The 288,358-nt window shown below is 46.0% G+C and overlaps 2 protein-coding genes and 3 non-coding genes across 12 annotated transcripts; 3 read left to right on the top strand and 2 right to left on the bottom strand.

Annotated features, from left to right (window-relative positions):
- Positions 1 to 65,173: 65,173 nt before the first annotated feature.
- LOC119943118 lies at positions 65,174 to 65,311 on the bottom strand. Its single transcript, XR_005455597.1, has one exon. It is a non-coding gene; the product is annotated as a small nucleolar RNA SNORA7 (small nucleolar RNA).
- A 21,946-nt stretch (positions 65,312 to 87,257) lies between these two features.
- On the top strand, positions 87,258 to 153,459 carry GGT5 (gamma-glutamyltransferase 5). Its single transcript, XM_038763563.1, is given in 13 exon segments — positions 87,258 to 87,595; positions 130,503 to 130,593; positions 130,595 to 130,634; positions 130,871 to 130,969; positions 135,033 to 135,228; positions 135,615 to 135,772; positions 141,778 to 141,924; positions 143,318 to 143,454; positions 147,069 to 147,256; positions 149,504 to 149,607; positions 150,611 to 150,723; positions 152,213 to 152,323; positions 152,975 to 153,459. Coding segments are annotated over 13 exon segments (1,704 nt in total). The 5' UTR covers positions 87,258 to 87,422; the 3' UTR covers positions 153,122 to 153,459.
- A 7,237-nt stretch (positions 153,460 to 160,696) lies between these two features.
- GGT1 (gamma-glutamyltransferase 1) lies at positions 160,697 to 282,432 on the bottom strand. 8 transcript variants are annotated; one of them, XM_038763208.1, is made up of 13 exons: positions 282,349 to 282,432; positions 195,033 to 195,191; positions 191,372 to 191,502; positions 191,073 to 191,159; positions 188,546 to 188,738; positions 181,940 to 182,097; positions 176,198 to 176,347; positions 172,381 to 172,517; positions 170,067 to 170,254; positions 164,561 to 164,688; positions 162,930 to 163,042; positions 161,818 to 161,931; positions 160,697 to 161,587 (listed from the first exon to the last, which is right to left on the bottom strand). In XM_038763208.1, exons 2-13 carry the CDS (start codon positions 195,185 to 195,187, stop codon positions 161,441 to 161,443), a joined length of 1,701 nt encoding a protein of 566 aa, XP_038619136.1. In that variant the 5' UTR covers positions 195,188 to 195,191; positions 282,349 to 282,432; the 3' UTR covers positions 160,697 to 161,440. The 8 variants fall into 8 exon arrangements, with proteins under 8 accessions (XP_038619136.1, XP_038619135.1, XP_038619137.1 ...); XM_038763207.1 differs by lacking the exon at positions 282,349 to 282,432 and adding an exon at positions 254,091 to 254,194; XM_038763209.1 differs by lacking the exon at positions 282,349 to 282,432 and adding an exon at positions 240,013 to 240,051.
- Positions 203,077 to 203,204, top strand: LOC119943151. Its single transcript, XR_005455627.1, has one exon. It is a non-coding gene; the product is annotated as a U6atac minor spliceosomal RNA (small nuclear RNA).
- LOC119943176 lies at positions 212,961 to 213,098 on the top strand. Its single transcript, XR_005455646.1, has one exon. It is a non-coding gene; the product is annotated as a small nucleolar RNA SNORA7 (small nucleolar RNA).
- Positions 282,433 to 288,358: the final 5,926 nt, after the last annotated feature.

Raw genomic sequence — 288,358 nt, 5'->3', positions numbered from 1 at the left:
AGGAGGGTCCAAATCATGTTGGATCCAATCCCTGCCCCATATGGGGCTTACAGTCTCAATCCCCATTTTACAGATGAAGTAACTGAGGGTCAGAGAAGGGCAGTGACTTGCCTAAGGTCACACAGGGGGTATGTGGGGGAGCCAAGATCAGAATCCAGGTCTTTCTGACTCTGAGGCCCATGCTTTTTCCACTAGGCCATGCTGCTTCTCATCGCTCTCCGTTACCCTCAAGATCCCGGACAGAGTTCTCCTGGATTGGCTACTAAAGAATCTCATTGATGGAATATTCCCAGGGAATCATACTAAGCTTCACATCTCATGGGGATGGGGTCTAAGACATAGGAAAAACGGGTGGATTTTGAAAGATTTTAAGCTCTTAGCACGGTACCCTGCTCACAGTAAGCACGCAATAAATACCGCTTTTTAAATGGCATTTGTTAAGTGCTTACTATGTGCCACGCCAAGCGCTGGGGGAGGTACAGAACGCAATCCATGTCCCACATCATCATCATCAATCGTATTTATTGAGCGCTTACTGAGTGCAGAACACTGTACTAAGCGCTTGGGAAGTACAAATTGGCATCGTATATATTGGCAACCCACATGGGGTTCACAGTCTTCATTTCCATTTTCCAGATGAGGTAACTGAGCTACAGAGAAGTTAAAGGACTTGCCCAAGGTCACACAGCGGACAATAATAATGATGGCATTTATTAAGCGCTTACTATGTGCAAAGCACTGTTCTAAGCGCTGGGGAGGTTACAAGGTGATCACGTTGTCCCACGGGGGGCTCACAGTCTTTATCCTTATTTTCCAGATGAGGTCACTGAGGCCCAGAGATGTGAAGTGACTTGCCCAAAGTCACACAGCTGACACCTGCTGGAGCCGGGATTTGAACCCATGACCTCTGACTCCAGAGCCGGGGTTCGTGGCGGAGCCAGTTGATTGAGTGATTGGCTGAGAGCAGATGGAAGACCTCCTTTAGAGAGACCGATGGGAAAGGGGAGAAAGTGGAGGTGAGGTGGCGGAGCAGTGTCATGGACGTGGAGGGACTCAGGACAGTCCCATCTTGGTGGGGAAGTAGTTGGGGAGGTTACTGGGGTTACAGAGTGGAGGCAACCTCCGATGTTTGGGATAGTTGATAGGGGTGGCCGGCGTGGGAGTCAATGAAGGAGATAACCTTCTGCTAGAGGAAAGGGCAGAGCCGAAGCAGGCGACGGTGAATTTGAAGTGGGAGAAGTCAGTCTGGTGCCTCAGTTTCTCCGGTACAGGAGCAGAGGAAGCAGACTGTGGAGAAGACCTGAGGATGCGGGTTGGTGGGGATGGACTGAGACTGAGCCCCCTCCTTCCTCTCCCCCTCCCCATCCCCCCGACCCTACCTCCTTCCCTTCCCCACAGCACCTGTATATATGTTTGTACAGATTTATTACTCTCTTTACTTTACCTGTACATATTTACTCTTCTATTTATTTTATTTTGTTAATATATTTTGTTTTGTTGTCTGTCTCCCCCTCTTCTAGACTGTGAGCCTGCTGTTGGGTAGGGACCGTCTCTATATGTTGCCAACCTGCGCTTAGTACAGTGCTCTGCACACAGTAAGCGCTCAATAAATACGATTGAATGAATGAATGAATGAATGAGGGAGCCACAGAGGGACAGGGTGCTTAGTGAATTTCGTTTCTAGAAAACGTCAAGGCACGGGGTTGGCCATCAGGAGAAGGGAAGGGCGGTACGGAGTCCAGACAGGGCATAGAGTAAGCAGCGAGGCTAGACTAAGCGTCTTGGCCTAGCTAGTGGAAGGAGCTCAGGCTTGGGAGTCAGAGGACCTGCGTTCTAATCTCCGCTCCACCACTTATCTGCTGTGTGACCTCGAGCAAGTCACCTAACTTCTCTGTGCCTCAGTTACTTCTCTAGACTGTAAGTTCATTGAGGGCAGGGAATGCGTCTGTTTATTGTTGTACTCTATTCTCCCAAGCGCTTAGTTCAGTGCTCTGCACACAGTAAGCGCTCAATGAATACGATCGAACTAATGAATGAATCATCTGTAAAATAGGGAGTAAGACTATGAGTCCTGTGTGGGACGGGGATTGTGTCCAATTTGATTATCTAGACTGTGAGCCCGCTGTTGGGTAGGGACCGTCTCTATACGTTGCCAGGTTGTACTTCCCAAGCGCTCAGTCCAGTGCTCTGCACACAGTAAGCGCTCAATAAATACGATTGAACGAATGAATGAATCATCTGTAAAATAAGGATTAAGACTATGAGTCCTGTGTGGGACGGCAGTTGTGTTCAATCTGATTGTCTAGACTGTGAGCCCGCTGTTGGGTAGGGACCGTCTCTATATGTTGCCAGCTTGTACTTCCCAAGCACTTAGTCCAGTGCTCTGAACACAGTAAGCGCTCAATAAATATGATTGAATGAATGAATGAATACCTTATGTCTACCTCAGCACTTAGTACAGTACCTGGCATTGAGTAAGCGCTTAGCAAATACCATAAAAAAAAAAGGTTGGCTTGGGATAAGAGGACAAGGTCCAGCAATTGGAGGTCGCGGCAGGGCACAGGAGGGTTGGAGAGTGTCCAAGATGGAGGGAAACTGATAAGAGTTGTAGCAGATCAGCAGTTGACTAGTATGTGGAAGTGGGTGGAATAGCAGGATTATTATTATTAATAATAATAATGATGGCATTTATTAAGCACTTACTATGTGCAAATCACTGTTCTAAGCGCCAGGGCGGGGGTGGGATACCAGGTGATCAGGTTGTTCCACGTGGGGCTCACAGTCTTCATCCCCATTTTACAGATGAGGTAACCGAGGCTCAGAGAAGTTAAGTGACTTGCCCAAGGTCACACGGCAGACACGTGGCGGAGCCAGGATTAGAACCCATGACCTCTGACTCCCAAGCCGGTGCTCTTTCCACTGAGCCAATATTGAAATCCCCAAGCATCAGTGTAGGTGGTAAAGTTGAGAGTACAGGGAAGAGAAAGACATCAAAGACATCAAAACATCAAAAACATATGTATATATGTTTGTACGTATTTATTACTCTATTTTATTTGTACATATTTCTTCTATTTATTTTATTTTGTTAATATGTTTTGTTTTGTTCTCTGTCTCCCCCTTCTAGACTGTGAGCCCAATGTTGGGTAGGGACCGTCTCTATATGTTGCCAACTTGGACTTCCCAAGCGCTTAGTACAGTGCTCTACACACAGTAAGCGCTCAATAAATACGATTGAATGAATGAATTGAATGAATATGGGACGGTTCAGTTTTCAGACGCTCCATACCCTGTCCGGTGTGGACTCCGCACCGGATGACTTCACGTCAGGTATTGTGGTTTTCCGTGCACTGCCTCCCTCCCACAGCCCTTTTTTATGATATTAGTTAAGTGCTTACTATGATCCAGGAACTGTTCTAAGCGCTGGGGTCGATATAAGGTAATCAGGGTGGACACAGTCCGTGTCCCACGTGGGGCTCACAGTCATAATCCCCATTTTACAGAGGAGGTTACTGAGGCCCAGAGAAGTGAAACGACTTGCTCAAGGTCACACAGCAGACAAGTGGCGGAGCCGGGACTAGAACCCAGGTCCTTCTGAATCCCAGGCCTGTGTTTTATCCGCTAAGTCATGGGGCTCCCGCTGGAAAGTGTCACCTGTGGTCACGAGGACCTGGAAAGAAGTGAAAAGTTCTGGAATAAGTAAAAAGGAGCTGGGCTGTCCCCAGGTCCAATCAGTCAATCAATCGTATGTATTGAGCGCTTACTGTGTGCAGAGCACTGTACTAAGCGCTTGGGAAGTACAAGTTGGCAACATATAGAGACAGTCCCTACCCAACAGTGGGCTCACAGTCTAAAAGATGTCCAGGTCCAGAAGAACTCGTGCACCGACGACATCATCATGCTACCCTGGATCCTCGGCCTTACCCTTGGAATGACACTTGTGTCTGCTCAGTGTTGCCGCTGTTGCTGAGAGCAGCCAGAGACAACCCTGCTTGTCAAGGGTTTGTGAATCATATAAGGCAATCAAGCAATCGCATTTATTGAGCACTTACTATGTGCAGAGCACTGTACTAAACTCTTGGGAAAGTACGGAGAAGCAGCGTGGCTCAGTGGAAAGAGCCCAGGCTTGGGAGTCAGAGGTCATGGGTTCTAATCCCGGCTCTGCCACTTCTCGGCTGTGTGACTTTGGGCAAGCCACTTCACTTCTCTGAGCCTCAGTTACCTCATCTGTAAAATGGGGATGAAGACTGTGAGCCCCACGTAGGACAACCTGATCACCTTGTAGTTACCCCAGCGCTTAGAACAGTGCTTGGCAATCAATCAATCGTATTTATTGAGCGCATACTGTGTGCAGAGCACTGTACTAAGCGCTTGGGAAGTACAAGTTCACAACATATAGAGACAGTCCCTACCAAACAGTGGGCTCACAGTCTAAAAGGGGAGACAGAGAATAAAACCGAACATACTAACAAAATAAAATAAATAGAATAGATATGTACAAGTAAAATAGAGTAATAAATATGTACAAACATATATACATATATACAGGTGCTGTGGGGAAGGGAAGGAGGTAAGATGAGGGGGATGGAGAGGGGGATGAGGGGGAGAGGAAGCAAGGGGCTCAGTCTGCGAAGGCCTCCTGGAGGAGGTGAGCTCTCAGTAGGGCCTTGAAGGGAGGAAGAGAGCTAGCTTGGCAGATGTTGGAAGGGAGGGCATTCCAGCCCAGGGGGATGATGTGGGCCGGGGGTCGATGGCGGGACAGGCGAGAACGAGGCCCAGTGAGGAGGTTAGTGGCAGAGGAGTGGAGGGTGCGGGCTGGGCTGGAGAAGGAGAGAAGGGAGGTGAGGTTGGAGGGGGTGAGGTGATGGACAGCCTTGAAGCCCAGGGTGAGGAGTTTCTGCCTGATGCGCAGATTGATTGGTAGCCACTGGAGATTTTTGAGGAGGGGAGTAACATGCCTAGAGCATTTCTGGACAAAGATGATCCGGGCAGCGGCATGAAGTATGGATTGAAGTGGGGAAAGACACGAGGATGGGAGATCAGAGAGAAGGCTGATGCAGTAGTCCAGACGCGATAGGATGAGAGCTTGAACGAACCCAACAGTGGGCTCACAGTCTAGAAGGGGGAGACAGAGAACAAAACAAAACATATTAACAGAATAAATGGTATTTGTTAAGTGCTTACTACGTGTCAGCCACCGCACTAAGCCCTGGATTAGTTACAAGCTAGTCAGAGTAGACACATTCCCTGTTCCACATTGGGCTCATAGTTTTAATTCGTTCACTTGGCACATAGTAAGCGCTTAACAAATACCACTATTATTATTATTATTATCATTACAAAAGAGTTGGTAGACATGTCCCCTGCCCACAAGTCTAGCAAGAGCTAGAAGATAATTTTAGAAGGAATGAAGTAACATAAAAAAGGCTCTGTTTGACTCAGTACGAAGGGAAGTTTTTGACGTTTTACTTCAGGATATGGAGTATCAAGGAAAGGCTAGCCAGATTGCTACACAGGTCCCTGGGGGGGCCCATCCACAAGATGAACAAATATTGGGTAATTGATTGGGCTGGTGCCTGATTTTCAATTTTCTTCTTTCTGGGAATCTCACTTTCTTTTTTCACAGGCTCCTCGGTCTTCTCATTCCTGGATTGTAACTGAAGCATCAGGCAAGAGACGATGACAGGAATCCCTGCTGTCAGGGGCTGAGTAAGCATGGAAAAAGGAAGAGCCAGAGCCACAGCAGGAGGAGGCAGAGCAGCAGAGACATCTCCAATTTTCTGAGAGATTCATTCATTCATTCATTCATTCATTCATTCATTCATTCAATCGTATTTATTGAGCGCTTACGGTGTGCAGAGCCCTGGACTAAGCACTTGGGAAGTACAAGTTGGCAACATATAGAGACGGTCCCTACCCAACAGCGGGCTCACAGTTTAGAAGGGGGAGACAGACAACAAAACAAAACATATTAACAAAATTAAATTAATAGAATACATATGTACAAATAAGAGTAATAAATACATACAAACATATAAATATATCTATATGTATATGTGTGCAGAGTGGGCAGAGGGCTTGCTGTGTGCAGGGCATTGCATTAAGTGCTTGGGAGAGTTGGTACACGTCCTCGGCCCACAATGAGCTTACGGTCTAGAGGGGGAGATAGACATTAACATTAATAATTGATGGTATAGAATATATACAGTCAAGGGGGGTTATATATCATCACACACGACGAAAGAAATTCATTCATTCATTCAATCGTATTTATTGAGCGCTTACTGTGTGCAGAGTACTGTAGTAAGCGCTTGGGAAGTACAAGTTGGCAACAGATAGAGACGGTCCTTACCCAACAGCGGGCTCACAGTCTAGAAGGGGGAGACAGAGAACAAAACAAAACATATTAGCAGAATAAATGGTATTTGTTAAGTGCTTACTATGTGCCAGCCACCGTACTAACCCCTGGATTAGTTACAAGCTAGTCAGAGTAGACACATTCCCTGTTCCATATAGGGCTCATAGTTTTAATCCCCATTTTACAGATGACATAACATGACACCCCGCTCCTCAAAAAACTCCAGTGGTTGCTCATCCACTTGTGCATCCTAGAAACTCCTTACCATTTACCAACTCCTCACAGTTACCTATTCCCGCTCCGATCCTCGGGAATTTCAATCTCCATGTGGACATATTCCTGATACTCCTGGCATCCATTTCTTTAATTCAATCGTATTTATTGAATGCTTACTGTGTGCAGAGCACTGTACTAAGCGCTTGGGAAGTACGAGTTGGCAACATATAGAGACGGTCCCTACCCAACAGTGGGCTCACAGTCTAGAAGGGGGAGACAGACAACAAAACAAAACATATGAACAAAATAAAATAAATAGAATAAATATGTACAATCAATCAATCACATTTATTGAGCACTTACTGTGTGCAGAGCACTGTACTAAGCACTTGGGAAGTACAAGTTGGCAACATATAGAGACAGTCCCTACCCAACAGTGGGCTCACAGTCTAAAATGGGGAGACAGAGAACAAAACCAAACATACTAACAAAATAAGATAAACAGAATAGATATGTACAAGTAAAAGTAAACTCTTCAACTCCTCAACTCCACGAACCTTCATTCAATCATTCGTTCATTCAATTGTATTTATCGAGTGCTTACTGTGTGCAGAGCATTGTACCAAGTGCTTGGGAGAGCTCAGTACAACAATAAACAAACACATTCTCTGCCCACAACAAGCTTACAGTCTAGAAAGGGGAGACAGACTTCAACACAAATAATTACAGAAATGAACAGAAATACTCTGGGGCTGGGAAGGGGGAAGAACAAAGGGAGCAAGTCAGGGGGATGCAGAAGGGAATGGGAGAAGGGGAAAGTGGGGGCCTAGTCTGGGAAGCCCTCTTGGAGGAGATGTGCCTTCAATAAGACTTTGAAAATGAGGAGAGTAATTGTCGGATTTAAGGAGGGAACGAATTCCAGGCCAGAGGCAGGAGGTGGATCAGGGTTGGCGGTGAAACAGGTGAGACAGGTGAAACTGAGGCACAGTGAGAAGGTCAGCACTAGAGAAGTGAAGTGAGTGGGCTGGGTTGTAGAAGGAGAGCAGTGAGGTGAAGTAGGAGGGGGCAAGATGGTGGAGTGTTTTAAAGTCAATGGTGAGAAGTTTTTCCCTGATGCAGAGGTGGATGAGCAACCACTGGAGTTTTCTGAGGAGCAGGGTGACGCGTTCTGATTGTTTTTGTAGAAAAATGACTTGGGCAGCGAGTGAACTATGGACCGGAGTGGGGAGGGACAGGGAGCTGGGAGGTCAGCAAGAAGGCTGATGCAGTCATCTAGACAGGATAGGATGATTGCATTATGTGGTAGCAATTTGGATGGAGAGGAAAGGGCAGTTTTTAATAATAATAATGATGATGGCATTTATTAAGCACTTACTATGTGCAAAGCACTGTTCTAAGTGCTGGGGAGATTACAAGGTGATCAGGTTGTCCCACGGGGGGCTCACAGTCTTCTTAATCCCCATTTTTACAGATGAGGGAACTGAGGCCCAGAGAAGTTAAGTGCCTTGCCCAAAGTCACACAGCTGACAAGTGGCGGAGCTGGGATTTGAACCCATGACCTCTGACTCCAAAGCCCCTGCTCTTTCCACTGAGCCACGCTGCTTCTCTAATAGCAATGTTATGTTTTATAGCAATGTTTATAGCAGTTCTCTAATAGCAGTGTTTTTAGCAATGTTATGAAGGTGGTACTGACAGAATTTAGTGATGGATTGAATATGTGGCTTGAATGACAGAGAAGAGTCAAAGATAATAGCAAAATTATGGGCTTGTGAGACAGGAAGCTTGGTGGTGTCATCTACAGTGATGGGAAAATCAGGGGGAGGACCGAATTTGGATGGGAAGATAAGGAGTTCAGGACTCCTGCTCCACCCCACCTCACCCCCTCACCAAATTGGACACATCCTCTAACTCACTGAACAACTCCGAAGCTCCTCCTTCTTTACTTAGAGAAGCAGCGTGGCTCAGTGGAAAGAGCACAGACTTTGGAGTCAGAGGTCATGGGTTCAAATCCCGGCTCTGCCACTGTCAGCTTTGTGACTTTAGGCAAGTCACTTCACTTCTCTTGCCTCAGTTACCTCATCTGTAAAACAGGGATTAAGACTGTGAGCCTCATATGGGACAACCTGATCACCTTGTAACCACCCCAGGGCTTAGAACAGTGCTTTGCACATGGTAAGCTCTTAATAAATGCCATCATTATTATTATTATTTATTAAGTGCTTATTATGTGCCAAAGGGCTTGGGTAGATTCAAGGAAGTCAGGTTGGATACAAGTCTCTGTCCCATATGGGGATCACAGTCTAATTGAGAAGATGAACAGGTAATGAATCCTCAATTTGCAGACAAGGAAAGGGGGCTCCAGAAAAGTGAGGTGACTTTTCCCAAAGTCAAGCAGTAGACAAGTGGATTAGAACCCAGTGCTTCTGATTCCCAAGCCTGTGCTCTTTCAACTAGGCCACACTGCTCCCCTACCTTCGCTTTCACACCCTGCCCCCTCAAAACTGTTCTCTCCCCCACAGAGACCTCTGATTTCTAACCCCCCTCCACTTAACTGTATATATGTTTGTATATATTTATTACTCTATTTATTTATTTATTTTATTTGTACATATTTATTCTATTTATTTTATTTTGTTAATATGTTTTGTTTTGTTGTCTGTCTCCCCCTTTTAGACTGTGAGCCCACTGTTGGGTAGGGACTGTCTCTATATGTTGCCAATTTGCACTTCCCAAGCGCTTAGTACAGTGCTCTGCACACAGTAAGCGCTCAATAAATACGATTGAATGAATGAATGAAATGGGAGCAGCATGGCTCGGTGGAAAGAACACCAGCTTGGGAGTCACACGTCGTGGGTTCTAATCCTGACTCCGCCACTTGTCAGCTGTGTAACTTTGGGCAAGTCACTTAACTTCTCTGCGCCTCAGTTCCCTCATCTGTAAAATTCATTCATTCATTCATTCAATCGTATTTATTCACTCAATCCTATTTATTGAGCGCTTACTGTGTGTAGAGCACTGTACTAAGCGCTTGGGAAGTACAAGTTGGCAACACATAGAGACGGTCCCTACCCAACAGCGGGCTCACAGTCTAGAAGGGGGAGACAGACAACAAAACATATTAACAAAATAAAATAAATAGAATAAATATGTACAAATAAAATAAATAGAGTAATAAATTCATTCATTCATTCAATCATATTTATTGAGCGCTTATTGTGCACAGAGCACTGTACCAAGCGCTTGGGAAGTACAAGTTGGCTACACATAGAGACGGTCCCTACCCAACAGCAGGCTCACAGTCTAGAAGGGGGAGACAGACAACAAAACATATTAACAAAATAAAATAAATAGAATAAATATGTACAAATAAAATAAATAGAGTAATAAATTCATTCAATCATTCATTCAATTGTATTTATTGAGCGCTTACTGTGTGCAGAGCACTGTACTAAGCGCTTGGGAAGTACAAGTTGGCAACATATAAGGATTTATAAGCTCCTATCTACCCCACAGTTTAGAACAGTGCTTGACACATAGTAAGCCCTTATATATACTACTACTACTTCTAATAATAATAATACAACAACAGAATTGGAAGACATAATCCCTGCCCTCAAAGAGTTTACAATCCCTTGGGTGAGGCAGACTCTAAAACCAGTAACAAGTAGGAGGAAGCAACAGAGCATAAAGCTGTCCACCACGTGCAATAGGGAGGGAGGGAAAGACAGTGAGTATAGTGGAAAGAGCCCGGGCTTGGGAGTCGGAGGTCATGGGTTCTAATCCCGGCTCTGCCACTTGTCAGCTGTGTGACTTTGGGCAAGTCACTTCACTTCTCTGGGCCTCAGTTACCTCATCTGGAAAATGGGGATTGAGACTGTGAGCCCCAAGGGGGACAACGTGATTACCTTCTATCTACCCCAGTACTTAGAACAGTGCTTGGCACATAGTAAGCACTCAACAAGTACCATCATTATTATTATTATAACATTGCTCAGTGGAAACAGCCCGGGCTTGGGAGTCAGAGGTCATGGGTTCTAATCCCAGCTCCGCCACTTGTCGGTTGTGTGACTTTGGGCAAGTCACTTGTCTTCTCTGTGCCTCAGCCACCTTATCTATAAAATGGGGATTAATAATAATAATAATAATAATGGCATTTGTTAAGCGCTTACTATGTGCAAAGCACTGTTCTAAGCGCTGGGGGGATACAATGTGATCAAATTGTCCCACGTGGGGCTCACAGTCTTAATCCCCATTTTTACAGATGAGGTAACTGAGGCTCAGAGAAGTTAAGTGACTTGCCCAAGGTCACACAGCAGACTTGTGGTGGAGCTGGGATTCAAACCCATGACCTCTGACTTCAAAGCCCGTGGTCTTTCCACTGAGCCATGCTGCTTCTCTGCTTACAGATTAAGACTGTAAACCCTGTGTGGGGCAACCTGATTACCTTGTAACCCCCCCCCCAGCGCTTAGAACAGTGCTTGGCACATAGTAAGTGCTCAACAAATGCCATCGTCATCATTATTATTATTATTATTACTAAGTGCTTGGGTGACGTGGAAGGACTGAACTGGCATGAAGGGAGAAATAGGGTGAGAAGTTAAAAGATGATTAAAATGGGGATTAAGACTGTGAGTTCCACGTAGGGCAACCTGATTACCTTGTATCTACCCCGCACTTAGAACAGTGCTTGGCACATAGTAAGAGCTTAACAAAAAAGTGATGATTATTATTATTAACCCAGGCCATTATGTCACTCTTGGACTCCCTGCTAAACCTCCCATCTCTCAGTCCACATGTCCATGCCCTCAAACCACCCCCTCCTAGGAACTCAGCTCCTTTGCTCCCCTTGCTTCCCCTTGCTCTTATCCCAGTAACCCCCAGCCCTGGATCACCGCCTAAGGGATGGTTCCTCTGCTCATGACATGGAACACCCTTGGTGGAAATCCAGGCACCAAACTAACTTTGGCCGCTTTAAAAATTCATCCTTAGAGAAGCAGGATGGCTTAGTTGAGAGTGCCCAAGTTTGGGAGTCAGAAGGACCTGGATTTTAATCCCGGCTCCTCCACATGTCTGCTGTGTCACTTCACTTCTCTGGGCCTCAGTTCCCTCATCTGTAAAATGGGGGTTATGACTGCGAGCCCCCCGTGGGACAACCTGATCACCTTGTAACCTCCCCAGCGCTTAGAACAGTGCTTTGCACATAGTAAGCACTTAATACATGCCATTATTATTATTATTATTATTATTATTATTATTATTATTATTCTCTGGGCCTCAGTTCCCTCATCTGTAAAATGGGGGTAAAGACTGTGAGCCCCCTGTGGGACAACCTGATCACCTTGTAACCTCCCCAGAGCTTAGAACAGTGCTTTGCACATAGTAAGTGCTTAATAAATGCCATCATTATTATTATTATTATTACTTAACTTCTCTGTGCCTCATCAGTGAAGACTGTGAGCCCCACGTGGGACAACCTGATGACCTCATATCTACCCCGGTGCTTAGAACAGTGCTTGGCACATAGTAAGCGCTGAATACCACCATATTGAGAAGCAGCATGGCTCAGTGGAAAGAGCCCGGACTTGGGAATCAGAGGTCGTGGGTTCTAATCCCGGCTCTGCCGCCTGTCAGCTGTGTGACTTCGGGCAAGTCACTTAATTTCTCTGTGTTCCCTCATCTGTAAAATGGGGATTAAGACTGTGAGCCCACCGGGGGACAACCTGATCACCTTGAATCCTCCCCAGCGCTTAGAACAGTGCTTTGCACATAGTAAGTGCTTAACAAATGCCATTATTATTATTATTATTATTATTATTATCACAGTGGATCATACCACCAACTATTTGTGCTTAACAAATCGTTACCTCATCTGTAAAATGGGGATTAAGAGTGCGAGCTCCATGTGGGTCAGAGACTGTGTTCAATCCTATCAACTTTATCTGCTCCAGAGCTTAGAACAGTGCTTGGCATATAGTAAGCACGTAACAAGTACCATAATTATTATTATAGCTCTGCCTTCTTTTCCACACAGCAGTGTTTCTTCTTCTATTTAATGTTAGGCATTACCTTCTCCCCACTTCTCCCCTCCTTCAAATCCCTCCTAAAATTCCATCTCCTTTAAATGGCCTTTCCAGACTAAGCCCTTTATTTTCTTTTTCTTCCCTCCTCTGTGTCAACTATGCTTTTGGCTGTGTGCTCCTTTAGCACTCTGATACTCACCCCAGCTCCTCAGCACTTGTGTAAATATTTTTAAACCCTACTATTTCCCCTATCCTTCATCTATTTTACTGTCCATTTCCCCCTGTAAATTGCAAACTTTTTGGGATCAGGGATCACGTCTATCAACTCTGTTGTATTATACTTTTCTGAGCACTTAGTACAGTGCGCTGCACAGAGTAAGTGCTCAATAAATGCCAGGCTTGATAGGCCTCTTTGCCGGCCCTTCCTCTGCTTCCCACTCTTTGCGGATGTCCCTCAGGGCTCGGTTCTGGGTCCCCTTCTAGTTGTAATCAATCAATCGTATTTATTGAGCGCTACCTGTGTGCAGAGCACTGTACTAAGCGCTTGGGAAGTACAAGTTGGCAACATAGAGAAGCAGCGTGGCTCAGTGGAAAGAGCACGGGCTTTGGAGTCAGAGGTCACGGGTTCAAATCCCGACTCCGCCAATTGTCAGCTGTGTGACTTTGGGCAAGTCACTTAACTTCTCTGCGCCTCAGTTACCTCATCTGTAAAATGGGGATTAAGACTGTGAGCCCCACGTGGGACAACCTGATCACCTTGTAACCTTCCCAGCGTTAGAACAGTGCTTTGCACATAGTAAGCGCTTAATAAATGCTATTATTATTATTATTATTATTATATAGAGACAGTCCCTACCCAACAGTGGGCTTTCAATCTAAACTGACGTCCTTGGAGAGCTCCTTGGCTTCCACAGCTTCTTCTACGTGGATGCCTCCCAAATCTACCTCACCAGCAATTTCATATTTCCTCTTGTTTCCTGGACGTCTCTACCTAGATTTCTCAGCAGCTCCTCAAGTTCAATAGGCTCCAACTAACCCCTCATCCTCCCTCCCAAATCCTCTCCTATTCCTCTATTTCCCATCACTGGGAAATATTTGTTTTGAGGAGAGACTCCCTTGCTGCTGGCTCTGTGACCCCTTGAGCTCTCCTAGCAGTGTGAGGATTACAGGGGATAGCTAGATACGTATCTAATCTTGCTCGGTTGTATCAGTAGTACTGTATCCACCCACCTCCGCTGCAGGCAGAGTCCAAATATGTCAAACTGTAGATCTTGAAAGAGAGGGAAATTCCCGGAAATCATTGGAACTCATCCTACCTTGGTCTTCTGTGTCTGTAAACCAATAGTGGCTGTTTCTAAGGAACAAAGAAAATTCATTCAATCGTATTTGAGTGCTTACTGTGTGCAGAGCAGTGAACTAAGCACTTGGGAGGGTACAAGAAGCATGGCTTAGTGGCAAGAGTGCAAACTTGGGAGTCAGAGGTCATGGGTTCAATTCCCGGCTCTGCCGCTTGTCAGCTGTGTGACTTTGGGCAAGTCACTTAACTTCTCTGTGCCTCAGTTACCTCTTCCTCCCTTCAAAGCCCTACTGAGAGCTCACCTCCTCCAGGAGGCCTTCCCAGACTGAGCCCCCTCCTTCCTCTCCCCCCAACCCTCCGCCTTACCTCTTTCCCCTCCCCACAGCACCTGTATATATGTTTGTACAGATTTATTATTCTATTTTATTTGTACATATTTACTATTTTATTTATTTTATTTTGTTAATATGTTTTGTTTTGTTGTCTGTCTCTCCCTTCTAGACTGTGAGCCCGCTGTTGGGTAGGGACCGTCTCTATATGTTGCCAACTTGTAGTTCCCAAGCGCTTAGTACAGTGTTCTGTACACAGTAAGTGCTCAATAAATACAATTGAATGAATGAATGAATGAATAAAATGGGAATTAAGATTGTGAGCCCCACGTGGGGCAACCTGATCACCTTGTATCCTCCCCAGTGCTTAGAACAGTGTTTTGCACATAGTAAGCACTTAACAAATGGCATTATTATTATTATTATCACAGTGGATCATACCACCAACTGCCCCTATGGTCCAGACATGTGGAAGTCCTTGCTGAAGGTAAAGGACTGATCCCAGGGCAGGACACTGGACTCTGGTGCAGTGGTGCTGCTGACCGGGGCAGGCGGGGTGGCCCCGAGGACATTGTCCTGGGGCAAACTTGGCTTAACTGGGCTTTGCTCAGCTCTGCCTGAGAAGTAGAGGTGCTACGGGGGTCCCTGGTGAGCCAGCAGAAACTTGGGGGAGGGTTGAATGACCTGCAATATATGACCTGTTATATTGTACCCACCCAAGTGCTCAGTACAGCGCTGTGCACACAGTAAGTGCTCAGTAAATGCAAATGACTGACTGCAGTGTCCCATTCTGTAGGGGCAGGATCTGCTACATTCCTATGTCCTTGTGTGGTTGGCATTGTGGATTTTTGTTTTTTTTATGGTATTTGTTAAGCTCTTACTAGGGTTCAAACACATAGTAAATGCTGGGGTAGGTCGGAGAAGCAGAGTGGCTCAACGGAAAGAGCGCGGGCTTTGGAATCAGAGGTCATGGGTTCAAATCCCGGCTCTGCCACCTGTCAGCTGTGTGACTTTAGGCAAGTCACTTAACTTCTCTGTGCCTCAGTTACCTCATCTGTAAAATGGGGGCTAAAACTGTGAGCCCCCCCCCGAGACAACCTGATCACCTTGTACCCCTCCCGCCAGCGCTTAGAACAGTGCTTTGCGCATAGTAAGTGCTTAACAAATACCATCATTATTATTATTACAAGATAATCAGGTTGGACACAATCCCTGTCGCCCAAGGGGATCCTGTGATTGAAGTGGGAGGGAGAACAGGTACCGACTTCTCGTTTTACAGATGAGACAACTGAGAGAAGTGGTGACTTGTCCAAGATCACACAGCGGACAAGTGGCAGACATGGGATTAGAACCCGTGTCCTTTAACTCTCAGGCCTGCGCTCTTTCCACCTGGCCACACTGCTTCTCTCGGCATGGCCAGGATCCTCTCCATCAGAGGAGTGCAGAGACATTCAGGTGACTTGGTCAGCTGCCCCACCAGTGACCTGAGGTGAGGGGTCACCTCTTGCCTCAGGATCCTCCCTGAGCTAACTGATCCCCAGAGTGTGTAAGGGTGTGTGTGTTAGTGTGTTGGGGGGGGGGGTGTGTGGCTTCTAGACTTGGCCCCCCAGGGAGACCTCAGGAGTCTGAGAAGTGGACCCTAAGACAGGACCTAGATGGGGACTCTCCCCTCTCACCCTGGCGGAGCTGCCCCTCACCCACACAGTCGGCAGGAGAAGTGGAAGATCTGTTGTGTGATCTTGGGCAAGTCACTTCACTTCTCTGGGCCTCATCTGTAAAATGGGGATTGAGAATGCAGGCCCCAGGTGGGTCAGGGATTGTGTCCAACCCGATTTGCTTGTATCCCCCCCAGCGCTTAGTACAATGTCTGGCACATAATAAGCACTTAACAAATGCCGTAATTATTATTATTATCTGAAAGGGAGAGACCTTAAAAGGAGGACTTTGGCAGATTTCTCATCGGAGCAATCTAGAACCTCGGAGTCACAGCCTGAGGAGTCATTGGTTATTCCATGGAACGGGAGCAGAGGCATCTGGACACCAGGAGTAGCCTAATGTAGACCAGTGGTGGGGATGTGGCCATTTTTAAGGTCACTTTGGGAACAGACACTAAGCTCATGTCCAGTGTCTAGAGCCCCCGAGCCCCCCACCAAGCCCCTTTGGGGGATCCACTATGGGATCCCCCAGGGACTGAGACCACAGCGTCAGCCCAGCCAATCTAACGCTGGCTTGGAGCTGGGCGGCTGACGGGACTGAAGGCACAGCACCCAATCAATCAATCATTCAATCGTATTTATTGAGCGCTTACTGTGCGATTGGGGGGGGAGAGGTGAGGAGACCCACACAGGAGCCTACCAGCAGGAACACTGACCCCCCCAGAGCCAGGAGATCTTTCTCCTACCCAAACTGCTGTAGGGGGCAAGTGAGCCAGGTTTGGTTTCCCAGGGCCTGGCAGACCAGGAAGAGGGCAGAATTGGACAGAGACCCCTCAGAGAAGTCAACCCAAGTCCACTGGGGCCGATGAGAAGGACCCAGTGAAGGGTTACCGAGGTGCCAGGGCCCAGCCTACTGGATTAACCCCTCATTTCTCCCTACTCCTTCTCCCTTTCGCGTCCCCCTAACGAGAAATACGCACGGATTTGTATGCCTTATTCACCCTAACCTCAGCTCCACAACACTTTGATTTCTAGACTGTGAGCCCGTTGTTGGGTAGGGACCATCTCTGTATGTTGCCAACTTGCACTTCCCAAGCGCTTAGTACAGTGCTCTGCACACAGTAAGCGCTCAAGAAATACAATTGAATGAATGAATGAATGTACATTTCCATAATTTATCTTAATGTCTGCCTTCCCCTCTAGACTATAATCATGTTGTGGGCAGGGAACATGTCTGCCAACTCTGTTTTACTATACTCTCCCAATTGCTTAGTACAGTGCTTTGCATACGGTAAGCACTCAATAAATGCCACTGAGGATGATTGATTGATTGATTATCCTGAGCCTGCATCAGGAGAAAAGACTTTTGGGCGACTAGAGAGGGGAAGCAGAGATCTCAGTTCAGGCCCGATGGACCAGTGGGAAGAAAGAAGCAGCATGGTGTAGTGGATAGAGCATGAGCGTGGGGGTCAGAAGGTTGTGGGTTCTAATCCTTACTCCACCACTTGTCTGCTGTGTGACCTTGGGCAAGTAACTTCACTTTTCCATGTCTCAGTTACCTCATCTGTAAAATGGGGATTGAGACTGTGAGCCCCATGTGGGACAGGGACTGTATCCAACTTGATTTGCTTGAATCTACCCCAGTGCTTAGTACAGTGCCTGGCACACAGTAAGTGCTTAACAAATACCACAATTATTATTAGTAGTATTAAGAAAACTCCAAGGGTCCTTTAGGGGTGGGAAGAGCATCCTGTCAGAGCAGGGGCTGTCCACAGCTGCAGTCAGTCAGTCGATCATATTTACTGAGCGCTTACAGTGCAGAGCACTGTACTAAATGCTTGAGAGAGTTCAATATAACAACAAACACATTCCCTGCCCACCCGGATATTCAGAGCTAAGGGCCGGAGGGTCTATCCCCAAAGGTATTAGCCACATGCTAGAGGCCAGAGAGTTACCAGTCCTGTTGAGGGGCAGGAGAAGGCCCTGTCCTGGATAATGCCGCTAATAATAACTGTAGTATGTGTCAAGTGTTTCCTATGTGCCACCCACTGTACTAGATGCTGAAGTAGATAGAAGATCATCAGGTCCCACATGTGGCTCACATTCTAAGTAGAAGGGAGCACGGCCTAGTGGAGAGAATATGGGGAAAGTGCGGCTCAGTGGAAAGAGCACGGGCTTTGGAGTCAGGGGTCATGGGCTCAAATCCAGACTCTGCCAATTGTCAGCTGTGTGACTTCGGGCAAGTCACTTAACTTCTCTGTGCCTCAGTTACCTCATCTGTAAAATGGGGATTAAGACTGTGAGCCCCCCATGGGACAACCTGATCACCTTGTAACCTTCCCAACGCTTAGAACAGTGCTTTGCACATGGTAAGTGCTTAATAAATGCCATCATCATCATCATGGGGAAAGGAGTCAGAAGGACCTGGGCTCTTATCCCTGCTCTGCCAATTGCTTGCTGGATAACCTTGGGCTAGTCGCTTAATGTCCCCATACCTCAGTTTCCTCCATTGTATCATAGGAATACCTATTCTCCTACCTGGACTGTGAGCCCCTTGCAGGACACAGACTGTGAGCCCCTTGCAGGACACAGACTGTGAGCCCCTTGCAGGACACAGACTGTGTCCAACCTAATTAACTTGTACCTACCACAGTGCTTAGATCAGTGTTTGACAAGTGGTAAACACTCAACAAATACCATTTAAGACAAAAAAAAGAGGGAGTATTGAATCCACATTTTGCAGATGAGGAAACTGAGGCAGAGAGAAGTGAAGTGACTTGCCTAAAGTCACAGAGCAGTATACAGCAGAGCCGGGCTTAGAACCAGATCCTCTGACTGGATCTGAGAGGAGGGAAACCAGCTGGGAATCAGCAGGGAAGGGTTAAGAGGGGAGCAACTAGCCCCCTCATCTTTGAAGTCAAGCTACAGGGTGGATAGAGTTGGAGCTTTTAAGTGGGTGGTTCTCCCGCCTCATCTAGAACCAATTATCCTGCAACCATTGGTAGGGGGTTTCTAGACAGAGACCGTTACACAGAAACACTAACCTCCTCACTGTGCCTCATCCTCGCCTGTCCTGCCGTTGACTCCCGGCCCACGTCCTTCCCCTGGTCTGGAATGCCTTCCCTCCACACATCTGCCAAGCTAGCTCTCTTCCTCCCTTCAAAACCCTCCTGAGAGCTCATCTCCTCCAGGAGGCCTTCCCAAACTGAGTCCCTTTTTCCTCTCCTCCTCCCCATCCCCCCCAACCCTACCTTCTTCCCCTCCCCACAGCACTTGTATATATTTGTACAGATTTATTACTCTATTTATTTTACGTGTACATATTTACTATTCTATTTCTTTTGTTAATGATGTGCAAATAGCTATAATTTTATTTGTTCGGATGATTTTGACACCCGTCTACATGTTTTGTTTTGTTGTCTGTCTCCCCCTTCTAGACTGTGAGCCCGTTGTTGGGTAGGGACCGTCTCTATGTTGCCGAGTTGTACTTCCCAAGTGCTTAGTACAGTGCTCTGCACACAGTAAGCTCTCAATAAATACGATTGAATGAATGAATAAATGAATGAACCTGAAGAGTTGGCTTAAAATAACATGGAAAAGGGAAAAACTGTTTGGTTCAGTTTCAGTTGAAACTCTAGCATACTGTCTGGTATTAATTATAGAAAAGGCCAAGGGGGTGAGAAAGGGGCCTAACCTCAGCTCTACAGTCCACAGAATCAGGGTCAGGATAGGAACACATGGTTTTCTGGAATTACTCTTCTGATCGTTAAACCATCTGTCACCCTTTCCCAGCCTCAAAGACTCTGGCTTCTTGGCCTAAAGGTCGAAGGACAGAGCTTCTTATTAGGACATGAAGAACAAATAATTTATGCTAGCAACTGAAAGGGGAGAACAGAAGCAGCATGGCCTAGTGGAAAGAACACAGGTCTGGGAGACAGAGGACCGGGGTTCAAACCCCGGCTCTGCCAGAAGCTCTGCCAGTTGCTAGCTGTGCGATCTTGGGCAAGTCACTTAATTCTCTGTACCCCAGTTTCCTCCACTGTAAAACGGGAATTCATTACCTCTTCTCTCTCCCATTTAAGTCTCTTAGCCTCATTCAGGACAGGGATTGTGTCTGACCTAATTGACTTGCATCTACCCCAACACTTAGAATAGTGCTTGGCACATAGTAAGCACTTAACTAGTACCCTCCTTATCAAACAGAACAGAAAATCCTGCAATGCACAGCATGGCCTGGGTCAACACCACATCCTGAAGCCAAAGAGTGTTGCAAAGCCTATAAATTCCTCTGGTTCTCTGATTCCGGTCCCTAACCTTCTCCCCAGTCTATCTTCCTGTGTTTCTTGTGGAGATGAAAGTCTTCTGTCGGCGAGATCCATCTGCTGTGGGCCAGAGTAACCGAGAAGATCGGTGCGTAACTAGCACTCTTTTCCCTGCTGTGGGCCTGACTGCGAAGGGGGTGTTTCTAGGCGTTATTGCAAGTAAGATCAGAATTCCCCAGACATGGTCCTGTCCACCACAGCCAGTCTTCAGTTCAGGCATTTTCCCCATCCAGGAGGGCAGTGTGTTTCTCAATATAGCCACTCAGAGGTTACAGGGCACTACCGTTGCTTTGTCTGCGATCAGACGGCTGACATCCTGGCCTGCCTTCTTGCATGGGACTCCTGTTTACAGTAGGAAAGGGGTTACCTCACTGCTGGTAAGCACTTAACAAATACCATTTTTTTAAAAAAAGAGGGAGCACTGGAACTGAATCCACATTTTGCAGAGGAGAGAGCACAGAGAAGTGAAGTGACTTGTCCAAGATCACAAGGCCTGTGTCCAATCTGATTAACTTGCATCTACTCCAGCACTTAGAGCCATGCTTGGCACATAGCAAGAGCTTAATAAGTACCTTTATTATTATTATTATTATCATTATCATCATCATTACAGCAAACCTTCAAAAACTATGATTGGGAAGCAGCGTGGCGTAGTGGCTAGAGCACGGGCCTGGAAATCAAAAGGACCTAGGTTCAAAGGACCTCCGTTATGAGTCTGCTGTGTGACCTTGGGCAAGTCACTTTACTTCTCTGTGCCTGTTACCTCATCTGTAAAATGGGGATGAAGACTGTGAGCCCAATGTGTAACACGGACTGTGTCCAACCCAATTACCTTGTATCTACCCCAGTGCTTAGTACAGTGCCTGGTACATAGTAAACACTTAATAAATATTACTATTATTACTATATGATTGATTGATTAATTGATGCCTGGATCCCATCAGGCATGCCCTGCTGTTAGCCTCCTGCCCAGGATACTCAGGAAATCCACCCCTTCTCCCCGCACCTCAACTAGCTGCCCACTTACGACTTCTTGCCTGTTGTCCCCCAACGTTAATTTTAAAAAACCAAATGAGAGAAAAATGAAAAGCTTCATCAGGGATCTGGTAGAATTTCCCCTGGGTTTTAGATCATTCTTGAGCTGACCCTCTGCAAAGGGAGGCCACTTTCCCCCTGCCCGAGAAGCCCCCCTGTGCTATGCCAAAGCTTTCTGCCTCCCACAGGCGCCAGGCATTGCCCCCAATCCAAACCGGTGGTGTTTGCTGTCACCCCGAGATCTCCAGTCTCTTATGGTCAAGTCCAGAAGGACCATTCCACAGCTAGAGCACCCCAAGAGATCTCAGATAAAGCATCACCCTGCAGATTGGAGTGGCACCCCCCCAGGAAGCCAGGGGGTGAATCAGGGATCCCCCCACATGCAGACTCAGGGCTGATAGAGGTACTCCAATGGGAGTTGTGAAACAAAGTCTCTCTCTTGTGGTGTGATCCCTCCACAGGGAAACAAAAGAGACACACAGAATTATACTACCACTAAGGATAGATAATAAAGGTTGCACAAGTACCAGGGCAAAAGGAAACAAGAATCAACTCTAGTCACAAATTGTAACTCTTCCCCTGGTCCTGGGCTAGTCCATCTCCTAGAATGCAAGTTTACAACTCCAAGAGACACTGCTCTGTTTCTGGAACTTTGCCTTCTCCACAAGACAGGCTTTACTCTTTGGCTCCCAGCCCTGAGCCCAAGGGCCCTTCATTTCTTGTTCTTGGGAGTTTGACATCCTCTCCCACTCCTAGATTTTTCCCTCATTAGGCCAGGCCTTGAAGCCAGGACATGCAACGAGCACTTCCCTCATCCATTGGCCAATCGAGGCAGTGTGCTGTCCTGGTGGGAGGAGAAAAAAAAAAGTCGTGATGATCCTGGCCTTGTTCAGATGCCTCAAAGCCACAGGCGCCGGTCACAGGGCTGTAAGACCTCCCGTGGGATGAGTGTTGAAACTAGAGCCCAGATTTTGAGGGCCTCAGAGGAGAAATATACAGAATGTGGCTGCTGCTAGAAAGACCTATTTGACCCATCAGGGGAACAGGGTGGTTCAAGGAGAAGGCCACGGTCCCACAACTCCTCTAGATCTGTGCTGAGGAGGCAACTGTGTAGGTGAAAAGCAGAAGGCTGCACAATTGCATGATCCTCCTCCTGTTACCTCTGACACAATTTTCTCCCAACAATAATTGTGGTATTTGTTAAGTGCTTACTATGTGCCAAGCACTGAATTAAGTGCCTGGGTAGGTACAAGATGGTCCCACAGGAGGCTCACAGTCTAATTAGGAAGGAGAACAGATATCGAAATCCCTGCTTTGCACTTATTCACTCATTCGTTCAATAGCATTTATTGAATGCTTACTGTGTGCCGAGCACTGTACTAAGGACTTGGGAGAGTACAACACTAAACAGGCACATTCGCTTCCCACAACGAGCTTACAGTCTAGACGTGGGAAGTCAAACATCAATACAAATAAATAAATGACAGATCTGTACATAAGTGCTATCAGGCTGGGAGCAGGGAAGAAAAAAGGAAGTAACTCAGGGTGATGAAAAAGGGACTGGGAGAAGAGGAAAAGAGGGGTTTAGTCTGGGAAGGTCTCTTGGAGGATACGTGCCTTCAATATGGCTTTGAAGGATGGGGGAAAGTAATTATCTGTTGGATTTGAGGAGGAAGGGTATTCCAGGACAGAGGCAGGACGTGGGTTAGGGGTGGGTGGCGAAATAGGCGGGATGGAGGCAGAGTGAGAAGATTAGCAGAAGAGGAGCAAAGTGTGTGGGCTGGGTTTTAGAAAGAGAGAGAGGTGAGATAAGAGGGGGCAAGGTGGTGGAGTGCTTTAAAGTCAATTGCGAGGAGTTTTTGTTTGATGTGGAAGTGGATGGGCAACCACTGGAGTTTTTTGAGGAGCGGGGTGTCATGTCCTGAACGTTTTTGTAAAAAATGATCCGGGCAGCTTAGTGAAGCCTGATCTTGAGTGGGGAGAGACAGGAGGCTGGGAGGTCAGCAAGGAGACTGATGTAGTAATCCAGGCAGGATAGGATGAGTGATTGTATTAATGTAGTAGTGGTCTGGATGGAAAGGAAAGGGCAGATTTTAGCGATGTTGTGAAGGTAGGATCAACAGTATAATAATAATTATGGTATTTGTTAAGTGCTTACTATGTGCCAAACACTCTTCTAAGTGCTGGATAGATACAAGTAGATACAAGGTTGTCCCACACGGGGTTTATAGTCTTAATCTCCATTTTACAGTTGAGGCAACTGAGGCACAGAGAAGTGAAGTGACTTGCCCAAGCTCACACAGCAGACAAGTGGAAGAACCAGAATGAGAACGCTTGTCCTCTGACTCCCAAGTCTGTGTTCTTTCCACGATAGGATTTAGTGATGGATTGGATATGTGGGTTCATTCATTCAATCGTATTTATTGAATGAGAATATGAGAATGAGAATGAGGGTTGAATGAGAGAGAGGAATTAAGGATAACACCAAGGTCATGGGTTTATGAGGCAGACAGGATGGTGGTGTTGTTTACAGTGAAGCACTTAGTACAGTGCTCTGCACGCAGTACGTGCTCAATAAATACGATTGAATGAATGATGGGAAAGTCAGGGGAACTGAGGCACAGAGAAGTGAAGTGACTTGCACAACGGGTGAGTGGCAGAGCCGAGATTAGAACCCAGGTCCTCTGACTCCCAAGCCTGTGTTCTTTCCACGAGGCCATGTTGCTTCCTTACTGCCTCATGATGATGATGATGATGGCATTTATTAAGTGCTTACTATGTGCAAAGCACTGTTCTAAGCGCTGGGGAGTTTACGAGGTGATCAGGTTGTCCCAAGGGGGGCTCACAGGCTTAATCCCCATTTGACAGATGAGGTAACTGAGGCCCAGAGAAGTGAAGTGACTTGCCCAAAGTCGCACAGCTGACAAGTGGCGGAGCCGGGATTTGAACCCATGACCTCTGACTCCAAAGCCCGGGCTCTTTCCACTGAGCCACACTGCTTCATCTGCATGGATGAGGCTCTAGGGAGGGAAAATAAGGTGGGAGAGGAGAGCTTAGTTGGGGAAGGCTTCCTGGAGGAGATATTTTAGGAGGTATTTTAATATGGGGAGAGTGGTGGCTATGTAGGGTGCTTTCTGCAGAATTCTGTGGAAAGGAGCTAGAGAGGGAGAGAAAGGATCCAGAGTCTCAGACAATAAAGGGCTCTCCATTCTAGGTGGGGAAATTTCCAAGTGAATGGTTCTAAATCTATTGGTGAAATCATTTCAGGAAAACTGCAGGATTCTGTGGGTTGGGACCTTTCTTATGGTATTTGTTCATTCATTCATTCATTCAATCATATTTATTGAGCGCTTACTGTGTGCAGAGCACTAAAGCGCTTGGGAAGTACAAGTTGGCAACATATAGGGACAGTCCCTACCCAACAACGGGCTCACAGTCTAGAAGGGGGAGACAGACAACAAACAAAACATGTGGACAGGTGTCAAGTCATCAGAATAAATAGAAGTAAAGCTAGATGCACATCATTAACAAAAGAAATATAATAGTAAATATGTACAAGTAAAATAATTAGAGTAATAAATCTGTACAAACATATATACGTGCCAGGCAATGTACTAAGGGCTGGGGTTGATATCAGCTAATCATCAGATGAGACAGAGTCCCTGTCTCACATAGGGCTCACAGTCTTAATTCCCATTTTACGGATGAAGTAACTAAGGCACAGAGATGTTAAGTGACTTGCCCAAGGTCACATAGCCAGTAAATGGCAGAGCTGGGACTGGAACTCAGGTCCTCTCACTCCCAGGCCCATGCTCTATCCGCTATGCCATGCTGCTTCCGCAACCCCTTGCTCAAAAATTAAAGTTTGGAGCAGGCCTGGCCGACATCAGGAGAGGTGGTGATGTTTCGGGGTAGGTTCTGATAAAATGGTGTGAGAAGCAATTGGGAATTAGTATCTTAGGAAGCCCCTCTCAGGGTCATAGTTTCCAGTACTCTACAAGTCTCGACTATGGGAGCGAGAATCAAGCAGAGGCGTACCCATTCCATTCTTGGCTTGGGCCGTGGCTAGCAAGTGGAAGGCAATCTGCTACAAGTCAAAACTCACCCGTGCTGGGCAGCAGCGACATGGGAGACCATAAAAGGCAGAGACTCAAGTTTACTGCTTGGAAGGAGGCAATGGTAAACTACCTCTGTATTTTTACCAAGTGTATACGGATACACTACCGCGACGATTGCAGATGGAGGTGGGGCGTTCTGGGAGAGATGCATCCACGGCATCGCTATGGGTCAGAGATTACTCGACAGCATAAGACAAGCAATTTTAGAAGAGGAAGCTCCTTATTTCCTACCAACTCTGTTATATTTTACTCTCCAACCGCTTAGAACTAAGCTCTGCACATGGTAAGGGCTCAATATAGATGATCGAATGATAAGGGTCTAGGCTGTTTCCAGCACAACACTGAAGATGACACTTCAGGTCTCTTAAAGAAGGCAGTGTTTCTTTCAAATTAGCTCTCATCAGCCTCCACCACAGGTGCCTTCCATGTCTTACCAGCTCTGCACTCTCCCACGCACTTAGTAAGTGCTCTGTACACAGCATGTGCTCAATAACTAGGATTGATTCAGAGTGAGGGATTTTTGCTAAATGAATTGAGACCTAGAAGGAGTTGATTGACAACAGCTCTGCACTCTCCCAAGCACTTAGTAAGTGCTCTGTACACGGCATGTGCTCAATAACTAGGATTGATTGATTTAGAGTGAGGGATTTTTGCTAAATGAATTGAGACCTAGAAGGAGTTGATTGACAACGATTTCGATAGTTATTTTTCTCTCCCATTTAGAAATCATGCTAAAACAAGGTAAACTGTTTCTATTGCGCAGTGTGCAGATAGCTAGAGACCTGCAATATTTATATACCTAAGGAGTGATTCCAAAATGGGTGTCCCTCAGCTCTTTGCTATTTCTGCTGAAGAGAGAACAGAGTGAATGGGTTTAAACAGAAGCAAGAATCAATCATTCAGGTAGAAAACAGGCCTGGGAATCAGAAAGTCATGGATTCTAATGCCGGCTCTGCCCCTTGTCTGCTGTGTGGCCTTAGGCAAGTCACTTCACTTGCCTGTGCCTCAGTTACCTCATCTGTAAAATGGGGATTGAGACTGTGAGCGTCATGTGGGACAGAGACTGCATCCAGCCCAATTTGCTTGGCTTCACCCCAGCACTTAGTACAGTGCCTAGCACACGGTAAGCATTCAACAAATACCATTATTTATTAACTTGTATTTATTTTGGTTAGATTTAGGGATGGCAATGTGCCCTGATGGAAAGGACATGGGACTTAGGAGACCTGGGTGACCTGTAGGGTGACCTTGGGTAAGTTACTTAACCTTCCTGGGCCTTATTTTCCTTATCTGCAAAATGGGGATTAAATACCGATTATCAACTCTCAGACTACGAGGCTCAGGGACCGTGTCTGAACTGATTACCTTGCGTCAACTCAACTGCTTAATAAGTATCATTGCTATTAATGTTATTATTACTGTTTAGGGGAAAGCTTCTTGTCTGGGAGGGGAATTAGACAAAGGAATGGTAATTGAGAGAGAGGCACTGTGGAATTTCCATCTTTGGTAGTGTTTAAAAATAGCTTTGAAAATTCTCTAGAATTGGGTAAAATGGATCAGCTGTGATCAAAAAGTCCTGGGGGGTGGACTTCTGGTCTCGGAATTGAGGGGATGACTGGAACAAATCTGCTAGAGGATAATAATAATAATAATAATGATAATAATAATGGTATTTGTTAAGCACTTACTATGTGCAAAGCACTGTTCTAAGCGCCGAGCACTGTTCTTAGCGCTGAGAAGCCTGTTCACCAGAGGGAAGTATGATCTCCACCAGTCAGAACTGTCACCCCCCAACCCCGCAACCTCATTCAGGCCTTTTTCTGCTGCAGTACACGGGCCAGGGAACCCCTCTCCACCCTCCCTCATTCTGCTCCACCTGCCTGTGTCTCTGCCATGCATCTTCATCCACTAGGTCGCCCAAAAAAGCACTGGTCAGCCAAAACCTAGAAGCACCACGGCCTTGTCGATAGAGCCAGGACCTGGGCGTCAGGAGGGCCTGGGTTCTAATTCCGGTTCTGCCACTTGCCTGCTCCTGTGTGACCTCGGGCAAGTCACTTCACTGCTCTCTGATTTAGTTACCTCATCTGTAAAATGGGGACTAAGGCTGAGACCCCCATGTGGGACACGGATTGTGTCCTATATGGTTAGCTTGTATCTACCTCCAATGCTTAGAACAGTGCCTGGCACATAATAAACACCAAGAAATACCATTAAAAATATACAAACAAAAAACCTATTCTTCCCCTGATTTTTCCTTCACCATAACCCATTTTCCCCTCCCTCCTTTCTGCATCATCTATACCCTTGGAATGGTATTCATTCATTCATTCAATCATATTCATTGAGCGCTTACTGTGTGCAGGGCGCTGTACTAAGCGCATGGGAAGTACAAGTTCGCAACATATATAATAATGATGATGGTATTTGTTAAGCGCTTACTACTGTTCTAAGCTCTGGGGGGATACAAGGTGATCAGGTTGTCCCACGTGGGGCTCACAGTGTTAATCCCCATTTTACAGATGAGGGAACAGGCCCAGAAAAGTGAAGCGACTTTGCCCAAAGTCACACAGCTGACAATTGGCGGAGTCGGGATTCAAACCCATGACCTCTGACTCCAAAGCCTGTGCTCTTTCCACTGAGCCACGCTACTTCTCTGGTACTTAGAACAGTGTTTGGCATATAGTAAGTGCTTAACAGATACCATTATTATAATTACCCTTTGGGCATTTGGGATTCACCACACACACCCCTAGCCCCATAGCACTTATAATAATGATGGCATTTGTTAAGCGCTTACTATATGCCAAGCACTGTTCTAAGCACTGGAGCACTGTTTATGTGCATATCTGTAAATTATTTATTTATATTAATGCCGGCCTCCCCTCTAAACTGTAAGTTTATTGTGGGCAGGGAACGTGTTCACCACCTCTGTTATATTTTACTTTCCAAGAGCTTAGTACAATGTTCTGTAAAATGTAAGAGCTTAATAAATACCATTGGTTATCAGTAGATAACACCACCACTATCCTTGCCTCACCCTCCCCTAACCCTGGCATTATCCTCGACTCATCTCCAACATTTAACCTGCACATTTAATCTGTCACAAAATCCCATTGATTCTACATCTGCAACTTCTCTAGAATCCACCATTTCCTCTCCATCCTAACGGCTGTCAGGTTGATCCAAGGACCAATTTCCTACCTTGACTAATAATAATAATAATGATAGCATTTATTAAGGGCTTACTATGTGCAAAGCACTGTTCTAAGTACTGGGGAGGTTACATGGTGATCAGGTTGTCCCACGGGGGGCTCACAGTCTTAATCCAAATTTTACAGATGAGGGAACTGAGGCACAGAGAAGTGAAGTGACTTGCCCAAAGTCACACAGCTGGCAATTGGCAGAGCTGGGATTTGATCCCATGACCTCTGACTCCAAAGCCCGGGCTGTTTCCACTGAGCCACTGCTTCTCTAGCCGTGGCTAGACTATTGTATAGCCACTAGCCACTAGTATATTGTCTAGACCATTGTATCTGCCTCCTCTGGCTTCCTGTCTCCCCACTCCAGCCCATCCTTCAGTCTCCTGCCCAGATCATTTTTTCAAAACGCTGTTCAGTCCACATCTCCCCACTCGTCAAAAACCTCCAATGATTATCCATTAAACTCTTTATCAAACAGAAACTCCTTGCCTTGGGGTGCTCTCTTACTACAGTCCAGCCCACACACTCTGCTTCTCTTATGCCTTGATCTCATTTGTTTCACTGTTTAATCCTTGTCCACAATCTCCCTCTGGCCTGGAATTCTCTCCCTTTTCAAATCAGGCAGAGTACAGATCTCCCCATCCTTCAAGCCCTACTAAAATCACAACTCTTCCAAGTGGCCTTCCCAAGCTAACCTCTCATTCATCTCCTCTATTCACCCTCTCCTCTGCATTGTCCATGCACTTGGGTGTGTATCCCTTAAGCCATTTCTCTTATCTGTAATTAATTTTAATGTCTGTACCCCCCTCTAGAATATAAGCTTCTTGTGGGTAGGGATCAGCGGCGTGACCTAGTGGATAGACCATGGCACCGAGAGTCAGAAGGTCATGGGTTCTAATTCCAGCTCTGCCACTTGTCTGCTGCGTGACCTTGGGCAAGTCACTTCACTTTTCTATGCCTCAGTTCCCTCATCTGTAAAATAGGGTTTAAGACTGTGAGCCCCATGTGGGACAGGGACTGTGTCCAATCCAATTTGGTTGTATCTACCCCAACACTTAGAACAGTGCCTGGCACATAGAGAAGCAGCGTGGCTCAGTGGAAAGAGCCCGGGCTTGGGAGTCAGAGGTCATGTGTTCTAATCCCAGCTCCGCCACTTGTCAGCTGTGTGACTTTGGGCAAGTCATTTAACTTCTCTGTGCCTCAGTTCCCTCATCTGTAAAATGGGGATTAAGACTGTGAGCCCCACATGGGACAACCTTGATTACCTTGTATCCCCCCCAGTGCTTAGAACAGTGCTTGGCACATAGTAAGCACTTAACAAATACCAACATTATTATTATTATTATTAACAATAATGATGGCATTTGTTAAGCGCTTACTATGTGCAGAGCACAGTTCTAAACTCTGGGTGCTTAACAAATAACATATATATTATTATTATTCTCTAAGCCTCAGTTACCTCATCTGTCAATAGGGATAGAGACTGTAAGCTCCATGTTAGGACATGGACTGTGTCCAACCTGATTTGCTTGTAACCACCCCTGTGTTTAGTACAGTAGAAAGAGCACGGGCTTTGGGGTCAGAGGTCAGGGGTTCATATCCCGGCTCTGCCAATTGTCAGCTGTGTGACTTTGGGCAAGTCACTTCACTTCTCTGGGCCTCAGTTCCCTTATCTGTAAAATGGGGATTAAGACTGTGAGCCCCATGTGGGGCAACCTGATCACCTTGTATCCCCCCAGCGCTTAGAACAGTGCTTTGCATATAGTAAGTGCTTAACAAATACCATCATTATTATTATTATTATTACAGTGCCTGGAACATAGTAAGTGCTTAACAAATACCACAATTATTATTCTAATTCTTACCAACATTATAGTATTGTACTCTCCCAAGTGCTTAGAACAGTGTTTTGCACACAGTAAGCACTCAAATATCATTAGTTGACAGATACAAAGCTGTCCTTAGTATAAGAGGACATCTCTGAAGGACTCACAGTTCCAGCCATCTCCATCTCCATCCATCTTATTTCCAACATTTACCCTGCACATTTAATCTGTCACAAAATCCCATTGATTCTATATCTTCAACATCTCTAGAATCCACCCTTTCCTCTCCATCCTAATTGCTGTCAGGTTGATCCAAGGACTTATTTCCTACCTTGACTATTTTATCTGCCTCCTACTATTTATTTTCTTCACTTCATCCATCTTAGCACCAATCCACAGAGGCAGACTACATTCCCAGACTTCATTATCTGTCACCTTGTCTTGCCTTGTGATTCAATCGTATTTATTTATTGCGCGCTTACTGTGTGCAGAGAAGCACTGTGGCATATTGAGATATTGAGAAGCACGGTGGCATAATGGTTAGAGCACAGACCTGGGGGTTGGATGGTCATGGGTTCTAATCCCGGCTCTGCCACTTGTCTGCTGTGTGACCTTGGGAAGGTCACTTCACTTCTTTGGGTCTCAGTTCCCTCATCTGTAAAATAATAATAATAATGATAGCATTTATTAAGCGCTTACTATGTGCAAAGCACTGTTCTATGTGCTGGGGAGGTTACAAGGTGATCAGGTTGTCCCATGTGGGGCTCACAGTCTTAATCCCCATTTTACGGATGAGGGAACTGAGGCCCAGAGAAGTGAAATGACGCCCCAAGTCACGCAGCTGAGCCGGGATTTGAACCCATGACCTCTGACTCCAAAGCCCATGCTCTTTCCACTGAGCCATGCTGCTTCTCTATGGGGAAGATGGGGATTAAGACTGTGAGCCCCATGTGAGACAGGGACCGTGTCCAACCTGATTAGTTTGCATCTACCCCAGCGCTTAGAACAGTACTTCTAAGAGAAGTAAAAGAAGCAGCGTGGGTCAGTGGAAAGAGCACGGGCTTTGGAGTCAGTGGTCATGGGTTCAAATCCCGGCTCCACCAATTGTCAGCTGTGTGACCTTGGGCAAGTCACTTAACTTTTCTGGGCCTCAGTTACTTCATCTGTAAAATGGGGGTTGACTGTGAGCCCCCTGTGGGACTACCTGATCACTTTGTATCCACCCAGAGCTTAGAACAGTGCTTTGCACATAGTAAGCGCTTAATAAATGCCATTATTATTATTATTATTACTTGACACATAGTAAGCATTAACAAATACCATCATTATTATCATTCTTATTATTGAGTATGGCCAGTAGATGAGGCTGATGGAACAAACTGCCTGTGGCTGATGTTGGTTTTACAGACTGTGAGCCCGTTGTTGAGTAGGAACCATCTCTACATGTTGCCAACTTGTACTTCCCAAGCACTTAGTACAGTGCTCTGCACACAGTAAGCGCTCAATAAATACGATTGAATGAATGAATGAATAGCCATGGGGAAGGTTGGACCTCACTACAGCTCTTCAGACCTGCAGTTTGGTCTGGAAACTGATATTCCTATACCACCACACTCTGACAGTTTCTCCAAATATAGTCTGGCCTTCTCGATACAGTTTTCTACTTCCTTGACTATCACAGCACTGTCTAGGTAACACTTTAACTCTGAGTTGTCAAGATCCACTTTTGGTTTTGCTTAAGGCTTCCCTAGTGTAGGTGGATGTATTACCTCTGTTTTCTTTCAACCCGTCAATCCAGAATGCTTTTCTGATTCGGTGAAATGGTTTCCGATAATATGCATATATTCTGGGGTGTGGAGCTTTAGGGCACAGTCACCTGCATCCACTAATTCTGTAATGCTGTAATGATTGTTTCTAGGACTCTGGATGATCAATCAGTGATATTGATTGCTTGCTATGTGCAGAGCACTGTATTAAGCACTTGGGAGAGTACAATAGAACAGAGGGGTAGGCTGCTTCCCTGCATGAAGTCTGATAATTTTTGAAGAATTTTCCAGATGAGAGGGAGTGTAATCTAACACCAGCATTCAAGTCTCTTCCTTCCCCCCCTTTAGACCATAACCCTGCTGTGGGCAGGGAATATGTCTGTTACATTGTCCTCACCCAAGCACTTAGTACAGTGCTCTGCATAGAGTCAGTGCTCAGTAAATACAATTGATTGATTGATTGATTGATACATTGGTTAAGTTGAACAGGACTGTGAGCTCATTGTGGATAGAGAATGTGTCTGTTTGTTGTTATATTGTCCTCTCCCTAATGTTTAGCACAGTGCTTAGCAGAGAATATAGTGCTCGGTAAATATAATTAAATGAATGAATGAATGACTGGACTCACTTTGCATCTCAGTGAAGCAGCGTGGCTCAGTGGAAGTCAGAGGTCATGGGTTCAAATCCCAGCTCCGTCGCTTGTTAGCTGTGTGACTTTGGGCAAGTCACTTAACTTCTCTGAACCTCAGTTCCCTCATCTGTAAAATGAGGATTAAAATTGTGAGCCCCAGGTGGGACAACCTGATCACCTTGTATCCTCCTCAGTGCTTAGAACTGTGCTTTTTTTGCACATAGTAAGTGCTTAACAAATACCATTATTATTATTATTATTATCTCAGCTTTACCCCATCATCATCAGGGAACAGATTAGACAATACACCCTTCACTCTGACCTTGACCACTGGGCCAACGTGAAATAGTCTCAGAGGTCAAAATTAGTCACCAAATAAACATATCAACATGAATACTATGGTTAGGTGTAGATGAGTTGTGTAGTACTCTCCCAAGTGCTTAGTTCAATGCATCTGGACACTGTTAGGTTCTTAATGAATGCTATTGATTGATTCTTTTCCATGGTACACTGGCCATCTAAATAGACAACCCTTACTTTCTAAATAGACAACCCTTACCTCCCACCAGGTTTTTCTGGCTCTCTAGCTCTTCTTGACTTCACTACACTACACTTCGTACACTACACGTCCTGGGCTAAGTGCTGAGTTCATTCCTTTAGGCTATTCTAGTCCAAACTCCTCTAACAATGAGGATTTCATGAAACTCAGCTACAGCCAAAGGCTCTCCAAGATGAGGAGTGGAGATGAGGCCTCTGGAAAGAAGGCAGCTGTTTCCTTTCAGGCGGAATCAATCTCTGAAGCTGAAGAGCAACAGCTGAAATGGACCCCTCTTAAAATGAGTTACAATGGAAAGAAAAGCTATTTATGGTTTCAGGAGACAGTAAAGAGACCTCTTTTCCTTTCCTTCATCACCATACTCGGAATATGGAGAAACTAGTGGGGGAAAAGTTGGTTCAGGGGCTAGTAGTCTCCATGTGTGATGGGAAAAATGCACGTTTTAGTCATCCCTCAGATGGGCCATTACTCTCCCCAATGATCCCAACCTCCTGAGCTACTGCATCAATCTCCTTACTGAGCTCCCTGCCTCCAGCCTCTTCCTCCTCCAATTCATTCATTCAATCGTGTTTACAATAATGATAATAATAATAATGATGGCATTTATTAAGCGCTTATATGTGCAAAGCACTGTTCTAAGCGCTGGGGAGGTTACAAGGTGATCAGGTTGTCCCACGGGGGGCTCACAGTCTTTATCCCTATTTTTATAGTTGAGGGAATTGAGGCCTAGAGAAGTTAAGTGACTTGCCCAAAGTCACACAGCTGACAATTGGCAGAGCCAGGATTTGAACCCATGACTTCTGGCTCCAAAGCCCAAGCTCTTTCCAGTGAGCTATGCTGCTTCTCTGTTTATTGAGCACTTACTGTGAACAGGACACTGTACTAAGTGCTTAAAAAGTACAATTCAGCAATAAAGAGAGACAATCCCTGCTCACAACAGGCTTACAATCAATCAATCAATCAATCGTATTTATTGAGCGCTTACTATGTGCAGAGCACTGTACTAAGCGCTTGGGAAGTACAAATTGGCATCACATAGAGACAGTCCCTACCCAACAGTGGGCTCACAGTCTTACACTCTAGAAGGGGTGAGATAGACATCAAAACAAGTAAACAGGCATCAATAGCATCCATATAAATAAATAGAATTATAGATGTATAGACATCAAAACAAGTAAACAAGCATTAATATAAATGCCTGAATTAATAGAATTATAGATATGTACATACATACACAAGTGCTGTGAGGCAGAGAGTGGGGAAGAGCAAAGGGCGTGAGTTGGGGCGATGTTGGGGGGAGAGGGAGCTGAGGAAAAGGGGACTTAGTCTGGTAAGGCCTTCTGGAAGAGGTGAGCCTTCACTAGGGCTTTGAAGAGGGAAAGTGTGATTGTTTGGCAGATTTGAGGAGGGAGGACATTCCAGGCCAGAGGTTGGACGGGGCCAGGGGTTGACGATGGCGGGACAGGCAAGAACGAGGCACATTGAGAAGGTTAGTACCAGAGGAGGGGAGTGTGCAGATTGGCCATCATTATTATTATTGGGATGTAGAAGAAGAGAAAGGAGGTGAGGTAGGAGGGGGCAAGGTGATGGAGAGCTTTGAAGCCAATAGTGAGGAGTTTTTGCTTGACATGGAGGTTGATAGGCAACTACTGGAGATTTTTGAGGAGAGTGGTGACATGCCCAGCTAACGTTTCTGTAGAAAGATAATCCGAGCAGCAGAGTGAAGTATAGACTGAAGTAGGGAGAGACAGGAGTTGGGAGGTTAGAAAGGATGCTGATGCAGTAATCCAGTTGGATTAGGATGAGTGATTGTACTAATGTGGTAGCGGTTTGGATAAAGGGCAGATCTTGGCCGTGTTGTGAAGGTGAGACTGGCAGGATTTGGTGATGGACTGGATATGTGGGGTGAATGAGAGAGCGGAGTTGAGGATGACACCAAGGTTGCGGGCTTGTGAGACGGGAAGGATGGTAGTGCCATCCACAGTGATGGGAAAGTCAAGGAGAGGGCAGGGTTTGGGAGGAAAGATAAGAAGCTCTGTCTTGGTCATGTTGAGTTTTAAGTGGCAGGAGGACATCCGAGTAGAGATGTCCTGAAGACAGGAGGAGATGTGAGCCTGGAGGGAGGGAGAGAGAACAGGGGAGGAGATATAAATTGGGATAATAATAATAATAATAATAATGATAGCATTCATTAAGTGCTTACTATGTGCAAAGCACTGTTCTAAGTGCTGGAGGGGGTTACAAGGTGATCAGGTTGTCCCATGGGGGGCTCACAGTCTTAATCCCCATTTTACATATAAGGGAACTGAGGCCCAGAGAAGTGAAGTGACTTGCCCCAAGTCACACAGCTGACAAGTGGCGGAGCTGGGATTTGAACCCATGACCTCTGACTCCAAAGGCTGGGCTCTTTCCACTGAGCCACGCTGCCACATAGAGATGATATTTGAAGCTGTGGGAGAGAATGAATTCACCAGAAGAGTGAGTGTAGATTCACTCTGTTGCCTGGGGCCAATTGTCTTAAAAAAACACCAAGCGCTTAGTACAGTGCTCTGCACATAGTAAGCGCTCAATAAATACGATTGATGATGATGATGATGATCCACTCTTCAAAAGACTCCAGTAGTCAGTCAATCAATCGTATTTAGTTACCCATCCACCTGAGCATAAAGTAGAAATTTCTGACCATACCTTTAAGGCACTCAATCAGCTCTCTCCCTCTTCTTCCACTCCAATCCAGCTCATGCACTTCAATAAAGTAAATGCTCAATAAATATCAGAGATCGATTGGTGCTAACGCTGTTTCTTGGGACTATCAGTCACAGGTATTCATTGAATGCTTACTGTGTGCAGCACACTGTAGAGTGTGTAGACATGCTCCTTGCCTCCAAGAAGCTTACAATCTAGCAGGGGAAACAGTTGCTAAAATAGATTATAAGCAATGAAGTTTAAGGATATGTATGTAAGTATGTATGAGAAGCAGCGTGGCTCAGTGGAAAAGAGCCTGGGCTTTGGAGTCAGAGGTCATGGGTTCAAATCCCAGCTCCGCCGCTTGTCAACTATGTGACTTTGGGCAAGTCCTTTAGCTTCTCTGTGCCTCAGTTCCCTCATCTGTAACATGGGGGTGAAGACTGTGAGCCCTACGTGGGACAACCTGATCACCTTGTATCCCCCCCAGAGCTTAGAACAGTGCTTTGCACATAGTAAGCGCTTAATAAATGTCATTATTATTATTAAGTGCTACTGGGGGGGAAGGGAGAGGGGGTGGGAACCCAAAAGTCTAAGTTATGCATAAATGCAGACAATAATAATAATAATAATAGCATTTATTAAGTGCTTACTGTGTGCAAAGCACTGTTCTAAGCTCTGGGGAGGTTACAAGGTGATCTGGTTGTCCCACGGGGGGCTCACAGTCTTAATTCCCATTTTACAGATGAGGTAACTGAGGCCCATGATGGCATCGGGGGTGAGGGAATGAGTTAATCAGGGACTGTCTCCTGGAAGAGATTGATTTTAGTAGGGCTTTGAAGGTGGATAGGAAGGAGGAGGATGAGAAGAGGAGGAAGAGGGATGGAAGCAGAATCCAACTGCTTCACCACCATTGAGGTTACTGTCATGTCCTCTTCCTGACACTGCCACAAAAGTGAGACTTTTAAGATTCCTCCTAGCCACTTTTCGGGTGGAGGGATGAGGCCCCCAAAGTGTGCGTCTGTCTCTCCTAATGAGGGACAGAAGGACACTTTATCTGAAGATGTTGTTGCTCAGTGGAAAGAGCACGGGCTTTGGAGTCAGAGGTTATGGGTTCAAATCCCAGCTCTGCCAATTGTCAGCTGTGTGACCTTGGGCAAGTCACTTAACTTCTCTGTGCCTAAGTCCCCTCATCTGGAAAATGGGGATTAAGACTGTGAGCGCCCCGTGGGACAACCTGATCATCTTGTAACCTCCCCACCACTTAGAACAGTGCTTTGCACATAGTAAGTGATTACTACACGCCATAATTATTATTATTCTGTATCAGGCCTGGGATTTGACCTTGGGAAAGTGGCTGCCCCATCCCGGCTCCTGCCACTAGTCCATCTGGCCTTTCTGATAGTGACTACATAATCATCTCAACCACCAATCCAGTCAATACTGAATCAGTTCCTTTAGCCACTCATACTCAGGCTTGCTTTGTCAATCAATCAATATGCGGAGCACTGAACTAAGCACTTGGCCCATTTCCTATCCCAATGCCAATCCATCTGGGAGATAGCCAGACAATAGGAGTCATCTCCGTGCCCCACCAACTCCACCCCCAATGAGGCAAGAATATTCTGGGGAATGGGGGTGGAGTGGAGAGGAAGGCAGGAGGCCAGGGGAACTTACTTATCTTGGCAGCTGGAGTCTAGACCATCAAACTACTTTGCATTCTTCCTTCTTTACCTCATAGGCCTAAAAGTACAGGGTTTTTAGTGTTTGGGAAAAGAATGCCTGAGTTCTAGGGAGTTATCAGAATGGTGTCACAATAGTCAAACCGGATTGATTACACACTTGCATTTGGGCACTATCCCATGGACAATGAAGTGATCTCTCTCCTTTTTTTTCTCTCTCTTTCTTTCATTCATTCATTTGTTCTTTCATTCTTTCTTCCTTTCTCTCTTTTTCTCTCTCTGCTCTGTCTCTCTGACTCTCTCAGCCTCTCTCTTTCTGCCTGTCTCTCTCTTTCTCTCTTCTCTTTGGCTCTTTCTCTTTCTCTCTCCACCTCTCTGTCTTTGCCTCTCACTCTTTCTCTCTCTCTCTGCATCTCTCTTTCTCTCTCTGCCTCTCTCTTTCTCTCTGCCTCGCTCTCCATCTCTCTCTCTCTGCCTTGTTTCTGTGCCTGCTAGAAATCGGGCCTGAGAGTCAGAACGTCATGGGTTCTACCCTGCCACTTTTCTGCTGTGGGACCCTGGGCAAGTCACTTCACTTCTCTGTGCCTCAGTTACCTCATCGGTAAAATGGGGATTGAGACTGTGAGCCTCACGTGGGATAGGGACAATGTCCAACCCAATTTGCTTGTATTCACCCCAATGCTTAGTATAGTGCCTGTCACATAGTAAGTGCTTAACAAATACCATAATTATTATTTGTTATTCTTTGGTCCATACCCTTAGCCTCCAGAATGGATCAATGAATGAATGAGCTAATAAACAAACTTTCCCACTAAAGCCAAGAGTGGGGAGGGGCCCTGGTAAAATAATAAAAATGGTATTTGTTAAACTCTTACTATTCCATACCAAGCCCTGCGGTGGATACAAGCAAATCAAGTTGTACACAGTCCCTGTTCCATTTGGGGCTCACAGTCTCAATCCCCATTTCACAGATGAGGTAACTGCGCCACAGAGAATCAATCAATCAATCAATCGTATTTATTGAGGTCACACTGCAGACAACTGGCAGCCGGAATTAGAACCCATGACCTGATGCGGCTTCCTTTCTCCACATCCAGCAGGGATAAGCACAACCGAACGCCCAGAGAAAAGGGAAAAGGGAGAGGTGGGCATCAGGCAAGAGCCAACTTGAGAACAATGTGTCTCTACAAACAGGACAAGGATTATTAGCATGAGTTAAGTAAGGTTGAGAACAAGAAAATAGTGGAAATGCCCTGGCTCTCGCCACCCTCTCAGACCACGCAGCCCAGCTCCTGGAACTGGCCCAGGGGCCTGTCCTCAGCTGCCAGGCCCAGAAATCCAAGTGTGGAATAATCATCTTGCAGAAAAAGGCAAGTCCAGCCCTGCCTAGGGACTTCCCCTGCATCCTGGCCCGGTCCTGGGACTTTTTGAGTTCACTGGGATCTGGTGCTGCCTTCCGAGACATGTTTTCCCAAAAACCTGCATGAAGGGAGTTTTGCTATTTTGTCTATCCTTAAACCCTCCAAGCTAAGTGCTCTGCCTGCCTGGAAAAGTGTATTTTCTCCAAGACAAGTCATTTTGGTTTCTCTAGTCCAGAACTTGTAGGTGATGAAATGAAATGAACAGCAATGAGTCTCCTCCAGCCCAGATAGACACCGCCCCCTTAGAGCTTGTGGGGAGGCAGGGTGGGGGTGGGATGAGGTTCGGGAATGTCCCGATGACTTCATTAACAGAGAGGGCTGAAGTTGGGCTGAGTAGTCGCTGTTCCCCTCTGTCCGGTGAACAAGAAAAGCCATGTAGGCTAGTGGATAGAGCATGGGCCTGGGCATTAAAAGGACCTGGGTTCTAATCCTGGTTCTGCTACTAGTGGGCCTTGTGAGCCCGGGGATGTCACTTAACCTCTCTGTGCTTCAGTTGTTGTCTTATGTTGTCGAGTCGCGTCTGACCCGTAGCGACGCCATAGACACATCTCTCCCAGAAGGTGCTTCAGTTCCCTCATCTCTAAAATGGGGATTGAGACTGTGAGCCCTATGCGGGGCTGGGACTATGGCTAACCTGAGTGGCTTGTATCTGCCCCAGTGCTTAGAATAGTGCCTGGCATGTAGTAAGCACTTAACAAATACCTTAAAAAAAAGTGTAGCATGTTCAACAGGCCATGGGTGAGGGTTCCAAGAGCCTCTTGGATGATCCAAATCTTCGTGGTCTGGAGGCTGACCTTCAGTCTCATAACTCAGCTCAAAGCTCCACTGACCTCTTAAATGCTGGGAGGGATCAACCAGGGGATTTTTGATCCAAAGAGAGGCGCAAGGAGGGAAAGAATCATGTCCATCAAGTTCACTGTACTCTCCCAAGTGCTCAATATATAGCATGGATCAATCAATTGAAGAGAGGCTTTTGACTGCTCAGGGATTCAGTTCCCTCAGCAGATGGCTCCCAGGAGGCAGGGTTCCATTTTTCTTGGCTTAGGATAGATCTGGGCTGAATTCCCAGAACAGTTGCCGGCAGAGCTCCAAGTCTGAACAGCTCGGGGTCTGGGTTTGTTTAGGAGAGAGGAACAAAGCCTGGGGGACGAAGGCCCCATTTTAATGAATTGCTGGGTGGCCTCCAGAACTGTGCTCTTGGGCTGGGGTGAATGGGGGGGCCAGCCATGTCCCCAGGACCGGGCCCCAGCATGGCCAACATGAACACTGCTAAGGAAGGGCCCTGAGGGATTATGTCAGGCACTCAGGAGGCCTGGGATCTCATTTCCTAACAACACCACACACCGACACCTGGAAAATGTTGGCCTTTTATTTTCTGTGGCATTTGTTAAATACTTACTACGTAGCAAGCACTGTTCAAAGTGCTGTGGTAGATATTCATTTATCAGGTTGGACGCAGGCCCTGTCCCACATGGGGCTCACGGTCTTTGTCCATGTTTTCCCACTTCCTCTCTATCCACTTCTCTTTCTCTCCTTGTTTCCCAGACACCTATCCATCCATCTGCACAAAGCTCAGATGGATAGATCAAGGAGTTTGTTTGGCAGTGAAGGAGATAAAATTCCCCTGGCCGAGAGTCTGCCATAATCCCCACGCTGACATCATGGTGCAGGACGATTCCAAGCCATGGGCCATAATGATTCTCTCTGGTCTCTCCTGACCAAGCTTAAAAGCAGCATGGCTTACTGGAAAGAACATGCATTGGCCTGAGAGTCAGAGGACATGGGTTCTAGGCCCGTTTTCTGTTGTGTGACCTTGGGCAAGTCACTTTACTTATCTCTGCCTCGGTTTCCTCATCTGTAAAACAGGGATTAAACCATGCTCCCTTCTCCTTAAACTGTGAGCCCCATGTTGGACACGGACTGTGTCCAACCTGATTAATTTGTACCTACCACAATCAATCAATCAATCAATCAGTTGTATTTATTGAGTGCTTACTGTGTGCAGAGCACTGTACTAAGCGCTTGGGAAGTACAAGTTGGCAACATATAGAGACGGTTCCTACCCAACGGTGGGCTCACAGTCTAGAAGAGGGAGACAGAGAACAAAACATATTAACAAAATAAAATAAATAGAATAGATATGTACAAGTAAAATAAATAAATAAATAGAGTAATAAATATGTACAGACACATATACATATATACAGGTGCTGTGGGGAAGGGAAGAAGGTAAGGCGGGGGGATGAAGAGGGGGAGGAGGGGGAGAGGAAGGAGGGACATGCTTGGCACATAGTAAGAGCTTAAAAAATTATTAATATCATTATTACGATTGTTATTATTATTATCATTGTTACCTGCTGTGTGACCTTGGGTAAGTCACTTAATTTCTCTGTGCCTCCTTTACCTCACCTGTAAATTAGCGATTCAATTCCTGTTCTTCCTCTCCCTTGGGCTGTGAGCCCCTTGTGGGACAGGGACTGTGTCCAATCTGCTATAGTATAACCACCCCAGGGCTTAGTATAGTGTTTGGCACATAATAAACACTTACATTCCACAATTATTATTATTTAAAGGGACAGTGCTCAGGGCATGCAAGTGGCCATTCTCATCAGGGGCCTGGGAACTGGGATCATTACCATGAACACGGGTAGAGGTGAGAAGAAAAGACCACAAGAACAAAGATGCGCAGCCTCTGCTTTGTCTCACCTTTGCAGAAAAACCTCGGCTGTTTTCTATTCATCTGCTCCAGACCCTTCAGACACACGATGCACAGTTTTATCTGAAATAACCTGAAATTTGAGACAAAAATATTCTAGACAGTTCACCGTCCAGATCATCTTCTGGGGAAGACCCAACCTCTGCCCTCCCCCTCTTCCTCATACGCTGGTCAGAGCGGAGAGTTTATTGTTTAGGGATTTGTCACTACCATCACCAGGGCCAAACGTATACGGAAGCAACTTTAAGGTTAAGGCTATGATCTTGACTTGGAGGGCCTGATGGGGAAAGAGAACCAGAGTAGGGTGGTAGGAAAGCAAGGAAAGCAGAAGAGGGAGAATTTGGAGACGAACCAGAGATCATAGGCTCCTATCCAGAGAAAACTGGCGAGGTTGTTGCATGTTGTTGGTAGGAGCCCAGAGTCCTGCATGTCAGTGACTTGATTTAAAAGAACACTCAGCCTTCTTGGGACTCTCTGTCCTTTTTTTTAAAGTGTTTTCTATGTCTCAAGCACCATTCAAAACACTGGAGTAGATACAGTAATAATAATAATAATAATGATATTTGTTTAGCCCTTACTATTTGCTAAGCACTGTTCTAAGCTCTAGAGGAGATAAAAGGTAGTCAGGTTGTTCCACACTGGGCTCACGGTCTTAATCCTCATTTTACAGATGAGGTAACTGAGACAGAGAGAAGTTAAGTGGCTTGCCCAAGGCCACACAGCAGACAAGTGGCAATGTCAGGATTAGAACCCAAGTCCTCTGATTCTCAAGCCCATGCTCTCGCCTCTAAGCCACGCTACAAGTTAATCAGGTCGGACACAGTCCCTGTCCCACGTGGAGCTCACAGTCTAAGGAAGAGGGAAAATGGGTATTGAATCCCGAGTTGAGGAACCTGAGGCACAGAGAAGTTAAGTGAGTTGCCCAAATTCACACAGCAAGCAGGTGGCGGAACCAGGGTTAGAACCCAGGCCCGTGCTTTGTTCACTAGATCAGGCTGCTTCCCTTTAGGCCAAAATTCTGCCCCCTGGCACACACTTCCCAGACTAAAGGGAGAGGTCCCATGGAGGAGGAGGAGAGTGGAGGATGCAGCCTGGATGAGAAAGACTTGCTAACTTTGAAAGGATCAGGTGAGAGGAGCGGTAGGGGGGAATATTGTACTCTTCCAAGTGCTCAGTACAGTGCTCTGCACACAGCAAGCGCTCAATAAATAAGGTTGATGGATGGAAGACAGGGAAACAGCCGGGGTTTCTGGGAGGTGAGAACTGTCCCTCTAGACTGTCAGCTCTTTGTGAGCAGGGAACATGTCTACCCAAATCTGTTCTATTGTGCTCTCCCAAGTGCTCAGTACAGTGCTCTGCACTCAGAAAGCTGGCTCAGTGGAAAGAGCACGGGCTTTGGAGTCAGAGGTCATGGGTTCAAATCCCGGCTCCGCCACCTGTCAGCTGTGTGACTTTGGGCAAGTCACTTAACTTCTCTGTGCCTCAGTTCCCTCATCTGGAAAATGGGGATTAAGACTGTGAGCCCCCCGTGGGACAACCTGATCACTTTGTAACCTCCCCAGCGCTTAGAACAGTGCTTTGCACATAGTAAGTGCTTAATCAATCAATCGTATTTATTGAGCGCTTACTGTGTGCAGAGCACTGTACTAAGCGCTTGGGAAGTACAAGTCAGCAACACATAGAGACAGTCCCTACCCCTTAATAAATGCCATTATTATTATTATTGACCCCTAGGCTAGAGTGAATGCATGTGAATTTATTTACGGATTTATTACTCTATTTATTTTACTTGTACATATTTACTATTCTGTTTATTTTCTTAATGATGTGCAGCTAGCTTTATTTCTATTCATTCTGATGACTTGACACCTGTCCACATGTTTGGTTTTGTTGTCTGTCTCCCCCTTCTAGACTGTGAGCCCACTGTTGGGTAGGGACCGTCTCTATACGTTGCCAACTTGTACTTCCCAAGCGCTTAGTACAGTGCTCTGCACACAGTAGGCGCTCAGTAAATACGATGGAATGAATGAATGAATGAATGCATGTGAATATGTGGTGTTCACGTGGATTTGTGCATGTGTGTGCTTGGTATGCGCTCAATAAATACGATTGAATGAATGAATGAATGCATGTGAATACGTGGTGTTCGCATGGATTTGTGCGTGTGTGTGCTTGGTATGCGCTTTCCATGTAGTGCTTCCTAGGGCTTACACAATGAAGAAACAGAGGCAGCCAAGCTCGATTGGATCGGAATCCCAGCCCTGGGCCAGGGAACTCAGAGGAAAAGTCGGTGAGGAAGAGACTTTCCAAAGAGATTCTCTCTCACCATTTGCCCTCTCTTTTCCCATTACATAGGATTGAAGAAAAGACTCTCAGATGCCAGCTGCAGATTAGACCCAGGGAAAAGAGAGAAGTGTTGCCTGCTTAAATGAGGAGGTGTTTCAGGAGGAGGGAATTGTGCAAGAGACTGGCAACATGAATATCATTCAGAAAGCACCAGGCCAGGAGGGGAATTTCCAAGTAATAAACACAAGCAAAATCAAATAAGCACCTTGTCCATACAAGCATCGCGTGAGGGTGGGCAAACTGTTCCTGAAACCGTTCGGTTCCTTCCAGCAATTTTCATTTTCTGGCTTACATGAAGGGGACACAGAGTCTCCGTTCAGGAACGTATTTTCTACCCATCCTTGGCTGATGTGAAAGGTTCAATCAGTGATCCAAAGCAGCTCTGAAGATGTAAGCTCCCATTTTTTTCTTTGTTTTACCTCTTCCCATTCTTTCAGTTTTCCCCTGCAGGGCTTGGTTGAACCTGGTGGGTGAGCTTCCCTCTATAATGTGAACTCTACTATTTACTACTATTTATTATTGTTTTCACCCTAATATTTACTACTATTTTTACTCTACTACTTCCCCTATCCCTGTCTCTTTTAATGTCTGCCTACCACTGTTGACTGTTAGCGCCTTTTCTTTCATTTTTTTGAAATATAATATTTGTTAGGCCCTCATTGTGTGCCAGGCACCGTACTAAGTCCTGGGATAGATACAATCAGGCTGGACACAGTTCATGTCATACACAGGGCTCTCAGTCTTAATCCCCATTTTGCAGATGAGATAACTGAGGCACAAAGAAGTTAAATGACTTGCCCAGGGTCACGCAGCAGACAAGTGGTACACCTGGGATTAGAACCCAGGTCCTTATGACTTATGACAGTCTTTTAGACTGTGAGCCCACTGTTGGGTAGGGACTGTCTCTATATGTTGCCAATTTGTACTTCCCAAGCGCTTAGTACAGTGCTCTGCACATAGTAAGTGCTCAATAAATACGATTGATGATGATGATGACTGTCTCTATATGTTGCCAACTTGTACTTCCCAAGCGCTTAGTACAGTGCTCTGCACACAGTAAGTGCTCAATAAATACGATTGATTGATTGATTGATTGATTGATTGATTATGACTCCAACGTCCAGGCTCTCTCCACTAGGCCATGCTTCATCTAGGAAGGCAGGGATCATATCTATCAACTTTGTTGTATTGTACTTTCCAAAGCACTTAATTTAGTGCTCTGCACACAGTAAGTGCTCAACACTTACTAGAGAAGCAGCGTGGCTCAGTGGAAAGAGCACGGGCTTTGGAGTCAGACGTCATGGGTTCAAATCCTGGCTCCACCAATTGTCAGCTGTGTGAGTTTGGGCAAGTCACTTGACTTCTCTGTGCCTCAGTCCCCTCATCTGTAAAATGGGGATTAAGACTGTGAGCCCCATGTGGGACAACCTGATCACCATGTATCCCCCCAGCGCTTAGAACAGTGCTTTGCACATAGTAAGTGCTTAACAAATGCCATCGTTATTATATTATTATTATTAACAAGTACCACTGACTGATTGATGAACTCCTTGTGGACAGAGGTCAAGTCTACCAACTCTACTGTATTGTACTTTCCAAGAGCGTGGGGTTCACATCAGCACCCCACCCCCCTCACATTTTACAGGTGGGGAAACTAAGGCCCAGAGAGGGTCAAATGATTTGCCCAAAGTCACACAGCAGGCCAGTGTCAGAGTTGGCTCTAGACTTGGCTCTCCTGGCTCCCACTCCCATGCTCTGTGCACTAGTCCATGCCCTCATCTTCCCCCTGAAATGCAAACAATGCAAGGGAGTATCAATCACACAATGATCTCCGCCCCAGCCCCCTACCCCACCACTTATCACACTCACCAAAATGATCCCTTCCACTGATAGCATCCTCTTTAAATGTCCCTGAGGCAAACCTCAAAGTATAATTTGGAATGGATGGCTCACAAAGATAGCTGCCCTGAGGCTTGAGGGTAGCATCTACCAGTTCCCCCCCAAATCCCCTCAACACTTCCTGGGTCTTCTTCCACTCTCTGTGTCCCAGATTTCCTGCTGCTGTCTATCCTTAAGGCCTTAGCAATACGCACTTAGCAAGTGTTCCTCATAATTCTAACTGCACCAACGATACTTTAAAAGAGCATAAAATGAAATTTAGTTACAAGCCTAGTCATTCCTTCCCCCGACTTTGTCTCCTCTAGATTATTTTCCTGAAGTTGGATCCGGGTAAGGAAAGTAAAGATCCCAATTCCAGCAGAACATCCACACTTTTAAGGGTTTGGACTTGTAAAAAAAAAATGGCTTAGGTGGGACCCCTTAAGAACCTCCCTTTGGTGGGCAGGATTCATCTCTAGGCTGTGGGATGATAGTGGAGACAGCATCCGGGAGAATAATAATAATAATAATAATGATGATGGCATTTGTTAAGTGCTTACTATGTGCAAATCACTGTTCTAAGCACTGGGGGGATACAAGGTGATTAAGTTGTCCCACGTGGGGCTCACAGTCTTAATCCCCATTTTACAGATGAGGTAACTGAGACTCAGAGAAGTGAAGTGACTTGCCCAAGGTCACACAGCAGACATGTGGCGGATCCGGGATTCGAACCCATGACCTCTGACTCCAAAGCCCGGGCTCTTTCCACTGAGCCAAGCTGCTTTTTAATTATAAGAATTACAAGAATAATTATAATAATAACAATTATTTGTTAAGCACTTACTATGTCCAGGCACAATTATGGTATTTGTTAAGCACTTCCTACGTCCAGGCATTGTACTAAGTGCTGAGGTGGATACAAGCAAATCGATTTGGACACAGTCCCTATCCCTTGTGGGGCTCATAGTCTCAATCTCCATTTTACAAATGAGGTAAATGAGGCACAGAGAAGTGAAGTGACTTGCCGATGGTCACACAGCAGACAAGTGGAAGAGCGGGGATGACATTATCACTCTCAGGCCACTTTCATTCGGCCCTGCCTTGGCGTCCACAGAGGAGCCTACCATGGGGCACGCTGGGCACCTCTGGATGATCGATTTTCAGCCAGGCCAGATGTGCCGATTGGCAGCCCAGAGGCCTGGGCTTGGTGGAGTTGGGCTGCTGTGCTGGGGGACTGGCTCCTGATCCCAGTCTCTCAAAACCCCGGCCTGTCTTGGGCGGGATAATGGGGGCCAAGTGAGGGGGATGAGAGTGGGAATGTGAGCGGGGGCTTGGGTGGGTGGGTGGGTGGGTGCTGAAGAAGCGCTGGGGCTGGATGACTGAGATCAGCAGTGAGAGGGAGAGTGGGGAGTGCAGCTGGGGCCATAGAGGAGCAGAGAAGGCCAGAGGCCAGAGAATAATAATAATAATAATGATGGCATTTGTTAAGTGCTTACTATGTGCAAAGCACTGTTCTAAGTGCAGCATGACTCAGTGGAAAAGAGTCAGAGGTCATGGGTTCAAATCCCAGCTCTGCCAATTGTCAGCTGTGTGACTTTGGGCAAGTCACCTCACTTCTCTGGGCCTCACTTACCTCATCTGGAAAATGGAGATTAAGACTGTAAGCCTCCCATGGGACAACCTGATTCATTCATTCATTCATTCATTCATTCATTCATTCATTCATTCATTCATTCAATCGTATTTTTTGAGCGCTTACTGTGTGCAGAGCACTGTACGAAGCGCTTGGGAAGTACAAGTTGGCAACATGGAGAGACGGTCCCTACCCAACAGTGGGCTAACAGTCTAGAAGGGGGAGACAGAGAACAAAACCAAACATATTAACAAAATAAAATAAATAGAATATGTACAAGAAAAATAAATAGAGTAATAAATCTGTACAAAAAATATGCATATATACAGGTGCTGTGGGGAAGGGAAGGAGGTAAGGCGCGGGGGACGGAGATGGGGAGGAGGGGGAGAGGAAGAAGGGGGCTCAGTCTGGGAAGGCCTCCTGGAGGAGGTGGGCTTGTAACCACACCGGTGCTTAGAACAGTGCTTTTCACATAGTAAGCGCTTAATAAATACCATCATTATTATTATTATTACTGTAGAGGAGGAACTCATGGCATCTAAAACATGGGCCCGGGAGTCAGAAAGTCATGGGTTCTAATCCCCTCTCTGCCACTTGTCTGCTGTGTGACCTTGGGAAACTCACTTCATTTCTCTGAGCCTCAGTTACCTCATCTGTAAAATGGGGATTGAGACTGTAAGCCCTAAGTGGTAAAAGGACTGTAACCAACCCAATTTGCTCGTATCCACCCCAGCGCTTAATACAGTGCCTAGAATACAGTAAGCACTTAACAGATACCACAGTTATTACTAGAGAAGCAGCGTGGCTCAGTGGAAAAAGCCAGGGCTTTGGAGTCAGAGCTCATGGGTTCAAATCCTGGCTCTGCCAACTGTCAGCTGTGTGACTTTGGGCAGGTCACTAAACTTCTCTGTGCCTCAGTTACCTCATCTGTAAAATGGGGATTAAAACTGTGAGCCCCCCGTGGGACAACCTGATCACCTTGTAACAGTGCTTTGCAAATAGTAAGCACTTAACAAATACCATCATTATTATCATTATTATTATTACTCAATGCCGTACCCTGTGCCTACCTCTTCATGTCCTCCTCTTGGGTTCTCCCCTTTCCCCCAGCTTGCTCTTTTCCTCTTCTCCCTTTTTCTTTTCCCTGTTCCCCTCCCCTTCTTCCCTTCTCCCCTTTCTCTTTTCCTCTTTCTCCCCCCACCTTCCTCTTTCCTTCCAGCTTTCCCTCTTTCTCCACCTCCTCTACCCCTTTTCCTTTTGTGACCTACTGGGAAGAACACTGGCCTTGGTACCAATCCCAGCTCAGTTGTGGGCCAATCACTTAACTTCTCAGTGTTCAGTAAATACCACTGGCTGATTGTGCCTCAGTTTCCTCATCTATAAAGTGGGAATTAAATAACTGTTCAATCAATTAATTGTATGAATTGAGCACTTACTGTGTTCAGAGCACTGCACTAAGCACTTAGTATAATATAACAAAGGTGGTAGGCATGTTTCCTGCCCCCCAGTGAGTATACAGTCTAGAAAGACATTCACATAAATAAATTAAATTATGGATATGTACATAAGTGTTATGGGACTGAGGGAAGAGTGAACAAAGAGTACAAATCCTAGTGCAAGGGTGACACAGAAGGGAGTGGGAAAGGAGGAAATGAGAGCTTAGTCAGGGAAGACCTCTTGGAGGAGATGAGCTTTTAGTAAAGTTTTGAAGTTGGGAAGAGTAAATGTCTGTTGGCTATGAAAAAGGAAGGCACAACAGGCCAGAAGCAGGAGGTGGCTGAGGGGTTGGCGTGAGATATACAAGATCAAGGTACAATGAGTTCTCCCTCCTTCTTAGACTGTGAGCCCAATGAAGGACAGAAACCGTGCCTGACCTGATTATCTTTAATCTACCCCAGTGCCTGGCACATATAGTAAGCAGAATAATAATAATAACAATAATGATAATAATAATATTGTTGTTATTATTATCATTATTTCTTCCTCTCCTCCTCTTTGAGCCCCATCTTATTTTGAGTCCCAAATCCCTGGTCACCTGTTCCAGGGAGGCAGTTAGGAATGTAACTGCCACCTTTGAACCCCTTGAACCTTCACTTTGATCCCAGGAGCTCCTGCTACCACCACCTGGGAAAACAAACTCACCCAGGGAGGTGCAAACCATCAATTTGTGCTTTGTGTGGAGAAACCCCACTCCTGGTGCAACCTAGCCGGGTTCAGTTTGGTGTTGGACCAAATCATCCCCCCAGAAGCCAGGTTCCTGGGGACCCCTGAGCCAATCCAGCAGGAGGGTCTAATCCCAGGGACCACCATGAGATCCCTCCATTAGGAAGGACATCTGCCTGAGATGATTTAGGTGCAGTCCTGTCATACAGCAGGGGAATAGATGTAATGAACCTCCCTGTCTGGTCATTCTGGAACAAGACATTTGGCAACCTCTTTAAACACAGCCACCCCAATAGGAACAGCCCAGTCCCTCTGGCTCAGGGTTTTTACCTCAAAAGGCCCAGTGAGATCTTCACCGCAGGCAAGTCTCTCAACTGGCCCAGGAGGGTATTAACAGAGTTATGGAGCGTCTTTCTGCGTAGGAGCCAGAGCCAGCTCAACACCCTCTTCCTGTTTAACCAAGTAACAATGCCTTTCCTTCAGATGCCTTACCTTAGAAGCTTCCCAGCAGTCAAATCAGGAGGTGGGAGTTATGAATGTGTGTGGCCCTCTATTTCTGGATCTCCAGGGTATTCTTGTGTCTTCCTGGGGTTGAATGAATCTTAGAATAGCTTCTCTGGGTCACAGCCCCTCCTGTCCCTCTCCCGTCCCCCTCCACACCCCTCTCCTGCCCTCAAGATCCATCTGTACCTCATTTCCTGCTTCCCCTCCCCCAGCAACCTCATGCTCTCCACTCCAACCTAGGGTTGACACAGTTTCTGTCCCCCATGAGGTTCATAGTCTATGTAGGAGAAAGAACTTGTATTCAATCTCCACTGTATAGATGAGGAAACAGAGGCCCAGAGAAATTGCTCAAGTTCACACAGCAGGCAAGTGGCAGAGCTGAGATTGGTAGTTTCCAAGTGCTTAGTACAATGTTCTACACACAGTAAGCACTCAGTAAATATGATTTAATGGATGAACTCAGGTCAACAGATCCCTGAGCCATGCTCTTTCCACAAGGCCACTTCTTGTTTCTTTCGCTTGTCTTTACGAATTCATGATCTGATTTCCCCAATCGATTCCAAGTCCCTGGAGGGCAAAGACCAAACCTCCTCCCTGGGGGCAGCTTTGCAATTCAGCTGATTTACACCCCAAATCTCACCCAATCAAAGATATTTATTGAGAATTTACTGCAGGCAGAGCACTGTGCTAAGGGCTTGGGAGAATACAATGCTATAGAGTTGGTAAATACAATCCCTGCCCACAAAGAGTTTACAGTCCAGTGGGGGAGACAGATGTTAAAATAAATTCTGGAGAGGGGAAATAGTAAAGTTTAAGGATATATACATAAGTGCTGAGCGTCTGGACTGAGCCGTCTGGACTACTGTATCAGCCTCCTCTCTGATTTCCCATCCTCTTGTCTCTCCCCACTTCAATCCATACTTCACGGCGCTGCCCGGATTGTCTTTGTCCAGAAACGCTCTGGGCATGTTACTCCCTTCCTCAAAAATCTCCAGTGGCTACCTATCAACCTACACATCAGGCAGAAACTCCTCACCCTGGGCTTCAAGGCTGTCCATCACCTCGCCCCCTCCTACCTCACCTCCCTTCTCTCCTTCTCCAGCCCAGCCTGCACCCTCCACTCCTCTGCCGCTAATCTCCTCACCATGACTCGTTCTCGCCTGTCTGGCCGTCGACCCCCGGCCCACGTCATCCCCCCGGCCTGGAATGCCCTCCCTCCCCACATCCACCAAGTTAGCTCTCTTCCTCCCTTCAAGGCCCTGCTGAGAGCTCACCTCCTCCAGGAGGCCTTCCCAGACTGAGCCCCCCTTTCCTCTCCCCCTCCTCCCCCTCTCCGTCCCCCCCGCCTTACCTCCTTCCCTTCCCCACAGCTCCTGTATATATGTATATATGTTTGTACGTATTCATTACTCTATTTATTTTACTTGTACATATCTATTCTATTTATTTTATTTTGTTAATATGTTTTGTTTTGTTCTCTGTCTCGCCCTTCTAAACTGTGAGCCCACTGTTGGATAGGGACCGTCTCTATGTGTTGCCAACTTGTACTTCCCAAGCACTTAGTACAGTGGTCTGCACACAGTTAGTGCTCAATAAATACGATTGATTGATTGATTGAGCGGCTGGGGTGAGTCAAAGTTCTTAAGGGGTCTATGGCCAAGAGTAGTCAATACAGAGGGGAGGGTGGATGGGGAAATAAGGGCTTAGTCATGAAAGGCCTCTTGGAGGGGGCATTCCCCTCTTGCCTTTCCTCACCCACGATCTTCTCTCTGCCTGAGCAAACATTTATTTTGAAGAAAGTTTGCTAAAACGTTCATAGTCCTTTAGCAAAGAGTAAGAGAAGTAAATGCTTCAGTCTTGGGCCTGATTTCACAATAGGCTGGAGATTTCACCATGGCTTGTGCTCAGCTATGATTGGTTTTGTTGCTCTGGCCGGGTGTTGAGGGGCTACTGAGAACAACAGCAATGTGGTTACTGAGTCCAGTCAAGGTTTAGTCTGCGACGGTGACCCCAGAAAATGCTTGGAGGGCCAGTGTGGAAATTTCCTCCCTTGAAAAAGTAGTAACAACACCATTTGTTAAGAGCTTATGATGGGTAAAACCCAGACTTAAGTTCTTGGAAGAATGCTTGGTCATTGCCTCACGTAATGGCAGGCCCAAAGAGGAGACATGGGGGACCCCCAAGGAAGCCACGTGGCCCAGTGGAAAAAGCACAGAACTGACGATCAAGGTATCCGGTTTCTATTCCTCCTGTGTGCAAGTTACTTAACTTCACTGGACCTCAATTTCCTCAATTGTAAAATGGGAATTAAATTCCCGCTCAGGCGCTGTGTCCGAGCTGATTATCTTGTATCTACCTCGGTGCTTGGAACTTAATAAATACCATCACTATCATGCTTTTGAGGGGCAAAATGTAAAGGTGGGAAAGATAGCAGGGAGAACTAATCGGCTAAAATTTAAAAAAAAAATCCCCAAAGAAATAAAAGTCAAGACCATAGTTTGATATTGCTCAGAAGGAAGAGTCCTTGCTTCCTCAGGTTCTTTGCTGCTCTAGGAGGGGCCAACTTTTTCCCACCTGCCACAACCTTCCCAAATATAGAGAAGAAAGGGCCCAGCTGTCCTGCTCTCCCGTTGGGGGTAGTGCGCCCATATTCCCACATTCTGACATTCCCACAGTGGGAAGATGAGCTCCACCCAGGCCTTTGGGTGATCCTGATGGTCCTCGGAACCCACTGGTCTCATGACTCTGCTTCTGCACACGTTCCACTCCAAGTGATCAGAAATCCATCATCCCTGACTGCCCGTTAGAAATACATTACTGATCACTTGTCACAGAATTTATCCAAACCCCTCTTGAGCTGACATATCTTTTGGCCTGCACAGCCTCCTGTAGAGATAAATTCCATATGCGTATCACTTCATTCATTCATTCATTCATTCAATTGGATTTATTGAGTGCTTACTGTATGCAGACCACTGTACTAAGCACTTGGGAAGTACATGTTGGCAACATATAGAGACGGTCCCTACCCAACAACGGGCTCACAGTCTAGAAGGGGGAGACAGACAACAAAACAAAACATGTAGACAGGTGTCAAAATCATCAGAACTTGCTGGATGAAGAACTTCTTTTTGTTTGTAGGGAGGGAGAGAGACCCTTTTCTCTTTTCAATCTGCATCCACTCCCTTGGGGAGCCCATCCACTTGCTCACTGAAGATGACTCCCAAATTGACCTCTCTAGCCTTGATCTCTCTCCTGCTCGTCCTGCTTTCAGGACATCTCTATCTGGACATCCCACTGGCACTTCAAAGCACAATGTGTCCAAAACTAAATGAATCTTGTTCCCTCCCAAATCCTCTCCTCCCCTTGTCACTGTTCACAACACCACCACAATCCTTCCTGCTTCGCAAGCCGGCAACCTTGGCGCAAGCCGGCAACCTTGGCACTAGCCTCGACTCAGCTCTATCCTTCAACCAGCATATGCAATCGGTCAATAAATCTAGTCGATTCTATCTTCACAGCATCTACAGAATTTGCTTCCGCTCTCCATCCAAATTGACACCAGGCTGATCGAAGCACTTGCCATAGAGTGTCTCGATCCTCTCTTGACCTCCCTGGTGGTTAGGATTCGGTGCTTTCACAACCGCGGCCCGGGTTCGATTCCCACTCAGGGAAGAGTTGTTTTAGCTGGTTCTGGTATACACCTTTCTCGGACATCATTGATTTCAAGCAGTCACCCTTCACTTCAGTGCTTAGAACAGTGCTTAACACATGTCAACTTTATTAGTATATCCTCCCTTCAAAGCCCTACTGAGAGCTCACCTCCTCCAGGAGGCCTTCCCAGACTGAGCCCCCCCCCCTTTTCCTCTCCTCCTCCTCCTCCCCTCCCCATCACCCCCCCTCCCTCCCTCTGCCCTACCCCCTTACCATCCCCACAGCACTTGTGTATATTTGTACATATTTATTACTCTATTTTATTAATGATGTGTATGTAGCTATAATTCTATTTATTCTGATCATCATCAATCGTATTTATTGAGCGCTTACTGTGTGCAGAGCACTGTACTAAGCACTTGGGAAGTACAAATTGGCAACATATAGAGACAGTCCCTACCCAACAGTGGGCTCACAGTCTAAAAGGGGGAGACGAAACCAAACATACTAACAAAATAAAATAGATTATTCTGATGGTACTGACGCCTGTCTACTTGTTTTGTTTTGTTGTCTGTCTCCCCTTCTAGACTGTGATCCCGTTGTTGGGTAGGGACCGTCTCTATATGTTGCTGATTTGTACTTCCCAAGTGCTTAATACAGTGCTCTGCACACAGTAAGAGCTCAATAAATATGACTGACTGATTGAATGAATGAATACTGCATATCTGCCTCTCACTCTAGACTGTAAGCTCTATGGGGGGAGGGAATGTGTCCTTTAATTGTTATATTGTACTCTTCCAAGTGCTTAGTAAAGTGCTCTACACACAGTAAGTGCTTAGTAAATATGATTGACTGACTGGCTGACTTTCTCCCTGACCTCCTTGCCTCCTTGCCTCTTCTCTCTCCAGTCCATACTTCACTCTCCTGCCTGATTCATTTTCTAAAATACGGTTCTGCACATGTCTCCCTACTCCTCAAAATCCTCCAGGGTTGCCCATCCATCTTTGCGTCAAGCAAAAACTCTGCACCAGCAACTTTAAAGACTTTTAATCAGCTCCCCACATCCTTCTTGTCCTCCCTCCTCTCCCACTCGAACTCAAGCTCAAACACTTTGCTCCCCTAAAGCCCATCCACTCTTTGTGCCTCATTCTCATCTCTCTTATTGTTGACCTCTTGCTCTAGCCATCCCTCCTCCCTGGAATTCCCTCCCCCTTCACATTTGTCAGAAACTATTACTCCTTCAATATCCTTTTAAAATCCCATCTCCTCCAGGAGGCCTTCTCTGATTAGTCTCTCTTCTCCCTACCTTATTTCCCTGACTTCTGCCATTTCAACATTTCCCACTGACCTGGAAGTAGTTACCCCCTAACTACTTAGGTATTCATCCCGGCTACGCCACTTGTCTGCCGTGTGACCTTGGGCAAGTCACTTCACTTCTCTGGGTCTCAGTAACCTCATCTGTCAATGGGGATTGAGACTTTGAGCCCCACATGGGACAGGGATTGTGTCCAACTTGATTTGCTTGTACCCACCCCAGTGCTTAGTACAGTGCTTGGCACATAGTAAGTGCTTAATAAATACCACAATTATATTAGCTGCCCCCTCCCTTCTGATAGCACTTATGTACGTATTTTTAAACTCAGTGGCTTCCTTCCCCTATAATTTATTTTACTGTCTGTCTTCCCCACTAAATTGGAAGTCTTTGAGGGCAGAGATTATTACTCTATTTATTTTACTTGTACATATTTATTCTTTCTATTTTATTTGGTTTATATGTTTTGTTTTGTTGTCCGTCTCCCCCTTCTAGACCATGAGCCTGCTGTTGGGTAGGGACCGTCTCTATATGTTGCTAACTTGTACTTCCCAAGCGCTTAGTACAGTGCTCTGCACACAGTAAGTGCTCAATAAATACAATTGAATGAATGAATGAATTTATTTTACTTGTACACATTTATTCTATTTATTTTATTTGGTTTATATGTTTTGTTCTGTTGTCTGTCTCCCCCTTCTAGACCGTGAGCCCGCTGTTGGGTAGGGACTGTCCCTATCTGTTGCCAACTTGTACTTCCCAAGCACTTAGTACACTGCTTTGCACACAGTAAGTGCTCAATAAATATGATTGAATTAATTAATTACTAACTCTCTTGTACTCTCAATCAATCAATCAATGAACAACATTTATTGAGTGCTTACTATGTGCAGAACACTGTTCTAAGCACTTGGGAGAGTACAACTCAAGAGGATAAGCAGACACGTTCCCTGCCCATTATGAATATACTGTCTAGAGGTGAGCTCCCAAGTACTTAGTAGAGTGCTCTGCACAGCATAAGTGCTCGGTAAATCCCTTTGATTGATTGATGCAAGGGAACAAGGCAGCATGAGTTGGCTCAGGATTTCAAATGCCCAGAAAGAGTTGGCCCCACTATCATTGTTATTACTATTATGATCAATTATCATTGGTATTTATCGAGTGCTTACTATGTACACTGTACTAAGTGCTTGGGAGAGTGCATTACAACAAAGTTGGTAGACACATTCCCCGCCCACGACGAGCTTACGGTCTACCAGCGTTAGGTGAGAGATAACAAATCAACCAATTATATTTATTGAGTACTTACTGTGTGCAGAGTGCTATAGTAAGAGCTGAGGAGAATACTGTCCCACTGTTGGGTAGGGACCGTCTCTATATGTTGCCAACTTGTACTTCCCAAGCACTTAGTACAGTGCTCTGCACACAGTAAGTGCTCAATAAATATGATTGAATGAATGAATGAATGATAATACAATATTATAGACATGCTCTCTGCATCCAAGGAGCTTACAGTCTAGAGGACAGAAATGATAGAAAGGGAAAAGAATCATCCCCATGCTTTCAGCCCCTGCCACCTTCCATCCAATCCATGGCTAACCCGTTTCTCACTGGGACTGACTGGGGCCATCTTTACCTTTGGGGGATGGAGATAAATTCACAGCTAAACTCATCACAAGACTCACAGCTTCCTGGTTGGGGCCTTCCTTGACAGACTTGCTGTCTTACTCTGAACTGAAGTAGCATTTAGTGGAAACTCTCTCTGCCTGGCTAGCCATTACTCTCTGTCCACATAATACAATAATAATAATAATTATGGTATTTATCAAACACTGTTCTAAGCGCTGGGGTGGATACAAGCAAATCAATTTGGATACAGTCCCTTGTCCCATGTGGGACTCACAGTTTCAATCCCCATTTTACAGATGAGGTAACTGAGGCACAGAAAAGCAAAGTGACTTGCCTAAGGTCACACAGCAGACAAGTGGTGGAGCTGGGATTGGAACCCGTGATCTTCTGATTCCCAGGCCCGAGTTCTCTCCACTACACCATGCTGCTTCTGCTGCCTATGTCCCAAGGGCGAACAGCGTGGCTCAATGGAAAGAGTCTACGGTTTGGAGTCAGAGGTCAGGGGTTCAAATCCCGGCTCTGCCACTTATCAGCTGTGTGACTTTGGGCAAGTCACTTAATTTCTCTGTGCCTCAGTTACCTCCTCTGTAAAATGGGGATTAAGACTGTGAGCCCCCTGTGGGACAACCTGATCACCTTGTATCCTCTCCAGCGCTTAGAACAGTGCGTTGCACATAGTAAGCACTTAATAAATGCCATTATTATTATTACCAGATAGCAGTAGCATAATCCCTCCTCCTCGCTTAAGGGTGATGGCAGCCACTGTCACAATGGCCAGATGTCCCCAAGTGGGCTGGAAGGACAGGTTTCAGAGGCTTTCTTTTCCCTGCCACCCAAAAGGGCAGCGACAGGATTCTCGCCTCACCTTCCTCATCCTTTTCTTCTGAGCTGCAACAGGAGCCAGCACCGCTGCTGCCACCACTGTTATTACCATGGATGAACTGGCCCTTCCAAGTTTTTGATAGTGTGGACAGTTCTTGTTACCAAGGGGCCCTTCCCCCTGGGCCCAGTAGACCCAGCAGATCTGCCAAGGCGGCAAGGATGGAGAAGGATGGTGGGGGCAGTAGAGGTGGCAGGAGATAAGTCCCTATTCCTCTCTTTTCCCCCTTTTCCTCTTCTTCCTCCTTCTCTTTCTCTTTCCTCCCTTATTCCTCCTTTTCTCTCACTTCCCGCTTTCCCCTCTCGCTTCTTCCTCTTCTCTCTCTCTTTCACCCTTTCTCCTTATTCCTTCTTCTGCTGCCACCACTGTTATTACCATGGATGAACTGGCCCTTCCAAGTTTTTGATAGTGTGGACAGTTCTTGTTACCAAGGGGCCCTTCCCCCTGGGCCCAGTAGCCCCAGCAGATCTGCCAAGGCGGCAAGGATGGAGAAGGATGGTGGGGGCAGTAGAGGTGGCAGGAGATAAGTCCCTATTCCTCTCTTTTCCCCATTTTCCTCTTCTTCCTCCTTCTCTTTCTCTTTCCTCCCTTATTCCTCCTTTTCTCTCACTTCCCGCTTTCCCCTCTCGCTTCTTCCTCTTCTCTCTCTCTTTCACCCTTTCTCCTTATTCCTTCTTCTGCTGCCACCACTGTTATTACCATGGATGAACTGGCCCTTCCAAGTTTTTGATAGTGTGGACAGTTCTTGTTACCAAGGGGCCCTTCCCCCTGGGCCCAGTAGCCCCAGCAGATCTGCCAAGATGGCAAGGATGGAGAAGGATGGCGGGGGCAGTAGAGGTGGCAGGAGATAAGTCCCTATTCCTCTCTTTCCCCCCTTTTCCTCTTCTTCCTCCTTCTCTTTCTCTTTCCTCCCTTACTCCTCCTTTTTCTCTCACTTCCCGCTTTCCCCTCTCTCTTCTTCCCCTTCTCTCTCCCTTTCACCCTTTCTCCTTATTCCTTCTTCTCCCTCCTTTTCCCCTTTCCCCTCTATCTTTCCCCTTCTTCTCTCTTTCCTTCTCTCACTGTCTTTTCATTCCCACCACCCTTCCTAGTCCTATTCCCTGGAGGCCCCATCCCCATCCTGGCTAAGGCAAGAGGAGGGGTTCATCTTCCCCTTAAGCAGCCTGATCTAGGTTCCCTGCCATTGGAGGTAGAGAATTGAATCTGCTCCAGAAGTCCTCAAGGCCTGCCTTTGACCAGAGAAATTTCAGAACAACAAAATCCTTCATCCCTCCATGAGCTGCAAATCATCAGCTCATTTTTGTGCTTCTTGGCTGTCAGCTGACATTATCTGGGAAGAAAACAGCCTTCCTGGTTGAGCAATACTCTCCAGGGGACAGAAGGGAGAAAAAGCATGTGTGAAAGCTAGACTCGAGAGAATGACCCGAACATCAATCATCATCATCATCATCCACATGTTTGTTGAGTGCTCCCAGCATACCTAACACCATGCTTGCCATGGCCAATGTCTTAACAATAATCATAGTAATAATAACTGTGGCATTCTTTAAGCACTTACTACATGCCAGGCACTGTAATAAGCTCTGGGGTAGATACAACGTAATGGGGCTGGACACAGTCCCTATCCCACATAAGGCTCCAAGTCTTAACCCCCATTTTACAGAAGAGGTAACTGAGGCCCAGAGAAGTGAAGTCATCATCATCATCAATCGTATTTATTGAGCGCTTACTGTGTGCAGAGCACTGTACTAAGCACTTGGGAAGTACAAGTTGGCAACATATAGAGACAGTCCCTACCCAACAGTGGGCTCACAGTACAAAAGGGGGAGACAGAGAACAAAACCAAACATACTAACAAAATCAAATAAATAGAATAGATATGTACAAGTAAAATAAAGAAATAAATAAATAGAGTAACAAATATGTACAAACATATATACATATATATAGGTGTTGTGGGGAAGGGAAGGAGGTAAGATGGGGGGATGGAGAGGGGGACGAGGGGGAAGTGACTTGTCCGAAGTCACACAGCAGACAAGTGGCAGAGCCGGGATTAGAACCCAAGTCCTTCTGACTCTGTCTTCTAGGCTGTCTTTTCTACCCCACTCATTCTTCTCCCTCTTTAGCCCTTCTGTAGAAGTAGGAGCCAGTGTGGGGTGCAGGGGCCAACTTTCTATTTAGGGGGCAGGGTGGGAGGGGGGGCTGAGAGTTTAGGAGGACTGGAATGGATCAGGCTTCCAAGAGCAAACAGGCCAGAAAGCCACCATTTTGGCTCTTTTAATAATAATAATAATAATAATAATAATAATGGCATTTATAAAGTGCTTACTATAGGCAAAGCACTGTTCTAAGCACTGGGGTAGTTACAAGGTGATTATTAGGTTGTCCCACGGGGGGCTCACAGCCTTAATCCCCATTTTACAGATGAGGTAACTGAGGCACAGAGAAGCTAAGTGACTTGCCCAAAGTCACACAGCTGACAATTGGCAGAGACGGGATTTGAACCCATGACCTCTGACTCCAAAGCCCGTGCTCTTTCCACTGAGCCACGCTGCTTCTCTTTTCTGTTCTGAATGGAAACTCAGCGACTGTACAGTGCTCTGCACACAGTAAGCGCTCAGTAAATACGATTGATTGATTGATTGATTGATTGAATGACTGAGAGTGGTGGTACTCACCTCTGTGAAGTGAGCCCCGAAGGCAGGGCATATAGGCAGAGGACCGGGCACCCAAAGTGCTAGTTCAGAGCTGGAAGGAAGGCAGCAAAGCCAGGAGCAGAGATCAGTAGGTTGCGATCAATCATGGCCCTGGGGCATTTCATTCAATCGTGTTTGTTGAGCGCTTACTCTGTGCAGAGCACTGTACTAAGCGCTTGGGAAGAACAAGTCGGCAACATAAAGAGACGGCCCTACCCAACAACGGGCTCACAGTCTAGAAGGGGGGAGACAGACAACAAAACAAAGCATGTAGACAGGTGTCAAATCATCAGAACAAATAGAATTAAAGCTATATGCACATCATTAACAAAATAAATAGAATAGTAAATATGTACAAGTAAAATAGAGTGATAAATCTGTACAAATATATACAACTGCTGTGGGGAGGCGAAGGAGGTAGGGAAGAAATGGGGATGGGGAGGAGGAGAGGAAAAAGGGGGCTCAGTCTGGGAAGGCCTCCTGGAGGAGGTGAGCTCTCAGTAGGGCTTTGAAGGGAGGAAGAGAGCTAGCTTGGCAGATTGTGTGGAGGGAGGGCATTCCAGGCCGGGGGAAGGACGTGGGCTGGGGGTCAACGGCGGGACAGGTGAGAACGAGGTACAATGAAGAGGGGGACCCCAGCGTGGCTCAGTGGAAAGAGCACGGGCTTTGGAGTCAGAGGTCATGGGTTCAAATTCCGGCTCCTCCAATTATCAGTTGTGTGTTATCACTTAACTTCTCTGGACCTCAGTTACCTCATCTGTAAAATGGGGATTAAGACTGTGAGCCCCCTATGGGACAACCTGATCACCTCCCCAGTGCTTAGAACAGTGCTTGGCACATAGTAAGCGCTTAATAAATGCCATTATTATTATTATTATTATGATTATTATTATTATTACCACACACCCATATCTCTTTACAGGAGAAGGCCTGGAAGCCTGGGAGACCATTCCTCCAGAACCAAAGTGAGGATTTCCAACTAGAGAGGTCCTTGCTGCTCCAAACGTTGAATTAACACTGTAGGGGAATTGATGATAATCCCAGGGGAAGAAGGATCAGGGGGAAACTACTTCTCCCCTCAGACTCACAAGGCTGGTGCGAAGAAAGCAAGCCCACTAAAGCCAAATCCAGGTAAAAATGGAGCTCCTGGACCATCCACGGGTCGAGCACTGAGGTTCCAGGGCCAGGCCCTGTCTCTCTAACAAAAATAGGAGGCCTCTCTTGCCCTCTCCCAAGCTACAATGTCACGGGCACTGAGGCCTCTGCTTGCAGACTCTAAAATGGGACTGGGGGAGCTACAATCCTTTCAGGGGGTCATGAGGGAGAGATGAAGGAGGCCAGGGACAAACCTTTATGCCTCAGGAATTGCAGCAACCACTGCTCAAGCTGTGAGCAGTCAGCCTTGTCACCACAGAGAAGCAGATTTATTACTCTATATTTTACTTGTACATATTTACTATTCTATTTATTTTGTTAATGATGTGCATCTAGTTTTATTCTATTTATTCTGATGACTTGACACCTGTCCACATGTTTTGTTGTCTGTCTCCCCCTTCTAGACTGTGAGCCCGTTGTTGGGTAGGGACCGTCTTTATATGTTGCCGACTTGTACTTCCCAAGTGCTTAGTACAGTGCTCTGCACACAGTAAGCACTCAATAAATACGATTGAATGAATGAATGAATGAATGGATAGAGCACAGGCCTGAGAGGCAGAAGGTCATGGGTTCTAATCCCGGCTCCCCGACTTGTCTACTGTGTGACCTTGGGCAAGTCACTTCACTTCTCTGGGCCTCACTTACCTCATCTATAAAATGGGGATTGAGATTGTGAGCCCCCATGGGACAGGGACTGTGTCCAACCCTATTTGCTTGTGTCCACCCTGGCGCTTAGTACAGTGCCTGGCACATAACGTTTAACAAATGCCACAGTTATTATTATTATTACCATCTTCACCCTCTCCAGTGGCACAGAGACTGAATTAATTAAGGAACTTGTTAGGTGCTTATTCTGTGCCAAGCACTGTACTAAGCACTGGGGTAGATCCCAAATAGTCTGGTAGAACACAGTCAATGAATGTCCCACATGGTAAGTAGGATGGAGTAGGACTTAATGCCCATTTTATCGATGGGGAAACTCAGGCACAGAGAGGTTAAGCAACTTGCCTAAGTTTTCACAACAGACAAGTGGCAGAGGTGGGATTAGAACCCAGGATCTCCGACTCCAAGGCCCAGGCCGTGCTGCTTCTCTCTCTCAGAGCAAATCACAGCCCGATTACTCCAGGCTCTGGGGAGGAGAAGGAGGGAGAATGTCGGATATCGTGGGATGGGGCGGAGGGGCTACTAAGAGCTGAGAAAATTGGAGCTCAACTGTGCTAAGGTTTACGGATGACAGATACTCAAAAGGAAAACAAAAGGAGGCATTGGGCATGAGGTGGGTGGGAGGTTGAAGGGTAAGAAGCCTCTGCCCCTTTAAGAGGGCACTGTTAAAATGAGGAAGAACTTAGCTAGCAGCAGTGTGTTTTGAGCGTCACTCACTGCACACAGATCACTTTAACAGGTGCTTGAGGAATGTAAAATGAAATAAAAGCCTGGATTCTTGCCCTTTAAAAGCTTATATTCTTTTACATACCTGATTTCTTCACTTGCTTCTCCCCAGTTTGTTCTCTGGACTTGCTCCTCACCGCGTGTTCACCCTCTTACTCAGCTCTCTCTCTCTTTCTCTCTGGAATCCCCTGCCTCTGATCCCTTGCTCTCCTCCTTCCCTCTGCCTGAAACTTCCTCCCACTTTAAATCTGCCAGTCTCCAGCCATCTTCAAAGCCCCCCGAAAGCCCTCCTCCTCCCAGAGACATTCCCTGGTTAATTTCCACCTCCCAGATTGTGTCAACCCTCTGGTCATCCTAAGCACTTCTGCAGAGTCAATATACCCACGAACTATTCCAGAACTTTCACCCTCTCCTCAATTCCCCAGTGACCCCACCTCCCTCCTCTTGCCTTAGATGACCTTCCCTCTTCCTTTCTACATTCAGGAGGCACTTCTGATCATCGGTTTTAATCCATCAGTGGTATTTATCGAGCACATTTTGTGCAAAGCACTGTACTAAGTGCTTGGGAAAGTACAAAGAGCATGGGCTTGAGAGTCAGAAGTCGTGGGTTCTGGTCCCGCCTCCGCCACTTGTCAGCTGTGTAACTTTGGGCAACTCACCTAACTTCTCTGTGCCTCAGTTACCTCACCTGTAAAATGGGGATTAGAAAGATTGTGAGCCCCATTTGGGACAACCTGATAACCTTGTATCTCCCCCAGTGCTTAGAACAGTACTTGGCACATAGTAAGTGCTTAACAAATAACATCATTTATTTATTTTACAACCCAACGGAGTTGGTAGTCATGTTTCCTACCCATGATGAGCTTACGGTCTAGAAGAGGAGCTTACAGTCCCAAAAGCTTAGTGGGATGCTCTGCACTCAGTAGAGGCTCGATAAATGCAACTGACTGAATAATCATTCATTCTTTCAATCGTATTTATTGAGCGCTTACTGTGTGCACAGCACTGTACTAAGCGCTCGGGAAGTACAAGTTGGCAACATATAGAGACGGTCCCTACCCAACAGCGGGCTCACAGTCTAGAAGGGGGAGACAGACAACAAAACAAAACATATTAACAAAATAAAATAAATATAATAAATATGTACAAGTAAAATAAATAGAGTAGTAAATATACACAAACATATATACATATATACAGGTGCTGTGGGGAGGGGAAGGAGGTAAGCTGGGGGGGATGGAGAGGAAAGAGTGGGCTCAATCTGGGAAGGCCTCCTGGAGGAGGTGAGCTCTCAGTAGGGCTTTGAAGGGAATAACCATTTCTTAAAGAACTTCAATATGGAGAAATTGTGTAATAGCAATAATCCTGTCTCTGCCACTTGCCCACTGTGTGACCTTAAGCAAGTCACTTAACTTCTCTGTGCCTTAGTTTTTCCTTCTGTAAAATGGGGATTCAAGATCTGTTCTTCCTCCCACTTAAACTGTGAGCACCATGTGGGACAGGGACCAAGTCCAAAGTGATTATCTTGCATCTACCCCAATGCTTTGTGCAATCCGTGGCACACATTAAGCACTTAACTTAGTATTTGTGGTTTGATCCAAGGCATATGCTGCTTGGAACAAGCCATTCCATTCAGACACGTATGAAGCGGAAAGATCATTCCCTAATTCTGCAAAAGTATTCGGGGCCGGCTTCAAATGGTAAGCAAAAGAGCACTGTAAGCAAGAGAGCCCAAGGAACTCTATTAGAGGAAGCCATGGTCATTGTCTTGTCTTATGCTATTGAGTCGCCACCAACCGATAGCGAAGCCACGGACACATCTCTCCCAGAATGCCCCACCTCCATCTGCAATTATTCTGGTAGTGTATCCATGGAGTTTTCTTGGTTAAAAATTGCCTACTTCGGTGCAGTAAGCTCAAGTCTCTGCCCTCGACTCTCTCCCATGCTGGTGCTGCCTTTTAGACTGTGAGCCCACTGCTGGGTAGGGACTGTCTCTATATGTTACCAACTTGTACTTCCCAAGCGCTTAGTACAGTGCTCCGCACACAGTAAGCGCTCAATAAATACGATTGATGATGATGATGCCCAGCACAGGGGAGTTTTCACCTGTAGCAGATTGCCTTCCACTCGCTAACCCCTGGCCAAGCTAAGACTGGAATGGGTATGCCTCTCCTTGACTCTCCCTCCCGTAGTCGAGTCTGGTAGAGTGCTGGAAACTCTCCAGATGCAACGCTGAGAGGGGGGTTAGGGTGGCAGCATCATGAAAATGCTTCTGCCTCTGTTTTCATTGCACAGACATAAGTTGTAAATGGTAGGAGCAACTTACAAAAGACTGGCTTTCACGGCTTGAATCTGCTAAGGGTAACACTGCAAATCTTTGGCTAGATAAAGTCTTCTTCCCTTGGATCATCCACTTAATTTTACCAATTCCCTTTAAGGTTTAGGCAAGTGTGTCAACTGAATCTCATGGAGATACCTGGTGCCTCTGTAGATGCCAAGCTGATCAATCAATCAATCACATTTATTGAGCGGTTACTGTGTGCAGAGCACTGTACTAAGCGCTTGGGAAGTACAAGTTGGCAACATATAGAGACAGTCCCTACCCAACAGTGGGCTCACAGTCTAGAAGGGGCAGAGAACAAAACCAAACATACTAACAAAATAAAATAGAATAGATATGTACAAGATAAATAAATAGAGTAATAAATATGTACAAACATATATACATATATACAGGTGCTGTGGGGAAGGGAAGGAGGTAAGATGGGGGGATGGAGAAGGGGACGAGGTGTGGATGTTAGTTTTACTCTCCTAATAATAACAATGACCACGGTAATAATGGCGGAATCTTTTAAGCGTTCACTATGTGCCAAGCACTGGGACAACCACAAGATAACCAGGTCAGACACTGTCTGCCCCAGAAAGAGGTCCCAGTCCAAGGAAGACGGAGAACGGGTATTGAACCCCTGTTTTCAGAAGGGGAAAGAGAAACTGAGGGAAGTGAAATGATTTGCCCAAGGCCACATGGTGCTATGGCGAATGGTAATACAGTGATGCTGTCTGAGACAATAATAACAGTAACTGTCTTATTTGTTAAAAGTCTAGCATGTGCCAAGCACTGTACTAAGTGCTGGGGTTTATACAACAATAATAATAATTATGGTATTTGTTAAGTGCTTACTATGTGCCAGGCACTTTACTAAGCGCTGGGGTGGATACAAGCAAATTGGGTATAAACCAATCAGACACAGTCCCTGTCCCACATGAGGTTCACAGTTTTAGAGGGAGGGAGAGCGGGTATTTTATTCCCATTTTTCAGATGAGGTCACTAAGGTGCAGAGAAGCTAAATGACTTACCCAAACTCATAGAGCAGGCAATGATAGAACCAGGATTAGAACACAAGTCCTCTGAGTCTGCCGCCCAGCTTTTCTGAGCCTTCCCTTTTCTGTATCCTTAGAGCATTTCCTCTTCCCCTCTTGGCAGTGATTGCTTATGAGAAACCAAAGGATAAAAAGGAAATTTACTCTTCAGCACCTGCTGTCTAGAAACCCCATTTCTCAGAAACCTAAGGCCTAAATCTCCCAGAATTATCCAGGAACGAGAGTCAAACAGTAAGTCAAGTGGAACCTTTAAATTCAGGAGAGAGACCCCTCTTTGGTGTTCTTTTTGCGAGCTGGAATAGCCTTGCTGACTGCTGAGTACAAATACTTAGGTACTTTATTGGTAAATGTAAGAAGGTTTGCTTGTATATTTTTAAGAGTTTGTGTGCCTAATGAAGCTTGACTATCTAGAGATGTTTGTATTTTAGATGTTTAGCTCTTCCCATCTTTGCCTGTGTATTCAACTGTTTGGGAAATGTCTGTAGACATCATTAATTTTTTTCGGGTTTCTCCCCCAATAACCCTGACTGACCAGAAGTCCGTAAATACAGCGTGGAGTGTACTGCAGTCCTGTAGCTTGGAATCACGATACAAGGCATCCTGAAGGACTCAGAGTCCAACAGCCAAGCAGATGAGCAGTGAACAAAGTTTCAGTGTTGTTTTCCTGCCTTTGTTCCAGGTCTCCGTCATTTTTGATCCTGCCTTGCTTCTTGCTGTTGAAACTGGCCTGCAAGTGCTGCTGATGGAGTAGCAGTAGTCAAGGGGCTAAAAAGGTCATGGGTTCTAATCCCGGCTCCACCACTTGTTTGATGTGTGACCTTGGGCAAGCCACTTCACTTCTCTGGGCCTCAGTTACCTCACCTGTAGAATGGGGATTGAGACTGTATGCGCCAGGTGGGACAGGGATTGCGTCCAACCTGATTTGCTTGTATCCATCCACCTCAGTGCTTAGTAGTGTCTGGCACATAGTAAGCATTTAGCGAACACCACTATTATTATTGTTATTATTATTATTCTTGCTGCCAGTGCAGGTTTTAAAATGAAGAGAAATTTTTCTTTAATGGACTAATTATCTTGTATCTAACCCAGTGCTTACCCTAGTGCGTGGCTCACAGAAAGCACTTAATAAATGTTTCTGAAGCCATCCATGAAAAAAAAAAATGAAACAGTTACATTAAAATCTTCAAGTTAACATTAAAGTTGCATTAAATTAGAGAAACAGTATCGCCTAGTGGATACAGCACGGGCCTGGAAGTGAGAAACACCTGTGTTCTAATCCCTGCTCTGCCACTTCTCTGTTGTGTGACCTTCGGCAAGTCACTTTCCTTTTCTGAACTTCAGTAGTTCCTTCATCTGCAAAATAGGGATTAAGACTGAGCCCCATGTAGGAGAGGGACTGCGACCAACCCGATTTGCTTGTATTCACCCCAGTGCTTAATACAGTGCTTAATACTATGTGCCTGGCACATAGTAAACATTTGACAAATGCCATAATTACAATTATTATCGCTTTAAAAGCAAACAGTGTTTCCTTATTTCTTCTGCATATTTTCGTCACTCCCTGTGGGCCCATCCATCATTTCATAATCACCCTCACGTTTGCCTCCAAAAGTTCTTCATTCCAGCTCTCCCATAAAACACTAATCCCCTGAGTGAGTTTTAACTAAAATGTCCAGTTCTTAGCTATAAAAACACTATACATTCTTTCCTTACATGCCAAAACCCTGACTTCTAGGGCAGATCCAACAACTCCATAGCCCAAGTCCTCTAGGAGCCTTTGGCCGCTTCAGATAGCACTACGGCTTCTCTAAAACCTGATGCCTCGTTGCCATCACATTCTAGTCTCTCAGAGAATATGCTGGCCTTCATGATTTGATTTTCAACTTTCTTGTCTATTGTGGCATCCTTGGCCATCCTACAGGCTTGGATATTGGAATCCTGAGGCAGCATTTGGCTAGATATTGCCAGTAAAAATTTTGGTTTGTATCAAAGACTTCCTTGGAAAAGGCTGGCACCTTGCTTCAGTTTTCTTCTCATTTATCAAACCATGGTGGTTATAGTAGTAGTAGTAGTAGCAGTAGTAGTAGTAGTAGTATTCATTAAGTGCTTATTCTGAGCAGAACACTGTGCTAAATGCCAACTCTGTGCCAGGCTGACTCTGTAAAGTGGTCCACCACAATATGTCTTTGACAATGTGTGCTTCTAGGTCATCCATATGTAACATATTTTGTATACATTCATTCAATCGTATTTATTAAGCGCTTATTGTGTGCAGAGCATGTATATTCAATTGTTCTTCCAAATTTTTTAATGGTATTTGTTAAGCAGTTACTATGTGCTAGGTACTGTTCTAGCTGCTGGGGTAGATACGTGGTAATCAGGTTGGTCACAGTCCCTGTCCCACTTGGGGCTCATTGTTTTAACCCCCATTTTCCAGATGAGGTAACTGAAACACAGAGAAGTTAAGTGACTTGCCCAAGGTCATCCAGCAGACAGTGATAGAATTGGGATTAGAACCCAGATCCTTCTTTTCACTTATTCATTCAATCGTATTTATTGAGCGCTTACTGTGTGCAGAGCACTGTACTAAGCACTTGGGAAATACAAGTTGGCAACATATAGAGATGGTCCCTACCCAACAGCGGGCTCACAGTCTAGATGGGGGAGACAGACGACAAAACAAAACATATTAACAAAATAAAATAAATTGAATAAATATGTATAAATAAAATAAATAAATAAATAGAGTAATAAATACTTACAAACATATATACATATATACAGGTGCTGTGGGGAGGGGAAGGAGGTAAGGCAGGGGGGATAGGGAGGGGGAGAAGGGGGAGAGGAAGGAGGGGGCTCAGTCTGGGACTCCCAGACTCAGGCTCTATCCACTAGGCCATGCCACTTTATTTATTTTTACTACTCTATTTGTAAATATTTTTATTTCTCTCTTCCCCCATTAGAGCATTAAATTACTTGTGGTCAGGGAATGTTACATTTTTTTTGTTTCGTTCTTCCCAAGTACTTAAATAAAGCATGTTGCACCTAGAGGGTGCCCAATAAATGTATAATTTGCTGGTGCTACTATTACTACTACTATTATTAGTACCACCACCACCATCAGAGGATAGGAAGCATATTCTAATGCCACTCTTCAAATTCCTTATTACATTCTTCACAATAATAATAATAATAATAATAACAATTGTGGCATTTGTTAAGCACTTAGTGTGTGCCAGGCACTGTGCTAAGTACTGGGGTAGATACAAGCAAATTGAGTTGGATGCAGTCCCTGTCCCAAGTGGGGCTCACAATCTCAATCTCCATTATACCAGAGAAGCAGTGTGGCTCAGTGGAAAGAGCCCAGGCTTTGGAGTCGGAGGTCATGGGTTCAAATCCCGGCACTGCCAATTGTCAGCTGTGTGACTTTGGGCAAGTCACTTAACTTCTCTGGGTCTCAGTTACCTCATCTGTATAATGGGGATTAAGACTGTGAGCCCCCTGTGGGACAACCTTACCTTATCATCTTGTAACTTTTCCAGCGCTTAGAACAGTGCTTTGCAAATAGTAAGCACTTAATAAATGCCATTAGTATTATTATTATTATACAGATTTGGTAACTGAGGCCCAGAGAAGTAAAGTGACTTGCCCAACATCACATAGAATAAATTGAACAGGTCTGGACCTCCATCCATCATCATTTTACCCCACTGAAGATGGGGGTGGGGAGGGCAAATAATAATAATAATAATGATGATGGCATTTGTTAAGTGCTTACTATGTGTCAAGCACTGTTCTAAGCACTGGGGTAGATACAAGGTAATCAGGCTGTCCCACGTGGGGCTCACAGTCTTAATCCCCACTTCACAAATGAGGTAATTGAGGCACAGAGAAGTTAAGTGACTTGTCCAAAGTCACACAGCTGATAGGTGGCAGAGCTGGGACTAGAACCCATGACCTCTGACTCCGAAGCCTGTGCTCTTTCCACTAAGCCACGCTGCTTCTCAATATGGATAAGATGGGGTCCACCCATCTGTGGTACAAAGAGTTCTGCTGTCATGGAGCAGTTTCAGAATCCTGATGAATTTCTTGAGATAGTTGCATTTACTAGGCCAGACCAGAGTTCAGATCTGAGGGGAAGCAGTTTGGCTTAACAGAAAGCGGAGTCAAAGGACCTTGGTTCTTATTCTACCTCCACCATGTATCTGCTGTATGACTTAGGCAAGTAACTTAACTTCTCTGTGCCTCACTCAGTTCCCTCATTTGCGAAATGGGGATTCAATACCTGTTCTACCTCTTATACCTCTTACTTAGATTGTGAGCCCCATGTGTAACTTAATTGTCTTGTATTTACCCCAATGCTTAGTACAGTACCTGGTACATACTAATTGCTTAACAAATACCACTATTATTGTTATTATTATCTACTGAGGGAATGCAGTCAGTGACTGTAAGCTCGTTGTGCACAGGGAATATGTCTGTTATCATTATATTGTACTCTCCCAAGCATACAGTGCTCTGCACACAGTAAGCCCTCAACAAATATGAATGACTGATTGACAGAAAATAATAATAATAATAATGATGGCATTTGTTAAGCGCTTACTACGTGCAAAGCACTGTTCTAAGAGCTGGGGAGGATATAAGGTGATCAGGTTGTCCCACTGGGGGCTCACAGTCTTAATCCTCATTTTACAGATGAGAACTGAGGCACAGAGAAGTGAAGTGACTTGCCCAAAGTCACACAGCTGACAACTGGAGGAGCCAGGATTCGAACCCATGACCTCTGATTCCCAAGCCTATGCTCTTTCCACTGAGTCATGCTGCTTCTTGGTATCGCTTCCTGAATTTCTGTCATTCTTGTTGTTCTGCAAAGATCATGACTACTGAGCCATCCCATGGTATAAAGCTACATTGTGATTCTGGAAATGTGTGGCCAATAATTTTCATTAAATCTGGTCCAGGATACCTGGCTAAGGTCTTTTCATCAGTGGAGAACAGTGAGACCCCCTCACTACATTGGACTCAATCTGATTGTTTATTAGATTGTAAGCTCTTTGAGGAAAGGGATCGTGTCTACTTTACCGCATCCTACCAAGCGCAGAATCAGTACTTAATAAATACTGGATTAATGAATTGTTCACTTTCCTTCTTGGAGATGGTGCTGATAATGGAATCTTCAAACTCCTGTGGCATCTCCTCAGGGTCAACTTTTGCTGAGGAAAAGTTGGTTAAGTGTTTAAGCAAGGTCTCCCCTCCATATTTGTAGATCTCAGCAAGCTTGTTATTAATTTCCAATATTTTGCCAGGTTTCATGGCTCTGATTGCCATGGTGACTTCTTCAATAATAATTATGTTATCTCCATCAGCGTGGCCTAGTGGAAAGAACACAGGTCTGGAATTCAGAGGACTTGAGTACTAATCCCAGCTCCACCACAGACCTGTTATGTGACCTTAGGCAAGTCACTTAACTTCTCTGTGCCTCAGTCACCTCATCTGAAAAATGGGGATTCAATACCTGTTCTCCTTCCTACTTAGATTGTAAGCCCTATGTGGGACAGGGACTGTGTCTGACCCTATTATCTTGTATCTTCCCCAGCTTGTAGAACGGTTCTTGACACATAGTAAGTGCTTAACAAATGCAATTATTATTATTAAGCACTTATTACACGTTAGGTACTAGTTTAGATTCAAAGCCATGAGATCAGTTATAGTTCCCTTATCACGTGGCGCTTGCAATCTATCTTATTCCCATTTTAAAGATGAGAAAACTGAGGCCCAGAGAGGTTAAGTGACTGACCCACAGTCAAGCTGTCAGCAAGTGGTGAACCTTGGTCCCCTGACTCCATGTCCCCTTTTCTTTCCCCTGGCCCATATAATGGCCAGAGCTCGTGCCATATCTTCTCATTAGTGATTTCCTAAACTTTGCAGGATTTAACTTCTCTGGGCTTCAGTTACTTCTTCTGTAAAATGGGGATTAAATCCTCCTTCCTCCAACTTAGACTGTGAGCCCCATGGGGGACAGGGACTGTGTCCAGCCGATAAATTTGCACCTACCCCAGAGCTTAGAGTAAGTGCTGGACAAATACTAAACACCCAACAAATACCATTAAAAAAAAGAACAAGGTAATTTCAGGAGATCATTGAAATAGTATTGCCACCACTTTAGGATTCTCTCTTGTTCTTTACAAGACTGTGGAAGGGTCTTAAGAGTGAGTTAGGCCCTTTGGATTCTTTAGAAATATGTAGAATCTCTGATTGGGCAGTCTGCCTAGTCTTGCAGCTCTTACACTCTGGCATCCAACCACTTGTCTCTTATGACCCTCAACTTGATTTGAAGGTCGCAACATCAGTTTCTGGAAAGTTTTCTTTCAGAATCATGAGGTGCTACAAGATCAATCAATCGTATTTATTGAGCGCTTACTGTGTGCAGGGCACTGTACTAAGCGCTTGGGAAGTACAAGTTGGCAACATATAGAGACAGTCCCTACCCAACAGTGGGCTCACAGTCTAAAAGGGGGAGACAGAGAACAAAACCAAACATACTAACAAAATAAAATAAATAGAACAGATATGTACAAGTAAAATAAATAAATAGAGTAATAAATATGTACAGACATATATACATATGTACAGGTGCTGTGGGGAAGGGAAGGAGGTAAGATGGGGGGATGGAGGGGGGACGAGGGGGAGAGGAAGGAAGGGGCTCAGTCTGGGAAGGCCTCCTGGAGGAGGTGATCTCTCAGTAGGGCCTTGAAGGGAGGAAGAGAGCTAGCTTGGCAGATGGGCAGAGGGAGGGCATTCCAGGCCAGGGGGAGGACGTGGGCCGGGGGTCGATGGTGGGACAGGCGAGAATGAGGCCCGGTGAGGAGATTAGCGGCAGAGGAGTGGAGGGTGTGGGCTGGGCTGGAGAAGGAGAGAAGGGAGGTGAGGTAGGAGGGGGCGAGGTGATGGACAGCCTTGAAGCCCAGGGTGAGGAGTTTCTGCCTGATGCGCAGATTGATTGGTAGCCACTGGAGATTTTTGAGGAGGGGAATAACATGCCCAGAGCGTTTCTGGACAAAGACAATCCGGGCAGCGGCATGAAGTATGGATTGAAGTGGGGAGAGACACGAGGACGGGAGATCAGAGATAAGGCTGATACAGTAGTCCAGACGGGATAGGATGAGAGCTTGAATGAGCAGGGTAGCGGTACGGATGGAGAGGAAAGGGCGGATCTTGGCAATGTTGCAGAACTGAGACCGGCAGGTTTTGGCGACAGCTTGGATGTGAGGGGTGAATGAGAGAGCGGAGTCGAGGATGACACCAAGGTTGTGGGTTTGTGAGATGGGAAGGATGGTAGTGCCATCAACAGAGATGGGAAAGTCAGAGAGAGGGCAGGGTTTGGGAGGGAAGACAAGGAGTTCAGTCTTGGACATGTTGAGTTTTAGGTGGCGGGCAGACATCCAGATGGAGATGTCCTGAAGGCAGGAGGAGATGCGAGCCTGGAGGGAGGGGGAGAGAGCAGGGGCAGAGATGTAGATCTGGGTGTCATCAGCGTAGAGATGATAGTTGAAGTCGTGGGAGCGAATGAGGTCACCAAGGGAGTGAGTGTAGATCGAGAACAGAAGGGGACCAAGCACTGAACCTTGGGGAACCCCCACAGTAAGGGGATGGGAGGGGGAGGAGGAGCCTGCAAAAGAGACTGAGAATGAACGACCGGAGAGATAAGAGGAGAACCAGGAGAGGACGGACTCTGTGAAGCCAAGGTCGGATAGCGTGTTGAGGAGAAGGGGGTGGTCCACAGTGTCAAAGGCAGCTGAGAGGTTGAGGAGGATTAGGATAGAGTATGAGCCGTTGGATTTGGCAAGCAGGAGGTCATTGGTGACCTTTGAGAGGGCAGTTTCCGTGGAATGTAGGGGACGGAAGCCAGACTGGAGGGGGTCGAGGAGAGAGTTGGTGTTGAGGAATTCGAGGCAGTTCATACCATACAGTACACTTATTTTGCTGCAAATAGTGTTTTTTTAATCTCTGAGTCATTTTCATCAAGGAACAAATAAGCCACAAATGTATAAAATATACAAACATACTAGCTGAAAATTCCCAACAGCATTTGGATTCTAAGAGATCATAACACCAAATGATTTCATTTCTGGGAATGGATCTGCTGATATTTGTATATCATCAAATACTCTTCCTCTTCCTAAACACAAAACAACCCAATCACTGCCTTCCTTTATGTATTTTCTGATTAACAGATTTCATCGAGCTGCAATTCTCAGCCTTTGAAAATCTGGGGATGCAGCAGACAATTAGCTTAGAGTGACTCATTTGTCATTGATTTCGGGGTCTCGTTAAATGCTATTACTTTTCATCTTGGTTATGGCTTTAGTACAACCACCTTTAAGTCTTCTTCTCCTGCTTCAGGGAAACCCACCCTCTTGGGTTCAAGTTTCTGATAGAACAGGATGGACGACCCACGGCTCTTGAGCATCCCTGGCCCTTCTTGATACCACATGACATCACAGTGGTGTCTTTTTATGGGGTTCATCATACCTTCAGATTTGGCCCCACAATGGTGACACCAGTGGCTTTGCCCTCTCAACTTCATGGGCTGAAAGTAGCTGGTCCCACCCGACCCTTCTCTGGCAGAATGGGATTGAAGCCGCTCCACTCCCAGCCTATTGCTGGCAGGACATAGCCCCACCCAGCCCAGGGCATCTGGGATTTCCATTACCCTCATCACAAGGAGGCTCTGGAGTTTGCTTAATCGATCATTTTGATGTAACTGTGCCTCTCAACAGCTCTAGATTTTGCTACTCACTGGGCAGGTAGGATTTTATAGCTTTCTTTTCGATGGGGGTCGGGGGGGATGGCAATACAATTTAAAGCTGGAATTTAAAAAAAGATAAATGTTTTAAGATACTGAATTTTATAAGAGAAACTATTTATTACCAAGAAAATCTTAATTTTGTTCCAAAAATTGGTTTAAGTAATCCTGCTGACTTTGGATAAAATCAGTAAGTTTTGAAAGATTCTGTCTGCCATCTTGATTAAAAATGGCATCCAATTGTATCCAAAGAAGGACAAAAACCTGCTCCTTATCTCAGGAAATGTCATACCCTTCTCAGATCACATTTCCTTCAAGAGGCCCTTTCCTGATGAACCTCTCATCTCTCTCACTCCTACCTTACCTCACTGATCTACTATTACTAGCCAGTCCACACCATTCAGTCCTCTAATGCCGTTTTATTCTCTGTACTTCAATCTATCCCATGGCCAACACATCTTGCTCACGTCTTCCCTCGGGCCTGAAATTCCCTTCCCCTTCATATACAACAGTGTATCACTCTCCCCATCTTCAAAACCTTTCTAAAATCACTTTTCTTCCACAAGGCTTTCCATAACTTAACCCTTCATTTCCCCTATCAACTCTCCCCTCTGAGTCACTTATGTTCTTGACTGTGTACACCTTAAATTCTTTGATATTCACCACAGCCTTATGGCACTTATGCATCTATCCTCATACTCTACTATTTCTTCTGACTGTAATTTATGTTCACTCATTCAATCCTATTTATTGAGCGCTTGCTTTGTGTAGAGCACTGTACTAAATGCTTGGGAAGTACAATTCAGCAACAGAGACACTGTCTGTCTCCCCCTTGTAGACTGTAAGCTCATTGTAGGCAGGGATCTTGTCTAACAACTCTGTACACAGAGCAAGCTCAGTAAATTCCATTGATTAATTGATTAATCATCTTCCCACTCTTCTCAGCTACTGCCTCTTCAACACTTTGACGTCACCTAAACACTTGACTACTTTTCCCACTGTAGATCTTTTTCACGCACCTTTAGATTGTAGACTGTCAGTTTGTTATGGGCAGAGAATGTGTCTGTTAATTTTGTTGTATTGCACTCTCCCAGGAGCTTAGCACATTGCTCTGCACATAGTAAGCGCTCAATAAATACCACTGATCGAATGATATTTTTTATAAGCTGTTGCTTCCTCCGACCTGTAGTTTATTTTAATGTTTTCCTCCCTCTTTAGACTGTAAGCTCTTTGTGGGCAGGAAGAGTGTCTAGCAACTCTAGTGTAGTATACTTTCCCAAATGTTTAGTACAGTGCTCTGCATACAGTAAGTGCTCAATAAATGCTACTGATTGATTGATTGATTTAGTGGCTATCTACACCAGTTAACTGTAGGCTCCGGGAGAACAAGACTTATGTCCTCAAGTAGTAGTAGTAATAATAATAATAATAATAATAATAGTCATGGTATTTGTTAAGCACTTATTATGTGCAAAGCACTGTTACGACCTTAGGTGGAAACAAGGTAATCAGGTTTGGGTATGGTCCCTATCTCACATGAAATCCCCATTTCACTAGATGAGGTAACTGAGGCACAGAGAAGTGAAATGACTTGCCTAAGGGCAGTCACACAGTAGACAAGTGGGGACCCAGGATTCGGACCCAGGTCCTCTGATTCCCAGATCCATGCTCTATCCACTCGGCCAAGCTACTGCTTCGGGAATCAGAGAGTCAGAAGGTCATGGGTTCTAATCCTGACTCTACCATTTTTCTGCTGTGTGACCTTGGGCAAGTCACTTCACTTCTTTGGGCCTCAGTTAACTCATATGTGAAATAAGGGATAAGGCTGTGAGTCCTATGTGGGACAGGGACTGTATCCAACCTGATTAACTTGTATCTACCCCAGCGCTTAGTACAGTGCTTGGCACATAGAAGCGCTTAACAAATACTATAAATGTCTGTCTCCCCTTCTATTCATTCATTCATTTATTCAATCATATTTATTGAGTACTTACTGTGTGCAGAGCACTGTACTAAGCATTTGGGAGAGCACAATGCAACAATAAACAGACACATTCCCTGCCCACAATGAGCTTACAATGTAAAGGAGAAGCAGCGTGACTCAGTGGAAAGAGCCCGGGCTTTGGAGTCAGAGGTCACAGGTTCAAATCCCGACTCCGCCCATTGTCAGCTGTGTGATTTTGGGCAAGTTACTTCACTTCCCTGGGCCTCGGTTCCCTCATCTGTAAAATGGGGATGAAGACTGTGAGCCCCCGTTAGACAACCTAATCACCATGTAACCTTCCCAGAGCTTAGAACAGTGCTTTGCACATAGTAAGCACTTAATAAATGCCGTCATTATTATTAATAAAGGAGGGGAGATAGACATTAATATAAGTAAATAAATTACAGATATATGCATAAGTGCTGTGGGGCTGGGAGGGAGGAAGAAAAAAGGGAGCAAGTCAGGGTGGTGCAGAAGGGAGTGGGAGAAGAGGAAAAGGGGGGACTTAGGGAATGGCTCCTGGAGGAGATGTGACTTAAAAAAGGCCTAGAACTTGGGGAGAGTAATTGTCTGTCAGATTTGAAGAGGAAGAGTGTTCCTGGCCAGGAGCAGGATGTGGAAGAGGGGTCAGTGATCAGATTGGCAAGATCGAGGCACAGTGAGGTTAACATTAGAGAAGCGAAGTGTGTGGACTGGGTTCATTCATTCATTCATTCAATCATATTTATTGAGCTCTTACTGTGTGCAGAGCACTGTACTAAGCGCTTGGGAAGTACAGGAGAGCAGTGAGGTGAGGTACGAGAGGGCAAGGTGATCGAATAGAGAAGCAGTGTGGCTCAGTGGAAACAGCCCTGGCTTGAGAGTCAGAGGTCATGAGTTCTAATCCCCACTCTGCCACTTATCTGTTGTGTGACTGGGCAAGTCACTTAACTTCTCTGTGCCTCAGTTACCTGGTCTGTAAAATAGGGATTAAAACCGTGAGCCCCATGTGGGACAGCCTGATTACCCTGAATCTACTCCAGCGCTTAGAACAGTGCTTGTCACAAAGCAAGAACTTAACAAATATTAATATTATTATTATTATTACTTTAAAAGCCAATGGTGAGGAGTTTTTTGTTTGATGTGGAGGTGGTTGAGCAACCACTGGAGTTTTGGGAGGAGTGGGGTGACATGTCCTGAATGCTTTTGTAGAAAAGTGATCCGGGCAGCAGAGTGATGTTTGGGCTGGAGTAGGGGGAAACAGGAGGCTGTGAGGTCAGCCAGGTGGCTGATGCAATAAATCCAGGTGGGATAGGATGAGTGATTGTGTTAATGTGATAGCAGTTTGGTTGGAGTGGAAAGGGCAGATTTTAGTGATCAATCAATCAATCAATCATATTTATTGAGCGCTTACTGTGTGCAGAGCACTGTACTTAGAGCCTGGGAAGTACAAGTTGGCAACATATAGAGACAGTCCCTACCCAACAGTGGGCTCACAGTCTAGTGATGTTGTGAAGGTGGGACCAGCAGGATTTAGTGATGGATTGAATAGGTGGGTTGAATGAGAGAGAGGAGTGGAGGATAATGCCAAAGTTATGGGCTTGTGTGATGGCACCATAACTGTGAGACAGGAAGAATGATGGTGCCATCTACAGTGATGGGGATGTCACGGGAAATGCAGGGTTTGGGTGGGAAGATAAGGAGTTCTGTTTTGAACATGTTAATCTTGAGGTAATGGGAGGATATCCAAGTAGAGATACCTTGAAGGTAAGAGGAAATGTGAGACTGCAGAGAGGGAGAGAGACTAAAAACTAGACTGTAAGCTCCTTGAACTGTATTCCCCCTAGCTCTTAGTAGAGTGCTCTGCTCACAGTATGTGCTCAGTAAATAGCACTGATTGATTTGATTGATTGATTTTTGCTGCCGTTTGACTGGTTTGGAGAGAACTCTTGCAGGAGGCCTAAGAGGGAGAAGTCTGCTTAAACCCACCCTGTTGGGGAAGCCCAAACATATAGGAGAGATCCATTAGGGCTTGCTTTTAAATTTAGCCCTGTGTCAGAGAAGCAGGGTGACCTAGTGGAAAGAACAGACCCAGGAGTCAGGAGGCCTGAGTTAATTAATGTTCATATTTGTTAAGTGCTTACTTTGTGCAAAGCACTGTTCTAAGTGCTGGGGAGGTTACAAGGCCATCAGGTTGTCCCACAGGGGGCTCAAGGTCTTAATCCCCATTTTACAGATGAGGGAACTGAGGCCCAGAGAAATTAAGTGACTTGCCCAAAGTCACACAGCTGACAAGTGGCAGAGCCGGGCTTCGAACCCATGACCTCTTACTCCAAAGCCCATGCTCTTTCCACTGAGCCACACTGCTTCTCATAATAATATAATAATAATGGCATTTGTTAAGGGCTTACTATGTGCCAAGCACTGTTCTAAGCGCTAGGGGGATACAAGGTGATCAGGTTGTCCCACGTGGGGCTCACAGTCTTAATCCCCATTTTACAGATCAGGGAACTGAGGCACAGAGAAGTTAAGTGACTTGCCCAAAGTCACACAGCTGACAATTGGCAGAGCTGGGATTTCAACCCCTGACCTCTGACTCCAAAGCCCGTGCTCTTTCCACTGAGCTACGCTGCTTTTCTTGACCTCAGCCCCTCAATAGCAGATTCTAAACTGAATTTCCATGTAACATTTACAGTCTTTGCCAAACATTTGATTTCAACTCATTCATTTCACAAAGATGTACTCAAAATATATAAATGTTGAAATGTCAAAACCATCTTTAGGTTTCAGTTTAGATGGAAAGTTTGAGTTCGTCGATCAGTCAGTCAATCGTATTTATTGAGTGGTTACTGTGTGCAGAGCACTTTACTAAGCGCTGGGGAGAGTACAATATAACAAGGTAATAGATATATTCCCTGTACACAACGAGCTTACAGTCTAGGGGGGGAAACAGACATTAATATAAATAAATAAAATTACAGTTATGTACACAAGTGCCTTGGGGCTGAGAGGGGAGAATGGATGAAAAGAGCAAGTCAGGGCAGCGCAGAAGGGTGTGGGAGAAGAAGAAAGACAGCTTAGTCAGGGAAGGCGTCTTGGAGGAGAAGTGCCTTTAATAAGGCTTTGAAGGTGGAGAGAGTAATTGTCTGTCGAATATGAAGAGAGAGGGCTATACCAGGCCAGAGGCAATATGTGTGTGAGAGGTTGGCAGTGAGATAGACCAGCCTGAGGTACAGTGAGAAGGTTGGCATTAGAGGAACGAATTTGTGAAGTTTTCATTATGCTATTCTTTCTTTTTAGTTAACCTGGTCTAGAATACCATTTAAAGCTTCAGCATTGTTGGGCTGCTAAAGGGTTAAAGAGAAACACCCCGGTCTAATGGAAAGTGCAAGGGCCTAGGAGTTAGGGGAACTGGTTTTAATCCTTGTTTTAAAACACTGGCTCTGCCACTTGCCTACAATGTGACCATAGGCAAGTCATTTAACTTCTTTATGTCTCTGTTTCTTCCTCTATAAAATGAAGATAAGATACCTGCTTTCCCTCCCCCTTAGACTGTAAGCCCTTTGTGGTACAGGGATTCTGTCAGGCCTGACTGTATGGTGTCTGCCCCAGTGCTTAGTACAGAGAAGCACATAAGTGGCAGTGGCAGGATTAGAACCCAGGTCCTTCTTACTTTCAAGCCCACGCTCTGTCCATTAGAGCACACTGCTACTTGTCTGCTGTGTGACCTTGGGCAAATCACTTAATTTTTCTATGCTTCAGTTACCTATCTGAAAAATGAGGATTAAAAGATTGTGAGCCCCATGTGAGACATGGACTGTGTCCAACCTGATTAGCTTGTAGCTACCCCAGAGCTCAGGGCCTGGCACATAGAATGTGCGTAACAAATACCATAAAAATAAAACAAAGAAAAACAAACAACCCAAAAAAAAAAACTGTTTCACACTGGCTTTCCTAGTGTCTAATGTCTCCTCATGGACTGCTCATTGGCCCTTGGCTAGGAACCACTCTTGTCTAAAGTTGTCCAAACAGCTTGTGAAATTTTAGGAAGCAATAAAAAAAAAATCCCTGTGTTTGAAGCAGGTCAACAAAATCTAAGAAAGCAATTGAAAAATAGACCTATGGGCTGTGAAGGCTGAGAAGGCAAAATATTCTGTTGCGGGCACTGAGGAAGAGTAAGGAAAGCAAGCAAGACTAAGGAAAGAGTAAGAAAACCAAATCTGTGCCATTCCCCTAAAGAAATTTCCCATCTTTTAACGCCATCCAATTTTCTCAAGTCATCATGCCTCGCTTAGCTTCAATACCCAAACTATCTTCCCCTGCTGACCAAATGGCACTCTCAACACCACTCTCTACTGAACTCAACTCACTTGCTCCCCTATCCCTTTGTTGATCTTGTACCACTAACCCACAGCCCTGGATCACCTCCAAAGTCTCCTTCCTTTGCTCTCAGGCATAAGCCTCAGAGCGCTGCTGGCAGAAATCTAGATAATAATAATAATGGCATTTATTAAGCGCTTACTATCATGCAGACCTCATCCACTTCAAGTTTATCCTCACGTGCTTTAACTCTGTCCTCTCCTCTGCCCAGCAAAATTATTTCTCCATCCATATTGACACCCAAACCCATTGTCCTCTCCAGTTGTTCCAGATGTTTAACTCCCTCCTCAAATCCCCTATGCCACCAAATCCCCAATCCCTTGCCCAGTGACCAGGCCACCTACTTTATTGAGAAAATTGAAACCATCAGACATGAGCTTTCTAAAATCTCCCCTGCCCTTCCCCCAATCTTGCCCCACTCCTACACTTTCTTCAACTCTCCCATCTTTCCCAGCAGTATCTCAAGAGTAGATTTCCTGACTTTTAAAATCCACCCCCTCACATTCATTCATTCATTCATTCAGTCGTATTTATTGAGTGCTTACTGTGTGCAAAGCACTGTACTAGGCGCTTGGGAAGTACAAGTTGGCAACATATGGAGATGGCCCCTACCCAACAGCGGGCTCACAGTCTAGAAGGGGGAGACAGATAACAAAACAAAACATATTAACAAAATAAAATAAATAGAATAAATATGTACAAATAGAGTAATAAATACATAAACATATATACGTGCACATCTGACCTGATCCCTCCAAACCATCATAAAACATTTGCACCCTCCCTGCTTCCCTCCCTACCTGCCACCATCAACTGTTCTCTCTCCCATAGCTTCTTCCAGACTGCTTTCAAACATGCCCATGTCTCCTCATCCTAAAAATAACCCTTGCTTGACTTCACAGCTCCCTCCAGTTATCGTCCCATCTCCCTCCTACATTCCTCTTCAAACTCCTTGAGTGAGTTGTCTACACCAGCTGTCTTAAGTTACTCTCCTTCGATTCTTTTCTTGACCTCCTTCAATCTGGCTTCTGTCCCCTTCACTTCACAGAAACCGCCCTCTCAAATGTCGCCAGTGATCTCCTACTTACCAGATCCAATGGCCTCTACTCCATCCTAATCTTCCTCGACCTCTCAGCTGCTTTCGACACTGTGGACCATCCCTTCTCCTGGAAACATTAACCGATTTTGGCCTCACTGACACTGTCCCCTCCTGGTTCTCCTCCTCTCCCTCTACTAAATCTCAGTCTCTCTTTTGTGGGCTTCTCCTCTGCCTCTCATATGGGTCCCCTTCTAATCTCTACCTACACCCACTCCCTTGGAGAACTCATTCACTCACATGGCTTCAACTACCACCACTGTGTAGATGATTCACAAATCTAAATCTCTAGCCCTGATCTCTCTCCCTCCCTACAGTCACACATTTTCTCCTGCCTTCAAGGACATCTCTACTTGGATGTCCTCCCATCACCTCAAATGTAGCATGCCTAAAACAGAACTCCTTACTTTCCCACCCAAATCCTGTCCTGACTTTTCCATCATGTAGACGGCACCACCATCCTTCCTGTCTCACAAGCCCGTAACTTTGATGTAATCCTTGACTCCTCTCTCTCATTCAACCCACATATGCAATCTCTCACTCTATCCTATTGCTTCAACCTTCACAACATCACTAAAATCCACCCTTTCCTCTCTATCTAAACTGCTACCACGTTAATCCGAGCATTTATCCTATCCTGCCTTGATTACGGCATCAGTATCCTTGTTGACCTTCCAGCCACCTGTCTCTCCCCACTCCAGTCCATACTTTACTCCAGTATGATTTGGCTCGATATCCCACGTGCCTGGCTAGAAAATGCAATCCCCTCGAGGGACAGAGATTGGGTCTAATTCCCACTTGTGTATTCTTTCCCATCTTGGCACATAATAAGCATTTAATAAGTACTATTACTACACTCTTCAGCGTAATTGCTACCAAAGAAAGCGGCGGCTCGGGTTTCACAGCATTCAAGTTTATAAATGGCTATGGGAAAATACCTGTCCTTTGGCAGTAAGTGGATTTAAGTGCTTACTTTGTGCAGAGTACTGTACTAAGTGTACTAACTGGCCAGGTTAGAGAGATGCTGGACTTTTCTTCTTTCTCTCTCCCAACTCCTCCCCGCCCCACACTGTGTTATTCTCCCCATTTTCCTTACTTTTAGCTTCCACTCCCCCAGGGGCCTTCATTTCTTCTTTTGGCCTATTTGACTCTTTCCTTTTCTATTGACCTGCCCTTCTATTTCTGGGGGAGTCTTTCTGTACTCCCTCTCTCTGTCCCACTGGTAGTCTACTTGGGCCTCTCTACATTTCCCTTTCTAATTCTTCCATTTAATGTTCTTCTCTGTCTTGCCCTGTTGTGAAACTTAGTTCCTTTGTTATTCTCTCTGTTGTTTTCTTTTGATGGCCTCTATGCCTTTTCAGTCAGTGTATCTTCTCAATCAATGGCGTTTATTGAGTGCTTGCTATTTGCAGGTCATTCTACTAAGTGCTTGGGAGAGTACAGTATAACAGAGCTAGCAGACATGTTCCCTGACCACAACAAGCTGAAAGTCTAGTCTTCCTCTTTCCCTCTCCCTCCCTCCTCTCTCCATCTTTCTTATTCTGCCTCCCTCTGTCTCTGTTCCTCTCTCTGTCTCTGTTCCTCTGTCTCTGTCTCTGTCATCATCCTCCACCTCCCTATTTTTTCTGTTTCTACCATTCCTCCAGCAACTCCTCTTTCTTTCTCCTAAGAGGAGCAGTGTGGCTCAGTGGAAAGAGCATGGGCTTGGGAACCAGACATCATGGGTTCTAATCCCCGCTCCGCCATTTGTCAGCTGTATGACTTTGGGCAAGTCACTTAGTTTATCTGGGCCTCAGTTACCTCATCTGTAAAATGGGGATTAAGACTGTGAGCCCCACGTGGGACAACCTGATCACCTTGTATCCCCCATAGTGCTTAGAACAGTGCTTTGCACATAGAAAGCACTTAACAAATGCTATTATTATTATTATTATTATTATTATTGTTATTCTGGAGTCCCCAAAAGGTGTGGTGGGAAAGTGACTTGCCCAAGGGAAGCAGTATGGCCTAATGGATAGAATGCGGGCCTGGGACTCAGAAGGATCTGGGTTCTAATCCCGTTTCCCCCATTTGTCTGCTCTGTGATCGTGGGCAAGTCAATTCACTTCTCTGTGCCTCAGTTACCTCATCTGTAAAATGGGGAGTAAGACTATGAGCCCCATGTGGGACCGGGACTGAGTCCAACCTGATTAGTTTGTGTCTACCCCAGGGCTTAGAACAATGCTTGACACATAGTAAACACTTAACAAGCACCATCATTATTATTACAGCAAGCATTTGTCAGAGCTAGGATTAGAACCCAGGTCCTCTGACTCCCAGCCCATGCTCTTTCCATTAGGGCATGCTGCTTCTCTAATGTCAATGGCTTGCTATTTCTTTTCCGTGATTCCAGGGCTGCTACAAACCAGCCCAGTCTGGGCATTTCTCCTCCAGGGTTTAAACCAGAACTGATGAACCTCTGCAATCCAGTAGAAGAAGAAATTGTTTTTGCCCCTTGCTCCACTTCCTCCCCACTTTGCCCCCGACCCCCGGGATTATCTAGGCTCCTCTAAGTCCTCAAAACAGAGAATTGTGTGGGCCCAGTTGAAAGAGCACAGGCCTCAGAGTCAAAGGACCTGGGTTCTAATCCCAGCTATGCCATTTACCTGCTGTGCGACCTCAGGCAAGCCACTTAATTTATCTCTGCCTCCTTTCCCTTATCAGCAACATAGGGATTCAATACCTATTCTCCTTCCTACCTCGACTGTGAGCCCCATTTGGGACTTGATTATTTCGTTTCTACCTGGCACTTAGTAAAGTGCTTGGAGCATTGTAAATACTCCACAAATACCACAATAATAATAATAAGAAATGTACTTGGGTTCATGCCTGGATTCTAGCCAGTAGGGAAGGCGTTATCATGGCTTATTGGAAAGGGCCCGGGCTTGGGAGTCAGTGGTCGTGGGTTCTAATCCCGGCTCCGCCACATGTCTGCTGTGTGACTTTGGGCAAGCCACTTAACTTCTCTGTGCCTCAGTTACCTCATCTGTAAAAGGGGATTAAGACTGTGAGCCCCACGTGGGACAACTTGATTACCTTGAGTCTACCCCAGTGCTTAGAACAGTGCTTGGCACATAATGAGCACTTAACAAATACCATAATAATAATAAGTTCTTGTCCCACTGCCTTCTGGGTCACCCTGACTTGCTCCCTTTCTTCATTCCCCCTCCCAGCGCCACAGTACTTATGTACATAAATGTCATTTATTTAATAATAATAATATAATAATAATGATGACATTTGTTAAGCACTTACTATGTGGAAAGCACTGTTCTAAGTGCTGGGGAGGATACAAGGTGATCAGGTTGTCCCACGTGGGGCTCACAGTCTTTATCCCTATTTTACAGATGAGGTAACTGAGGCACAGAGAAGCTAAGTGACTTGCCAAGGTCACACAGCTGACAATTGGAAGAGCCGGGATTTGAACCCATGATCTCTGACTCCCAAGCCTGTGCTCTTTCCACTGAGCCATGCTGCTTCTCATTTATTTATTGATTGATTGATTGATTCATTTATTTACCTCATTTATTTATATTATTACCTGTCTCCCCCTCTAGACCGTAAACCTGTCGTGGGCAGGGACTGCATCTGTTTATTATTCCATTGTACTCTCCCAAGCTCTTAGTACATAGTAAGCACTCAAAGCATAATGATAATAATAATAATAATAATAACAGTATTTGTTAACCGCTACGTGCCAAGCCATGTGGGGCTCACAGTCTTAATCCCCTTTTACAGATGAGGTAACTGAGGCACAGAGAAGTTAAGTGGCTTGTCCAAAGTCACACAGCAGTGCTAAGTGTTAGAGTAGATACAAGGTTATCAGGTTGTCCCACGTGGGGTTCACAGTCTTCATCCCCATTTTACAGATGAGGTGACTGAGGCACAGAGAAGTCAAGTAAATTGCCCAAAGTCACACGGCTGACAAGTGGCGGTGGAGCCGGATTGTTGTCTGTCTCCCCCTTCTAGACTGTGAGCCCGCTGTTGGGTAGGGACCGTCTCTGTATGTTGCCGACTTGGACTTCCCAAGCGCTTAGTACAGTGCTCTGCACACAGTAAGCGCTCAATAATAATAATATGATTGAATGAACCCACGACCTACGACTCCCAAGCCCGGGCTCTTTCCACTAAGCCATGTTGTTGCGATCGAGCTTCTAGACTGTGAGCCTGCTGTTGGGTAGGGACTGTCTCTATATGTTGCCAACTTGTACTTCCCAAGCACTTAGTACAGTGCTGTGCACACAGTAAGCGCTCAATAAATGTGATTGAATGAATGAATGAGTGAATGAACGAGTTGAGAAGCAAGCCGGCAGCTTGGAATCCTTGAGGCCTCCCTCCAGCTGAGATCCTTAGACTCCAGAAGCCGGTCCCAGGGCTTCCCCAGCCTCCAGAGGGGGTGTTTGTATTTCAAAACAGGGATGTGGGCGTGGGATCCGCTGCTTCCCACTAGTGAAGGAGGGAGGAGCGAACACATCCTCAGCTAGCTGCGCAGGGACAGCTGTCACAACTGCAGCAGCCGCAGCACACCGGTTACTGGAGAAATTCTCCCAAGCCCCAGGTCCAGGCCCTGGGAGAAAGAGGGAGCCGGCAACTCTGGAAAAACTCCTCAACTGACAACAGGTCTCCCGCTCCCTGTCTGGCATCTACCAGCCAGATTCCCCTGGGTCCCACTTCCCAGGTTTCCCATGGCGTATGGAAAGCTCTGCGGTTACTTGCTCCTGACCCTGGGAATTCTGGCTGCCATCATCGCCCCCACCATCATCCTGACTTCCAAATGGTCCCAGGCCAACTGCCGGGAGCGGGGCTACCTGCACGGAGCCGTGGCCGCTGACTCCAAGACCTGCTCCGAAATTGGCAGGTAAGTGGACGTGGGATTTGGGGGCAGTTTCATCATCATCATCATCATCAATCGTATTGATTGAGCGCTTACTATGTGCAGAGCACTGTACTAAGCGCTTGGGAAGTACAAATTGGCAACATATAGAGACAGGGCCTACCCAACAGTGGATTCACAGTCTAGAAGGGCGAGACAGAGAACAAAACCAAACATACTAACAAAATAAAATAAATAGAATAGATATGTACAAGTAAAATAAATAAATAGAGTAATAAATATGTACAAACATATATACAATTTCCAATCAAGAAAGCACCTTGGAAGAAGTAGGGACCCTGCTCCACACACCCCTCCTCTCCCTGATCTCTCCATGCGTGACTCAGTGGATAGAGCATGGGTTTGGGGGGCAGAAGGACCTGGGTTCTAATCCCGGCTCTCCCACATGTTTGCTGTGTGACCTTGGGTGAGACATTTCACTTCTCTGGGCCTCAGTTATCTCGTCTGGAAAATAGGGATTAAGAGTGTGAGCCCCATGAGGGACAGGGACTGATTATCTTGTATCTACCCCAGCGTTTACAGCAGTGCTCGGCACATAGTAAGTGCTTAACAAGTCTCCCTCTTCTAGACTGTGAGCCCGTTGTTGGGTAGGGACCGTCTCTATATGTTGCCGACTTGTACTTCCCAAGTGCTTAGTACAGTGCTCTGCACACAGGAAGCGTTCAATAAATATGATAGAATGAATGAATAAGCACCATAATTATTATGATTATTATTGTTTCCTCATGTGACTTAAGCTTCACTTGGGGCACTGGGATTTGGAATTTCTTATCCAGCCTCAGCCACTGACCGCCTGGGTGTCCCTGGGAAATTCATTTCCGTTTTCTGTGCCTCAGGTTCCCCTTTTGTATATAGGGATAATAGTTCCCCCCCTACACACGCACTTCCCTCCTCTAGATATAAAGGATAAACCAACAAACGAGGAAGTGCCTTGAGTTCTGAAGTGCAGCTATGGAAACTTAAGGTGATAACTGAATACCAGCAGACCTAATAGTAACAACAATCATAAGGACTTAAATTAAATAATAATTATTATTTTATTTTTAAGTGCTATGTGCCAAGCACTGTGCTGAGCCCTGGGAGAGATGCAATGCAATCAGATCCAACATGATCCCTGTCCCACACAGGGCTCACAGGGAGGGAGAACTGGCATTTAATTCTCCATTTTACAGACAAGGAAATGGAGGCACGGAGAAGTTAAGTGATTTCACAGAGGTCACACAGCCAGGATTAGAACCCAGGTCTACTGGGTTCCTAGCCTGTGTTCATTCTATCGGGTCTCACCTAGGTGGGCTTTTTCCCCAGGGGGGAGAGGAATTCCCAGCCCAGGGGCTCCCCCAAATTTGGCCCTTTTCCTTCCCGCTCTAACATCCCATTCCATCTCACCCTTGCGTGCAGCCCTTAAGCAGCAGGGAATCTCCTGGCCACCAACTAGCCAATCTAAGTCTTTCGAGGTAGCCACCCTGGGGAGACACATACTCTCTCATGGGCAAATAGAAAACGAAACGGATGGCCAAGAAATTGGCAACGTAGCGTGTGACTGGGCATATGCACGAGTTAACTAATGACAGGAGAGGAGACACTGCTCTGAGAAGAGGGGATGGTCCCGGGAAAGCTGCTAACCCTTCCATCCCATATGGCAGCAGGACATTCATTCAATCGTATTTATTGAGCACTTACTGTGTGCAGAGCACTGTACTAAGTGCTTGGGAAGTACAAGTTGGCAACATATAGAGACGGTCCCTACCCAACAGTGGGCTCACAGTCTAGAAGAACCCAGGACATATGGGGAGATGGGCAGAGCACGGCTAGATTGGGTCTCCAGCAAGATCCTAAGCTCTTCCTGGATCCCATCAAGATCCATTATTCCAGGAGATCCAAGATCCAGACTGTGTAATGATATTGCCCTTCTTTCTCTCAAAGCCCAACCTCTGCCCTCTGTCAACAGCCATCTGGTCTGGAGCTTAGCAGGAAAGTGACAGTAAGCAGAGGAACAGAGAGGCAAAGAAGGGGACAGTGTGGCAGATTCAGTTTTTTTATGGTATTTCTTAAGCACTTACTAAGTGCCAAGCACTGTTCTAAGTGCTGGGATAGATACAAAGTAATCAGATTGCACAGAGTCCATGTCCTACATAGGGTTCATGAACCTAATCCTCATTTTATAGATGAGGTAACTGAGGTACAGAGAAGTGAAGTGACTTTCCCAAGGTCACACAGCAGACAAGTGGGGGAGCTGGGATTAGAACCCATGACCTTCTGACTCCCAAGCTTGTGCTCTCTCCACTAGCCACGTTGCTTCTCAGCATGGAGTTGAGACAGAGACAATCAATCAGTCAATCCATTAGTGAAACTTACTGAGCACTTATTTTGTGCAGAGCACTGTATTAAGCAAAGGGGAGAGTACACTTAAATTAGTAGGCTAGATTTCTGCCCTCAAGGAGCTTGCCACCCAGAGGGGAAGACAGACACTAAAATAAATTGTAGGGAGGGAGAAGGAACAGAATTTGAAGATATGTACATAGGTGCTTCAGGGTGTAGGGCTAGGAGGGTGGGGATGAATTCATTCATTCATTCAATCATATTTATTGAGCACTTACTGTGTGCAGAGCACTGTACTAAGCGCTTAGGAAGTACAAGTTGGCAACATGTAGAGACAGTCTAGCCTGGGTGATGCAGAAGGGCTGGAGAGACAGTTGTGGGGAGGGGAACTTAGGTGGAAAGATGGAGATTAACCAGGAAAGCTTCCTGGAGGAGATGTGGTTTTAGAAGGGTTTTGAAAACGGGAGAGTTCTTGGTCTGCTGGATATGAAGAGTTCCAGGTAGGAGAGAGGATGTGAGCAAGAAGTCAACGAGAGGAGAGAGCAGAGGCAAGGAGGGGCAGTACAAAAGAGGATAGAACAGGGCAAGAGAGAGAGTGAGAGATGAGGAGAACAAGCATGGCCTAGTGGGAGTCAGAGGACCTGGGTTGTAATCCCTGTTGTGCTTATTGTTTGCTGTGTGACCTTGGGCAAGTTTAAGTGCAGGAATAGTTTTGTAGGGGTATCACTAATACAAGGCACTTGAAAACCATTTGTTTTAAACAACTTTAATAATAATGATGGTATTTGCTAAGCACTATGTGCCAAGCACTGTTCTAAGCATTCATTCATTCAACTGTATTTATTGAGTGCTTACTGTGTGCAGAGCACTGTATTAAGCACTTGGGAAGTGCAAGTTGGCAACATATAGAGACGGTCCCTACCCAACAATGGGCTCACAGTCTAGAAGGGGGAGACAGACAACAAAACAAAACATGTGGACAGGTGTCCAGTCGTCAGAACACTGGACTCTAAATGCAGAAGCATACTTATACCCTGATCAGTGCAGGGAGATGCCCGGTCAACAGACCACAAGGACCACAGGGAGCACAATAATTGCTCTCCTCCACTTCAAAGCCTTATTGAAGGCCCATCTCCTCCAAAAACCCTTCTTTGATAAAGCCCTCCTCTTCTCTTCTCCCACTCCCATCTGTGTTGCCCTGACTTGCTCCCTTCATGCGTCCTCCCTCCCATCTCCGCAGCATATATGTATATATCTGTAGTTGATTTATTTATATTAATGTCTGTTTCCATCTCTAGACTGTGAGCTCGCTGTGGGCAGGGGATGTGTCCATTTGTTATTATGCTGTACTCTCCCAAGCTTTTAGTACAGTGCTTTGCACACCGAAAGCGCTCAATAAATACGATTGAATGAAAGAATGAATGAGCACCACAGACCGATTTCAGTATCACTAGTGGCGGCGTTTCAAAAGTATAACACCCAAGCCTCCCGAATTAATACAGTAAAGAGATCTATCCAACATGATGTTATGACATTGATATGAGGAGTCAGCATAGCAACTCTTTTATCATCTAAAGCCAAGCTCACAGGATCTCAAGGGCACTCCTCTCTGGCGGCTCTCCCTTCTTCCTGCCGCCTCCTCCATCATCCTTATCACCACGGGGTCATCTCACACCTGGTGCTGAGATGCGCAGGGCCTCTTCTCTGGGGTCCAGAGGTATTCGGTCCCCAACAAACAATCTAGCCTCCTCTAATTAACTCTTCCGCAACCGGCGCCTGTAGCAAGTCACTTAACTTCTCTGTGCTTCAGTTTCCTCTAAATCCTGCCCTCTCCTACTTCACCTGTGAGTCCCACATGCTCAAGGATTGGGTCTGACCTGATAAACTTGCATCTACTGCAGCACTTAAAACAGTACTTGACACATTAGTAATCACTTGACAATAATAATAGTAATGATTAGTGGGATAGGCCAAAGGAGAGGGAGGCATGGGAGAGAGGGAGAGAATGGGAAAGGATGAGGAATAAAGAGACCACCAGAGAGAGGAAATAGGAGAGAGGAGAAAAGGTCAGTAAAACATGGGGAGAGAGAGTTCCCAAGAGAGCAAGAGGAGACCCAAGAAGGAGACACAAGGAGGAGAAGTAGAAAACAAGGAAAATGAGAGAAGACAGGAACAAAGCAGTTGGATGGAGAAGTAGTGGGACAGGAAGAGAGAAATATCGAGCAAAGAGAAATTGAAGGGGAAATGAGGTAGAAGAATTGGGAGCAAAGAGATGAAGGTTAGTGAGGGAGATAGAAAAGCAAAGAAGAATCACTGGTAGATTCTGGTCTGGTAGAGGAATAGAAGTACTAATTGTGGAAGACAGGCTAGCTCTCTTCCTCACTTCAAAGCCCTACTGAGAGCTCACCTCCTCCAGGAGGCTTTCCCAGACTGAGCTCCCTTTTTCCTCTCCTCCTCCCCATCACACCCCCACCTCCTTCCCCTCCCCACAGCACCTGTTTATGTTTGTACAGATTTATTACTCTAATTATTTTACTTGTACATATTTACTATTCTATTTAATTTGTTAATGATGTGTATCTACCTTTATTTCTATTTATTCTGATGACTTGACACCTGTCCACATGTTTTGTTTTGTTGTCTGTCTCCCCCTTCTAGACTGTGAGCCCGTTGTTGGGTAGGGACCGTCTCTATATGTTGCCATCTTGTATTTCCCAAGCGCTTAGTACAGTGCTCTGCACACAGTAAGTGCCCAATAAATATGATTGAATGAATGAATGAATGAATGAATAACAGTGAGGGCCAGAGAAGGGGTACCAAGATAATAATAATAATAATAATAATAATAATAATAATGGTATTTGTTAAGCCTTTACTATGTGCCAAGCACTGTTCTAAGCACCAGGGTAATGATAATAATAATAATAATAATAATGGAATTTATTAAGCACGAGTTCTAAGCACCAGGGTAATAATAATAATAATAATAATAATAATAATAATAATAATGGCATGTATTAAGCACTTACTATGTGCAAAGCACTATTCTAAGTGCTGGGGAGGTTACCAGATGATCAGGGCTCACAGTCTTTACCCCCATTTTACAGATGAGGGAACTGAGGCCCAGAGAAGTGAAGTGACTTGCCCAAAGTCACACAGCTAAGTGGCAGAGGCAGGATTTGAACCCATGACCTCTGACTCCAAAGCCCGTGCTCTTTCCACTGAGCCATGCTGCTTCTCAGGGTAGATATAAGGTAATCAGGTTTTCTCACATGGGGCTCATAGCCTTAATCCCCATTTAACAGATGAGGGAACTGAGGCCCAGAGAAGTTAAGTGACTTGCCCAAGGTCACACAGCAGACAAGTGGCAGAGCTGGGATTTGAACCCATGACCTCTGGCTCCCAAGCCCGAGCTCTTTCCACTAAGCCTCGCTGCTTACAGCACGGCCTAGTGGTTAGAGCACTGTGCTAGGAGTCAGAAGGACCTGGGCTCTAATTTTGACTCTACCACTTATCAATCAGTGATATTTATTGAGCGCTTATTATATGAGAGCACATTGCTAAGGGCTTGGGAGAGTACAATACAACAGAATTAGCAAACTCATTCCCTGCTCATTATGACCTTAAACTCTAGAGGACAAACTTACAGTCTACACTTGGCTGTGTGACTTTGGGCAAGTCACTTAACTTCTCTGTGCCTCAGTTATCTCATCTGTCAAGTGGGAATTAAGACTGTGATCCCCATGTGGAACATGGACTGTGTCCAACCTGATCATCACGTATCTGTCTCAGTGCTTAGTACAGTACTTGGCACATAGTAAGCACTTAACAAATGCCATAAAAAATATAAGGATGGTGAGAAAGGGAAATGGATCAGAGAGAGTGAAGGAAGAGAAACTCATCACTGTGATGAGTGAAAACAGATAGTTCATTCATTCATTCATTCAATCGTATTTATTGAGCACTTACTGTGTGCAGAGCACTGTACTAACTGCTTTGGAAGTACAAGTTGGCAACATAGTATAGTATGTTTAGTAGTATGTTAGTATGTTTGGTTTTGTTCTCTGTCTCCCCCTTTTAGACTGTGAGCCCACTGTTGGGTAGGGACTGTCTCTATATGTTGCCAACTTGTACTTCCCAAGTGCTTAGTACAGTGCTCTGCACACAGTAAGCGCTCAATAAATATGATTGATGATTGATTGATTGATTGATATAGAGATGGTCCCTACCCAACAGCGGGCTCACAGTCTAGAAGAGGGAGACAGACAACAAAACAAAGCATATTAATAAAATAAAATAAACAGAATAAATATGTACAAGTAAAATAAATAAATAGAGTAATAAATATTTACAAACATATATATATATATATACAGGTGCTGTGGGGAGGGGAAGGAGGTAAGATGGGGTATTCATTCATTCATTCAATCATATTTATTGAGCGCTTACTGTGTGCAGAGCACTGCACTAAGCGCTTTGGAAGTACAAGTTGGCAACATACAAGTTCTTACTGCCCTAGGTAACTTTCTGGCCGAGCTACGTAGGAGCCAAAGGAAATGTTTTGGGAGGGTCAGAGGTGAGACAGACAGGGCTAAAAGTGCTATTTTCATCAGTCAGCCCTGCTCAATGGGAGGGAGGAACATGGTGCAAGTAGAAAAGACCGATAGTAGGAGCGAAGTATTTTCTGACCTGAAATGGCGCTGAGCTTAATGGGGTGGAAAGAGCTGGGAAAGCGTTCTCAGGATAGATAATAATAATAATAATAATAATGGCATTTATTAAGCACTTACTATGTGCAAAGCACTGTTCTAAGCGCAGGGGAGGTTACAAGGCAATCAGGTTGTCCCTTGGGGGACTCACAGTCTTAATCCCCATTTTACAGATGAGGTAACTGAGGCCCAGAGAAGTTAAGTGACTTGCCCAAAGTCACACAGCTGACAATTGGCTGAGCCGGGATTTGAACCCAAGACCTCTGACTCCAAAGCCCGGGCTCTTTTCCACTGAGCCACGCTGCTTCTCAATAGGTGAGAAGTCCATTAAACTACAGATGTGAGAATAATATTTGTTAAGCGCTTAATCTGCACTGTTCTAAGCGCTGGGGCAGATACAAGCTAATCAGGTTGGACACAGTCCCCGTCCCAGTTTTAATCCTCATTTTACAGATGAGGTAACCGAGGCCCAGAGAAGTGAAAAGACATGCCACAAGTCACACAGAAGATACATGGCAGAGACGGGATTAGAATCCAAGTCCTTCTCACTCCCAGGCCTGTGCACTACAGTGTGGCTCAGTGGAAAGAGCCCCGGCTTTGGAGTCAGAGGTCATCGGTTCAAATCTCGGCTCCACCAAATGTCAGCTGTGTGACTTTGGGCAAGTTCCTTCACTTCTCTGTGCCTCAGTTCCCTCATCTGTAAAAGGGGGATTAAAACTGTGAGCCCCACGTGGGACAACCTGATCACCTTGTAAACTCCCCAGCTCTTAGAACAGTGCTTTGCACATCGTAAGCACTTAATAAATGCCTTCATTATTATTATTATCCATTAGGCCATGCTGTTTCTCCGCTTCTCCAATCCTCTAATTGTTGCCTATTCCTCTCTGAGTCAACTCTGACCAATGGCTTTAAGACACTCAATCCTCTCTCACTATCTCTCAATCAATCAATTGGTGATATTTATTGAGCACTTACTGTGTTCAGAGCACTGAATTAAGCACTCGGGAGAATACATCAGAGTTGCTAGACACGTTTCCGGCCCATCAGGAGCTTACAGAAGTAGTGTGGTGTAGTGAATAGAGCATGGGCCCAGGAGTCAGAAGGTCACAGGTTCTAATTCTGCTCCACCACGTGTCTGCTGTGTGACCTTGGGCAAGTCACTTAAATTCTCTGGGCCTCAGTTACCTCATCTGTAAAATGGGGATGAAGACTGTGAACCCCACGTGGGACAACCTGATCACCTTGTATCCCTCATAGCGCTTAGAACAGTGCTTTGCACATAGAAAGCACCTAACAAATACCACAATTATTATTATTATTATTATGACAGCCTAGAAGGGGAGACAGACGTTCAAATAAATTATAGATACGTACATAAGTTGCTGTGGAGCTGAGGGTCAGATGAGTATAAAGTGCTTGAAGAGTACAGAGAGCTTAGTCGGGGAAGTCTCTTGAGGAAGATGTGAATTTAATAAGGTTTTGAAGGTGGAGAGAGTGGTGTGCTGTTGTGTGTTAAGGGGAAGGGAGGCCAAGCCAGAGGAAGGAAGTGGGCAAGGAGTAGAAAGCAAAATAGACAAGATTGAGGTACAGCGAGTAAGTTGGCATAGGAAGGGCAAAGCGTATGGTCTGGGTTGTTGAAGAAAATCAATGAGAAAAGATAGGAGGTGATGAGCGGGCTGAATGCTTCAAACCTTGTGGTAAGGAGTTTCTATTTGATGTAGAGATGGATAGGCAACCATAGGAGATTTTTGAGGAGTGCGGAGAGGTGAACTCAGCATTCTTTTTAGAAAAATGATCCAGGCAGCAGAATGAAGGACTGGAAGACTGTGAGCCCACTGTTGGGTAGGGACCGTCTCTATATGTTGCCAACTTGTACTTCCCAAGCACTTAGTACAGTGCTCTGCACACAGTAAGCACTCAATAAATATGATTGAATGAATAAATGGGGAGAGCTGAGGAGGGGCAGAAGTCAGGTTGATGCAGTAGTCCAGGAGGAAAGCTTGGATAGCAGCAGTTTGGGGACAGGATAGGGTGAATTTTAGCCATGTCATGAAGGTAGAATCGACGGGGTTTGGTGCCAGATTGAATATGTAGGTTGAATGAGAGAGATTAGTCAAGATAATTCCAAGATTATGGGTATTATCACTATAATGTCATTATAATGGCAGGGTTTGGATGGGAAGTTGAGGGGTTCCATTTCAGATACGTTAAACTTGAGGTGTTGGTGGGACATCCAAGTAGAAATATCTTGAAGGCAGGGGAGAATGTGAGACTGCAGAGAAGGAGAAAGGTCAGCCGGCTCATACGATTTGATTTGTTCCTCTCAAGTCAACCTAGTCTCTCAGTCAATCATATTTATTTAGTTCTAAGCACTTGGGAGAGTACAATATGACAGAGTTATGAGTCAGGAGGTCTGAACAAGGTACAATCTCTGTACCTGGTTCTCATCTCTCCCGCTTACGACCTCTTCCTCCCACCCTCCCTTCTCCTGGAAGTCTTTTTCTCTTCACATCCGGCAGGACTCTGCCCTTTCCAATTTCAAGGCCTTTCTGAAATCACATCTCCACAAGGATGCTTTCCCTGATTAATTTATCTCTTATCTCCTCACCCTATTTTCCACTTCAGTTCTTCCATGTCTCCTAAGCAATGGGGTACTCAGGCACCCAGTAACACTTAGGTACATATCTTTATACTCCGCTATTTCCTCCTACCTGTTCATTATCTGCTTCATTATCTGTTGCCCCACTAAATTGTCAGTTCCCTGGGGGTAGGATTCATATCTATTAACTGTGTTGCACTCTCTCAAGAATTTAGAACAGCACTCTGCACAGAGTAAGTGCTCAATAAATACTATTTATTAAGAAAAGCTGTTACAAGTCCTTGGGGCAGTGCACTGCACCCAGTGGTCATTGAATAAATACTCTTGACTGATTGATTAATTGATTGAATTGAGGTTATTTAGCCAGAGCATTATAAGAGTGAAGAGAGTCATAATAAACAATTCAAGAAATTGGATGATTTGTTTGGATAGAGAATGTTCTCTAGATCCACTGAGTACAGTTCATTTTTTCTAAATGTATTTGTTAGGCACTTACTATGCCAGAAACTATTCTGAGCACTGGGGTAGTTACAAATTAATCAGTTTGGACACAGCCACTGTCCCACATGAGGCTTGCAGTCTTAATCCTCACTGTGCAGATGAGGAAACTGAGGCCCAGAGAAGTTAAGTGACTTGCCCAAGATCACACAGCAGACAAGTGGTGGAGCCAGGATTCACGGGGGTAGATACCTACTAATCAGGTTGGATACAGACCTTGTTCCACATGCGGCTCGCAGTCTTCATCCCTATTTTATAGATGAGGAAACTGAGGCCCAGCGAAGTGAAGTCTCTTGCCCAAGGTCACACAGCAGACAAGTGGTGGAGGCGGAATTAGAACACAGGTCCTTCTGACTCCCAGAGCCGTGCTCTATCCAGTAGGGCATATGCAACTACCTATTTTTCTCTTTCATTTCAACAGTCAGTCAGTGGTATTTATTTATTTATCTTCCTCCCTTCAAGGCCCTACTGAGAGCTCACCTCCTCCAGGAGGCCTTCCCAGACTGAGCCCCTTCCTTCCTCTCCCCCTTGTCCCCCTGTCCATCTCCCCCATCTTACCTCCTTCCCTTCCCCACAGCATCTGTATATATGTATATATGTCTGTACATATTTATTACTCTATTTATTTATTTACTTATTTTACTTGTACATCTCTATTCTATTTATTTTATTTTGTTAGACTGTTTGGTTTTGTTCTCTGTCTCCCCCTTTTAGACTGTGAGCCCACTGTTGGGTAGGGACCGTCTCTATATGTTGCCAACTTGTACTTCCCAAGTGCTTAGTACAGTGCTCTGCACACAGTAAGCGCTCAATAAATACGATTGATTGATTGATTGATTGAGCCCTTACTTGCAAAGCTTGTACTTAACCCTTAGGAATGAACAATACAACAGAATTTATAGATATTTTTCCTTCCCACCCAAGCTTACAGTCTAGACCATTAGTATTTATGAAGCACCTACTCTGCGCAATGCACTGTACTATACAGTTAGAAAAAGTACTAAGTTTAGGAACTTAGATTATAAAGCAGAACTTTCTACTAGAGGCAGCTATTACACATGGGAAGAGGGAGTTTTGGAATCTCCTCCTCTGAAGATCAGGGGGACTGTCCATTTGTGAGGACTGTTCTGAATGAACTTCCCTGGAAGCAGGTGGTGGGATGAGCTAGCCAGAAGATCTTTCCAGCCTCCAGAATCCATAAAAAGCCAGATCTTAAATAGCTCCCCTGCTACCTCAAGTCCTAGAACAGCAGTATTGGAATGACCAACTTTTTACTGCCAAATCATTAGCCCCTCGTCCTCACTGGGCGTGAGAGAGGAAACAGCACATGTTGCAAAATCTGTTTGTGTACTCGTTCACTCCCATGAGCGTCCTTTTCTTCAGCATTAATCCGGGAAACCCTGTTGCCTGGCTTTTGAGACCCCGCACCGTCCCAGAGGAATCTCCTCAGTTTTAATGTGCGCCCGGTGAGGATTGGAGCGAGGGGGTGAATGGAGGTTCACGTGCCCGGGACTTGGCACTGAAGAAAGACATGTGGCTTCATGTCCTGTGTGGATTGTGAAACCCAGTCTGTCCCAGAGAACCAAAAAGGACTTAGTTTACGTATTTATTTATATTAATGTCTGTCTCCCCCTCTAGACTGCAAACTTGTTGTGGGCAGGGTATGTGTCTATTATTGTTACACTGTACTCTCCCAAGTGCTCAGTACAGGGCTCTGCACACAGTAAGCCCTCAATACATATGATTGAATGAATGAATAAATGAGTGAACGAATGAAGCTCCCCTTTCTGGAATCTTTTAGACTGTGAGCCCAATGTTGGGTAGGGACTGTCTCTATATGTTGCCAATTTGTACTTCCCGAGCGCTTAGTACAGTGCTCTGCACATAGTAAGCGCTCAATAAATATGATTGATTGATTGATTGATAATAATAATAATAATGGCGTTTATTAAATGCTTACTATGTGCAAAGCACTGTTCTAAGCCCTGGGGAGGTTACAAGGTGATCAGGTTGTCCCAAGGGGGCTCACAGTCTTAATCCCCATTTTACAGATGAGGTAACTGAGGCACAGAGAACTTAGGTGATTTGCCCAAAGTCACACAGCTGACAAGTGGCGGAGCCGGGATTTGAACCCATGACCTCTGACTCCAAAGCCCGTGCTCTTTCCATTGAGCCATGCTGCTTCTCTGATGTGATGTGACCAGACACCCCACATTAGGTGGGATTGTCCAATATTTGCAGAGATAATAATAATAATAATAATAATAATAAGTAGTAGTGTGGTATTTCTTAAGAGTTTACTATGTGACAGGCACTGTACTAAATGCTGGGGTGGATACAAGCAAATCGGTTGGACACAGTCCCGTCCCACATGGGGCTCACAGTCTTAATCCCCATTTTACAGATGAGGTAACTGAGGCCCAGAGAAGTTAAGTGATTTGCCCAAGGTCATGCAGGAGCTAGGTGGCAGAGCTGGGATTAGACACTAGGTCCTCCTGACTCCCAAGCCCGAGCTCTATAATAGTAATAATAATAATGATGGCATTTATTAAGCGCTTACTATGTGCAGAGCACTGTTCTAAGCGTGGGGGAGGTTACAAGGTGATCAGGTTGTCCCTCGGGGGGCTCACAGTCTTAATCCTCATTTGACAGATGAGGTAACTGAGGCCCAGAGAAGTGAAGTGACTTGCCCCAAGTCACACAGCTGACAATTGGCAGAGCCGGGATTTGAACCCATGACCTCTGACTCCAAAGCCCGTGCTCTTTTCCACTGAGCCACGCTGCTTCTCTAGGGCTCACAGTCTAGAAGGGGGAGGCAGACAACAAAACATAGGAACAAAATAGAGCCAGCGGGGACTGAGAGATTCCCCCCTTTCCTAGCTAGCTCTCTTCCTCCCTTCAAAGCCCTACTGAGAGCTCACCTCCTCCAGGAGGCCTTCCAGACTGAGCCCCTTCCTTCCTCTCCCCCTCGTCGCCCTCTCCATCCCCCCCATCTTACCTCCTTCCCTTCCCCACAGCACCTGTATATATGTGTATATGTTTGTACTTATTTATTACTCTATTTATTTTACTTGTATATATCTATTCTATTTATTTTATTTTGTTAGTATGTTTGGTTTTGTTCTCTGTCTCCCCCTTTTAGACTGTGAGCCCACTGTTGGGTAGGGACTGTCTCTATATGTTGCCAACCTGTACTTCCCAAGCGCTTAGTACGGTGCTCTGCACACAGTAAGCGCTCAATAAATACGATTGATTGATTGATTGATCCACTAGACCTCGCTGCTTCTCCATTTTACACCCTGAGGGCCTCTACCAGAATCGGCCTGGCGGGAGGGGACAAATCCGCTGTGGGGATGGCGGCCTGGCGGCTTGGCAGCCGGGAGTAAAGGAGCAGGAGGAGTGAGGGAGAAGCTAATGACTTTCCTTCTCCTCCTCCTCCTCTTCTTGGCTGTTCCCTTCTCCTTCACAGCTGAACTGGCCCATCTCTGGCCATTCCTGGAAGTTTCTGGCCCAGCATCACTAGAGTCTCAGTGAGAATGACCGAGGAGCTGCCGGTTCAGCTAGGGTGAATGGTGCTTGGGTGGTCTTAGCTGGCCAGGGAAAGAGCATGGCCTAGTGAAATTAGCGGTCAATAAATACGATTGATGATGATGATGATGATGAGCATGGGCCTGGAAATCAGAGGACCTCGATTCTACTTCCTCCTCTGCCAATTGCTTGCTATTCATTCATTCATTCAATCGTATTTATTGAGCGCTTACTGTGTGCAGAGCACTGTACTAAGCACTTGGGAAGTACAAGTTGGCAACATATAGAGACCGTCCCTACCCAACAGTGGGCTCACAGTCTAGAAGTCTGTGACCTTGGGCAAGACACATCTCTATGCCTCAGTGTTCTCAACTGCAGAATGGGGACTAAATACCTATTCTCCCTCCTACTTAGACTGTGAGGCCCATGTTGGACAGGGACTGTGTCTGAGCTAATCAACTTGTAATAATAATAATAATGATGGCATTTGTTAAGCGCTTACTATGTGCAAAGCACTCTTCTAAGCGCTGGGGGGGATACAAGGTGATCAAGTTGTCCCGCGTGGGGCTCACAGTCTTAATCCCCATTTTACAGATGACGTAACTGAGGCTCAGAGAAGTTAAGTGACTTGCCCAAGGTCACACAGCAGACATGTGGCGGAGCCTGGATTCGAACCCATGACCTCTGACTCCAAAGCCCGTGCTCTTTCCACTGAGCTACCCCAGTGCTTAGAACAGTGTTTGACACATAGTTAAGCATTTAACAAATATGAAAAAAGGGCAGCAATGGAAGACCAGTCTGTGAGTTGCCCCTCTGTCGCACCCAATCCTCTGATCCCTCTCTTCTCTTTCTCTCCCCCATTAACTTCTCCCGCTCTCAATCAATAGTATTTATTGATTATCTGCTGTGCACAGAACTCTGGAACGAGAGCTTAGGAGGGTACAGTGAATGAGGAAGCGAGATAGTTTCTGTCCTCAAGTAGTTTAGAGCCTAATGAAGAATTTGCAATCTCTGAGATAGCCGTGGGGTCTAGAGGAAAGAGCATGGCCCAGGAATCAGGAGACCTGGATTCTAATCCCAGCTCTGCCACTTGCCTGCTGTGTGACCTTGGGCAAGTCACTTAACTTCTCTGTGCTTCAGTTCCTTCATCTGTAAAATGGGGATTAAATAAATACCTGTTGTTCCTCCCTTTTAGCCTGTGAGCCCCTTGCTCAACAGGGACTATATAATAATAATAATAATAATAATGGTATTTGTTAAGCACTTACTATGTGCCAAGCACTGTTGTAAGTTCTGGGGGAGATACAAGGTAATCAGGTTGTCCCACGTGGGGCTCACTGTCTCGATCCCCATTTTACAGATGAGGGAACCGAGGCACAGAGAACTTAAATGACTTGCCCAAGGTCACACTGCAGAAAAGTGGTGGAGCCGGGATTAGAACCCATGACCTCTGACTCCCAAGCCCGTGAGCAGTGTGGCTCAGTGGAAAGAGCACGGGCTTGGGAGTCAGAGGTCATGGGTTCAAATCCTGGCTCCGCCAACTGTCAGCTGTGTGACTTTGGGCAAGTCACTTAACTTCTCTGTGCCTCAGTTACCTCATCTGTAAAATGGGAATTAATATTGTGAGCCCCATGTGGAACAACCTGATCACCTTGTAACCTCCCCAGCGCTTAGAACAGTGCTTTGCACATAGTAAGTGCTTAATAAATGTCATTATTATTATTATTATTGCCACTAGGCCAGGCTGCTTCTCTTAATTCATTCAATCGTATTTATTGAGCACTTACTGTGTGTAGAACACTGTATTAAGCGCTTGGAAAGTACAAGTCGGCAACATGTAGAGACGGGCCCTACCCAACAACGGGCTCACTGTCTAGAAGGGGGAAACAGACAACAATACAAAACATGTAGACAGGTGAAATCAAAATCGTCAGAACAAATAGAATTATAGCTATAATGTACATCATTAACAAAATGAATAGTCCACTAGTGAGCCAGTAGAATGAAGGACCTTTCCAAAGAGGCTAACACAATGAAAGATTAATTTGGGGCATTGAGAGAATTAGATTTAAAATGTAAAGTCTCAGTAATGCGAGGAAAATATTGCTTTTGGCTGAAAATGTCAAGCCACAGATATTCAGGACTCTTACTGAAGAATTGAACAAAATGAATTACAACAAATTTGCTTCTATTACAGTAGGACCCCTGCATTGCATAGAATGTAGTTAAAAAACAAACAAAAACCTTCTAGCAGCATCCTCAAAGTTAATCTCCAACTGAGACTTCAAACTTCAAGTTCAGAGTTCATTCATGGTAGTGTGTGTGTGTCTGTATAATATACACACACATATATATCAATCACCGAATCACTTTCTGGATTACTATCCTGAGCAAATAAAGTACAGCAAGAGGTTACCTGAAACCGTTTCAATTCTGTCCAATTCACCCGTATTTTAAAGGGCAAATACATGGGTATGTACTTCCCAAGCACTTAGTACAGTGCTCTGCACACAGTAAGCGCTCATAAATATGATTGAATGAATGAATAAAGTTATTATAATGCCAGCCACAGAGGTGATTAGTAGGTGTTTACAATATCTCCGTTCTATGAAATCCCAGGGAGTTGAACTGCATGCTTTCAAAACTGGGGAGAATAAGTCTCTTACGAATACAGCTGTGATCCAGTGAGATTACACGGATGACAAATTGCATATTGTACGGACAGATATATGAACCATTAGGGTCATAATGATGATTAGCTCGGCAGGATCAAAGTTTGTAGAGTGCAGTGGCTACAGTTGATTAAATCCCATCTCCATACGCTTCTAATACAGGCTGGGAAGAATCCAGTTGTATTCCATCGATTTTTGAAAAGGAAGCCTTGCCCACCCGACTCCAGTGCTTAACAAACACCACAACTATTATTCTTTCCCTCTCTCTCCATGTTAATTTTCTCACTTTCCTTCTCTCTCACTCTCTCTCCCTTTCCACTTTACTCTGTCTCCCCTTTTTTTAGGCCCTGCCCTCTTTCCATCTTAGGGGACCAAACATCAGCTCACCTCATCGTTGGCCTTGGAAGATAAGGTTGCCATTCTCCTTGGTCTCAGTCCTCAGATGTGGGGAATCAACTCAGCTGTCACAGTCAAACAAATTACTCTTTGGCCTGTTCAATCAAGGGGAAGAGCATGGGCGTCTCTGCTGAGGGAGGCACAGAGGTTGGCTCTCCAAACAGGGAAGGAGCTAGGCAGTGCTGCTCACTAGCTCAACCTCTTCCTTTCAATCAATCAGTCGTATTTATTGAGCACTTACTGTGTGCAGAGCACTGTACTAAACACTTGGAACAGTACGATGTTACAGAGTTGGTAGACACATTCCCTCCTCTCCCTCCTCTAGCTCTTTTCACCGCCCAAGGTGCTCTGGCCCACTAAAAATAATAAGAAGAAGGAGCATGGCTCAATGGAAAGAGGCTTTGGAGTCAGAGGTCATGGGTTCAAATCCCTGCTCCACCAATTGTCAGCTGTGTGGCCTTGGGTGAGTCACTTAACTTCTCTGGGCCGCAGTTACCTCATCTGTAAAATGGGGATGAAGACTGTGAGCCCCACGTGGGACAACCTGATCACCTTGTATCCCTCTCCAGTGCTTAGAACAGTGCTTTGCACATAGTAAGCGCTTAACAAATGCCATTATTATTATTATTATTATTATTATTATAAGAAGAAAAATAGTATTTGTTAAGCGCTTACTATGTGCCAGGCACCGTACTAAGTGCTGCAGTGGATACAAGCAAATCAGGTTGAACACAGTCCCTGTCCCACCCGGGGCCCAGAGTTTCAATCCCCATTTTACAGATTCATTCATTCATTCAATTGTATTTATTGAGCACTTTCTGTGTGCAGAGCACTGTACTAAGTGCTTGGGAAGTACAAGCTGGCAACATATAGAGGCGGTCCCTACCCAACAGTGGGCTTACAATCTAGAAGGGAGAGACAGAGAACAAAACAAAACGTATTAACAAAATAAAATAAATAGAATAAACATGTACAAATAAAATAGAGTAATAAATATGTACAAACGTATATACATATATACAGGTGCTGTGGGGAGGGGAAGGAGGTAAGGCGGGGGGATGGGGAGGGGGAGGAGGGGGAGAGGAAGGAGGGAGCTCAGTGTGGGAAGGCCTCCTGGAGGAGGGGAGCTCTCAGTAGGGCCTTGAAGGGAGGAAGAGAGCTAGCTTGGCGGATGTGCGGAGGGAGGGCATTCCAGGCCAGGGGGAGGACGTGGGCCGGAGGTCGACGGCGGGACAGGCGAGAACGAAGCATGGTGAGGAGATTAGTGGCAGAGGAGTGGAGGGTGCGGGCTGGGCTGGAGAAGGAGAGAAGGGAGCTGCGGTAGGAGGGGGCGAGATGATGGACAGCCTTGAAGCCCAGGGTGAGGAGTTTTTACAGATGAGGTAACTGAGGCACAGAAAAATGAAGTGACTTGCCCAAGGTCCCACAGCAGGCAAGTGGAGGATCCAGGATTAGAACCCATGACCTTCAGACTCCCACGTCCATGCTCTATCCACTATGCCGTGCTGCTTCTCAATAATAAGAATTATTTTAATAATAATTGTGGCATTTGTTAAGCACTTACTATGTGCCAGCCACTGTGCTAAGCATTGGGGTGGATACAGTCCCTGCCCCAAATGGGGTTCCCAGTCTCTTCCATTATTACCATCATCTTTCCATTCCCCAGCTGGGCCTTCCTTTCCTGGGTGAAACAAAGGAAAACTTTCTCTGAACCATCCCTTCTCACTCAAGGGCAGATCCTGCCTCCTCCTAGGGACCCAGGAGTCCTCAGTGTGGGGAAAGACACACGCGGTAATACACCTTCAGGCTGCTGCTACTGCTGCCATCATCGCTCTGCAACTGACATTAAATGGTCTCTTAGAAATAGCATCAACAATAATCATTGGGGTTTGTGTGCCAAGCATTGTACTAAACGTTGGGATAGTATTTTGATTCATTCATTCATTCATTCATTCAATCGTATTTATTGAGTGCTTACTGTGTGCAGAGCACTGTACTAATCAGTCAATCAATCGTATTTATTGAGTGCTTACTGTGTGCAGAGCACTGTACTAATCAATCAATCAGTTGTATTTATTGAGCGCTTACTGTGTGCAGAGCACTGTACTAAGACCTTGGGAAGTCCAAGTTGGCAACATATAGAGACGGTCCCTACCCAACAGTGGGCTCACAGTCTAGAAAGGGGAGACAGAGAACGAAACAAAACATATTAACAAAATAAAATAAATAGAATAAATATGCACAAATCAAATAGAGTAATAAATTCATGCAAACATATCAATCAATCAATCAATCGTATTTATTGAGCGCTTACTGTGTGCAGAGCACTGTATTAAGTGCTTGGGAAGTCCAAGTTGGCAACATAGAGAGACGGTCCCTACCCAACAGTGAGCTCACAGTCTAGAAAGGGGAGACAGAGAACAAAACAAAACATATTAACAAAATAAAATAAATGGAATAAATATGCACAAATAAAATAGAGTAACAATTCATGCAAACATATCAATCAGTCGTATTTATTGAGCGCTTACTGTGTACAGAGCACTGTACTAAGCGCTTGGGAAGTACAAGTTGGCAACATATACAGACGGTCCCTACCCAACAGTGGGTTCACAGTCTAGAAAGAGGAGACAGAGAACAAAACAAAACATATTAACAAAATAAAATAAATAGAATAAATATGCACAAATAAAATAAATAAATAAATAGAGTAATAAATTCATACAAACATATACACATATACAGGTGCTGTGGGGAGGGGAAGGAGGTAAGGCGGTGGGGGGGGATGCAGGGAAGGGGGAGGGGATCAGACATGGTTCCTCCCTCAGGGAGTCAGAGGACCTGGGCTCTCATTCTGGCTCTACCACTTGTCTGCTATATAACCTTGGGCAAGTCACTTAACTTCTCGGTGCCTCAGTTTCCTCATCTGTAAGTGGAGACTCAATATCTGTTAAGCCTTCCCATTAGACTGTGCGTTCCATATAGGAGAGGGACTATGTCCAACTGGATTGTCTTGTCTCTACTCCAGTACTTAGTACAGTACACGGGACATAGTAAGCGCTTAACAAATACCACAAGGATTATTGTTATCATTATTATTATTATTATTGGCTCACGGTGTTACGGAGAGGGAGAACAGGTATTGAATTCCCATTTTCCAGATGAGGAGACTGAGGCCCAGAGAAGCTAAGTTACTCACCCAAGATTATACTGCAGGTAAATGGTGGAGTCAGGATTAGAACCCAGGTCCCCAAACCCCACACCAGTGCTCCTTCCACTAGGTCACACTGCTTCAAGAACAGGAACCCCATCTTTTTTTTTTGTTTGTTTCCCAAGTGCTCTGTAATAACAATAATAATAATAATAATAATTGTAAGTGCTTACTATATACAAAGCACTGTTCTAAGCCCTGGGGGATACAAGGTGATGAGGTTGTCCCACGTGGGGCTCACAGTCTTAGTTCCCAATTTACAGATGAGGTAACTGAGGCACTGAGAAGATAAGTGGCTTGCCCAAGGTCACACAGCTGACAAGTGGTGGAGCCAGGATTCGAACGCATGGCCTCTGATTCCCAAGCCCGGGCTCTTTCCATTGAGCCATGCTGTGGGTCTGTGCCCAGGAGTTTCTCAGTTCATGCTGTTGCTATTGATTAACTAGATCCAATGGAATTCAGATGGGATTTTCCATCACTGGAACTTTTCTGTCCAGATCCAAGGTTTGGAGGCTGGAAGAGGGTTTTGGCCGGTTTACTCTTCCCAGTGCTTAGTACAGTGCTCCGCATACAAAAAGCGCCCAATAAATACCATTTATTGATTGATAGACGGCAACCAAGTCTTTTGCTCCCCTGCTGACAAGGTCCTCCTGCCCCCTGCAAATCCACCCCCACCTCCGACCCTTCCATACCACCCTGAAGCTCAGACCAAAGAAATCTGTCTTCCAACTGGAGAAAAGTGGTCATCTTTTGTCATTGTAAAAGAAGAAAAGTGGTTTCTTTTTTCTTTCCTTGTCTTGTTTTGGTTTCCCAGAAATCCTTCTGGACATCTGTTCAGTGCACAATACTTTGACCGAAAGGGGTTTGTTGCCTTGAAAAGAAATATTTTAGCATTGTCGTCAGAAGGATCCTGGACTCTCCAGATTACTGCTCTCAGGAGAATCTCCGTCCTCACCTCTGGCCTCTTCTCCTTTCCTCATTTTCCTCTCTGCCCAGAGCCTGAGTCTCACAGCCAGAAAACGTTCTGGAAGACCATCCTCTTAGGCGGCCATGAGCAGAATAAAAGGGCTGGGCATGTTCCTAGGCAGTTGTGTGTCTGTGTGCATGTGAGAGAGAGAGGGTATGTTTGTGAAAGTTTGTGTGCATGTGATTGCGGGAGCACATGTGAGTGAATGAAGCAATGTGGCCTGAGGGAAAGAGCCTGAGCTTGCAAGTCAGCAGACCTGGGTTCATTCATTCGTTCATTCATTCATTCATTCATTCATTCATTCATTCAATCATATTTATTTATTGATATATTGATTGAATTGATTGAATATATACAGGTGCTGTATATATGTATATATGTTTGTACATACTTATTACTCTATTTATTTATTTATTTTACTTGTACATATCTATTCTATTTATTTTATTTCTATTTATTTTATTTTGTTAGTCTGTTTGGTTTTGTTCTCTGTCTCCCCCTTTTAGACTGTGAGCCCACTGTTGGGTAGGGACTGTCTCTATATGTTGCCAACTTGTACTTCCCAAGCGCTTAGTACAGTGCTCTGCACACAGTAAGTGCTCAATAAATATGATTGATTGATTGATATGTTTGCATGAATTTATTACTCTATTTTATTTGTGCATATTTATTCTATTTATTTTATTTTGTTAATATGTTTTGTTTTGTTCTCTGTCTCCCCTTTCTAGACTGTGAGCCCACTGTTGGGTAGGGACCGTCTCTATATGTTACCAACTTATACTTCCCAAGCGCTTAGTGTGCTTCTGACCCCATTCCCTCTCATCTTATGAAATCTCTCGCTCCATCCCTTCTCCCCTCCTTAACTTCCATCTTCAACCGCTCACTCTCCACTGGTTCCTTCCCCTCTGCCTTCAAACATGCCCATGTCTCTCCCATCCTAAAAAAACCCTCTCTTGACCCCACCTCACCTTCTAGTTATCGTCCCATATCCCTCCTACCATTCCTTTCCAAACTCCTTGAACAAGTTGTCTACACGCGCTGCCTAGAATTCCTCAACAACAACTCTCTCCTCGACCCCCTACAGTCTGGCTTCCGTCCCCTTCATTCCACGGAAACTGCGCTCTCAAAGGTCACCAATGACCTCCTGCTTGCCAAATCCAACGGCTCATACTCTGTCCTAATCCTCCTCGACCTCTCAGCTGCCTTCGACACTGTGGACCACCCCCTTCTCCTCAACACGCTATCCGACCTTGGCTTCACAGACTCCGTCCTCTCCTGGTTCTCCTCTTATCTCTCCGGTCGTTCTTTCTCAGTCTCTTTTGCAGGTTCCTCCTCCCCCTCCCATCCCCTTACTGTGGGGGTTCCCCAAGGTTCGGTGCTTGGTCCCCTTCTGTTCTCGATCTACACGCACTCCCTTGGTGACCTCATTCGCTCCCACGGCTTCAACTATCATCTCTACGCTGATGACACCCAGATCTCCATCTCTGCCCCTGCTCTCTCCCCCTCCCTCCAGGCTCGCATCTCCTCCTGCCTTCAGGACATCTCCATCTGGATGTCCGCCCGCCACCTAAAGCTCAACATGTCAAAGACTGAGCTCCTTGTCTTCCCTCCCAAACCTTGTCCTCTCCCTGACTTTCCCATCTCTGTTGACGGCACTACCATCCTTCCCGTCTCACAAGCCCGCAACCTTGGTGTCATCCTCGACTCCGCTCTCTCATTTACCCCTCACATCCAAGCCGTCACCATAACCTGCCGGTCTCAGCTCCGCAACATTGCCAAGATCCGCCCTTTCCTCTCCATCCAAACCGCTACCCTGCTCATTCAAGCTCTCATCCTATCTCGTCTGGACTACTGCACTAGCCTTCTCTCTGATCTCCCATCCTCGTGTCTCTCTCCACTTCAATCCATACTTCATGCTGCTGCCCGGATTATCTTTGTCCAGAAACGCTCTGGACATATTACTCCCCTCCTCAAAAACCTCCAATGGCTACCGATCAATCTGCGCATCAAGCAGAAACTCCTCACCCTGGGCTTCAAGGCTGTCCATCCCCTCACCCCCTCCTACCTCACCTCCCTTCTCTCCTTCTACTGCCCAGCCCGCACCCTCCGCTCCTCCATCACTAATCTCCTCACTGTACCTCGCTCTCGCCTGTCCCGCCATCGACCCCCGGCCCACGTCATCCCCCGGGCCTGGAATGCCCTCCCTCTGCCCATCCGCCAAGCTAGCTCTCTTCCTCCCTTCAAGGCCCTGCTGAGAGCTCACCTCCTCCAGGAGGCCTTCCCAGACTGAGCCCCTTCTTTCCTCTCCCCCTCGTCCCCCTCTCCATCCCCCCGTCTTACCTCCTTCCCTTCCCCACAGCACCTGTATATATGTATATATGGTTGTACATATTTATTACTCTATTTATTTATTTATTTATTTATTTTACTTGTACATTTCTATCCTACTTATTTTATTTTGTTGGTATGTTTGGTTCTGTTCTCTGTCTCCCCCTTTTAGACTGTGAGCCCACTGTTGGGTAGGGACTGTCTCTATGTGATGCCAATTTGTACTTCCCAAGCGCTTAGTACAGTGCTCTGCACATAGTAAGCGCTCAATAAATACGATTGATTGATTGATTGATTGATTAGTACAGGGCTCTGCACACAGTAAGCGCTCAATAAATACGATTGATTGATTGATTGATATGTTTGCATGAATTTATTACTCTATTTTATTTGTGCATATTTATTCTATTTATTTTATTTTGTTAATATGTTTTGTTTTGTTCTCTGTCTCCCCTTTCTAGACTGTGAGCCCACTGTTAGGTAGGGACCGTCTCTCTATGTTGCCAACTTGGACTTCCCAAGCGCTTAGTACAGTGCTCTGCACACAGTAAGCGCTCAGTAAATACGATTGATTTATTGATTATGTTTGCATGAATTTATTACTCTATTTTATTTGTGCATATTTAATCTATTTATTTTATTTTGTTAATATGTTTTGTTCTGTTCTCTGTCTCCCCCTTCTAGACTGTGAGCCCACTGTTGGGTAGGGACCGTCTCTCTATGTTGCCAACTTGGACTTCCCAAGCGCTTAGTACAGTGCTCTGCACACAGTAAGCGCTCAATAAATACAATTGATTGATTGAGTGCTTACTGGGTTCAGAGCACTGTATTAAGTGCTTGGGAACGTACAGTACAACAATAAGCACTTAGTACAGTGCAAGCCCTTGTTCAGCGCTTAGAACAGTGCTGTGCACATAGTAAGCGCTTAACAAATGCCATTCTTCTTCTTCTTCTTCAGTACTCTGCACACAGCAAGTGCTCAATAAATACGATTGAATGAATGAATGAATGAATGAATGAGTTCCTCCTGTAACAGTGTCCTCCAGTTGTTGATGGACATGCCATTAGTGGCATAGCAAAGGATTCCCAGATGTTTCTTTCCCTTCCAGCATTCTTGCAACAAACCTGTGCTTAGTAACCATTACAACCATTACACCTAAAAGGAGCATCCAAATTATGAAAAGACGCCTCAATTCCAAGCTCTTGGCAAATGAAGATATCCTCAGGGGCCTCTGTGACCTCGCAGTAATTTCAGTGGAGGAAAGAAATCCACCAACAAGTACACATGAGAATAATGACTGGCTTCTTCTCCAAGACACTGTCTATCAGGCTACCTTCAAAACCACAAGAGTGGTGAGATATGATCAGCCAGACTAATGTGATGAAAATGACCCTGATATTTGAAAATGACTTAGGGTGAAAGAAGTAGGTTCATTAAAGAATGCAGATCATTCCCCCAGTGGACATTCAATGACTGCTCTAAGTAGTGCTTTGCACATAGTAAGCACTTGGAAAGAGCCCAGGCATTGGAGTCAGAAGTTATGGGTTCAAATCCCGGCTCTGCCACTTGTCAGCTGTGTGACTTTGGGCAAGTCACTTAGCTTCTCTGGGCCTCAGTTACCTCATCTGTAAAATGGGGATTAAGACTGTAAGCCCCCCATGGGACAACCTGATCACCTTGTAACCTCCCCAGTGCTTAGAACATTGCCTTGCACATAGTAAGCGCTTAATAAATGCCATTAAAGAAGAAAGAAAGAAAGAAGTGCTTAACAAAGCCATTATAATTATTATTATGACTAGATCTCAGAAATGGAGGGAATACTTCATAGAAGTCAATAAACATTTCAGGGATCTTCACATCAAAGATGAGGCTCTAGGAAACAGAGAATTAGCCAAACAACTAGGGGAAGAAGTTTGCCTAGTGGTTAGAGCACTGGCCTGCGAGTCAGAAGGACCCAGGTTCTAATCCCAGCACCGCCTCTTATCTGTTGCATGGGCAAGTCACTTCTCTTCTGTTTGCTTCAGTTACCTCATCTGTAAAATGGGGATAAAGACTTTGAGCCCTATTTGGGACCGGGGCTGTCTCCAACCTGATTAGCTTGTAATAATAGTAATACTAATAATTGTGGTATTTGCTAAGTGCTTGCTATGTGTCAGGCACTGTGCTGGGGTGGACACAAGCTAATTCATTCATTCATTCAATTGTATTTATTGAGCGCTTACTGTGTGCAGAGCCCTGTACTAAGCACAAGTCAGAAACATATAGAGATGGTCCCTACCCAGTCTAGAAGGGGGAGACAGACAGCAGAACAAAACATGTAGACAGGTAATCAGATTGGTCACAGTCCCTGTCCCACATGGGGCTCACAATCTTAATCCCCATTTTACAGATGAAGTAACTGAGGCACAGAGAAGTGAAGTGACTTCCCCAAGGTCACACAGCAGACACGTGGTGGAGCCAGGATTAGAACCCAGATCCTGCTGCCTTCCAAGTCTGTCCTCTATCCATTAAGACATAACTTCTGTATCTATCCCAGCGCTTAGAACAGTGCTTGACACAAAGTAAGCATTTAACATCATCATCATCATGTCGTATTTATTGAGTGCTTACTATGTGCAGAGCACTTTACTAAGCGCTTGGGAAGTACAAACTGGCAACATATAGAGACAGTCCCTACCCAACAGAGGGCTCACAGTCTAAAAGGGGGAGACAGAGAACAAAACCAAACATACTAACAAAATAAAATAAATAGAATAGATATGTACAAGTAAAATAAATAAATAAATAGAGTAATAAATATGTACAAACATATATACAGGTGCTGTGGGGAAGGGAAGGAGGTAAGATGAGGGGGATGGAGAGGGGACTCATCGTCATCATCAACCTGATCAAATGGCTTTGGCTTGGAGCTTAGCTCCATCTTTAGAGGAAGTCCCTGTCTCAGCCAAAAGCCATGAAAAACAGCAAAGCACCTGGTAGTGATGGCATTTCCCCCACTTTCAAAGACAGGATAGACTGCTTACCCTCCTGCCTGGGTTCTTCCTCCATATACTGAACTTGGAGGAAATGGCACAGGACTTCAAAGACACCACCAGCATCATCATTATTAGGAAGAGGAGAAAGAGCTATCTGCGGATACAGCTGGGGTACCTCATTGTTCTCCATTCGCTGGCAAGATCCTAGCCGCAGTCCTTCTGGACAAGCGACTGTAGGATGTGGTGTGTGCCACGCTTTTTCACAATTACAACACATCTTCAACTCATTCATTCATTCAATCATATTTATTGAGTGCTTACTGTGTGCAGAGCACTGTACTAAGTGCTTGGGAAGTACAAGTTGGCAACATATAGAGACAGTCCCTACCCAACAGTGGGCTCACAGTCTAGAAGGGAGAGACAGAGAACAAAACAAAACATATTAACAAAATAAAATAGAATAGTAAATATGTACAAGTAAAATAGAGTAATAAATCTGTACAAACATATATACAGGTGCTGTGGGGAGGGGAAGGAGGTAAGGTGGGGGGGGATGGGGAGGGGGAGGAGGGAGAGAGGAAGGAGGGGGCTCTGTCTGGGAAGACATCCTGGAGGAGGTGAGCTCTCAGTAGGGCTTTGAAGGGAGGAAGAGAGCCAGCTTGGCTCTCAAAACGCAACCCAACTGTCACGAACCTGTGAGGCGGAGGCAAAATATGCAAGGAGAAATCTCAGGACACTATGCTGCATTCTTAGAAAAATCAATCAATGCTAATTTGTTGAGCGCTTCCTTGACTAAGCCCTCATTCATTCATTCATTCAATCATATTTATTGAGCACTTACTGTGTGCAGAACACTGTACTAAGCATCTGGGAGAGTACAGTAGAACAATAAACAGACACATTACCTGCCCACAGTGAGCTTATAGTCTGGAGGGGTAGACAGATATTAATATAAATTAAAAAATTACACATATGTACATAAGTGTTGTTAGGCTGGGAGTGGGGATGAATAAAAGGAACAAGTCAGGGCAGAGGAAACAAGTCAGGGCAATGCAGAAGGGAGTGGGAAAAGATGAAAGGAAAGCTTAGTCAGGGAAGGTCTCTTGGAGGCCTTCAATAAGTTTGAATTAGGGGAGAGTAATTTCCCCTATTTTCCCTCATTTCCCCTACTTTCTCACTTTTCTGCAACATCCACGCACTTGGATTTGTACTCTTTATTTGCCCCACCCCCAACCCCACAGCACTTATGTATATAATCTTAAATTATATATTATAAATTACTTGTTTATTCATATTAATGTCTGTCTTCCCCTCTATACTGTAAGCTTGTTATGGGCAGGGAACATATCTGCTTATTCTGCTGTATTGTACTCACCCAAGTGCTTGGTACATTGCTCTGCATATAGTAAGCACTCAGTAAATTCATTCATTCATTCAATCATATTTATTGAGCACTTACTGTGTGCAGAGCATTGTACTAAGCGCTTGGGAAGTACAAGATGGCAACATATAGAGACGGTCCCTACCCAACAACAGGCTCACAGTCTAGAAGGGGGAAACAGACAACAAAACAAAACATGTAACCTGGTGTCAAAATCGTCAGAACAAGATTGATTGAATTGATTGATTGATATCCACAATTTATTTTAATGTCAGTCTCCATCTCTAGCCTGTAAGCAAGCCTCTTGTGGGCAGAGAACTTAATAACAATTATAATAATTATGGTACCTGTTAAGCATTTACTATGTCCAAGCACTGTTCTAAGTTCTACTAGTTAATCAGGTTGGACACAGTCCCTGTCCCACATGGGGCTCGCACTCTTAATCCCCATTTTACAGATGAGGGAACTGAGGCCCAGAAAAGTGAAGTGACTTGCCCCAAGTCAGATAACAGCCATGTGACAGAGCCAGGATTAGAACCCAAATACTTCTCAGGCCCGTGCTCTATCCACTAAGCCACACTGCTTCTCCCAAGTGCTTAGCATAAGAGCTTTTCAAACAGTAAGCGTGCAATAAATACTATTGACTGGTTGTGTGCAGGGCACTATCCTAAGCGCTTTAGAGAGGACAATACAATAAAGTTGGTAGACACGATCCCTGCCCTCAGAAAAACTCTTTGACGCTATCACTTATCAGCTGTGTGACTTTGGGCAAGTCACTTCTCTGTGCCTCAGCTCATCTGTAAAATGGGGATTAAAACCATGAGCCCCCCGTGGGACAACCTGATCACCTTGTAACCTCCCCAGCGCTTTGAACGGTGCTTTGCACATAGTAAGCGCTTAACGGATACCATCATTATTATCAAGCTTACTCTCAAACTAAAGGTCAGTAAAGCTTTGGTGCTTATTCGACTGCCACGGAAGGCTTGACTGCGGTTTCCTCAGCGTTGCCTGAGAGCTGAACCTAGAATCAAATTGCCAAAGCAAGTGACCAACAGTGAGGAGCTGAAATGCAGTTCATTCACCAAGATGGAGGGGTGGATCTTCTCAGCTCAGCTTCACGGGGCAGGATGTGTGAGTTGAAGGGATAAGAGCAGGAGTCCTGAGCAACTACTGCCTGGTGAACTGGAATCATCATCATCATCATCATCATCAATCGTATTTATTGAGCGCTTACTATATGCAGAGCACTGTACTAAGCGCTTGGGAAGTACAAATTGGCAACATATAGAGACAGTCCCTACCCAACAGTGGGCTCACAGTCTAAAAGGGGGAGACAGAGAACAAAACCAAACATACTAACAAAATAAAATAAATAGGATAGATATGTACAAGTAAAATAAATAAATGAATAAATAGAGTAATAAATATGTACAAACATATATACATATATACAGGTGCTGTGGGGAAGGGAAGGAGGTAAGATGGGACATTTGCAAGCTGAAAGGGTAGAAGAAATGTGTTAATAATAATGGTGGCATTTACTATGTGCAAAGCAGTGTTCTAAGCACTGGGGAGGTCCCACGGGAGGCTCACAGTCTTCATTCCCATTTTACAGATGAGGTCACTGAGGCACAGAGAAGTTAAGTGACTTGCCCAAAGTCACACAGCTGACAACTGGAGGAGCCAGGATTTTAACCCATGACCTCTGACTCCAAAGCCCAGCTCTTTTCCACTGAGGCATGCTGTTTCTTAATGATGTTGCTTGTTAACGACGTGGGAAAGCTCAGTCTCTGACCAGATGGACTAGCCACAGATGCAAGCGGAAAGCAGATCCACTTTGACGGACAGCTTCTGGAAGATCGGGATTCCAAGAGTCAGATCAGTTACCTCATCTATAAAATGGGGATAAAGACTGCGAGCCCCATGTGGGACATAGACTGTGTCCAACCTGATTAGCTTGTCTCTACCCCCAGTGCTTACTGCAGTACCTGGCACATAGTAAGCGCTTAACAAATGCCATAAAAAAGAACACACACACCTCTCTCTGTGTGTCTCTCCGTCTCTCTCTTTCTTTTCTGGTGGAGGACAGTTAGGTGGGAGCCAATAAAAAGGAAGAAAAAAATAATCAACATAAGAATAAGACCGGTGGTGTATCTAACCAAAGACCCTGTTTCTCTCCTTTTTTAAAGGGTATCTGTTAAGTGCTTACTCTGTTCCAGGCACTGTACTAAACGCTGAGGTAGATACAAGACAATCAGGTTGGACACAGTCCATGTCCCACAATGGACTCACAGCTTTAATCTCCATTTTACAGATGAGGTAAGCGAGGCGCAGGGAGGCTAAGTGACTTGCCCGAGGTAACACAGAAGACACAAGGCAGAGCTGAGATTAGAACTCAGGTCCTCTGACTCCTGTGTTCTTTCCACGGGGCAACACCGCTTCTCACCCAATAGCAATGAAGGAAAAGTGGTGTGATGATGCTAGCCCTTTCGGTTACCTGTTCTCATGGTTGTGGATGCCTCATAGCTCCCCTCCAATCTATCTTAGTTGCACAGTCCACGGCTCTACATCTCCCTTCTATATTCCCTCACATTTTCTCCGACACCTCAAATGTATCTTTTAATTACCCATTATGGATTGCTCACCCGAAAATTTAGCCAAATCCTTCTCGAAGTTAATGGTATTATTTTTTTGTCTGCATAACTCCCCAGTCCATATCCTCACAACCCAGGTTGTGAAACCGTGTTTTCCTTTATCTTGTTTTAACCCTTTAACCAGCAGCCCCTCATCCTGGTGTAGAATTTGGTGAACAAACCATCCCCTATTTCATCCATATTTCATCCCACATTTCAGGATTTTCTAAACTTCGTCCCTGTCTCCTATCAGCCTTCATCTTTCCAGGTGTTAGAGGCTATTATTTTGTGTCATCATCATCATCATCATCATTATCATGAGAAGAAGTGTGGCTTAGTGGAAAGAGCACAGACTTGGGAATCAAAGGTCATGGGTTCTAATCCTGGCTCCACCACTTGTCAGCTGTGTGACCTTGGGCAAGTCACTTAATTTCTCATCTGTCAAATAGGGATCAATCAATCAATCAATCAATCATATTTATTGAGCGCTTACTGTGTGCAGAGCACTGTACTAAGGACTTGGGAAGTGCAAGCTGGCAACATATAGAGACAGTCCCTACCCAACAGTTGGCTCACAGTTTAGAAAGGGGAGACAGAGAACAAAACCAAACATACTAACAAAATAAAATAAATAGAATAGATAGGTACAAGTAAAATAAATAAACAAATAAATGGAGTAATAAATATGTACAGACATATATACATATATACAGGTGCTGTGGGGAAGGGAAGGAGGTAAGAGCCGGGGCTTGGGAATCAGAGGTCGTGGGTTCTAATCTGAGCTCCGCCACTTATCAGCTGTGTGACTTTGGGTAGGTGCTCAATAAATACGATTGAATGAATGAATAAAGTCACTTCACTTAATGATGATAGCATTTATTAAGCGCTTACTATGTGCAAAGCACTGTTCTAAGTGCTGGCGAGGTTACAAGGTGATCAGGTTGTCCCACATGGGGCTCACAGTCTTCACCCCCATTTTACAGATGAGGTAACTGAGGCACAGAGAAGTGAAGTGACTTGCCCAAAGTCACACGGCTGACAAATGGCGGAGCCGGGATTTGAACCCATGACCTCTGACTCCAAGCCCCAGGTGGGACAAGGACTGTCTCCAACCCAATTTGCTTGTATCCACCCCAGTGCTTAGAACAGTTAAATACCACAGTTATTATTATTAGACAAGTTCTCACACAGCAGCTGTGTGCCTCCTTAATTATTTTGGTTACTTTTCTCCTGAGGTTCTCTGGCTATGTTACCTTCTGCTTAAACTGCAGTGACCAGAACTCCACACAGCATGGCTAGTGAGACCAAACCATGGTTTATAGAATGGCAAAATTATCTATATGTTTCCTTCTCTCTACCTCTCTGATTTTACCTAGCCTTTCATCTGCCTTTTTGAGCATTTCTTCCCCAAGGGTGGATGGTTTTAGGACTCAGTTGCCAGTGGCTCTAAGATCTTTCCTGAGTTGAGACAATACCTCAGAATCTATCATCCTGAAGTTGTAGTCTGGATCATTTTTCCAGTCTACAGGGAAGGCTCACATTAAAGCATATCTGTTAGTTTTCTAGTCTCCTACTCAGTTCTATGACACCTTGGTATGGCTTATTCTTATCATCTTGGCATTTCACCATCCAGAATAGTTTGGTTTCACCTTTCCATTTACAGCTGATCCTAGTTCCAGATCACTCAGAAAATTTTAAAATAATGTAGTCCTCGCTGTTTATTCCTTTCCTTGTGTTCCATCTCTTTGTCAGTTTTCCAACCCCTGTCAGAGAATTCCTGCCAATCCCATAATTTTTTTTAAATCTTGGTGAGAAACCTGCCAAGGATCTTTTGAACATTTCAACATCATTTTTCTCATGAGTGTATTGACCCTTTCAATATTGGGTCTGCTGCTACAGATTAGTGAGGCACAATTTCTCATTATGGGACCACATAAACAACCCCCAGAGGCTGTGCTTCCTGGGCTGTACGCTCGTCATAATGATATAATAATAATTATAATATTTGTTAAGTGCTTCCTATGTGCCAGGCACTGTACTAAGTGCTGGGGTGGGTACAAGCAAATCAGGTTGGATACAGTCCCTGTCCCACGTGGGGTTCACAGTCTCAATCCCCATTTTCCAGATGAGGTAACAGAGGCACAGAGAAGTGAAGTGACTTGCCCAAGGGCACATAGCAGACATATGGTTGAGCCAGGATTAGAACCCATGACCTTCTGACTCTCAGGCCCATTCTCTATCCACTATGCCATGCTGCTTCTCCTAGGGAATGTGTCTACCAACTCTGTTGTATTCTCCCAAGCACTTAGTACAGTGCTCTGCACACAGTAAATGCTCAATAAAGACCACTGTGAATCCATCACAGGAATCGGGGTGAGGTTTGGGCAGGTGAACGTATCCACCCCTGAAACAACTCCGTTGTCTTATACTCACCAAAGCACTTAGTACAGTGCTCTACACACAGTAAGTGCTCAATAAATTCCATCAATTGATTGATGGATTCCAGGGATTCTTGGGCAGATGATGAGCAAGGTCAATGTTTATGGAGATGGCGTTGCATCGTTCTCTCCCAAGCGCTTAGTACAGTGCTCTGCACACATTAAGTGCTCAAGAAATACCATTGACATTCATTTCTAGTCATCCCCTGATCCAAAACTTGATTATGGATTCCACCAATTTGTTCTGACAAGTCTATTGTCTTCGGAGGAGAGGAATATAAACCTCGCCTTGTAAAATTTGTATGAGTCTGGGCCATCTGCGTAGGTAAATGCAAATCTGCTTGGAGTCTCTCTGTTTATATTCCCAAATGTGGTCTTGGAGGAAACATTGCCAGGTGGAAGCTCAAGTGTTTGGCCCAAACAGGCCAACACACATTGAATTCCACGAGCCACCTCAGGGCCTGTCATTATTGTGGCTACTGTAGTGAGCAGAAGTGGGAAGGAAGGAACAATAGCAATAATAATAATAATAATTGTAGTATTTTATATGTTGCCGATTTGTACTTCCCAAGCGCTTAGTACAGTGCTCTGCACACAGTAAGCACTCAATAAATAGGATTGAATGAATGAATGCTTATTCCTTGTAACCTCCCCAGAGCTTAGAACAGTGCATTGCACATAGTAAGCGCTTAATAAGTGCCATCATTATTATTATAATTATTACTATGTGCCAGGAACTAAGCGCTGGGGTGGATACAAGCAAATTGGGTTGAACACAGTCCCTGTCCTTCGTGGGGCTCACAGTCTCAATCCCCATTTTATAGATGAGGTAACTGAGGCACAGAGAAGTGAAGAGACTTACCCAAGTTCCCGCAGCAGACAAGTGGCAGAGCCGGGATTAGAATCCATGAGCTTCTGACACCCAGGCTCATGTTCTATCCAGTTCGCCATGCTGCTTCTCGAAGTAAAGTTCAGCTTTGAGTAAGTACAGTAGTTTCAGCCACTGGCTGTAGTTCCTAGTACTGTTTTTTCTCCCAGAAAAGGCTGTCTGCTCATAATAATAACAACAATAACAATGGTATTTATTAAGCTCTTACTATGTGCCAAGCACTGGGGTAGATACAGGATAACTAGATCAGGCCCAGTTCCTACCTCCTGGCTTTCAGTCTAAGTGGAAGGGAAAAAAAGCATGTTTACACAGCCCCATTTTACAGGTGAGGAAACCGAGGTCCAGAGACGTTAAGCGACTTGCCCAAGGTCACACAGCAGGCAAGTGTCAGAGCCAGGATTAGAATCCAGGCCTCCTGACTCCCAGTGCTGTGTGTGCTTTCTGTTAGGCCACACTGTTTCCCAGAAGCTGAATTCTGCCTCTGATTAAGGCAGTAGACAATCAATCAATAGACTAATTCTTTGTAATGGTGGACAGTTAGCGAGAACCGGCAGTAGTGATAGCTGTTTAGCTGTTTCTTCACTCTTCTACAGTTTCTGTTTGACTCCATGTCAAGTGTCTCTATGTTTGTGAGACTCCATTGATTTGGAGAGGGCGGGTGGGGAAAAGGTGTGTATGTACGTGTGTGCACGCGTGTGTGTGTATCATCATCATCATCATCATCATCAATTGTATTTATTGAGCGCTTACTATGTGCAGAGCACTGTACTAAGCGCTTGGGAAGTACAAATTGGCAACATATAGAGACAGTCCCTACCCAACAGCGGGCTCACAGTCTAAAAGGGGGAGACTCTGCGGTCTCACATTTCCTCCTGCCCTCCAAGACATCTCCACGTGGCATCCTCCCGTCACTTCAAGCTTGACGTGTCTAAATCGGAACTTCTAATCTTCCCACCCAAACCCTGTCCTCCCGCTCACTTTCCCATCACTATAGATGGCACCGCCACCCTTCCTGTCTCACAAGCCCCTAACCTTGGTCTTATCCTTGACTCCTCTCTCATTCAACCCACGTTTTCAATCCATCACTAAATCCCGTCTGTTCCAACTTCACAACATCGCAAAAATCTGCCCTTTCCTCTCCATCCAAACTGCTGCCACAATACAATCACTTATCCGATTCCTCTTCGATTACCGTTATCAGCATCCTGGCTGACGTCCAAGTCTCCTCCCTCTCCCCATTGCAGTCCATACTTCACTCCGCTGCTTGAATCATTTTTCTAGAGAAATGCTCAGGACATGTTTCCCCACTCCTCAAAAAACTCTAGTGGCTGTCCAACCACTTTTACATCAAACAAAAACTACTCACCACCTCAAAGCACTCCTTTGCCCCCTCCTACCTCATCTCACTACTCTCCGGCTACAACCCAGCCTGCACACTTGTCTCCTCTAACGCTAACCTTCTCACTCTACCTCCGTCTTTTCACTGACCTCTCTCCTGTCTTTGGCCTGGAACGCTCTCCCTCCTCAAATCCGACAGACAGTCACTCTCCCCCACTTCAAAGCTTTATTGGAAACACATCTCCTCCATGAGGCTTTCCCTGACTTAGACCCTCCTTTTCCCTTCTCCCACTCCCTTCTGCATCGCCCTGTCTTGCTCTCTTTGTTCATCCCCCCTCCCAGTCCCTCAGCACTTATGTACATATCTGTAGTGTATTTATTTCTATTAATGTCTATCTCCCGCTCCAGACTGTTAGTTTGTGGAGGCAGGGAATGATTCTGTTTATTGTTGTGTACTCTCCCAAGTGCTTAGTTCAGTGTGAGCCCACTGTTGGGTAGGGACTGTCTCTATATGTTGCCAACTTGTACTTCCCAAGTGCTTAGTACAGTGCTCTGCACACAGTAAGCGCTCAATAAATATGATTGATGATGTACTGCACACAGTAAGGACTCAGTAAATATGATTGAATGAATAAATGAATATCTGTCATTGTATGAAAGTGTGCGTGTATATGTATATGTGAATGAGTCTGTTGTATCTAAGTAAATATCTGTCTCCTCTCTCTCCCAACAACCAGATATTTCCTGCTACTCTTTAACTTCAATAAACATGGATCAATTAAGAGAGAAAAAATTATGTGTTAACAAGTGGGCTAAAGTAGCCATCTTACCTTCCCCAGACTGACACCCCCGACTATTTATTTATTTGCATTAATGTCTGTCTCTCCCTCTAGACTGTAAGCTTGTTACCGGCAGGCAACGTGTCCTTTACATTTTACTCTCCCAAGCTTTTAGTACAGTGCTTGGCACACAGTAGATTCTCAACAAATATGATTGACTGACTTCCTGTCCCCTCTGTGACAGTCTCCCCACCCATTTCCCAGGAGTGTTCCTGGGTAACAAACAAAAAGAGGTCAGCTTGGGCTATAGCTGAGTTGGCCAAAGCAGCCCACAGACCAGCTGGAGTTGATGTTGGGTGTGCAGGGCGCCCAGCTGTCTCAACTAAAGATATGGGAAACTGACTGTCAGAAAACAGACCGTGGACTCAAGCTCCTTTGACTTTTTTGTGCTCTTTATTTGGCTTCGAGCATTTGAGCTGTCGGCTGAAAAGCTTCCTCATCTCGGTCTAGCGTGCCCCGGCCCGCTGACAAAGTCAGATTGTTCCCCACTTTCCGACTCCAGACTCTGCAGCTGGGTCGGGGGGTGGGACTCCTCTTTCTGTGGTGGGAGGGGGATCTCCCAGCTCTGGGGACTGGAAGAAGGGCAGGAAAAAGGATCTGCTATGTTGAGCTTCATAAATCCTTCCCAGTCACCAATTATCATCTTGTTATCACAGGGCCTTGACTCTCAGGTCCTAGGATTGAGTTATGATTTCCCCGCGTCCACGCAATTAGATTCCAAGTTCACTTCAGAACTTCTTCATGGGACTGTGCCAGGGGAAGAGGGAAGGATCATTAAGTTTCCAGTTACAACCAAGCCCCTCCTTCCAGCTCTCAACAGCCCCTACTCAGTGGTCGGGCTGCAGGGGGTAGGGGAAAAGCTTGGGCGGGATTTCTCAAGAAGCGGTTGGGAGGATGACACTTTTCCCATACAAACACGGTTAATAGCTCACTTACTAAACACATAGTAAATTCCAGGAAAGTCACAGTTCACTCACGCATTTCTGCCAGAGTTTAACATTTCCCTGAGGGAAGATGGTCTGCTTCCTCCAGTGAAGACTCGGCTGTCGGTTGTCGAATTGGTCATCTGGATGCCGTGCGATGAGCAGTCTGGAAGGCTGTCCGATCGGCTATTTGATCGGCTGACCAAATTGGCTGTCCGATAGGCTGTTTGAGGGGCTGTCCAATTGGCTAAGCTGGTTTGGGGCAGAGAATGGGAATAATTGTAATATTTGTTAGTCACTTACTATGTGCCAGACACTGTATAAACGCTGGAAACGGTACAAGCAGATCAGGTTCTCCCTTCAAGGCCCTGCTGAGAGGCCCTGCTGAGAGCTCACCTCCTCCAGGAGGCCTTCCCAGACTGAGCCCCTTCCTTCCTTTCCCCCTCGTCCCCCTCTCCATCCCCCCATCTTACCTCCTTCCCTTTCCCACAGCACCTGTATATATGTATATATGTTTGTACATATTTATTACTCTATTTATTTATTTATTTTACTTGTACATATCTATCCTATTTATTTTATTTTGTTAGTATGTTTGGTTTTGTTCTCTGTCTCCCCCTTTTAGACTGTGAGCCCACTGTTGGGTAGGGACTGTCTCTATATGTTGCCAATTTGTACTTCCCAAGCGCTTAGTACAGTGCTCTGCACATAGTAAGCGCTCAATAAATACGATTAATGATGATCAGGTTGGACACTGTCCCTGCCCCATGTGGGACTCACAGTCTCAATCCCCTTTTTACAGATGAGGAAACTGAGGTACAGAGAAGGGAAGGGACAGAGAAGGGAAGACCACACAGCAGGCAAGCGGCAGATCCAGGATTAGAACCCATGAGCATCTGATTCCCAGGCGCTTGCTCTATCCACTACAACATGCTGCTTCCCAATGTGACTACCAATTCTGTTAAATTGTACTCACCCAAGAGCTGAGTATAGTGTTCTGCACACAGTAAGCACTCAAATATAATTGATTGATTGAATAGGTATCCAGATGACAGTACAAATGACTGTCTGGGTGATCATTTGGCTGTCTGATTGCCTCTCTGGATGGACAGTGGGTGATGGAGAATGGCTACTGGTCACACAATGAATGTGCCAGCGCTTTCATTCCAGCAGCGTGGGAAGCAGCGTGGCTCAGTGGAAAGAGCACGGGCTTTGTAGTCAGAGGTCATGGGTTCAAATCCCAGCTCTGCCAATTGTCAGCTGTGTGACTTTGGGCAAGTCACTTAACTTCTCTGGGCCTCAGTTCCCTCATCTGTAAAATGGGGATTAAGACTGTGCACCCCGACCCCCGTGGGACAACCTGATCACCTTGTAACCTCCCCAGCACTTAGAACAGTGCTTTACACATAGTAAGCGCTTAATAAGTGCCATTATTATTATTATTATTAGAGGTCAATTCCTCATAGGGCAACAGGGACACTAAAAATCTCCCTGAGCCCTGCTCTCCTTGTGGGCAGGAAATAAGTCTGTTTATTGTTATAGTGTACTCTCCCAAGCACTTAGTACAGTGCTCTGCACACAGTAAGCATTCAATAAATATGATTGAATGAATGAAAGAATGAATCAGTCTCTGGCCATGTTCCCCGTGGTTGGAGGATTGGCTGTCTCCCACTTTCAAGGCCTGGATCAGTCAGTCAGTCAATCCCATTTATTGAGCACTTAATGTGTGCAGAACACTGTCCTAAGTGCTAGGGCGAGTACATTATAACAGTATAACTGACACATTTTCCGCCTACAGCAAGCTTACAGGTGAGAAGTGGGGGAGACGGAATTAATATAAATAAATAAATTACAGATATGTACGTAAGTGTTGAGTGGCTGGGGTGAGGGAGGGGGGATGAATAAAGGGAGAGATCCGGGGTGACGCAGAAGGGAATGGGAGAAGAGAAAAGGAGGACTTAGTCAGGGTCCCTGAGAAGCGACGTTCCTACTGGGTTGGAGAGAGAGGAGGGCTCAAGGGAGGAATTCCTGGGCTTGAGCAGCTCCTTAGTGCTATGTGGTCAACAAGAATGCACTTCCTAACAGCTCTTCCAGAAAGAACAGCTCCGGCCCTCAGATCCTGAGGGAATGTGCCCAGCAACCCACCCTGCAGATAGGGTTGGAAGGTGCCGTGAGCGGGAGGGTTGAAAGTGCTGCTCAAAGCCTAGTGGACTTTGGTCTCGGCTGGCCACTCTTTGGGATTGGCAGGTTCTAATCCCAGCTTCTCCACATAGGACTCGGAGCCCTAAGTGGGAGAGGGACTGTGTCTAACCCGATTATCTTGTATCTACCCTAGCGCTTAGAACAGTGCCTGGCACATAGTAAGCACTTAACAAACACCGCAATTATTATTAATTATTATTATTACAGTCCTAGGAATAAGGACAAGAGCGGCTGGGCCCTAAAATGTAGTTCTCCTGGAGCTCCAGTAACCGTGGCCAAAGTTAGTCTTCCCTGCCCCCTTTGCAAGGCTGTATCGAGTGGAGGGTGATGAGCCAGGCCTTGAGATGTCAGAACCTGCAGGCCAAGGGAAGCAGCAGCTGGAAGGGCCAGAGCTGCAGGAAAGGGAAGTGAACCAGGAAGTGAGGGGCGACCTGTAGAAGTGAATTTCCTTCCCTTAGAGAAAACAATATTGGAGCACTATTTTTCAGGCTAGAGGAGCTGGGATCAGCAGCCTTGAGTCAGGGCTTTTCAGGCCCAGCGGAGGGGTGGCACAACCGAACTAGGCTTTATGTCCTTTTTTTTAAATGTTTTTTGTTAAGTGCTTACCACGTGTCGGGCCCTGCACTAAGTGCTGGAGTAGATACAAGATAATCAGGTTAAACAGAGCTTATGTCCCCCATGGAGTTCACAGTCTTAATCCCCATTTTACAGATGAGGTAACTGGGGCAAAGAGAAGTTAAGTGATTTGTCCCAGGTCACACAGCAGACAACTGGCAGAACCAGGTTTTGAACCCACGTCTTTCTGACACCCACACCCGTGCTTCATCTTCCAGGCCATGCTGCCAGCCCAGCCCAGCACCCAACAAAGTGGGAGGAAATGATGGCAAGTTTAAGACTTTGGGGGGCCCTGGCCAGTAACTCTTAGTACCCTTTTCACCCATTCTTTTCCCCTACTTCTGGGGCTATTTCTAGATCAGACCCTTAACCCCAGCAGCACAGCCTAGGGGAAAGTCAAAAGATCTTGGTTCTAGTGCTGGCTCTCCCACTTGCCTGCTGTATGTGTCCTTGGTCAAGTCACTCAACTTCTCTGTGCCTCAGTTTCCTCATCCACAGAATGGGAATTCAATGCCTGTTCTCCCTCCTACTTAGACTCCAAGTCCCACATGGGACAAGGACTCTGTTCAACCTGATTGGCTTGTATCTACCCCAGCGCTTAGAACAGTGCCTGAAATGTAGTAAACATTTAACAAATATCTGCAGGAAAGGAAGAGATGGGTTGGGAAGGAAAGGAGGCTCTTTTCAGTGAGCCACAAGGGGCCCCCTGATAACATTATCCCCTGGGCACGTGGCCAAAGCAGCCTTGAGTGAGACCACATAGCAATCCCAGCATCCCGTAGCAACAACTCTAATAATAACAGTAATAATAATAGTACTAATAATAATAGTACTAATAATAATACCAGACTGTGAACCCATTGTTGGGTAGGGACCGTCTCTGTATGTTGCAAACTTGTACTTCTCAAGTGCTTAGTACAGTGCTCTGCACACAGTAAGAGCTCAATAAATATGATTGAATGAATAATACTAGTACTAAGCTCTGGGGTGAATCCAAGCAAATTGAGTTGGATACAGTCCCTGTCCCACATGGGGCTCATAGTTTTAATCCCCACTTTCCAGATTGAGGCATATAGAAGTGAAGCGACTTGCCCAAGATCACACAGCAGTCAAGTGGGAGAACCAGGATTAGAACCCATGACCTTCTGTCTCCTAGGCCTGTGCTCTACCCACTATGCCATGCTACTTCTAAGTTAATAGCACCAGTGCCCAGGCAGGCCCTGGCACAGAGGGATGAAGGCTTTGCCATGCAGACCTATTTCATTCATTCATTCATTCAATCGTATTTATTCATTCATTCACTCAATCGTATTTATTTAGCGCTTACTGTGTGCAGAGCACTGTAGTAAGCACTTGGGAAGTACAAGTTGGCAACATATAGAGATGGTCCCTACCCAACAGCAGGCTCACAGTCTAGAAAGGGGAGACAGACAACAAAACAAAACGTATTAACAAAATAAAATAAATAGAATAAATATGTACAAGTAAATAAAGTAATAAATATGTACAAACATATATATATATATATATATATATATATATATATACACACAGGTGCTGTGGGGAGGGGAAGGAGGTAAGGCGGGGGGGATGGGGAGAGGGAGGAGGGGGAGAGGAAGGAGGGGGCTCAGTGTGGGAAGGCCTCCTGGAGGAGGTGAGCTCTTAGTAGGGCTTTGAAGGGAGGAAGAGAGCTAGCTTGGTGGATGTGCGGAGGGAGGGCATTCCAGGCCAGGGGGAGGACATGGGCCGGGTGTCATTGGCGGGACAGGCGAGAACGAGGCACAGTGAGGAGGTTAGCGGTAGAGGAGCGGAGGGTGCAGGCTGGGCTGGAGAAGGAGAGAAGGGAGGTGAGGTAGGAGGGGGCAAGGTGATGGACAGCCTTGAAGCCGAGGGTGAGGAGTTTTTGCCTGATGCGTAGGTTGATTGGTAGCCACTGGAGATTTTTGAGGAGGGGAGTAACATGCCCAGAACGTTTCTGCACAAAGACGATCCGGGCAGCGGCGTGAAGTACAGATTGAAGTGGGGAGAGACAGGAGGATGGGAGATCAGAGAGGAGGCTGATGCAGTAATCCAGTCGGGATAGGATGAGAGATTGAATGAGCAGGGTAGTGGTTTGGATGGAGAGGAAAGGGCGGATCTTGGCGATGTTGTGGAGGTGAAACCGGCAGGTTTTGGTGATGGATTGGATGTGGGGGGTGAATGAGAGAGCGGAGTCGAGGATGACACTATTTGTCATACAGACCTCAATCTACCTGGCCCACAGAATCCATGCTCAGCCCCTCTTATTTAGACTGTGAATCCTGTCTCTCTTGATTGTCTTGTATCTACCCCAGTGCTTAGAACAGTACCTGGCACATAGTAAGCACTTAATAAATACCATAAAACAAACAAACATATCCTGGGGGTTTTCAGCCCAGTACAGTTTGGCCTGAGCACATGTAGGGCTCTAACTGTGGTACTTGTTAAGCTCTTACTATGTGCCAAGCACTCTTCTAAGCACTGGGGTGAATACAAGTCATTCAGGTTGGACACAGTCCCTGTTCCACATGGGGCTCACAGTCTTAATCCTCATTTTACAGATGAGGTAACTGAGGCCCAGATAAGTTAAGAGACTTACCCAGGGTCACACAGCAGACATGTGACAAAGCCGGGATTAGAACCCAAGTCCTTCTGACTCCCAAGCCCGTGCTCTATCCACTAAGCCACACTGCTCCTCTAATGAGCACAGCTCCCTGGAGGGCACAGTACCAGCTCCTGGATAATAATAATAATAATAATAGTGATGGCATTTGTTAAGCACTTCATTCATTCAATCGTATTTATTGAGCGCTTACTGTGTGCAGAGCACTGTACTAAGCGCTTGGGAAGCACAAGTTAGCAACATATAGAGACAGTCCCTACCCAACAGCAGGCTCACAGTCTAGAAGATAATGATGGTATTTATTAAGCACTTACTATGTGCAAAGCACTGTTCTAAGCACTGGGGGGAAATAAGGTGATCAGGTTGTCCCACAGGGGGCTCACAGTCTTAATTCCCATTTTACAGATGAGGTAACTGAGGCTCAGAGAAGTTAAGTGACTTGCCCAAAGTTGCACAGCAGACATGTGGCAGAGCGGGATTAGAACCCATGACCGTGCTCTTTCCACTGTGCCACGCTGAGGGTTGGCAGAGGATGCAGCACGGGTCTGCAAACTGTAATTGTGACAATACTGGCATCACTGCTGCTGCAGCCCCCCGACGCCCCTGGCTCACTGGGACAGAGAACATTGGGAATGTCGCTCCAGAGAGGTCAGGGCCGGTCCTGAGGGGATCGCTTGGAGGAGAAGTGGAGGAGCCTCCCGCCTCACCCAATCCAGCTGCTGTCCCGGCTAGGGCTGCACCTTCAGGTTGTTTGTTCTGTCTTTCTCAGGGATATTCTGAAGAAACAGGGCTCCGCCGTTGATGCTGCCATTGCTGCCCTGATCTGCACATCAGTGATCAACCCCCAGAGCATGGGCCTGGGGGGGAGGCGTCATTTTCACCATCTACAACGCAACCACAGGTAGGTTCGCAGCTGCCTTTGCTGTCCCAGCTCCATCCCCGGCCCCTTCCTGTCTACACGTTTGCTGTCTGGGGGCAAAGAGACCACCGTTGTAGAGAGCCATGGTTCTTTCTTTTGGTCTCTGAAATCGAATCCCACTCCAGGCTGGGAGTTTTCACCCCGTCCCCTAGGGCTAGCAGAGAAGATGGTGATGGTCAGGGGGCGAGATGGGGGGGTTTCCTTCTCTCTTTTTTCAGAAAAGATTGAGGTGATCAATGCCAGGGAGACCCTTCCCAAAGCCGTAGAGGAAAGTCTGTTGAGACACTGCAGTTCCAGCTATTCATCGTGGGGACAAGGTAAGCACATATCTGGACCCAGAAACCCTACTGGCTGGGAGTGGGAGGCAGAAAGCGAGGGAGTGGATACAGGGAGAGAGGAAGGGAATGAGGTTTGAGGTCTCCCAACCAAATCCCCCAGCTCTCTGCTTCTGTGTGATGCTGAAGTTCCCTCTAGACTGTAAACTCGTTGTGGGCACGAAATGTGTCTATTGTTATACAATACTCTCCCAAGTGCTTAGTATAGTGCTTTGCACACACTAAGTGCTCCATAAATATGATTGAATGAATGGATTCCCCCAGAGGATTTCCTGTCAGCCCTCAATAATAATAATAATGGCATACATTAAGTGCTTACTATGTGGAAAGCACTGTTCTAAGTGCTGGGGAGGTTACAGGGTGATCAGGTTGTCCCACGGCAGGCTCACGGTCTTAATCCCCATTTGACAGATGAGGTAACTGAGGCACAGAGAAGTTAAACGACTTGCCCAAAGTCACACGGCTGACAATTGGCAGAGCAGGGATTCAAACCCATGACCTCTGACTCCAAAGCCCGTGCTGTTTCCACTGAGCCACGCTGCTTCTCAATTCTCTGTTTCATCCCTGGCCAGGGCTCCCTGAGGCCTCTGGGGTTCTCACTACCTGGAAAGGTGGCTCGGTGGGAAAACCTAAGAACTTAGTCTGATTGACTGAATCCCTGAGTAAGCAGCATGGTCTAGTGGATGGAGATAGTGGAGAGTGGGTAGAGTACGGGCCTGGGAATCAGAAGGACCTGGGTTCTGAGCCCTGCTCCGCTACTTGTCTACTGTGTGACCTTGAGCAAGTCACTTCACTTCTCTAGGCCTCAGGTACCTCATTTACAAAATGGGGATTAAGACTGTGAGCCCCTTGTGGGACAGGGACTGTGTCCAACCTGATTAGCTTGTGTCTACCCCAGCGCTTAGCACAGTGCCTGCAACACATAGTAAGCACTTTACAAATACCATAAAAAAGTTACCAGTAGAACGGGCTGAAGCCAGGCTGGAGCAAAGGGGAGAAAGGGGGAAAGGGAGAGAGGAAGGGGAACAAAGAAAGAGAAGGGGGAGGAAGGAGAAAAGGAAGAAAGGTAGGGATGGGGAGAGGGTTCACCCCTTCTTCTACCAACTGCCCATTGGTCACCTCATTTGATCTCTGCCATCACCTGGTTCCAACACTCTGGCTTGAGTCAGGCCACCCCAATCATCCCTCTCCTATAACCACCTGGTCCGGTGGTATCTGCCCAGAGACCCCTCGGGGTAACCGGCAATCAAAACCGGAGGCAATGATGGTCACTCAGTCATGCCAAAATTGCCCTGCTGACCGTGAATCAGAGTGGCCAGTGTGCCTGGAAATGCACTGATTGATTGTCGCATCTGTTAAGTGCTTACTATATGCCAAGCACTGGGAAGCAGCATGGCTCCGTGGAAAGAGCACGGGCTCTGGAGTCAGAGGTCATGGGTTTGAATCCCGGCTCTGCCAATTGTCAGCTGTGTGACTTTGGGCAAATCACTTAACTTCTCTGTGCCTCAGTTACCTCATCTGTCAAATGGGGATTAAGAGTGTGAGCCCCCCTTGGGACAACCCGATCACCTTGTAACCTCTCCAGCACTTAGAACAGTGCTTTGCACATAGTAAGCGCTTTAAAATGTCATTATTATTATTATTATTACTAAATGCTGGGGTTGATACAGTATAATCAGGGCAGAAACTGTCCCTGTCCCACATGGGGCTCCCAGTCTAAGAGGGAGGGAAAATAAGTATTGAATATTCATTCATTCATTCAATCGTATTTATTGAATGCTTACTGTGTGCAGAGCACTGTACTAAACGCTTGGGAAGTACAAGTTGGCAACATATAGAGACAGTCCCTATCCAACAATGAGCTCACAGTCTAGAAGGGGGAGACGGGCAACAAAACAAAACATGTGGATAGGTGTCAAGTCGTCAGAACAAATAGAATTAAAGCTAAATGCACGTCATTAACAAAATAAATAGAAAAGTAAATATGTACAAGTAAAATAAATAGAGTAATAAATCTGTACAAACATATATACAGGTGCTGTGGGGAGGGGAAGGAGGTAGGGTGGTGGGGTGAGGAGGAGGAGAGGAAAGAGGGGGCTCAGTCTGGGAAGGCCTCTTGGAGGAGGTGAGCTCTCAGTAGGGCTTTGAAAGGAGGAAGAGAGCCAGCTTGGCGGAGGGAGGGCATTCCAGGCCAGGAGGAGGACATGGGCCAGGGGTCCACAGATGAGGAAACCGAGGCACAGAGAAGTTATGACTTTCCCAAGTCCCAGTTAATCAAACCATCAATATTGGACATTTATTGCATACAGGGAGACTACAATATAACAGAGTTGGTAGACATGTTCCCTGCCCAAGGCGAGCTTACAGTCTAGATGATGAGCTAACAATCTAGGGGAAAAGTCACCACCTCCAAAGCCCTCCTAAAATCATGTCTCCTCCAAGAAGCCTTCCCTAAGCTCTCATTTCCCCTATTCACCCTCCCTTCTATGCTGCCTATGCCCTCAGATCTGAACCTCTTAAGCACTCGATATTCACCTCTCCCTCAACCCCACAGCACTTATGTACAGATCCCTATAATCTCCCATTCCCTGTATCGGTAATTTATTTTAATGCCTGTCTTCCCCACTGGACGGTATGCTCCTTGTGGTTAGAGATTGTGTCTACCAACTCTGTAGCACTGTATCCTCCCCAAACACTTGGTGCAATCCTCTGCCCAAAGTAAGTGTTCAGATAATACCGTTGGTTGATTGATGATCGATTGATTTGATTCATTGTGCACTTACTGTGCGCAGAGTACTGTAGTAGGTGCTTGGGAGAGTATATGACAATATAATAGACACCTTCCCTATTCACAATGAGCTTACAGTCTAGAGAAGCCCCTAATTCCTCCGTTAGCTCCTGCCTGAGTAGTGATGGGTGAGAAGCACACACCAGGCAGAGATAGGTCTTCAAATGGATGGCCTAGTGAATAGAGCACAGGCTGGGGACTCAGAGGGATGTGGGTTTTAATCCTGGCTCTGCCACTTGTCTGCCGTTTGACCTTGGGCAAAACACTACACTTCTCTGCGTCTCAGTGACCTCATCTGCAAAATGGAGATTAAGACTATAAGCCCCATGTGGGACATGGATTGTGTCCAACCTAGTTGGTGTGTATCTACCTCGGCTCTTAGTTCAGTGCTTGGCACATTGTAAGCGCTTAAGAGAAGCAGCATGGCCTAGTGGAAAGAGCCTGGGCTTTGGAATCGGACATCATGGGTTCTAATCCTGGCTCCGTCACTTAACAGCTGTGTGACTTTGGGTAAGTCACTTCACGTCTCTGTGCCTCAGTTACCTCATCTGTGAAATGTGGATTAAGATTGTGAGCCCCACCTGGGACAACCTGATTACCTTGAATCTCCCCCAGTGCTTAGAACAGTGCTTGGCATATAGTAAGCGCTTAACAAATACCATCATTATGAGTATTAAGAAATAACATTAAAAAATAAAAAAAATTGGAATACAACATGGCCCCGAAACATTGCCTGTTCCTAGCCATTATCACTGATGGTTAGAGGCTCCAGGTTCATTCATTCATTCATTCAATCGTACGTATTGAGCACTTACCATGGGCAGAGCACTGTACTAAGCGCTTGGGTGAGCACAACATAACAATGAACAGACACATTTCCTGCTCACAATGAGCTTAAAGTCTAAAGGGGGAGGTGTTTTAGAGCTCCTAGGGCAGGCCCTACTCAGACCTCTCAGGTGGCAGTCGAGGTGGCATCTAATGGGGAACAAATCCCTCGATTCCAGGTCCAAGGCCTCAGTCAGTCAGTCAGTTGCATTTGTTGAGCACTTACTGTGTGCAGAGCACTGTACTAAATGCTTGGTGAAGTACAATGTAACAATAAACAGACACAGTTCCTCCCCACGATGGGCTTACAGTCCAGAGGGATGAGCTTACAGTCTACTGGGGGCGGCAGGGGGTGGGGGGATATCCTGGGGACTCCGGGCTCCCCGCCGTCTCTGGCTGCCGGAGGGAGACTGACGGCTGCTGTCTGGGCAGGGAGCAGGTGGATCGGGGTGCCTGGAGAGCTGCGGGGGTACCAGGAAGCCCACCGGCGCTACGGCCGGCTGCCCTGGAGTGACCTGTTCCAACCGACGATCCAGCTCCTCCGCGGGGGCCTCCGGATGCCCAGAGTCCTGTCACAGTTCCTCAACCATTCTGGCCTGCAAAAATTGGTCTATCAATCTTCCCTGCGGTAAGGGTACACTCCAAGCCCCCCCACACCCCCGCCTGACGGTCAACATCCTGGGATGGAGGGCCTTACCCACATGGCCTTGGGGTCATGAGCCTCCGGTCAACCTGCCCATGCTCTCCCACCTTCATCCTGCTGCCCTGGCTGCCTCCCCTCCACCTAACCCCACCTCAGCCCAGGTCCTCGGCCTTCCCCCGCCACCTGGCTCCGACTGCCACCCCCCGAGGTGGACACAGACGAGGGGGCGGGAAGAGGGCTGGTGATACTTCCCCGATTGAATGCCAAGGGTCCCAAGGGCAGCAGCTGCAGCATCTGCCCGAGGGTGGGCCAATCTGGCGGTCCCCTCCCCACAGGGCTGGGGCATATCCAGGGACTTTCTGTTGTCACAGGCAGCTGTTCTTCCAAGGCAACCGAGTTTTGAAGGAGGGCGATGTTCTCGAGTGGCCCACAATGATTGAAACCTTGGAGACGGTGGCCCGGTTGGGAGCGGACGCAATGTACAAAGGAGAGCTGGCCAACAATCTGTTGGAAGATATCAGGAAAGAAGGTCAGGCTTGAGCGTCCTGAAGTGGGCAGGTGGCTGGCTGGGTGGGCAGCTCATTCACACGGGCCTCTCCTTCATTGTGGGAGAAGAGGAAGAGGTGGGATGGCCTGGGTCCAGACCTTTCGGAGTGACGGAGGTGGAGGCCCCTTGGGTGGAAGACAGATATGGGCCTTCTTCCTCAGAGCCTTTCCCTCTCCCTGGAGTTTTCATGATTCAAACTATTCATTCATTCAATCCTATTCATTGGGCACCTACTATGTGCAAAGCACGGTGCAAAGTGCTCGAGAGCATATAATACTAAAGTAAACGGACACATTCCCTGCCCACAATTAGCCTACTTATCTCATATATAAGCTTATACCGATGTAGCCCCATTAATAATGATCGCAAGCATCCAAATAATAGCAATAATGCAACCCATCATCAGCCCCATAATCAGTGGTAGTTATTGAGCGCTTACTGGTGCAGAGCGCTATACTGAGTGCTTGGGAAGCAGAGTGGCCTAGTGGGTAGAACAGACTAGACCTCATCACCACTCTTTCCGGATGGGAACGCCACATCTTCCCTTCCAAACCCGAACTTTCCCACCCCAGTTGGTAACACCCCATCCTTTCTATCTCTGAACCCCACAACATTGACATTACTCCTTCCACTTTTTCAACCCCATAGACGGTCTGTCACTAACTCCCTTGGATTTTTCCTCCATGGCATCTCCAGGATCATTCATTCATTCATTCATTCATTCATTCAATTGCATTTTTTGAGCACTTATTGTGTGCCCTGTACTAAGATCTTGGGAGAGAACAATACAACAAAAAACAGACAAATTCTCTGCCCATAACAATCTTACAGTCTAGAAGATCCGCCCCTTCTTCTCCATCCAAAATAGTCACCATGCTGGTCCAGGCACTTATCATATCCCAACTTGACTACTTGCATCAGCCTCCTCACTGATCTCCCCAACTTCAGTCCACACGCTGTCTGTATTATTATCCTTAAATGCTGCTGTTCTGCACACAACAATCAATTAATTCAATTGTATTTATTGAGCACTTACTGTGTGCAAAGCATTGTACTAAGTCCTTGGGAGAGTACAATCCAACAACAAGCAGACACATAATCAATCTACTGTATTTATTGAGCACTTGTGTGCAGAGCACTGCTTGGGAGAGTACAACAGTTGGTAGACACGTTCCCACCCTTCTCCCCACTTCTCAAAAACGTTTAGTGATAGCCCATGCCTCTCTTTATCAAACAGCACGACTGTTGGCTTTAAAGCACTCAATCAACTCCCTTTTCCCTATACATTTCCACACTCCTCCCTCTACACCCAGCTCACACTCCTCATTCCTTCGAAGCTAACCTACTCAGCATGTCTCACTCTCATCTCTCGCACTTCAGACACTGGTATCACACTCTCCCTCCTGCTTGGAACTCCATCCCATTTCACATCTGGCAGACGGCAGCTCTCTGCAATTTCAAAGTCCTTCTGAAATCTCATCTCCTTCAGGAGGTCTTCCCCATGTCATTTTCCACTCCCCGACTTTATTCTAAATTATTATCAATTAATAATGGTATTTGTTAAGCACTTACTATGTGCCAAGCACTGTTCTAAGTGCTGGGGGGATACAAGGTAATCAGATTGTCCCACGTGGGACTCACAGTCTTAATCTCCATTTTACAGTGCCCCATCCCCCTGCCTTACCTCCTTCCCCTCCCCACAGGACCCGTATATATATATATGTTTGTACGTATTTATTACTCTATTTATTTATTTATTTTATTTTATTTGTACATGTTTATTCTATTTATTTTATTTTGTTAGTATGTTTTGTTTTGTTCTCTGTCTCCCCATTTTAGACTGTGAACCCACTATTGGGTAGGGACTGTCCCTATATGTTGCCAACTTGTACTTCCCAAGCACTTAGTACAGTGCTCTGCACACAGTAAACGCTCAATAAATACGATTGAATGAATGAAAAGGTTACTGACGCACAGAGAAGTTAAGTGACTTGCCCAAAGTCACACAGCTGACAAGTGGCGGAGTCGGCATTAGAACCCATTACCTCCGACTCCGAAGCCCATGCTCTTTCCACTGAGCCACGCTGCTTCTATTGTCCCAACTACCACCCAGTACTCTGCACCCACCATCATCAATCATATTTATTGATCATTTTCTGTGTGCAGAGTACTGTACTAAGCGCTTGACTATGAATTTATGCACTCGGTGAAGCTTTCGAGACACACAAGACACAAGGGTTGGACTCCCCATCATCTTGCCCTCTCTGCTCTCTTCACCTTCCATTCCCCAGTTCACTGCCTTCATTTCTCCTGAACCGAGGTTCTAACCATTCCTCAACTTTTCAGCCTCCATCCTCTTGCTCAGCCTGTTTCCCAGACTTGGGACACCCTCCTTCTCCGCATCAGGCAGTCAGTCAGTCAATTGTATTTATTGAGCGCTTACCGCGGGCAGAGCACAGTACTTAGCACTTGGGAGAGTACAGTATAACAATGAAGAGAAACATTCCCTGCCCACAGAGAGCTTACAGTTTAGAGGTGGGGGAGACAGACATTAATATAAAGAAATAAATTACAGACATAAACATTAGTGCTGTGGGGCTGGGAAGGGGGATGAATAAAGGGAGCAAGTCAGGGTGATGCAGAACGAGTTCATTCATTCATTCAATCGTATTTATTGAGCGCTTACTGTGTGCAGAGCACTGTACTAAGCGCTTGGGAAGTCCAAGTTGGCAACATATAGAGATGGTCCCTACCCAACAACAGGCTCATAGTCTAGAGGGAGTTGAAGAAAAGGAAAAGAGGCCTTAGGGAAGGCTTCTTGGAGGAGATAATAATAATAATAATAATAATAATAATAATAATGGCATTTGTTAAGCGCTTACTATGTGCAAAGCACTGTTCTAAGCTCTGGGGGGATACAATGTGATCAAGTTGTCCCACCTGGGGCTCACAGTCTTCATCCCCATTTTTACAGATGAGGTAGCTGAGGCTCAGAGAAGTTAAGTGACTTGCCCAAGGTCACACAGCAGACTTGTGGTGGAGCCGGGATTTAAACCCATGACCCCTGACTCCAAAGCCCGTGCTCTTTCCACTGAGCCACGCTGTGCCTTCAGTAAAGCTTTGAAGTTGAGAAGAGTAATTTTCTGTCAGATATGAGGAGGCATGGCATTCCAGGCCACAGACAGGATGTGGGCGAGAGGTCAACCGCAAGATAGGTGAGGTTGAGGTACAGTGAGAAGGTTACAACTAGAGCGGGTGAGTGGGTTGTAGTAGGAGAGTTGTGAGGTGAGGTAGGAGGGGGCAAGGTGATTGAGTGATTTAAAGCCAATGGTGAGAGGTTTCTGTTTGATCCAGAGGTGAATGGGCAACCATGGTCCTGGTAGTTAGAAGGACCTGGATTCTAAATTCTGCTCTGCCACTTGTCTGTCCCCAGTTTTAGAACCCTCCTAAAATCCCCCCCGCCCCTCCAATAAGCTTTGTCTGATTCATTTTCCAATACCCTGAACCACATCACCAGCGTGACTCAGTGGAAAGAGCCCGGGCTTTGGAGTCAGAGGACATGTGTTCAAATCCCAGCTCTGCCAGTTATCAGCTGTGTGACACTTCACTTCTCTGGGCCTCAGTTACCTCACTGGTAAAATGGGGATTAAGGCTGTGAGCCCCTTGTGGGACAACCTGATTGCCATGTAATCTCCCCAGAGCTTAGAACAGTGCTTTGCACTTAATAAGCACTTAATAAATGCCATTATTATTATTATCATCCCTTCAGCCCACTTTAGGATTTATGAACATATTTTCATCCTCAGCATGCAACTTGACTCTAGTGTATTCAATTTAGTTTGACCACTCCAGTTGTTAATATTTTTATGTTTGTATCCTCTTTCAGAGTGTGAGTTCTTTATTCTGTTTTTCCCTAGTACAGTCCACTGCATCAATTTCGTGCTAAATAAATGCTACTGTGGCTATTTACTGAGTACCTATTGTATGCTCAGCACTGTCTGGTGCACTTTTCCGGGGCTTTGGGACAACTGCTTAGTAGAGTGCTCTGCACACAGTAAGCACTCAATAAATATGATCGAATGAATGAATACAGTACAGCAGCATGATGATGATGGCATTTGTTGAGCACTTACTATGTGCAAAGCACTGTTCTAAGTGCTGGGGAGGTAACAAGGTGATCAGGTTGTCCCATAGGGGGCTCACAGTCTTCATACCCATTTTACAGATGAGGTAACTGAGGCACAGAGAAGTTAAGTGACTTGTTCAAAGTCACACAGCTGACAATTGGCAGAGGCAGGATTTGAACCCATGACCTCTGACTCCAAAGCCCGGGCTCTTTCCACTGAGCCACGCTGCCTGGTGGATACAGCATGGTTCCAGGATTCAGAAGGACTTGGTGCCAGGGACTACACTGCTGTGTGACCTTGGGCAAGTCACTTAACTTCTCTCGGCCTCAGTTACCTCAACCATAAAATGGAGATTAAGACTTTGAGCCCCATATGGGACATGGAATGTGTTCAACTTGATTACTTTGTATCCACCCCAGCTCTTAGAACAGTGCCTGGGACATAGTAAGCACTTGCAAATACTGTAAAAAAAATAAAGCTAAAAGGCACAGCCTCTGACCTCAAGGGGCTTGCAGTCTTACAGTGGTTCTCCTGTGCCTCTCTCTGTAGATTTCAAAAGAGGAGCTCAGAATCTGGAATTCCTCGTTTCCCCTCCTAAGGCCCCTCCTTATTTTCTAATTTTCTCTTAACCGTTGGCCAAGCCACCATCTTCCATGCCCACAAACTCCAGGTTTGGTACTGTCTTTGACTCCCCTCTGTCATTTACCTCTCACATTTCTGCCACTTCTAAATCCCGCTAGCTCTTCATCGGTATTTCATGAATTCAGCCTTTTCTCCCTGCCCTTAGAACCAGCGTCCCGGGCCAAGACAAACCACTCACCTCTGGATTACAGTCATGGCCTCCCTACTAGGCTCCCTGCCTCCAGCCTCTCCCCTCTTCCGTCTTCTTTAACACACAACTGCACATGTCATTTTCTGCAGAGCCACATCACTCCCCTTTCCTTCTCTCCAAAAGCATAAAAGTCCTGACCATTGGCTTCAAGACTCTCCAGCATTAGACTTCAACTCCCTCTTTCCTCTCTGCCATCTTCTCCTGCTGGCTCTGGATGCGTGATCTTCTTGCCTCCCAAATTAGCTGCTTAAACCCAGCCCTCCCCCCAGGCCCCAACATCTGGATCCTCCAGGCTATGTCCCATTCATTCCTCACACTTTCACCCCACTAAGAACTCCCTCCCCACTCACTTTTTCCCATCTAGTTCCCTCCCCATTTTCAAAGCCCTTCTCAAAGGCCGCCTCCTCCAGGACGCCCTTCCTGACTAATGCTCTGACTTTCCTCTTCAGGCCACTCCCACGGTCAACTCATCTCTCTTGTGCACTTCTCTCTTTAGGTTCGTGTTTTTCATACTTCTTGTTCTTCTTTGTGTTCACTAGCAGCATGGCATAATGGGTAGAGCATGGGCCTGGGACTCAGAGGGTCAGGGGTTTCAATCCTGGCTCCACCACTTGTCTGCTGTGTGCCCTTGGGCAAGTCATTTTACTTCTCTGTGCCTCAGTTACCTCATCAGTAAAATGGAGATTGAGACCGTGAGCCCCACACAGGACAGGGACTGTGTCCAACCCGATATGCTTGTATCCACCTGCGTGCTTAGTATAGTCCCTGGCACATAGTAAGTGTTTAGCAAATACCGCAGTTATTATTATTACTTTCCTAATCTTTTAACAATCAAGGGAACTTTTGGGAGTTCCTGAAGGACAGAGATCGAACCTCCTGCTTTTCTCCATGTTCCCCAATCCCCAAAGACAGTGCTCGGCATACAGAGGGATACTTGATAAGTCTGATTGATAGTGATGGTGGTGGAGTCTGACTGGGCCATTCCTGGAATGGATTGCTAAGAGTTCCCATGTCCCTTTCTCCTCCAGGGAGCATACTGCGTGCAGAGGACTTGTCTGAATTCCAACCAGAAGTGGTGGCCCCACTGGACTTTGACCTGGGAGACTACACCTTATACACCCCACCTCCGCCAGCCGGAGGGGCCATTCTCAGCTATATCCTCAATGTCCTGAAAGGTAAATGAAGGCAGGGAAAGTTGCAGGTTGCCCTGGGATGGGAACTGGAGTGAGCACGGTTTCCCTCTGGGGGACAAATGGTTCCTCAGAGTCATCCTGAGGGGGAGTCTCATCCTAGGATGAGGCAGCCCTGGGATGGGAACTGGAGTGAGCGTCGTTTCCCTCTGGGGGACAAATGGTTCCTCAGAGTCATCCCGAGGGTGAGTCTCATCCTAGGATGAGGCAGTGAGCCTCATCTGGGACCCCAGGTTGGCACGCGATAAGCCACTGACAGGGTCTTGGCAAGCATCAACCTCCCTACCACCTGGCCGTATCCCAGAAATCCAGCTAAAGGAAAAACAATCAGGCTGCCAACGTGTACTTCCCAAGCGCTTGGTACAGTGCTCTGCACGCAGTAAGCATTCAATAAATACGATTGAATGAATGAATGAATGGTTAGTTTCTTTTCCCTGCCCCATAGCACCTGTATATATGTATATATGTTTGTACATATTTATTACTCTATTTATTTATTTATTTTACTTGTGCATATCTATTCTAATTATTTTATTTTGTTAGTATGTTTGGTTTTGTTCTCTGTCTCCCCCTTTTAGACTGTGAGCCCACTGTTGGGTAGGGACTGTCTCTATATGTTGCCAACTTGTACTTCCCAAGCTCTTAGTACAGTGCTCTGCACACAGTAAGTGCTCAATAAATACGATTGATTGATTGATTGATTGATAGGGAAGCCTTAGAGCCTTGCCTTGGGAACTCTTGAATGCACGCCTTTCCATTGAGTAGAATTAGTGGTGGTGTTATTATCATTGTTACTTGGAAGAATTTGAGTGGGTAGAATGGAAGGTTGATTACTGAGCATGAAACTGCTGAAAAGAGCCAGCTTCATGGCTTCCTGTGGGTCCCTGCTATCAGGATCTGGCCCAGTCAGTGCACCACTGTGGGACATTGTATCCTTGCTCAGAGTAAGTGCTTAATGAATCAATCAATCATATTTATTGAGCACTTGTGTGCAGAGTACTACTAGTCACTTGGGAGAGTAAAATGTAAAAGGGTTGGTAGAATACTAACCAAAATACCAGTACCAAATACCACAGTCATTGTTGGGTGCAGGAGGGCGAGAAGGAACATGCTTAGCTCTAACTCTCCCACCTTGTGAGGCTGTAGGGAATTTCCTCTTTTACTGGGGCTCCCAAGATGCTTCCTAACTCTGAAGGGGGCAGCCAGGGAGACCTGGATTCTAAACCCTTCGGAGAGAATCACCTCCTCTCCTTCCCAAATGCCCCCCAACATGCAATCCCTTCAGGGTCTGGAGAAGGGGAAGGCCCCCCTCCACACTGTGTAGGGCAGGGGCTGGTTTTTCCCTCTGCCGATCCCATCGTCTCCTTCCCCACCTAAGAGTATAACTTCACCAAGGAGTCCGTGGCACAGACCAAAAGGAAAGTGGACACTTACCATCTTATTGCTGAGGTCATGAAGTTTGCCAATGGGCAGAAGTGGAAGCTGTATGACCATCGAAACCCCTCCAACCCCAAGGTGAGCAAATCTGCTATTCTGGCTGGGCCGCTGTGGCCCAGAACGGCCCCAACCCTTCTGGACGGCCCCGGCCTCAAGACTTCCATTCCAAACTCTGGTGTGGCACTTCAGTCTCGGGTTGAAGGAGGTTTGCAGTATTATGCCCTGAGAGATTAAGAGCTCAAAATCTATCCTGGCTCCCAACAGTTGCTCCTAGCCCCCTCCCATTGACTTAGCCTGTGGCTATGGTCGCGATAACTTTCCCACAATATGGCCATCCCTAACCGTGACCCTGTGACCTCTAGAGGCAAGTAAAAGACTGTAAACTGGCCAATTTCTTGGGTTTTCTTTAAACTGCTGAAACCTGGGTTTTCTGGAGGGGAAGGTGAAAGTGGCTAAAGAGGAAGCAAAGCTTTGATTCTCTGAGGTTCCAGTCTGGCTTCCGTCCCTTTCACTCCATAGAAACTGGTTTCTCGAAGGTCACCGATGATCTCCTTGCTAAATCCAATGGCCTTACTCCCTCCTAATCCTCCTCAACCTCTCACATGCTGCTCTAGACCATCCTCTTCTCCTGGAAACATTATCCAAACTTGGCTTCACTGGCACCGTCCTCTCCTGGTTCTCCTCCTATCTTTCTGACTGCTCATTCTCAATCTCTTTTGCAAGCTCCTCCACTGCTTCCCACCCCTTAACTGTAGGAGTCCCTCAAGGCTCAGTTCTGGATTTCCTTCTATTCTCCATCTTTACCCACTCCCTTGGGGAACTCATTCAGTCCCATGGCTTCAAACTACCATTTCTTTGAGGATAATTCCCAAATCTGCATCTCCAGTCTTGATATTTCTCCTGCTCTGCAGTCTCGTATTTCCTCTTGCCTTCAGAACATCGCTTCTTGGGTGTCCTACCAACACCTCAAACAGCATGTATAAAACCAAATGCCTCATCTTCCCACCCAAACCCCGTCCTCTCCATGAATTTCGCATCACTGTAGACAGCACAAACGTCTCACAAGCGCATAACCTTAGCATTATCCTCAACTTATCTCTCATTCAACCCACCTAATCAGTCACTCACCAAATCCTGTCCGTTCAACATTCACATCATTAAATCCACCCTTCCTTTCTATCCAAACTGCACTGACCCAAGAACTTACAGTGCTCCACCTTGACTACATCTGCCTCCTCGCTGACCTCCTTGTCTTCTGTCTCTCCCCACTCCAGTATGTACTTTCACCCTGCTGCCTAGATAATTTTTCTGCAAAACCATTTAGGCCACGTTTCCCCACTCCTCAAGAACCTCCGATGGTTGCCCATCAATCTCTGCATCAAACAGAAACTCCTTACCATTGGCTTTAAAGTACACAATCACCTTGTCCCCTCCTATCTTACCCCTCTGATTTCCTACAGCAATCCAGATGCTCAAGTCACTCCTTTAATGCTAACCTCCACACTGTACCTCGGTCTCATCTATCTCACTGCCAAGCCTCACCTACGTCCTTCCTCTCGCCTGGAACTCTTTCCCCTTCATATCTGACAGACCGCCACTCTCCCCATCTTCAAAACCTTATTAAAATCACATCTCCTCCAAGAATTCTTCCTGGAATGAGCCTTCATTTCCCCTGCTCCTTCTCCCTTCTGCTTGCTCGTGGATTTACACCCTTTATTTGCTTCACGCTCAGCTGCACTCTGCTTACGTACATGCCTGTAATTTATTTCAATGTCTGTCTCCTTTTCTGCACTGCAAGCTCGTTTTTGGGCAGTGAATGTCCCTACCAACTCTGTTATACAATGTACTCTCCCAACTGCTTAGCACAGTGCTCTGCACAAAGTAAATGCTCAATAAATCTGATTGATCAATATTCCTAGGAGGGCAGAACTGTAAGGCCGTGCTTCTCTAGGGGAGGGGCTGTACTTTTAGGGTGTGAGCCTGTGGGAGAAATTTGAGGGTGATTCGCCCATTCTCACTGCACCCCTCCCCGGCCCCCTGTGCCTTGGCAGTTCCATCTTTCATTTTCCTGAGCGGACAGAGGATGTGCCTGAGCACAGACAATGTGGGCTGAAAACAAAGATGGTACCCAGAGTTATTCGGGCCCCATAAGTGGAACTTCCACTCTCAATGCCCTCGGCCACCACCAGACTGAGGGCACCATCGCAGATGTCTTCCTCTTCAGGAGCGCAACCCGGGTGCTCCTGGTGCCCTGCTGTTGTTAGTTGGCTGGCTTGGGACCGTCCTTCTGTCGGCCATTTCCTCCTCACACTCAAGTCAGTGTGCTGCCAAACTAAGCAACAGGGCAGGCAATGGACACCAGAGAGGGAATTGTGCCTCTTGGTCAAAGAAATTTGTGTGTAATAATAATAATAATGGCATTTGTTAAATGCTTACTATGTGCAAAGCACTGTTCTAAGCACTGGAGGGGGTACAAGGTAATCAGGTTGTCCCATGGGGGGGATCACAGGCTTCATCCCCATTTTACAATTGAGGGAACTGAGGCCCGGAGAAGTGAAGTGACTTGTCCAAAGTCACACAGCTGACAATTGGCAGAGCCAGAATTTGAACCCATGACCTCTGACTCCAAAGCCCATGCTCTTTCCACTGAGCCACGCTGCTTCCCCATAATAATAATAATGGCATTTGTTAAATGCTTACTATGTGCAAAGCACTGTTCTAAGCACTGGGCAGGCTACAAGGTGATCAGGTTGTCCCATGTGGGGCTCACAGTCTTCATCCCCATTTTACAGATGAGGGAACTGAGGCACAGAGAAGTGACTTGCCCAAAGTCACATAGCTGACAATTGGCAGAGCCAGGATTAGAACCCATGACATCAGACCCCAAGCCTGTGCTCTTTCCATTGAGGCATACTGCTTCCCCACAACACTGTACTAAGTGCCGGAGGAATTTCAAAAAGAAGTAAAATAATAATAATAATTTTTGTATTTGTTAAGCACTTACTGTGTGCAAAGCACTGTTCTCAGTGCTGGGGAGGGTACAAGGTGATCAGGTTGTCCCATGTAGGGCTCACAATCTTCATCCCCATTTTACAGATGAGGTAACTGAGGCCCAGAGAAGTAAAAGAGAAGTAAAAATCAATAAATACGATTGAATGAATAAAAGGCAGTGCAGTCCCTGGCCTCTAGGCACTGAGCGATTCGGCCAGGTGATATCTTACCCCCAACTTCCTCCTCCCCGCTGGCCTCACGAGGTTCCTCTCTCATCAAGCTAGCTCTCTTCCTCCCTTCAAGGCCCTGCTGAGAGCTCACCTCCTCCAGGAGGCCTTCCCAGACTGAGCCCCTTCCTTCCTCTCCCCCTCGTCCCCCTCTACTCCCCCCCATCTTACCTCCTTCCCTTCCCCACAGCACCTGTATATATGTATATATGTTTGTACATATTTATTACTCTATTTATTTATTTATTTTATTTGTGCATATCTATTCTATTTATTTTATTTTGTTAGAATGTTTGGTTTTGTTCTCTGTCTCCCCCTTTTAGACTGTGAGCCCACTGTTGGGTAGGGACTGTCTCTATATGTTGCCAATTTGTACTTCCCAAGTGCTTAGTACAGTGCTCTGCACATAGTGAGCGCTCAATAAATACGATTGATGATGATGATGCTGATGATCATGGTTGCTTCGGGCTTTAGGTCTTTCAGGATCTGCTGTCCTACTCCTTGGCTCAACAAACCAAGGAGAGCATCGACTACTGGGGTAACCACACGCTGGATAAATACAGTTCCATCCCGCACGGGAGCGAGAGCCCCGGAACCAGCCACGTGTCTGTCATCTCTGCCGACGGCAGTGCCGTGTCTGTCACCAGCACCATCAACGTGCCGTGAGTACGCATCCCCTTCTGCACCCGACCTTATTCCCTTAGACTTTCTGGGCCTTGGGGCCCCCGGGCCTCAGTCTACCTGAAGCAGGTAGAAGCAGTGTGGCTCGGTGGAAAGAGCCCGGGCTTTGGAGTCAGAGGTCATGGGTTCAAATCCCAGCTTGGCCAAATGTCAGCTGTGTGACTTTGGGCAAGTCACTTCACTTCTCTGGGCCTCAGATACCTCATCTGTAAAATGAGGATGAAGACTGTGAGCCCCCCGTGGGACAACCTGATCACCTTGTAACCTCCCCAGCACTTAGAACAGTGCTTTGCACATAGTAAGTGCTTAATAAATGCCATTATTACCTGTAGCCCGGGAGTCAGAAGGACATGGGTTCTAATCCCAGTTCTGCTACTTGTCTGCTCTCTGACCTTGGGCAAGTCGCTTCACTTCTCTGGGCCTCAGTTCCCTCTTCTGTAAAATGGGAATTTAGATTGTGAGCCCCAAGAAGTACAGAAACTGTGCCCAACTCAATTTGTCTGTATCTACCCCAGCACTCAGTACAGTGCCTGGCACATAGTAAGCACTTAATAAACACCACAATTACTACTACTGTGTAGTACAGAAGTACAGAAGCAGCGTGGTTCAGTGGAAAGAGCATGGACTTTGGAGTCAGAGGTCATGGGTTCTAATTCTGGCTCCGCCACTTGTCAGCTGTGTGACTTTGGGCAAGTCACTTAACTTCTCTAGGCCTCAGTTACCTCATCTGTAAAATGGGGATTAAGACTGTGAGCCAGCCCCCCGTGGGACAACCTGATCACCTTGTAACCTCCCCAGCACTTAAACAGTGCTTTGCACATAGTAAGCACTTAATAAATGACATTATTATTATTATTATTATTATTATTATTACTGTTATTATTACCTGTCCGAACATCCCCCAACTCTCCTGGGGCTGCAGCATTTCTGTCTTTGAAGGAACCCGCGGAAGAAATTGATGATGAGGATGGTATTTATTAAGCGCTTACTATGTACCAGTCACTCTACTTGGGGCTGGGGTGGATACAAGCAAATCAAGTTAGACACAATCCCTGCCCCATGTAGAGCTCACAGTCCCAATCTCATCCCCATTTTCAGATGAGGTAACTGAGGCTCAGAGAAATGAAGTGACTTGCCCAAGGTCACACAGCAGAGAAGCCCCTTCTAGACTGTAAGCCCGTTGTTGGGTAGGGACCATCTCTATATGTTGCCGACTTTCATTCATTCAATCGTATTTATTGAGCACTTACTGTGCGCAGAGCACTGTACTAAGTGCTTGGGAAGTACAAGTTGGCAACATGGTCTAGTGGACAGAGGACCTGGGTTGTAATTCCACCTTCGTGGAATAGAGACAGTCCCTACCCAACAACGGGCTCACAGTCTAGAAGGGGGAGACAGACAACAAAACAAAACATGTGGACAGGTGTCAAGTTGTCAGAACAAATAGAATTAAAGCTAAATGCACATCATTAACAAAATAAATAGAATAATCAATATGTACAAGTAAAATAGAGTAATAAATCTGTATAAAAGTATATACAGGTGCTTTGGGGAGGGGAAGGAGGTGTGGTGGGGGGATGGGGAGGAAGATAGGAAAAGGGGGCTCAGTCTGGGAAGGCCTCTTGGAGGAGGTGAACTCTCAGTAGGGCTTTGAAGGGAGGAAGAGAGCTAGCTTGGCGGATGTGTGGAAGGAGGGCATTCCAGGCCAGGGGGAGGACGTGGGCCAGGGGTTGACGGTGGGACAGATGAGAATGAGGTACAGTGAGGACTTATACTTCCCAAGTGCTTAGTACAGTGCTCTGCACACAATAAATACTCAATAAATATGATTGGATGAATGAATGAAAATGGTGAAGCCAGGAATAGAACTTCACCATGCTGCTTCTCATAAACTGCTGTTGACTGGGGCTGTAGATCAAGGAGTGTTCACTTTGGTGTCTCAGGTGGTTTTCCATGTTCCTGGAATTGTGGAAATAGCATCAGTTCCTGCCCTTCTCCAGGGAACGGCACTCCCCCCCCCCCACTCCAACCCCATCCCCGGCTTCGTTGTCTCCCCCTTCCTCTTCTGCCCCTCTTTGCTCAGGGTGGGTCACGTTAGAGTGGGTTGATCAGCCTCATCTGACATACTCTCATCCGACCTCTGGTTTCGGGAGGTTCCAGTGGGGGACCCCGGCTGCCCCCGTTCCCTGCTAAGCAGTTCCCATGCCTCCTGCTTTCTCTCCTCTCAGGTTTGGCTCCAGGGTGTATTCTCCAAGGACCGGCATCATTTTGAACAATGAGATTTGGGACTTCTGCAACTGGTCCCTAGACCTGAAAAAGAAAGTGGTTCCAGGTAAGCCCCATTGAGAAGAAATCAATCAATCCATGGTATTTATTGAGCACTTACTATGTGAAGAGCACTGTACTAAGCATGGGGGCTCACAATGCACTTACAGTCTAGAGGGGAGCAGGTGGCAGCCCCCTTTTCCAATCGCAGCTTCCCTCAAGCTGCCCAGAAGTTTCTTTGACAAGACTGTAGCTCCGTTGGGGAGAGAGACTGTGTCTGACCTGATTAGAGAAGCAGCGTGGCTCAGTGGAAAGAGCACAGGCTTTGGAGTCAGAGGTCATGGGTTCAAATCCAGGCTCCGCCAGTTGTCAGCTGTGTGACTTTGGGCAAGTCACTTAACTTCTCTGTGCCTCAGTTACCTCATCTGTAAAATGGGGATTAAGACTGTGAGCCCCCGTGGGACAATCTGATCACCTTGTAACCTCCCCAGAGCTTAGAACAGTGCTTTGCACATAGTAAGCACTTAATAAATGACATTATTATTATTATTAAATTGTATCTACTCCAGCCCTTAGAACAGTGTTTGACACACAATAAGTGCTTAACCTACCATAAAACAACAACAACAACATCAAAAAATGGTCAAAGGGCTGGGCCTGAAAGACCCTGGGATTTATCCTGGACCCACAACTGGAACCTCCAGATTTGATGGCAGTCAAACAAACGGGGGAAAGAAAGATTTACGAGAAGCAGCGTGGCTAAGAGGAAAAGAGCACAGGCTTGGGAGTCAGAGGTCATGGGTTCTAATCCTGGCTCCGCCACTTGTCAGCTGTGTGACTTTGGGCAAGTCACTTCTCTTCTCTGTGCCTCAGTTCCCTCATCTGTAAAATGGGGATTAAGGCTGTGAGCCCCATGTGGGATAGCCTGATTACCTTGTATCTACCCCAGCACTTAGAACAGTGCTTGGCACATAGTAAGCACTTAATACCACCATTATTAGTATTATTATTATTTACGAGGCAATGGGCAGTAGGGGGTTGAAACTGAGTTATTTGTCCATGTGTTGCAGGGGAGAGACCACCATCCTCTATGGTGCCTTCCATTCTAATCTCCAGAGACAAGAAATCCAAGCTGGTGATTGGTGGAGCTGGGGGAGAGTTGATCATTCCTTCCATGGCCCTGGTAAGCTTTTTTGGCTACAGGAGACATCTCTGACTTCTTCTCCTTAGGACTTTGGGCCACTGGGCCACTTGGCCAGGAGGTCCAGTGCAGTGGGCGAGGGCATAAGGCAGACGGAGCACCAGGAAAACGATAAGTGTCGGGTCACCTATCTCCAGTTGAATTATTTTGAAGTGGGAACTTTTATTTGGGGTCCTTTTAATGCCAAGCTGAGCCATGGGGAGTCCATGCTGCTGTGAGCCCAAATCAGAGCCATTTCCTCAGTGCCCCCCGAGACAATGACTGGGCACGACTGCAGTTGTGGCATGTGGCCAGTCGGGCACCGGAGTGAGACACTGGGGGTCTGATTTATTTATTTATTTATTTATTTATTTGTTTGTTTGTTTGTTTTACTTGTACATATCTATTCTATTTATTTTATTTTGTTAGTATGTTTGGTTTTGTTCTCTGTCTCCCCCTTTTAGACTGTGAGCCCACTGTTGGGTAGGGACTGTCTCTATATGTTGCCAACTTGTACTTCCCAAGTGCTTAGCACAGTGCTCTGCACACAGTAAGCGCTCAATAAATACGATTGATGGTGATGATGATGATGAAAGCCCTGGGGGGTGGGCTAAGGGCTGCGGGGGACAGCCGGCCCACATTCCTACCACTCCCGCTCTCCTGCCCAGCTTGGTGATCTGTGGTATCCCCCTCCAATACCCGGGCTGTGGGGCGAGCCAGGGTCTCGTCCCCGAGGATGGAAATCCTTGCTCTACACCTTGCTCCTCCCCAATGCCACCTGCTTGGTCTCCTCAAACAGCCAGGCCTTCGCCAGCCCCCTCCCCATTATCCCTGCTGCAGTACATAATGATGGTATTTGTTAAGCACTTACTATGTGCAAAGCACTGTTCTAAGCACTGGGGAGGTTACAAGGTGATCAGGTTGTCCCACGGGGGGCTCACAGTTTGAATCCCCATTTTACAGATGTGGTAACTGAGGCACAGAGAAGTTAAGTGACTTGCCCAAAGTCACACAGCTGACAGTTGGAGGAGCAGGGATTTGAACCCATGACCTCTGACTCCAAAGCCCGGGCTCTTTCCACTGAGCAATGTCTGGCCATCCCTTGAATAGGAAACAGGGAAACCTCCCAGGATTTCTAATCCACTCCTTTCACTGTTCCCTGCTCTATTTGCCTGCCCAGGCCCCGGTCACCTTCATCCCAACAGGGACCGCAGCAGTGATTCCAAAGGGAAGTTAGGTGAAATTGGGAGAGGTGATGGGGCATGGAGGAGAAGTTGCCAGAGAGAGGTGGGAGACGGTGGCTCAGAGCCTGGGGGCTAGCAGAGGGAAGCCAGCCAGGGCTGCTTTGACTGGGCATTGGTCAGTTTTAAGAACACTGTTCTCTCCAAAGAAAGTTGCACCAGGGAGGGAAAGAAGGAAAGTCCTGTCAGCCCCAGGTCTGACCCTAGGTCTGTCCCCAGGGCCTCTCTAACTGCTCCCTTTCTCTGCGCAGGCCATCATGAACAAACTTTGGTTCGGCTATGACCTGAAGAACGCCATCAAAGAACCCATCTTCCATGTCAACGCAGAGGCTAAAATTGAATTTGAGAAAAATTTCAGCAAAGTAAGACCCTTCCCACATCACCCCACTTCCCACTCAACCTGGGAAAGAGCCACACAGACAAAAGCCCACTGACTCTGACCCACATTTCCTCAAAACATTTTAGTGACAATATATTATGGGTCGGACCCCCGACCCTGAGAGAAAAGCACATGGGAGGAGTTTACACTTAGGAGCCATTTTTTCCTGGATCTCTTGGGTGCCCGCATAGGCCACGGATTCATCTCAGGATCAGAGATCAATCGCCCCAGCACTGATCAAGTGAAATGCCACATGGGTGATTTAGCCTTCTTAAGCCATGGGGGCAGGCCCTGTTGACTGGGTCGTGCTGATCTGCCACTGCCCCTCTCTGTTTCTAGGTCATCCTTATTTCAGAGTCAGAATGCACACACCTCACCACTGCCAGGATTTTGCCCAACTCCCACAAGTCCTCAGACCCAGAAAGAGGGGCTGCATTCCCCCCCTGGACAAATCCTTCTCAGGAGCTCGCGGTGGGCAGGGAGGAGGTGTGTGACCTTGATTTGCCCCTGAGGGCTCCTAAGATGATTGCCCAGTGCTCTAAGGCCAGGCCCCTTCCCAACAACAGCAGGTGTGGGACAAACCCTGAGGTTGACCTTCATGCCAGGGTGTTTTCTTTCCCTCTGCTTTGCACAGGAGATTGAGGACGGACTCCGGGACAGAGGCCACCAGGTGCAAAGCAAGGAACTCTTTCTGAACGTGGTGCAAGCTATTTACCAGGAAGGAGAATGCCTCTACGCTGAGTCTGATAAAAGGAAGTTGGGGGAAGCTTCGGGGTACTAACCCCAGAGACCCCCAGGAATGAGCAAACCCAATGGCAAAAGCGATTCTGGTCTCCCCTGACCACCAGGGCCAACCTGGAATGACTGCTTACCCCTGCCCTCCCCTAAAAACTTGGATGTCTCACTTCAGAGGAAGAACCTCGCTCAGATGTGGGCTGTTCTGCCCCAGCACCCCTGTTTTCACCCTTGCAGAGCTCAAGCAGGAAGAGGGTAGAAGGCTTTGGGGGGGCCCAAGGGACTCCTCCATGTTTTTTCCACACCTTGGTCTTTATCCAAGGGATACGAAGCTAACGAGAGAGAGAGAGAGAGAGAGAGAGAGAGAGAGAGAGAGAGAGAGAGAGAGAGAGAGAGAGAGAGAGAGAGAGAGAGAGAGAGAGAGAGAGAGAGAGAGAGAGAGAGAGAAAGCCCACCTACCCCCATCCAGAGCTGAGCCTGGCTTGATTTCTGGAGGGAGGCGAGAGGAGATTGGGGAGCCGACCAGCTTGGAGTTCTCCCTGTGGCCCAGGGCCAGTGAAGTGATTCTGGCTATGTGTCCTCGCACTTGCCATGATCACCCCCATAAAATAAAAGCCCTGAAGTGGAAGGAGGGAAGGAGGGTGGGAGGAATGGAGGCCCCAGCCTGAGCCCATCAGCTTGGACAAGATGTCCCTAGGCGGGGGTTCCACAGCAAGGAGCAGGTCCTCAGGCTACCTGGAGCCTCACCATAGCCCTGGCCTGGGAGGGATAAGGCCAGGAGTTTGAATCTCAGGAAATGGGAGAGTGGGAACCCCTTGCTGCTCTTTGAAGGCATCTCCCAAACACCTCCAAGAGCTTTGGGGTATTTGGGAGAACTTCCTGTTTCTCAGAAGCCCGCTGCAGGGCTGGGAGGTAGAGAGGGAACGACAGTGCAGATCTGAAAATAGGAGGCAACAGGGAGGTGAGATACTCCAGCAGAGTGGGGAGACCTCAGATTCCTTGGGACACTGAGCTGGTGGATGAGGGGTGAACGGGAAGCTCCTGGGGGAAATTAACAGCAGGGTCAGGGGTTCATTATCCAAGCCAAACCTGTGAAAGTTTCAGATTTCAATAAATTTACACCGTTAACACTGTGAGACTGACCCCGGACACTGGTTGCATTTGGCCTGAGAGAACATTCTCTGAAGGTAAACACAGCTGCAGGACTGGGACAGGCTCCCACTGGACAAAGGCCAATCCCTGAGTGGGGTCAGGGCACAAAATGGTGGCAAGAAAAGGCCCATTCAGGAAGACATGAGACATGGAATCTGTCCTTGCTACTGGTTCTCTTTGGGTCACTGCTTCTTGGGGCTCTACTTCTCAATCTAATAAGAAACTCCCATTCTCTCCAACCTCTCCCCTTTCTCTCCTCAAGAACTGCTGAGAGAATATATAGGAGGAAAAGGGAAGATGGTACTCTGGGCTCAGATACAAGTTCTAGGGAGTATCAAGTCCTGTGCCCATGACGTGGAAGCCAACGGGGAGGCCTCAATTGATTCATCAACGAAAACTAGTAATGGACATCACTCACACTTCAACCAAAAGGTCTTGTCGGCTGAGAAGAGTCTCCCGAGAAGCCAATAAATCCTACCCTTGATGTCACAAGATTCACAATTAAGGCACTCCATCAGCAGTGAACAAGGGGAAAAGGCTAGACCCAAAGACCCGTATTGCAATTACTCTTCAAAGCCCCAGAAAGACCTTTCCTTCCCACTCTCTGGCACATCAGGAAGGCAAACCCCTTCATCTACAGGCTTACCCATAGTTCATCTGTCGGAATGGGTTGGAGGAGCAGCGAGGCCGCATGGCAGTTGAATCCTAGCAATTTGTCTCTGTCCTGTCCTCAGTGGGCACTTTACCTCTGGGACTCAGTTTTCCCTTCTGCAAAATCAGGAAGGCCTGTAACACCTAAACCCCAGGCGGGTTGGGGAAGCTGGATAAGGGAGAAGGATCCAGAAAGGAACCCCATGTGACATGTCCAAGTCAGCTCCTCTGTGGTGATTCAATTCAGAGAAGCAGAGTGACTCAGTGGAAAGAGCACGAGCTCTGTACTCAGAAGTCATGGGTTCGAATTCTGGCTCCGCCACGTCTGCTGTGTGACCTTGGGCAAGTCACTTAACTTCTCGGAGCCTCAGTTACCTCATCAGTAAAATGGGGATGATGACTGTGAGCCCCACGTGGGACAACCTTATCACCTTGTATCCCCCCAGCACTTAGAACAGTGCTTTGCACATAGTTAGCGCTTAACAAATGCCATCATTATCATCATTATTATTATTATTCAATGCATTCAATCCCATGAAGGAGCTTCCTCCTTGGGGCAGCTATTGAAACTCACATCTTTACCTCGGCTTTTACCTGCAGAGATGGCAAAGCTGGCCTAGGCTGAAAGGCCTGCTTTGATTCAATGCTCCGGGGATTTCCAGCACTTAGAACAGTGCTTTGCACCTAGTAAGTGCTTCATAAATGCCATTATTATTTTTATTATTATTATTATTATTATTATTATTATCATTAACCAGCAAGACCGAGCGGACAGAGCACAGGCCCAGGAGTCAGAGTCTTTGGGTTCTAATCCCAGATCTGCCACTTGCCTGTTGCGTGAGACCTTGAGCAGGTCTCAACTTCTCTGTGCCACGGATTTTTCAACTGAAAAATGGGAAATCAATGCTTGTTTTCCCTCCTGCTTATACTGTGAGCCCCATGTTAGACAGGGACTGTATCTAGCCTGATTAACTTATATCCACTCCAGGGTTCAACATGCAATAAGCACTTAAATACCAGAAACAGTAAGCTGTTAATAAATACTATTATGGCTACAACTTCTATAACTGTATCTAACAGTTTATATGTTATATTGCATCAGCCACAGCATTCAGTATAGTGCTTGGTCCATGGTAAGCAGTTAATGACAACCACTATTATTCCTGTGCTTATTAAGCACTCAAATCACTGCTTCGCCGCTCGGCTCCGCACGGTTGCTTTGGCCAGTGCCGATTCACAAGGTGGGCACCGGGGCAGTCCTTGGAGCCATCTGGGCAGGCCAGGGAGTGTTATGTCACCACTGCATGGCCTGGCTGGCAAGAACAAGGTCCGTTATTCCCCTCACCATCTTCTTTGGCCCAGCTCCCATTTGTTAGAGAGCACTGACAAAGCCGGGGCTGGGAAATGACGCCCCAGCAAGATGGTGGACAGTAGCATCGGCGGTTTTCAAACCTGAAGAAGTGAGTGAACACTCCCTAGAGTGGCGGAGTCAAACCTCCGGGGGCCCAGGGCCTCCTGCTTCAGGGCTCAGGAATGGGGGGCGGTCACCAGGGACAGGATTGAAGGAAAGACGGGGCAGGGAGAGGATGAGGGAGGGCTACCTGCCTGGAAGAGACCTGCTACATCAATCAGTTGTGTTTACTGTGGTCTCACTTTGTGCAGAGCACTGTACTAACCACTTAGGAGAGTACGTGTCTGCAGCTGGTATGGTTCCTGAAGACCCATGGGTTTGGACATAGATCAGGGTGTCGCCGGATGTCTATTCCATAGAAAGTAGACTTCTGGAACCCAATAAGATCCACTTGACCAGAGGACAAGTGGTCCTCCTTCCATCCACCCCTGGCTCCCAGAACTGCAGAGCTTCAGCCTGGCTCTGTGGGAAAGAGCCCGGGCTTTGGAGTCAGAGGTCATGGGTTCAAATCCCGGCTCCGCCACTTGTCAGCTGTGTGACTTTGGGAAAGTCACTTCACTTCTCTGTGCCTCAGTTCCCTTATCTGTAAAATGGGGATGAAGACTGTGAGTCCCACGTGAGACAACCTCATCACCTTATAACCCCCCCCAGTGCTTAGAACAGTGCTTTGCACATAGTAAGTGCTTAATAAATGCCATTATTATTATTATTATTATTATTATTATTAAAGACCTTTATGGACTGAGGGTGGTCATTTTTTGTGGGCGGGAAATGTGTCTACTAACTCTGTTATACTGTGTTTTCCCAAGCGTTTAGTACAGTGCTGTATAAACAGTAAGCACTCAATAACTACAATTGATTGAGCTCACAATTCCAGCCAGCTGCTCCCATCAGCCCCACAGCCCTGGCTCCTCACTCCTCTCCCGGCGAAGGAACAGTCAGCCAGATAGCTCTCCCACTCTTTGTCCAACTCTCTCTAGCCCCCTATCTCCTTTTGCAGAAATCCAAGCAGGCAAAAAGAGTATCCTCTAGACTGTAAGCCCACTGTGGGCAAGGAATGTGCCTACTAGTTCTGTTATATTGTACTCACCCAAGCACTTGGTAATAATATTTATAATTGTGTTTTTTGTTAAGCGCTTACTACATGCCAAGCACTGTATTAAGCTCTGGGGAGATACAAGCAAATCAAGCTGGACAAAGTCTGCGTCCATGAGGGGCTCAGAGTATCAATTCCCGTTTTTACAGATGAGTTATCTGAGGCACAGAGAAGTAAAGTGACTTGCCTAAGATCACACAGCAGACAAATGACTTTCTGGGTCCCAGGCCTATGCTCTATCCAATGCGCCGTTCAGTGCTCTGCACACAGTAAACGCTCAATAAATACGATTGATTGATGGATTGATTGACAGCAAAGTTTCTTGCTGCCTTTCCATCACGGACAGGCTGTAACTCTGACTCCCAGCTCTTCCTCTGGAAGGCTTCCCTGCAGCCTCCTCCCACGGGGGAGTGTGCTTGGTGAACTGGACTCTACTGATGCTTCCAAAAGATAAAACCAGGAAGCTTGAGATCCTGTAAAGACAGGAAGAGCACAGTGTGAACAGCAGTCTCAGGAAATGGCCAGGGATGGAGCGACAAGGAGTCTGATAAGATTAAGCAGCATGCTCAGTGTAAAGAGCCCAGGCTTTGGAGTCAGAGGTCATGGGTTTGAATCCCGGCTCTGCCAATTGTCAGCTGCGTGACTTTGGGCAAGTCACTTAACTTCTCTGTGCCTCAGTTACCTCATCTGTAAAATTGGGATTAAGACTGTCAGCCCCCTGTGGGACAACCTGATCACCTTGTAACCTCCCCAGCGCTTAGAACAGTGCTTTGCACATAGTAAGCGCTTAATAAATGCCATCATTATTATTATTAGGTAGGGTTGGAGAAAGCCAATTCTGGGCCACAAGAACCCTCTCCTTACCTCCCAAGCACTTAGTACAGTGCTCTTCACACAGTGAGTTGCTCAGTAAATAACCACTGACTGAGTGATTGATCCACTAAGACTGTGAAAACTAGGCCAGAAGTGAGGGCATGGGACCCACAGAGCAAAGAGGGGATGATAGCAGTGGTGGGGACTTGGAGGGAGGCAGGAGAAGAGCAGGAATCTGACTTGGGAGTTTCTACTGCCTTAGGACCAGCAGAGCCCTGGTCTAGTCTTGGAGTGGGTGCGGGGGGTGGTTTGCAGTGAGATTTGTTACTAAGGCAGATGCCCCTGAGGCTCAGAAATGGGGAGGGGATGCCAAGGGTGAGTTCTAGTGTGTAGGAGATCACGTCCTATTTAAAATGGATTGTAAGCTCCTTGTGGGCAAGGAACAGATCAACCAACTCCATTGAATTGTAGTGAGAAGCAGTGATAGAGCACGAGATAGAGATCTAAAGCTGGATCCTCCACTTGTCTGCTGTGTCACCTTGGGCAAATCGCCTCACTTCTCAGTGCCTCAGTTACCTCATCTAGAAAATGGTGATTAAGACTGTGAGCCCCATGCGGGACAGGGCCTGTGTCCAACCCAATTTTCTTGTATTCATCCCAGAGCTTAGTACAGTACCTCGCACATAGTAAGCGCTTAACAAAATATCACATTATGACTATTATTACTCTCCCAAGCACTTAGTACAGCACCCTGCACACAGTAAGCACTCAATAAATACCAGCGAGTAACTGAAATGACCTCAATCATGCAGAGGAGTGGGGGACTTGGTTGTGGAGAGGGTCAAGATTTTGGCCATCTAGGTGCTTCTCCAAAACCTACTGGCAAGATTGAACTAACCCTGCCTCCCCCTCCTATCTTTCATTCATTCGTATTTATTGAGCACTTACTGTGTGCAGAGCACTGTACTAAGTGCTTGGGAAGTACAAGTTGGCAACATATAGATACGGTCCCTACCCAACAGCGGGCTCACAGCCTAGAAGGGGGAGAAATGGATTGATCCATCTGAATGATCCAATCCATCCAGCCTGCATGCAAGCCCCATATGGGACAGGGACTGTGTCAACCTGATTCTCTTGTATCTACCCCAACAGTTACTTCAATGCTTGGCACAGAATAAGCATTTAACAAATAACACATTATTGTTATTATTATTGTGACTATTATGTAAAGAAATTGAAACAGCTCCACAGCGATAACCTTTTTCCATTTTACTCACATCTGAAGGAGAAATTAAATAAAGATGATCCATTTGGGGCCAGTTTAAATCATTTGAGTGTTTATGGAGGAAGAGTCAATAAAAAATAACAAAAAACCCTAAGGGTCACTTTATGGAGACAATGCCACAGCCTGACTCACCTGTGTTCCTTTCGGTAACTCCGGCCCAGACCCCAGATCTCTCTTGGGCATGGCCTTGGTTCCGGCTGAATGTCTTTAAACCAAGTTCTAGTGGAAACAACCAGTGGGAAGATCTAAATGCTAGCCCTGGCTCCATCTCTCACGGAGTGGTGCTTACATAAATCATCCCTGCTACGAGTTCAGTCTCCCCTACTGTACCAGAGGGCTAATATTCCCATTCCCCCCCTTTCTCCCCTTCCAACCCACCCTTGGACTTTGACAGGAGTCATGAAACTCTTAGAACTCCTGAGAAGGGGCAAGCACAAATTACTTGGTTCTTTCTCCTCATTCCTGGTGATGAAGTCATGTGGAGGAGAATGCTTGCTTGGGAAGGAGGAAGGAAGGAAAAGGGGTAGTTCATTGGCCTGAGAGGCTGACTCTTGGGATTGAGTGTTAAAGCCTCAGCTCAATCATAGCCCAGCAAAAGGAGCTGGAAGAATGCCAGAAAAAAATGTTTCCTGACTGGAGATTGGAGAGCCTGGGGCCGGGCTGGGACCAGTTAGTATTGAATGGAGGTGGCTCAGGTGCAGCCTCTGAAGCTCCAGATGGTTCCAGACTGCCAGAGACACAGGCTTTCTGGCTCTTCTTTGGGGCAGAGTCGGGAGGCCTTGACTGAAAGCCAAACCTTGAGGTAGGGTAAATCCACCCCAGACATGCCAAGTGTGCCCAGGCTGGACTGCAGCGTGGAACCTCCCTTGATTTTCCTTGTCAGCCCTGGCTCTCGCTCTAGCTGGGCACAGCTGATCTCGTGTGCTGAAACCGCCAAGCCCTTGTGCCCCGGCAACCCCACTCCAAATACGGTGGGAAACCTGGGCGAACTGGTGATAGAAGCAGCATGGCATAGTGGATAGAGCACAGGCCTGGGAATCAGAAGGTCATGGGTTCTACTCCCGGCTTCGTCACTTTCTGCTAAGTGACCTTGGAAAAGTCACTTCACTTCTCTGGGCCTCAGTCACCTCATCTCTAAAATGGGGACTGAGACTGTGAGCCCCGCATGGGACAGGAACTGGGTCCAACTCGATTTGCTTGTACCCACCCCAGCTCCTAGTACAGTACCGGCACCTAGTAAGCACTTATCAAATGCCATCATTATTATTAGAGGGAGAGGAGTGCAGGCCACAACTGGCATATGCGAATAAACAAGCTCAGAGGTGGAGGTGGGGGGACTTAGTTATTCTAGTGGGATGGAGTGTACAAAGCCAAGAATCTGTCACTGAACATGGAGTAGAGAAACCATCCAAGGCCCCTCATCCAACAGTCAACGAAGCTGAAACGGATTGACCACACAGCTTCTGGGCCAGCAGTCTTGATCTCCGGCTCCAGAACTCCCAGGCACGAGAAGATTGGAAGAAGCTGGATTTGCCGCTGTTTTGCAAGCAGAGCCGTCATCTGGGCTGCTCAGTGACCATGCTGGGTGGACCTCCTGTTTGCCGGAGGCAGAGGGAAAAACATCTCTGCCCGCTCCGTGGTGGTTGCTCAGAGGCTAGGTGCGTGGACAGGTGGGAAGGGGATGAGAAGGGGAGTGTGGGAGTGGATTCCATCTGCTCAGACTGAGCAGCTCCGTTTCGTTTATTGCACTGATCGGCAGGATGCAAGGCACTTCTTGTAAAAAGGCCCCAGGAGACGGGGCTGCGGCTCCAGGCCTGGAATCGGGAGGCGTGATGATCCCTCCTCATCGGTGCAGTCCCTGAGTTTCTACCCAGCAAGTAGAGTCAGGTGGGAGCGGTCCAGATGGGCTGCCTAACCTGGGTCCTGAGCTCGCTGGAGAGAACCTACTGCAGCCCGGTCAATAGCCAGCGGGGGCTCCCCCTTTGCGTGAATCAGAAGCAGCGGCCCATCCGTCCCCTACCTTCACGATAGCCTGGACCACGGCAATGGTGTCATTGATCACTTCAGTGTTGTGATTTCTCTCCCTCAGGGCTGTCTCGACAGCCTAAAATAGACCAGCAGAACAGGAATATGATGGACAGATAGACAGACAGGCAGGCAGGCAGGGAATGCCCACCCCAAGTCCTAAAAGCAGGCGAGCTGCCAGCCCCAAGCGCCCCAAGCCAACCCCTGGAGCCCAGAGCGTCATAGTTCCTCCCAGATGGCACCAGTGGAAGCTGAGCTTGCCCCCTGAGGTGACACCTCTCCCTGACTGCCCACCCCTACCCACTCCACCTTGTCCACGGATCTCTCCAGACTGGTGGTGTTCGGAAGCAGCTGATTATGGAGCCGTGGTTCTTCGACTGTCCTCTTCACGTCGTAGCCAAACCAGAGGGAATTAATGATGGCCTGGATGGGGGTGGCGATTGGGAGGGGGATGGGAGGAAGGAAGAGGGGAGAGAGGAAACCACAGCATTAAGGACTCTCAAGCCTCAATGGGACCCAAGCCGGCCCTTTCCCATCAGCCTCTCCCGCCTGGAGAAAATATTCAGTTCTTGTAACCAGAAACTGTCTCGGTTATGAAAGGAAATGTCAGTGTAACAGAAACAGCCTAGGGGCAATGGGCTCCCCTTCCAACCTTACAGGGTACAAAGCACTTTACTAAGTGCTTGGGAGAGTAAAATATAATAATAATAATGATGGTATTTGTTAAGCACTTGTGTGCCGGGCACTGTACTAAGCCTTAGGGCGGATACAAGCAAATCGAGTTGGACACAGTCCCTGTTTCAATCTCAGTCTCAATCCTTGTTTTACATATGAGGTAACTCAGGCCCAGAGAAGTGAAACGACTTGCCCAAGGCAACACAGTAGACAAGTGGTGGAGCTGGGATTAGAACCCATGACCCCCAGGCCCAGGCTCTATTCACTATGCTAAGGCTACTTCTGTATAACAGATATATTGCCTGCCCACAATGAGCTTCTGGTGTAATGAGAAGCAATCGATCAGAAGGCTGTCCCTTCTGCAACCCACTGACTTGCTCCCTTTTTTCTTCCCCCCCTCCCAGCCCCACAATGCTTAGGTACATATCTGTAATTTACTAATTTATGTTCATGTCATTTTCCCCCTCCTCTAGACTGTAAGCTCGATTACCTGTGGGCAGGTAATGTGTTTATTGCCATATTGTCCTCTCCCAAGCTCTTAGTACGGTGTTCTGCCCACAGTAAGTGCTCAATAAATATTATTGAATGAATAAGAAGGTCCCAGGGAACTCTGCCCTCTGCATTGGACTGGGGCTGTGGGTATGGCTGGGGTCACTGCTTTGCCACCCACAAACACAGGGCAGAATGGTAGGATGGTGGCTCCCCTCTGTCCGGAATATCTCTTCTCCACCCAGCCCTCCACCTACCAAGGCTGTGGCTGTAGTGATCTGAGTTCCTCCGGATGCACCCACTACCATCCTCACCTTCTTATCTTTACCCACCAGGATGGTGGGACACATGGAGGAGAGAGGTTGTTTACCTGCAGGGAACACAGACGCAAGAGAAGTCAGGATCTGGAGCCGGCCCACCTTTCCTCTCCTCCGATTCTGGCATCGCGATTCCGCCCCCAAACCTTCTGGGCCGGAATCCCGGATCACAGCTGCCTCTGTTCCCCTCCAGCTCAAATCACATGCATGGAGGGATCTGTCGTTCTGCTGTTTCCTGAATCTCATTCAGGCTGGCAGCAGGATGGGAAGAAGAACCTATCCCAGAGTGCTCTTCCATGCATCTCCCAAAGTGACTCTCCTTGGCCTCCCTCTCCCCTACCCTGCCATTAACTTTCAGGCATTAACATTTAGCCCATGGCTGTAAAGAGGATGGTCTCAGCTCTGCCACTTTTCTTCTGTGTGATCTTGGGCATGTCAATTAACTGCTCTGTGCCTCAGTGACCTTATCTGAAAAACAGACACATGGACTGTGTCCAACCTGATTATCTTGTATCTATCTCAGCACTTGGTACAGTGCCTGGTGCTTAGAAAGCACTTAACAGATATCAATAAAAAAGAAAGAGGACAACCATCACACAGTTTCTCCTAACATCGTGTTTCTGCTGTTGGAGGCCGGACACCAGGCTAGCTAGACCATCTGGTCTGACCCAGTAGTGGCTTATGTTCTCATCGGGGATATGTAGACATGAATTTTCCTCCATCTTTTTCAGGTTTTAACCTGATAGTTTGTAAATTTTCTCTCCCTCTAATCCCAGTGATGTGGGCATCATCGTTGTGGCCGTAATTCCAGAAAAGCTGCTTAGTAAAGCCCTTCCACCCCAGCTATCCCCAGACGTTGGGCTCTGGGCTGTGAGACTTCCAGCAGGGAAATCCCTCTCTTTGTAAGGAGGGTGAGGTGATGGGGGAAAGGAGAGAGGGGAAAGAGCACCCTCCTAAATTCCAGAGGAAGCAGTCAGCGCAATGACCATTTGGTTTGAGTCTCCGCTTATTGGGCAGAGAATGTGTCTGTTTATTGTTATATTGTACTCTCCCAAGCTCATAGTGCAGTGCTTTGCACAGAGTAAATACTCAATGCTGAGTATGATTGGATGTATGAATGGACCACAGTCATGCCACGTTGCCCCAAAGCTCCAATTAATCAGTTGCATTTATTGAGAGCACTTACTGAGTGCAGAGCACTAAACTAAGCACTTGGGAGAGTACAGTGCAACAGAGGTGGTAGATACATTTCCCGCCAACAACGAGTTTAATTTAATTATTAACTGTGGTATTTGTTAAGTGCTTACTATGTACCAGGCACTTTACTAAGTACTGGGGTGGATACAGTAAATCGGGTTGGAAGTCCCTGTCCCACACGGGGCTCACAGTCTCAATCTTCATTTTAAAAACGAGGTAACTGAGGCCCAGAGAAGTGAAGTGACTTGCCCAAGGTCACACAGCAGACACATGGTGGAGCTGGGATTAAAACCCATGACCTTCTGACTCATAAACCCAAGCTCTATCCACTATGCCATGCTACTTCTTCAGACAAAGAGGAGAAAAATTCTTACCTGGAGCGATGAAATTGGCAGGAGAAGGTGGCACTCCAAATTCATTGGTGATGTTGGGGGAGCTGAAGTCATCCATTTCATCATTGAATATTATTCCACTGGTGTTGGAGAGGACTTTCGATCCGAAGCTTTAAAAATAAAAGCACATAAGCAATCACCCCCACCTGCTATGGGTATTTGCCATGCTACTATGATCTTTCAGTCATGTGTGGAGATCTAGGTGGGGCATTTTACCCTGCCTCTAGCCCTGTCCTGTCTGGTACTGGCCCCGCCTTGGCTCTGCCCTGCCCTTTGGCTAAGTCACAATTCCAGAAAACTCTGCTTCCAGGAGTGCTTCCTCTTCGGGAAGCTCCACCCAAGACCAGACTTGAAGAAAACCTACCCCCACGAGCTGATTAGAGGCAATCTCTCCTTCTCCTGCAGAGACAGAGGAGACATCTCCTTTACACATCCATCTGCATTCACTCCCTTGGAGAGCTCATTTGCTCCTAATTAATAATAATAATAATTGTGGTATTTGTTAAGTGCTTACTGTGTGCCAGGCATTCTACTGAGCACTGGGATGGATACAAGCAACTGAGGTTGGACAAAGTCCCTGTCCCACGTGAGGCTTACAGTCTCAATCCCCATTTTACAGATAAGGTAACTGAGACACGGAGAAGTTAAATGACTTGACAGCAGACACGTAGCAGAGCCAGGATTAGAACCCATCACCTTCTGACTCCCAGATCCTTGTTCTATTCATTCATTCATTCAATCGTATTTATTGAGTGCTTACTGTGTGCAGAGCACTGTACTGAGCGCTTGGGAAGTACAAGTTGGCAACGTATAGAGACGGTCCCTACCCAACAGCGGGATCACAGTCTAGAAGACTATGTTCTATCCACCAGGTCGTGCTGTTTCAACTAATAATAATAATGATAATGGTATTTGTTAAGCGCTTACTCTGGGTCAAGCACTGTTCTAAGCACTGGGGTAGATACAAGGTAATCAGGTTGTTCCACGTGGGGCTCACAGTCTTAATCCCCATTCTACAGATCAGGTAACTGGGGCACAGAGAAGTTACGTGGCTTGCCAAGGTCACACAGCAGACAAGTGGCGGAGCCAGGATTAGAACCCATGTCCTCTGACTCTTAAGCCTGGGCTCTTTCCACTAAGCCATGCTGCTTATTTGCTACCATCTCTTTATAGATGGTTTCCAAATCTACATCTCCACCCCTGACCTCTCTCCTTCTCTGCAGTCTCGTATTTTCTCTTACTTCCAGGACATCTCTGCTTGAACGTCTCACCAACACCTCAAACGTAACACATCCTAAAACAAACTCATTCATTCATTCATTCAATTGTATTTATTGAGCGCTTACTGTGTGCAGAGCACGGTACTAAGCGCTTGGGAAGTACAAGTTGGTGACATATAGAGACGGTCCCTACCCAACAACAGGCTCACAGTCTAGAAGGGAGAGACAGACAACAAAACAAAACATGTGGACAGGTGTCAAGTCGCCAGAACAAATAGAATTAAAACTAAGTGCACATCATTAACAAAATAAACAGAATTGTAAATATGTACAAGTAAAATAGAGTAATAAATCTGTCCACATCTTCCCACCCAAACCCTGTCCTTCCTCACGTAGACAGCACCAATCGATCAATCGTATTTATTGAGCACTCACTGTGTGCAGAGCACTGTATTAAGCACTTGGGAAGTACAAGTTGGCAACATATAGAAACGGTCCCTACCCAACAGTGGGCTCACAGTCTAGAAGAGGGAGACAGAGAACAAAACAAAACACCACTACCCTCCCCATCTCACAAGCCCATCACCTTGACATTATCCTCAAGTCATTTTCTCATTCAACCCACATAGTCAGTTGGTCACCAAATCTGGTTGTCTCAGCCTTCACAACAACATTAAAATCCACCCTTTCCTAACCAAATTGTTATCATGTTAATCCAAGCAATTATCCTATTCCACCTTGACTACACAAATACATGCTGAGGAGGTAGTGTGAGCATCAAACTGCTTAGGAGGTACAGACCAAGAGCATAGACAATGCAGAAGGGTAGGAGAATAGGGCAGGGAGATAAAAGGTTAGTCAGGGAAGGCTTCGTGGAGGAGGTGTGATATCGGGCTACTAGCTTCCATACCCACTCAGGGTCACACCTGGAGTGTTTCTGGAACTCTACCAGCCTCAACTATGGGATGGAGAATCAAGAAGAGGCATATCCATTTCTTTCTTGGCCAGTGGCTAGCGAGTGTAGCAATCTGCTACAAAAGACCCCCTGTGCTGGGCAGCAGCGACATGGGAGAGAATGAAAGGTGGAGACTCAAGTTTACCACATGGAAAGAGGCAATGGTAAATCACTTCCATATTTTTACCAAGGAAACACTGTAGGTACACTAACAGAACAACTGCAGATGGAGATGTGTCCATGGCATTGTTATGGGTCAGAGACTACGGCCTAAGACAAGACAAGACTAGCTTCCAGTGCTGGGCTAGGCCAGGCCAGATCATGTCTCAAAAATATGCTCCCTGCCTGAGGCGCCGTGATATATCTTGCATCCTGACTTTGAAGCCAACAGAGGTGACCCCAGGCCCTAGAGGCTCCAGACAGCAAGATTCCAGACAAGGTGAGTGCAAGAAGGGAGGTCCCAGAGAGGCAAATAATTAACAAGCCATGGTCTGCCCTGCTTCCCCGAGAGATTACTTTGGTTCTGTACAGTGCCCCTCTACAGAGGACCCAGACATACCCAGGCCAGAGGACCACCAGATAGCTCAGTTCAATCTAGGTGGGGCCAGCAGTTTTTTTAAAATGGTATTTATTAAGCACTTACTATATGCTAGGCACCATATTAAGCACTGGGGTAGATAATAATAATAATAATGATGGCATTTATTAAGCGCTTACTAAGTGCAAAGCACTGTGCTAAGCTCTGGGGAGGTTACAAGGCAATCATCATCATCATCATCAATCGTATTTATTGAGCGCTTACTGTGTGCAGAGTACTGTACTAAGCGCTTGGGAAGTCCAAGTTGGCAACATATAGAGACAGTCCCTACCCAACAGTGGGCTCACAGTCTAAAAGGGGGAGACAGAGAACAAAACCAAACATACTAACAAAATAAAATAAATAGAATAGATATGTACAAGTAAAATAAATAGAGTAACAAATATATACAAACATATATACATATATACAGGTGCTGTGGGGAAGGGAAGGAGGTAAGATGGGGGGGATGGAGAGGGGGATGAGGGGGAATCAGGTTGTCCCACCGGGGACTCACAATCTTCATCCCCATTTTACAGATGAGATAACTGAGGCCCAGAGAAGTTAAGTGACTTGCCCAAAGTCACACAGCTGACAATTGGTGGAGCTGGGATTTGAACACATTACCTCTGATTCCAAAGCCCGTGCTCTTTCCACTGAGCCAAGCTGCTTCTCTGTTTCTTCTAGATACAAGGTAATCAAGTTGGACACAGTCCCTGTCTCACATGGGGCTCACAGTCTTAATCCTTATTTAACAGACGTGTTTTCTGAGGCACAAAGAAGTAAAGTGACTTGCCCAATCTCATCCCTCTAGACTGTAAGCTCGTGGTACAGTGCTCTGCACACAGTAAGCGCTCAATAAATACGATTGATGATGGTGGGCAGGGAATGTGTCTGCTTATTGTTACATTGTATGTATATATGATGGCATTAGAGAAGCAGCGTGGCTCAGTGGAAAGAGCTCGGGCTTTGGAGTCAGAGGTCATGGGTTCAAATCCCAGCTCTGTCAATTGTCAGCTGTGTGACTTTGGGCAGGTCACAACTTCTCTGTGCCTCAGTTACCTCATCTGTAAAATGGGGATTAAGACTGTGAGCCCCCAAGGGACAACTTGATCACCTTGTAACTTCCCTAGCACTTAGAACAGTGCTTTGCACTTAGTAAGTGCTTAATAAATGCCATCATTATTATTATTAATATTTGTTAAGTGCTTACTATGTGCCAAGCACTGTTCTAAGCGCTGGGGGGCTAGAAGGTAGTCAGGTTGTCCCATGTGGGGCTCACAGTCTTAATCCCCTTTTTACAGATGAGGTAACTGAGGCTCAGAGAAGTCAAGTGACTTGCCCAAAGGCACACAGCTGACAAGTGGCGGAGCCGGGATTTGAACCCATGACCTCTGACTCCCAAGCCTGTGCTCTTCTCACTGAGCGACACTGCTTCTCTCCCAAGAACTTAGTACAGTGTTCTGCACATAATAAGCACTCAGTAAATACGATTGAATGAATGAATAAATGAAGGTCAAAGCCAGCATATGGTGGAGTCAGGATTAGAACCCAGGTCCTGTCCAAACCCAAACTGGACCCCATCCTATTCATTCATTCAATAGTATTATTCGAGTGCTTACTGTGTGCAGAGCACTTGGAGAGTACAATACAGCAATAAAGAGAGACAATCCCTGCCCACAACGGGTGTACAGTCTGGGAAGCGGGGAGAGGCAGACATCAAAACAAGTAAACAGGCATCAGTATAAATAGAATTATAGATATATAAATATATACATAAATGCTGTGGGGTGGGAGAGAGGGAGGAAGAGCAAAGGGAGCAAGTGGAGGTGACGCAGACGGAAGCGGGAGCTGAGGAAAAGGGGGCTTAGTCTGGGAAGGCCTCTTGGAGGAAATGCAGAAGCAGCATGGCTCAGTGGAAAGAGCCCGAGCTTTGGAGTCAGAGGTCATGGGTTCAAATCCTGGCTCCGCCAATTGTCAGCTGTGTGACTTTGGACAAGTCGCTTAACTTCTCTGGGCCTCAGTTCCCTCATCTGTAAAATGAGGATTAAGACTGTGAGCCCCCCGTGGGACAACCTGATCACCTTGTAACCTCCCCAGAGCTTAGAACAGTGCTTTGCACATAGTAAGCGCTTAATAAATGCCATCATTATTATTATGATTATTATTCAAATCCCGGCTCCGCCAATGTCAGCTGTGTGACTTTGGGCAAGTCTCTTAACTTCTCTGGGCCTCAGTTACCTCATCTGTAAAACAGGGATTAAGACTTTGAGCCCCCCGTGGGACAACCTGATCACCGTGTAACCTTCCTAGCGCTTAGAACAGTGCTTTGCATATTGTAAGTGATTAATAAATGCCATTATTAGTATTATTATTATGATTAATGAGGGGGAAGAGTGATTGCTTGGTGGATTTGAGGAGGGAGGGCATTCCAGGCCAGAGGTAAAACGTGGGCCAGGGGTCAATGGCGAGACAGGCAAGATCGAGGCCCATTGAGAAGGTTAGCACCAGAGAAGTGGAGTGTGTGGGCTGGGATGTTGAAGGAGAGAAGAGAGGTGAGGTCAGAGGGGGCAAGGTGGTGGAGAGCTGCAAAGCCAACAGTGAAGAGTTTTTGTTTGATACAGAGGTTGATAAGCAACCAACGGAGATTTTGGAGGAGGGAAGCAGGTCTTGGACTCCTTGTTTCCCTGCCAGACCCCTCCCACCCCCGACCCCCCTTTCCAGCCGTCCTCCTACTAGAGGTTGATGGTGCTGGTGGCCGACACCGCGCTGCCGTCCTCCGCCACCACAGAGAGGTGAGAGGTGCCGGCATTGTCAGGGGTATAGTACTCGGGCTCGTAGTAATCTGCGGGATGGGTCGTGGTGTCGGTGATGCGCCCCCGCAAGTTGGCCGCAAAAAACTCCGAGGTCATGTTCTGGATCACCTGTGAGGACAGCCAAAGACATGTCAACTCAGAGAGAGCTGCCGGGGGGAATCCGGGCCAGGAAACAAGGAACAAGACCCCAGAATCAGACCCCAGCGAGGAGGGGCGGACACCGGGCGATCTCCAGGTATCAGACCAGAGGTCATAAGGCAGCCATCCCAACCAATCGTTTGAGAGAAGAGAGCGAATAAAAATAATAATAATAATACTGTGGTATTTGATAAGCACTTACTGTGAGCCAAACACTGAGCTAAGCCCTAGGGTGAATACAAACAAATCAGGTTGGACACACTTCCTGTCTCAATCCTCATTTTACAGATGAGGCAACTGAGGAGCAGAGAAATGAAGTGACTTGCCCAAGGTCACACAGCGGACGAGTGGCGGAGCCGAAATTAGAACCCACGCTCTTTTGACTCCAGGGCCTGTGCTCTACCCACTGTGCCATGCTGCGTAGACTGTGAGCTTGTTGTTGGGTAGGGACCGTCTCTATATGTTGCCAACTTGTACTTCGCAAGCGCTTAGTACAGTGCTCTGCACACAGTAAGCACTCAAAAAATATGATTGAATGAATGAATAGTGGGAAGGGGAAAGGCCTGAAAGAACAGAGCACTGTCACTCAGTTTTTTGCTGCCAACTTGTACTTCGCAAGCACTTAGTACAGTACTCTGCACACAGTAAGTGCTCAATAAATACGATTGAATGAATGAATAGTGGGAAGGGGAAAGGCCTGAAAGAATGGAGCATTGTCACTCAGTTTTTTGCTTGGAGCATAGAATGAGTCAGAAAGGCTAGGAGGTTTATCCCCCAGGCTTGGCTCCTGGTCGGGCCAGGGCATGGGGGGCCAATGCCAGTCCCTTCACTCTCGGGCCACAAGGACGAGACGTCTGGGATGTCTGGGTTGGCTGCAGTGGGGAGATCCAGGTTGTCCGTGCTTTGGGCTTGAGCTCCGCACTCTAAACTGCGAGCTCACTGTGGGCAGGGAATGTGTCTGCTATATTGTTATATTGTACAGAAGGTTTAGTACGGTGCTCTGCACACTGGAAGAGCTCAATAAGTACGATTGACTGACTCAGCACTGCCTGTTCATCCCTGAATCCAAAGGCCAAATGCCTGATACTCCTGCTTCAAGCCCAGACAGGGAGACCAGACTCCGCCTGAACTGTGCCAAGTGGTTCTTTGTGGAAGTTGGCCCATCCACAGGGCCTTGCGCCAGGAAGAACGAACCCTGTTCGCTCCCCAGCTGGAAAGGTCGATCTGGGAATCATCTGAAGAGAGGCGGTAGTTGAAGCCGTGGGAGCAGATGAACTCCCCAAAGGAGTGGGTGTAGGTGGAGAATAGAAGGAGACCCAGAACTGAACCTTGAGGAACTCCCACAGTTAGGGGGCAGATCATCATCATCATCATCAATCGTATTTATTGAGCGCTTACTATGTGCAGAACACTGTACTAAGTGCTTGGGAAGTACAAATTGGCAACATATAGAGACAGTCCCTACCCAACAGTGGGCTCACAGTCTAAAAGGGGGAGACAGAGAACAAAACCAAACATACTAACAAAATAAAATAAATAGAATAGATATGTACAAATAAAATAAATAAATAAATAAATAAATAGAGTAAAAAATATGTGCAAACAGCGGAGACCACAAAAGAAACTGCTAATGAGTGACCGGAGGGGAGAACCCGGAGAGGAAAGTGTCAGTGAAGCCAAGATTAAAGAATGTTTCTGGGAGAAGGGAAGGGTTCATAGGGGCAAGAACAGCTGAGAGGTAAAGGAGGATTAGGATGGAGTTGGGCAGCATGACTGTGTCCTGGTGTTTGAAGTTTCCCAGTGGCAACCCTCATCTCTGGCCTGGCAGATTCACACAACACACCACCCTTCCGCAACTCAGGTTCTGTACCCATTGCTGACAGCAACAGGCGTTTAAACACCTCGCCGGGTGGAGAGGGTGGGATTAGAAGGAGTTTTGCATGGGTTTTGTGCTGACAGAAGGCCAGAGCCTGTTACCGGTTCACTGACAGCCTTGTCTTCATCCTTCTTACAGGGATTATAGCAACTGCCCCTTGGCAGATTTGTGGTTAAGACATGAAACTCTCCATTCCAACAGTAACCCAGACAGGACTGACCCCGGTAATATTAACAAATTTGGGGTCTCCCAGGAGCGTCCTCTTGGCATAGGCAAAACGGAAAGCTTCCACAATGCGGTGGTAGGTCAGCCCCTTTGCCTCATTGTTCTTTACGCTGTCACTTGAGAATTTGTATCCTAGGGGAGGAAGAAAAACAACAGTAAAGCAAAAAAAAAACCCAAAATAAAACAAACAAAAAAAACCACATAGCCCAGTGGCTAATAACTAGTGGCTAATAGAGAAGCAGCATGGTCTAGTGGATAGAGCATGGGCCTGGGTTCTAATTTTGACTCTGGCTCTTGCCTGCTGTGTGACCTTGGGCAAGTCACTTAACTTCTCTGTGTCTCAGTTACCTTATCTGCAAAATGGGGATTAAGACTCTGAGCCCCATGTGGGACATGGACTCTGTCCAACCTGATTATCCTGCATCTGTCCCAGCACTTAGTACAGTGCCTGGCATATAATAAGCACTTAACAAATACCATTAAAAAATAAATAAATAACTGGGCCCTGACCCTAAGCCAGTCATTCATTCATTCAATCGTATTTACTGAGCACTTACTGTGTGCAGAGCACTGTACTAAGTGCTTGGGACGTACAAGTTGGCAACATATAGAGATGTCAGGCTCTAGACTTGTGAAAGACCCCTAATTTGGAGTTTGCTTACCCATCTAGGCCTAATCTTTACAGAAGTAGAAACATCACTATCTAAAGTTGGCATTTTGTTGTTGCTTGTTTCTTCTCAGTGGTGTTTGTTAAGCTTGGCCTAGTGGAAAGAGCACGGGCTTGGAAGTCAGAGGACAAGGGTTCTAATTCCGGCTCTGTCACTCGTCTGCTGTTTGACCTTGGGGAAGCCACTTAACTTCTCTGGGCCTCAGTTACCTCATCTGTAAAAATGGGGATCAAGACTGTGAACCCCACATGGGAAGACCTGATTACCTTATATCTACCCCAGCGCTCAGAACAGTTCTTGGCGCATAGTAAGTGCTTAACGAATACCATTATTAATATTATTAAGCACTTACTATTTGCCAGATACTGCACTAAACACTGAGGTTGGACACAGTCCCTATCCCATATGGGCTCACAATCTTCATTTCCATTTCATTTTACACACACATTCATTTCCATTTTACACATGAGGTAACTGAGGTAAAGAGAAGTTAAGTGACTTGCCCAAGGTCACAGAGCAGACAAGTGGCAGAGCCAGGAATAGAATCCAGGTCCTTGGACTCTCAGGCCCATGCTCTTTTCCCTAGGCCTTGTTGCATTTTACTGTTCTTGAAATAATAATAATAATGATAATAATGGTATTTGTTAAACGCTTACTATGTGCAAAGCACTGTTCTAAGCACTGGGGAGGTTACAAGGTGATCGGGTTGTCCCACGGGGGGCTCACAGTTTTAATCCCCATTTTTACAGATGAGGGAACTGAGGCCCAGAGAAGTGAAGTGACTTGCCCAAAGTCACACAGCTGACAAGTGGCAGAACTGGGATTTGAACCCACGACCTCTGACTCCAAAGCCCGGGCTCTTTCCTTTTAGACTGTGAGCCCACTGTTGGGTAGGGACTGTCTCTATATGTTGCCAACTTGTACTTCCCAAGCGCTTAGTACAGTGCTCTGCACACAGTAATCGCTCAATAAATACGATTGATTGATTGATTTCCACTGAACCATGCTGCTTCTCTACTTTCCAATTCTCCATAGATGATAGAATTAAATAAGTCCCAGCAGACCAGGTAAATAAAAGACTCTTTATTAGACATGCTCTCTGAAAATTCCCTTGTGGTCTTTTTAACAATTGCCCAAATCAGAGTTCCCCTCCCCCGAACCCCTTGCCAGCTCATAGTTCATTCCCACAGACCTGCCATATCCATGATTCTGAATGACGAAAAGCACCCATTTTTTCCCCAACCCCTGCCACCCACCCCTAACTGCTTTAAAAATCTAACCCTCTTCCCCGTCCTCTCCCCTCTCATAAAACTGCTTGCCTGAAGCTTCTCTCTCATCTTACCACTATTTTCAGTGTGTCTTTCTTCTGGCTCCTTTCTTTCCGCTTTCGCACAAACTTAATGATTATGATGGAATTTGTTAAGTGCTTATTCTGGGCAAAGTGTTGTGGCAGAGACACAAGATAATCAGATCAGAAAAGTCCCTGCCTCTTTTAAGAGGCTCCCAGTCTAAGAAGCAGAGAAGGCACGTGTCTTATCCCCATTTCACAGTTGAGGAAACAGGCCCAGAGACATGTCCAAGATCCCTCAGCGGGCCAGTGGTAGAGCCAGGCCTGGCACCTGATTTCCAGTCTTCCTGCCCTTTCCATTAGGCCACGCTGCCCCTGAGGAAATTTAAGCCTCCCTTATTTGGAAAAAGCAATTCCTCTCTCACTGACCCCTACTGCTATAGCCTCTGTTCCTGTCCAGCCTCCTTGAAAAGGTTATGTATATTAGCCGCCTTCACTTCCTCTCAGCATCCTGCAATCTAGATATTACTCCTTCGGTCTACCGAAACGACACTCCTCAAGGTCTCCAATGACTTAATAATAATAGCATTTATTAAGCACTTACTATGTGCAAAGCACTGTTCTAAGCGCTGAAGTCCAGCAGACTGTTTGCCTGAGCCGTCCTGGACTCTTCAGTTGCCTTTGGCTTATGGACCATTCCCTCCCTTTCCAGTTTCAGTTTCACTGCCTCAATACTCTCCTGATTTTCTTCCTACTTCGGACCACTTCGCTTTAGTCTCCTTTGCTGGTTCTTCGTCCTCCCTCTACCCTGTTACTGTGGGCATCTCTCAAAGCCCTGTCCTGGCCCCTTCAACCCCTCAGTCTGTTAGGGGACTCTTCCACTCACATCATTTCAGTTACCACCTTAATGCAGGTGGCGCCCAATTCTACCTCACAAGTTTCACAATCTCTCTTCTCCTCAGCCATTTCTCACTGGCATCATAAATTCATTTTCAAAATCTGAACTTTACATCTTCCCTCCTAAAACTTCTCTCCTTAATTTTTCTATCTCTGTTGGCACCACCACCACTACCACCCCCATCCTTCCTGTACCAGAAATTCACTCACCTTCGACGCCCACATTCCATCTCTCTCTAAAACTTGCTGGGTTTTCCTCCATATATCTTGTTCCCCATGCTTAGGATCACCCTGGTTCAGGCACTTATCTCCTCCAAAGTCTCCCAGGGTTAGCCATTTTCTCCTGTCATTTTTAATGGTATTTATTTAGGGCTTATTATGTGCCAAACTCCGTACTAGGGGCTGGAGAAGGCTTAAATTTCCTAATTTAATTCCTAATTTAATTCCTAATAAGCACTTGATAAATATCACAATTATTATTAGATAAAAGATAATCAGAATAGACCCACAGTCGGTGTTCGACATGGGGCTCACAGACTTAATCCCCATTTTACACATGAAGCAACTGAGGTACAGGGAAGTGAAGTGAATTGCCCAAGGTCACACAGAAGACAAATGGCAGAGCAGGGATTAGAACCTAGTTCCTCTGAATCCCAAGCCCGTGCTCTACCTACTAGGCCACATTGCTTCTAAAGGGATTTCTCATCACTTTTAAGGAAGGCCATGCTATCCAGGGGCCTGAATGAGTTTCTATTTCCAGAAGAGCCTTCCCTGCCTCCACATCCCCTCAAGCCTTCTGGCTATGGGCTGAGTTATCCTTTACACGATTACCACTGCAGACGTCAAACCCTTCCCTGTTGTCTGACGAGCCACCCACTGTCCCAGCTGCCCAGAGGCGGGCATCAATCCGGTGGCTTTGAGGGGCCTCTGGCGAGTCCTTTGAGTGACGTCACGCTTACCTTTCAAGATGTTGAGGATGAGCCCGAGGACAGGGCCACTCAGGGGTGCACTCGGAGTGTACAAGGTGTAATCGCCAAGGGTGAAGTTCAAAGGATTTTCAATTAGTTCTGCCGTGTAATTCATTAGGTCTTCTTCCGTGATGATCCCCCCTATAACGGAACACGTATGATGCAGATGACTGGGGTGGTGGGGAGGGGAGGTGCAGGGAAGGGGTGGGATTCCATAGGAAGTTAGAGAGATTCCCAAAGGTTGCATGTCTTCCTGCCTGCCAGGAATTCTCCTTCTAGTCCAAAAACCTGAGTCTCACTGCGAGACCCCGCCACCCCAACTGACCACTTCCCTCTTTATGCTCACCCTTCACCAATCACCACTCGTACCCACATTTTTTTATGGTATTTGTTAACTGCTTACTGTGGGTCAAGTCGGACACAGTTCCTGCCCCACATGGGGCTCACAGTCTAAGGAGGAGTAAACATAACTGCAAACTGCATCATTCATCCCACCCCCAGGTCCCAACGACAAACCACTGCAAGTTGGGCACCCATGGCCAAGAGTCATCCAGTTCCCAGTGTCCCTGACAAATTTTTGAGCTCCTCTACACACTCATCCCTAGGCATGAGGCTCCCCACTCCTTAATTTAACTATTAAAAGAGGTAACCGCAGGCACAATTAACATCATTAAAAGTAACTTAATGCCATCCTTTGACATGAGGCTTTATCAAGCAGCTCTTCTTGTTCCTCTCCTCTCCTCAAGGTGTGTACCAAATTTAACTATTAAAAGAGATAACTGCAGGAGTAATTAACTCCATTAAAAGTACTTCATTAAGGAGACTTCACAAGGGTTTCCAACTCCTCCTTTCTCTCCTGTGTGTGCCTGGTCCCTCACGGGTTAGCAAGGCCTAGTGGATAGAGCGTAGGCCCAGAAAGCAGAAGAACCTGGGTTCTAATCCCAATTCCACTTCTTGTCTACTCTGTGACCTCAGGCAAGTCACTTAACTTTGTACCTTAGTTACCACATCTGTAAAACGGGGATTAAGACTATGAGCCCCAAGTGGGACGGGGACTGTGTCCAATCTGATTTGCATAATAATAATAATAATAATGGCATTTATTAAGCGCTTACTGTATGCAAAGCACTGTTCTAAGCGCTGGGGAGTTTACAAGGTGATCAGGTTGTCCCATGGGGGGCTCACAGTCTTAATCCCCATTTTACAGATGAGGTAACTGAGGCCCAGAGAAATGAAGTGACTTGCCCAAAGTCACACAGCTGACAATTGGTGGAGCTTGGATTTGAACCCATGACCTCTGACTCCAAAGCCCGTGCTCTTCCCACTGAGCCACGCTGCTTCTCTATGCATGTATCCACCCCAGCGCTTAGTACAATGCCTGGCATATAAGCACTGAACAAATGCCACAATTATCATTATTATCATTATTATTACCTAGAGGACTTCAATAGCCCAGGCCCCTTCAGGGTCATGAGCAGAGAAGCTGCCTACCTTCTGGCTAGCCTAACATTCAGAAACAAACAGTAGATGGCATTTGTTAAGCACTTACTATGTGTCAGGCACTGTACTAAATCCTGGGGTACACATAAGTTAATCAGGTTGGACACACAAGGTTAACAGTCTCAACCCTCATTTTACAGATGAGGTCACCGAGGCAGAGAGAAGTGAAGTGACTTGCCCAGGGTCACACAGCAGACAAGTGGCGGAGCCAAGATAAGAACCCAGATCCTTCCCACTCCCAGACCCCTGCCCTGCCCACTAGACTATGCTGCTTCTCTATATGAAGAAGTTTTAAATGAAATATGACTATCAACAGGATTTGAAGTGACTGCCATGTGGAGAATCACCCCAGGCCTGGCTTCACTCTATGGAGGGAGAAAGTTTCCCCGAATTAACAAGACACTTGAACAATCAGTCATATTTAATGAATGCTTACTGTGTGCAGAGCACTATATTAAGCGACTGGGAGAGTACAATATAATGGAGTGGGAAGAAACATTCTTTGCCCACAACAAGCTTATACTTTTGTCCCCTTCCTTGCTTGTTCTGGTGCTATGTGGTCAGTGATGTCCCGGAGAAGAAACAGAGCAGAGGTGCCTTGTGTCAAACCTCCCCTCCTCCAACAAACCCAAAGGCCCTGGGCTTCAGGCCAGAGGAGTCTGGGACCAATGTCATGATGTGGTGTGACCCCAGTCCCCAGGGCCTGCAAGTTCTGGGATCATCCTCCACAAAAGGCAGCAAGCTAAAGGGTTGTCTATTGCTTAGGCAGTGGCAGTTTCATGAATTCTTATTCCAGCATTTTCTGCATAAATTGTTTTCTATCTCTTTTTCAGGGGCACCAAGATCTCAAACACAAGAAGTTTTCCTGTCCAGTGTTTCGACTTCATCCAGCAGGTGATAAACATTTGACCACATCCATCAGTCCATCAGTGGTATTTACTGAGCACTTATTGTGTGCAGGGCACAGTACTAAGAGCTTGGGAGAGTACAACAGAGACAATCCTTGCCCTCAAGAAGTTTACAAGCTAGCAGGGGAGACAGACATTAAAATAAATTATAGGTGAGGGAAACAACCAAATATAAAGATACGCAAAGAAAGGGCGTGGAGTAGAATAAGGGGTGAACCCACATCAACTCCTACAACTCTAACCCCTTCCCTATCCCGCTCTCTACCATGGGGTAACTGAGGTGGGGAAATGTGGCATAGGTCTGGAGAACCAGGCAGCTGACAAGGTAAGACATTTTTCCCAAAATGGCCCCAAGCCAACATAACCTCAAGTAATAGAATTTGGTCACACTTTCTTTTTTCTCTTTTTCTTTTTTTTTAATTCAATCGTATTTACGGAGTTTTTAAGGTATTTCATTCAATTGTATTTACTGAGTGCTTACTGAGTGCAGAGCACTGTGCTAAGGATTTGGGAGAGTACAATTCAACAATAAACCATCACATTCTCTGCCCAAGCAAGCTCACAGTCTATAGTGGGGCAGACAGACATCAATACAAATAAATAAAGCTACAGATACATAGGTGCTGTGGGGCCGGGAGAGGGGAGAAGAGCAAAGGAAGCAAGTCAGAGAGACACAGAAGGGAGTGGGAGATGAGGAAAAGTGGGGCTTAGTCTGAGAAGGCCTCTTGGAGGAGATGAGCCTTCAATAAGGCTTTGAAGGTGGGGAGAGTAATTATCTGTCGGATTTTGAGGAGGGAGGGGGTTCCAGGCCAGAGGCAGGACGTGGGCTGGGATTTGGCGATGAGACAGGCAGAGATGGTGGCACAGTGAGAAGGTTAGCACTAGAGGAGCAAAATGTGTGGGCTGGATTGTAGAAGATGAGAAGTGAGGTGAGATAGGAGGGGGCGAGGTGGTGGAGTGCTGCTTACTATGTGCCAGGCACTGTACTAAGTGCCGGGGTAGATACAAACTAATCAGGTTGGATACAGTCAATGTCCACTTGGAATTTACAGTCTAAAACCCATTTTACAGATAAGGTAACTGGGGCACAGAGAAGTGAAGTAACTGGCCCCAGGTCACACAGCAGACACGTAACAGGAGCTGAGATTAGGACCCAGGTCCTTCTGATTCCCAGGCCTGCACTCCATCCACTAGGCCAAGCTGCTTCCCACCCAAAGACTCCTTTAACATCTGCAACCTGAGTATTCCAGGTTTGCCCCAAAAGTTCTTTCGACCCCAAGACTCTGGTTCCTCACACTTTCAGTGGTTTAGTTCCTCATTCTCCAAGCCTCCTCCCTAGCACTCCACAACTCTACCCTCTCTGTCCATTTTCATTCATTCATTCAATTGTATTAATTTTTTAATGGCAATTATTAAGCGCTTACTATGTGCAAAGCACTGCTCTAAGTGCTGGTTACAGTGTGCAAAGCACTGTATTAAGCAATTTAGAGGGTACCATATAACAATTAAAGCACTCTTCCTTCTCCCAAAATGCCTCCTTCCATCTTCCCCCAGAAATTTTCCTGTCTCCCTATCTCCCACTTTCTTCTCCTCCTGGGCAGTCCCTCCTCTCCCCAAGCCATGCATCCATTATTTGGAGTCATCATCCCAGGACCGAAGTGCTTGTCTGCCGGTCACATGATGAAAAAATTAATATATGCTTGTGATTTGGGCTTTCTTCATCTGCTTAGTACACTAAATTGCCTTTTTAAATTTAGTTTCCTATTGATTCAATATACAATGCCTCATTTTATCCAATTATATTGATTGTTCTCTGGTTAAGGAGGACTGTGGGCATAGAGAGGATTTGCCAAGGCCATGAGCCATGGAGTTGGCTGAAGCAGAGGGGGACTAGTTCAGCTCTAGAAACAAAAACATCCTTCAGAGTCAGGACTGTATTTTCCAAGTGCTTAGTTCAGTGCTCTGCACACAGAAAGTGCTCAATAAATACAAATGAATGATTGAATGAGTGACTGGATGCCAATGCGCAGAAACTCACTAGTCTGGGGCAAGTTTGTGGATTCTTGAAATTTCCTCTCCCCTTTTCCTGCAGGATTTCAGGTGCCCTCAATGAAGGGGCAATTTCTGTCCTCTCCCTTTCTTGGTCTTTGGGTGGAGGGGTCAAGGAAGACAGAGAAGATGGAGGTGGGGGCTGCTTGAACTCAAACCCAGAAATCACCCTGATTATAAGCTCTTTGTGGGCAGGGAAATGTTTATCAACTCTACTGCACTGAACTCTACCAATCACCCAGTACAGTGTTCTTTTTCATGGTATTTATTAAGCACTTACTATATGTCAAACACCATTCTAACCACTGGGGAAGATACAAGTTAATTAGGATTGGATATCGTCCCTGTTCCACATGGGGCTCATCGTCTAAGTAGGAGGGAGAATAGGAGAACTGGGCCACAGAGAAGTTGAGTGACTTGCCCAAGGATGCACAGCAAGCAATTGGCATGGCCTAGTGGTCAGAAGAACTTGGATTCTAATCCCAGCTCTGCTATTTGTCTGCTGTGTCACCTTTGGCAAGTCACTTACCTTCTCAGTGCCTTAGTTGCCTCATCTATAAGATGCAAATTAAGACTGTGAGCCCTACGTGGGACATGGACTATGTCCAACCTGATTAGCTAGTATCAACCCCAGCATTTAGAACAGTGCTTGACACTTAGTAAGTGCTTATACCATTATTATTATTATAAATATTATTGTTATTATTATTATTAACCTAGGCCCTCTAACTCCCAGGTCCAGGCTCTTTCCACTAGGCCATGCTGCTTCTCCACAGTGCTCTTCACACAGTAGTGCTCAATAAAAATCATCAATTACATATGATTCCTCCAGGGTACTAGTTCCCTCACTTGCTTCCCAGCTTCCCCAAGATGTAGAGTGGAGGATCAAGGAGAAGTTTTCATTTTTGACTTGCAAGATAGCTTACTGTGGGTATCTGGGACTCTCCTCATTCATTCATTCATTCAATTCATTCAATCGTATTAATTGAGCGCTTACTGTGTGCAGAGCACTGTACTAAGCGCTTGGGAATTACACGTTGGCAACATATAGAGACGGTCCCTACCCAACAGCAGGCTCACAGTCTAGAAGGGAGAGACAGACAACAAAACAAAACATATAAACAAAATAAAATAAATAGAATAAATATGTATAAATAAAATAGAAGGAAAATCCCCAGTCCACCTGGGATGTCAGGCTTCCCACACTTCCTAGTTCTTCACGTGAGCCAGTCCAACCCCCCTTGGCCACCCCGCCGGGCTCTTGCCCCTCACTCACCCGCTGCCTGGATGTCCTTGGCAATCTGGGAAGCCAGGCTTCCTTTATAAAAAGCATCTGCCCCCTCTTTAGCTAAAGTCTCGTACGTCTTCGCTAGGTCCGGCATCCTGACAATGTCATCTTTGCTCAGGATTTTCCCATCCTTGCAGAACACTTTGCTGAGTCAGAGGAGAACAGAAAACAGATGGAGGAAAATTTTAGCACGGGTAGGTGAAAGACCTGATCTGATGGCACCTGGAATGAGGAATTCAGGAAAAAAAAACCCTTGGACTGCTCACTGGAATAGGGCCTGGAAAGTCCAGGAATGCTTCCAGGTACACCTCAACACTCAAGTATATATGTGCCCTCCATTACATATTTTGTCCTCTCAAGTGGTAAATATTTTTAAGTTTGTCTCCCCCACTAAAGTGTAACTTCCTTGTGAGAAACGAAAGTTTCACTTCTCCATTCATTCTTGGCAATTACCAAGTAGTCCTTAGCTCTGGAGGATAATGCTCTAAAATAAGCAGTGCAGCCTAGTGGAAAGAATATGGATTTGGAAGTCAGAGGACCTGGGTTCTAGTTGGACAAGTCACTTAATTTCTCTGTGCCTCAGTTACCTCATCTGTAAAATGGAGATGAGGGCTCTGAGCCCTGTGTGGGACAGAGACTGTCCAACCTGATTATCCTGAATCTACCCCAGTGCTTAGTATAATACCTGGTACATAATAAGTCCTTAGCAAATACCATTGAAAAAAATGATCAGTACATGTTTTTCATTTGAATGTTGTTTGAGACTGGATGTGGAAAAGTTTGGGGAATTTATTCAGGACACTTCCTCTTCTTAGGCACTGTATTTCTGGAAGGACCACATTTTCCAGGATTCCCTGGGAGACTGAAACCCTCTGGAGGATGAAGAGACCCAATCAGCAGGCTCAACAGTCGCTGAACCAAATGGGGACTCACAGTTTAAGTAAGATGGAGAACAGGTATTGAATCCCCATTTTACAGATGAAGATACCGAGGCACAGAGCAGTTAGGTGACTTGCCCAGGATCACACATCAGGGGAGTGGAAGGGCCGGGAGTAGAACCCAGAACCCAGGTCCTCTGACTTCCAAGCCTGAGTTCTACCCACAAAGCTTTACTGCTTCTCTTTAACTGCTATAGTGGGAAGAAGAATAGTAATAGTGATAATAGAAAGGAGTGCTGCCTAGTGGAATGAGCCCAGGCCTGAAAGTCGGATGGCTGCTGTGTGACCTTTGGCAAGTCACAATTTCTCTGTCCCTCAATTTCCTCCTCCAGAAAATGGGCACAGATAGAGACCTGTTCTCCCCTATGTGAGACAGGGACTGTGTGCAATCTGGTTATCTTGTACCTACCCCAGCACTTAATATAATGTGTGGCACATAATAAGTGCTAAATAAATGTCATGATTATAATTTTTGAGCTCCCACTGGATATAATGCACAGTACTAAGCACCTGGGAAAGTATCATAAGACGTGATGTCTTTCCCCAAGGAACTTCCATCCTAACGGGGGAGACCAATAGAAACACATTTAAGGAGAAATCTGAAAAAATAAGGGAATATTCATTTGATTTTAAATTTAAACACAGGAGCTGAGGAATGGTATAAATAACTATGTGAGGGCCAGAGATGATTGCTGGATTAATGACTCTTACTATCTGCAACTGGTGCCTCTATTACCACATTGATTACCAATATTTTAGACAATGGAAGCCATCCAGGCCCCCGGAGTGTAGTCAGCAGAGTAAGCCATCTTTCCATTTAGACATCTTTCCACTAGCCAGACCCGGAAGGGGACATCTACAGAAGCACATTGGCCTAGTGGAAAGTGCATGGGCTTGGGAATCAGAACACTTGGGTTGTATTCCTGGCTCAGGTACTTGTCCGCTGTGTGACCTTGGGTATATTACCTCACTTCTCTATGCTTTTTATTTTAAATAGGATTTGTTAAGCACTTACTGAGTGCCACGCACTGTACTAAGCACTGTGGGAGATCAGGTCGGATACAGTCCTTGTCCCAAATGGGCTCACAGTCTTAATCCCCATTTTACAGATGAGGGAACTGAGGCACAGAAAAGGTAAGTGATTTACCCAAGGTGACACTGCAGACAAGTGCTTCAACTCAGTTACCTAATATGAAAAATGGGATTAAATCTTCCTCCCGTCTTCCTAAACTGTGAGCCCCTTGTGAGGCAGGGACTGTGTCCAACCTGATTGTCTTGTATCTACCCCAGTGCTTCCTACAGTGTCTGGTACATAGTGAGTGATTAACAAGAGCCATAAAGTAAAATCCCCTGGCCCACATTGATCTGGTGCAAAGTGTGGATTTTTAACGTTTTCCACGCTACTCTTTCACTCTCTACTAGAGTCTTTTCCAATATCACCCTCCTCTGACCAGGCCACAGTATGACAATGAGAATTCTTTGCCCTAAAAGTACAGCATCACATGCTATGCATGGACTGGCCAGACATGGAGTTGAGATCAGGATCAGGAAACACAGCTTGTTGCAGGATGGATCCCGGGGGTGTGGTTTGAGCACATCTTGGTCTTTCCTCTCTGGATTGATGAATGAAGGAAAGAGAGGGTGCTTTTGCTGTCGTACAACTGCTTTCAAATCAGCCCAGAGACAGAAGCAACTGTCTGATTTCCGAAACAACTTCCCTGGTCTGCGTATGTCCTGCTCAGCTGCTTCTGTTGTTTCCTGGCTCTGGTCTGCTTAGTTAGGTGGACAACTAGATATCCTTTTGTTATTTGCTTTTTCAATCAATCATTCTGTGCTATTTGAGTGCTTACTGTGTGCTAAGCATTTGGGAAAGTAATAAAATAATTATGGTATTTGTTAAGCATTTACTGTGTGCCAGACACTATACTAGGCATCGGTGTGGATACAAGCTACAATATAATAGTGTTGGAAGACTCAATCCCTGCCCACAGAGAGCTTATGGTCTAGAGAAGGATGTAGAAAAAACCCCACCTAATCTGTGTACCACCCTCAATGATGGCCTACAAGTGAAATCCAGAACTCTTGTGTTCCATGAATGCCCCAATTGCCTTACAAAGGAGATCCAGCTACAGTAGCTGACGTGAAACTAAAAACATAACTAGGATATAAAGTCCAAGCTTCTCAAGTACAAGGTCTTAGTCGTAATGAAAACTAGGCCCATATTTCTCTTCAGGAGAAATGTGAAATGATAACCAGGTTCCCAATCCTTCTTGCTTCGGTCCCTGTCAAAATGTTCTCATCTAATCATCTTTAAGAAAGAAAGATTGGCAGTAAGAAATTATAAAAAATCAGTCTTGTCAAGAGAGTCACAGGCACTCAAGTTTTCATTTCAAAAACATGGCATAGAGGGGCAGCATGGCCTAGTGGAGAGAGCATGGACCTAGGAATTAGAAGACCTGGATTCTAATCTCAGCTCTTCCACTTATCTGCTGTGTGACCTTGGGCATGTCACAACTTCTCTGTGTCTCAGTTACCTCATCTGTAAAATGGGGATTGAGACCGAGACACCCATGTAGGACACAGACTACGTCCAACCTGATTAGCTTGTATCTACTCCAGTGCTTAGTACAGTGCTTCGCAGAACTTAACATATACCATTAAAAAAAGTATCCGAGTTGCTTTCTGGACAATTGTAATTACTAAGCACAAGGTTCTTCAGTGTAGCACCATCCATTACTGCAAATTGGTTCAATCACTTCTCTTTCTGAATCTCTGCTCTGCTTAGAAGCTCCCAATTTTCCCTTTGATGATCACACCTTGTTTATGATGTCAAAGTTTGTTCAAAATTAAAGCAGGTTAATTGGAGTCTGTAATTAGGAATTTGATTCTTGGCAGCTGATTGGAAATGGGCTTGAAATGAAATCTTTGAGATACAGTAAGGGAGGGAGTTATTCCACACCGTTTGAGTACTGTCTCTGATTTTTTTCCAGTAACCTTAAGATTTTCCTTCAAGTTTGAAAATGATTCAGGAAGGGAATTTTCCTTTGAAACCTGTATCCTTGGCACCATGCTTTGAAAAACAGCAAGGACTACCAGAAAGAGCCTGGGTCTGAGGGTCAGGAAGTCTAGGTTTTAATCCCAGCTCTGCCACTTGCCAGTTGTGTGACCATGGACAAGTCATTTGACTTCTCTGTGCCTCAGTTTTCTCATCTGTAAAATGTTCTTCCTCCCCCTTTGACTGGGAGCCCTACACGGGACATGGATTGTGTCCAGTTGTGCATATACCCCGGGGCTTGGCACATAGTGAGCACTTATAAGCACCTCTCTAGATCGTAAGCTCGTCGTGGGCCGGGAACACATCTAAAATTCTGATGTACTCTCCCAAATGCTTAGTACAGTGCTCTGCACACACTAAGCACTCAAATACCACCGATTAAGTACCACAATTATCATCATGCTACAATGATCAAAGAAATGAAGACTGAGCTCCCTCGAGATCAGCCTGCAAATTCTGGTTGCAAAGATTTCTGTTTCTGGAATCACTCTCAGAGCCCTTTTAAAAGTAGTGAAATGGATTGACAAATAAACAGTAACAATCCAGGGAATCTTGAGCAGGAAATGTACTCACTTGCAAAGAGAAACCTACCCCAGCCATATAATTCATCTCTAAATTTCTCTGCCTGGGAACAGAGTCTACTCAGAGTTTCCATCATCATCACAATTTGGGAATTAGGTCATTTTTTTAGAATTCTCACAAAAAATTCTTCAGATGACTATCTGCTTCTCCAGTGAGTTTGCTTACCAGGTTCATGCCAGATATCTGACATAATTGTTAAAAAATATAGTACAGTTTTATTTAAAAGTCCAGGGAGCGTGTAACTGAGTCTGAAACTCGGATTAGGGAATGCAGCCTGGCCTAGTGGAAAGAGCACGGACTTGAGAGTCAGAGAACCTGGGTTCTAATCCTGGCTCCACCACTTGTATGCTGTGTGTTCTCGGGCAAGTCATTTACCTTCTTTGTGCCTCAGTCAACTCATCTGTAAAAGGGGAATTAAAACTGAAAGCCCCATTTGGGACATGGCCTGTGTCCAAGCTGATTACCTTGTGTCTACCCCAGCATTTAATACAGTGCCGGGCAAATAGTAAACGCTTAAATGCCATTAAAAAAATTAAATCTTCGACTCTCCAGCTTCAAAATGGGGATAATGTTCACAAAAGTTGTCTGAATGATTTCTCTAACTGCTTCGAACCCTTGTTCAGTATTCCATCAGTATAACCTCCTACACTGTTGCCCGCAATATCTTGATTGATTGTACAGAAAGAATATTTAATCAGAGAACATCTGCAACTGTCATGAGTAAATTTTCCCTAGCAATGATTAAAATGTTTGTAGTGACTGTAGCATTTGTGCAGTGCTCACAACATGTCAAGCACTCTTCTAAACACTGGGGAAGATACAAGATAATCAGATCAGACAGAGTACATTTTTCCACAGTCTCACAATCTAAGTAGAAGGGAGAACAGGTATTGAATCTTCATTTTACAGATGAGGTAACTGAGGCCCAGAGAAATGAAGTGACTTACCCAAGGTCACAAAATTGGCAAATGGCAGAGCCATGTTTAGAACCCAGGTTCTCTGAGTCCCAGTTCCATGTTCTTTCCATTAGACCATACTGATCCTCTAGCTTTCATTAATTGATTAAAGTACAAAGATCAGAACTGAGGCTTATGAGAAGAGCACCATGAGATTGGAGGCTTTGTCTTTTCTCCTCCCTCTCACTCTCTCCCTCAAGGGCCAACAAAATTGGGTTTCTCGTAAATACTAATTTCAAATCTACTTAGACTGTGAGCCCCAAATAATGATAATAATAATTATAATAATATTTGTTAAGTGTTTACTACGTGTCAGGCTCTGTAAGAAGCGCTGGGGTGGGTACAAGCAAATAGGGTTGAATGCAGTCCTTGTCCCGCATAGAGCTCACAGTCTTAATCCCCATTTTACAGATGAGGTAACTGGGCACACAGAAGTGAAGTGACTTGCCCAAAGCCACACAGCAGGCACGTGGTGGAGTCAGGATTAGAACACATAACCTCCTGACTCCCAAGCCCATGTTCCATCCACCAAGCCATGCTGCTTCTCAAAACTGCTAATCTACTCAAAAGCACAAGGATTTGAGAAAATCTGTCCAATGCCTGTTTTCCTGTGCCTTACTTTTACTGCTAAGTTGCTCTGTCAATAATTGAGATTTTCTCTGTAATCAATCATATTTATTGAGTCCTTACTGTGTGCAGAGCACTGTACTAAGCATTTGGGAGGGTACAAAAATACAACACATTCCCTGCCTACAACGAGTTTACAGTTTAGAAGACTGTAAGATTGTCGTGGGCAGGGAATGTATCAATCTACCAACTGCGTTGTGTTGTACTCTCCCAAGCACTTAGTGCAGTGCTCTGCACACAGCAAGCATTCAATAAATACGATTGTCGATTTTCCAAATTTGGCTTGGATTTGAACTTTTACCCTGTGGTCCCTGATTCTCACCCCCCCCCCATTAATTTGATGTTTTTCTACATTTCTCATTTTGAGGGGGCCAGGGTCTCAGGTAATGGATATTTCAGGGACTCTTGTTCTACCTCCAGCCCCAGGAACACATACCACAATGCTGGGTCTTTTTCAATGGTTTCTTTCTGGCGGATTAAAGCGTTAGCCAGGCCTTTTCCAATGTGGAATCCGTCTCTGGCTAAGCGAATACTGGGTTGAAAGAGTTGCTCCCACGGCAGTTTGCCATGACGTTTGTGCGCGAGCTCATAGCCCCGGATTTCTCCAGGAACCGCAATGGACAAGCCTCCTGTGACGAGAGCAGTGACAAATTAGACAAATGCACTGCAAAATGACAAAGTTCCAGGACCCTATCAAGACATTCAGGTCTGTAGACTCCTATGCAGATGCTAAGTTATGGAAAGTCTAGGTGAATAATAATAACAAATAATAATAATAAAGTAAGCATTTAGCAATGTCACTAGGTGCCAGGCACTAAACTAAATAATAATAATAATAATGGCATTTATTAAGCGCTTATAATGTGCAAAGCACTGTTCTAAACGCTGGGGAGCTTACAAGGTGATCAGGTGTCCCACGAGGGGCTCACGGTCTTAACCCCTATTTTACAGATGAGGTAACTGAGGCACAGAGAAGTTAAGTGACTTGCCCAGAGTCACACAGGTGACAATTGACAGAGCCGGGATTTGAACCCATGACCTCCGACTCCAAAGCCCAGGCTCTTTCCACTGCGTCACGCTGCTTCACTTTATGGAAATTATGAGGTCACATTTCCTCCAAGAGGCCTGGCCCAATTAAGCGCTCTTTTTCCTGGTTCCCTCACCCTTCTGCATCATCTGTACATTTGGATCTGTGACTTTGGGGCATTTGATATTCACCCCACCCTCAGCCCCATAGCACTTACATACATATCTTTAAATTATATACTATAAATTATGTATTTATATTAATATCTGTCTCCCCCTCTAGACTGTAAGCTCATAGAGGGAAGGGAACATGTCTGCCAATTATATTGCACCCTCCCATGTGTTTAGTACAGTGCTCCGCACAGAGTAAGCTCTCATTAAATACCATGACGATGGGGTAGGTAATAATGATAATAATGATGGTATTTGTTAAGTGCTTACTATGTGCCAAGCACTGTTCTAAGCACTGGATACAAGACAGTCAGGCTTCCGGACTGCAAGGATCACCACAGGGCTGCCCTAGGTTGGGGCTTAATTCCCAGGATCCAATTGACCTTCTGGGATTCTTAGGCCTAGGTAATGGTTCTCCTGAATGATGAGGATAATAATCATTTTTATAAGTGCTTACTATGTGCCAAACACTGGGGTGTTTGATAATCAGGTCCCATATGGGGCTCACAGTCTAAGTACAAGGGAGAACAGGTATGGAATCCCCATTTTGCTGATGAGGCACAGAGAAGGGAAGTGACTTGTCTAAGGTCACACAGCAAAGTGGCACATTAGAACCTGGGTCCTCTGATTCCCAGGTCCATTTTCTATCCACTAGGCCTTGCTCCTTAAAGCTCCAATCAGGCTGAACCAGAAATCGTCATTTTCTTCCAGAAGGAGAAGAGATCTTCCACACGAGCATCGTCCATAGATGGGCCACCTTATGGGGCTCAGCTTCATGTGAGCCCACTGTTGGGTAGGAACCGTCTCTATACATTACCAACTTGTACTTCCCAAGCACCTAGTACAGGGCTCTGCACACAGTAAGCACTCAATAAATATGATTGAATGAATGAATTTAGTGAAGGACAGTGTGGCTCAGGCTTGGGAGTCAGAGGTCCTGGGTTCTAATTCCAGCTCTGCTGCTTGTCAGCTGTGTGACTTTGGCCAAGTCACTTAACTTCTCTGTGCCTCAGTTGCCCCATCTGTAAAATGGGGATTAAGACTGTGAGCCCCACGTGGGGCAACCTGATCTCCTGGTACCCTCCCCAGTGCTTAGAACAGTGCCTGGCACATAGTAAGTGCTTAACAAATGCCATCAGCATTATTATCATTATTATTCCCTGCCTAATAAAGCAGCGCCATTTTCATTTCTCCATCTCTTATTCCTCGCATAAAGAATGCCTTTCTCTCTATCTTCAAGTCTTTGACAGGTCAAAGTCGATTTTCTGTTCGAAATTTTCCAATTTTATTCCTGCAGAGCATTGCTTTTGAAGTACCCTGCTTGGGAGCGTACAACTAAGAGACAAGGTCCTCGCCTCCACGGGACTTGGGCTCCCAGCCCTCGAAGGAGCCTGACGTTATGTCTCATGACCTTTCCCACGGTCGTCATCACCACACCCCCTCACCTCAGGGTTCCCTGAGAAAGGACGAAACTTCTGACTCTGGCAGGAGAGAATGGATGGTACACCCACAGATTACTGATTTAACTTGCCCTTGGATTTGCTCCCTTTCTTCATCCCTCCCTCAGCGTCACAGCACTTGTAATTTATTTATTTATATTAATGTCTCTCTCCCCCTCTAGATTCTAAACTCGTTGGCAGGGAATGTGTCTCCCAGCTCTGTTACACTGTACTCTCCCAAGTGTCTAGAACAGCGTACTGCACACAGTAAGCACTCAAAATGGATTGATTGATGAATCTTAATTGATGTCCACAGCCTCTTCTTACCTCTACTGGACTGCTCAGAGCTGTTAAACATGTGTTGAAATGCCCCTTTGGGGGCCACCTCCCTGGCATTAATAACCTCCGCTTTTCCTGGAAAGATACATGAGGCAATCAAGTCATGTCCTTTGGAAGATCACGTCCGCTGCAGAGATATCTCCCAGAAAATGTGCCAGTCTCATCCCAAGTAAAATTGGAGTCAATCAAAAAAAAGCCACACAAACCTCCCCTCGTCAAACCTCTTTCCTCTAATTCTCACCTAGATTGCTTTCCACAGGAACGTCCCTCATGCGTTCGGTACTTACCCGTGCGGCTGTCGTAGATGGTGAGGAAGAGACCCCCTCCAATCCCCATGCTGTGGGCGTTCACAAGGCCGACACAGAGCAGAGAGGCAATGGCGGCGTCTACTGCAGATCCGCCTTTCTGCAGGAGATCCCTGCACAGCACAGGAGACGAGAGGCCAAAAATCAGAACCCCACAGCAAGTTAGGAGAAGGTCCAGGATTACAACGGGGTGGTGGGAGACCCTCAGGTGTCTCTTCTAACCGTCCCCAACCCCCATGTCGCTCTGGTCAGGGGGCAAATAGATCAGCCCAGGAGGCAGGTAATATGGGGCTCCATGGCTGCTCTCCAGAGCTCACCTGGTTCATTCATTCATTCAATCGTATTTATTGAGCACTTACTGTGTGCACAGCACTGTACTAAGCGCTTGGGAAGTACAAGTTGGCAACATATAGGGGCGGTCCCTACCCAACAGCGGACTCACAGTCTAGAAGGGGGAGACAAACAACAAAACATGTTAACAAAATAAAATAAATAGAATAAATATGTACAAGTTAAATAGAGTAATAAATATGTACAAACATATATACAGGTGCTGGGGGAAGGCGGTAGGGCGGGGAGATGGGGAGGGGGAGAGGAAAGAGGGGGCTCAGTCTGGGAAGGCATCATGGAGGAGGTGAGCTCTCAGTAGGAGCTCAATGGTAATAATAATTACTACTATTATAAATGATGAATGATGGTATTTGTTAAGCGCTTACTATGTGCCAGGCACTGTACTAAGCACTGGGGTGGATACAAGTAAATCAAGTTGGACACAGTCCCTGTCCCACGTGGGGCTCACAGTTTCAATCCCCATTTTACAGATGAGGTAACTGAGGCCCAGAGAAGTGAAGTGACTTGCCCAAGGTTACACAGCAGACAAGTGGTGGAACTGGGATTAGAATCTATGATGTCCTGACTCCCAGACCTCAATGGTGGAAAATGACAGGTTACGGAAATCCCCCCAGTGTTACTGCCACTTACTTCGGCTTCCCCCTTGTCTATGAAGAGGGCGGGATAATAATAATAATTATGCATTTGTTAAGCGCTTACTATGTGCAAGGCACCGTATTAAACCCTGGAGTGGATACAAGCAAATCAGGTTGGACACGGTCCCGGTCCCACATGGGGCTCACAGTCTTCGCTCCCATTTTATAGATGAGGTAACTGAGGACCAGAGTTTATTCCATTTCACCCTAGGGAAGCAGCAGGCCAATAGGGCAGAGTCAAAACCCCCTCAGATTTGGGGGGCCCACCACCCCAAATCGCAGAAGGGACTAGTGAGGGTGAGAAGGGTGAGAAGCAGCGTGGCATAGTGGATAGATCACAGGCCTGGGAATCAGAACGGTTCATTCATTCAATCATATTTATTGAGCGCTTACTGTGTGCAGACAGTCCCTACCCAACAGCGGGCTCACAGTCTAGAAGACCTTACAATCTAAAGCGGCAGACATTCATGTGAATAAATAATTTTAAATATATAAAGATATGTACATAAATGCTGTGGGACTGGGGGTGGGATGAATATCTTATATAGACTGTAAACTCACTGGGGGCAGGGTACTTTCCTGCCAACTCTTATATTGTACTCACTCAAGTGCTTAGTCCAGTGTTTTCTGCACAAATAAGTGCTCAATAAATTCAAATGATTGATAAGCACTTAGTACAATGCAAGCACTTAGTCCAGTGCTCTGCATTCATTCATTCATTCATTCAATCGTATGTATTGAGCGCTTACTGTGTGCCGAGCACTGTACTAAGCGCTTGGGAAGTACAAGTTGGCAACATATCTTTTATGTCACAGTCTTTTAGACTGTGAGCCCACTGTTGGGTAGGGACTGTCTCTATATGTTGCCAATTTGTACTTCCCAAGCACTTAGTACAGTGCTCTGCACATAGTAAGCACTCAATAAATACGATTGATGATGATGATATAGAGACGGTCCCTACCCAACAGCAGGCTCACAATCTAGAAGGGTTCTAATCCCGGCTCCTCCACTTGTCTACTAGGTGACCTTGGGCAAATCACTTCACTTCTCTGTGCCTCAGTTACCTCATCTGTAAAATGACTGTGAGCCCCACATGGAGCAGGGACTGTGTCCAAATCAATTTACTCGTGTTCACCCCACTGATTAGTACAGTGCCTGGCATTTAGTAAGTGCTTAACAAATACCAATTATTAGTGGTTTGCAATAAGGATGCTCCAGCATGGGTCTGGCAGAATAACCGGATAGAGGGAGGATAAACAACTGGGTTAGGGTGGGACAGGATTGGAGGACAAGGAGGAGGAAGGGACAATCCTAGAGATGCAACATGGCCTAGTGGAAAGAGTACGGGCCTGAGAGTTGGAGGATCTAGGTTCTAATCCTGACTCTGCCATGTGTCTGCTATATGACCTTGGGCAAGCCACTTAACTTATCTGTAAAATGGGGATTCAATCTAGCTCCCTTCTACTTAGACTGTGAGCCTCATGTGGGACAGATGAGGTAACTGAGGTTCAAAGAAGTTGTGACTTGCCCAAGGTCACACAGCAGCAGACATGTGGCAGAGCTGGGATTAGAACCCATGACCTCTGACTCCCAAGCCCGCGCTCTTTCCACTGAGCCACGCTGCTTCTCCAAGAAAGAGAGACTCTCGCGGTGGGGTCAGTATGGAGGAGTCAAACTGGATGTACCACAGCCCCTGGGGCCTCAAACATCAGTGGCTCTGGTGACCTCTGAGAACGGGCATGATGTGGAGTTGTTTTGTTTTGTTATCTGTCTCCCCCTTCTAGACTGTGAGCCCCTTGTTGGGTAGGGGCCGTCTCTATATGTTGTCAACTTGTACTTCCCAAGCGCTTAGTACAGTGCTCTGCACACAGTAAGTGCTCAGTAAATACGATTGAATGAATGAAGGAATGAATGACAGGGACTGTGCCTAACCTGATTAATCTGTATCACCCCAGTGCTTAGGACAATGTCAGGTCTTAACAAGCACCATAATTAGTGGTGCTAGGTGACAGGCTGACCAGTTTAACAATAATAATAATGGCATTTATTAAGGGCTTACTATGTGCACTTAGGACAGTGCTCTGCACACGGTAAGTGCTCAATAAATACGGTTGAATGAATGAAGGAATGAATGACAGGGACCGTACCCAACCTGATTAATCTGTATCATCCCAGTGCTTAGGACAAAGTCAGGTCTTAACAAGTACCATAATTAGTGGTGCTAGGTGACAGGCTGACCAGTTTAATAATAATAATAATGGCATTTATTAAGGGCTTACTATGTGCAAAGCACTGTTCTAAGCGCTGGGGAGGATACAAGGTGATCAGTTTGTCCCAAAGGGGGTTCACAGTCAATCCCCATTTTACAGATGAGGTAACTGAGGTGCAGAGCAGTGAAGTGACTTGCCCAAAGTCACACAGCTAACAATTGGCGGAGCTTACCCAGCATGACCCCAATCCTGGTAGTGTGAGTCTTTTTCTAGTTTCAGTAGGTCAGTCCAACCAAAGTCTGGGGTTATCCCAGCTAGACCAGGGTGTAAGGTCAGCTCAAGCCCAACCCACCAAGCCCCTCTAATGGCCCACTAAGTGGACAACAAAGGACAAGGACAGCAGTCCGGCTCTCCCAATTCCGTCGGCCATTCTGGAATGACGTTTACCTGCCAATCTCGGAACACTGCTTGGCATCGGCAGCCACAGCGGCTTTCTTGTAGACGTTGTCGGGAGCCGACTCCCTGCGCAATCCAAAATAGAGTCCGACGACCAGAACCACCAAGGCAACAGTAAGGACTCCAATCAGCACCCATTTCTTCATCTTTCTGGAGACAGAGAGAGGAGAGGATGAAGACCGCTTGCCCAAACCTTGGTCTGAGGGTTGAATTCACTCAGGAAGTGATTTCCAGCAAACCGGTTCGAGCACACAGTCTGGGGAACTGAAATCAGTGGGCTAGACCCAAAGGAAAATGAAATGCACCCTGCCATCCAAATCTAATAGCAACACTTCAACACCTTCAGCATTACAGCCTGGGAATTCCAACTAAAAATGAGTTCTTTGACTTCTGTGAGCCCTGTGTGGAACAGGGACTGTGTTAGATCTGAGTACCATGTAGCTAATGCCAGCACTTGGCCCACGGTAAGTGCTTAACGCAAACCCATCATTATTTAATAATAATAAATGCGGTATTTGTTAGGTGCTTACTGTGTGCCAGGCACTGTATTAAGCATTGGGGCGGATACAAGTAAAGCAGTTTGGACACAGTCCCTGTCCCTTGTGGTGCTCACAGTCTCATTCCCCATTTTACAGATGAAGACACTGAGGCCCAGAGAAGTGAAGTGACTTGCCCAAGTTCACACAGCACACAAGTGGTGGAGCCAGGATTAGAACCCACAATCTTCTCTCTCCCAGGCCCATAGTAATAATTATTATTATAAATGAAATTAATAATAATAATTTATTAAGTGCTTACTAAGTGCAAAGCACTGTTCTAATAATAATAATGATGGCATTTATTAAGCGCTATGTGCAAAGCACTGTTCTAAGCGCTGGGGGGGTTACAAGGTGATCAGGTTGTCCCACTGAGGGCTCACAGCCTTAATCCCCATTTTACAGATGAGGTGACTGAGGCCCAGAGAAGTTAAGTGACTTGCCCAAAGTCACACAGCTGACAATTGGCCGAGCTGGGATTTGAACCCATGACCTCTGACTCCAAAAGCCCGGGCTCTTTCCACTGAGCCACACTGCTTCTCGTGCTCTATCCATGTTCTATCCATTATGCAATGCTACTTCACATTATTATTAGTCACTTGAATGACTTTAGATAGAAGTCATTATTTGACTACCCTTAGATAGGCCATTTCTCCTGCCTCGGTTTTTGAATACTTTCTATCCGAAGGACCTAATCCTCAGGGTGCTGGAGAAGGCACATTTCAAATGACATGGGGCCTGCCTTCAAAAAGCTTACCTTCGGGGATAGATGTCCCAAACAAAATAGCCCCTCACAAGAGAGACAAAAAGGGTTTGCTCAGATTGAAATGAATTAGAGCAGTGGGTTTTTACATGGTGGATAAGTGCTACCCTAACTTTTGTGAGGCCAAGTAGAGGAGGGGGATGGAAGGTTTCAGAGCCCAGGGAGAGCGGTCAATTAGTATTTTCCCTAATCTGCATGGGGTAATGAATGGCAGAGAGAGATGGTAAAGGCTAGTTAAGATAGAGGACAACAGTTTAGAAGAGAAGAAAAACCAAAGCGTTAGTAAGAATGGGACTGCATTTTATCTACCCCAGTGCTTAGCATATTTGGCTTGTCTTATGCTGGAGAAACAGTATGGAGTAATGGATAAAAATCACAGGCCTGAGAGTCAGAAGGTCAAGGGTTCTAATCCCGGCTCCACCACTTGTCTGCTGTGTGACCTTGGGCAAGTCACTTCACTGCCCTAGGCCTCAGTTACCTCATCTGTAAAATGGGGATTGAGACTGGGAGCCCCACATGGGACAGGGACTGTGTCCAACTCGATTTGCTTGCATCCACCCCAGCACTTAACATATTGTGTGCCTTGCACACAGTAAGTGCTTAACAAATAATAACAATAATGGCATTTATTAAGTGCTTACTATGTGCAAAGCACTGTTCTAAGCGCTGGGGGGTACAAGGTAATCAGGCTGTCCCACGTAGGGCTCACAGGATTCATCCCCATTTTACACATGAGGGAACTGAGGCCCGGAGAAGTGAAGTGACTTGCCCAAAGTCACACAGCTCACAATTGGTGGAGCCGGGATTTGAACCCATGACCTCCGACTCCAAAGCCCGGGCTCTTGAGCCACGCTGCTTCTCCGGATGATCAGGATGATGATGAGCTGTCTCCGACCCACAGCGACACCATGGACACATCTCTCCGAGAACACCCCACCTCCACCTACAGTTGTTACTGTTGTGTATCCATAGAATTTTCATGGGAAAAATGCAGAAGTGGTTCACCAATGCCTCCTTCCGCACAGTAAACTTAAGTGTCCACCCTCAACTCTCTCCCACGCCACTGTTGCCCAGCACAGGGGAGTTTTGACTTTCATTCATTCATTCAATCGTATTTATTGAGCGCTTACTGTGTGCAGAGCACTGTACTAAGCGCTTGGGAAGTACAAGTTGGCAACATATAGAGACGGTCCCTCCCCAACAGTGGGCTCACAGTCTCGACTTGCCGCAGATTGCATCCCACTCACTAGCCACTGGCCAAGCTAGGGAGTGGAATGGGTAGGCCTCTGCCTGACCCTCCCTCCCATAGTTGAGAGTGGTGGAATACTGGAAACTCTCCAGGTACGACCCTGAGAGGGGCCTTGGCATTCATTCATTCAATCGTATTTACTGAGCGCTTACTTAGCATATAGCAAATGCTTAAACAAATATCACTATTATCATCATCATCCCTCTACATTGTTTGGAGCAGGTCCGCTAGTTTAAGGTAAACAAAAAGTCAAAGCTAAAAGAAGGATTTCTTGGAATAAAATAGGACCCAGGAAATCGGGGGAATTAACATCACCAGGCATTCTTGGGAGAATCTAGCAACGGTAGGAGGATTAGGGTCAGAGAACTGAAGACTCCACATCTGTGTTTGAACTGTTTTATTGTGGCTGAAGGCATGACCATGTTGGAGCAAAACCTGTTCATTCATTCAAACGTATTTATTGAGCGCTTACTATGTGCAGAGCACTGTACTAAGCACTTGGGAGATTACAAAACAAAACAACAACTAATACAATAAACAAACACTTTCCCTGCCAGCAACAAGCCTGCCAGCTCCCCCCAGCCAGAGGTGGAGTGAAAAATCAGAAAGACTAGAAAACAAAGAATTGCTTTGCAGATAGTAAGCACTAAATAAATGCCATTGATTGAATGGAGGGTACAAGGAGATTTTTTCCCCATTATGATCTTGGAATTAGTGTTTTTCTTACCTTCCCCCATGACTTTCACTTTACTACATTTCTGCTTGTATCTGCCAGTAATTCCCAGTCTCTGCCACCTAGCAGATTTAATTCATATTAATGTTTGTCTGTTATTCTAGACTGTAAGCTCCCTGTGGGCGGGGAACGTGTCCGATAATTCTGTTGAATTTTACTCTCCCAACCACTTAGCACATAGTAAGTGATCAATAAATACCATTGATTGCCTGATTGGTGGTAGGGGGATTGATGATAATAGTAATAATAACTGTGGTATGTGTTAAGTGCCTACTATGTGCCAAGGCTGTTCTAAGTGCTAGGGTAGGTACAAGGTAATCGGGTCAGACCCATACCCTGCCCCACACGGTCGCAGTCTTAATTCCCATTTTACAGATGAGGAAAGTGAGGTACAGAGAAGTGAAGTGACTTGCCCAAGGTCTCACAGCAGACAAGTAACAGAGCCAGGATTAAAACCCAGGTCCTTCTCACTCCTAGGCCCATGCCCACTAGGTCTTGCTGCTTTAAAAAGGCCACCTAGACCCAATATTCCCTTTTCCTGAATCAGGCAGCAGCAGTCTCTCCACTGGAAGTGTTTGGAGATCACTTCAGTTTCCTGGCCAAACAAACAACAACAAAAAAAAAAACCTATCTTTAAACAAAATATCTTTTGACTGACTGTGTGAGCTACTATGGGAGTATTTAAACATGACTGTCTGCCAGGTCATCTTTGGCTGGAGGAGAGAACTGCGTTGAAAAGTGTACAAGGCAAGGCAATCAATCAATCGTATTTACTGAGCTCTTACTGTGTGCAGAGCACTGTACTAAGCGCTTGGGAAGTACAAGTTGGCAACATATAGAGACAGTCCCTACCAAACAGTGGGCTCGCAGTCTAGAAGGGGGAGACAGAGAACAAAACCAAACATATTAAGACTTATTATTAAAACATATTAAAACATACTTTTAGACTGTGAGCCCACTGTTGGGTAGGGACTGTCTCTATAAGTTGCCAATTTGTACTTCCCAAGCACTTAGTACAGTGTTCTGCACATAGTAAGCGCTCAATAAATACGATTGATGATAATATTAACAAAATAAAATAAAATAAAATAAAATAAAATAAAATAAAAAAGGCAGATCCCAACCCCTTGGTCTCCCCCAGCCCTCAGCCCACCTACCCAATCAAGCAAAAAAGTCTGATATATATTGTTATACTGTACTCTCCCAAGCACTTAGTACACTGCTTTGCACACAGTAAGCACTCAATAAATACAATAGACTGGCTGACTTCCCCTGCCATTCCCACTGCTTTGCAGAGAGTCTCCATGGGTGGGATGAGTACTTGTCTCCTCAGCAGGGTGGGCAAAGTGGGACCCCATGTACCCATTCCTTCGCCGGCTTCAAAGGTGGCTGCTCCATTTCCAGTCTTCCTTCAGGGCAGAGTGGCATGGACTGGGATGGGGAGAGCTACTGCTGTCCTTTCGTGCCACTCAGTGAGAAGCAGCATGGCCTAATGGCTAGAGCATGGGCCTGGAAGTTGGAGGACCTAAATTCTACTACCAGCTCTGCCACTTGTCTGCTCTGTGACCTTGGCAAGTCACTTAACTTCTCTGTGCTTCAGCTACTTCATCTGTAAAATGGGGATAAAGACCACGGAGGACTTGGAACTTTACCTAGCCTAAGTTAGTTTGTGTCCACCGAGGGCTTAGTACAGTGCCCAGCATACAGCAAATGCTTAAGTAGCATTTAAGAAAATGTGGTGGATCTTCCCTGCACCCCACGAGCATCCGAGTACTCGCTATCCCAATTGGCAAGTGGCTGTGGGAACCACAGGGTGGATAATAATAATAATAATAATAATAGTGATAGCATTTATTAAGCGCTTACTGTGTGCAAAGCACTGTTCTAAGTGCTGGGGAGGTTACAAGGTGATCAGGTTGTCCCACGGGGGGCTCACAGTCTTCATCCCCATTTTACAGATGAAGGAACTGAGGCCCGGAGAAGTGAAGTGACTTGCCCAAAGTCACACAGCTGGCAACTGGCAGCATGGCTCAGTGGAAAGAGCTCGGGCTTTGGAGTCAGAGGTCATGGTTTCGAATCCCGGCTCCGCTACATGTCAGCTGTGTGACCTTGGGCAAGTCACTTCACTTCTCTGAGCCTCAGTTACCTCATCTGTAAAACGGGGATTAAGACTGTGAGCCCCCCGTGGGACAACCTAATCACCTTGCATCCACCCCCCCCAGTGCTTAGAACAGTGCTTTGCACGTAGTAAGCGCTTAACAAATACCATCGTTATTATTATTAATTGGCAGAGCTTGGCAGATGTCCCTGCTTCTGGGCCTTGTGAGCAAGTTCCCCTACAGAATTAGGACTGCAAACAATCATCTGGCTCCCTCGTAGGAATGCGGTATCCAACCACAAGCTCCCTGGATGGGACGGAAGGTGTAGCCTCCTCACGCTTCCCGTTTCTTCACTCATCTCCCTCCAGGGAGACCCCCAAGCTGCTGTCTGTAGGGCAGGCTCCTGGAGGGCAGAACATTCCTGTAGGGCTCCCCTGAATCAATCACTGTACTGTACTAAGTGATTCATATTTACTAAGAGAGTACAATAATTACAGACATTCCCTGCCCACAACGAGCGTACAGTCTAAAGGGCAGATAGGCATTAATATAAATAATTGCAGATATGTACATAAGTGTTGTGGGTCTGGGAGAGGGGATGGATAAGAGGAGCAAGACAGGGTGAAGCAGAAGGGAGTGGGAGAAGAGGAAAGGAAGGGTTTAGTCAGGGAAGGCCTCTTGGAGGAGATGTGCTTTCAGTAAGGCAATGAAAGAGGGGGAGAGTAATTTTCTGTCGGATATGAGGAGGGAAGGCATTCCAGGACAGAGGCAGGATGTGGGCGAGAGGTTGGAGGAGAGATAGACTAGATTGAGATACAGTGAGAAGGTTAACAGAGAAGTCAGGAGTGTGGGTTGGGTTGTAATAGGAGAGTAGTGAGGTGAGGTAGGAGGGGGCAAGGTGATTGAGTGCTTTAAAGCCAATGGTGAGGAGTTTCTGTTTTATGCAGAGGTGGATGGGCAACCACTGGAGGTTGTTGAGGACAGAGGAAACATGGCCTGAATGTTTTTGTAGAACAAGGGCTGCATCTCTAGATTGCGAGCTCGTTGTGGGCAGGGATTGTCCCTCTTATTGCTGTATTGTACTTTCCCAAGCCCGTAGTACAGGGCTCTGCACACAGTAAGCTCTCAATAAATACTACTGAATGAATGGCATGAGAGAGTGATTCATTCATTCGATCGTATTTACTGAGCGCTTACTGTGTGCAGAGCACTGTACTAAACACTTGGAAAGTACAAGTTGGCAACATATAGAGACGGTCCCTACCCAACAACGGGCTCACAGTCTAGAAAGGGGAGACAGACAACAAAACAAAGCATGTGGACAGGTGTCAAGTCATCAGAATAAATAGAAGTAAAGCTAGATGCACATCATTAACAAAATAAATAGAATAGTAAATATGTGCAAGTAAAATAGAGTAATAAATCTGTACAAACATATGTACAGGTTCTGTGGGGAGGGGAAGGAGGTAGGGCAGGGGAGATGGGGAGGAGGAGAGGAAAAAGGGGGCTCAGCCTGGGAAGGCCTCCTGGAGGAGGTGATCTCTCAGCAGGGCTTTGAAGGGAGGAAAAGAGCTAGCTTGGCGGATGTGCGGAGGGAGGGCATTCCAGGCCAGGGGGAGGGCGTAGGCCGGGGGTCGACGGCAGGACAGGCAAGAACGAGGCACAGTGAGGAGGTTAGCGGCAGAGGGTTCCACTCTGGGGGACAAGTAGAGACCTGGAGCTAGAATTGAAGTGACAAGACTCTGGGTCTGGATCATCCCCTGGGCTGTAGTTAATAATAATTATGATGGTATTTATTAAGCACTTACTATGTGCCAGGAACTGTGGTAAGCACTGGGCTAAATACCAGATCACTGCTGGAGTAATACAGAATTGTAATGGAGTCCAATCTGGCAAGCACCTTTTTGGCTTGGGAGACAACTCAGAGACTCATTTGACATCCTCAGTTTCAGGTTGTTCAACCAAATTTCCAGGAGCCACAGCAGTGCAGAGCAGAAAAAGACATGGCTGCATGGGCTTCTTGGAAAATCCCCCAAATCAATCAATTAATGATATTTATTGAGCGCTTATCGGGTACAGAGCATCACCTTGCCCCCTCCTACCTCACCTCATTTCTCTCCTCCTACAACCCGGCCTGCATACTTTACTTTTCTGGTGCTAACCTTCTCACTTTGCCTCAATTTCACCTGACTTGCTGCTGACCCCCAGCCCACGTCCTGCCTCTGGCCTGAAATGCTCTCCCTCCTCAAATCTGCCAATTACTCTCACCCCCTTCAAAGTCTTGCTGAAGGCACAGCTCCTCTATGTGGCCTTCCCAGACTGAGCCCCACTTTTCCTCCTCTCCCACTTCCTTCTGCGTCACCCCGACTTGCTCCCTCTGTTCTTCCTCTCTGCTTCCAGCCCCTCAGCACTTATGTATATATCTGTAATTGTATTTATCTGTATTGATGTCTGTTTATTTGTATTGATGTGTGTCTCCCCCACTCTAGACTGTGAGCTCATTGTGGGCAGGGATTGTCACTTTTTATTGTTGTATTGTACTTTCCCAAGCGCTTAGTACAGTGCTCTGCACACAGTAAACTTAATAGAAGATTGAATGAAAGAATGGGGGAGTACAACACAACAGAGTTGTTAGACAGGTCCCCTGCCCATAATGTGTTGTATGAAAGGAGAGAAGGTTAACACTCCCCTTGAGAAGGATGGAAGAGGTCCTAGTGGCCCATACAACACATACATGGTTAAGGCATTGCCACCAACTTCGTGGCATCTTACCAAGTTTTTTCCACACATCAGCCAAGCTTGCTGTCTTCCTCCCTTCAAAGCCCTACTGAGAGCTCACCTCCTCCAAGACGCCTTCCCAGACTGAGCCCCCTTTTTCCTCTCCTCCTCCCCATCCCCCCCCACCCTACCTCCTGCCCCTCCCCACAGCACCTGTATATATGCTTGTACAGATTTATTACTCTATTTTACTTGTACATATTTACTATTCTACTTATTTTGTTAATGATGTGTCTTCAGCTTTACTTCTATTTATTCTGAGGACTTGACACCTGTCCACACGTTTTGTTTTGTTGTCTGTCTCCCCCTTCTAGACTGTGAGCCCATTGTTGGGTAGGGACCATCTCTGTATGTTGCCAACTTGTACTTCCCAAGCTTAGTACAGTGCTCTGCACACAGTAAGCGCTCAATAAACACGATTGAATGAATGAATGAGTTTACAGTCCAGAAGTTCACTTTAATCAAAAGTTTTCACCACCTCCTCAAGCAGGGGGTGCGGGGTCAGAGGGCGGAAAGAGAGTCGTAGATAATCAAGCTGGACCACTGCTGCCCTGGATGGAGTCTTAAAGTCTTAGGAGTGAACTGGCCAAAAAGAAAAGGAAAAAAAGCTGGATTTCAGCCCAGCTGGGGCAGAGAGGCCTGGACAACCTCCCAGTTCTGTCTGGTAGAAGGGGAGGATTCCCACGGAGACACAGTGTGTTCTGTATAATATGGGAAGCAGCATGGCCTAGTGGAAAGAGCACAGGCCTAGGTGCCAGAAGACCAGGGATCATCATCATCCTCATCATCAATCGTATTTATTGAGCGCTTACTGTGTGCAGAGCACTGTACTAAGCACTTGGGAAGTACAAGTTGGCAACATATAGAGACAGTCCCTACCCAACAGTGACATTGGGCAGGTCCCTTCCCCTTTCTGTTCCTCAGTACCCGCTGTGTGACCTTGGGCAAGTCACAACTTCTCTGAGCCTCAGTTACCTCATCTGTAACATGGGGATTAAGACTGTGAGCCCACATGGGACAACCTGATCACCTTGTATCCCCCCCCAGTGCTTAGAACAGTGCTTTGCACATAGTAAGCACTTAACTAATGCCATCATTATTATTATTATTACCCTCATCTGCAATATGGAGATTCAAAACCTGTTCTCCCTTGTACTGTGAGCCCCATGAGGGACTGGATTATCTTTTATCTACCCCAGTGCTTGGCATATCGTAAGTGCTTAAATACCACAGTCATTATTATTATCTAAAGGATAGAACATGAGGCTGGGAGTCAGAAGGACCTGGGTTCTAATCCCAGCTCCTCCACTTGTCCGCTGTCTGACCGTGGGCAAGTCACTTTACTTATCTGTGCCTCAGTTACCTCACTTGTAAAATGAGGATTAAGACTGTGAGCCCCACGTGGGACAAGGACTGTGACCAACCTAATGAGCTTGTATCTACTCCACTGCTTAGTATATAGTAAGCACTTAAGTACCATAATTATTATTACTATATGTAGTGATCCCCAATGGACCCAAAATCCCAGCAGGCCTCAGGGACAGTGGCCAGTCAAGGTCCCCACTTAAACCCTTTTGTTCTCTGTCTCCCCCTTCTAGACTGTAAGCCCACTGTTGGGTAGGGACCGTATCTATATGTTGCCAACTTGGACTTCCCAAGTGCTTAGTACAGTGCTCTGCACACAGTAAGCGCTCAATAAATATGATTGAATGAATGAATGAATCCAGGAAGGGCCTCACAGTTCAGGAGATTTCCAGAGGTCAATCAATCATAAGAAGCAGCGTGCCTGAGTGGAAAGAACCTGGGCTTGGGAGTTAGAGGTCATGGGGTCTAATCCCGGCTCTGACGCTTGTCAGCTGTGTGACTTTGGGCGAGTCACTTGACTTCTCTGTGCCTTAGTTACCTCATCTGTAAAATGGGGCTTAAGACTGTCAACCCCATGTGGGACAACTTGATTACCTTGTATTCCCCCCCCCCCCCCAGTGCTCAGAACAGTGCTTGGCACATTGTAAGTGCTTAACAAGTGCCGCCATTATTATTATTAATCATACTTACTGAGTGCTTACTTGGTGCGGAGCACTGTACTAACAGCTGGGATCAGGCTATATCAAGGAAGGCTGGGTCTGAGCTAGTTATCTCCCTAAATTAAAGAAAAAGAGACGGGGAAGGAGGGAGACTGTAGCAGAAAGCCTCTCCACTAGTGACTGAAGCCAAATTTCCAGTTTACATTTTTTCAAATTCTAAAAAGAGCACCTGAAACTTTTCTGGGAAAACTATTACGAGTAGGGATTTTTTTCCATCAAATCATTCCCTCCTTCTTCCTTCCCCCAGTTAGCTCGTTAGCTTTGGAATCTTGTTTTTTATTAGCTGAGACTCTGTGGCATTCGGCATTGCACTCTTCCATTTTTGTGAAAAGCAGTTCTCGATGAAGACTCCACGCTCAGGAAAAAGTATTTGCATTGGCTCACTTTTGGATCGGGAGGAAAGATAAGATATTTAAAAGACGGGCAAAGAACCAGACGTTTTAAAAACACAAATTCCCTTAACTGAAGGCTAAGCAACAAAGTACCTATCCAGAGCTAGCTTGTTGTGGAAAGGGAATGGGTCTGAAATGGCACAATGGCTAGAGCACACCCACCTTACCTGGGTGTCGTAAGGTAGTGGGTTCTGATCCCAGCTCTGCCATTCATCTGCTGCGTGACCTCGGACAAGTCACTTCACTGTGCCTCAGTTACCTCATCTGTAAAATGAGGACTGAGACTGAGAGCCTGATTTGCTTGTATCTACCCCAGTGTTTAGTACAATAAGTGCTTAACAAATACCACAATTATTATTATTATTATTGCTCTCCCACATGCCTAATACAGTGTTTTGCACACTGTAAGCCCTCAGTAAATACGATTGAATGAATGAACACACACACCCAGCCTGGGAGTCTGAACACCTGGTTTTCAATCCTGTCTGCCACTTGTCTACTCTGTGACCTTGGGTAAGTCACTTGACTTTTTTACTTCAATTCCCTCATCTACAAAATGGGGATTCAATACCCATTCTCCCTCCTACTTAGTCTTTGAGCCCCATGTGGGACCTGATTATTTTGTATCTACCTAAGCACTTGACACAGAATAAGCACTTAAACACCATAATTACACACCTTTCCTTTAAATTGGAAGGTGGCACCACCAACTTCGAATTTGTCTGGGTTAAGATAAGGACCTGGATAAACGCCTTTCTTTTCCCCGCAACTGAACAAGCTTCCTAAATATCCCTCACTTTCAAATCCATCACCCATTGCTTACATCTTTCATCCACTGTGGGAACATTCTCTCTCCCCGGCTTTGCCCAATTGCATCGCTCCTTTACTTCAAAACCCTCTCAAAAGAGAATATCCTCCTCCAGGAGACATTCCCTGAAAACCAATTGTATTTCTAGATCACCTACTTAAGGCAAAACTCGACTTTAAGTTCTTGGGAAAGGGTTGTCAAGGAAGACACTGTCTCTCCCCTTAAGGAGCTTAAAATCCAATGCTCACAATGGTTTGGACATAGGGAAGCTTTTTGCCACCAATTTGCTTTTCTGATTTCAGTCCAGTGATTTCTATTAGCCAGAGTATGTCACACCTTCTTTCCATCTTTTTCCTATGTGTATGTTCCCTGAGTACAATGTGCAGAGACTTGCACCCCAGGAGTGGCTCAATAAATACTGATCATACCGATAATGCCTTTAATAATAATAATAATGGCATTTGTTAAGCACTTACTATGTTCAAAGCACTGTTCTAAGTGCTGGAGGGATACAAGGTGATCAGGTTGTCCCATGTGGGGCTCACAGTCCTAATCCCCATTTTACAGAGGCTCAGAGAAGTTAGGTGACTTGCCCAAGGTCACACAGCAGACATGTGGTGGAGCCAGGATTCGAACCCATGACCTCTGACTCCAAAGCCCATGCTCTTTCCACTGAGCCACACTGCTTCTCTGAAGAGCCTTTAAGCTTGCAGCACATAATTTTCTTCCCCAATTATTTCTCTCTGTAGAAGAAGCCTCCACCCATACTATCGCAAGAGCATTGCTATGGGAATCAGGAGATCCGTGTTTTAGCCCTGCTTCAATCCATAACTCAATCAATTGCATCTGAGTGTTTACTGTGTGCAGTTGTACTATACTAAGTGCTTGGGAGAGTACAATAGACACATTCCCTGGCCACAGTGAGCTTTCAGTCCAGAGCTGGCTACCGAGGTCAAAGATTGCACATACTCTTTACAAATTCCTACCCTCTACTTGTGTCCTGCTCACTGCACCCTATGCCTCTGTGGAAACATGCCCGGCAGAGACGTACAGACACAGTCACAGAAGAGCTTAAGAGGTGCCACAAGCAAAAAAAAAATTGGTATGTTACATGCTATGTGCCAGTTACTGTACTAAGTGCCAGGGTGGACACAAGCAAATAATAATAATGATTATGGCATTTGTCAAGCACTTACTATGTGCCAGGTTGGACATGATCCCTGTCCCATGTGGGGCTCACTGTCTCAATCCCCATTTTACAGATAAGGGAACTGAGGCACAGAGAAATTAAGTGATTTGCCCAAGCTCTCACAGCGGACAAGTGGCAGAGCTGGGATTTGAACTCATGACCTTCAGATTCCCAGGCCCGTGCTCTTTCCACTAGGCCACAGTGCTTCTCAAGAGAAGCAAATACAGTTGGACACAGTCCCTATCCCGTATGGGGCTCGCAGTCTCAAATACCATTTTACAGATGAGGTAACAGGCACAGAGAAGTGAAGTGATTTGCCCAAGGTCACACAGCAGACAAGTGGCAGAGCCAGGATACACTCATTCATTCATTCGGATTTATTGAGGACTTACTGTGTGCAAAACACTGTACAAAACTCTTGGAAGGGTACAATATAACAACGGACACATTTCTGCCCATAACGAGCTCATAGTCTAGAGGGGGAGACAAACAATAATATAAATAGATAAAGATATACACATATGTGCTTTGGAGATGGTTGGGAAGATGAATGAAAAAGCAAGTAAGAGCAGCACAGAAGGGAGTGGGAGAAGAGAGGAGGGCTTAGCCAGGGAAGGCCTCATGGAGGAAACGGGCCTTCAATAAGGCTTTGAAGTGGGGGAAGAGTAATTCTCTGTTAGATTTGAGGAGGAAGGACATTCTAGGCCAGAGGAAGGATGTGGGTGAGAAGTCAGAGGTGAGACAGAGAGGATTAGAACCCATGACCTTCTGACTCGCAGGCCCTTGCTCTATCCACTTCGCCCTGCTGCTTAACATTCATTCATTCAATTATATTTATTGAGCACTTTTTGTGTGCAGAACACTGTCCTAAGTGCTTGGAAAGAACAATTCAGCAACAAAGAGACAAAATCCCTGCCCACGAGCTTATGCAAATATACTTAAACTCTACTATTTCCCTCGTATGTAATTTATTTTAATGTCTGTCTCTCCCTGTAGACTGCTAACCTCTTTGTGGGCAGGGATTGAGTCTACCAACCATGTTGTGTTGGCCTTTCCCAAGTGCTTAGTACAGTGCTCTATGCACAGTAAGTGCTCAGTAAATACCACTGATTGGTTGATTGATAATGTACATATCCTTAAACTCTGCCATTTCTCCTATCTGTAACTGACAGAATGCCTGTCTCCAGCGTGGCTTAGTGGAAAGAGCATGGGCTTGGGAGTCATAGGTCATGGGTTCCAATCCCGCCTCCGCCACTTGTCTGCTGTGTGATTTGGGGCAAGTCACTTCACTTCTCTGGGCCTCAGTTATCTCATCCATGAAACAGGGATTAAGACTGTAAACCCCATGTGGGACAACCTGATTACCTTGTACCTACCCCAGTGCTTGGAATAGTGCTTCTAGACTTTGAGCCCGCTATTGGGTAGGGACCATCTCTACATGTTGCTAACTTGTACTTCCCAAGCACTTAATACAGGTCTCTGCACACAGTAAGCGTTCAATAAATACGATTGAATGAATGAATGAAATGCTTGGCACATAGTAAGCACTTAAATACCATCATTATCATTATTATTATTGTCATTTAGGCTCTAAATTCCTTGTGGGCAGGGATCATATCTACCAACTCTATTGAACTGTACTCTCCCAAGTGCTTAGTACGGTGCGCTGCACATGGCAGGTGATCGATAAATACCATGGATTGATTGCTGCTCTCTGCCCAGTGCTGGAAACATCATCTTGGGAAATACAAACTGTGTATTTGTGTGTACTTGTGCCTAAGTACAACTGAGTGTGAGACAGTGGGCCTGTTGTCTCATTTTCTGTCTCACAGGCTGGCCCCCCTTCCTGCTCTTTCCTCCGGAATGCTTGGCTAATCCCCCTGAAACACCTGTCCTCCGCACCCCCTGCCCCACTCTGAGGGCTGGAAAATTTGGCCTCCCGTCTCATTTTGGCCTAGTGGATAGAGTACATGCCTGGGAGTCAGAAGGACGTGGGTTCTAATCCCAGCTCTGCCACACGTCTGCTGTGATCTTGGGCAAGTCACCTCACTTCTCTGGGCCTCAGTTACCTCATCTGCAAAATAGGATTTGCATGTGAGCCCCACAGGGACAGGGACTACATCCAACTTGCTAAACTTGTATCTACCCAGTGCTTAGAACAACGCTTGGTGCATAGTAAGTGCTTAGCAAGTACCGTAATTATTATTTGAATGTGTTGGGAATGAACAGCCTTCTAGACCAAAGCGCATCCAGACCAGAGCACTTCAGCTCTTCCAGATCTTGGCAGAAGCAGCACAGCCTAGTGGATTGATCAAGGGCATGGGAGTTGGAGGGCCTGGGTTCTAATCCTAGCTCCACCACTTGTCTTCTGGGTGACCTTAGGCTAGTCACTTCACTTCTCTGGGCCTCAGCTACCTTATCTGTAAAATGGGGGTTATGACTGTGGGCCCCATGTGGTACAGGGACTGTGTTCAACCCGGTTTGCTTGTGTCTACCCCAGCACTTACAACAGTGCTCAACACTTAACAAATACCATCATTATTATGTGGGACAGAGACCGTGTCCAATCTGATTTGCTGGTACCCACCTCAGGGCTTAGCACAGTGCCTGGAACATAGAAAGAAATTAACAAATACCACAATTATTATTACTGTAATAATAAAAATAATAATAAAATAGTATGTGCAGACCTCAGCCTACAACCCTGATACATCCTGGGAGGAAGGGATCATTATCAGAAATTAGAGAAGCAGCGTGGCTCAGTGGAAAGAGCACGGGCTTTGGAGTCAGAGGTCATGGGTTCTAATCCCTGCTCCACCACTTAGCTGTGTGACCTTGGGCAAGTCACTTCACTTCTCCGGGCCTCAGTTACCTCATCTGTAAAATGGGGATTAAGACTGTGAGCCCCCTGTGGGACAACCTGATCACCTTGTTACCTCCCCAGAGCTTAGAATAGTGCTTTGCACACAGTAAGCACTTAATAAATGTCATTATTATTATCAACCCTTCAACAGCGGCAGGATAGAGTAATAGACTGGAAGCAATTTGTCCAAAGTCATGCTGCAAATCAAGAGCAGATGGAATGGAAGTAGAAGAGTTAACATCTGCAAAAGGCTGCCTGGGTCAGCAGGGCCCCTCAATTTGAGAGGCCTAAATTTCAACATTATTGGGTCACAATGTTTCAGCCTCTAAAGTTCATGGGGAAGTTCAATCTCCAAATTCCTTTGAAGAGACATATTTCCACCCTAACAAGAAAGGGACCCAGTGAAAACTCTGAGGAAACTTGCTAGGAAATCTTCCTTTGTATCTACCCAGCCTGGACTCCTGTCCTCCCAGAGTCCAAACAATGAAAGTTATAAAAACGGAATCCCCTCAAGGGCTCTCCTTGTGGGCAGGGAATGGGTCCATTTATTGTTGTGCTTTCCTGAGCCCTTAGTACAGTGTTCTGCACACAGTATGTGCTCAATAAATACGATTGAATGAATGGATGAATATACACAGGCCTTGCTGAGTTTGTTTTTTTTTTAAATGGTATTTGTTAAGCACTTACTATGTGTCGGGGCCACAAAGCAATCAGGTTGGACACAGTCCATGTCCCACATGGGGCTCACAGTCTCAACCCCTATTTTCCAGATGAGGTAACTGAGACACAGAGAAGTAAAGGTACTCATCCAAGGTCACACAGCAGACAGGTGACGGAACTGGGATTAGAATCCATGACCTTCCGGCTCCCAGGCCTGTGCTGTAGCCATTAGGCCACACTGTTTCTCAATGGAACCAGGTTGGTAGATGTGATCCCTATCCGCAAGGAACTTGGGCAGGGAATGTCACTGTTTGTTGTTGAATTGTACTTTCTCAAGCGCTTAGTACAGTGCACTGCACACAGTAAGTGCTCAATAAATACGACTGAATGGCAGAGTTTACAGGGAATAACAGACATTAAAATAGTGACAGATGCCCATTGTGGGCAGGGATTGTCTTTCTTTAATAATAATAATGGCATTTGTTAAGCACTTAAATGTGTGAAGCACTGGGATAGATACACAATCAATTCCTTCACACAGGTTCTCAGACCAAATCTCCCGATGGGAGATTCCCTCATCACCATAAGAGGCCTCAGTTGGTAGTTGAGAGGGGTGAAGTGGGGGTGAGGAATAGCAGTACTTCTTCAGGGAAAGAAAAAAATACTTAGAGACTTCGATAATAATAAGAGCTATCTTTTTTTTTACAGTTGCAGTTTGGAGCCTCTTAGCTTTCCGAGCACATGAAGCGTTCAGATCCCACCGATTGTAACACAGTGTTGTGCACAATGAAGAGGGAGGCCTCAAACCACTGAGGAACTTCTGAAGTGACCTATTCCCAGGAACCGTGTGATCTGGTGCATGAGAGAACACTTTTCTATGAAACTAAGAGGGGGCAATAAGCCTAATAGTGCCTGTGGTTGGTTCACTGGTAAGTGTGCCCTTCCCACCCTCCCCTCCCAATTGACTGCCCTGACAAGATGCTATTTATTAATAATAATAATAACACTGGTAATTGTTAATCCCTTACTATGCGCCAAGCACTGTTCTAAGCACTGGGGTAGATACAAGGTCATCAGGTTGTCCCACATGGACCTCACAGTCTTCATCCCCATTTTACACATGAGGGAACTGAGGCCCAGAGATGTTAAGTGATTTGCCCAAAGTCACACAGCTGTTAAGTGACGGAGCCGGAATTAGAATATATTGTACCTATTTACTTTCATTATTTATTATCTATTTACTGTTTATTTTGTTAATGATGTGCATAGAGCTATAATTCTATTTGTTCTGACGATTTTGACACCTGTCTACATGTTTTGCTTTGTTGTCCGTCTCCCCCTTCTAGACAGTGAACCCATTATTGGGTAGGGACCGTCTCTATATGCTGCCGACTTGTACTTCCCAGGGGCTTAGTACAATGCTCTGCATACAGTAAGCACTCAATAAATATGAATGACTGACTGAATGAATTAGAATCCATGACTCTTTCCACTAAGCCACACTGCTTAGGTCTCCCATCAGGCCACAGCTATGGAAAAGCAGGTCACAGAGAAGCAGCATAGTTTAGTGGATAGAGCACGGAAGTCCGAAAGCCCTGGGTTCTAACCCCAGCTCCTCCACTTGTCTGCTCTGTGACCTCGGGCAAGTCACTTAATCTCTCTGTGCCTCAGTTACCTCCTCTGCCAAATGGGGATTAAGACTGTGAGCCCTATGTGGGGCAGGGACCATGTCCAACCTGATTAATTTGCATCTACCCCAGAGCTTACCCTCTCAGGATCGCACCTGGAGAGTTTCCAGTACTCTACCAGTCTCGACAATGGGAGGGAGAGTCAAGCAGAGGCCTACCCATTCCACTCCTAGCTTGGTCAGTGGCTAGCGAGTGGAAGGCAATCTGCTGCTAGTCAAAACTCCCCTGCGCCGGGCAGCAGCAGCATGGTAGAGAGTTGAGGGCAGAGACTTAGTTTGCTGCACGGAAGAAGGCAATGGTAAACCACTTCCATATTTTTAACGAAGGAAATTCTATAGCTACACTACCAGAACAATTGCAGATGGAGGCGGGGCATTCTGGGGAAAAGGTATCCTTGGTGTCGCTATGGATCAGAGATGACCCCACAGTGTAAGACGAGACCCCAGCACTTAGTATAGTGCCTGACATAGTGAGTGCTTAAATGACATTAAAAAAAAAGGCTACATCAGCCCTAGAGCCTTCTCATAACAGGAAAAAAACATCTGGAAGGGCAGGGCCGGGCTCTCTCCAGATTATTATATACCACAAGCTCCCTGCAGGCTTTGACAAGTCACTTTAAGTCTCACCTCAGCAGTCATGGAGGGAAATAGCCGGCCCCGTCCAGACTCCCAGGGATGTTTGCTGGGAGAGTTAACACACGAATGACATTTTGAGCTCTTTTTTTAAAAAAAAAAACAACGGTTATTTGTTAAACACTTCCTTTGGTCCAGGCACTATACTTAGCACTGGGGTAGATACTAGCTAATCAGGCTGGACACAGTCCAGGTTCCACATGAGGCTTATAGTCAATCTCATTTTTACAGATGAAGTCACTGAGGCACAGAAAGCTAAAGCGACTTGCCGAGGTCACAGCAGAAAAGTGACAGTGCCGGGATTAGAACCCAGGTCCTTCTGACTCCTCAGCCCAGCCTCTATCTACTAGGTCACGCTGGTTCTCTAGTAAATGAGAATTAATTCATGAATCATATTTTGAACTTCTTGGAAGTGGTATAACCCAAAAAGAGCTGTGAAGAAAGCCTTCTTTAAAAAATCAGCAATTTTAGCCTGTCGCATGAACCTCAGTAACAGTTTGTGTGTCAGGTTTGTGTTTAAGCAAGGATAGCTATTGGACAATTGGTTTCTTTTGTTTGTTTTAAATGGTTTTTGCTAACCACTTATGTACCAGGTACTGTACTAAGCACTGGGATAGATAATAATAATAATAATAATATTTGTTAAAGCACTTACTATGTTCCAAGCACTATTCTAAGCGCTGGGTAAGACACAAGGTTATCAGGTTGTCTCAGGTGGGGCTCAGAGTCTTAATCCCCATTTTACAGATGAGATAACTGAGGCACAGAGAGGTTAGGTGATTTACCCAAGGTCACACAGCAGATAAGTGGAAGAGACAGGATTAGAACCCAGGTACTCTGACTCTCAGAACGTGCTTTATCCACTAGGCCAATCTGCTTCCCTCTGGGTCATATAAGTGATGGGAAAGGACCCAACTCAGGAGAACAGCACATAGATTAAGAAGCTAATGAAGGATGAGGTGCGGGAAGATATTGTTTAATGGAAAGGCGTGTTCATTCAATAGTATTTATTTGGCATTTACTGTGTGCAGAGCCCTGTAATAATAATAATAATGGCATTTATTAAGCACTTACTATGTGCAAAGCACTGTTCTAAGTGCTAGGGAGGTTACAAGGTGATCAAGTTGTCCCAGGGTGGGCTCACAGTCTTAATCCCCATTTTACAGATGAGGTAACAGGCACAGAGAAGTTATGTGACTTACCCAAAGTCATATAGCTGACAATTGGCAGAGCCGGGATTTGAACCATGACCTCTGACTCCAAAGCCCGGGCTCTTTCCACTGAGCTATGCTTCTTCTCAGCACTTGTACTATTCACTTGTAAACACTTCTTAGCACTTGTACTCAGCACTGTACTAAGCACTTGGGAGAGTACAATACAGCAATAAAGAGTAGACCCTAAAGTTATAGCCGTTCACCTGGGAAATGTTGTTTGGAAATAATAATGATGGTATTTGTTTAATGCTTACTCGGTGCCAAATACTGTACTAAGCACTGGGGTAGATTCAAGCTATTTAAGTCCTATGCAGGGCTCACATTCTAATTAGAAGGGAGAACAGTCACTCAATCCCCATTTATAGATTAGGAAATTGAGGCACAGAGAAGTGACTTGCCCAGGGTCACACAGCAGATGAGTGGTGGAGCCGGGATTAGAACCCAGGTCCTCTGACTCCCAGGTTTGTGTTCTTCCCATTAGGCCACACTGCTTCTAGGTGATGATGATAATTATTAAGTGCTTACTGTGTGCCAAGCACTGTTCTAAGCACTGGGGTAGATACAAGGTAATCAGGTTGTCCCATGTGGGGCTCACAGTCTTGAGAAGCAGTGCAGCTCAATGGAAAGAGCCCGGGCTTCGGAGTCAGAGGTCATGGGTTCAAATCCCAGCTCCGCCACTTGTCAGCTGTGTTACTTTGGGCAAGTCACTTAACTTCTCTGTGCCTCAGTTCCCTCATCTGTAAAATGGGGACAAACTGTGAGCCCCCTGTGGGACATCCTGATCATCTTGTGACCTCCCCAGTGCTTAGAACAGTGCTTTGCACATAGTAAGTGCTTAATACTATTATTATTATTATTATTATTATTAATCCCCATTTTACAGAAGAGCTAACTGAGGCCCAGCAAAGTTAAGTGACTTGCCCAAGGTCACACACCAGACAAGTGGCAGAGCCAGGATTAGAATCTGTGTCCTCTAACTCCCAAACCCTTGCTCTTTCCACTAAGCCACACTGCTGCTGGTCTGTTGGGTGGCAGGAAAACTGCTTATTCTACAGGAGATTTCATAGGGTGTGTCATTCTAGAATTTGCCATTTTTCCACCCCAGGCCCTCGGCAAAAAGCTGATTACCTGAAGTAAACAGGGTGAGGAAAGGGAATGAGGATGGGAAATCACCGGGTGGGACCTTTGTTCCAAGTGGCTGCTGAGGTGATGGGGGAAGACTAGGGAACTATGAGCCCCACAGTGGGACAACCTGATCACCTTGTATCCCCCCCCGCGCTTAGAACAGTGTTTTGCACGTAGTAACCACTTAAATCCCACTATTATCATTATTATTATTATAAATAAATTACAGATATATAAAGTGTTGTGGGGGATGAAAGTGGGTGAATAGAGGGTGCAAATTTAAGTGCAAGGGCAACACAGAAGGGAGAGGAAGTTGGGGAAATGAGGGCTTAGTCAGGGAAGGCCTCTTGGAGATGTGATTTTAATAAGATTTTGAAGGTGGGGAGAGTGGTGGACTGTTGGACATCAAGGGAGAGGGATGTTTTAGGCCAGAGGCAAGAAAAGGGTAAGGGGTCAGAGGTGAACTAGATGAGATTGAGGTACATTGAGTAGGTTGGCATTAGAGGAGTGAAGCGAGCAGCCTGGATTGTTGTAGGAATCAGTTCAGTGCCCAGTTTAGTGCTTGGCACGTAATAACCTCCTAACTAATACAGCAATTATTGTTAGCTGTGTCCCACTGCAAGCAGGTCATGGGCTTGACTTGCCTCTGCAGAAGTGGCAGGGGTATCCATTCTCTAGCTTGGTGTCCCATAGCTTTCCGCCATATTGCAAAAATTTAATACTTTACTACTATGATTACTAACGGCCTGATACCTTCACAGGAGCACAGAGGTTGGAAAACACAGGAGACCAGAGCCGTTGAACAGTGTAAACAGCATCTTGAACTACCCTCCTCTGGTAGTCAGGAAAACTGCAGATTTCTTTTAAACCCAGCATTTCCCCCAACTCAAATCCCTCCTAGCCTTTCTCCGCCCAACTTTTTAAAGTTTTATACTTTAAAAATGACAGCAGCGTGTCAAGAAACGCAGTCAACTCCTTCCATTTCTAGCAAAAACTCTTTCAGCAATAGAATTACAGTTAGAGCAGGGACCAACTCATGAAGGGGAAAGTTTTCCTAACGCTTTGAACTCGTTGTGCTCAGGGAATGTGTCTGTTTATTGTATTGTACTCTCCCAAGCGCTTAGTACGGTGCTCTGCACATTGGAAGCGCTCGATAAATACGATTGAATGAGTGTTCAAGAAATGGTTTTAATACTTACCTGACGCTTCTCAGATTGTGAGACAGGGGGAATACAAGGAAAGCATTTTTGAACTGAGTCCTCTCTTCAAGGACATGTATCGTCAGGCTGGGGACTTACTACTTAGTGTCTGCACAGAAGAGAGGTTTGGAATTCCCAAGATTTAATCCCAGGGGTCTGGAAAGGAGTGAAAGACTCTGCCTTAGGATAAAGTTTCCCTGGACAGCTGGAGACTCCAGGGAGCTCTGCAGTTGCATCTTTTGACATTAAGGCCTTTGCTTCTTGGTGACATTAAGGCTGTTACCTCACTGCCAGTAAGTAACCAAAAAATTGGGAGCCAAAGCTGACATTAAGTCTCCATTCATCCTCCAGCAAAAACCAAACACAATAAAGGGCAATTTCCAGAAAGATGGTGAAGCAGCATGACCTAGTGGATAGAACACAGTCCTGGGAATCAGGACTTGGGTGCTACTTTCAGCTCCGCAACTTGGCTGCTGGGTGATCTTGGGCAAGACACTTCACTTCTCTGTGCCTCAGGTCCCTCATATGTAAAGTGGGGATTAAGACCGTTAGCCTGTGAGCTCGTTGTTGGGTAGGGACCGTCTCTATATGTTGCCGACTTGTACGTCAAGCGCTTATTACAGTGCTCTGCACACAGTAAGCACTCAATAAATATGATTGAATGAATGACTATGGGACATGGACTTTGCCCAACTTGATTAGCTTGTATCTACCCCAGCCCTTAGTACAGTGCCTGGCACATAGTAAGCGCTTAACAAAACCTTAAAAAAATAATTTAAAAAAAGATGGATAGTTCACCCTTTCCAGCTCGCAGTCAACCTAGGCTTTGTAATCTAAGAAAAACAAAAATAGCACAGCAAGGTTCCCTCAGCCAGCTCTTGTGCAGAGCCCTAAGCAAAGCCATTTCTTGGTGACCATCCAGTCCACCCAGCCTGGCAAACCACCTCCGATGAAGACAACGGGATGCTGGGAAGAGCCGTAGGGCAGTTGCCCTTGACATGTCCCTAAATGGTTAGTCATATACTATCTGCCATCCCTAACTATCCCTCAGTGAGTGCTGTTGGCTTAAGCCCTTTCCTCTTCTCCCATTCCCTTCTGCATCACCTTGATTTGCTCCTTTTATTCGTCTCCCCCTCCTAGGACTTATGTGCATATCTGTAATTTCTTTATTACATTAATGTCTGTCTCCCCTCACTGTGGGCAGGGAATGAGTCTGTTTTATATTATGCTCTCCCAAGCCCTTCGTACAGTGAATTGCACACAGTAAGTGCTCAATAAATGATTCACTGACTGACATTTATGCAGCCCCAGCTGTGGCCCCGTACTGAGACAGGCCTTGGAAGATGGACTCCTGTTTGTAATCCCTCTGTATCTGGGACCTGTTGACTCTGATTGTATCTAAAGCCCCGCTCCTCAAGAACCTGCCGATGCTTTCCCTCCAGACTGTAAGCTCGCTGTGGGCAGGGAACATGTTTACCAACTCTGTTAGCTCCTGCCTCTCCCTACTTCAATCCACGCTTCCCTCTTCTGCTTGGATTATCTTTCTACACAAACATTCAGGGCATGTCACCCTGCTCGACAAAAATCTCCAGCTTTTGCTTATCAACCTCTGTATCAAACACAAACTCCTCACTATTGGCTTCAAAGCTCTCCATCACCTTGTCCCTTCTTACCTCACACCTCCCTTCTTTCCTTCTACATCCCAGCCCACAGATTCCACTCTTCTGGTGCTAACCTTCTCACTGTGCCTCGATCTCACCTGTCTGGCCATCAAATCATGGCCTACATCCTGCCTTTGGCCTGGAATGCCCTCCCTCCTCAAATTGGCTAAACAACCACTCTTCCCCCCTTCAAAGCCCTACTGGAGGAGATGTGCCCAGACTAAGCCCCCTTTTCCTCAGCTCCCCCTCCCTTCCACATCACCTCAACTCGCTCCCTTTGCTCTCCCCTCATTTCCCTGCCCCACATCACTTTTTTTAATGGCATTTATTAGGCACTTATTATGTGCAGAGCACTGTTCTAAGTGCTGGGGAGGTTACAAGGTGATCACGTTGTCCCACGGAGGGCTCACAGTCTTCATCCCCATTTTACAGTTGAGCTGAGGCCCAGAGAAGTTAAGTGACTTGCCCAAAGTCACACAGCTGACAATTGGCGAAGCAGGGATTTGAACCCATGACCTCTGACACCAAAGCCTGTGCTCTTTCCACTTAGCCACGCTGCTTCTCTATACTTATGTATATATCTATAATTCTACTTATTTATATTGATGCCTGTTTACTTGTTTTGATGCCTGTCTCCCTCCCACCCCCAGACTGTAAGCCCGGTGTGGGCAGGGATTGTCTCTATTGCTGAATTGTACTTTCCAAACAGTCCAGTGCTCTGCACACAGTAATCGCTCAATAAACAATGAATGAATATTACATTGTACTTTCCCAAGCACTTGTACAAGGCAAGTTCTCAATAAATACCACTGATTGATAGATTCACCAGTGTAACTTCCTTCAGGAAGGGATTCCAAATGCTACAGCCTGCTGTGTGTCAAGGGAGGTCTCTCTGGGCCGGAGGATCCCCTGGCATTCTGCTCCAGGAAGCAGCCCCCGTGACTCAGTTACTGCACAAGCTACTCATTCTGGACAACAGACTGGGCCAGACTGTCAACTCCCTGAGGGCAGGGATTGTGTCTTCCTCTAACTATGGTACTCTCACTTGCTTGGAACAGTGCTCTAAACACAGGTGCTCAGGTAATACTACCGATTGATTGGACAGTTGCCAAGGGCAACAGTCACTGCACGCAGACTGAGGGAATTTGCAGTCTGAAGCCTTAAGCAGCTACTTGATTGGTTCGGCTGTCATTAAGTCTAAGAATAATAGCATTTATTTAGCTCTTTCAATAAGCCAAGCACTGAGAAAGGTAAGTTAATTAGGTGAGACACGGTTCCTGTCCTACATGAGGCTCACTGTCAAAGTAGGAAGAAAAACCAAGCATTTAATCCCCATTTTACAGATGATGAAGCAGAGGCCCAGAGAAAAGACTTGACCACTGAGGGTGAGAGGTGAAACCAGGATTAGAACACAGGTCCTCTCCCTGGCCTGGAATGCCCTCCCTCCACACATCCGCCAAGCTAGCTCTCTTCCTCCCTTCAAAGCCCTACTGAGAGCTCCAGGAAGCCTTCCCACACTGAGACCCCTCTTTCCTCTCCTCCTCCCCATCCCCCTGCCCTACCTCCTTCCCCTCCCCACAGCACCTGTATATATGTTTGTACAGATTTATTACTCTATTTTACTTGTACATATTTACTATTCTATTGATTTTGTTAATGATGTGCATTTAGGTTTGTTCTGACGACTTGACACCTAACCACATGTTTTGTTTCGTTGTCTGCCTCCCCCTTCTAGACTGTGAGCCCACTGTTGGGCAGGGACCACCTCTGTAAAGCAGCATAGCTCAGTGGAAAGAGCCTGGGCTTTGGAGTCAGAGGTCACGGATTCAAATCCTGGCTCTGCCAATTGTCAGCTGTGTGACTTTGGGCAAGTCACTTAATTTCTCTGTGCCTCAGTTACCTCATCTGTAAAATGGGGATTAAGATTGTGAGCCCCCTGTGGGACAACCTGATCATCTTGTAACCTCCCCAGCACTTAGAACAGTGCTTTGCACATAATAAGTGCTTAATAAATGCCATTATTAATATGTTGCCAACATGTACTTCCCAAGTGCTTAGTACAGTGCTCTGCACACAGTAAGCGCTCAATAAATATGACTGAATGAATGAATTAGGCCACTGGGCTTCTCATTAGCCAAGTTCATTAGCACTTGGGATAGACAGCTAACATTATTCCAATTAGAGTTGCAGGGTAGGTGCTAATTCTACAGCCCCCTAGTACAAGCCTAAACTTGAGGATACATTTTAGCTCTTTGAACTAAATACCAGGTTTGTTCCAGGGCCCCGGAATAGGGAGCCAAACTGGGTTTGGGCAAGCTCAGACCCGGAATAACTTCTCTCCCCACTGCTGCTACCCCCAGTTGGTTTCACTGAGTCACGTCAGGTGAGTCCCCCGCAAAGACAGAGTTCAGCAATCCCCATCCAGATGGTTGAAAGGCAAGAAATGGATCTGATGTGGCCACTAGACTTGGGGTGGGGCTTTAAAACTTTGGCTCGAGGGAGCCCAAGTGTGATCTATGAGAAGGCGGAGCAGGCTGGTTTGTTCGATGTATTATAATAATAATAATGGTATTAATCACTTACTATGTGCCTCGCACTGTTCTAAGTGCAGGAGTAGATACAAAGCTATCAGGTTGTCCCACGTGGGGTTCACAGTTTTAATCCACATTTTACAGAGGAGATAACTGAGGTTTAGTCACCATCCTGTTTCTGCAAGTCACCTTCATGGTCCCTTAGGGGACACCTGCAGAGGTGACCGAAGGGCAGGTGTCCACCAGCTGGCTGGGGCATTGAGTATGAGCTTTAGCGGCAGTGGTGCTAAGGCTGGGGTACACAGAAACATGCAGTCCCTCAGGGAGCTCAAACACCAGGTCTGGCCTCAGGTGGACAAAACCCACCCAACAGTTGGACCCTCAAATGTTGCCTGCTGCTCTCAGCTGTCCCCTCCCCCTTTTCCTTTCTTGAGTTTGTGCTGTAAAGAAGCCGGCTCAGGTTTTTTTTTGTTTTGAATGGTATTTGTTAAACATTTACTATGGGTCGCACTAAGCACTGGGATCGATGCAAGCTAATCAGGTTGGACACAGCCCATGTCCCACATGGGGCTCACAGTCTTAATCCCCATTTTACAGATGAGGTAACATGCACAGAGAAGTGAAGTGACTGGCCCCAGGTCACACAGTAGACAAGTGGCAGAGCTGGGATTACTACTAATCATAATAGTAATAGTATTTGTTAAGCACTTACTATGTGCAAAACACTGTACTAAGCACTGGGGTAGATACAAGATAATCAGGTCCCACATGAGGATCACATTCTAAGTAATAATAATAATAATAGTAATGATGGCATTTATTAAGCACTTACTATGTGCAAAGCACTGTTCTAAGCGCTGGGGAGGTTACAAGGTGATCAGGTTGTCCCACGGGGGGCTCGCAATCTTAATCCTCATTTTACAGATGAGGGAACTGAGGCCCAGAGAAGTGAAGTGACTTGCCCAAAGTCACACAGTTGACAATTGGCAGAGCCAAGATTTGAACCCATGACCTCTGATTCCAAATCCCGTGCTCTTTCCACTGAGCCACGCTGCTTCTCTAACTAATAATAATTATGGTAGGCAGACTGGCAGCTAGATGGATAGAGAACATAACAATAACAGAAGAACCATTAGAAAGGTTGTGGATTATGACAGAGGGCAGGATGTTCTGGAGAAAGTATATCCATGGAATCACTATTAATTGGAAATGACTCAATGGCACTCAATCATAAAAATAATAATTTATTAAGCACTTATATGCCATGCACTGTTCTAAGTGCTGGGGTAGATAAAAGCTACTTAAGTTGGACATGGTCCCTATCCCAAATGGGGCTCACAGTCTTAACCCCCATTTTACAGGTGAGGTAACAGACACAGAGAAGTGAAGTGACTTGTCCAAGGTCACACAGCAGGTAGTTGACAGAGCTGACATTGGAACCCAAGTCCTCTGATTCCCAAGCCTGTGCTCTTTCCACTAGGCCACGCTAAACATCCTACTAGTGCATCGCCCATACTCTGAAGGAAGACAGTGGCACGGACCTCTTAGTAGGGCTAGACTGTGAGCACAGAAGAATTTAAGATTCTCTCCATCACTAAGCTACCAAGAAATCCAATCATCTAGGCCTTACCTGGTTTAGAAACCGGGGGCTTAGCCCAGCCCAGCAAGTGGCCAACTGGGCTGGATGTAACCTATCTAGTGGAAAGAAGCAGCGTGGTTCAGTGGAAAGAGCACCGGCTTTGGAGTCAGAGGTCATGGGTTCAAATCCTGGCTCTGCCAATTGTCACCTGTGTGACTTTGGGCAAGTCACTTCACTTCTCTGCGTCTCTGTTACCTCATCTGTAAAATGGGGATTAAGACTGTGAGCCCCCCGTGGGACAACCTGATTGCATTGTAACCTCCCCAGCTCTTAGAACAGTGCTCTGCACATAGTAAGCGCTTAATAAATGCCATCATTATTATTATTACTAAGAATGAACCTGGGAGTCTGGTGGACCTGGATTCTAATTCCGGTTTTGCCACTTACTTGTCGTGTGACTTTGGGCAAGCCATTGAACTTTGTGCCTCAGTTCCCTCATCTGTAAAATAAGGATTAAGACTGCAAACCCTATGGGGGACAGGAACTGTTTCCAACCCAATTATTTTGTACCTATACCAGAGGTTAGTACAGTGTCTGGCACATACATAATAAACGCTTGAGAAGTACCGTAAAAAAAAAAAAAAATCCAAGTTCACCACCAGAACCACCTCTACATTTATGAATTGCCTCCATGCTGTTTGGTCATCAGAACAGTCTCAAGAGCATGAATAGCTTGTACACGTTAGAGTCTAAACTTCTTGAGGGTGGGGCCTCTATCTTTGCATCTCTTGATGGAGTCTCCCAAGAGCTTAGTGCAGTGCTCAGCTCACACTAATTGACTGATACAGGGCAGAATACCTTCCCTGGCCCAAAATATGAGAGAGAGCGAGAGAGCGCGAGTGTGTGTTTGTTTTGTGGGGGGAACTGTTGGTTGGCTGTCCAAATCTCAAGCCCTGACAGGCCACAAACCGGCCTCCCACTACCCCGAGGGGACTAGGAGGGTAGGGAGGAAAGGGTCAGCATGTACACTTAAATGAGCTCCTTTTGTTCTGGTCTTTGAAGCCCAAGACAGAACACATTTAAATATAGATTTCCTTCCTGCAGCCTGGAGTCCCTGCCACAATGATAGCTCCACACAGCCCAGCCTGCAAAGGGACCATTTGAAGGGGTTGTTTCTTTTTTAAATGCCAACACTACTTCAGACAAATTTGATTAAATTTCAGGGCTTTGTTGGATTAGAGCCCGAATTTTCCATTGTCCAACAGGCTGGGAAGGGCTCGAGTAGGGTTGAAGGGAGTCCCCAAAAATCCAATCCAACAAGCGCTCTGCCAACTTGACCGAGTCACACAATTATAGTATTTGTTAAGTGCTTAAAGCAGCGTGGCTCAGTGGAACGAGTGTGGGCTTGGGAGTCAGAGGTCATGGGTTCAAATGCCTACTCTGCCACATCTCTGCTGTGTGACCTTGGGCAAGTCACAACTTCTCAGAGCCCCAGTTCCCTCATCTGTAAAATGGGGATTAAAACTGTGAGCCCCAAATGGGACAACCTGATCACCTTGTATCCCCCCCAGCGCTTAGAACAGTGCTTCGCACATAATAAGCACTTAATAAATGCCATTATTATTATTACTAAATGCTGGGGTAGATACAAGCAAATCAGGTTGGATGCAGTCCCTATCTGACTAGACTGTGAGCCCACTTCTAGACCATGAGCCCACTGTTGGGTAGGGACCGTCTCTAGATGTTGCCAACTTGTACTTCCCAAGTGCTTAGTACAGTGCTCTGCACACAGTAAGTGCTCAATAAATATGATTGAATGAATGAATCCCATATGGGACTCACAATCTCAATCTCTACTTTACAGATGAGGTAACAGGCACAGAGAAGAGGAGTGACTTGCTCAAGGTCACACAGCAGACAAACAGCAGACCCGGGATTGGAACCCATGATCTTCCGACCCCCAGGCCCATACTCTATCTACTAGGCCGCACACACAAGGTCTGAAGAACAATAGCAAATCTTCAGAACTGTCCTTGCCCACCCAGAGCAAAAACACATAAAGACACACAGTGAATGCTATGTCGGTTCCAGAGCAGCCTTGGCCATAGATACTAGGGGTAGTATCAATAGCAATAATATTTATGGATCACCTAATGGAAGCAAAATGCTTTAAGAGGCTATTTGGCCTAGTGGGAAGAGCAGAGAAGCAGCGTGGCTCAGCGGAAAGAGCCCGGGCTTTGGAGTCAGAGGTCCCAGGCTCAAATCCTAGCTCCGCCAATTGTCAGCTGTGTGACTTTGGGCAAGTCACTTCACTTCTCAGTGCCTCAGTTGCCTCATCTGTCAAATGGGGATTAAGACTGTGAGCCCCCCATTGGACAACCTGATCACCTTGTAACCTCCCCCGTGCTTAGAACAGTGCTTTGCACATAGTAAACACTTAATAAATGCCATTATTATTATTATTATCATCATAGTCCTGGGAGCCAGAGGACCTGATTTCTAATCCTAGCTCTACCACTTGCCTGCTGTGTGACCTTAACTTTTTTATGTCTCAGTTTCCTCATCTGTAAAATGGGGATTCAATATCTAGTCTCCCTCCTACTTAAAATTTGTGCCCCTTTCAGGAGCTGATTATATTTTATTTTCCCCAGCTTTTACTTACAGTGTTTGACCAGTCAGGGCTTGAGATTTGGACATCCCACAAACATCTCCCAGCACATACATATCTATTTCTCTCTCTCTCTCTCTCTCTCTCTCTCTCTGTCCTCTTTCTCTTTTCTTGCTCTCATATTTCAGGCCAGGAAAGCTATCCTGCCCTGTGTCACTCAATTAGCATGTACAGAACACTGCATCAAGTTCTTGGGAGACCCCAACAAGAGATGCAAAGATAGGGTCCCCATCCTCAAGAAGCTTAGACTTTAAAGTGTAGAAACTATTCATGCTTTTGAGGTTTGTTATGGTGACCGCACAGCACGGAGGCACTTAAAAGATGGAACTGTGTCCAACCTAATTATTTTATATCTGTGCCAGAGAGTATACAAAAATTGATGTATGCACCAAAAAGAGATCTACTAAATAAACAGCTAAAAAGACATGAGTACGTAGATGGCTAGATTAGAACAGTACTTGGCACATAGTAAGCGCTTAACAAACACCATCATTATTATGATGACTGGGAAAGTGAGGGATGGGTCTGGGAAGTCCTGCTGGAAGAGAGGAATCTGTCTGTGTGCTTGGGGTAGACCAATACAGAGGAGGAGGAGGTTCCAAGTATCAGGGAAAAGGGGAAGGCAATGTGTCAGAATCAGGAGAGTCCAGAGGGGGGGAAAAAAGAAAACAAGAGTTGTGAGAATAAGGAACATGAGTGGAGGGCAGTGGGAAAGAGAGTAAATTGAACCCAATGGCCTGGAGTTTTTGATTTAGAAGAAAAGCAGTGGGAGCCATTGGAAATAAACAACATTGATTGTTGTGTTTGTTAAATGCTGTGTCAAGCGCTGGGGAAAATATAAGATTATCAAGTCAGATGCCATTCTTGTCCCACACAATGCTCACAATACAGAACATGTATTGAATTCCCATTTTACAGATGAGATAAAGGAGGTGCGGAGGTTAAATGACTTGCCCAAGGTCACCTAGCAGGCATGTGGTGGATTCAGGATTAGAACCCAAGTCCTCCTGGGCCCATGTCCTTCCTATGAGGCCACATTGATCATGATGCCCCTGATCCAGGGTTAGAGAAAAAGATGCTTGAGGCTGCAGCAGACAAGAATGGGCAGGGAAAGGAAGAATAGGAGGCTTGGACAAAAAGCTGATTTAAATGGCCACTGAACTCCCTGTTAGCTGGTAGGGATTTTGTTGTCCAAGAGCTGTAATCTTCTGTTCTCCATCTACACTCACTCCCTTGGTGAACTCATTCACTCCCATGGCTTCAACTATCATCTCTACACTGATGACAACCAAAGCTACATCTCTGCCCCTGCTCTCTCTCCCTCCCTTCAGGCTCGGGTCTCCTCCTGCCCTCAGGACATCTCCATCTGGATGTCTGCCCGCCACCTAAAACTCAATATGTCCAAGACTGAACTCCTTATCCTCCCTCCCAAACCCTGCCCTCTCCCTGACTTTTCCATCACTGTAGACGGCACTACCATCCTTCCCGTCTCACAAGCCCGAAACCTTGGTGTCATCCTTGACTCTGCTCTCTCGTTCACCCCACACATCCAATCCGTCACCAAAACCTGCCGGTCTCACCTCCGTAACATCGCCAAGATCCGCCCTTTCCTCCCCATTCAAACCGCTACCTTACTGGCTCAATCTCTCATCCTATACCAACGGGATTACTGCATCAGCCTCCTCTCCGATCTTCGATCCTCCTGTCTCTCCGCACTTCAGTTTATACTTCACGCTGCTGCCCGGATCATCTTTGTGCAGAAACACTCTGGGCTCAAGGCAGTAAATGGGATACGGTTGAAAAATCTTGGTTTTTGTTTGAGGAGTGGGGCAAAAGCCATGGCCACAAGGCCCATAGTCCTCCTCTCCCCAACACTGGGTTCCCAGAGAGCCAGAGCTTCTGCCTCCATCCTCCCCTCCCCACACCCTACCCCTTCACCCCAAAACTGTGGAGAAGAAACCAACAGGGCAGGCTGAAGCAAACCTTACCAACATTTGTAATGAGGCAGTATGACCTAGTGGAAAGACCTGGGAAATCAGGACAACTAGCTCCACCACTTGTCTGCTGTGTGACCTTGGCCAAGTCACTTACCTTATTCGGCGGTCTCAGTTTCCTTAACTGTAAAATAAGTATAAAAACCACCCTCAGACTATGAGAGGAACTGTGTCTGATATGATCATCCTGTATTTACAGTCTTAGCATATAGTAAGCGCTTAATAAAATTCCCTGATTACTATTTATGTTTAGACCAAGAGTGACCCTGATTGGAGCAGTGATGATTTGAATCCCAGCACATAGTACACTCAGTTCTGCCAGTTCTTTACACATTTTGGCCAGCACCAATAGTAGAGTTAGGGAACATGCTAACAAAATGCATCTATCTGGATGCAGCATGACACTTTGGAAGAAATGGTTCCAAAAAAGTGCATGACAACAGGCTTGGGGTGAGGACTACAACATGTGTTTTCCTTAACCCAGAATTTTGGAAAAAGGAATGCAATTCTCCAGAATCCCTTGGAAGAACTAGAAGTACAGAGTTTAGCGGAAAACATTCATTCATTCAATTGTATTTATTGAGCGCTTACTGTGTGCAGAGCACTGTACTAAGCTCTTGGGCAGTACAAGTTGGCAACATATAGAGACGGTCCCTACCCAACAGTGGGCTCACAGTCTAGAAGGGGGAGACAGACAACAAAACAAAACATATTAACAAAATAAAATAAGTACAATATGTATGTACAAGTAAAATAAATAAATAGGGTAATAAATATGTACAAACATATATACATATATACAGGTGCTGTGGGGAGGGGAAGGAGGTAAGGCGAGGGGGATGGAGAGGGGCAGGAGGGGGAGAGGAAGGAGGGGGCTCAATCTGGGAAGGCCTCCTGGAGGAGGTGAGCTCTCAGTAGGGCCTTGAAGGGAGGAAGAGAGCTAGCTTGGCGGATGTGGGGAGGGAGGGCATTCCAGGCCAGGGGATGACGTGGGCTGGGGGTCAACAGCGGGACAGGTGAGAATGAGGCACGGTGAGAAGATTAGCGGCAGAGGAGTGGAGGGTGCAGGCTGGGCTGGAGAAGGAGAGAAGGGAGGTGAGGTAGGAGGGAGCGAAGTGATGAACAGCCTTGAAGCTGAGAGTGAGGAGTTTCTGCCTGATGTGTAGGTTGATTGGTAGCCACTGGAGATTTTTGAGGAGGGCAGTAACATGCCCAGGGTGTTTCTGGACAAAGACAATCCAGGCAATGGCATGAAGCATGGATTGAAGTGGGGAGAGACAGGAGGATGGGAGATGAGGATGGGAGATCAGAGAGGAGGCTGATACAGTAATCCAGATGGGATAGGATGAGAACTTGAACAAGCAGGGTAGTGGTTTGGATGGAGAGGAAAGGGCAGATCTTGGCAATGTTGCGGAGGTGAGACCAGCAACTTTTGGTGACGGATTGGATGTGAGGGGTGAAGGAGAGAGCGCAGTCGAGGATGACACCAAGATTGCGGGCTTGTGAGATGGGAAGGATGGTAGTGCCATCAACAGTGATGGGAAAGTCAGGGAGAGGGCAGGGCTTGGGAGGGAAGACAAAGCGTTCAGTCTTGGACATGTTAGTTCAGTCTTGGACATGTTAACAAACAACTGATGTCAGGAATAATTGGAGTTCACTTATATGTATTAATAAATCCTCTGTAATCTCAAAGTCTTCTGAAGACACTTCACAGTCAGCATCTGGTTATCTTAGGGCCAGTTGAACCCACTTTTGAGCTTCAGGTTGGAGACAATCATATTTTATTGAATGCTTACTGTGTGCAGAGCACAGTACCAAGTGCTTGGGAGAGCACAATGACAGAATGGGTAGACACATTCCCTACCCACAAGGAGCGTATTGTCAAGGGGGACTTTTTTGCATATAGCTGTCTTTTGTATTAGAAGCAGCAGCATGGCTTAGTGGACAGAGCACAGGCCTGAGAATAAGAAGGACCTGGGTTCTAATTCCAGCTCTGCCACTTGTCTGCTATGTGAGCTTGGGCAAGTCACTTCACTGTGCCTCAGTTACTTCATCTGTAAAATGGGGATTAAGGCCGAGTCCCATGTGGGACAGGGCCTGTGTCCAAACTGATTAGCTTGTATCTACCCCAGTGCTTAAAACAGTGCTTGGCACATAGTAAGCACTTAACAGACATCGTTATTATTAGAAAACATATAGTTTGTGTGTGGCTGAAAAGGCCAATTAGAACCACTTTATGCTTATGAAAAGACTGTCTCCTGGTTGCGTTGTCATAGCTTAACGTTTGAAGTACCTGACGCTTCTTTTTTGCCTCATTGTCTCACTCTACATAAAGTGGGCTCTAATCCCGGCTTCACCACTTGGCAGCTGTGTGACTTTAGGCAAGTCACTTGTGTGACTTTGGGCAAGTCACTTAACTTCTCTGCAACAGTTAGCTCATCTGTAAAAAGGGGATTAAGTCTGAGTCCCACGTGGGACGACCAGATTGCCTTGTATCTACCCCAGTGCTTAGAACTGTGCTTGGCACATGGTAAGCGCTTAAAAATTATCATTTTTATTATTATTATGAATCAAACCATTGAGAAACTAGTAAGTACACAAGGATCAGTTTATGACCAGCACTCGTTCACTGATGGTATTATTTTTTCACACCAACGCAGCCAGATAGTACAATTAAGTAGGCAGACATGATACATGCCCTCATGGAGTTCATCAGAAAGAAGGAAATAATCACTTCCTCCTGACCAAGGACCATCTGCTTATATCACAACCAGGGCAAAAAATTTCAGTCTCCTTGGTCTTAAAGCACAATTCCCTCCCACACAATAATCTGTAAAGACCTGGGGTCATAGGGAAGCTCCAATTTCAACCCCCAGCTACAAGCTCCAGCAGGCTGGAGTCAGCCCCTGCCTCTATCATCTCATCTGGCCTTGAAATTTTTTTCAGGTACAGATCGTATGAGCTCTTCTACGGACCAGATTATCCTTAGTAATTGGATTCCTATAAGCACTGCACCTGCTAGATCTTATCTAGGCAAGTGATCAGTTGCTTGGTTGGCAGCTTTGCTATTCTTGGCCTCGGGAGGAGGGTGCGTGCCAGGAATTGGGCTGCCTGGAGGAAGTGAGAGGGGTGGTATATGAATAAGATTGCCCCTGGCACAGGAGGGCAGGGCACTCTGTTGAAAGGCTGCACTCACTGCCTTACCCTTTTGACCCAGGATTTGTTTGCTCCAAGCTCTCCTCTGCAGATGAGCTTCATTCATTTGTATTTATTAAGCACTTACTGTGTGCAGAGCACTATACGAAGCGCTTGGGAGAGTACAATGTAACAATAAACAGACATTCCCTGCCCACATTGAGCTCACAGTCTAGTGGGGAGACAGGCATTAATACATATATAAAGAAATTACAGATATGCACACAAGTGCTTTGGGGCTGGGAGTAGGGGATGAATAAAGGGAGCAAGTGGGGCAACACAAAGGGGAGTGGGAGAAGAGGAAAGTGGGGCTTAGTCAAGGAAGGCCTCTTGGCATGAGAAGCAGCGTGGCTCAGTGGAAAGAGCACGGGCTTGGGAGTCAGAGGTCATGGGTTCAAATCCCTGCTCTGCCATTTGTCAGCTGTGTGACTTTGGGATGTCACTTAACTTCTCTGTGCCTCAGTTTCCTCATCTGTAAAATGGGGATTAAGACTGTGAGCCCCATGTGGGACAACTTGATCACCTTGTATCCTCCCCAGTGTTTAGAACAGTGCTTTGCACATAGTAGGTGCTTAACAGATGCCATCATTATTATTATTATTATGTGCCTTCAGTAAGGCTTTGAAAGGGGGGAAGAGTAATTGTCCAATTTGAGGAGGGAGGGCAGTCCAGGCCAGAGGCAGGATGTGGGCAAGAGGTTGGCGGCGAGATAGACGAGAACCAGTAACAGTAAGAGGGTTAGCACAAGAGGAATGAACTGTGCCGGTTGGGTTGTAGTAGGAGAGTAGCGAGGTGAGGTAGGAGGGAGCAAGGTGAACTGCATCCCAAACTAGTCCATTGCTCAATCCAACTTCAACCAAAAGCAACCTAATCTTGCTTTGTGACCGTGAAACACACCCCTTCCTTTAGAGAAGCAGCGTGGCTTAGTGGAAAGAGCCCGGGCTTGGGAGTTAGAGGTCATGGGTTCTAATCCCACTTCTGCCACTTGTCAGCTGTGTGACTTTGGGCAAGTCACTTAACTTCTCTGACCCTCAGTTCCCTCATCTATAAAACGGGGATGAAGCCTGTGAGCCCTACGTGGGACACTCTGATTACCTTGTATCTACCCCAGTGCTTCAAACAGTGCTTTGCACATAGTAAGTGCTTAACAAATGCCATCATCATTATTATTATTTTCTATTTCTCTGCTTTCCTTCATAAGCTGAGAGTTTACAGCTGAGCTCCACTCCTTGCCTTTCCTGCTTAGGCCTTATGCCTGAGAAGCAGCATGGCTCAGTGGAAAGAGCACGAGCTTTGGAGTCAGAGGTCATGGGTTCAAATCCAGGATCCACCAGCTGCGTGACTTTGGGCAAGTTACTTAACTTCTCTATGCCTCAATTACCTCATCTGTAAAATGGGGATTAAAAAACTGTGAGCCCCCCATGGGACAACCTGATCACCTTGTAACCTCCCCAGTACTTAGAACAGTGTTTGCACATAGTAAGTGCTTAACAAATACCATTATTATTATTATTATTATTACTACTACCTTGGAGGTCACTGAGAAATTTTGCAGTCGGAAGGGGGCCTTTGGAAGGAGATCTCTTGGAGGAGCCTTGCCTGAGGGTGCCCAAATTCTCTTGGACTCCTCAGAGTTCATCCGTTTAGGGATGAAGCACGTAGATAGAGCACGGGCCTGGGCGTCAGAAGGTTGTGGATTCTAATCCCAGCTCCACCACTTGTCTGCTGGGTGACCTTGGGCAAGTTACTTAACTACTCTGGGCCTCAATTTCCTCATCTGTAAAACGGGACTTGAGACTGAGCCCCACATGGGACAGGGATTGTGTCCAACCTGATTTGCTTGTATTCATTCACTCAATCAATCATATCTATTGAGTGTTTGCTGTGTGCAGAGCACTGTACTAAGCTCTTGGGAAGTACAATTTGAGAAACAAATAGAGACAATCACTGCCCGCAACAGGCTCACAGTCTAGAAAGGGGGAGGCAGACAAAACAAGTACACAGGCATCAGTTGCATCATTACAAATAAAAAGAATTATAGATATATACATCATTAATAAATAGAATTATAATTATAAATCTGTACATATATGCACAAATGCTGTGGGAAGGGGGTTACAGCAAAGGGAGCAAGTTGGGCGATGGGGAGGGGAGCGGGAGCAGAGAAAAAGGGGGCCTAGCTGGGAAGTCCTCCTGGAGGAGGTGAGCTTTCAGTAGGGATCCACTCCAGCAATTAGTACAATGCCTGGCATGCAGTAAGCATTTAACAAATACCAGAATTATTATTATTATTCCCAGAGGGCTCTAAGGGCCACCACCTTCACTTCTGATCCCAGAACCGCAACGACAGGTCTCTCTGGGACTGAGCCAGAATGTTTAGTACAGAGCTTAGTTCAGTGCTTTGCAAACACATTAAACACTCAGTGAATACGATTGAATGAATGTTACAGTTCCTTGTCTGGCTTTTCTGTTCTTCAGTCAGGGACCTGAATGCCACTGGATTTAGACTGACTTCTCACTGTTTCAAATCGTGTGCCTCCCCTAATTCCCCTTCCCAAGGGCACAGATCTAGGAGACTGTCTTTAGGGAAGATGGGGAAGTCGTAGGAGGCAGTGTAGCCCACTGGAAAGAGCCCAGACCTGGGAATAATAAAAATAATAATAATAGTGGTATTTGTTAAGTGCTTACTATGTGCCAGGCATTATACTAGAGGCTGGGGTAGATACAAGCTAATTAAGTTGGGCACAGTCCCTGTGCCTTATGGGCTCAAAGTCTTAATCCCCATTTTACAGAAGAGGTAAGAAAGGTACAAGGAAGTGAAGTGACTTGTCCAAGGTCACAAAGCAGACAAGTGGCAGAACGACAATTAGAACCCATGACTCTCAGGCCCGTGCTCTATCCACTAGGCCATGCTGGTTTGAGCAAGTCACTTCACGTCTCTGAGCCTCAGTTTCCTCATCTGTAAAGTGGGGATTCAACACTTGCTCTTCCTCCTACTTAGTCTCTGAGCTCCTTGAAGGACAGGGACTGTGACATCTCATATCTACCCTGACACTTAGTAGAGTGCTTGGCACATAGTAATCACTTATTAAATTCCACTACTGATAGTAGTAGACATGATTCCTAATCTTAAGGAATGCTAAAATAAATTACAGGCATGAGGAAGTGGCGAGTATAAAGATATGCGTACATGTGGTATGGGGGAAGAGGTAAGTACTTAAGTGCTTGGTTGATGAGGAAGTTCTGCAGTAGAAGGGATATAGGGTGGGGAGATAAATCATAAAGGAAAGGTGTTGTGGAGGAGTTGTGATTTCAGAAGGGCTTTGGTGGTGGGGAGAGCAATAGTCTTCTGGTTGTGAAGGGGAAGGGAGTTCCAGAGAGAAGAGAGGAAGTGAACAGGAGGATGGCAGGGAGAGAGATGAGGACACAGCACACTGAATAGGTTGGCTTGAGAGGAATGAAGTGTAGGAACTGGGCCATAATTGGGGGAAGAATAAGGATAAACAAGAGGGAGCGAGCTAACTGAAGACCCTGAAGTCAATGGTGAAGAGTTTCCGCTAGATGTCGAGAGCACTGTGCAACCATTAGAGGATTTAAGAGTAGGGAACACGTGTGAAGAAAAATATTTTAGGAAAATGATCTTGTCAGGAGAGCGAAGATGGAACTGGAAAGGGGAGAGACTGGAGGCAGCTGGTGAAAGAGTCAATATGACAAATGCATGGATCAGCAAGGTGGCAGTTTGGATGTCATGGTGGTAGATTGCTCTCTAGAAAAAACCAGGGACTACTTCATGCTCTTCTGATGGTCTCCCCTCAGGAAGGCCATACTAGACTATTATTATGGTATTTGTTAATCAATCAATCGTATTTATTCAGCGCTTACTGTGTGCAGAGCACTGTACTAAGCGCTTGGGAAGTACAAGTTAAGTGCTTACAGAAGTACCAGGCACTTTACTAAGTGCTGGAGTAGATACAAGATAATTGGGTTGAACACAGTCCCTGTTCCTCATAGAGATCACAGTCTTAATCCCTATTTTGCAGATGAGGAAACTGAGGCACAGATAAGTTAAGTGAGTTGCCCACAGTCACATAGCAGAAAAGTGATGGAACTGGGATTAGAAGCCATGACCTTCTGACTTCTGGAACTGTGCTTAATCCACTAGGTCATGCTGCTTCTAGACCTGTGGAATACACAGAGAAGGACAACCAAGATGATCAAGGGGATGGAAATGCTTCTTTGTGAGACTGGACTGAAAGACTTGGGAGTTTTTTAATCTAGAAAGAAGCAGACTAGGAGGATAGGGTAGCCAGTTGTCCAGTTTCAGTATTTTCATAAAATGGCCCTCATGACATCATCACATTATACAGCATGCCCAGCATAAAGAACGAAATGACCCGAGCATCTTCTTCTCTCATATGCTGGAGTGTCATTTGTGGCCACACTATGCAAGGAATATGAAGGGGAGGGACGGAGAGAATATGGAATCGTTGTTCATTAAATCTCACAAGCACAAGAGGGCACTCGAGGAAGTTAAAGGATGAGAGATAATAATGAAAGTAATGAATAATGAAACTAAAAATAATGAATAATGAAACTAAAAATAATGAAAGAAAAACTCTTTCACACAGAGGGAAGCTTACAGGATTTGTTAATCCAGGAAGTTGAGTGGGCAGAAAGTGTCAGTAGGTTCCAAAGGGGTTTGGATAAATTCATACATCTTGAATGGATTACTTGAGTGAAATTATTGGGGGGGGGGGGGGGGTATGTTGGAATCTATACTCCTAAATATTTGGATCATTGTCAAAGAGCACAGTTCATTCATTCACATATTGAGTGCTTAATGTTTGCAAAGCATTGTACTAAGCACTTGGGAGAGTACAATATCACAACAGACACATTGAAGCTGGGCTATGGACAGAAGGAAGGTTGAAAGGGGAACCCCCAACCCCGCCAGTAGTAAAGAGAACCAGAGGAGTTTTGACACTTATTCTGTCCCTACCCTTTCTTCCCACTCCACACATCTTGAGCCAATCCGAAAATGGCCTCAGTTCCTCAGCAGATTTTTGGCTCCTATTTCAGTGGCCTTGCTCCCAACCTGCTTTGTGCCAGCCAGCAGCACACAGCCACCACAAAATTTAGAATATTGATAAGACCATGGCCACTACTGTGGTTGAAACCACTGGACTCTGAACCACAATAGTCCTGAAACTCTGCTCCACAAGCCACAGAACCTTACTGCTCTTCTTGTACTCATTATCTTGCTGGTCTTATTTTCACTTTCATTTTTCCCTATGTGTCTCTTGCCAACTCTCCCCCTTTGCTTTACTCTTAGATTGTGGGCTGGGGACCCATGGCTGATTTTTATCCGGGATTATTTTCCCAGAGCCTGGTACAGTGCGTTAACCATAGTAGGTACCTAACATTATTACTGCTACTACGTCCTCAACCAAAAACAAAACAACCACAAAAAAACAGCTTACTGGAGGGAGGGAAGAGGAGGTAGCTGTGAAGTAGGGTGAAGCCAGACTCTTGGGTGAGGTTAGTTTTCCAAGTCTTGGGGTCCTCACCCTTCATCAGGTAAAGAATACTTGATTGAAATAGGGAATATTTCTCCCTGAAGGAGTAATAGTAACAATAATAATGGTATTTGTTTATCGCCTTCTACGTGCCTAGCACTATAATAAGCCATGAGGTGGATACAAGCTAATCAAGTGGACACAGTCCCTGTCCCACATGGGGCTCACAGTATTAATCCCCATTTTTCAGGTGAGGAAACAGAGGCACAGAGAAGTGACTTGCCCAAGATCACCCAGCAGACAAGTGGCAGAGTCAGAATTAGCACCCAGGACCTTCTGACCCATTTTTCAGGTGAGGAAACAGAGGCACAGAGAAGTGACTTGCCCAAGATCACCCAGTAGACAAGTGGCAGAGCCAATCAATCAATCGTATTTATTGAGCACTGTGTGCAGAGCATTGTACTAAGCGCTTGGAAAGTACAAGTTGGCAACATATAGAGACGGTCCTTACCCAACAGTGGGCTTACAGTATAGAAGGGCGAGACAGAGAACAAAACCAAACATATTAACAAAATAAAATAGAATAGATATGTATAAGTAAAATAAAGTAATAAATATATACAAACATATATACAGGTGCTGTGGGGAAGGGAAGGAGGTAATGCGGGGGGGGATGGAGAGGGGGAGGAGGGGGAGAGGAAGGCCAGAATTAGCACCCAGGACCTTCTGATCCCCAGGCCTACACTCACTCGCATTTCACCCAACATGAGCCAATCCCCACTCTCCCTGAGGGGAACATTGAGTTACTTTTTTTAAAAAAAAAAAAAAAAAAGATCTTTCCCCCATTCCTTCTCATCATCAAAAATCTTCCCTTTCCTCTCCATCCAACTACCTTATGAATCCAAGCATTTATCCTTTACTGTCTTAATTACTGTATCAGCCTTCTCACTGACCTCCAAGCCTCCTTTCTCTCCCCACTCCAGTCCATACTTCACTCTGCTGCCCAAGTCATTTTTCAACAAAAATGTTCAAACCATGTTTCCCCACTCCTCAAGAACCTCCAGTGGTTGCCCACTCACTTCTGTATCAAACGGAAACCCCCCACTATTGACTTTAAAAGCACTCAATTACCTTGTCCCCTCCGATCTCACTTCACTGCTCTCCTACTACAACCCAGCCCGCACACTTCATTTCTTTTACATTAACCTTTTCACTGTACCTCGATCTCACTTATCTTACTGCTGACCTCTCACCCAAGTCCTGCCTCTGGCCTGGAACCCCCACCTTCCTCAAATCTGACAGACAACCGCTCTCCCCTCCTTCAAAGCCTTATTGAAGGCATGTCTTCAAGAGACTTTCCCTGACTAAGCCTTCCTTTCCTCTCCCACTCCCTTCTGCATCTCCCTGACTTGCTCCCCTAATTTATGCTCCCTCCCAGCCCCACAGCACTTATGTCCATATCTGTAATTTATTTATATTCACATCTGTCTCCCCCCTTCTAGACTGTAAGCTTGGTGTGGGCAGGGAATGTGTCTGTTATAATGTTGTATTGTACTCTCCCAAGAACATAGTACAGTGCTCTGCATACAGTAAGTACTCAAATACATTATTTGAGTGCTTACTCTCTGCAGAGGACTGAACTAAGTACTTGGGAGGGTATAACACAACAGAGTTGGTAGACATGTTCTCTGTCCTCAACGGTTCACTTCCTCTGCCCCTTTTCCAAGGCTCAGAAAACCCAGTTAGTGTGTTTACCCCTGCCAGTAGCCCTCTTTTTTCAGAAGAAGCTCAAGCAAGATTTTAGGCCCTTGATTCTCAGCCCTTGAGCATCATTTAGCCCAAGCTGACACTGGTGGGAGAGAGAGACGTGAGAAAGAGTAGAGTAGGGGGATGGCACTAAGGAGGGTGATGGGGGAGAAGAGAGGGAGAGAGACCTGTTTATGGGAACCATTTGATTGCTCTGGCCCAGATCTTCCTTCCTCGGTCTCTCAGGAGGCCATGTTTCTGGGGGTGCCAGATAGATGTAAATTCTCAGAAGCTTCTGTCTAAGACCCTTCTGAAGCTCCCAGTGATTCAGGCTCTCCAGCTCGACTTCAGTTTTCCCAGCTATAAAGCGGACTTTACCCTTTCCAATGAACAGAGTTGCTCCAAGTTGTAGTTCCAAATGTGTGTGTTGCAGGGGAACGAGATGAATCAGCAAATGACCTTGGGAAGGTATTATCCAGCTCTGACCCTTCATCACAAAACATTCCTATTCTACCTCATGTTAAGAACCCTGCCCCAGTCAAAGCCTACCAGTGTGTCAAAAAATTCTAAGAATATAGCTCAACCCGGCTACAGCTGCACAGGGAAATGGCAACTCACAGCTCAGTGGTAGAGCTATGGTCCACGTGTGACACTAAGAAGCACTCAACATAATAGCAGTTTTTATTGGAGGCCTCCTTCAGAAAGAGGTCTTTGAACATAATCCTTCATTCCTTCAGCAAGAGTCATTACCAAGTCATTTGACCTCTCTGAGCCTCAGTTACTTCATCTGTAAAATGGGGATTAAGAGTGTGAACTTCATGTGGTTCAGGGACTGCGTCCCACCTGATTAGCTCGTGTCTAACCCAGTGCTTGGCACATGATAAGTGCTTTAATACCATAAAACAATTTTTCTGGTGGTGGGGAAAAATGGCCTTCATAGCTGGAGTAGGAGAGGCAAGTCTATAGTCCCCTTGAGACCCTAGAGAAGCAGCGTGGCTCAGTGGAAAGAGCACAGGCTTTGGAGTCAGAGGTCATGGGTTCGTATCCCGACTCCGCCACATGTCTGCTGTGTGACCTTGGGCAAGTCACTTAACTTCTCTGAGCCTCAGTTACCTCGTCTGTAAAATGGGGATTAAGACTGTGAGCCCCACGTGGGACAACCTGATCACTTTGTATCCCCCCCAAGCGCTTAGAACAGTGCTTTGCACATAGTAAGCGCTTAACAAATACCAACATTATTATTATTATTATTATTGAGACAGTAAGCTCCTTATGGGCAGGGAACCATCTTACCAACTCTATTATATTCTACTCTCCCAACCTCTTAGTACAGTGCTCTGCACACAGAAAGTGATCAATAAATACCACTGATCCCATTATACTGAACAGGAAAGAAATCAGAATAATTACCAGTATCTTAGGTTTCCTTACTAAGCTATTTCCCCAACTTCGGCGACTTTGAAAATTATTCCAAAATAAATTTTTCTAACACAGAAGAAGATTTGCATGCTTTCCCCCTCAAACCCCCCAGTCTTCCTTCAGCCACAATATTTTCCCGTATCCATGGCATAGTGGATACAGCACAGGCCTAGGAGTCAGAAGTCATGGGTTCAAATTCTGACTCCACCACTTGTCTGCTGTGTGACCTTGAGAAAGTCACTTCACTGTGACTCAGTTACCTCATCTGTAAAATGGGGATTGAGACTGCAAGCCCCACGTAATGCAGGGACTGTGTCCAACCGGGTTTACTTGTATCCACCCCAGCGCCTAGTACAGTGCCTGGCACAGAGTAAGTGCTTAAATGCCACAATTATTATTATTTCCAGTTGGATTGAAACATCACAGAGCAGTGAACTGCTGGTCTGTGCCTTTTCTTTTAATTCTTCCTGCCCCCATCATTCGAGCAGTTGAATAGGGATTCATTCATTCAACCATATTTATTGAGCACTTACTGTGTGCAGAGCACTGTATAGTAACCCCTTTATTAAATAATCATGATTCCACAAGTCACCCTTTCCGAAAGCTCTTTTCACAGGAAACTCTCAGCACTCTCATTCCAATCCACTCACCGAGGCAGCTGTCTCACAAATGCCTTAATTCTCAGCTCACTGATCGAATGGAACCCTCTGTTCCTCTTTGCTTTCATTTTTATGTAAAATGCTTTTCTTCCAGCAGCTCAACCCAGTAATTAGCTCCTAGTCAATCATCTAAAGTGGAGCTGAACCTTGAGGTCCAGGCTGAAAAAAAAAGAAAAAAAAAATGAGGCCTGATCTGTCCTCCAGGAGTATGGGCAGAGGCCTTGTTGGTATTAATAGCTTGTCTTCATCCAGACAATAATAATAATAATAATGGTATTTGTTAAGCATTTACTACGTGCCAAGCACTGGACACTGACAAGCGCACTGGTGGACCATGGGGAGACCAAATCACAGGTGGAGCAGGGGAAACTGGAACTCCTGAAAGCAGAAGGAGAGAGAGAAAACACAGATACAGAGGAAGCAAGGAAGAGACAGCCCTAGATATAGATGCTGACTAATGGGGGAACAGAACAGGAGGGAACCAGAGGTGCAGGGGGGATAAATCAGGGGAGAAGGGGAGAGAAAAGACAGGAAGGGCCTCTCTTCCAATCCCTGCCAAGCATCCTTCATCCTTATGGAGTCAGAGACAGCTCCAGGGATAACATGCTGACCAGGATCAAGAAGGATGAAAAAAATCAGCTGGGGAAAAAGGAGGAGGAAGGAGCACAAGCATATGACACAATGGGGACAGCTCCAGGAGACATTCATCAGTGCCACTAGGTGGGCTGGGAAGGGAACATGAAAGGGGCAGGAACTGCCTGTGAGAACAGAGGTACTGACAAAAAGAGGAGCAGTGGCACTCAGGCGCAGACCAAGTTCTCCTGATACAATCTAAAAGGAAAAACACACAGATCTGTACAAACATACCAAACAATGGTCAGTGAACTGAAAGAGCTAGGCTGGAGAAAGGAATGGCTCAGAGTTCTTCTGCTAATGAGCATCTTATTATCAGCCTGTTCTCATCTCTTCTACCTGCAGTCCTGGAGAAGGCTAGTTTAGTTTCTCCTCACAATAGAACTTCATGCTTCTCTGGCCAGTGGATACTCAGCATTGGCAAATTGCATTTCATCAAGCAACTGTGGTCAGAGCACTGTACTAAGCACTTGGGAAAGTACACTTCAGAGTTAGTAGACAATACCTGTCCACGAGGAGCTTACAGTCTAAAAGGGAGACCAACAGATCAAGGAAAGAGGAAATACAGAATTTATTCCAGTTTCCTCTGTGGGCTCTCAACAGTTTTTGCTTTCTATTCTTTCATCTTCCACCTTTTCTCGTGAGTTTCCCCACTAGGATATCAGCCTACGACCTCTAGAAGTTTCTGGCCCCGAGCTTCCTTGTCTGCCGCTTCTCAGTCTCCAGGTTCTGCAAACTTCGCCTCCTTTGCCCTGGCCATAGCTGCTTTGTCCTTCGCTTCTGCCCTCCAATTTTCTCTCTCCTTCACAACTCTCTGCCTCTGATTCTATACCCATAAATCTCCCAAGTAGGCAGGAGCTACAATTATTCTCTGTAGTTCGACGGTGAGAAGAAACCTGAGAAATCAAGTATTTAGGTGACTTTTCCCAGAATCCCAGTCAGGAACTCAGCCCCCTGAACGCTGTCCCCTTCATCTTATTGCTTAGCTTCTAAAAAACCCAAATAACTGCATACCCTTCCCCAGTTAAGTTCAAGGAAGCCAGAAATTGCTATTTGAATCTGCCAGAGCCCTTTAAACCTGACAAGCATGTTTCCCCAACTTAGCATCTTACTCTTCGGGGGAGTCGGAGATCTTACCTCTCACCAACACTATGGTCTGGACCTCAGGTGACCTTTTCTCTCTCTCAAGTCTCCTTTCTGGAGAAGTAGCTGTCTCCTCCTCCAGCAGATACAGCCTCTCTCTCTCTCTCTTTCCAGAGCTCCGTTCGCCTCACTCTTCAAGTCAGCAGCACAAAAACCTGCACAAATCTCTTCCTAAACTAGCAACAGCACCCTCCTCCCAGGCAGGAACTAAAATCCCTCTTCTTCCCCTCCCACCGGATTCTAATTTACAGCTCTTGTGGGTTAGTCAATGGCCAATTAATTACCACAAAGAGGGAAATGTTGCTGTCTCTTTTACCTTCTCCCTCTTCCCAGTAGCCTGAAGGAAGTTTGAAAGGAACATGTTTCACTCCAGTGAAACCAAATATTTATTTTGATTGGACGCTGCACAAAAAAAAAGCCCTCCATAGACATGGAGCGATATTTGGTCACTTCACAATTGCATCGCAGGCCATGAGCATCCAGATGGAGAAAAGAGAGAAACTAGCATCACTGGTCGGTCTTGTAGTTCTCGTAGCAGAGGGAAAGACTGAGCCTTCACCAGATCCTTCAATCCGATATTGCTTTTAAAATGTTCATTGCTAGTGTTGGGTGTGGGGAGGGGTGTGTGGGGTGAAATAGGGACCTGCAGTGCCAGGAATCTGATTATCTTTTATCTACCCCGGTGCTTAGTACATAATACCGCTATTATAGTAGTAATAATTGTGGTATTTGTTAAGTAGTTATTACATGCCAAGCACTGTACTAAGCACTGGGGTAGATACAAGATAATCAGGTCCTGCATGGGGTTCACAGTCTAGGTAGGAGGAAGAACAGATGAGGGAACAGACACAGAAAAAATAAGTTACGTGACCAAGGTCACACAGCCGACAACAGGCAGAATTTAGATTCGAACCTGTGTCCTTTGACTCGCAGGCCTGTGCTCTTTCCATTAGGCCATGCTCGTTATAGTATTATTATTATTATTATATTATTATGCAGCCTGGGTGGGTAGTGGGGGCTCACCAATTCATCTTTACCTCTGTGCTCCCAGGCAAACCCACCTTCCACTAGCATCAGTTAGGGAGGAAGGGAGGGAAAAGGAAAGATTTGGTGTTGTTGTTTTTTTTAAATGTACCATTAAAATCCAGTATCATCAGAAGAATGTTGGAGAGAGACAAAGCACATAGCCTAGGTGAGAGCAATGAAGCGGGAGGTAAGGGGAAAAGGGCTGGAAGGGTTATTCTGAAGGGGAAAGGCCAGAGAAGGCAGATATTAATGAGCGGAAAGAGGTATGGCACTGAATGAGTAAATAGTTGAGTAATTAATGGGTGGAATGAAGTTCACGCATCATAAAGAAAGGGGAAACAGGAACTGTATATGAACTGGAAGAGGCGGCCTGTTCTGGACTCATTAGTGTCCAAAGAGGCTTGGGACATCTGAGAAGTTCGTTCAATCAATGGTATTTATTGAGCACTTACTGGGTGCAGAGCACTGTACTAAGCGCTTGAGAGAGAACAATCCATCAAAATTGGTAGTCAAGGCTCTTTGCCCTCACAATCTCTGGAAAAAGGGTTGTGCTCGCTAAATCACCAGCCCAACCTGAGCAGGAGAAGTGGCTATGGCCCCTTCCCCCTCCTCACTGGCCAGATTCAAGAAGAGGCTCATGCAATAATGCCATTAAAACCCACCTAGGAGGAAAAGGATCATTTTTTTAAAATGGTATTTGTTAAGCACTTACTATATGCTATACACTGTCGTAAGCACTGGGGTAGGTACAAGATAACCAGGTTGGACACAGTCTCTGACCCACGCGGAGCTCATGGTCTTAGTTTTACAGGGAAGGGACTTGCCCAAGATCACACAGCAGACAAGGGGAGCAGGTGGGACTAGAAGCCACGTCCTTCTGACTCGCAGGTTCGTGCTCTATAATAATGATGGCATTTATTAAATGCTTACTATGTGCAAAGCACTGTTCTAAGCGCTGGGGAGGTTACAAGGTGATCAGGTTGTCCCATGGGGGGCTCACAGTCTTAATACCCATTTTACAGATGAGATAACTGAGGCACAGAGAAGTTAAGTGGCTTGACCAAAGTCACACAGCTGACAATGTGCAGAGCCGGAATTTGAACCCATGACCTCTGACTCCAAAGCCCCTGCTCTTTCCAAGAAGCCAGCTGCTTCTCTATAATAACAACAATGGTATTTGTTAAGCACTTACATGCCATGCACTGTACTAAGTGCTATCCAGCTGACCACACTGCTGTTGTAGGGAGTCTTGCCATCTGGCTTTACTCAGCAGGGGAGCCCAAGTTTTTTTGTGTGTTCATGAGTAGGAGAGGGTTTAGTGACTTGAACAAGTCTGGGAGTCTTTCAGCACTGCCCTAGCCCTTACCCCCAAGTCCCCTCCCTACCTGGGTAGCAGAAGATTAACCCATAGGTCCAGCAGCTCCGCAGGACTCCTTTTTTTATGTTGTCAAGCATTTACTATGTGTCTGGCACTGTATTAAGCTCTGGGGTAGACTGGACACCCCCCCGGTCCCACCTCGGGCTCACACTATTAATCCCCATTCTACAGATGAAGTAGCCGAGGCACAGAGAAGTGAAGTGACTTGCCTAAGGTCACACAACAGACAAGTGGCAGAGCCAAGATTAGGACTCTCAAACTCATGCTCTATGATGATGATGGCATTTGTTAAGTGTTTACCATGTGCACTGTTCTAAGCACTGGGGGGTATACAAGGTGATCAGGTTGTCCCTCGGGTTCACAGTCTTAATCCCCATTTTACAGATGACGTAACTGAGGCCCAGAGAAGTAAAGTGACTTGCCCAAAGTCACACAGCTGACAAGTGGCAGAGCTGGGATTAGAACCCACAACCTCTGGCTCCCAAGCCTGGGCTCTTTCCACTGAGCCACGCTGCTTCTCTAACCACTAGGCCATGCTGATTTGCTCCTCAGTGCCACTTGCTCCCACTGAATGACAATGAACAAATCATTTCACTTTTGGGGCCTGTGGTGTTTGGTCTGTGAACTCTGCCTTGTGGCTCAAGTCTTTTCAGCAGCTGTAGCATTCATTCATTCAATCGTATTTTTTGAGCGCTTACTGTGTGCAGAGCACTGTACTAAGCACTTGGGAAGTACAAATCGGTAACATAGAGAGGTCCCTACCCAACAACAGGCTCACAGTCTAGAAGGGGGAGAAAGACAACACAACTAGTAGACAGGTGTCAATACTATCAGAATAAATATAATTATAGCTGTATACACATCATTAATAAAATTAATATAGTAAATATGCACAAATCAAAGTAATAGAGTAATAAATATGTAGAAATATATATACAAGTGCTGTGGGGAGGGGAAGGAGGCATTCGTTCATTCAGTCATATTTATTGAACACTTACTAGGTGCAGAGCAGTGTTACTAAGTGCTTGGGAGAGTACAACAATAAACAAATAGACACATGCCCTGCCCACAATGATGTTACAGTTTAGAAGGGTTGCAACAGGAGACCAACCCTTTTCTGCTGGCATCTGAGGTAACACCAGTGACTTCTTCTCCTTCCCTTTTTGGCCCCCTAGTCCTCTTCTGTGACTGGCTCCATCCCATCCTCTTGTTTGGGGGCTGACGACAGAATCAGGGGGATGAGTGAATGAAATACCTGCCTACATGCAGGTCCAAATTAGAGGCTGGTACCCAAGACCAGTCTCCAGTACCATAAGGACGAAGTATTTTCTGTTTTATGTCAGCTCTGACAGAGAAAGAAGAATGCTACTGTCCCCACCACCCCTTAAAGCAGCTTTGCTAATACATTCCGATTCACTGACTGTGGGCCGGTGACTTCTTTTTTTATGAGAAATTCACATTGTTCAAAGGTTTGGGATGGTGCTTTCTCCAGGGAGTTTTTAAGTTTCTTTACATTGGTTCAAAGGGATACAGAATTAATCATATTCTGCATTTTTTTATGATGAAAACTTTCAGTTCCAGGAATGTCTCTTAAAATGTATTTGTCTCCAGTTCCCTAATTAGCATTAATTTGCAGGGCCTGATTGATAGTTCCTTATAGAACAGCTTCCCACCTCCCACAGAGTAGGCTTCTTGAGTCACCGGGGTTAATGTTTTACTTCCTGCTAATTTCTCTCCTAGAATGCAGAGAATAGCTCCTAAAGAAGCAGCCTGGCCCACAGGCTGATCAGGTTGTCCCACGTGGGGCTCACAATTTTTATCCCCATTTTACAGATGAGGTAACTGAGGCACAGAGAAGTTAACTCACTTGCCCAAAGTCACACAGCTGACAGTTGGCGGAGCTGGGATTTGAACCCGTGACTTCTGACTCCAGAACCCGGGCTCTTTCCACTGAGCCACGCTGCTTCTTAGCGGCCCAGGCCCTGGTGCTCAGATGAAAGGTGGGCAGCCAACAGGATAGCCAGCATCTATAGTCAGCTGGAGCCAATTAGGGCCAATTAGCAGGCCCATTGACACAAAAATCCCACACCAAAACTGCCCCATCTGCACCACCATGGCCTGTCAGTTATCAGCCCCACCTTGCTGAGATAAAAATTACTAGAGCCCTCCTATTGTTCCAACTGTGCTGTTGGTTCCCATAAACTTTTCTCCTCCCATCCTTCCATTTGCCCCACGCCAACACATACTGGAAAGATAAAATCTTTCTGCACAGTCAAGGTGTAATAATAATGATGGTATTTGTTAAACATTTACTATGTAGCAGGCACTGTTCTCAGTGCTGGGGTAGGTACAAGGTAATCAGGTTAGAACCAGTCTCTGTCCTATATGGGGCTCACAATCTTCATCCCCATTTTACAGATGGGGTCCCTGAGGCCTGGAGAAGTGAAGTGATTTGCCCAAGGTCACACAGCCAGCAAGTGGCAGAGCTGAGATTAGAGCCCGTGTCCCCCTGACTCCCAGAACTGTGTTCTACCCATTATGTCATGCTTCTTCTAGGCCCCAGCCCTCTGTCCTCTCTCTCCCTCCTACCAAATCCTTCAAGATAAGGTATGATAATTGATTCATTGATTTGCATTCCAACAACCAAACCACACTTTCTCGCCATCTAGTTTTGCACATAGTATGCTTACTATGCACTCAATAAATGCAATTTTTCTTGCTACTTCAAATCATTCCCAACCCTCCCAAGGAGCTGGGCAGAGACATTCAATAAATCCAACCATGAGGCAGTGATTTCACAATACCAGTCGATTAGTCTTTAGTTCCAAAACCATGGCCACTACTCTTTTCGTAGAAGGGAAGAAGCATGGCCTAGTGAATGGAGCACAGGCCTGGGAGCCGGTAGAAACTGGATTCAAATCCCAGCTCTGTCAATTGTCTGCTGTGTAACCTTGGACAAGTCACTTAACTTCTTCGGGCTTCAGTTACATCATCTGTAAAAATGGGGATTAAGACTGTGAGCCCCGTGTGGGACAGCTTGCATCTACCCCAGTGCTTAGAGTAGTGCTTGACACATAGTAAGTGCTTAATGAATACTCCCTCCCTCCCCGTAGCAGGCAGATAATTGCTCTCCCCCACTTAAGCCTGTTGAAGACATCTCCTCCAAGAAGCCTTCCCTGACTAAGCCATCCTCTCCTCCCACTCCCTTCTGCATCTCCCTGACTTGCTTCCTTCGTTCATCCTCCCTCCCATCACAGATGCATATATCTGCAATTTATTTTTTTATGCTCATTAAAGTCCATCTCCCCCTCTAGACTGTGAGCTCTTTGTGGGCAGGGAATGTGTCTGTTATATTGCACTCTCCCAAGTGCTTAATAATAATAATAATGATGATGGCATTTGTTAAGCGCTATGTGCAAAGCACTGTTCTAAGCGCTGGGGGGGAGATACAAGGTGATCAAGGTGTCCTACGTGGGGCTCACAGTCTTAATCCCCATTTTACAGATGAGGTAACTGATGCTCAGAGAAGTTAAGTGACTTGCCCAAGGTCACACAGCAGATATGTGGCAGAACCAGGATTCAAACCCATGACCTCTGACTCCAAAGCCCGTGCTCTTTCCACTGAGCCACGCTACTTCTCTAGTACAGTGCTTCACATGCAGTAAGCCCTCAGTAAATGACTGAATGAATTGATTGAATGAAATACCATTAGTATTAAGATGCCCCTGCTCCTTAATAAACAATAATAACAGTATTTGCTAAATGCTTACTCTTTACCAAAACACTGTTCTGTTCTAAGCACTGGGCTAGACACAAGGTAAGCAGATTGGACACAGGCCTGGTCCCTCACCAGGCTCACAGTTTAAGTAGGAGGGGCAACAGGTATTTTATCCTCATTTTAAAAATGAGGAAACTGAGGCAGAGAAGTTAAATGACTTGCCCATTGTCACAAAGCAGGGATGGGGCAGAGCTGAGATTAGAACCCAGGCTCTCTGGCTCTCAGCCCTGTGCTCTTTCCACTAGGCCACACAGCTTCAACGCTCATGCCAAGGCAGGGTCCTGGGAGGTGTCTAGTAACAGGAGTAGAGCAACAGCACATTTAATGCTCACTGCCTCCACTGCAGCCACTACTTCCACTCAGGAGCTGCCTCAGGCCTACCTACACCCAGCCCAGGTCTGAGGAGCCTCATTAACATCATTATTAGCTCTATTAAGACACTCACAGCATGCTAAATCCAAGTGTCACCCGGGGCATCAGCCCAGATGGCTGCAGGGCTGAGTCACATTTTTCAACACTTCATAGGGAAGGAAAGGGGAAATGCTAACAATCTAGCCATCTCCATGCCCCTAAACTGGCAAATTCTGACAAGTAATGACTTCCTCTCTGCCTCATATATCCCAAAGGAAACAGATGGGGCTATGTGAAGAATCTTATCAGGGCTCATGCCCAGCAACTGCAGTCAGTCAGTCATGTATTTACTGAACACTCACTGTGTGCAGAGCACTGTATTGTTTGGGAAAGTACAACAATAAACAGGCACATTCCCTGCCCACATTGAGTTTATAGTCTGGAGAGGGAGACATATGAATATAAACAACTACAGATGTGTACATAAATGCTGTGGGACTGGGAAGAGGGGTGAATAAAAGGAGAGTCAGGGAGACCCAGAAGGAAGTGGGAGAAGAAGAAAGGAGGGCTCAGTCAGGGAAGGCCTCTTGGAGGAGATGTGTCTTCATTAAGGAGGGGAGAGTGATTGTCCACTGGATACGAGGAGGGGGGTGCTTTCCAGGCCAGAGGCAGGATGTGGAGGAGAGGTAAATGATAAGATCAAAGTATAATGAGTAGCCTGTCAGAGGAGCAAAGTGTGTGGGCTGGGTTGTGGTAGGAGTAATGACATAAAATAGGAGCGGACAAGGTGATTGAATGCTTTAAAACCAATAGTGAGGAATTTCTGTTTGATGCCGAGGTGAACAGGCAACCACTGGAGATTTCTTGAGGAGTGGAAACATGTTTTTGAAGAAAAATGATAGGGACAGCAGAGTGAAGCTCCGACGAGTGGGGAGAGACAGGAGGCAGGGAGGTCAGCAAGGAGTTGGAGACAGTAATCAAGGTGGGATTCGATTAACGTGTGGCAGTGTGGATGGAGAGGAAAGGGCAGATTTTAGCAATATTGTGAAGGTCAAACTGACAGAATTTAGTGATGGATTGAATATGTGGGTTGAATGACAGAAGTCAAGGATAATGCCAAGGTTACTGGCTTTGTCTGACAGTCTCAGACAAAAATGGGAGCTTTGTTCTTGGAACCAAGGGCCTCTCCAGTTACTTGGTCACAGAAGTATTAGGCAGAAAATGTGTCTGTTATTGTACTCTCCTAAGGACTTAGTACAGTGCTCTGCACACTAAGTGCTCAATAAATACAATTGATTGATTTAATAATAATGGCACTTACTATGTGCCAAGCATGGTATTAAACTCTGAGATAGATGCAAAACGATCAGGTGGGATACAGTCCCTGCTCTTCATAGGGCTCACACTCCAAGTAGGAGTGAGAACAGATACTGAATCCCCATTTTGCAGATGAGGGCACTGAGGCACAACAAAGTGAAGCAATTTGCTCAGGTTCACAAAGCAGACAAGTGGCAGAGTCAGGGTTAGAATCCTGGCCCTCGGTCTCCCAGGCCTGTGCTCTTTCCACGAGGAGACATTGATTCATTCAATTGTATTTTTTGAGCATTTACTGTGTGCAAAACACTGAGCTAAGCACATGGGGGAGTACAATATAAGTCTGCCCTTTCTCCACCTCTTCCTCCCGGGCCAGCCTTCCAGCCACCAAGGTGTCAGTGGCTAAGACCCAGCACCCCTCCCAGTCTCAATTAAGCACCGAAGACAACCAAGACATATTATTTTCCTACTGGTCTGGACTGGTTCATGTCTCATAGGGCTGCCTAAGGGGAGAGAAGCAAACCCCTAATGCTGACTTACCTCCACCTAGACCCTGAATCACCAAGGTAGCAAGTGAGAGATAGTAAGTGTAAGCCAAGCCATCCCCTCCTGTCTCCCCGTCCACCCCTTCCCCAGCAGGGAAACCTTCACTGATATCTCAATTGACACCAAGCAGGCCAAATACCTGGATAATTCAAGCTCCAAATGGAAAAAATTGATTTTCTTTTTAGTGGTACTTACCAAAGGCTTACTATGTGTCAAGAACTATTCTAAAATCTGGGTTTGATGCCAGACTGAACACAGTACTAGACCCACATGGGGAATCACAGTCCATGTAGGAAGGAGAACAGAGAATAAATCCCGATTTTACAGTTGAGGAAACAGACAAATCATTATCAATAACAACAATTGTGGTACTTATTAAGCATTTGTGTGCCAAGTACTGTTCTAAACACTGGGGTAGATGCAAGTGAATCAGGTTGGACACAGTTCCTCTCCCACAAGGAGCTCACATTCTTAATCCCCATTTTACAGATGAGGTAACTGAGGCACCAAGAAGCAAAGTGACAAGGTTACACAGGAGGCAAGTGGCGAAGGTGGAATTACAACCCAGGTCCTCTGTCCACTAGACCATGTTGCCAACTTGTACTTCCCAAGCGCTTTAGTACAGTGCTCTGCACACAGTAAGCACTCAATAAATACAATTGAATGAATGAATGAATGGTGCTTTCTAGGCAAGTGGAATTCATTCATTCAATTGTATTTATTGAGCACTTACTATGTGCAGAACACTGTACTAAGCGCTTGGGAAGTACAAGTTGGCAACATATAGAGACGGTCCCTGCCCAACTGTGGGTTCACAGTCTAGAAGAGGGAGACAGACAACAAAACAAAATATATTAACACAATAAAATAAATAGAATAGTAAATACGTACAAGTAAAATAGAGTAATACATCTGTACAAACATATATACAGGTGCTGTGGGGAGGGGAAGGAGGTAGGGCAGGGGGTGAGGAGGGGGAGAGGAAGGAGGGGGCTCAGTCTAGGAAGGCCTCCTGGAGGAGGTGAGCTCTCAGTAGGTCTTTGAAGGGAGGAAGAGAGCTAGCTTGGCAGATGTGCAGAGGGAGGGCATTCCAGGCCAGGGAAAGGACGTGGGCCAGGGCTCAACGGCGGGACAGACGAGAACGAGGCACAGTGAGGAGGTTAGCAGCAGAGGAGCGGAGGGTGTGGGCTGGGCTGGAGAAGGAAAGAAAGGAGGTGAGGTAGGAGGGGACGAGGTAATGGACAGCCTTGAAGCCGAGAGTGAGGAGTTTTTGCCTGATGTGCAGATTAAATGGTAGCCACTGCAGATTTTTGAGGGGAGTAACATGCCCAGAGCGTTTCTGCACAAAGATGATCCAGGCAGCAGTGTGAAGTATAGATTGAGTTGGGGAGAGACAGGAGGATGGGAGATCAGAGAGGAAGCCAGATCAGAGAGGAAGCCGATGCAGTAATCCGGTCAGGATAGGATGAGAGATTGAACGAGCAGGGTACAGGTTTGGATGGAGAGGAAAGGGCGGATCTTGGTGATGTTGCGGAGGTGAGACCGGCAGGTTTTGGTGACTGATTGGATGTGAGGGGTGAACGAGAGCGGAGTCAAGGATGACACCGAGTTTGCGGGCTTGTGAGACGGGAAGGATGGTAGTGCCGTCAACAGTGACGGGAAAGTCAGTGGGAGGGAAGATAAGGAGTTCAGTCTTGGACATATTGAGTTTTAGATGGCAGGCAGACATCCAGATGGAGATGTCTTGAAGGCAGGAGGAGACACGATCCTGAAGGGAGGGAGAGAGAGCAGGGGCAGTGATGTAGATTTGATGTAGAATGGGTATAGCCTAGTGGCAAGCACCCAAGCCTGAGAGTCAGAGGACTTGGGTTCTAATGCCAACGCTGCCTCTTGTCTGCTTATTGACCTTGAGCAAGTTTAACTTTCAGATGTCTCAGTTTCCTCATCTGAAAAATGGGAATTTGATACCTGTGCTTTCTCCTCCTTAAACTGTGAACCCCATCTGGAACAAAGGATCATGTCCAACCTGATTATCTTGTAACTACTCTTTCTCTTAATACAATACTTGGCACAAGCCCACAATCTTGGTGCTATCGTGGTGTTAAAGCAGCATGGCTCAGTGGAAAGAGCCCGGGCTTTGGAGTCAGAGCTCACGGGTTCAAATCCCTGTTCCGCCAACTGTCAGCTGTGTGACTTTGGGCAAGTCACTTCACTGGGCCTCAGTTTCCTCATCTGTAAAATGGGGATTAAGACTGTGGGACAATCTGATCACCTTGTAACTTCCCCAGAGCTTAGAACAGTGCTTTGCACATAGTAAGCACTTAATAAATGCCATTATTATTATTATTATCCATGACTCCACACTCTCATTCACCCCACATAGACAATCTGTCACCAAAATCTGCCGGTCTCATATTCTTAACATCACCAAGATCCACCCTTTCCTCTCCATCCAAACCACTACCTTGCTGGTTCAATCTCTCATCCTATTCCAGCTGGATTACTTCATCTGCCTCCTTTCTGATCTCCCATCCTCCTGTCTCTACCCACTTCAGTCTATACTTCACTCTGCTACCCGGATTATCTTTGTACAGAAACGCTCTGGGCATGTCACTCCCCTCCTCAAAAATCTCCAGTGGTTGCCTATCAACCTTCAAATCAAACAAAAACTCCTCACTATAAGCTTCAAAGCTCCCCATACCCTGCCCCCTCCTACCTCACCTCCTTTCTTGCCTTCTAAAACCCAGCCTGCACACTCCACTCACTCATTCGTTCAATTGTGTTTATTGAGCACTTATTGTGTACAGAGCATTGTACTAAGCGCTTGGGAAATACAAATTGTCAACATATAGAGATGGTCCCTACCCAACAATGGGCTTACAGTCTAGAAGGGGGAGACAGACAACAGAACACAAGTAGACAGGCGTCAATACCATCAGAACAAATAGTTATAGCTATATGCACATCATTAATAAAATAGAGTAATAAATATGTATAAGTATATACAAGTGTTGTGGGGAAGGGGAAGGGTGTAGGGCAGAGGAAGGGAGAGGGCGATGGGTAAGGGAGGAGGAGGAGAGAAAAAAAGGGGTACTCAGTCTGGGAAGGCCTTCTGGAGGAGGTGAGTTCTCAGTAGGGTTTTGAAGAGAGGAAGAGAGCTAGTTTGGCAGACGTGTGGAGGGTGGGCACTCCAGGCCAGAGATAGGATGTGGCTCAGGGGTCAACGGCGGGACAGGTAAGAATGAGGCCCAGTGAGCAGGTTAGTGGCAGAGGAGCAGAGCGTATGGGTTGGGCTACAGATGGAGAGAAGAGAGATGAGGTGCTAACCTCTGGTATTAACTTTCTCCCTGTGCCTCATTCTCATCTGTCCCACCATGACCCACCTCTGGCCTGGAATGCCCTCCCTCCTCAAATCCACCAAATTAGCAAACGTGCCCCCTTCAAAGCCCTACTGAAAACTCACCTCCTCCAAGAGGCCTTCCCTGGGCTAAGCCCCCCTTTTCCTCTGTTCCCCCTTCCCTCCCCCTCAACTCCACTTGCTCCCTCTGCCCTCCCCCCCTCCCCACAACACTTGGGTGTACATGTACCTATTTACTCTTCTATTTTATTAGTGATGTGCTTATATCTGTAATTCTATTTATTTATATTGATGACTGTTTACTTATTTTGATACCTATCTTCCCCCTTCTAGACTGTAAGCCTGTTATGAGCAGGGATTGTCTCTATCTGTTGCTGAATTGTACTTTCCAAGCACTTAACACAGTGCTCTGTACACAGTAAGCACTCAATAAATACAATTGAATGAATGACATACATAATAAGGCCACTACAAATACCATTATTATTATGAATTGAGAATTTAGAGTATTTCTGGTGCTTAGTTATCCCAACAGACCATACCTTTCTTTTTTGGTAGTTCTTAGAAACTGGCCTGCCCAGTTTGAGGAAATGCTCCACATTTTGGAGGTCAGGTCCCGATTCACTGTAGCTTTCTCTTCCTCCATTCATTCCCTCTTGGTGCTTCAGTTGTTCTGTAGCAACTACTCAACCTTTAATCTCCTCCAGAGAACCAATCCCAGCAGTCTGCCTGTCAAGAGGCTTGCCTGGGGTCACTAACTGAAAACACTTGGCCTGATGTCGGTTGAGTTAGCAAAACTGTAAACAGGTGGTGAAAAAACTATTCATTAACTCCTTGCTCGGGGGGTAGCCCCATTGGATGCAGGGGAAAGGAAATGAGAACAGAACATTCCAGCTTTAAACTGCTTTTTTCCAGATACTGCTAACTAGCCTGGGCCCTGTACTAAGTAAGCCCTGAGTGGATACATGCAAAGTGGGTTGGACACAGTCCCTGTCCCACATAGGGCTCACAGTTTCAATCCCCATTTTGCAGATGAATTAACTGAGGCTCAGAGAAGTGAAGTGCAAGCTCACACAGCAGACAAGTGGCAGAGCGGAAATTATAACCCATGTCCTTCCTGAATCCCAGACCTGTTCATTTCGCTGGGTAAAAAAGCACTTTGTATTCTCTATTCAGGTCCTTCCCCACTAGGTCTAGCCCTACTCTTTGGATACCAACATGACTTCTGAAGTACTGGATTGGGCTATCTGAGAGCAAAGACACAATGTGAATGAACATCATGATTTAGTGGAACACAGGCCCCGGGAGTCTGGAAACCTGGATTCTAATCCTGGCTCTGCCACTTGCTTTCCTGTATGGCCTTGGACAAGTCATTTAACTTCTCTACCCCTCAGTTTTCTCGTGTGTAAAATGGTGATTTGCCATCCTTCTTAGACTATGAATACTGTGTGTGGGACAGGTATTCTATCCATGCTGTTTATCTTGCATCTACCCCAGCACTTAGTACATTGCTTGGCACATATGTGTGTGTAATGGCATCTATTAAGTGCTTACTATGTGCAGAGCACTTTTCTAAGCGCTGGGGAGGTTACAAGGTGATCTGGTTGTTTCACGTGGGGCTCACAGTCTTAATCCCCATTTGACAGATAAGGTAACTGAGGCACAAAGAAGTTAAGTGACTTGCCTAAAGTCACACAGCTGACAATTGGCAGAGCTGGGACTCGAACCCATGATCTCTGACTCCAAAGCTCAGGCTCTTTCCACTGAGCCACGCTGCTTAATAAATACCCTGGTTATTATTATTGTTAACATAAAAAGGGGAACCATGTGTCATAGAAGAGAGCCAGAGTGTGCGTTATTCCTTTCTAAAAGGAATCCCTCAAGAAAATGTTTTTTCCTTTCTTCTAACCTAGATTGTGCATGAAGGCGCTGCAAATAAACTTCTATCTGCAGATAATAATTGACTAGGTTGCTATCACTTTGGAACATAAGGATATAATATGAAGGAAAACAACATGGCCTAGTGGAAAGAGCAAGGGCCTAGAAGTCAGGGGATCTGGGTTCTAATGCTGACTCGGCCACTTGTCTGTTGGGTGACCTTGAGTGAGTCACTTAACTTCTCTGTGCCTCAGTTACCTCAGCAGTAAAATGGGGATTCAGACTGGGAGCCCCTTGTGGGACATGGACTGTGCCCATTCTGATTAGTTTGTCTCTACCCCAGCACTTAGTACAGTGCCTGGCACATAGCAAGCTCTTAACAAATACCATTTAATAAAGTCACTTCTCTGTGTCTCAGTTACTGCGTCTGTAAAATGGGGATTCAATCTTCTTCCCTCTGATTTAGACTGCGAGCCCAAATGGGGCAGGGACTGTGTCCAGCCTGATTACCGTGTATCTGTCCCAGGGCTTAATACAGTGCTTGGCACATAGTAAATGCTTAATAAAACTAATACTTATTATCATTATTATGATTATTATCATACCCGGGGGGTGGGTTGTCACTGAATAATTCACCTCTGCTCTACAAATCCTGAGGGTGGTAATGGTGCTGGTATCCACCAAATCTGTTATATTGTCCTCTCCTAAGCACTTAGTACAGTGCTCTGCATATGGTAACCACTGAATAAAAACATTGGTCTGTTGACTGATTGAGAGTTGGTGGGTTGATTGAGGGTTGCATTGAACAAAACTGCTCAATTATGGGGTCAGTGCCGCGGGCCCTTGGCAGAGAGCAAGTCTATCAGAGTGTCCCCTCCCTATGCCACCCAGGGCAGGCTCCCCATGAATAAGTCTGTCACACCTGGCCTCACCCTCTACTCTGAATTTGAGGATGGCCCCCACAGAAGAGGTTGGAGCAGCGCCACAAAATGAGAACTTTCTGAGATTAGAGAGCATTCATTCATTCATTCATATTTATTGAGCACTTACTGTGTGCAGAGCACTGTATTAAGCGCTTGGGAAGTACAAGTTGGCAACATATAGAGATGGTCCCTACCCAACAATGGGCTCACAGTCTAGAGAGGGGAGACAGACAACACAACAAAACATGTGGACAGGTGTCAGGTCATCAGAATAAATAAAGATAAAACTAGATGCACATTATTAACAAAATAAATAGAATAGTAAATATATAAAACATGTGGACAGGTGTCAGGTCATCAGAATAAATAAAGATAAAACTAGATGCACATTATTAACAAAATAAATAGAATAGTAAATATGTACAAGTAAAATAAAGAGTAATAAATCTGTTAAAAAATATATACAGGTGCCATGGGGAGGGGAAGGAGGTGGGGGGAGGAGGAGAGAAAAAAGGGGGCTCAGTCTCCCTCTCCAAACAAGAAGACTCCTCTTCTTGGGAATGCTCTCCTCTGAGGGTAGTGGCAGCAGTGAAATTCCTGAACAGCAGTCAGAGAGGTCGAGTGCTGGATTATCCCTCTCAGAGATCATTGCTAGCTATGAGAAAGGGAGATTTTTCCTGTCCTGGGAGTGTCTCCCTCTCTAAAGGTCTGTTTGAGCCTGCATTGCGAATTCAATTGACTCAGTTAACTGTGGCAGTGGGAACAGGGGGAATGTACATCATTATCTCACCTTGGACAGCAAATATGTCTACCAACTCTATTATATTGTACTTTCCCAATAATAATAATAATAATGGTATTTGTTAAGTACTTACTATATGCCAAGCACTGTTCTAAGCACTGGGGTAGATACAAGGTAATCAGGTTGTCCCACGTGGGGCTCACAGACTTAATCCCTGTTTTACAGATGAGGTAACTGAGGCATAGAGAAGTTAAGTGACTTGCCCAAAGTCACACAACTGATAAGCGGTGGAGCCGGGATTAGAACCCACAACCTCTGTCTCCCAAGCCCATGCTCTTTCCACTAAGCCACAAGTACAGTGGTCTGCAAAAAGTAAGAGTCAAATTCGATTGATTTATTGAAATGTACAAATACAAGATCCTAAACCTTATTTTCGTCACTGGTTTCAGTCTCTTGCCACACACACACTTCAAAGCAGCGATGCAAAATACTGGTTTGAGGTTGCCAAGATGCATCAAAATATAGAGAAGCAGCGTGGCTCAGTGAAAAGAGCATGAGCTTTGGAGTCAGAGGTCATGGGTTCAAATCCCGGCTCTGCCTATTGTCAGCTGTGTGACTTTGGGCAAGTCACTTAACTTCTCTGTGCCTCAGTTCCCTCATCTGCAAAATGGGGATTAAGACTGTGAGCCCCACGAAGGACAATCTGGTCAACTTGTAACCTCCCCAGTGCTAAGAACAGTGCTTTGCACATAGTAAGTGCTTAATAAATGCCATCATCATTATTATTATTATTATCCAAAAGGCTCAGAAAAATGGGAGAAGGGGAGAAAAGAGAGAGAGAAACAGACAGATAGACATGCAGACAGACAGTCAGCATGCAGAAGCAGGGGATCTAGGTAATCCACAAACTGAAAAATCACCTTGAAAAATCAAAGGTTGACTAAGTGCAAAAATATTTACCAACCCACAAAGGTGTTTGTCTTTTCCCAGCCACTTCAAGTTCCTGACTCGAGCTGCTATCCAGGGAGGGAAAAGATGCAATCTGCACACTTAAACACAGCACTTACATCTCATAAATCATTAATCCCCTTGGGCAAGAGGACAAATAGCCATTTAAAACCCTCTCTACACCGTACCTCACAGTCTTCAGAGCATCTTTGAGAAGTAATAGTATTTATTGAGCACGCCTAGGGCTTGACCTGGTCTCATTGAATATCTTGTCATGCCCTGAACGACTGTCTCCAGCTTGAATTTAACCCTGTTTCTTCTTTTCCTGCTCTTGGGGAGCAACTGATCACCACCTTCCCCACAGGAACCCTTCATTTAGTTGAAGTTACTAAAGTTTTCCAAAATTTTCTCTTCTCCAGCTTAAATAATCTACAATTGCAACCAAATCAACCGATCAAATAAATTTACTGAGGGCTTACTGTGTGCAGAGGACTGTACTAAGTGCTTGGGAGAATATCTAGGTCTCCTAAAACACATCTCCTCCAAGGAGCCTTCCCTGACTAAAGCCTCATTTTCCCTACCTGCTCTCCTCTCTTTGTTGCCTATTCACCTGGTTCTATACCCTTTAAGCACTCGATATTCACCTGCACAGAGTCCCACGGCACTTGGGTACACAGTCTTCCAGACTGTGAGCCCGTTGTTGGGTAGGGACTGCCTCTCTATGTTTCCAACTTGTACTTCCCAAGCGCTTAATACAGTGCTCTGCACACAGTAAGCACTCAATAAATATGATTGAATGATTTGAATGAATGAATATCCTTACACCCTGCAATTTATTTTAATGTTTGTCCCTCTAGACTGTAAGCTCCTTATGGGCAGGAAACAGGCCTACAACTCTGTTGTATTGTACTCTCCCAAGTGCTTAGTACAGTGCCCTGCATATAGTAAGCACTCAGTAAATGCATTGAGTCCAACATGGGGCTCAGGTCTTAATCCCCATTTTACAGATGAGGTAAAGAGCACGGGGCTGGGAGTCAGAAGGACCTGAGTTCTAATTCCGACTCTACCATGAGAAGCAGCGTGGCTCAGTGGAAGGAGCAGGGGCTTGGGAGTCAGAGGTCGTGGGTTCTAATTCCGGCTCTGCCACTGATCAGCTGTGTGACTTTGGGCAAGTCGCTTAACTTCTCTGAGCCTCAGTTCTCTCATCTGTAAAATGGGGATGGAGACTGTGAGCCCCACTGGGGACAAACTGATTACCTTGTATCTACCCCAGCGCTTAGAACAGTGCTCGGCACACAGTAAGCGCTTAACAAACGCCATCATCATCATCACTCCTCTGCTGTGTGACCTTGGACAAGTCACTTAACTACTCTTTGCCTCAGTTACCTCATCTGTAAAATGGGGATTAAGACCTGAGCCCCATGTTGGACTCAATGCATTTACTGAGTGCTTACTATATGCAGGGCACTGTACTAAGCACTTGGGAGAGTACAATACAACAGAGCTGTAGGCCTGGTTCCTGCCCATAAGGAGCATACAGTCTAGAGGGACAAACATTAAAATAAATTGCAGAGTGTAAGGATATTCATTCAATCATTCATTCAATTCATTCAATCATATTTATTGAGTGCTTACTGTGTGCAGAGCACTGTACTAAGCGCTTGGGAAGTACAAGCCCAGCCCTGTGCTCTATCCACCAGGCCACACTGCTCTTCCATTTCCCTTAAAAAATTAGCATTAGCCTGCAGCATTAGCCCCCTGAGCTGCATCCAGCACTCTCCTCCTGCCCTGATCACGCTCTCGGTTGCATCCAGAGCCCTCCTTCCCTGGTAACATCGACTGGGAGAAAGGAAGTAGTGGCTTGGGTTTTTTCTCTCCAGTTCCCACTCTGCCCCAAATCCAACCAACCTGAAAGTCTCATTAAGTAAACCAGAGCAGAACAAAGCCCCCAAACCGGCTAATGAATTCCAGAAGCAGGAGAAGGCCTGGGGAAATGTAATTAACCTAACTTCCTAAGAGGCTTGGGAAAATGACAGGCTTCAGAGGCCCCGCCGGCTGGACCAGGATGTCGGCTGGAGGCTGCTTTGCTTCTTCTGCTCCCCACCGCTGGAGAGAGAAGCAGCCTTCTCAGAGTCTCCCGGGGGCCACTTGATTAAAATGTTGTGAGCTGCTGCTCAGTTTTCCTCATTGGAACCTTTGCCAAAAATGTTTTCGCTGTTCTGAACATCTTGGTGGATGATTTCTGGAGAACGACTGTAAAGCCTTGAGTAGGGAACAGAAACCACATTGATTGCAACCAGAAATCCAGGTGCTTGGCTCTCATGCCGTGCCCTTTAAACATTTCCCTCACACACACACACACTTATCTTGGGCAGGTCACTTCACTTCTCTGAGACTCAGTTACCTCATCTATAAAATGGGGATTGAGACTGTGAGCCCTAGATGCGACAGGGACTGTGTCCAGCCCAATTTGCTTCTTTCAATCAATCAATCAATCAATCGTATTTATTGAGCACTTACTGTGTGCAGAGCACTGTACTAAGCGCTTGGGAAGTACAGGTTGGCAACATATAGAGACAGTCCCTACCCAACAGCGGGCTCACAGTCTAGAAGGGGGACACAGAGAACAAAACCAAACATATTAACAAAATAAAATATTTCCACCCGAGCACTTAGTACAGTGCTTAACAAACACCATAATTAATTGATTAATCACATTTTTATGATATTTATTCAGCCAAGTGCTGTACTAATCACTGGGGTAGATACGTCTTCATCCCACCTGGGGCTCACAGTCTAAATAGGTGGGAGTACGTATGAGGAAACTGAGTCACAGAGAAGTTAAGCGACTTTCCCAAGGTCACGCCACAGAGAAATGGCAGAACAGGGGTTAGAACCTAGATTCTTTGATTCCCAGGCCGGTGCTCTTTCCACTGATCCATGCTGCTTCCAACTGGCACTTCAACCCTTCTACATCACCAAGGCTTTGAGTCCTCACCTCTTAAACTCCTAGGTACTCACCCCACCTACTCCCCCACTATAGAGCTGATGTATATATCTTTAAACTCAGTTGCACTCTCTTACCTGTAATTTATTTTAATGTCTGGCTCCCCCATTCGATTGTAAGCTCCTCAGGAGCAGGAATCATGTCTACTTGTTCTACTGTATTGTACTCTCCCAAGCTCTTATTACAGTGCTCTTCACCAGCTTAGCACTCAATAAAAACTGTCGATTGACTGACCTCCTGATGCCCTTCTAAGCTGGTTATGGGCAGGGGAGATGTTTTCAAAAACTACTGTATTCTCCAGAGCACTTAGTACAGTGCCCTGCACATAGTAAGCACTCAATTAATATGATTGATTGATTCTGCATCTCAACTGGTCTTCAATAACAACCGACTCTGCCTATGCCCAGTCCCCTGCCAATCCTGGCCTGGCCCACTCTAGTCCAGGAACAACTATGGTTCAGTGCCCATGGTTACTGCAACTGGAAAGCGGCCAGAAACTCTCTTCCAAGAGATGTTAAATTGTCCCATAGGCTATAAATGTAATAATAAAAATAATAATAGTAATTGTGGTACCTGTTAAGCATTTACTACATGCCAGGCACTATACTAAGCGCTGGGGTGGATACAAGCAAATCGGGTGGGACACAGTCCCTATCACACATGGAGCTCCCAGTCTCAATCCCCATTTTACAGATAAGGTGACTGAGGCACAAGAATTGAAGTGATTTGTCCAGGGTCATACAGCAGGCAAATGGTGGAGCCAGGATTAGAACCTATATTCTTCTGACCCCAAAGCCCGTGCTCTATCCACTACGCCATTTCCAGTCTCTTCAAGTTCAGCACCAAGCATGTCCAATTTAGCAACACTGAAGTTTCTGACAGAAAAAGGGATGATCATTTTAGACTGTGAGCCCACTATTGGGTAGGGACTGTCTCTATATGTTGCCAACTTGTACTTCCCAAACTCTTAGTACAGTGCTCTGCACACAGTAAGCGCTCAGTAAATACGATTGATTGATTGATTGATTGATTTTCATCATCTTCGTCCCTGGTGACATCAAGGATGATACAAGCCCAGGCAAATTCCACCTATTTGGGGCCTAGAGATTTGGGGCTGTGCAGGACTGAGGAGCAGCCTTGTGGATTAGACTGTGAGCTCACTGTGGGCAGGGATTGTCTCTATTGCCAAACTGTACTTTCCCAAGCGCTTAGTATAGTCCTCGGCACACATAAGCGCTCAATAAATACAGAGAAACAGCGGGGCTCAGTGGGAAAAGCCTGGGCTTTGTAGTTGGAGGTCATGGGTTCAAATCCCCTCCCTCCCCACAGCACCTGTATATATGTTTGTATATATTTATTATTCTATTTATTTATTTTGCTTGTACATATTTATTCTATTGATTTTATTTTGTTAATATGTTTTGTTTTGTTGTCTGTCTCCCCCTTCTAGACTGGGAGCCCGTTGTTGGGTAGGGACCGTCTCTATATGTTGCTAACTTGCACTTCCCAAGCGCTTAGTACAGTGCTCTGCACACAGTAAGTGCTCGATAAATACGACTGAATGAATGAATGAATGAAGTCCCGGCTCCGCCAATTGTCAGCTGGGTGACTTTGGGCAAGTCACTTAACTTCTCGGTGACTCAGTGACCTCATCTGTAAAATGGGGATTAAGACTGTGAGCCCCACATGGGACAAACAGATAGAGATAATCCCTACCCAACAACAGGCTCACAGTCTAGAAGCAGCGTGGCTCAGTGGAAAGAGCCCGGGTTTTGGAGCCAGAGGTAGTGGGTTCAAATCCCAGCTCTGCCACTTATCAGCTGTGTGACTTTGGGCAAGTCACTTCACTTCTCTGGGCCTCCGTTACCCCATCTGTAAAACGGGGATGAAGACTGTGAGCCCCCCGTGGGACAACCTGATCACCTTGTAACCTCCCCAGCACATAGAACAGTGCGTTGCACATCGTAAGCGCTTAATAAATGCTATTAAAAAAATAGGAGTGAATGAATGAATGAATGAAGCCCTCAGTGAAGCAGTGACTTTGGGCAAGTCACTTAACTTGTCTGTGCCTCAGTTACCTCATCTGTAAAATGGGGATCAAGACTGTGAGCCCCCCGGGGGACAACCTGATCACCTTGTAACCTCCCCAGCGCTTAGGACAGTGCTTTGCACATAGTAAGCGCTTAATAAATGCCATCATTATTATTATTATTATTAGTGCTCTAGTTTCGGTACTGTTCCGATCTTTGCCAGAAGGGGGCGCTCCCAGGCCACTATTGATCCGAAGGGGGTTGAGGAGGCTCACATTCTTTTTCATTTTCTCCGGGAATAATAATTGGCTTTGTTTTCCAGTGACCTTTCACCAGTCGAGTTGAACAGGACTCTGAGAGGTTATCCCTGCCTTCAAGGATGCCTCTAAGTGTGCTTCTGGCCTAGAGGAAATGACTGGGGCCTGAAGATCAGCTTTAAGACAGCTCTAAAGTTGTGTGCCCTTAATAATAATAATAATGGCATTTATTAAGCGCTTACTATGTGCAAAGCACTGTTCTGTACCCTTCTGTGAGAGAGAGAGAGAGAGAGAGAGAGAGAGAGAGAGCGAGAGAGAGAAAGAGAGAGAGAGCCCTATCTTGGGGTCAGGAATGGCCCTGCTGGTGGATCAGGGGGCCCATTCTTCAGTTCTGCTCTGGAGCCCATCAGAGGTGTACCCGCTCATCCCCCCCATCTTACCCCCTTCCCTTCCCCACAGCACCTGTATATATGTATATATGTTTGTACATATTTATTGCTCTATTTATTTTACTTGTACATATCTCTTCTATTTATTTTATTTTGTTAGTATGTTTGGTTTTGTTCCCTGTCTCCCCCTTTTAGACTGTGAGCCCACTGTTGGGTAGGGACTGTCTCCATATGTTGCCAACTTGTACTTCCCAAGCGCTTAGTCCAGTGCTCTGCACACAGTAAGTGCTCAATAAATACGATTGATGATGATGATGATATTTATTACTCTATTTATTATTTATTTATTTATTTTACTTGTACATATCTATTCTATTTATTTTATTTTGTTAGTATGTTTGGTTTTGTTTCCTGTCTCCCCCTTTTAGACTGTGAGCCCACTGTTGGGTAGGGACTGTCTCTAGATGTTGCCAACTTGTACTTTCCAAGCGCTTAGTACAGTGCTCTGCACACAGTAAGCGCTCAATAAATACAATTGACGATGATGATGGTGATGATATTTATTACTCTATTTATTTTACTTGTACATATCTATCCCATTTATTTTATTTTGTTAGTATGTTTGGTTTTGTTCTCTGTCTCCCCCTTTTAGACTGTGAGCCCACTGTTGGGTAGGGACTGTATCTATATGTTTCCAACTTGTACTTCCCAAGTGCTTAGTACAGTACTCTGCACACAGTAAGCGCGCAATAAATCCGATTGATTGATTGATTGATTGATGGCCAGGGACCCTCGGTGCCCTCAGAGACAATCAATCAATCAATCAATCGGATTTATTGGGTACTATGTGCAGAGTACTGTACTAAGCTCTTGGAAGAGTACAATATAACAGAGTTGGGAAATTCAATAACGATGGTGATAGGCCTTCTGATATCATCTAAAATTCACCAGCCCAGGATAGTCTTATTCCCCTCCTTCTGGAGGAGAAGAAGGAAAGTGAAGAGAGGGGTAGGGAGAGGTGGCTGAGGGGAGACCAGAAAAGCATCGAAGGGACAGACAGTTGGCCCTTCAGAGGCGGAAGTGGAGCATCGTGGCTCTAGCCCTGTGACTTGTCCCTTGGTCATAGAGAATAGGTCTGGGAGTAGGCCTGAGGCCTTCTGATGGGGTCTGGCTAGTGTGTGTGTGGGGAGGCCGGATTATGCCACATAGTAAAGGCAGGGGAATGTGGGCACACCCTGACTCCTTCCATTCTGTAGCTGCCAGTGCCCTCGTCTCTGCAGTGTGGGGAAAAGTAACCCATAATAATCACAGACTGCTTTGAGTTCCACCCTGGCACTTTGAGAGCCCATCTTGGCTGCATTACTGACACACAGGACTCCTAACACATGTTACACAAATGCCAGCATACACACCCAACAACACTCATTCACCTTCCATAACTACACACTCTCCCGAACGCTAAGTACAGTGCTCTGCATACAGCAAGCACTCCATAAATCTGATTGACTGCCTCCACACACACTCCTACCCCATAGCACTAAAAGAACCTCTCCATCATAATCATTCATTCATTCAATCATATTTATTGAGCGCTTACTGTGTGCACAGCACTGTACTAAGTGCTTGGGAAGTACAAGCTGGCAACATATAGAGATGGTCCCTACCCAACAGTGGGCTCACAGTCTAGAAGGGGGAGACAGAGAACAAAACATATTAACAAAATAAAATAAATAGAATAAATATGTACAATTAAAATAAATAAAAAGAGTAATATAATCATCATTGATATCATCAATAAAAGCATTGATTGAGTCCCTACTGTACCAGGAGCTTGTGAATATACAGTAGAAGAGGGAACTATTCTCCTCCCCAAGGAACTTGCCATTTAAAGTGAGAAACAAGCACACAGAAATTGCCAAATATGCAAAAGATAAAGGAGTAGGAGCAACAGTGCTGATGATCAAAAATCAAAGTAAGCATTAAAATGACTAAATAGATAACAAACATAAGCTGGTATACTGGAAAATTTGCAAAGAGCTAATTAATGGCTGGCTAAAATCACCCAGATGGGGAGTTTAGCCAGGGAAAGTCTCTTAAAGGAGGAGATATTTCAGGAGGGTTTGAAGGATGGGCAGGACACTTTGGTGAATTTGAGAGTAGCTGGGAATGATAAGGGGAAGAGGGAAAGCATTATAGACAGGGATAAAGGTATGACCATTGGTCCGGAGACAAGAGAATTTGGAACTAGGGGCTTAAAATGTTAATCTTGGGAGAGGGAAGAATGTGGGGTGAAGGTTAGGAACAGATGAGAGGGAGTAAGCATGCCCCCGCCCTACCTCCTTCCCCTCCCCACGGCACCTGTATATATGTTTATACAGATTTATTACTCTATTTTACTTGTACATATTTACTATTCTATTTATTTTGTTAATGATGTGCATTTAGTTTTAATGCTATTTGTTCTGATGACTTGACACCTGTCCACATATTTTGTTTTGTTGTCTCTCTCCCCCTTCTAGACTATGAGCCCGATGTTGTTGGGTAGGGACCGTCTCTATATGTTGCCAACTTGTACTTCCCAAGCGCTTAGTACAGTGCTCTGCACACAGCAAGCGCCCGATAAATATGATTGAATACCTCAGCCCCATTGCATTTATGTGCTTATTCTTAATTAATTTATTTATTTTAATGTCTGTCTCCCCCTGCAGACTATGAGCTCCTCGTGGGCAGGGAACATGTCTACCGACTCTATTGTACCCTCCCAAGCACTTTTAGTGCAGTGCTCTGCCCACATCTAGCCCTCAATAAATACCATCGATTGATTGATTTAAAGGGTGAGGGAGACATCTTGGTGGAGAGCCCATCCTGCTGCCTGAAACTGCTCCCCAACACCCTCATTCAAATTCATCACACCCCAGCTATTCCCATTTTCATTCATTTATTCATTCAATCATATTTATTGAACACTAACTGTGTGCAGAGCACTGTTCTAAGCTTGGAAGAGTACAAAATAACAATAAACAGACACAGTCGCTTCCCACAAGCCCATCTTGATGATGATGATGGCATTTATTAAGCGCTTACCATGTGCAAAGCACCATTCTTAGCGCTTCAAAGCCTTCTGAAACCAGCTCTTCTCCAACAAACTTTTCTTGATGAATTTCCTTCCCCCAGTTAAAAGTTCTTCAATTGCCACTTCAGAACTTTTATGTCCCTGAGTACTTGAATAGTCACAACCTCCCAAAGTACCTACCTTACATAGTCTATTATTTCAGTACTAACTCATGTATATGTTCCTTTTCCTTCTGTCTCTCATCTGTGATGGATTTTATAGTCTGTCTCCCCCACTAGCTTATAAACTCCTTAAGGGTAGGGATATCATGTCTTCTAATTCTATTACACTCTCCCAATCGCTTAATGGAGTAATGGATCTTTCATCCCTACTTGGATCGGTTAGAAGCTGCAGATGAATCTATTTCCATTTGTTTTGATTTGTTTCGTTCTTTGTTTTTTTATGAAATTTGTTAGGAGCTTAGTAGCTGTTGAACACTATGCTAAGAGCTGGAGTAGTTGCCAGCTAATCAGGTTGGACACAGTCCATGCCCCACGTGGGGCTCGAAGTCTTAATCCCCATTTTCCAGATGAGGTAACTGAGGCACAGAGAAATTAAATAACTTGCCCACAGTCACAAAGCAGGCATGTGACAGAGGCAGGATTAGAACCCAGGTCCTCTGTCTCCCAGGCCCATGCGCTTTCCACTAGGCTACGCTGCTTCTCTTCTTTGTACAACTCTTAGCAAAGAATGCTGGATTTCTATGTCACCTTCCTTCTAAAGAGCTAAAAGGCATTTCACATATGTTAACTAATCCTACGTGAATTCATTTTTGGTTGTTTTTTTATGACCTTTACAAGGCCTGATGCTTTTTTGGCTTGGAATAGGAAAAGATGTTTCAGAAATGATTATGTAAGTTTCAGTGCGATGTATTTGGCACAACTAGCTACTTGGTCCAAGGTAAACATGCCCTCTCTTGATAAATCTGTCTCATTATGCTAGAGCTTATTTGTACACAGAAACTATTGGACCGATCTGGAAACTGATGTGGAAGAAAGCCAAGGAAGGTCTTCATTAACTGAAAAGAAGATAAGATAAACTAGTGATAATGACAGGACACTCCATGTCTTCAAAGGGCTTCATGGGGAGCAAGTGGGCTTACGTTAAATTAGAAGGTGCTTCAGTTCCACATCTAGACTGTGAGCCCGTTGTTGGGTAGGGACCATCTCTATATGTTGCCAACTTCCCAAGCGCTTAGTTCAGTGCTCTGTACACAGTAAGTGCTCAATAAATATGATTGAATGAATGAATGAATGAATGAATAGCCTAAAGGATGACTCTTCTAAACTGTGAGTCCACTGTTGGGTAGCGACTGTCTCTATATGTTGCCAACTTGTGCTTCCCAAGCGCTTAGTACAGTGCTCTGCACGCAGTAAGCGCTCAATAAATACGATTGATTGATTGATTGATGAAAAGAACTTCAGAATGGGCTTCAAGGAGGTTGAGAATTTCCATTCTTGGAGAGCCTGAAGTAAAAAAAACACCCTCAACAATTCTGAATGGTTTAGAGGTTCACTGGACCTGAGACAGAGAACTGGTCCAGTTGACCTATTAGGATCCCTTCTGATTGTAATTTCATGAATTCCCCAAAGTGAGTGGGAAAGATAAGATGCTTTTTGTTGTTGTCTTTCATTCATTCATTCAATCAAATTTATTGAGCGCTTACTGTGTGCAGAGCAGTGTACTAAGCGCTTGGGAAGCACAAGTTGGCAACATACAGAGACGGTCCCTACCCAACAACGGGCTCACAGTCTAGAAATTATTATTAGAAGGGGGGAGACAGAAAACAAAACAAGTAGACAAGTGTCAATACCATCCAAATAGATCCCAGTGCTTAGAACAGTGCTTGGCACATAGTAAGCGCTGAACAAATACCATCATTATAAATAGAATTATAGAATTTTCCCACGCCTCTCGTTCCCCCAGTTCTGGCTGCTGTGACTGCAGAGCTGGGTTTTGAACGAGGGCTCTCTTCTTCCCTCACACGTTGGCAGCCCCTTCCTCACCCTGCAGCCCCCTCCCCATCCCAGCCTGGGGGGCTGCTTGCAGCCAACGGGCTGTGATGTCAGAGGGCCGGCTAATGATCAAGTGGGCATTTGGCTATTGGACTTTCTGCAGAGATGATCCATTTGAAGGGATGAGAAGCTGCCTGGCCTACTGAACAGAGCACCAGAGTAGGAGTCAGAAGGACCTGGGTTCTAATTCCGGCTCTGCCACCTGTCTGCTGTGTGATCTTGAGCAAGTCACTTCACTTCTCCGTGTCTCAGTTCCCTTAACTATAAAATGGGGATTAAATACCTCTCCCTTCTACTTAGACTGTGAGCTCCATGCGGGACAGAGAATGGGTCTGATCTAATTAACTGGTACCTATCCCAGCACTTAAAACAATGTTTGACATATAATACGTGTTTAACAAATGCCATAGAAATGGGGGTGAAGAAATACTGCTGGATTTCCAGAGTCGCTGTCTATGAGGCCCCAATCTCTACAGTTGTTAAGTAACGGTAATTGCGGTATTTAGTAAGCACTCACTGTGGGCCAAACATTATATTAAGGGTGCACTGATACAATAGAACCAGATACAATAGAAGAAAACCCTTGTTCAGGTTCTGGCCCATGAGATGGTCTGATTTATAACTGAATTTGAAGATCTGTCCACAGTTCCTGAGACTTATATCTGCAGGAGGGAGGACTTCTTCTCAGAATGCAAATGCTCTGTGGGTGACTTACTTTCCTAGCTGACGACCTCCTCTAGCTTCACTACCCTAGGCAGGATTATTATTATTATTATTATTATTATTATTATTATTATTAAGGTACTTTTAAGCACTTACCATGCATCAAGCACTGTGCTACGTGCTGGGGTAGATACAGGGTAATTAGATTGGACACAGTCTTGTCCCCTGTTGGGCTCAAAGTTTAAGTAAAAGGGAGAAGAGTAAGAGGGAGAAATGGGGATTCATTTCACAGACTGAAAAGCAAAGCCAGGGGAATCCTGGGTCCAACTAAGGGAATGCCCCAATTTTATCTCCAGGCTCACAAACCATGGCCTGGGAGAGATTTCTTTTTAAAGCAGAGGGCGTATTCATTCATTCAGTCATATTTATTGAGCACTTACTGTGTGCAGAGCATTGTACTAAGCGCTTGGGAAGTACAAGTTGGCAACATATAGAGACGGTCCCTACCCAACAATGGGCTCACAGTCTAGAAGGGGGAGACAGACAACAAAACAAAACATGTGGACAGGTGTCAAGTCGTCAGAACAAATAGAATTAAAGTTAAATGCACATCATTAACAAAATAAATAGAATCAATCAATCAATCAATCATATTTATTGAGCACTTACTGTGTGCAGAGCACTGTACTAAGCGCTTGGGAAGTACAAGTTGGCAACATATAGAATAGTAAATATGTACAAGTAAAATAAATAGAGTAATAAATCTGTATAAACATATATACAAGTGCTGTGGGGAGGGGAAGGAGGTAGGGTGTGCGGGATGGGGAGGAGGAGAGGAAAAAAGGGGCTCAGTCTGGGAAGGCCTCCTTGAGGAGGTGAGCTCTCAGTAGGATTCAAGTGGAAGTTGAAGCTGAGGTGAATATTGTCTTCACTTAGCTCCTCGGGGCTGTGGATGTGCAAGCTAATCGTGCATGGAGTTTGTTTACCAGGAGAAGGGAAAATGTCAGCACCAGTGAGGCTCTTGGCTGAGAGTAGGAAACAGTGATTCAGATCCCACCTCTGAAACAGGGTTCGAATGCCTCCCGGCTGGGGCCACGCTAGTCCTGGGGTTGGGGCTCCTGGGGACTGGCAACATCATTAGAGGGCATGGGTAGGGGCGAGTCAGGCTTTTCTCTGCTTATTGTTATATTGTACCCTCCCACGCACATGCTACAGTGCTTTGCACACAGTAAGCGCTCAGTAAATATGACTGAATGAATGAATGCTCCTGGTCTTCACAACAGGGCTCTCGCTCACCTGGCTCCACCCATTTTTCCCCAACTGACGATTATGGTATTTGGTAAGCGCTTACAATGTCCCGGTTGCTGTACTAAGCACTTGGGTGGATGCAAGCGAACCGGGTTGGACAAAGTCCCTGTCCCACAGAGGGCTTATGGTCTCCATCTCCATTTTGCAGATGAAGTAACTAAGGCCCAGAGAAGTGAACTGAGTTGCCCAAGGTCATATAGCAGATACGTGGCGAGGCCAGGATTAGAACGCAGATCGTTCTGACTCATAAGCCCGTGCTCTATCCACTCTGCCATGCTGCTTCACTGCCCTCGTTCCTCCCAAGCCATCTAGCTGTACCTCCTTCTTCATTCCTCCTCACTACCACCCACTTGCTTGCGCTGTTCCTCCAACTGGGAGCTCTCTCCCCCAATTCGAAGACCTCCTAAAATCCCACCTCCTCCAAAAAAGCTTTTTTTCCCAATTCATTTCCCACCCCTTGAACCAGATCATCCCGTTGGTCAACTCCAGCATTCATGAATATGTGCTATTTCAACCCATTTTATGGTATTTGTTAAGCACTTATTATAGGAGAAGCAGCATGGCTCAGTGGAAAGAGCCTGGGCTTTGAAATCAGAGGTCATGAGTTCAAATCCCTGCTCTGCCACTTGTCAGCTGTGTGACCTTGGGCAAGTCACTTCACTTCTCCATGCCTCAGTTCCCTCATCCGTAAAATGGGGATGAAGACTGTGAGCTCCACGTGGGACAACCTAATCACCTCGTAACCTCCCCAGCGCTTAGAACAGTGCTTTGCACATAGTAAGCATTTAATAAATGCCATTATTATTATTATTATTATTATTATGCGCCAGGTACTGTCCTAAACGTGGGGGTAGAGACAAAGTAATCAGGTTGGACCCAGTTCATGTCCCACATGGGGCTCACAGCTTTTTCCCCATTTTACAGGTGAGGTAACTGAGTCACAAAGAAGTGAATAATAATAATAATGATGGTATTTGTTAAGCGCTTACTATGTGTGAAGCACTGTTCTAAGCACTGGGGTGATACAAGGTGATCAGGTTGTCCCACGTGGGGTTCACAGTCTTAATCCCCATTTTCCAGATAAGGTAACTGAGGCCCAGAGAAGTTAAGTGCTTGCCCAAAGTCACACAGCTGACAAGTGGCGGAGCCAGGATTAGAACCCATGACCTCTGACTCCCAAGCCTGTGCTCTTTCCACTAAGCCATGCAGCTTCTCAGTAGTACTATTACTATCATTATAACTATTATTACTATTACAACTACAACTACTATTACAACTATTACTGCTACTACTACTACTTTTACAACTACTACTTGATGGTGATGATGGTATTAGTTAAGTGCTTACTTCCTGCCAGGCACTGTTCTAAGCGTTGGGGTAGATACAAGCTAATCAGGCTGGACACAGTCCCTGTCCACCTTGGGCTCACAGTCCTAAGCTCCATTTTACAGGTGAGGTAACTGAGGCACAGAGAAGTGAAGCAACTTGCCCAAGGTCACACAGCAGGAAAGTGGCAGAGTCAGGATTAGAACCCAGGTCCTGCTCATTCCCAGGCCTGTTCTCTAGCTTAGCAGCATGGCTCGGTGGAAAGAGCCCGGTCTTTGGAGTTAGAGGTCATGGGTTCAAATCCCAGCTCTGCCAATTGTCAGCTGTGTGACCTTGGGCAAGTCAGTTAACTTCTCTGGGCCTTAGTTACCTCATCTGTAAAATGAGGATTAAGATTGTGAGCCCCATGTGGGACAACCTGATCACTCTGTAACCTCCCCAGCGCTTAGAACAGTGCTTTGCACATAGTAAGCGCTTAATAAAAATGCTATCATTATTATTATTATTACTACTCAGTCTTTCTGTAAAGCAGCAAAGCCCTTTGGCTACCCCGCAGGTCAGCAGACAAACCAGCCCGGACCCAGTGTGAAAACAGACACTCATTTGTAAAAGTTTTCTGGAAAACTCAGGGGCAGCAGCCCCGGAGGTCCGAAGAGCAGGATTTAAATCAATCAATCGTATTTATTGAGCGCTTACTGTGTGCAGAGCACTGTACTAAGCGCTTGGGAGGGGCACCAAGTCAGGATTTGAACCCCTGCAGAACCCCTAGAGAGAAAATGTATCATCCCTTAGGACAAGGCTCAATTTCTCAGGCAAACAGTCCATGTGGCCCACAAGACAGTAGTACAGAAATGGCATTCGGTAGGTGAACAATGATGAGGTAAAAGGATGTTAAAGATATCTCTTGCTTGGAAGAATTTTTGGACTAATGCCAAACTGGTGGAACTTCTCTTTTATTTCTTGTGGTCTCTTCATTGTTCTAAGGGCTATGTGTGATCTTTGCTTTTCAGCTTTTACTAATCTTATAAAGAGCAGAACCATGCTAGTAAATGCTAAAAGACGTTAGTGACGTACTCCATTTCTTAACCTTGGCAGGATGCCATTATGACAGTTAGTTAAATAAATATACATTCCCTATTGATCTGCATCCCAAGTGCCTTGCATAATGATCTGAATCTTTGGCACTCCAGAAAAAAGTTGTTGGCCGACTGAATGTGTTTATAGCTGACCGTCCCGTGGCATCACTTGCTTTGAGCAGGTGAAACAAACACATTTTTAAATTATTGAATACAGAGAAGGCAGGAGTTGAAGAAAGGAGAAAGGTCACCATGGCTGGATGAAACCTAAAGGCCCATAGCAAGGTCACCTAGTTCGCAGCCATTACAAATGAATGATCCACTGAGTGAGAAACTTCCCAGCATCTAAAGACCTTCAGAGGAAGAGATTCTCCAGGAAAAGTGCGCCAGGGGGGCATACAAGCAAAGCAGGGCATGACCAGCCAGAGACCGAGAGATGTGGTAATGGCACACGACAATGAGATGACTGTTTCTTTCATCGCAGTCAATCAATTAATGCTATTTACTGAACACTTACTCTGTGCAGAGCACCTTACTAGGCACTTGGGAGGGCACACTAGGACATATATTCATTACGCTTTCTTTCTCTGGGGCCGAGGCAGGCCAAAAGTGTCATCTAATCTCATGTCATGCTACGTGGGCTCAGCATGCCCTCCCAGGACTTCCAACACATCTTTTAGACTGTGAGCCCACTATTGGGTAGGGACTGTCTCTATATGTTGCCAAATTGTACTTCCCAAGCGCTTAGTACAGTGCTCTGCACACAGTAAGCGCTCAATAAATACGATTGATGATGATGATGATAACTCTACGTTGCCTTTTCACATGACCCTAAGAAACAACTCCCCACCGACCTCTCGCCCACGTCCAGCCACTTGCCTGGAACACTCTCCGGGCTCATATCTGACAGACGATTATTCTTCCCACCTTCAAAGCCTTTTTGAAGGCACATCTCTTCCAAGAGGCCTTCTCTAACAAAGCCCTCTTTTCCTCTTCTCCCACTCCCTTCTGTGTCACCCCGACTTGCTCCCTTTATTCATCCCCCCTCCCAGCCCCACATCACTTGAGCCCACTGTTGGGTAGGGACTGTCTCTATGTGTTGCCAATTTGTACTTCCCAAGCGCTTAGTACAGTGCTCTGCACATAGTAAGCACTCAATAAATACAATTGATTGATTGATTGATTGATCACTTATGTCCATCTCTGTAATATATTCATTTACATTAATGTCTGTCTCCCTCTCTAGACCGTAAGCTCGTTGTAGGCAGGGAATGTGACTGTTTTTATATTTGTACTCTCCCAAGCGCTGAGTACAATGCTCTGCACACAATAAGCCCAGCACCTGTATATATGTATATGTGTGTACATATTTATTACTCTATTTATTTATTCATTTTATTTGTACATATTTATTCTATTGATTTTATTTTGTTAATATGTTTTGTTTTGTTCTCTGTCTCCCCCTTCTAGACTGTGAGCCCACTGTTGGGTAGGGACCTTCTCTATGTGTTGCCAACTTGTACTTCCCAAGCGCTTAGTACAGCGCTCTGCACACAGTAAGCGCTCAATAAATACGATTGATTGATTGATTGATTGATCACTTATGTCCATCTCTGTAATATATTCATTTACATTAATGTCTGTCTCCCTCTCTAGACCGTAAGCTCGTTGTAGGCAGGGAATGTGACTGTTTTTATATTTGTACTCTCCCAAGCGCTGAGTACAATGCTCTGCACACAATAAGCCCAGCACCTGTATATATGTATATGTGTGTACATATTTATTACTCTATTTATTTATTCATTTTATTTGTACATATTTATTCTATTGATTTTATTTTGTTAATATGTTTTGTTTTGTTCTCTGTCTCCCCCTTCTAGACTGTGAGCCCACTGTTGGGTAGGGACCTTCTCTATGTGTTGCCAACTTGTACTTCCCAAGCGCTTAGTACAGCGCTCTGCACACAGTAAGCGCTCAATAAATACGATTGATTGATTGATTGATTGATCACTTATGTCCATCTCTGTAATATATTCATTTACATTAATGTCTGTCTCCCTCTCTAGACCGTAAGCTCGTTGTAGGCAGGGAATGTGACTGTTATTATATTTGTACTCTCCCAAGCGCTGAGTACAATGCTCTGCACACAATAAGCCCAGCACCTGTATATATGTATATGTGTGTACGTATTTATTACTCTATTTATTTATTCATTTTATTTGTACATATTTATTCTATTGATTTTATTTTGTTAATATGTTTTGTTTTGTTCTCTGTTTCCCCCGTCTAGACTATGAGCCCACTGTTGGGGAGGGACCTTCTCTGTGTGTTGCCAACTTGTACTTCCCAAGCGCTTAGTACAGTGCTCTGCACACAGTAAGCGCTCAATAAATACGATTGAATGACTGAATGAATGAATAAGCGCTCCATCAATACGATTGACTGGCTGACAGAGTTCTGGCTTGACAGTGCTCGGTTCAAGCCCAGAAGCGGTGTCAGTGAGTGAGGGGACTTTCTGTCTGGTGCCCAGGGAAACATGGCACCCTCAAGTTGTGATACTTGACTACGGCAGAGCTCCGTAAGGGCTGCGGGGATGGAGTGAAGGAGGGAAGACTACTTACAACAACAGGGAGGATCACTCGCGAGTGAAAATGAGGCCCACATTATTGTTGCCGGCAAGCATGGCCTAGAGGCTAAAGCATGGGCCTCGGAGTCAGAAGGGCCTGGGTTCTAATCCTGGCTCAGCCACTTGTCTGCTGTGTGATCTTGGGCAAGTCACTTCATATCTCTGTGCCTCAGTTACCTCTTCTGCAAAATGGGGATTTTTTTAATCGTTTAATATGACATGATTATGTCATGTCATAATCATGACACACTAATCATTGTGTCCAACCCGATTAGTTGGATCTACTCCAGCGCTTAGTACAGTGGCTGGAAAATGCCACAATTGTTACTGTTATTGTTACTTTCGTTCCTTCCTTCATTCATTCAATCGTATTTATTGAGCGCTTACTGTGTGCAGAGCACTGTACTAAGCGCTTGGGAAGTACAGGTTGGGAACATATACTAAGGGGTGGTTCAGGGTAGTTGGGAAACTCTAGGGGCAGCCTGTATTTCTGGCCCTCTTTAGGTGCGCAGTGGGACGTGACATGACACTGCTCTTACTGAATATTTTAAAATCCCCCACACACCACATCTCCCAGTTTTCCTGAGTCACTCACTCCAGAACCTCCCAACTTCCATTTAGTACCTTCCCTTAGGGCCTAACATGCAAATGAAGAGTATTTTCTCTTGTCCTCAATAAAAATGAAGAGAGCTGGGCACATTTATTTACTGTGTCCCTCATCAAAGAATGCACTCCATTCTCCTCTAATCAGGGGATTGTGTTCTAATAATAATTGTGGTGCTAAGTGCTTACTATGTGCAAAGCACTGTACTAAGCGCTGGGATAGATACAGCACTATCAGGTCAGACACAGTCCCTGCCCTTCATAGGGCTCAAAGTCTAAGGGGGAGGGAGAACAGGTATTAACTTCCCATTTTACAGATGATTCATTCATTCGTTCAATCATATTTATTGAGCACTTACTGTGTGCAGAGCACTGTACTAAGCGCTTGGGAAGTACAAGTCGGCAACATATAGAGACGGTCCCTACCCAACAACGGGCTCACAGTCTAGAAGGGGTTAATAATGATGGCATTTGTTAGGCAGTTACTATGTGCCAAGCACTGTTCTAAGCCTGGGGAGGATACAAGGTTATCAGGTTGTCCCTGATCACAGTCTTAACCCCCATTTTGCAGATGAGGTAACTGAGGCCCAGAGAAATGAAGTGACTTGCTCAAGGTCACACAGCTGACAATTGGCGGAGCCGGGATTTGAACCCCTGACCTCTGACTCCCAAGCCCGGGCTCTTTCCATTGAGCCACACTGCTTCTCTATGAAATCAAGGCCCAGAGAAGTCTTAAATGAATTGACCTAGGTCACAGAGCGGATTAGTGACAGAGCTGGAATTATTCATTCATTCAGTCAGTCGGTCAATCATATTTATTGAGTGCTTACTGTCTGCGGAGCACTGTACTAGGCACTGGGGAGAGTACAACAGTAAACAGACACAGTCCTTGCCCACAACTAGCTTACTGGCTAGTCTAGAGGGGGAGGCAGACATTAATATAAACAAATAAATAAATTACAGATATGTATATAAGTGCTGTGGGGCTGGGAGGGGGGCTGAATAGAGGGAGCAAGTCAGGGTGATGCAGAAGGGAGTGGGAGTCGGGGAAGCAGCGTGGCTCAGTGGAAAGAGCACGGGCTTTGGAGCCAGAGGCCATGGGTTCAAATCCTGGCTCTGCCACTTGTCAGCTGTGTGACTTTGGGCAAGTCACTTAACTTCTCTGTGCCTCAGTTACCTCATCTGGAAAATGGGGATTAAGACTGTGAGCCCTATGTAGGACAACCTGATCACCTTGTAACCTCTCCAGCGCTTAGAACAGTGCTTTGCACATAGTAAGCACTTAATAAATGCTATTACTTTTATTATTATTAAAAGGAGAGCTTAGTCGGAAGGCCTCTGGGTCTTCTGACCCCAGGCTCTCTCCACTAGATCACAATTCTTCCTTGGAGCAGAAGCCAACATTAAGAAGCACTTGCATCAAAACCTTTATCCTGAAGCTAACCCAATCCACAACGATAATCCTAATTAGCACTCACCCTGAACCTGATGCCTCGCACAGGCGTTCAAATGCTTCTTCTGACACGGCTTGGCACCTCATCCAGATAGGCTCAGCCGGAGGAAGACGGTTCCCTAACTCTGCCATCCTGATCTAGCCAAAGCTCGTGATGAAATCCTGCCTGCCGGCCGTATTGAGTGTGTCAGATGTACACTCAGGCTAGAGATTTGAAGAACACAAGTACGGCGGAGAAGTGGCAGAGTCTGCTGGGAGTCTCATTGAAAATGCAACATCCGACTGTCCCTTCGTCCCTCCCAGCATCTCGGAACAATTACAATCAGTCTCTAACTCCCTCCAGCCTTGGTCTGGTCTGGAGAGGTGCCAGAGAGGAGCATGTAGGCTCTCTGCCTCCTGCCTGTTGTTTATTTCTCAAGAAAGGCCAGTCTTTTCTCCCTTCCCTCCCTCCCCTCCCTCTCCACATCTCCTGGTTTGGTTCACAATAACAAGGACTCAAAGTGGGAGCTGGGATCTGTGAACAGGGTAATAAGAATATTAAAAATGAAGCCGTGTGTCTAGTGGAAAGAGCATGGGCTTGGGAGGGAGAGGACCTGGGTTCTAAACCTGACTCTGCCGCTTTGCTGTGTGACCTTGGGCCAGTCACTTCACTTCTCTGTGCCTCAGTTACCTCACCTGTAAAATGGGGATTAGGACTGTGAGTCCCAAGGTGGACAGGGACTGTGTCCAACCTGATTAGCTTGTATGTACCCCAACTCTTAAAACAGTGCCTGGCAGGAAGTAAGCACTTAACAAATACCATCATCACCATCAATTAGTAGTAGCAGTAGTAGTAGTAGTAGTAGTAGTGTACTAGTAGTAGTAGTGTGACCTTGGGCAAGTCACTTAACTTCTCTGAGCCTCAGTTACCTCATTAAAAAAATGGGGATTAAGACTGTGAGCCCCCTGTGGGGCAACCTGATTACCTTGTAACCTCCCCAGCACTTAGAACAGTGCTATGCACATAGTAAGCGCTTAATAAATCCCATCATTATTAGTAGTAGCAGTAATGGTTGTAATAGAAGTTCCCTCATCTGCAAAAGGGGGATTTTTTTAAATGGTATTTGTTAAGCATTTACTATGTGTCAGGAACTGTTCTAAGCACTGGAGTAGATACAAGGTAATCAGGTTGGACACAGTCCAAGTCCCACATGGGCCTCACAGTCTTGATCCCCAGAAGAACAGGATTCAATACCTGTTCTCCCTCCTGTTAGATGCTGAGTCCCCTGAGGGACTTGACTATCCTGTATTTACCCCAGTGCTTGACATATAGTAAGGGCTCAGCAAATACTACAATTATTATTATTATAACTGAGGTGTTCTTTAACTGTTTACTAGGTGCCAGACACTGTACTAAGCACTAGAGTAGATATAATACAATCAGGTAGGACATAGTCCTCATCCCACCTGGGGCTCACATTCATTCATTCAATCATGTTCATTGAGCGCTTACTGTGTGTAGAGCACTGTACTAAGCGCTTGGGAAGTATAAGTTGGCAACATATAGAGACAGTCCCTACCCAACAGTGGGATCGCATCGAATCCCCATTTTGCAGATGAAAGAAAGAAAAAAACACCTGTCTCTTGTTCTGTTTTGTTGTCTCTCTCCCCCTTCTAGACTGTGATCCCATTGTTGGGTAGGGACTGTCTCCATATGTTGCCGACTTGTACTTCCCAAGCACTTAGTACAGTGCCCTGCACACAGTAAGCGCTCAATAAATACAAATGAATGAATGAATGAGGTACAGAGAAGTTAAGTGACTTGCCTAAGGTCACAGAGAAGGTAAGTGGCAGAGCTGGAATTAGAACTCAGGTCTCCTGACTCTCAGGCTCTTTAATTATCCCCTACGCCAAGCATGGGCCTGGGGAGGAGTGTGGTAACAACCTCTCAGTCTTCCTCCCTAACCTCAATCACTCCATCATCTGTCAGACGAGACCCAAGTCTGTTCTGCTTTAAATTGGCCAGGAGCCAGGGATTGACTAGACTTGTGGGCAAGGATTGTGTTGATTTATTGTTGTACTCTCCTAAGCAGTTAGTACAGTGCCCTGCACACAGTAAGCACTCAATAAATAAAATTGACCGACTGACAAAGCTGTTTGATCAGCTCTGCTCACCCAGGCTCCACATTTCCCCTCCAGACATTCCCCCTAAAACAATGTTGCGATTCACCGCTGCCCACTGCATCTTTTCCTCTTCCCAGATGGACATTTCCAGGAACCTGCAGCTAACGGCTGGCTTCTCATGGAAGAACTTTCCCTCTGTCTTCTGGAAATCTCAGAAACATTTGTCTCCAGAGCCCCCAAATCTTCCTTCGCCTCCAGCAATTTGGCCACCTCTCCTTCGACCCAGGTGGCCAGAGGGGAATTTCCTCCCACCTTGCGGATTCATAGGAGCAGCATGATGGAGTGGATAGAGCATGGGCTTGGGAGTCGGAGGTCATGGGTTCTAATCCTAGCTCCACCACTTGTCTGCTGTGTGACTTTAGGCAAGCCACTTCATTCATTCATTCATTCATTCATTCATTCAATCAATCGTATTTATTGAGCGCTTACTGTGTGCAGAGCACTGTACTAAGCACTTGGGAAGTACAGGTTGGCAACATATTAGAGACAGTCCCTACCCAACAATGGGCTCACAGTCTAGAAGGGGGAGACAGACAACGAAACAAAACATGTGGCAGGTGTCAAGTCGTCAGAACAAATAGAATTAAAGCTAAATGCACATCATTAACTAAGTAAATGGAATAGTAAATATGTACAAGTAAAATAAATAGAGTAATAAATCTGTATAAACATATATACAGATGCTGTGGGGAGGGCAAGGAGGTAGGGCCGGGGAGATGGGGAGGAGGAGAGGAAAAAGGGGGCTCAGTGTGGGAAGGCCTCTTGGAGGAGGTGGGCTCTCAGTAGGGCTTTGAAGGGAGGAAGAGAGCTAGCTTCTGGGCCTCAGTTACCTCATCTGGAAAATGGGGATTGAAACTACGAGCCCCACATGGGACACGGACTGTGTCCAACCCGATTTGCCTGTATCCACCCCAGTGCTTAATACAGTGCAGCGTGGCTCAGTGGAGAGAGCCCGGGCTTTGGAGTCAGAGGTCATGAGTTCAAATCCCGACTCTGCCAATTGCCAGCTGTGTGACTTTGGGCAAGTCATTTCACTTCTCTGGGCCTCAGTTACCTCATCTGTAAAATGGGGATGAAGACTGTGAACACCCCTTGGGACAACCTGATCACCTTGTAACCTCCCCAGCGCTTAGAACAGTGCTTTGCACATAGTAAGCGCTTAATAAATGTTATTATAATACAGTGCCTGACACACAATAAGCGCTTAACAAATACCACAATGGACTAATTCAGTCCTGCACTTGGGCAGGTCATTTCTCAGGCCAGCTGGTGGCAGTCTTTGGCCTTGATCACAGGAGTCACACTCGCCACGGCGCCTGAGGAGAGATGCAGTTCCCAGAGCTTCACAAGCAGTGATTAGACGGAGCCGACTGCCCACTCCGGCCCAGTTTACAGGCACGCAGATGGAAGCCGAAGGGCAGAGAGCTGCCCAAACACACTGGCGAGGTCCTCTCACCTCACCTTCCTCTTACCTGTCCAAACCTAGATGGGGATCCAGGAGACATTCATCCAGTCGTATTGATTAAGCACTTACTGTATGCAGAGCACCGACATCCTTTCTATTCCCTGTTCCAACCCCGACGTTTTATATAAACTTTCCACCCAGCCCCTCAATCAAACGTAGTTATGAAGTGCTTACTGCGTGCAGAGCACTGTACTAAGCACTTGGGAGAGTACGATATATCGAGGCCTCAGTTTTCAGATCCACATAAGGGTGTCCAGTTCCTGACCTACCTCCTCCCTACTACCCAGAAGTGCGGGAGGGCGAAAGAAATCAGAAATCAAGAACTGGAAGGTAAGTCTGACAAATATGCCAGATCAATTTTAGACTGTGAGTCCACTGTTGGGTAGGGACTGTCTCTATATGTTGCCAACTTGTACTTCCCAAGCGCTTAGTACAGTGCTCTGCACACAGTAATTGCTCAATAAATACAATTGATTGATTGATCAATTTCTTAGTAAGTGTCATTTCTTTAGACTAAAAGCCAAAAGCCAGGTGGAAGCCCTCTCCTCCCGCCTCACCAGGCTTTGAGCTTACCTAAGGAAAACCCAGAACTCTGAGAATGCAGACCCCCTGATTCTGCTCAGGCCCCACTAGATGTAGCAGAAGGCAACCTGTCTGGAAAGCAAACAGCCCTAACTAAACACTGCCATTCTCTGCAGCTTGAAGCAAGGGACTCGAGCGGGTTTACTCAAGGTGAGGGAGGAGGAGGAGGCAGCAGGGGAGAGAAGACAGAAAAGCAGAGGACGAGAAGACAATGAAGTGTGAGCGGTAGCTTACCCTGAGCACCGGATCCCCTTTCCGGGGCAGACAAGGCCGTGCTGGAGAAACGGGGTCCCCCTTTGCTAGATTGGGCTCCTTGGGGAAGGAACTCCAGTCCCGTCCCGCGCACCTCTTCCCTCCTGAGGTTGCCGAGGCAGAGCTGCCTGGCAGCTACTTAGAGCTGGTTAAACTTTATGAATGGGAGTGGTCAGAAAGCAACAAATAATTCCCAAGTCTTTTGCAATGGGCCAAGTACCAAAGGTGGCTTGGATATTATCTTCCGTCATTTCTGCTTTGACTTTCTGGATTGCTGATTACCAGGAAACTGGGAAGAAAAAAGCTTTATCTAAAGGAAGTAAGGGAGAAAGGCGGTAGGGGGAGGAAAAGGGGCTCTAAGGGAGCAAACGTTTGGCCTCTGTCTCTCCTGAGATAAAGCCAAGGCCCTCTGATACTGGACACTCTCTCGCTTAGTGTGTTCCACAGAAGAGCCTTTCCGTCCAAAGAGAGCCAGAGGAGGAAGAACACATCTCTAAGCAAGGAACTGGCCAACTTGGTACGATGAGACATCCTCTACCCCAGTCCAGGCAAGGCACAAGGCCCTTGGGGTTGGCTGACTTCAGCAGCCAGGCTTCAAAGCCAAGTGAGTGTCTTTCTGTTATAGGGCATCCCTGGGGGGGAAGCAGATGGTCCGTTCCCCCATAGACTGTAAATTCCTTGAAGGCAGGGATCATGCCTACCAACTCCATTGCATTGTACCTTCCCAAGAACTTTGTACAGAATCCTGCACAAAGTAAGCGCTCAATAAATACCATTAATTGGTCTAGAGCTCACCTGATCATCTCTCACCCTGATCGGTACCATCATCATCATCAATTGTATTTATTGAGCGCTATTATGTGCAGAGCACTGTACTAAGCACTTGGGAAGTACAAATTGGCAACATATAGAGACAGTCCCTACCCAACAGTGGGCTCACAGTCTAAAAGAAGCAGTTAGCCCTGATAGGGGCAGGGAAGACCCCTCGCCCACATCTGACCATTTGCCCACATCTGCCTCTGGCCTGGAACACCCTCCCTCCTCAAATCTGACAGAAAATTACTCTCTCTGCCCTTCAAAACCTTACTGAGGGCACATCTCCTCTGAGAGAATTCCCCTGACTAAGCCCCCCCATTTCCTCTTCTCCCATTCCCTTCTACATTGCCCTGACTTGCTCCTTTGCTTCTTCCCCCCTCACAGCCCCACAGCACTTATGTACATAGCTTTAATTTATTTATTTATAGTAATGGCTGGGGAAGCAGCGTGGCTCAGTGGAAAGAGCATGGGCTTTGGAGTCAGAGGTCATGGGTTCAAATCCCAGCTCTGCCACTTGTCAGCTGGGTGGCTTTCGGCAAGTCACTTCACTTCTCTGTGCCTCAGTTACCTCATCTGTAAAATGGGGATTAAGACTGTGAGCCCCCCGTAGGACAACCTGATCACCTTGTAACCTTCCCGGCGCTTAGAACAGTGCTTTGCACATAGTAAGCACTTAATAAATGCCATTATTATTATTATTATTATTATTATTGACTGTCTCCCCCCTCTAGACTGTAAGCTCATTGTGGGCAGGTAGTGTGTCTGTTTATTCTTGTATTGTAGTCTCCCAAGTGCTTAGTACAGTGCTCTGCAGAGTAAGTACTCAATAAACCTAAATGCTTAGTCCAGTGCTCTGCACACAGTAAGCGCTCAATAAACACAATTGAATGAATGAATGAATGAATGAATGAATGAATGAATGAATGAACGAGCACCTAGAGAACAAGGTGCATTCTACCTGGGTCATCCACTGGTTAGGCCTGCAGGCTGGGGATTTGGAGAGAGTTTGAGGGGAGTTTCCCAAGAAGAACCTGTCCTCTTCTTTCTTGGTCTCTTTCCTCCAAGAAACCCTGTCTATACCAGTCCTGCCAGCTCTGCTCATCAGTTTCCCCCATTGCCAGATGAAGGCTCCAAAAATCAAGTCTGTAGGCTCAAATAGAGCTTGGCTCTCTGCTACGGCACCAAGGCCAAGCTAGCCAGTCAATGTTGTCCCTGAACACCAATATGTTGGGAGAAGGAGCAGCCTCAATCCCCAGGGCTGGACCACCCATGCGCCACTCCCTGTCTCGGTGTCCCTGTTCAACCAATCGGTCAATCAATCGATCAATCAATCAGTGGATAAGCAACATGGCCCAGTGGAAAGGGCCTAGAAGTCAACAAACCTGGGTTCTAATCCCAGCTCTGCCACTTGTCTGCCGGGTGACCTTGGGCAAGTCACTGAACTTTTCGGTGCCTCGGTTCCCACATCTGCAAAATGGGGATTCAATGCCTGTTCTCCCTTCTACTAAGACCGTGAGCCCCATGTGGGAACTGATTAACTATTCCAGTGCTTAGTACAGTGCTTGGAGCCTAGTAGGAGCTTAACAAATACCATAATTATTACTACTGAGTGCTTACGTTGTGCACAGCACTGTATTAAATGCTTAAGAGAGAACAGAACAGTTCTAGCTGTTGCTCTACTATCTATGGCGTGGGAGGATGGGGGGTGTGCTTCTGTGTAGCCAGAGCTAAAGCCTGCTCTCTTCTCCACCCCATAGAACATGGCATGTAGCAAAGGAAATCCTCAGCCCCATTCCTCTACTTCAGCCCTTGATCTCAGCTCCTTCACCAAAACAGCCCAGCAATCTGAACATTTGCTATATTCAGAGCATTCATTCATTCAATTCAGTCATAATTATTGAGCACTACCTGTGTGCAGGACATTGTACTAAGCACTTGGGAGAGTACAATGCAACAACAAATGGAGAAATTCCCTGCTCCCAATGAGCTTATAGTCTCAGGATGGGGTGGGAGAAAGACAGACATTAATATAAATAAATAAATTACTGTTATTTACATAAGTGCTGTGGGGCTGGGTGGGAGGGGGAGAACAAAGGGATCAAGTGATGGTGACTCAGAAGTGAGTGGGTAAAGAAGAAAGGGGGGAGTTAATCAGGGAAGGTGTCCTGAAGAAGATGTGCCCTCAATAAGGCCTTGAACGGGGGAAAGTAATTGTCTGTCGGATTTGAGGAGGGAGGGTGTTCCATGTCAGGGTGTGGGCCATGGGTCGGCTGCGAAATAGGTGAGATGGAGACACAGGCTGAAGGTTGATGTTAGAGGAGCAAAGTGTGTGGGCTTGATTGTAATAGGAGAGTAATGAGGTGAGGTAGGAGAGGGCAAGGTGATGGAGTGCTTTAAAGCCAATGGTGAGGAGCTTTTGTTTGAAACGGGGGTGGATGGGCAACTACTGGAGTTTTTTGAGGAATGGGGTGACGTGTCCTGAATGTTTTTGTAGAAAAATGTTGCAGGTAGCAGAGTAAAGTAGGACTGGAGTGGGGAGAGGCAGGAGGCTGGGAGGTCAGCAAGGAGGCTGATGCAGTAATTCAAGCGGGATAAGATGGTGATTGTATTAACTTGGTAGCAGTTTGGATGGAGAAGAAAGGGCAAAGTTTAGCGATGCTGGGAAGGTGATCGACAGGATTTAATGATGAATTGAATATGTGGGTTGAATGAGAGAGAGAGGAGTCATGGATAACACCAAGGTTACAGGTTTGTGAGACAGGAAAGATGGTGATACCACCTACAGTGATGGGAAAGTCAGGGGGAGGACAGGGTTTGGTTGGGAAGATGAAGAGTTCTGTTTTGGACTTGTTAAGTTTGATGTGATGGGAGGACATCCAAGTAGAGATGTCTTGAAAACAAGAGGAAATGCGAGACTGCAGGGAGGGAAAGAGATCAGGGCTGGAGATGTAGATTTGGGCATCATCTACAAAGAAATGGTAGTTGAAACCATGAGAATGAATGTGTTCTCCAAGGGAGTGAGTGTGGATGGAGAATAGAAGGAGACCTAGAACTGAACTTTGAGGGACCCTCACAGTTAGGGGTGGTAGACAGAGGAGGAGCCCGCAAAGGAGACTGACAATGAATGGCCAGAGAGATGAGGAGAATCAGGAAAGGATGGAGTCAGTGAAGCCCAGGTTGGATAATGTTTCTAGGAGAAGGGGGTAGTCTACATTCTCGAAGGCAGCTGAGAGGTTGAGGAGGATTTACGATGAGTAGAGGCCTTTGAGAGGGCAATTTCAGTGGAGTGAAGGGGATGGAAGCCAGATTGGAGTGGGTCTTCTCTTCTCTTGGCTTCAAGTAGAGAACTGGAGGAGAGGAATTTGAGACAGTGGATACAGACAACTCGTTCAAGAAGTTTGGAGAGGAATGGTAGGAAGGGTAGGGGGTGATAACTGGAGGGAGCTGTGGGGTCAAGGGAGGGTTTTTTAGGGTAGGGGAGACATGGGTGTGCTTGAAAGCAGCGGGGAAGAAGTCACTGGAGAGAGAACAGTTGAAAATTGCTGTTCGGGAGGGAAGAAAGGAGTGGACAAGAGTTTTGATAAGGTGCAAAGGAATGGGGTCAGATGTGAAGGTGGAGAGGGTGGCTTTTGAGAGAAGGCAGGAGATCTCCACTAGAGATACTGCTGGGAAGGATGGGAAAGTTGAAGAGGGGACCAGAAAGGAAGAGATGGAGGAGGGGCAGAGGCGATTTTAGGGAGCTCACGCCCAGTAGTGTCAATTTTTTTAACAAAGTAGGTGTTCAGATCACTGTGGACGAGGGATGGGGTTGGGGCAGGGGAGCAGACAGGGGGCCCGAGAAGGGAGTTAAATATCTGGAACAACTTGAGAGTGCGATAGGCATGGGTGTCAATAAGGGTGGAGAAATCATTTGGCCCAGGAGAGAAGAGGGCAGAGTTAAAGCACACAAGGAAAACTGGAAGTGGATGTAGTTGGCCTGATTTTTAGATTTCCGCCAAGAGCACTCTGTGGCTTGAGCACAAGAGCACTGTCGACCATCCCCTTCTCCTCAACATGTTATCCAACCTTGGCTTCACAGACTCCGTCCTCTCCTGGTTCTCCTCGTATCTCTCTGGCCGTTCATTCTCAGTCTCTTTCACCGGCTCCTCCTCCCTCTCCCATCCCTTAACTGTAGGGGTTCCTCAAGGGTTAGTTCTTGGTCCCCTCTGTTCTCCATCTACACTCACTCCCTAGATGAACTCATTTGCTCCCACAGCTTCAACTATCATCTCTATGCAGATGACACCCAAATCTACATCTCCTCCCCTGTTCTCTCTCCCTTCCTCCAGTCTCCTATCTCTTCCTGCCTTCAGGACATCTCCACCTGGATGTCCGCCTGCCACCTAAACCTCAACGTGTTTTAAAACTGAGCTCCTTATCTTCCCTCCCAAACCCTGTCATCTCCCTGACTTTCCCATCACTGTGGACAGCACTACCATCCTTCCCATCTCACAAGCCCACAACCTCGGTGCCATCCTCAACTCTGCTCTCTCATTCAACCCACACATTCAATCCAGACTCTGCTCTCTCATTCACCCCACACATCCAATCCATCACCAAAATCTGCTGGTCTCACCTTCACAACATCTCCAAGATCCGCCCTTACCTCTCCATCCAAACCTCTACCTTGTTGGTACAATCTCTCATCCTATCCCTACTGGATTACTGCATCAGTCTCTTTTCTCATGAGAGAAACTAGAGATACTAGAGATAGAGATACTATCTCTAGAGATACTAGAGTTCTCTCTCTCTTTTCCCTCTCATCTCATGAAATCTCTCACTCCATCCCTTCTCCCCTCCTTAACTTCCATCTTCAACCGCTCACTCTCCACTGGTTCCTTCCCCTCTGCCTTCAAACACGCCCATGTCTCTCCCATCCTAAAAAAACCCTCTCGACCCCACCTCACCTTCTAGTTATCGCCCCATATCCCTCCTACCATTCCTCTCCAAACTCCTTGAACGAGTTGTCTACACGCGCTGCCTAGAATTCCTCAACAACAACTCTCTCCTCGACCCCCTCCAGTCTGGCTTCCGTCCCCTACATTCCACGGAAACTGCCCTCTCAAAGGTCACCAATGACCTCCTGCTCGCCAAATCCAACGGCTCATGCTCTGTCCTAATCCTCCTCGACCTCTCA

This window comes from Tachyglossus aculeatus, chromosome 21 (genome assembly GCF_015852505.1).
Source record: "Tachyglossus aculeatus isolate mTacAcu1 chromosome 21, mTacAcu1.pri, whole genome shotgun sequence".
Taxonomy (NCBI): domain Eukaryota; kingdom Metazoa; phylum Chordata; class Mammalia; order Monotremata; family Tachyglossidae; genus Tachyglossus; species Tachyglossus aculeatus.
This window is presented reverse-complemented; position numbering and strand designations above follow the sequence as displayed.

Coding starts and splice junctions, on each gene's coding strand:
- GGT1 (XM_038763207.1), bottom strand. CDS start 254,194: ATGGAGGAAGAGAAAGCTACAGTGAATCGGGACCTGACCTCCAAAATG. Junction 163,043..164,560: donor TGCCAATTTCATCGCTCCAG/GTAAGAATTTTT, acceptor TGTTCCCTGCAG/GTAAACAACCTCTCTCCTCC. Junction 161,932..162,929: donor TCACTACAGCCACAGCCTTG/GTAGGTGGAGGG, acceptor ACCCCCATCCAG/GCCATCATTAATTCCCTCTG.